The sequence below is a fragment of the Homo sapiens genome, chromosome 8 (assembly GCF_000001405.40).
Source record: "Homo sapiens chromosome 8, GRCh38.p14 Primary Assembly".
Taxonomy (NCBI): Eukaryota; Metazoa; Chordata; class Mammalia; order Primates; family Hominidae; genus Homo; species Homo sapiens.
The window spans coordinates 119,433,268-119,677,060 of NC_000008.11; the positions used below are offsets into that span (position 1 = coordinate 119,433,268).

The following is a 243,793-nucleotide window of genomic DNA, read 5'->3' on the forward strand; positions in this document are numbered from 1 at the left end:
CAGAGTTCATACTTCCTCCCATTAAGGACTCCACCTTCCCTTTCCTGGCTCTCAGCACTTCTCCTTTTAGTTCTGTGCCTCAGTGTACATTGTTTCTATTGATTCCTATTCCTAGTCTTACCCTGGCACAATTTCTGATGTATATCTTCCAGCCATGATCTCCCCAGTTTGCCCCTTCCATCTTTGTGAGCTTGGCCAGCTAGGTTGACCCTCTTTCTTCCAACTTGTCCATCAAGTTGTAAGAATTGGATCATTTACTTGAGTTGTTAAACTTAAGACCAGCATCATTCTAATTGATATTGTTTATTCTCTTTGCCTTTGCCTGAATAACAAAGGACTCTCACATCATTGTGAATTACAGGTCTGTCTTTGCCATCAGGTTTTTAATTTTGTTCAGGATTAAACCCATAGTAGTTTAAGGAAGATAGTAACCTCTTCAACTCTAGGGGAAAATGTTGTAAAAGCAGTTTGCAAATTCTAAATCCTCATTTGAAGTAAGCTACTATTTGGGGTCACAAGCTGTCTACACAACCCTAAGATGTTTGAATATAAATTTAAAATTTTGATCATCCAGATGGTTTCTATTTGAAAAAGCCCATTTGGCATTCTAGACGTAACCTCCTGAATGATTAAAGAAGCAATAATCAGGAAGAGTCAATATTTGTTATCTTGTAGACATTTTCTCTATAATGCTTAAGTACCCTAACTGTGATGCAGAGACTAAAATATTATAGCTAGATTTTTAAAAATTTGACCATATGCAAAAATGAGCAAGCAATGTGAATCATTTAATTAAAGAATAAATGACAAGTGGCTGATAAGACAATTATCTTGGTTTTGGTTATGTTTCTGTTCTTTGTAGATCATATCAAATGTTTCAGAGAGTAACTCCTCTTACAAGTATTCTTTATGATGCTAATAAGGTAAAAGTTTCTATGGGCAAACTTCTCTCTATCCTGATTTAATTTTAAAAGACAATATTTATTAAGCAACCAGCATGTGTAAGGTTATTCCCATAAAGGTGATATGCAAAATGCCCAAAGATCTTGATGTCTAAGATCCTCATACTTAATTCCACGAAGATGTAGTATATACCTGAGAATTAATAACCTAACATTACGGAGCAGTTTTGAAACTCAAACATGGCAACATCCTCCTTCCCTATCACAGAAGATAGTCATTGTTAAATTCTGAAGGATATTGGAAGAATTCAATTGTATTTTTCCTCCAGCCTAGAGAGAACTCCTCTGCTGCCATTTTCAGCTTCTGGGTCTCTAACCTGCTGCCATTAGCCCAATACTTGTGATACCTTCATTTGGCAATTTACAGTGGAGTGAAAGAGAAAATAGGGGAACTTAGCTGTCCCAATTCTATCACCACAGGAGTGACATAACACACTCTATCTCCCTTGAGAACCACCTTACCTTTCTTTCTCAAGCCAAATATCTCCTGGACTATGATGGGAACAAGTGAAGGATAAAGTAGGGTAGATCTCAAAAGAAGAGTATGTGGTAGTAGGAGGAGAGGTTAACTTTGTCCAACTTACTCATTCCTTTGTGGCTCACTAGGAAAGGAAATCCTTAAAAGAAACGTGTCCTATATGAATTCTATATATTTCCTTAATATTCTTTTATTTGATTCACACAACCCTCTTTCAAGTCCTCCACTCCAATGTCCAATCTATTTTCTCAGATAACTCTGCCTTCCCCATAAAGCCTTAACCTCTACAAACTCAGGTGCCTCAGGCATTGGCCCGAGTTAATGAAGGTTCCACTCTACTTGGTTCTGTTTGATTTATGAGGACAGGGCTAGAGCAGATTCCTGTGGATGAAGCAGAAAGTAAATGTTTTGAGTTTCATCTTTTGTCATCAAGAGGGTCAGCTGATTTCAAAAGTTTACCTAAAAAGAGAGAGCACCTCAGGGCAAGGATTGACTTTTCCTCAAAAAACAAACCGAAACCGAAAAATACAATCTGGTATTCTGGTATCATGAAAAATGAAATGTCTCCTTTCAGCATGACTTTGACCTCACCTTCTGGGGAAACAAGGATCCTAGAATTATTGAAGGAGGAGAACATGACCCTTTCTTAGGCCTGATTGATTCTCCTCCATTTTGATAGGGTAGCTCAAGTTCTAACTAGGTTAAGTTCCATTTCAAACATTTTTACACACTTTATCTCATTCAACGTTCGAAACTACCCACTGAGGCATGTATATTTCTGCCCATTTTATTTGTTAAGGTACCTTAAAAATGCTTACATTTTAGTTAATGATTCTGGCATTTGAGAGAAAAACAAGCAATCTGTAAGCTCAAAAGAGATAACATAAAATAAGTTTATTTGAACCATCGGTCATGTTTCCCACAAACTACTTAAACCTTTAACTGTCTTACTTTTTCAAAGGAATAGAAAGGCATCTTCCCGGTTGTGTGGCATTTGCCCTTTTCTAGAAAGCTCTTAAGCAGTCTTCATTAGATAACTTATAGAATGTAATATTCATTAAATAGACATCAATCCGTCATCATGGGCTGAGAGTATACCCTTTTCTCTGTATTATAAGGCATAGAAAATATGTTATATAACACACTTTCACAGACTTTGCAAATGATAACCCACTTTGCAGATGACTGACCTACCCAAGAAAAATTAAGAAATGAGGGTGAGCGTTCTATTCTCTCTAAATCATGTTTCATTTCAATTTATTCTCAATATCCAGAAGGATAACTGATGCTTTTTGGATGAGCTCATTTAAACATGTCGAACTCTTTTTACAAAGATTAATTAGAATGTGTCAGCTATGCTGGTGGCAAAGCCATCTTGTTTAAAGTCTTCAAGAAGTAATATACAAAGCAAGATTACAACTGCTCAATCTTTAGCATGACATGCATAAAATCAATATTTCAAGTTCCTTTGGGAGTTACAGCCCAACATGCTGCTTATAAATCGTCATAATGACCTCAGCCAGCCCCTCCTGTCCAGTGGGGAAAGTGGAATTACTCAGACTTCGAGGGGAGACTTAAAGACTGGGCAGTTCACAAGGGCTGTGAATAGGCTGATGGTTTTCTAGAAGAAAAATGTCAGATGTAGAAGTTTCCTAGATGCCATGCCATAATCAGTCCCATCTGCTCCAAACTCAGAGAGCCAAAGTCACTCATTGAGAAAGCTTTGGAACAGCAAAGCATGGGCATGTTCAGAGACAATAGTGAATGACTTCTCACTATACACGAGATTCCAAGTAGCAGGATTTCTAAACGTTCCATGCAGAAGAGGACACCAAAATATCCTCTGGGAGATCTTCTTTTATATCTCACTTAATGAAAGCAGTTTCTGTTAACTGATCTCTCTGGATTAATCAATATCTTTAATTTCTGGACTGCTCAACTTTGTGAAAAACTGAGGTTCTCCTTTACAATTTGGACAAGTCTAATTTTTCAGTTTCTCTCACTGGTGTTTTGAAACCCTAGCTCTACTTGAGGATATTTTAAGGATAATCTGAAGAATAGGAGCTTTAGAATTTACTAGTATAGTGTTCTCAACCAGAGATAATTTTAGTCCCCATACAACATTTAGTAATATCTGGAGACATTTTTGATCATGGCAAACTGAGGGAGGACTGCCACTGGCATCTGGTGGGTAAAGGCTAGGGATAATTCTAAATATCCTACACAAGACAGCCCTCCACAGCAAGAAATTATCTGCCCCCAAATGTCAATAATGCCATGGTTGGAAAGCCTTGCACTAGCAAAATGGCAAAAACCCAAGTTTAACCAATGGCCAAAGCTCAGTTTTAACGACAGATAAAAATTCCCTCATACCATGTTGCAGGAAGCAGAGAAAGAAAGCAGTCTAATCATTTCAGTGGTGAATAAGAAATCTCTGAAAAGAGATGTTACAGAGACCACTTTTGTGACACAATCAACCAAGCCAAAAAAAAAAAAAAAAAAAAAAAGGCCTTCCAGTTGGGTCTTACAATACAATTTGGAAAAGTAAATGCCAGAGACAACTGGAAAAAAGAGTTGATGCCCAAACAGATTTCCCTGTTGTGATGCATGTTAGCTGACTTAAGAGCCTCCAAGTCCCCAAAGTGTTAATTTCCAGAAAAATTGAAAGAGGAGGGGTTAAGTTAAACATACACTGTGAGTTGTTCTTACGCTACAGTTGAAGAGAGATCTTGAAATATATTTTTCATTCATTTTCTCTCTTTGTGTCTCCCCTATGTGAGAAATATGGCATGCACAATTGGCGCCTATATTATCCTCTAGCCAATACTTTATCCCAGTTGCCTTAGCAACTGTCAATATTTGTCTGGTATGTCACAGCCCCAGTTGGCTGATGGCTGGTTGAACATCTACTTGTAAAGTTTAGGAAAGAGAGACACCCAGTGGTCTAAATTAACTGAGTTGCTGAAAGCCTGCTTCATTTTATTTTCACTTCAGAAATGTTTATTAATTTTTAAATCTGATCTTCTGTTAATCATCAACAATCCCCACAATTAAACTTATGAAGGGAGAAAAGAACATGTGTTGGCACACTTACTTTTTCTGTAAAGTCCCAGACAGTAAATATTTTAGGCTTTGCGGGCCATATGGTCTCTGTTGAAACTATTCAATTCTTCCGTTATAGCACAAAAGCAGCATTAAACAATATGTAAACAAATGAGAATGGCTGCATTCCAATAAAATTGTACTTACAAAAGCAGACAGCAAGCCAAATTCAGCCCATAGGCAACAGTTTCCTAACCCCTGCAAGAGAAGATAGAATGTATGTGCTTTTTCAATCTGTACATTTAACTGCCCCTTTCCCTCCCTCAAATTTTAAGGCAACTAGAAGAATCACTGCAAAAAGACACATCAATATTCATTCACTAACATTAATACAACTATTTACCATGTTCCAGACACTGTTTTAGGTGCCACAGTCACAGCAATGTACAAGACAGTTGCTCTGGACCAAGTGCTGTATCCCCTCAAAATTTAATGTTGAAATGTTGAAATTCTAATCCCCAGTGGGATGGCATTTGGAGATGGAGACTTTGGGAGATAATGAGGTATTGAGGGTGGAGTCCTCATGATGGAATTAGTGTCTAAGAAGAGACAGGCCAGAACTTGCTTCATCTCCATCCTTCTACCATGTAAGATTACAACAAGAAGCTGGATATCTACAAAGCAGCAAGAGGGCCCTCACAAGACACCAGACTGCCAGCACCCTGCCTTCCCAGCCTCCAGATTGTGGAAAATAAATGTTTGTTGTTTAAGCAACCCAGTATCTGATATTCTGTTACAGCAGCCCAAACTAAGACAGCAGTTAACGACCTCTCTGTCTTTGTGGAGCTTATATTTACCGTTAGTAATATAATATATAAATAACAGGTCTTGTAAGTCAAATGATAGTAACTACTGTTAGAATATTTCAAGGCAGAAGCAGGACAGGGAATAATGAGTTTAAAAAAATGTTATAGATTGGATTGCATTTCCCCCAAAAAATATTGAAGAACTAATTCCTTGTACCTGTTAATGCAATATTATTTGGAAATATGATCTTTGAAGATGTAAGCAAGTTAGGAAGAGGTCATTAGGTAGGACCTAATCTGGTATGACTTGTGTCTTCGTAAGAAGATGAAATGCCACAGGAAGACAGACCCTGGGAGAGCCCCATCTGATGACAGAGAAAGAGACAGGAGTGATGCAGCTGCACACCAAGGAATGCCAAAGACTGCTGGCCATATTCAAGCTGGGAAGAGGAAAGAAAGGATTCTCAGAGGGCCATGATCCTGATGACACCTTGATATCAGCTGGTTTGCCTCCAGAACTGTTAGGGTATACATTTCTGTTGTTTTAAGCCACACAGAACACAGCCGTAAGAAACTAATGCAGAAACAGAGAGAATTGTTACTGTTAAAAGGGTGGCAAAGAAAGGCTTCAGTGAGAGGGTGAAGGAGCAACTCACAGGGTTGCGTGCGATAGTAATCAAAGCAGAGGAAACAGCACGTGTTAAGGCCCTGAGGCAGGAGGATCACAAGGGTGTTCTTGTGCCTGGGGCAAAGTGAGTCACAGGGAGAAAGGGGAGTAATAAATCAGAGAGATAAATGGAGCAAGATGACAAAAGTCCTGTGGGATACTGCATGGAATTTGGCTTTTATGCTGAGTGAAATATGATATTAAAGAATTTTGAGTAGAAGAGTGACATGTCATATGATGTTTATGAAAAGCATTGTTCTGGCTGTCCTATTGAGAATATATCCCATAGAAGCAAAGATGGAAGTAGAAAGACCTATTATGAGGATACTGCAATTATCCAGGAGAGAGATGCATGGAGTAATAGTGGAGGTGGTGAGAGGTGTAGGATTTATTGTTAGAAGAGGATCTACTGACATATTAGATACGAGGTGTGAGGAAAAGTGAAGGTCAAGGATGAATTCAAGGTTTTTGCTTCAGGCAAACTGTAGTTTGAACTTGTGATGAGGAAGACTGGCATAAGAGCAGATTTCCTTGTAGGGGTGTGTCAAGAGTTCACTTTTGAGCATGTTATGATAGGGATGTTATTAGATAAATAGTTAGATCTCTGGGCCTGGAGTTCAGGAGAAAGTTCTAGGCTGAAGATTTTAAATGTGGGTTATAATTAGTACAGGTGGTCCTCAGTATTTGTGAAGGATTGGTTCCAGGACCCCCCTCACATACCAAAATCTGCAGATGCTCAAGTCCCTTATGTAAAATCATGTGGTGTTGGCATATAACCTACACACATCCTCCCATGTACTATATTTAAATCATCTCTAGATCATGTATAATACATATAACAATGTGAATTGTATGTAAATAGTTGTTAAGCTGTATTGCTTAGGGAATAATACAAGAAAAAAAGTCTGTACATGTTGAATACAGACACAATTTTTAAAATATTTTTTATCTACTATTGGTTGAATCCACGGATGTGAAATCCAAGCATATGGAGAGCCAGTTGTGCATAAATGGTGTTTAAAGCCATGAGACCAGATGAAGTTAACAAGGAAATTAGTATAGATGGGGTAGGGAAGAAAAGTATTTAATTGATTGAGCCCTGGAGGACTGCAACCTTCACTATTAAGTCTACAAAGAGAAATGAGCCAGTTAAGAAGGTAAGAAACTGCTAGAAAGGTAGGAAAACCAAGAGATCATGAGGTCCTGAAGCCAAGAGAAAGACAGACATGAAAATGTGTGTTAAATACTAGTAGCTTAACACATAGGAAATACGTAAGTTAAGTGCTTATAATCAGAACTGAGAGCTGACTGCTGGATTTATAAGTGTGGAGATCATAAATAGTCTTGAACATATAATTTATCATCCAAATCAAGTCACTTTAAAATAATAATTTCAATGATTATTATTTCAATAATATTCAAATTATTATTTTGATAATAATAATTGAAAAATTATTCCTAGAGAATAGGCAGGGGCCAGTATTTTCTGTACAAATTAAGAGGAACAGTCACCCTTGTCATGAAAATATTGATAAGAGCAGTTTCATGGGTGTGATAGGATATTAGACTGAATGAATTAGTTTCTATGGAGAATGGATGGAGAGAAACAGGGGACAGTGATTGCAGATAACATTTCAAGGAAAGTAAAGAGAATGACAGACAGAGGTTGGTTAGCAGATTCAAAAGTATAGCTAGAGAGGAGAAACAAGTTATAGTGTTTTATAGCACTACAGAGTGACTATAATAAACAACAATTTATTGTGTATTTTCTTTTTTGTTGGTTTGGTTTGGTTGGTTGGTTTTTTGTTTGTTTGAGACAGAGTCTCACTCTGTCGCCCAGCCTGGAGTTCAGTGGCACCATCACAGCTCACTGCAGCCTCAATCTCCCAGGCCCAAGCAATCCTCCCACCTCAGCCTCCCAAGTAGGTGGGACTGCAGGAGCGTACCACCACACCCAGCTAATTTTTGTGTTTTTTGTAGAGACAGAGTTTCACCATGTTGCCCAGGCTGGTCTTGAACCCCTGAGCTCTAGGAAGTTGCCCGCCTCAGCCTCATCAGAGTAAAACCTTTCAAGCCACAAGAGGAGAAGTTCTGCAAGTTCCTACCACATCATCTATCCATCTGCCTGAATCTGTGCTTATTTTCTGCCTTTCCTCCAGTTATTATGGATAAAATGTCTATATGCTTATATAAGGCCAACCCTTCTGTTTGTGCTCTATATCTCATGACTCCAGCAATTCTCTTTTCCATCTCCCTACCCCCAGGCAATTTTTTTCTTTTTTCTTTTCTTTTCTTTTTCTTTTTTTTTTTAATTGAGACAGAGTCTCCCTCTGTCAGAGGGCAGTGGCGCAATCTTGGCTCACTGCAACCTCCGCCTCCCAGGTTCAAGCTATTCTCCTGCCTTAGCCTCCCAAGTAGCTGGGATTACAGGCATGTGCCACCACACCCGGCTAATATTTGTTTTTTTATTAGAGACGGGGTTTCATTATGTTGGCCAGGCTGGTCTTGAACTCCTGACCTCAAGTGATCCACCTGCCTCAACCTCCCAAAGTGCTGGGATTACAGGCGTGAGCCACCACGCCTGGCTCAGGCAATTTTTCCCTGTTTTTTTATCTGGCCACTATCTAGAGCCCAAGTCTTTGACCTCAAATTCCAGTTAATATCAGATAAATGAATGAGAAATGTTCATAATACATTTGCGTTCTGTAGAAAAGCTGAATTTTTAAGTAAACACAAAATATGTACATATTTTTAGATCATTCTGAAAACAGCATGACCTAAATGACTATTTTTCCTACCTGGAGAAGAATTCCACATTTAAGTCCCAAAGTGCTGGGATTATAGGCATGAGCCACTGTGTCCAAATATTGTTTATTTTCAAATAGCTAGAAAAGCAGATTTCAAATGTTCTATACATAAATAATAAATGTTTGAGTGATGGGGTATGCTAATTACCCTAATTTGATCATTATATATTGTATACATGTATTGAAATGCCATACTATACCCCACAAATATGTACAATTATTATGTGTAAACTAGAAATAATAATTTTAAACTTAAAAAATTTTAAAGAATGATATGGGATAGAGAGGGTTGGTTTGGAGTTATTGTTCTTTTTTCAATAACAAAGTACATTATAGAATATTTGTATGCTGACTGGAATTACGTAGGCAAAGAAGAAAAAAAATTACCTGAATTGGGGGTGGGAAGATGGGAAAGAGAATTGCTGAAGTCATGGGATCTTGGGCACAAAGAGAAGGGTTGGTCTTATATAAGCATATAGACATTCTCTCCATAATAACTGGAGGCAAGGCAGAGAAAATAAGCACAGATTCAGGTGAATGGATAAATAATGTGGTGGGAACTTGCAGAACTTCTCTTGTTGCTTAACATTTCTCACCCTGATGAGAGTGAGGAGGAGAGAAGAAGAGGGAGCAGGAACTAGAGGTAGAGTAGATAGACTAGGGGTAAAACAGGGGAACTTGTGGGCAGCGCTAAGGCTAGTTGGAGTGGATAGGGCACAATCTATTGGCATTGGGAGTGTGATCAACCCAACCCAAGGTAGTCATGGACTATGTGTGGGGGAGCACTGATTTCCCAAGGAAAATCTGAAATTGAGGAAATATTAGGTGGAGGTGGAATGAATACTGGGAAGACAAGCTCAATAGGCCATAAGTTTTGGTGGGTTTTGTTTTGTTTTGGTTTGGTTTTTGGTTTGTTTTTTGAAACAACATCTTGCTCTGTCACCCAGGCTGGAGTGCAGTAGCACAATCTCAGCTCACTGCAACCTTTGCCTCCAGGGTTAAAGCAATTCCCCTGCCTCAGCCTCCCGAGTAGCTGGGATTACAGGTGCACGCTACCGTGCCCAGCTAATTCTTGTATTTTTGCAGAGACAGGTTTTCACCATGTTGGCCGGGATGGTCTCAAACTCCTGACAAGTGATTCACCTGCTTCAACCTACCAAAGTGCTGGGATTACAGACATGAGCCACCACACCCAGCCAATAGGCCATAAGTTCTGGTCCTGGCTTTTTCATTTATCATCTGTGTAACTTTGAACAAGTTCCTTAACTTCTTTGAGCCTCTGCATGCTGATACACAAAATGCAGCTCACAATACCTGCCTCAGCATGAGGGTTGAATGAGATAGCGTATGTACAAACACTAAATACTGTTTTCAATAAGGTCTTTTGAATTGAAAAGATCACCTAATTTTGTTGCTATTATATAATAACTACATTATTATTATTATGCTTTCAAAATATTTGGCCACCATCTATAGGCCAAGTCTTTGACTTCAAATTGCAGTTAATATCAGATAAATGAATGAGAAATGTTTATAATACATTTGCATCCTGCAGGAAAGCTAAATTTTTAATTAAACACAGAATATATACATATTTTAAAATCACTCTGAAGATAATATGACAGAAATGACTATTATTTCTACCTAGAGAAGAATTCCACATTTAAGTAACAGGGCTAAAGTCCTTCCAGTTCTAAGTTTCTATATACAAGTCTACTCAGGTTTATTCAGATCAATGACTTATCAGTTTTGCACAAATTGCTCCCTGAATCCAACAGTGCAGTAACTCAGTCACCATATCCTTCCTGTCTCCAGACACAAATGAAGTGACCTTTACATCTATAACCAAAATTTCTGCTCTTGAGTGCTAACTACATCTTTAGGATTTCTCTCTCTCTCTCTTTCTTTCTCTCTCTCTCTCTCACACACACACACACACACACACATATACACACATACACGTACAATCCTTCCCTCAAGGATTTTGAGAATGCTCCAAAACATTCATGTATGCTCACAATTCAGTCTGTTAGCTGTTGACACCATTTGAAAATCTTCTATAGTCTTTCTATCAGGTTCTGATTTCCCTGAGTCAATACTTGTCCCTAACATTGCTTTAGACAGACTTCTCATTGTCATTGTTAACAACCCACCTTGAGAATGCCAGTATAATATACAAGGGAGCTGTCTCAGGGAGCTGCCAAAGCTCGTCCAGTTTCAAGTGTCAGAGATGTGCTGGGTTCCAGGCAGAGGTGAGGAGAGGAAGCTAAATTAGAATCCTCAGACTCATTCATTCATTCAACATTAATTGACCACCTGCTGCATATAGCAGTGAAGCTTAGTGGTTAAAAGTAAGGACTTTGGTGTCAGACATTCCTGGTTCAAGTAATACTCTGCCACTTATGAGTTTTGTGATCTTGGTTGGGTCCCTTATTCTCTCTGGGCCTTAGTTTACTTTTTTGTAAAATAAGAATTATAATAGATCTCTTTTGTGGAGTTGCTATGAGAATTATATGAGATAATCTATGTAATATTGGAACCTGGATGGAAATACAGCAGTTTTTATCCTCACCTAGGTTCCAGACTCTGATTTGACTCTGTGGATAAAAATGTTTATTACATCTGCAGCATTTTTTCGTTTTAAATACACCCAGCATGCCCACTCAAGAACCAGATCAAGAACAATTCCAGAGATCTATAGGAATATTTGAGAATTACTTTGGGCCAGTGTTCTTTCCATTCATTTAAAACCATTTCACATCCTGGCTTCAGAAGGTCTTTGTTTTGTTTGGCTTCATACTTTAGTCTTTCTCTTTGTCTTGAGAAGCCTTTCCCCCCCCAACTTTTTGGGAGTGGTGAAAATTTTAATCCCTTCTTTAGTTATCTTATCTTTACTACAGTACTCTCAAAATATAGTTTAAATGTGCACATGTCTTTCTCCCCATTGCTTCCATGCTGGTTCAAGGCACAAACAATTCTTCCCTGGACCATTTCAGGAGCCTTCTACCTAATCTTCCCATTTCCTTTCTAAACATGTTCTATCGTTTTCACAACAAAGCATGTGTATTGCCCATTTCTGTCTTTAAAATCATTCAGCAGCTTACTGTTTTTTTTAATCAAAACCCAAATTCATTACTATAAGGTGGAGAAGATAACTCACAATTTACTAAAATCTCTTAATATCTTCTTTCCTACCATAGAAATGGATTTGTGTCAGAGAAGCAGCTGCCAAACCAGGGTTACAGCCCTTTCTGTGGCTACACGTCATCTGTGTGTTAGTTATCTATTGCTGCATAACAACTCACCCTGGAACATAGTAGCTTAAAACAATTAAAACGTATTATTGCGGAGTTTCTGTGGAGCATGAATTCAGAGGCAGTTTAGTTGAGTGATTCTGGCTGAAGGTCTTTTATGAGTTTGCAGTCAAGATGTTGGACAAGGCTGCAGTCATCTGAAGGTTTGATTGGAGCTAAAAGATCCTCCAGCCTCACTAATGTAGCTATTGGCAGAAGGCTTCAGTTTCCTGCTGTCTGATGGCCAGAGGATTTACTTCTTTGCTATGTGGATCCCTTTATAGATGAGTATACTCATAACTTGGCAGCTGGCTTCCCCCAGAGCAAGTGATACAAGAGAGAAAGCTAGCAGGAATTTACAGTGTCTTTTATAACCCAGTCTCTGAAGTCACAAAAGACCATTCCCCCCCTCTCTTTTCTATTCATTAGAAGTGAATCATTAAATCAAACTCACACTCCACAGGTGCAAAATTTGGCTCCACCTTTTAAAGAGATTGTTAAGAAAAAGTCATGGACATATTTTAAACTGCCACAACTGTGACTGGTTTTCCCAATAGAATGTGAGCAGAGGTGAGTTTTACTACTTCTGGGTCAACTCTTTTAAGAAGCAAGTGGCTTCTTTCATACTCTAGTTCTCCTTTCATTGGCAGAGTGCAAAAATGTGACTAGATCCAGGAAATGGCAAAGCCAAATGATGATTGCAGGACCATAGGTTTCTCAATCAATGTATTAGAGGGAGCTTCCCAACTACCAGACACTTTGGATATGAACTTGAATGAGAAATAGAATCCTTTTGTGTTTGAGTCTTTATTTTGACGTCTAATTGTTAACAGCAGTTTAACCTACCCTACTTACACTTATGGCTTACAAGGCCTGGCATTAACCAGCCTGTCCCTACTCTCAGACCACTTTCCTTGAACCATCTAACCCAAGTTACAACAGTGTCCTTCATGTACACGAGCATCCCAAGTTCTCAGAGTCTTTCCAGGTGCTTCTGTCTCTGCTGTTGCCTTCTAACATCACACGGCTGACTCCTATCACCCACTGGGACTTGGCTTAATTACTAACTCCTCAGAAAAGATTGGTCTGGCCATTCTAATTAAATAGGCCTCTACCTTATGCATACCATTCCCTTACTCTATAGCACTTATCATAAATTAGAATTATACATTATTTATTTGTTTAATATCTGTCTCTTGTATTAGCTCCTTGAGGCTAGAGTCCATGTGTGTAGAGTGTATATATATTTTTTTCTTTTTCAAAATATTCACTTCCTCATCCAATGTGAGGATTTCATATTCCCGCCCTACTGAAGTCAGATGTGGTCATGTAACTTTCTTTGGCCAATGAAATATGAATGTAAATTACATGTGCAGTTTCTGAGAAGCAGCTTTAAGTTCTTTTTTTTTTTGGTGGGGGGGCGGCGCAGGGGGATGGAGTCTCACTCTGTTGCCCAGGCTGGAGTGCAATGGTGCGATCTCGGTTCACTGCAACCTCTGCCTCCTGGGTTCAAGCTATTCTCCTGCCTCAGCCTCTCGAGTAGCCGGGATTACAGGTGAGTGCCACCACGCCTGGCTAATTTTTGTATTTTCAGTAGAGACGGGGTTTCACCACGTTGACCAGGCTGGTCTTGAACTCCTGACCACCCGTGATCCACCCACTTCAGCCTCCCAAAGTGCTGGGATAACAGGCATGAGTCACCATGCCTGGCTGGCTTTAAGTTTTTCATCTGGTTCAACTAACACTATTTCTGCTCAGAGAAAGGAAGGATTAAAAGGGAAAGTCATGAGCTGCTGCTTTTTTTTCTTAAATTGAGGTGAAATTTGCGTAACATAGAAATAACCATTTCAACTTGAATAGCTCTGTAGTAGATAGTACACTTATCAGTTGCTTTTGTTACTAAGTAACTCAGAACAATGTGAGGCTCCTATTGGAAGAAATTCTCAGAGAATTTGGAAATGGAAACTACTAGGAAATGCCCCCTACCTGGTAGATTATACTGGTTGGAGGTCAAGACCCCGATGCCCCATCACCCGGGAGAAGGAGAGAAAGGGAAATCCTGGAATTTACTAAAGATGGCTGGGGTATAAAATTAACTATAAAATAAAACTGGAAAGGAGACACTTTGTATGAATTTAGGGTTTCATTTGAAATTGTAGTTATCCCAAAGAAGGTAAGAATGACCAAGTAACTATTAAAGCTCTAGTTATCAGAATTTTCCCATTGGATTGAAAAGATTTGGAATGAATGACAGATCAGTTTCTTCTCATACACTCCCACTATCAGGTAGCAAAAGGGAGAAAATAGCCATGAAAAGAGAAGAGAGGTATGGAAGTAAGGATTAGTGGTGCTGACTGGCTCTCAGTTTTATTTTAACTTTTAAATCATCCTGTCTTTCATCTAGAGAATAATGATGTTGGGAAAAATTTCCCCATTAGAATAACTTTACCCCAAATAAAGAACAATGAAACTAGCAAACCCTTAGTCAAAATTTGGAGGAACTCACAGCTTGAAGTATTATAAGATTACTATAAATTTCTCCCCAAAGCTATGATTTCTGTTTCACAGAAGAAATATGCCCAATGACTACATGATTAGAAGTTAGAATGGATATCAGTTCCACCCCTTTTTATTTTATAGGTAAGGACACTGAAAACCCCAACTCCACTCAACAGAAATATTTTTGATCCTGGATAGAGTTACTGGGAACATATTCCAATAAATCTTTATGAGTGTATTTTTAACATAAGCATAACTATAAGCTAATTCATTCATATAAATTAGCACTTCTGCCAGTTAATAGGGGAAGAAGAGGGACAGAAATATAAATACATACAATGATCTATTCCTCTCCTCACGAGTTCTATAAATAATATTTCATCATTGAAACAAAACTTATAATACCTCCTGATACTCAAGACAATGATATTTAAAAGTGGAAAAGGCAAAAGGAACCGAAATGGAAGTAAGGTTTCCATGCTTTACTTGAATTAATAAAGTATTGATACATTGACTGCAATAAGTCACATATATATATTATAATATCCAGAGCAACCACTAAGAAAATTATACAAAGATATGTACCAAAAAACACTATAAATAAATCAGTGGAGGCCAGGCACAGTGGCTCACAGCTGTAATTCCAGCACTTTGGGAGATTGAGGCGGGTGGATCACTTGAAGTCAGTTTGAGATCAGCCTGGCCAACACGGCAAAGCCCCATCTTTACTAAAAATACAAAAAAAAAAATTTAGCCGGACATGGTGATGCACACTTGTAGTCCCACCTACTCAGGAAGCTGAGGCAGGAGAATTGCTTGCACCTGGAGGTGGAGGTTGCAGTGAGCCGAGATGGTGCCACTGCACTCCAGCCTGGGTGATAGAGTGGGACTGTGTCACAAAAACAAACAAACAAATCAAAACAAAACAGAAAACCCTGACACTGGGTAATTCATAAAGAAAAGAGGTTTGGTTGGCTCATGGTTATGCAGACTCTACACTGACATCACTCAGCTTCTGAGGAGGCCTCAGGGAACTTTCAGTATAATGGCAGAAGGTGAGCAGGAAGCAGGCATGTCATGAGGCCAAAGAGGAACAAGTAGGGTTGGGTGGGGGAAATTGCCACATACTTTTAAATGACCAGATCTTGCAAGAACTAGCTCAGAACCACAAAAACAGCACCAAGCTGTGAGGGATCTACCCCCATGACCCAAACACCTCCTACCAGGGCCCAACTCCAGTACTGGGGATTACAATTTAACATGAGATTTGGGCAGGGACAAATACCCAAACTACATCACATTTCTTGCTTTCCAGTCACACTAAGTCTTCTTGAAAGAATAGTCTATGCTCCCTTCTCTACTTTGTTGTTGTATCTTACTTATGGCTGCAAGAAACAGACTACTCAACTAAAAATTTCCCCAAACAAATTGGATTCTATTGACTCGCATAATAAGCTAGGAGATACGTGGCCTCCAGCATTTGTTTAATGCACAATAATATCTTCAGATATGTAAGTTCATTCCTTTCTTTGATTCCCTCATCCTCAGATGGTGTCCTCATGTCTTTAAGAGCATCTCCAGGGATCACATCCTCACACAACTACTTAGACAGGAGGAACAGGAGGAACAGGAGACAAGGAAGAAGGCTCTTCTTAATCATTGTTCTCTTTCTTTTCTTTTCTCTTTTTTTTTCAGACAGAGTCTTGCTCTGCCACCAGGCGGGAGTGCAGTGGCATGATCTCAGCTCACTGCAACCTCTGCTTCCCGGGTTCAAGTGATTCCCCTGCCTCAGCCTCCCGAATAGCTGGGACTACAGGCACGCGACACCATGCCTGGCTAATTTTTTTGTATTTTAGTAAAGACAGGGTTTCACCATGTTGGCCAGGATGGTCTCCATCTCCTGACCTTGTGATCTGCCTGCCTTGGCCTACCAAAGTGCTGGGATTACAGGCGTGAGCCACCACACCCGGCCCCCGGCCCTCTTCCTTTTCATCTGTGAGAAAAAGTTCCCTAGCGGTCTTTCTGTAGTTCCCCTTGATCAGATTTAAATCGCATGGCCATCTCTACTAACAAGGAAAACCACAAAAGCATTTTAAGACTCTATCCCAGCAGGAGACTCTGCCTGTAGGGAAGAAGTGAAGAGAGTGGCCCTTGGTAAATTGGCCAAGAGAATTGGCTATGCTCATCATCCTTTTAGTTTAAAGAGACAGCAGTGTCTGGGGAGTGCAGTGGTGGAGCATGCGAACTTTAAGCCCCTTTTCTGTTTGAACCTCCTACAGAATTTTAGCATATTGACTACTTCCTCCTTCCCACAAATTTCTACTGGAACAAGTAATTTCACATCACCCTATCCTAATGTCCCAGTATCTCTGTGCCCCTTTCCATTCAGTCTTGCTTTTCCATCGTGTCTTAAATGTAAATAAGCCTTTTTTTCTTTCTTTCTTTCTTTTTTTTTTTTTTTTTCTAGACAGTCTCGCTCTGTCACCCGGGCTGGAGTGCAGTGGCAAGATCTTGGCTCACTGCAACCTCCACCTCCCAGGTTCACGCAATTCTTCTGCCTCAGCCTCCCAAGTATCTGGGACTACAGGCATGCACTACCATGCCTGGCTAATTTTTGTATTTTTACAACATTTTACAAAAAAAAAACCATGGTTTCGCCATGTTGGCCAGGCTGGTCTCAAACTCCTGAACCTCAGGTGATCTGCCCACCTCGACCTCCCAAAGTGCTGGGATTACAGGTGTGAGCCATAGTGCCCAGCTGTGAATAACCTGTTATCATTCTGCCCTTGGCTCCATTCTCTTCTTGCCCTGTATCAGCCTGTCATGTCCTCTTTAGATTATAGTTGCTTTGAGAAAATGGAAGAAATTACCTTTAAAATGCGCAAACCCATAACATATAGGTGAGTATATAATTTGGGGGAATTTAAAGACCCCCTAAAACCCATCCATCAATCACTTTGGGACTCCCTGATCCATACTCTGGAAGTCCTTGCTCCATGTATTCTCCCTGGACACTCTCAATAATGCCATGTTTTCAACTGCCATCCAACGTCCCTCACATAGGTAGCACCACCTTAGACCTCTTTGTTGAGCTCCAAACTTATAATTTCAACTATGTAGTAAAATCCTTCTCAATGTTTGTTGTAGATGTTTCGTACCGACCTCATCCCAAAATAGACTATCTTTGATCATTATCCCTCCTTGCTCCGGTCTGCTCCTCCCCTTATATTCTTTCTCTATGTTAATAGGATTTTTATCCAAGCAGATAAGTTCTAAGTATTGTCACCTCCCATTTTTTTCCCCTCTCCTACATTCAGCTGGTCTCCATGTCCATTCAAGTGTATTACAAAGGCTCTCTGAAACTTGTCTCCTGTTCTCCATCTCTCCTGCAACATTCTGAATAGATACTTCATTATTTTCTTCCTGGGTTAGCACATCAGACTCATACTAGTGATTCCCTCCTTTAGTCCCCGCTCCATGCTAACACCAGGGATCTCTCACTACAACCAAATTTTAATCACCTTCCAGATTAAAATCTACTGTAACATCCATTTCCAACACAAACCAAAATTCCTTAGTATTACATCCATGTCTTCACATTGTCTGACTCCTGTAGCCATCTCCTTCCAATATTTTCTGTCAACGCCCCACATGTAGCCTATGCTCAGACCACTACTGCCAAGTCCCTGAGTAAGCCATGTCTCTCGCTCCTCCGTGCACCTTATCTACCTGGAATTCCCATCTCCTACTGCTCTACCTAATAGATGTATAGTCACCCTTTATAGCATAAATCAAAGGCCAGCTCCTCTTTATACCATCCTTGACCTGCCCTCTCTCCTTTCTTTTAATTTTATGCAAACCCATATTATTGAATTTATCCCAGTGAGTAGTAGTTTTTGTCGACGATGTTGTAAAACCCATAATATTCTGAGCACTTTGGGAGCATAAGTCATGAGTAATTAAACTTTCTGATTGTCAGATAGCAAATGTCAATATGTTGGTGGAAAAAAAGAAAAATTTTAGTATGTATGTGGTCTTTTATAATGAAGTAGGTTTTATTTCTTCGGCCAATATTATGTACATTTATTAGTGATTGGAATGTTTTCTGGGGAAAGGGAAACTTTCTTGGATTTCTGCATGGGCAACTTTGACTTCAAGAAAACCACAGTCTCTGCATTTCAGAATACCCAACACACCACCTATTTGTTGAATACTACCTCAATTTTGTTCTTTGCTCTGGCAGAAAGTGACCACTAGGGAGCATTATAGTTGCATATATTTCTTTGCACACATTCAAGTGATTTATCATCTTAGGGCAAAAACTAGTTTTCAAAACAAAAATATCTTTATATCTACGTTTGCTTAGCCATTTTTTTACTTTTCCAAGAAAATTAAAATGTAAATTTCCTGCCCCTTATCTCCATTCTTCATACCACTCAGAAATCCTTCCACAAATAATTGTATTTGGAATATTTCCAAAGAAGAAACTGAACTTCTTGTTTCTCTTGTGACTCTAGCGATTTCTTCATTTATCACATTATCTCCAAGTCTCCAGTTATTTGCAAGCCACAGAAAATATGGAAGATAGAAAATTTTCAACCAGAATTTATTGGGCACCAGGCCCTGTACCGGAGTGTAAAGGTGCAGAAAAAGTCAGAGGTGGTATTACCCACACAACAGGTAGATTCAATTGCCTGGCAGGTGACAGCCCAATGACCATGACCAAGAAGGGTTTAACAAGGGGATATTATTATTTGCAATAAGGAAGGAGGACACCACAGATAGTTCCCCAAAGCAATGCCTCCTGGAACAATGGTGAAAACAGGGCTGTTATGAGGCTGGCTGGCTGAGTCATTGTATGTAGAGGTGGAGTCAAGGGAGCTTGAGTGCAGTCACTGATCATTCTTCTACATGTATTGCATGTATAGAAAATGGTGAATAAGCTCCTCCTTGGGCAGGGTTTTTAGTATGGTAATGAGTTCACCAAAATTCATCTCCAATTCAGGCATCTCTGGATCCAATTGGTTTTCGTTTTTCTGGGGCTGAGTTTCTTCCTGGAACTTTTTGAAACAATAAGAACTCAAGGTGCAACAGTTACATGTGGTTACTTTTCCACAGTTGTACCCCAAAAAACTTGGGGACCCTGGGTTACAGTGGTATGTATCCACCATTAGTCCATTCATACACTAAGGTAAAAAAGATAAATAACTTCTTACATTTTTAAGAGGTAATTAATACAATGGAAGAATTTCTATGGTGTTCTTTTATTATGTATATGGCAGCAAAGAAAGAATCTGGGCACAACTAGGTTGATTATATGACAGTTGGCCAAGCTTAGGGGAGAGAAAAGGAACTTTAGGAAGAGTATACAAAAACAAATTTAAAAGGACAAGCCATAAACTTTCATGATTGGAAGCCTATTTTCTACAAAACAATTAACCTGCATAAAAATGTACCTTCTAAATGGAGGAAGAAAAGGTAATCTTCAAACTCTCCTTTAAAAAAAAAGCAATGAAGAAAAATGAAGGATAACCTCAAACAGGTTGAGGGACAAGTAAGCAAAGGCAAAAGCTGAAATTGCCTTAAGGACAGTCACCCAAAGTTAAGAGCAACCTCTGCCTTCAAATAAAAGCAAATACACATCTTCTCTGGAAGAAAGTATCCTTAGCTTAGCTTAGATTCTGAGAATCCCCACAAATTAAAACCAACCATAGCTGAGCTTATACTCAAAGATCTCCAAACACATAAGATAAGCCACCATGAGTGAAAGTCATTAGAAGCAACAAATCAACAATTTTGAGACTTTACTACTATAGATATTAGAATTGTCAGACACAGAATATAAAATAGCTAGGTATAGACAGTTTAAATAAAGCTAAGATAAAAATTAGTCAAAGAGCAAAATAATGAGCCCACAGATTTGGAAAACAAGAAAGACAACTTTTAGGAATGAAATAACAGTTGTTTAAATATAGAACTACATACATGGATAAAAGAGCAAAATAGACATAACAGAAGTGAATTAAAAGATAGATCTCAAGAAGATATACTGAATGTAGCACAAGAAACTAACACGGAAAATATAGAAGAGAAGTCGAGAAATACCAAATATAGAATTAAAATACCTGATTTCTAATCAGAGTTCCAGAAAGACAGAACAGAAAAAGTTAAGAAAGTGCAGTATGTGAAGAGATAATGCCTTAGAACTTTCTAGGACTAGTTGGATTTATTATTTTATTTTATTTTACTTTTTTATTTTATTTTGAGACAGAGTCTCTCTCTGTTATCCAGGCTGAAGTGCAGTGGCACAATCACCGTACACTCTAGGCTCCACCTCCCAGGCTCAAGCAATCCTCCCACCTCTGCCTCCCAAGTAGCTGGGAGTTCCTGGGACTATAGGCACACATCTGTAGAGATCGTGTCCCATTATATTGCCCAGGCTGGTCTTGAACTCCTGGGCTTAAGTGATCCTCCCACCTCGGCCTCCCAAAGTGCTGGGATTAAAGGCATGAGCACCTGGCCTAATCAGATTTTAATTAAAGTCATGAATCTCTAGATAACACAAAGTACAATATGTTAAGCAAGACATATCATCTATATAATACTCTGTATCACACAGGGTACAGGCTGAAGTGCTGTAACAAAGAGATCCCAAGTTACAGTGGGATTAGGAAGATGAAATTTCATTCATTATCACAAAACAGTCCCACAGGTTGGTAGTTTAAGGGGCTAGAAGCTCTGCTCCTCAAGGAGACTCAGGAATAAAGTTCTGCCAGTCTTAAATTTAACTTTTGTTCTGGGTCCTAGACAGTTGCTCTGGTTGTCGCTAATTCCTAGCCATTAAGAACAAAGGAGAAAGAAGCCCGCAAGCTTTCTTTTAAGGATATGACACACATGTTGCACACATCACTTTGAGAAGAAAGTAGCCCAGCTTTTGACAACTCTGTGGGCTGGCATGCAAGATTTGAAAATGGAGGAGCCCCAGATACAATCTTTTACTATCCAGTAATTTTCTCACATGGGGATTTTTCAAAGTAAGCAAAGGCTAGGGTGGGGCTGGAAAGAAAAAGAAGTTTCCTGAATTCACAGTCTTACAGTTTGCAGTTCTCATGACTTTGCAGTATCAAAGCCTCACCATCTAGCAAAACCTGAGTCTAACAATCTTAAAGTTTCATAGTTTAGTTTTAAGGTGAAACAGGCTCTCAATGTTTGGTCCCAGGGAACTTCTAAAGGGTGAACCCTGAATCACTTCCAAAGCACTTAATGACATTGAGTCAAATCTGCAACCAAAAGCTCAATATAACTTCTGATAAAACCAATATCTCAGTCTTATGGCAGCAAGGAGGTTGGGGTTGGAATGAAAAGAAGTAAAACCACCTTGGACTCTTGGTTTTTTTAATGGCCCTAATAGTGAGATCAAATTCAAAACACCACCCCAAACCAGATCACATCCTGACTGGTACTGATTAGCACCCCTGTGAGAGCTACCAAAAAGGGTGTAGAACATTCCCTCAGCCAGTGGACGAGACCCAATTATATGCTATTTACATGAAAAATATTTTAAGTATAAATGGATATGCAGAATTTAAAAGTACAGAAAAACGTGAAAACACTTAAGAATAAGAATGTAGATGTAGTTACTTTAAAATAAGATAAAGTGTATTACAATGAAAGTTGTCATCAAAAAGACCACCCCATAATGTCAACATAGTGAATTCAACAAGAAAGATAACACTTCAAAATGTGTATGCCCTTATTATCAGAGTTTCAAGAACATGAATCAAAAATTGACAAAAACTGAGAAATAGACAAATTAACAATCAGAATTGGAGATTTTAACATACATCTCTACATATTTGATATAAGTATATTAAAAATCAATAAGGATAGGAAGGGTGTGGTGGCTCATGCCTGTAATCCCAGCACTTTGGGAGGCCAAAGCAGGTGGATCACAAGGTCAGGCGATCGAGACCATCCTAGCTAACATGATGAAACGCCGTCTCTACTAAAAATACAAAAAAAAATTAGCCAGGCGTGGTGGAAGGCGCCTGTAGTCCCAGCTACCTGGGAGGCTGAGGCAGGAAAACGGCGTGAACCTTGGAGGCAGAGCTTGCAGTGAGCCGAGATCGCGCCACTGCACTCCAGCCTGGGCGACAGAGCAAGACTCCATCTCAAAAAACAAAAAAGAAAAAAAAAATCAATGAGGATATAGAAGACTGGAATACTCTATCAACCGATTTAATCTAATTTAAATTTGCATAAGTCTACACTAAATAGCTGCAGAATACACATTCTCTCAAGTGCACATGTGAATATTAACCAGGATCTCCCATGTGGTAGATCATAACACAAGCATGAAAAATATTTTTATTTTATTTTATTTTATTATTATTATACTTTAAGTTTTAGGGTACATGTGCACAATGTGCAGGTTAGTTACATATTTATACATGTGCCATGCTGGGGTGCTGCACCCATTAACTCGTCATTTAGCATTAGGTATATCCCCTAATGCTATCCCTCCCCCCTCCCCCCACCCCACAACAGTCCCCAGAGTGTGATGTTCCTCTTCCTGTGTCCATGTGTTCTCTTTGTTCAATTTCCACCTATGAGTGAGAACATGCGGTGTTTGGTTTTTTGTCCTTGCGATAGTTTACTGAGAATGATGATTTCCAATTTCATCCATGTCCCTACAAAGGACATGAACTCATCATTTTTTATGGCTGCATAGTATTCCATGGTGTATATGTACCACATTTTCTTAATCCAGTCTATCATTGTTGGACATTTAGCTTGGTTCCAAGTCTTTGCTATTGTGAATAGTGCTGCAATAAACATAAGTATGCATGTGTCTTTATAGCAGCATGATTTATAGTCCTTTGGGTATATACCCAGTAATGGGATGGCTGGGTCAAATGGTATTTCTAGTTCTAGATCCCTGAAGAATCGCCACACTGACTTCCACAATGGTTGAATTAGTTTACAGTCCCACCAACAGTGTAAAAGTGATCCTATTTCTCCACATCCTCTCCAGCACCTGTTGTTTCCTGACTTTTTCATGATTGCCATTCTAACTGGTGTGAGATGGTATCTCATTGTGGTTTTGATTTGCATTTCTCTGATGGCCAGTGATGATGAGCATTTTTTCATGTGTCTTTTGGCTGCATAAATGTCCTCTTTTGAGAAGTGTCTGCTCATATCCTTCACCCACTTTTTGATGGGGTTGTTTTTTTCTTGTAAATTTGTTTGAGTTCATTGTAGACTCTGGATATTAGCCCTTTGTCAGATGAGTAGGTTGCGAAAAGTTTCTCCCATTTTGTAGGTTGCCAGTTCACTCTGATGGTAGTTTCTTTTGCTGTGCAGAAGCTCTTTAGTTTAATTAGATCCCATTTGTCAATTTTGGCTTTTGTTGCCATTGCTTTTGGTGTTTTAGACATGAAGTCCTTGCCCATGCCTATGTCCTGAATGGTAATGCCTAGGTTTTCTTCTAGGGTTTTTGTGGTTTTAGCTCTAACGTTTAAGTCTTTAATCCATCTTGAATTGATTTTTGTATAAGGTGTAAGGAAGGGATCCAGTTTCAGCTTTCTACATATGGCTAGCCAGTTTTCCCAGCACCATTTATTAAATAGGGAATCCTTTCCCCACTGCTTGTTTTTCTCAGGTTTGTCAAAGATCAGATAGTTGTAGATATGTGGCGTTATTCCTGAGGGCTCTGTTCTGTTCCATTCATCTATATCTCTTTTTTTGGTACCAGTACCATGCTGTTTTGGTTACTGTAGCCGTGTACTATAGTTTGAAGTCAGGTAGCGTGATGCCTCCAGCTTTGTTCTTTTGGCTTAAGATTGACTTGGCGATGCAGGCTCTTTTTTGGTTCCATATGAACTATAAAGTAGTTTTTTCCAATTCTGTGAAGAAAGTCATTGGTAGTTTGATGGGGATGGTATTGAATCTGTAAATTACCTTGGGCAGTATGGCCATTTTTACGATATTGATTCTTCCTACCCATGAGTATGGAATGTTCTTCCATTTCTTTCTATCCTCCTTTATTTCATTGAGCAGTGGTTTGTAGTTCTCCTTGAAGAGGTCCTTCACATCCCTTGTAAGGTGGATTCCTAGGTATTTTATTCTCTTTGAAGCAATTGTGAATGGGAGTTCACTCATGATTTGGCTCTCTGTTTGTCTGTTGTTGGTGTATAAGAATGCTTGTGATTTTTGTACATTGAATTTGTATCCTGAGACTTTGCTGAAGTTGCTTATCAGCTTAAGGAGATTTTGGGCTGAGACGATGGGGTTTTCTAGATATACAATCATGTCATCTGCAAACAGGGACAATTTGACTTCCTCTTTTCCTAATTGAATACCCTTTATTTCCTTCTGCTGCCTAATTGCCCTGGCCAGAACTTCCAACACTATGTTGAATAGGAGTGGTGAGAGAGGGCATCCCTGTCTTGTGCCAGTTTTCAAAGGGAATGCTTCCAGTTTTTGCCCATTCAGTATGATATTGGCTATGGGTTTGTCATAGATAGCTCTTATTATTTTGAGATACATCCCATCAATACCTAATTTATTGAGAGTTTTTAGCATGAAGGTTGTTGAATTTTGTCAAAGGCCTTTTCTGCATCTATTGAGATAACCATGTGGTTTTTGTCTTTGGTTCTGTTTATATGATGGATTACATTTATTGATTTGCATATATTGAAACAGCCTTGCATCCCAGGGATGAAGCCCACTTGATCATGGTGGATAAGCTTTTTGATGTGCTGCTGGATTTGGTTTGCCAGTATTTTATTGAGGATTTTTGCATCAATGTTCATCAAGGATATTGGTCTAAAATTCTCTTTTTTGGTTGTGTCTCTGACTGGCTTTGGTATCAGGATGATGCTGGCCTCATAAAATGAGTTAGAGAGGATTCCCTCTTTTTCTATTGATTGGAATAGTTTCAGAAGGAATGGTACCAGTTCCTCCTCGTACCTCTGGTAGAATTCGGCTGTGAATCCGTCTGGTGCTGGACTCTTTTTGGTTGGTAAGCTATTGATTATTGCCACAATTTCAGATCCTGTTATTGGTGTATTCAGAGATTCAACTTCTTCCTGGTTTAGTCTTGGGAGAGTGTATGTGTCGAGGAATTTATCCATTTCTTCTAGATTTTCTAGTTTATTTGCATAGAGGTGTTTGTAGTATTCTCTGATGATAGTTTGTATTTCTGTGGGATCGGTGGTGATATCCCCTTTATCATTTTTCATTGCATCTATTTGATTCTTCTCTCTTTTCTTCTTTATTAGTCTTGCTAGCAGTCTATCAATTTTGTTGATCCTTTCAAAAAAACCAGCTCCTGGATTCATTAATTTTTTGAAGGGTTTTTTGTGTCTCTATTTCCTTCAGTTCTGCTCTGATTTTAGTTATTTCTTGCCTTCTGCTAGATTTTGAATGTGTTTTCTCTTGCTTTTCTAGTTCTTTTCATTGTGATGTTAGGGTGTCAATTTTAGATCTTTCCTGCTTTCTCTTGTGGGCATTTAGTGTTATAAATTTCCCTCTACGCGCTGCTTTGAATGTGTCCCAGAGATTCTGGTATGTTGTGTCTTTGTTCTCGTTGGTTTCAAAGAACATCTTTATTTCTGCCTTCATTTCGTTATGTACCCGGTAGTCATTCAGGAGCAGGTTGTTCAGTTTCCATGTAGTTGAGCTGTTTTGAGTGAGTTTCTTGATCCTGAGTTCTAGTTTGATTGCACTGTGGTCTGAGATATAGTTTGTTATAATTTCTGTTCTTTTACATTTGCTGAGGAGAGCTTTACTTCCAAGTATGTGGTCAATTTTGGAATAGGTGTGACGCAGTGCTGAAAAAATGTATATTCTGTTGATTTGGGGTGGAGAGTTCTGTTGATGTCTATTAGGTCCACTTGGTGCAGAGCTAAGTTCAATTCCTGGGTATCCTTGTGAACTTTCTGTCCCGTTGATCTGTCTAATGTTGACAGTGGGGTGTTAAAGTCTTGCATTATTATTGTGTGGGAGTCAAAGTCTCTTTGTAGGTCACTCAGGAATTGCTTTATGAATCTGGGTGCTCCAGTATTGGGTGCATATATATTTAGGATAGTTAGCTCTTCTTGTTGAATTGATCCCTTTACCATTATGTAATGGCCTTCTTTGTCTCTTTTGATCTTTGTTGGTTTAAAGTCTGTTTTATCAGAGACTAGGATTGCAACCCCTGTCTTTTTTTGTTTTCCATTTGCTTGGTAGCTCTTCCTCCATCCTTTTATTTTGAGTTTATGTGTGTCTCTGCACATGAGATGGGTTTCCTGAATACAGCACACTGATGGGTCTTGACTCTTTATCCAATTTGCCAGTCTGTGTCTTTTAATTGGAGAATTTAGTCCATTTACATTTAAAGTTAATATTGTTATGTGTGAATTTGATCCTGTCATTATGATGTTAGCTGGTTATTTTGCTCGTTAGTTGATGTAGTTTCTTCCTAGTCTCGATGGTCTTTACATTTTGGCATCATTTTGCAGTGGCTGGTATCGGTTGTTCCTTTCCATGTTTAGTGCTTCCTTCAGGAGCTCTTTTAGGGTAGGCCTGATGATGACAAAATCTCTCAACATTTGCTTGTCTGTAAAGTATTTTATTTCTCCTTCACTTATGAAGCTCAGTTAGGCTGGATATGAAATTCTGGGTTGAAAATTCTTTTCTTTAACAATGTTGAATATTGGCCCCCACTCTCTTCTGGCTTGTAGAGTTTCTGCCGAGAGATCTGCTGTTAGTCTGATGGGCTTCCCTTTGAGGGTAACCCGACCTTTCTCTCTGGCTGCCCTTAACATTTTTTCCTTCATTTCAACTTTGGTGAATCTGACAATTACGTGTCTTGGAGTTGCTCTTCTCGAGGAGTATCTTTGTGGCATTCTCTGTATTTCCTGAATCTGAATGTTGGCCTGCCTTGCTAGATTGGGGAAGTTCTCCTGGATAGTATCCTGCAGAGTGTTTTCCAACTTGGTTCCATTCTCCCCATCACTTTCAGGTACACCAATCAGAGGTAGATTTGGTCTTTTCACATAGTCCCATATTTCTTGGAGGCTTTGTTCGTTTCTTTTTATTCTTTTTTCTCTAAACTTCCCTTCTGGCTTCATTTCATTCATTTCATCTTCCATCACTGATACCCTTTCTTCCAGTTGATCACATCGGCTCCTGAGGCTTCTGCATTCTTCACGTAGTTCTGGAGCCTTGGTTTTCAGCTCCATCAGCTCCTTTAAGCACTTCTCTGTATTGGTTATTCTAGTTATACATTCTTCTAAATTTTTTTCAAAGTTTTTAACTTCTTTGCCTTTGGTTTGAATTTCCTCCTGTAGCTCGGAGTCGTTTGATCATCTGAAGCCTTCTTCTCTCAACTCGTCAAAGTCATTCTCCGTCCAGCTTTGTTCCATTGCTGGTGAGGAACTGCATTCCTTTGGAGGAGGAGAAGTGCTCGCTTTTTAGAGTTTCCAGTTTTTCTGCTCTGTTTTTTCCCCATCTTTGTGGTTTTATGTACTTTTGGTCTTTGATGATGGTGATGTATAGATGGGTTTTTGGTGTGGATGTCCTTTCTGTTTGTCAGTTTTCCTTCTAACAGACAGGACCCTCAGCTGCAGGTCTGTTGGAGTTTGCTAGAGGTCCACTCCAGACCCTGTTTGCCTGTGTATCAGCAGCAGTGGCTGCAGAACAGTGGATTTTCATGAACCGTGAATGCTGCTGTCTGATAGTTCCTCTGGAAGTTTTGTCTCAGAGGAGTACCCGGCCATGTGAGGTGTCGTTCTGCCCCTACTGGGGGGGGGGGTGCCTCCCAGTTAGACTGCTCGGGGGTCAGGGGTCAGGGACCCACTTGAGGAGGCAGTCTGCCCATTCTCAGATCTCCAGCTGCGTGCCTGGAGAACCACTGCTCTCTTCAAGGCTGTCAGACAGGGACATTTAAGTCTGCAGAGGTTACTGCTGTCTTTTTGTTTGTCTGTGCCCTGCCTCCAGAGGTGGAGCCTACAGAGGCAGGCAGGCCTCCTTGAGCTGTGGTGTGCTCCACCCAGTTCGAGCTTCCCGGCTGCTTTGTTTACCTAAGCAAGCCTGGGCAATGGTGGGTGCCCCTCCCCCAGCCTCGCTGCCGCCTTGCAGTTTGATCTCAGACTGCTGTGCTAGCAATCAGCGAGACTCCGTGGGCGTAGGACCCTCCAAGCCAGGTGCGGGATATAATCTCCTGGTGTGCCATTTTTTAAGCCCGTCGGAAAAGTGTAGTATTCAGGTGGGAGAGACCCGATTTTCCAGGTGCCGTCTGTCACCCCTTTCTTTGACTAGGAAAGGGAACTCCCTGACCCCTTGTGCTTCCTGAGTGAGGCAATGCCTCGCCCTGCTTCGGCTCATGCACAGTGCGCTGCACCCACTGTCCTGCACCCACTGTCTGGCACTCCCTAGTGAGATGAACCCGGTACCTTAGATGCAAATGCAGAAATCACCTGTCTTCTGCATTGCTCACGCTGGGAGCTGTAGACCGGAGCTGTTCCTATTCGGCCATCTTGGCTGCCCTCCTTCAAAAATATTTTTAAAAAGTCATTTCACAGAGTATATTCTCTGACTAGATCACTATTCAACTGAATTCAAATCAATAACAGGCCAAGTGCAGTAGCTCACACCTGTAATCCCAGCACTTTGGGAGGCCAAGGTGGGTGGATCACCTGTGGTCAGGAGTTCCTGACCAGCCTGACCAACATCGCGAAACCCCATCTCTACTAAAAATACAACAACAACAACAAAAATTAGCTGGGCATGGTGGCGGGTCTCTGTAATCCCAACTACTTGGGAGGCTGACGTAGGAGAATTGCTAGAACCTGGAGGCAGAGGTTGCAGTGAGCTGAGATCGAGCCACTGCACTCCACCCTGGGCAACAGAAGGGAAACTCCATCTCAAAATAAATCAATAAATCAATACAATACAAATATCTACAAAATCTCCAATATATTGGAAAAAATAGTTAAACATCTCTTAACCCCTAATCAAAGAACAAATCACAAGGAAAATTAGAAACTATTTCATACTAGATGATAATAAAAATATAAAAGAGAGAGAGAGCAAAATGGCCATCTAGACGCAGCCCAGTGGAAGAGCTCCCACCTAGAGACCAAGGCGACTGGCACACTCCTAACAGATCTTCAGAGGGAAGGCACCAACAGCAGACAGCGGAAACACACAGAAGCTGGGCTTCGGTGGAAGGAACTAGGAATGCTACATGGGGCTACCATGCACCAGGACTCATTATTGGCCCCCAGCAATTTTGGGAGAACCAGTGAGTTGGACTGTCAAGAAGAAACCCATTCTCACCATGGGCCTCTGGAATCACAGCAGGAGAAGACCCCTTGACCACCATAAACACTCAAGTTGGCAGGAAGAGCTGCTTGGAGAAATGGTAGGGGCAGCACACCAGCTGATGTGGAGCCCAGAGGGTTTGGTGTGGGAGCCTCCATAGTGGAGCACCGCCAAAGAAGCCTATCTCCCCAGGCTTGACTTTCTCCCATAGGAGACTTTAGCCCTAGGGGAACTGTCAGACCTGAATTCTGTAGGGATGTCTTGCCCATCAGATGAGTTGTTGGACATGAGCACCCCTTGGTCTGCTGGCCTCTCCCGGGGCCCCAGCCTGGCCACACCTACTTGCAGGACAGCCTCTGGCACCCTGGTGGCCAGCATCATAGTTTTAGCACTGGCAGGCCATGACTTACCTGCAGAGAGCTCCAGCAGGGTGGCCCACACAGTCATGCACCAGCTCACCCACTCTCTCCCCACAGTACATCTTCCCCCAGGCCCACAGCAACTCCCTACATTGCTTTGCCTGCATGTGTGCATGGAAAGATTCTTCCCTTCCTTGCTCCACCAGCACGTGTGTGTGTGTGCATCCTGTCCTGCCACTGCTACAGTGAGAGTGTAGACCACCCCCAACCCCTCCCATCTCCCCCACTCCCACCGCTGAGCACCACTGTAGTCAAAGCCTTGGTGGGCACAGAGCCAGCCAGTCCCACCCCCACCAGCAGCCTGCCTTTGTGCCAATACTGCTGCAGGAGTGAAACTAGGCACAGAAAACAGTGGACCCTCCCCAGCCCTGAGCAACCACCCCTGCCTGTGGTGCACAGAGGACATACAAAGAACTGCACCTGCCAGGACCCTGCCCCTGTACCAACACCACCACCAGCGCGACCCCATGCACAGTTGCCAGCAAGGACCATCCTCCAGCCCCCCAAGCCACATTGCCTCCACCACAGTAGTGAACACCCACACAGAGGCAGGCACCCTGGTACCCACTAGCACCCTCCCTTCAGCATGCATGCACCCCACTGCACTGCCACTGCTGCTGCCACTGCTGCTGGCAAATGCAAACAAGGATGGATCCTACCACCACCACACTACAAAATACTGTGGCTGACACCACCCACTGGAGTGCAGTAACCAGCAGTCCAGAAGCACCTTGCACCCCCACCACCCCCACCCCAGCGCAGTAGATTCTTAACCTCAAGGAGACAGAGAGCAAAGTTGGGGCCTGATACAAGGTCTCTAGAGTTAGAACTCATAGTCCTGGAGTTGAGAGCTGAGTGTTGCCTCCCTAAAATCTTCCAGAAACAAAGCCAGTCAGCTGAATCCACCTTATATACATTCAAACCCTTAAGTCATCAAATAGAATAAAATTTCTAAAAACCCATCCAGAAGTCATCAGCTTCAAAGACTGAAGGAGCACCAACCCACAAAGATGAGAAAGAACAACCCCAAGAACCAACCCTGCAACTCAAAAAGCCAGAGTGCCTTCTTTCCTCCAAAACAACAACACCTCTCCAGAACCAGGCTGAGTAGGTGGAAATGACAGAAATAGAATTCAGAATATGGTCAGGAATGAAGATCATTAAGATGCAGAAGTATGTTGAAACCCAATTCAAGGAAGCTAAGAATCACAATAAAGCAATACAAGGGCTGACAAACAAAATAGCCAGTATAGAAAAGAATGTAACCAACTTGATAGAGCTGAAAAACACGCTACACAAATTTCATAATGCAATCATAAGTATTAATAGCAGAATATACAAAGTAGAGGAAAGAATCTCAGAGCTAGAAAACTGGCTTTCTGAAATAAGACAATCAGACATGAATAGAGAAAAAAGAATAAAAAGGGACAAACAAAACCTCAGAGAAATATGGGATTATATAAAGAGACCAAATCTAGAATTCATTGGTGCCCCTGAAAGATATGAGAAGACTGTAAGCACTTCAGAAAACATATTTCAGAATATTATCCAAGAGAACTTCCCCAACCTAGCTAGAGAGGCCAACATTCAAATCTAGGAAATGCAGAAAACCCCAGTAAGATGCTTCACAGGAAGACCATCCCCAAGACACATAATCATCAGATTCTCCAAGGTCAGAATAAAATGAAAGAAAAAATGTTAAAGGCAGAAAGGTCAGGTCACCTACAAAAGGAGGCCCATCAGACAAACAGTGGACTTCTTAGCAGAAATCCTATAAGCCAAAAGAGATTGGGGGACAATATTCAACATTCTTTTGAAAAAAGAAAAGAAATTTCGACCCAGAATTTCATTCCCAACCAAACTAAGCTTCATAAGCAAAGAAGAAGTAAGATTCTTTTCAGACAAGCAAATGCTGAAGGAATTCATTACCACCAGACCTGCCTTACAAGAACTCCTGAAGAAAGCACTAAATATGGAAAGGAAACACCATTACAAGCCACTGCAAAAACACACTTAAATACACAGACCAGTGACACAATAAAGCAATGACACAAACAAGTCTGCATAGTAACAAACTAACCTCATGATGACAGGGCCAAATCCACACATATCGACACTAATCTTGAATGCAAATGGGCTAAATGCCCCCAATGAATAGGCACAGTGTGGCAAGGTGGATAAGGAACCTTGACCCATTGGTATGCTATCTTCAAGACACTCATCTCACATGCAATGACACCCATAGTTTCAAGATAAAGGGGTGTAGAAAAGTCTACCAAGCGAATGGAAAACGATGAAAAGCAGGGGGTGTAATCCTAATTTAAGACAAAACAGACTTTAAACAAAGAGCAAAAAAGACAAAGACAGGCATCACATAATGGTAAAGGGTTCAATTCAACAAGAAGACCTAACTATTCTAAATACATAAGCTCCTAACACAGGAGCACCCAGATTCATAAAGCAAGTTCTTAGAGACCTCCAAAGAAACTTAGACTCCCATGCAATAATGGTGGGAAAATTCAACACCCCACTAACAGTATTAGACAGGTCATTGAGGCAGAAAATTAACAAAGATATTTAGTATCTGAACTCAGCACTGGATCAAATGGATCTGATAGATGTCTTCAGAACTCTCCACTTGAAAGCAACAGAATATACATTCTCCTCATTGCCACATGAAACATACCCTGAAATTGATCATATAATTGGACATAAAGCACTCTTCAGCAAATGCAAAAGAACTGAAATCATAACAACCACTCTCTCGGACCAAAGCACAATCAAATTAGAAATCAAGACCAAGAAATTCACTGAAAACTATACAATTACATGGAAATTGAATAACCTTCTTCTGAAAGACTTTTGGGTAAATAATGAAATTAAGGCAGAAATCAAGAAATTATTTGAAACTAAGGAGAACAAAGATACAACATATTAGAATCCCTGGGACACAGCTAAGGCAGTGTTGAGAGGAAAATTCATAGCACTAAATGCCAACACCAAAAAGTTAGAAAGGTCTCAGTTTAACAGTGTAACATCACAACTGAAGGAATTAAAGAACCAAGAGAAAACCAACCCAAAGCTAGCAGAAGACAAGAAATAACCAAAATCAGAGATGAACTGAAGGAAATTGAGACATGAAAAAATATTCAAAAGATCAGTGAATCCATGAGTTAATTTTTTGAAAAAAATAATAAAACAGATACACCACTAGCTAGACTAATGAAGAAGAAAAGAGAGAAGATCTAAATAAACAAAACTAGAAACACCAAAGGGGGTAATCACTGACCCACAGAAATACATATAATCAACAAAGAATATTATGAACACCTCTATGCACATCAACTAGAAAAATCTAGAAGAAATGGATGAATTCCTGGACAGACACCCTCTCAAGACTGAGCCAGGAAGAAATTGAATCCCTGAACAGGCCAATAACAAGCTCTGAAATTGAATCACTAATAAATAGCCTACCAACCAAAAAAAGCCCAGGACCAGACAAATTCAGAGCCAAATTCTATCAGATGTACAAAGAAGAGCTGGTACCATTTCTATTGAAAGTATTCCAAAAAATGAGGAGGAGGGACTCCTCCCTAACTCATTGTATGAGGCCAGCATCACCCTGATACCAAAACCTGGCAGAGACACAACAAAAAAAGATAACTTCAGGCCAATATCCTTGATGAACATCGATGCAAAAATCCTCAACAAAATACTGGCAAACCAAATCCAGCAACACATCAAAAAGCTTATCCACCACAATCAAGTAGGTGTTATCCTTAGGATGCAAAACTGGTTCAACATACACAAATCAATAAATGTAACTCATCACATAAACAGAACTAAAGACAAAAGCCACATGATTATCTCAAAAGATGCAAAAAAGATTTTCAATAAAATCAACACAGCTTTATGTTAAAAACTGTCAATAAACTAGGTATTGAAGGAACAGATCTCAAAGTAATAAGAGCCATCTATGACAAACCCACAGCCAACATCATACTGAATGGGCAAAAGCTAGAAGCATTCCCCTTGAAAACTGGCACAAAACAAGGATGCCCTATCTCACCACTACTATTCAACATAGTATAGGAAGTTCTTGCCAGAGAAATCAGGCAAGAGAGAAAAATAAAAGGCATTTGAATAGGAAGAGTGGAAGTCAAACTATCCCTATTTGAAAATGACATAATCTTATATCTAGAAAACCCCATATTCTCAGCCCAGAAGCTCCTTAAGCTGATAAACAACTTCAGCAAAATATCAGGATATGAAATCAATGTACAAAAATCACTAGCATTCTTATACACAAACAACAGTCAAGCCAAGAGCCATATCAGAGCCATTCACAATCACTTCAAAAATAACATACCTAGGAACTCAGCTAACCAGGGAAGTGGCAGATCTCTACAAGGAGAACTACAAAATGCTGTTCAAAGAAATCGTAGATGACACAAACAAATGGAAAAACATTCTATGTTCATGGATAGGAAAAATCAATATTGTTTAAATGGCCACACTGCCCAAAGCAATCTATAAATTCAATGCTACTCCTATTAAACTACCAATGACATTCTTCACAGAACTGGAAAAAAAATTCATATAGAACCAAAAAAGAGCCTAAACTGCTAGGGCAATCCTAAGCAAAAAGAAAAAAGCAGAAGACATCATGCTACCTGACTTCAAACTATATTACAGGGCTACAGTAACCAAAACAGCATGGTACTGGTACAAAAAAACAGGCACATAGACCAATGGGAACCAAATAGAGAGTCCAGAAATAAGGCCACACACCTACAATTATCTGATCTTCGACTAAGCTGACAAAAACAAGCAAAGGGGAAAGGATTCCCTATTCAATAAGTGGTGCTGGAATAACTGGCTAACCATATGCAGAAGATTGAAACTGGACCTCTTCCTTACACCATACACAAAAAGTAACTCAAGATGGATTAAAGACTTAAATTTAAAACCCAAAACTATAAAAACTCTGGAAGACAACATAGGCAGTACCATCCTGAACATAGGAATGGGCAAAGATTTCATGACAAAGATAACAAAAGCAATTGCAACAAAAACAAAAAATTGACAAATGGGATCTAATTAAACGAAAGAGCTTCTGCACAGCAAAAGAAACTATCAACAGATAGACAACCTACAAAATGGGAGAAAACTTTTGCAAACTATGCATCTGAGAAAGGTCTAATAGCCAGCATCCGTATATTTGAATAAGGAACTTAAACAAATTTACAAGCAAAAAACAACCACACTAAAAAGTGGGCATAAAACATGAACAGACACTTTTCAAAAGAAGACATATATGCAGCCAACAATCATATAGAAAAAAAGCTCAACATTACCGATCATTAGAAAAATGTACATCAAAACCACAATGAGATACCATCTCACACCAGTCAGAATGGCTATTAATAAAAAGTCAAAAAAAATACAGATGCTGGTGAGGTTGTGGAGAAAAAGGAATGCTTATATACTGTTTAGTGGGAGTGTAAATTAGTTCAACCATTATGGAAAACAGTGTGGAGATTCCTCAAAGACTTAAAACAGAAATATCATTCCACTCAGCAAACTTATTACTGGGTATCTACCCAAAGGAATATAAATTGTTGTTCTATTATAAAGACACATGCATGTGTATGTCTATTGCAGCACTACTCACAACTACAAAGACATGGAATCAACCTAAATTCCCATCAATGGTAGACTGGATAAAGAAAATGTGGCGGCCAGGCACAGTGGCTCACACCTGTAACCCCAGCACTTTAGGAGGCCAAGGTGGGCGGATCACAAGGTCAAAAGAAGGAGAGCATCCGGCCAACATGGTGAAACCCCGTCTCTACTAAAATACAAAAATTAGCTGAGCATGGTGGTGTGCACCTGTAGTCCCAGCTGCTAAGGAGTCTGAGGCAGGAGAATCGCTTGAACCTGGGAGGTGGATGTTGCAGTGAGCCAAGATTGTGCCACTGCACTCCTGCCTGGCGACAGAACGAGACGCTGTCTCAAAAAAAAAAGAAAAAAGAAAGAAAGAAAATGTGGCACATATACACCATGGACTACTTTACACCCATATAAAAGAATAAGATGATGTCTTTTGCAGGATCATGGATGGAGCTGGAAGCCACTATTCTTAGCAAAGTAACAGAAGAACAAAAATACAAATACCACATGTTCTCACTTATAAGTGAGCTAAGTGACCAGAACACACAGACACATAGAGGGTAGTAACACACCCTGGGGCCTATCAGAGGGTGCAGGACAGGCAGAGGTAGAGGATCAGGAAAAATAACTAATGGGTGCTAGGCTTAATATCTAGTTGATGAAATAATATGTACAACAAAACCCCATGACAGAAGTTTACCTATATAACAATCCTGAACATGTACCCCTGAACTTAAAACAAAAGTTAAAAATACAGATAGATAGATAGATAGATGATAGATAGATAGATAGATAGATAGATAGATAGATAGATAGGTAGATAGATAGATAGAAGCTTAAAATCTGTGAGATATAGCTAAAGCTTTTCTTAAAGGTAATGTACAGTATGAAATGCTTCTATTAGAAAAGTTGTATGGCATTCACACTTCAAAGATATATGTTTCCCAGTAGTCATGCCTTTATGTAATCCCCTCCAACACTGAATTAGAGTTGACTGTGTGACCAACAGATTATAGCAGAAGTGAAAATGATTGACTTCCGAAGCTAGGTCATAAAAAAGCATGCAGCTTTCACTTTGGCCTCTTGAATTATTCACTCTTGGAAAAACAGCCACATGGTGATGAAATCACTCAAATATTAGAAAGACATGCAGAGAAACTTGCCAGCCACGTGAGTGTAGCACACTGCAAGTGGACCTTCCTGTCCCACTCGAGCCTTCAGACAACTGCAGCCCACCAGATATCTCACTGCAACTCCAAAAGAAACTCCAACAGAAATTTAGAATGTCCTAGCTGAGTCCCTTCTAAATTCCTTATTCACAGAACCCATGAACATCATAAATGGTTCTTTTACTCCATTCAGTTTTGAAGATGATTTGTTATGCAGCATTCGTAACTGGAATAAGAAGTGGATAAAATTATTGATCAAAGCTTTTGCATAAAAAACCTAAAAGAAGAAAGTCACCCACTTTTGGACAATAGTGGTTTGAGCAAGGTTCTTTTTGATTATCTATTTTCTTAAGCTCTCTGCTAAGTGGTCTGCCTTTGTTGGTGTTATATCCAGCTTTTAGCCTCCACTAAAAGAGACTATTTTTAAAATAGACTAACCAAAAATCTTATTTCTTTGAAAATTTTTTTTCTAAATGAAGGCAAAACAAAGACATTTCCAGAGGAAAAAAACAAAGATTTTGTTACTGGTAAACCTATCACACAAGAAGTATTAATAGAAGTAATGTTAAATAGTAAATAGTGGAAGTTTTTCGTAAATAGTAATGGAAGTAATAGTAAACAGTAAAGGAAGCTTTTCAGCCTAAAAGCAAATGACCCCTGTGTAATTTGAAATCATATAGAAAAACAGAGCACTGGTAAAGGTAATTATGTAATTACCAAAAAGAGTATACTTGTACAGTTCTCCTCTTAAGTGATTTATAGACATACGTATCAACAGAGCAGAATAAAAAACCCAGAAATATATCCACACAAATATACCAACTGATTTTTTACAAAGATACAAAAGCAATTCAATGGAGGAAAGAAATTCAAATGGTGCTGAACCAAGTAGACATCCATAGGCCAAAAGATAAACCTTGACTTCAGCCCACACATAATATAAAAAAAAATGGATCATAAACATATGTAAACGTAAAACTACAAAGCTTTTAGAAAAAACTGTAGAAAATCTTCAGGATTTTATACTGGATACCAAAAGCATAACCTGTTTTTTTAATAAAAAATTGGACCTCATCAAAATTTAATTTGCTCTGCAAAACATACCTATAAGAGGATAAAAAAGCAAGCTATAGAACGGAGTAAAACATTTGCAAACCACATATCTGGCAAAGAACTATTATTCTCTGCAATATATAAAGAATTCTCAAAACTCAACATTAAAAAAAATACTCCAATTAGAAATAGGCAAAAGACACAAAGAGACATTTCACTGAAGAGAATATAGATGGCAAATATGTACATGAAAAGATGTTCAAAAACATTAGCTGTCAGAGAAATTAACAGCTAATGGAAATTAACAGTCACAATGGAAACTACACACCTATTAGAATGATTCATAAAAAGTAGTGATGACCCCAAATGCTGAATATGTGGAGAAGCTGGATTGCTCACACATTGCTGGTAGAAATGTAAAATTGTACAGCCATTCTGGGAAATAATTTGGACATTACTTTAAAAATTAAACATGTAACAACCATACCATTCAGTAATTGAAATCTTGTTCATTTATTTCAGAGAAATGGAAACTTATGTTCACATAGACACCTGTACACTTATGTTCACAGAAGCTTTATTCATAATAGCCAGAAACTGGAAAAACCCAGATGTTTTTTAATAAGTGAATGATTAACAAGCAATGATACAGCCATACCATATTTGGTAGGCAGAATAATGGCCCCACAAAGATGTCCATGCCCTGTCTCCACAAACTGTGAATATGTTACCTTACATGGCAAAAGTAACTTTGTAGATGTGATTAAGGCTATAGGCTAGTAAGCCATGAAAGCACGTTCAACATCACTATTTATGAGACAGTACCTCATACACATTAGAATGGCTAAAATTTAAAGTACAAAATATGGATAAGAAATGTAGAGCAACTGGAATAGTCGTTCCTCATTACTGGTAGTGTAAAAGTGTACAACCACTTTGGAAAGGATTTTGGTAGATCTTTTTTTAAAGATAAATATACCCCTATCTTATGACCCGGCAATTCCACTTATAGATGTTTACCCAAAATAAATGAAGGCATGTGTTCACAAACAGACTTGAATAAGAATGTGCACAGCAGCCTTATCTAAAACAGCCAACCCTGGAAACAATTCTAATGTCCAGCAACAAATAAATGAATGAATTATGGTATGTTTATTCAATTGAATACTACTATAAATAGTGAACTCCTAGGATCACAGAACTGGTCTCTATGTTACTGTGGTGGGAGCTATGTGATTCTATGCATTTTTCAAAACTCATAGAACTGTACCTCACAAAGAATGAATTTTACCATATGCAAATTTTTAAAACTCAATCACGATGGTGGGAAGAAACCAAGATAGAATGCAGAGTGTAACAAGTGAACCTAACTTTATTACAAATGAATGGCATACACCAACCAGATGGGGTAGAGAGAAATGAGCTGACCTATCTTTCTTTAGAAGTGTTTTGACTATATATAATAAGGTTAGAGAGTAAAAATGTACACAAACACCATATTCTAGTTGGAAAATTCATTTTTCACAGAGGTTTGAGGTACCATTCTGAAATAATTTTCAGAATGTTTACTAGGGTTGAAAAATTTAGTAAATAAATTGCAGAGAATGAGAGCCAAGTTTCTCAGTGTCAGAAAAAGAAGTTACAAATAATCAAAGGGGAGTTGTTAGAATGAACCCTGTGGTGCTGCTGGATTCGAGTCAGGGATATCAGTGCGATCTCATGTTCATCCAAATGTGTGTATGTATGTACTAGAATCTGTATATCTATCTGTAGGTATATCTTTGTATATACAAATAGACATATACAGAAATAAAAATAGGTTTATGTGTACACATGTGTTAGTAGACATACATACATTTCCTAGCTCTGTTGTCTGACAGAGCCTGGAGGTAGTGCCACTCCAGCAGCAAGACACACATTGGGTACCCAGATTTTGGTTTCAAAATACCATCCTCCCATATAAGAAACCAGGATTCCTTGGATTAATGGTCAATTCTGGGACTTGAACAGGAAAAATACAACTTGCACTACATGAGCCTAGAGCATAGTGTGGTGCCAGAGAGAAAATAAGTGATTTAAAAAATGAAAAGGTAAAGGCCACCTGAAAGAAATGCCAATGGTCAATGCAGAAACAATTTGAGCAACCAAATGAATAAAACTTTTGATGATAACCCAAAGAATGAAATATAAATAGCCATGAGAGTTAATACTGATATAAATATTTGAAGAAATAGTTGGGGATGAAGGGACAACCCTTTATTATGGAAGAATTCTAATTAATAAATGAGGCAGAAATGAGAAAAATAGGAAATGATCATTAGAACACTGTAATAATCATTGCTAAAGGCAAAATTCACTGATGAATGCTAAAATTAATGGGCCAAGCTTTCTATCCCTTTTTGTTTTTTTTTAATTTATTTATTTATTATTATTATACTTTAAGTTTTAGGGTACATGTGCACAATGTGCAGGTTAGTTACATATGTATACATGTGCCATGCTGGTGCGCTGCACCCACTACCTCGTCATCCAGCATTAGGTATATCTCCCAATGCCATCCCTCCCCTCTCCCCCAACCCCTCAACAGTCCCCAGAGTTTGATGTACCCCTTCCTGTGTCCATGTGTTCTCTTTGTTCAATTCCCACCTACGAGTGAGAATATGCGGTGTTTGGTTTTTTGTTCTTGCGAGAGTTTACTGAGAATGATGATTTCCAATTTCATCCATGTCCCTACAAAGGACATGAACTCATCATTTTTTATGGCTGCATAGTATTCCATGGTGTATATGTGCCACATTTTCTTAATCCAGTCTATCATTGTTGGACATTTGGGTTGGTTCCAAGTCTTTGCTATTGTGAATAATGCCACAATAAACATACGTGTGCGTGTGTCTTTATAGCAGCATGATTTATAGTCCTTTGGGTATATACCCAGTAATGGGATGGCTGGGTCAAATGGTATTTCTAGTTCTAGATCCCTGAGGAATCGCCAAAGTGACTTCCACAATGGTTGAACTAGTTTACATTCCCACCAACAGTGTAAAAGTGTTCCTATTTCTCCACATCCTCTACAGCACCTGTTGTTTCCTGACTTTTTCATGATTGCCATTCTAACAGGTGTGAGATGGTATCTCATTGTGGTTTTGATTTGCATTTCTCTGATGGCCAGTGATGGTGAGCATTTTTTCATGTGTTTTTTTGGCTGCATAAATGTCTTCTTTTGAGAAGTGTCTGTTCATGTCCTTCGCCCACTTTTTGATGGGGTTGTTTGTTTTTTTCTTGTAAATTTGTTTGAGTTCATTGTAGATTCTGGATATTAGCCCTTTGTCAGATGAGTAGGTTGCGAAAAGTTTCTCCCATTTTGTAGGTTGCCTGTTCGCTCTGATGGTAGTTTCTTTTGCTGTGCAGAAGCTCTTTAGTTTAATTAGATCCCATTTGTCAATTTTGTCTTTTGTTGCCATTGCTTTTGGTGTTTTAGACATGAAGTCCTTGCCCATGCCTATGTCCTGAATGGTAATGCCTATGTTTTCTTCTAGGGTTTTTAGGGTTTTAGCTCTAACGTTTAAGTCTTTAATCCATCTTGAATTGATTTTTGTATAAGGTGTAAGGAAGGGATCCAGTTTCAGCTTTCTACATATGGCTAGCCAGTTTTCCCAGCACCATTTATTAAATAGGGAATTCTTTCCCCATTGCTTGTTTTTCTCAGGTTTGTCAAAGATCAGATAGTTGTAGGTATGCGGCGTTATTTCTGAGGGCTCTGTTCTGTTCCATTGATCTATATCTCTGTTTTGGAACCAGTACCATGCTGTTTTGGTTACTGTAGCCTTGTAGTACAGTTTGAAGTCAGGTAGTGTGATGCCTCCAGCTTTGTTCTTTTGGCTTAGGATTGACTTGGCAATGCGGGCTCTTTTTTGGTTCCATATGAACTTTAAAGTAGTTTTTTCCAATTCTGTGAAGAAAGTCATTGGTAGCTTGATGGGGATGGCATTGAATCTGTAAATTACCTTGGGCAGTATGGCCATTTTCACGATATTGATTCTTCCTACCCATGAGCATGGAATGTTCTTCCATTTGTTTGTATCCTCTTTTATTTCATTGAGCAGTGGTTTGTAGTTCTCCTTGAAGAGGTCCTTCACATCCCTTGTAAGGTGGATTCCTAGGTATTTTATTCTCTTTGAAGCAATTGTGAATGGGAGTTCACTCATGATTTGGCTCTCTGTTTGTCTGTTGTTGGTGTATAAAAATGCTTGTGATTTTTGTACATTGATTTTGTATCCTGAGACTTTGCTGAAGTTGCTTATCAGCTTAAGGAGATTTTGGGCTGAGACGATGGGGTTTTCTAGATATACAATCATGTCATCTGCAAATAGGGACAATTTGACTTCCTCTTTTCCTAACTGAATACCCTTTATTTCCTTCTCCTGCCTAATTGCCCTGGCTAGAACTTCCAACACTATGTTGAATAGGAGTGGTGAGAGAGGGCATCCCTGTCTTGTGCCAGTTTTCAAAGGGAATGCTTCCAGTTTTTGCCCATTCAGTATGATATTGGCTATGGGTTTGTCATAGATAGCTCTTATTATTTTGAAATACAGCCCATCAATACCTAATTTATTGAGAGTTTTTAGCATGAAGGGTTGTTGAATTTTGTCAAAGGCCTTTTCTGCATCTATTGAGATAACCATGTGGTTTTTGTCTTTGGTTCTGTTTATATGATGGATTACATTTATTGATTTGCATATATTGAAACAGCCTTGCATCCCAGGGATGAAGCCCACTTGATCATGGTGGATAAGCTTTTTGATGTGCTGCTGGATTTGGTTTGCCAGTATTTTATTGAGGATTTTTGCATCAATGTTCATCAAGGATATTGGTCTAAAATTCTCTTTTTTGGTTGTGTCTCTGACTGGCTTTGGTATCAGGATGATGCTGGCCTCATAAAATGAGTTAGAGAGGATTCCCTCTTTTTCTATTGATTGGAATAGTTTCAGAAGGAATGGTACCAGTTCCTCCTTGTACCTCTGGTAGAATTCGGCTGTGAATCCGTCTGGTGCTGGACTCTTTTTGGTTGGTAAGCTATTGATTATTGCCACAATTTCAGATCCTGTTATTGGTGTATTCAGAGATTCAACTTCTTCCTGGTTTAGTCTTGGGAGGGTGTATGTGTCAAGGAATTTATCCATTTCTTCTAGATTTTCTAGTTTATTTGCATAGAGGTGTTTGTAGTATTCTCTGATGGTAGTTCGTATTTCTGTGGGATTGGTGGTGATATCCCCTTTATCATTTTTCATTGCGTCTATTTGATTCTTCTCTCTTTTTTTCTTTGTTAGTCTTGCTAGCAGTCTATCAATTTTGTTGATCCTTTCAAAAAACCAGCTCCTGGATTCATTAATTTTTTGAAGGGTTTTTTTGTCTCTATTTCCTTCAGTTCTGCTCTGATTTTAGTTATTTCTTGCCTTCTGCTAGCTTTTGAATGTGTTTGCTCTTGCTTTTCTAGTTCTTTTCATTGTGATGTTAGGGTGTCAATTTTAGATCTTTCCTGCCTTCTCTTGTGGGCATTTAGTGCTATAAATTTCCCTCTACACACTGCTTTGAATGCGTCCCAGAGATTCTGGTATGTTGTGTCTTTGTTCTCATTGGTTTCAAAGAACATCTTTATTTCTGCCTTCATTTCGTCATGTACCCAGTAGTCATTCAGGAGCAGGTTGTTCAGTTTCCGTGTAGTTGAGCGGTTTTGAGTGAGATTCTTAATCCTGAGTTCTAGTTTGATTGCACTGTGGTCTGAGATATAGTTTGTTATAATTTCTGTTCTTTTACATATGCTGAGGAGAGCTTTACTTCCAAGTATGTGGTCAATTTTGGAATAGGTGTGGTGTGGTGCTGAAAAAAATGCATATGCTGTTGATTTGGGGTGGAGAGTTCTGTAGATGTCTATTAGGTCCACTTGGTGGAGAGCTGAGTTCAATTCCTGGGTATCCTTGTTGACTTTCTGTCTCGTTGATCTGTCTACTGTTGACAGTGGGGTGTTAAAGTCTCCCATTATTAATGTGTGGGAGTCCAAGTCTCTTTGTAGGTCACTCAGGACTTGCTTTATGAATCTGGGTGCTCCTGTATTGGGTGCATATATATTTAGGATAGTTAGCTCTTCTTGTTGAATTGATCCCTTTACCATTATGTAATGGCCTTCTTTGTCTCTTTTGATCTTTGTTGGTTAAAAGTCTGTTTTATCAGAGACTAGGATTGCAACCCCTGCCTTTTTTTGTTTTCCATTTGCTTGGTAGCTCTTCCTCCATCCTTTTATTTAGAGCCTATGTGCATCTCTGCCCGTGAGATGGGTTTCCTGAATACAGCACACTGATGGGTCTTGACTCTTTATCCAATTTGCCAGTCTGTGTCTTTTAATTGGAGAATTTAGTCCATTTACATTTAAAGTTAATATTGTTATGTGTGAATTTGATCCTGTCATTATGATGTTAGCTGGTTATTTTGCTCATTAGTTGATGTAGTTTCTTCCTAGTCTCGATGGTCTTTACATTTTGGCATCATTTTGCAGTGGCTGGTATCGGTTGTTCTTTCCAAGTTTAGTGCTTCCTTCAGGAGCTCTTTTAGTGCAGGCCTAGTGGTGACAAAATCTTTCAGCATTTGCTTGTCTGTAAAGTATTTTATTTCTCCTTCACTTATGAAGCTCAGTTAGGCTGGATATGAAATTCTGGGTTGAAAATTCTTTTCTTTAACAATGTTGAATATTGGCCCCCACTCTCTTCTGGCTTGTAGAGTTTCTGCCGAGAGATCTGCTGTTAGTCTGATGGGCTACCCTTTGAGGGTAACCCGACCTTTCTCTCTGGCTTCCCTTAACATTTTTTCCTTCATTTCAACTTTGGTGAATCCGACAATTATGTGTCTTGGAGTTGCTCTTCTCGAGGAGTATCTTTGTGGTGTTCTCTGTATTTCCTGAATCTGAATGTTGGCCTGCCTTGCTAGATTGGGGAAGTTCTCCTGGATAGTATCCTGCAGAGTGTTTTCCAACTTGGTTCCATTCTCCCCATCACTTTCAGGTACACCAATCAGAGGTAGATTTGGTCTTTTCACATAGTCCCATATTTCTTGGAGGCTTTGTTCATTTCTTTTTATTCTTTTTTCTCTAAACTTCCCTTCTGGCTTCATTTCATTCATTTCATCTTCCATCGCTGATACCCTTTCTTCCAGTTGATTGCATCGGCTCCTGAGGCTTCTGCATTCTTCACGTAGTTCTCGAGCCTTGGTTTTCAGCTCCATCAGCTCCTTTAAGCACTTCTCTGTATTGGTTATTCTAGTTATACATTCTTCTAATTTTTTTTCAAAGTTTTCAACTTCTTTGCCTTTGGTTTGAATGTCCTCCCGTAGCTCGGAGTAATTTGATCGTCTGAAGCCTTCTTCTCTCAACTCGTCAAAGTCATTCTCCGTCCAGCTTTGTTCCGTTGCTGGTGAGGAACTGCGTTCCTTCAGAGGAGGAGAGGTGCTCTGCTTTTTAGAGTTTCCAGTTTTTCTGCTCTGTTTTTTCCCCATCTTTGTGGTTTTATGTACTTTTGGTCTTTGATGATGGTGATGTACAGATGGGTTTTTGGTGTGGATGTCCTTTCTGTTTGTTAGTTTTCCTTCTAACAGACAGGACCCTCAGCTGCAGGTCTGTTGGAGTACCCGGCCATGTGAGGTTTCAGTGTGCCCCTGCTGGGGGGTGCCTCCCAGTTAGGCTGCTCGGGGGTCAGCGGTCAGGGACCCACTTGAGGAGGCAGTCTGCCCATTCTCAGATCTCCAGCTGCATGCTGGGAGAACCACTGCTCTCTTCAACGCTGTCAGACAGGGACATTTAAGTCTGCAGAGTGTACTGCTGTCTCTTTGTTTTTCTGTGCCCTGCCCCCAGAGGTGGAGCCTACAGAGGCAGGCAGGCCTCCTTGAGCTCTGGTGGGCTCCACCCAGTTCGAACTTCCCGGCTGCTTTGTTTACCTAAGCAAGCCTGGGCAATGGCGGGTGCCCCTCCCCCGGCCTCCATGCCGACTTGCAGTTTGAGCTCAGACTGCTGTGCTAGCAATCAGTGAGACTCCGTGGACATAGGACCCTCCAAGCCAGGTGCGGGATATAATCTCCTGGTGCGCCATTTTTTAAGCCTGTCGGAAAAGTGCAGTATTCGGGTGGGAGTGACCCGATTTTCCAGGTACCGTCTGTCACCCCTTTCTTTGACTAGGAAAGGGATCCCTTGTGCTTCCCGAGTGAGGCAATGCCTCGCCCTGCTTTGGCTCGCGCACGGTGCACACATCCACTGATCTGTCCCCACTGTCTGGCACTCCCTAGTGAGATGAACCCGGTACCTCAGATGGAAATGCAGAAATCACCCCTCTTCTGCGTCGCTCTCGCTGGGAGCTGTAGACCAGAGCTGTTCCTATTCGGCCATCTTGGCTCCTCCTCTTTTTTGTTTTTTTTTTAAACATACAAAATGGTTTACTTGAATTCAGGAATTGCCCCTATTACTAAGAACTGTTTTAAAGAAACAGTACAAAAAGAAAAATTCTAACCCAAACAACTCAAATGGTTTTCCACTAAATACTGATACAAACATGTAACAAAGAATATAAAAAGTTATTCATTTAAATATATACAAACTGTTTTAAACTCAAATACTGTTTTAATACTTATCGAGGATATATAGGACGAGGTGAAGGAAGGTACGTTGAAAGAGAATATATTGCAACAGCCTAGACAGTACTGTTAACTCTATTATACGGCAAATTTTTGTAACAAAAATGTCTTTTTTATTCCAGTGTGGACAGGGATTTTCCTCATGGAGCATCTGTGGCTATTTCTCGGCTGAGCTCAACCTTTTGGATTTGATGAAGGCCATGCCGTGTGTCCGTATTTAAGGCAGCTTCAGTTTCAAAAGTTTTTGTGCACACTTTGCACTTTCTGTCTGACACGGTGCCATCAGGGGATTATCCTCATGGCTGGGTTTGTTCTCCTGTTGGTTATCTTCCCCAGCCCCATTTTGCTTGGACACTGGCTGAGGTTCCTTTAACTTGTGTACGATGAAGAGGTGCCTGGACAGAGAGACATGAGATGTGTAACAGAGGCCACACTCCCGGTGCTGGTATGAAGAACCATCCGATTTGTGCTGAGGGATGTGTTCGTGGAACTGCAGCAGGTTTTCGGTGGTGAAGCCACACATGGCACACTTGTGAACCTTAAAAACATTGATTTTCAGCTTTTTCAGTGGTTGAGTGATTGCTCCTTGGGGAGGCCTGAACTCCAGAACTGGTTCTTCCAACTTCTGCTTGGGACTGGGGACCTTGGTTGTCTTCTTTTATTTCTGTTTCCTCCTCATGGGTGGCATCTGTCATTTCTTTCAGGTCAGGGTCCTTGATACCATGCATCAGCTGAACGTGCTTCTCCAGCATCAATCGTTTGGTAAAGGTACGTCTGGAGTCTGGGCCTTGCCTGATGCCTTTGTGCTTGATCCGGTTGTGCCAGCACAGGCTGTGGGACAAACTAAAAGACTTGTCACACTGGCGGCAGGGGTGTTTCTTCATTTGCTTCCCGTGCTCATTCCTCATGTGGGATATGTACACATCTCTCTGCATGAACAGGCGGTCACACTCCCAACACGTCCACCCAGGACTGGCCACTTTCTTATTTTCCATTGATTTTTTTTCACAGGAGATGGAGATTTATTTTCCAATTTCTCTTTCCCATTCATGGATTTGGTGTCCCCTTTGTTCTGATTGGCTGAATTTTGAGTTGCAGGCTTAATGCTCAAAGGCAAGTTTATACCCAAGTTTGGAGGCCCTTCAATACTTTCCAATGTTCCATGCATAGACTTGATATGGTCCATCATAAGTTGCTTCTGTGCATATAAAAGAGAACAGTCTGGACACTTGAAAACAGACACCCTCTGGTTTTCAATGTGTTTGTCAAAGTGGTGATACAGCAAGGTTTGCAAGGTGAACACAGTGTCACACATAGATCACTTACATATTATTTTTGGTTCTCCTGTCTTCAAGAGAAACAGCTTATCTGCATAGCCTCAAATTATCTCCCCAGAAATATTTATTAATTACTGTAGTAGTTTTAATGTATGTCTAAAAATTCTTTAATACTCCTCTCTTCAGAGGTGCAGAGGGGAAGCTTAATTTCCCTCACCTTGAGTGTGGACTAAACTTAATGACGTGCTTCTAAAATAGAATATGAAAACAGAGAAAATAATAACTGGCTGGGCATGGTGGCTCACACCTGTAATCCCAGCACTTTGAGAAGCCATGGCAGGTGGATTACCTGAAGTCAGGAGTTCGAAACCAGCCTGGCCAACATGATGAAACCCTGTCTGTAGTGAAAATACAAAAATTTTCCAGGCATGGTGGTGCATGCCTGTAATCCCAGCTACCGGGGAGGCTGAGGCAGGAGAATCACTTGAACCCGGGAGGTAGAGGTTGTGGTGAGTAGCGATCACACCACTGTACTCCAGCCAGGGTGACAGAGTGAGACTATGTCTCAAAAAAAAAAAAAAACAAAACAAAACAAAACAAAAAAAATAACCGTACAGTGAAGAAACCTGACAGATGCCACCTAAACAACTGATAAAAATTAACATAATCCATAATAAAACACATTGACATTATGTGCCCTCAATGTCATGTCACATACCTCTCTGGTACTTTTCCCAAAAATCTGTAACTTCAGCCTAGTCATGAGAAATCATCATAAGAAGCCTAATGGAGTGGCATTTTACAAAAATACCTAATGGCTGCTCTTCGAAAGTGTCAAGATCATGAAAGCTAAGGAAAGACTGAGAAACTGTCATAGACTGAAGGAAACTATGGAAACATGATAATTAAACACAATATAATATCCTGGCTTGAACCCTGACACAGGTTTCAAAAAGCTCATTGGTGGAAAAAATAGAGATATGTGAATAAAGTCTATGGTTTTGCTAGTGATATTTTATAAACATTTAATTCTTAGTTTTGATCACTGTATCAATTATGTAAGATGTTAACACAAGGGAAAGCTGGATATAGGTTATGTAAGAACTCTGTAATATTATGCCACTTTTCTATAGGTCTAAACATTTCAAAATAAAAAGTTATAAATATAAATTACATAAACTTACCATTGATTAAAAGTAGGAGAAGGTAATAAACTACTGACATATGCAAAAACATGGATGGATCTCAAAAACATTTCCAGAGACAAAAAGAGTGCATGCTGTATAATTCTATTTATATGTACTTCTAGAACAGGCAAAATCAATGGTGATAGAAATCTCATCAGTGAGTGTCCCTGGATAGGAAGGGACTGACTGAAAAGTCTGCGTTCATGGAAATATTCCATATCTTAATTGGAGTGGTGGTTACATGAGTGTTTACATTTGTAAAATCTCATGGAACTATACACTTTAAAAGTTGTATTTATTATATGTGAATTCTACCTCAATCAAGTTGCTTTTTAACAAATCATGGGGTGGAAAAATGAATAAAAAAGAAGTACTTATAAAATATATGAAGCATAAATTAAATAGCACTAACTTGGTCAAGAACAGGCTTGGTTTTGTTTAAAGCTTTGAAAATAACCATAACCCCCAAATTGACCCTAACCTTCTGAAAACTGAAACTGGGAAATGTTCTAAATTTCCAGGAAACAAGGGTGAGAGCAGGCTGTTCCCACACCTCCAGCTACTTCTGGCCTCCATGTATATTTGAGATTAATTTACAACTATTAAAGCACACTAATAAATGATCAGAACTTATGGCACCATGCAAGGCTCGCTTTGAAGTTCAGCCAATTTCCTTCCTCTGCTTGGAAGCACTTGAGGCCAAAAAACTGCTGTGTTGTCCAAAGAGCTGGTTATGCTGACCTGAAATCAGACTGGGCACTGTATCCAAAGAGTTAATCCAAGCACACCCTGGTGTCGCCATCATCCACACCTCCATCCCCAAACAAAGATCTGCAGGGGGGCTGCCAAGTCCAGTAAGCCATTGACAGGGAAAATCTAGATGAGAGGAAAAAAAAATGGAGAGAAGATGTGGAAAAAGTTGACTTTGAAACCTCTTCCTTGGATCATTAGCAATGAAAGAGTAGGGAGATGGGGAAGAGATTAATCTGACTTGGAGAAAAGAGTCTGAATTTAGGTGTCAGAGAGGTCAGAAATCTAGAAAATGAACTCTCGGGAAACCTATTTAAACCCTCTGGGCTTCAATTTCCTCACCTGAAAAAAAAAATAATGAGCGCATTCATGACATAAGGCAAATCTTCCTTTGAGTGGCCCTCCCTTGAGTTCTGTTGAGTATGAAGCATTTAAGGAAAAGGCTGGGTTTTTCATGTCTCCCAATCCAGTGATTGGACTTAGATGGGTTTGATCGTCACATGTTTCTCTGATTGGCAACTTCCCTTTTTGTTTGTACTGTTCAGCCCACTGATTCTCAAAGGATGGACTCTGTACGCCACCCTGCATCATACCTCCTAGAAATTAATTTTAAAAGACAAATTTTAGGAGCCCCACCACCGCCTCACCCGAGACTCCCAGAAGAATCTCTAGGGATGAGAACAGAGAAATGTGCTTTTTAAAAAGATATTGTTTTTATTTTGGAATAATCACAAACACAGAAAAGCTGCAAACACAGTTCAAAGACTTTTTTTATAAAGCCTTTAGGATTCAGAAGCAAGCATGATGCTTTAACTTCCCAAATGTGCATATCCTACAAGCAAGGACATTCTCCTGTAACCACAAGGCAACCATCAGAATCAGGAAGTTAGGCCTGGCGCGGTGGCTCATGCCTGTTATTCCAGCACTTTGGGAGGCCAAGACAGGCAGATTGCTTGAGCTCAGGAGTTTGAGACCAGCCTGGGCAACATGGTGAAACTCCTACTCTACCAAAAACAAAAAATACAAAATTTAGGCAGGCTTGGTGGCATGTGCCTGTAGTCTCAGCTACTCAGAAGGCTGAGGTGGCAGCATCATCGCTTGAGCCCAGGAAGTCAAGGCTGCAGTGAGCCATGATTGCACCACTGCACTCCAGCCTGGGCAACAGAGCCAGACCCTGTCTTAAAAAAATAAAAAAAAATCAGGAAGTTAAGACTGACATAGTCCTACCATTAATCTTCAGGTCTTTTTCAACTTTCACCAACTGTCTCATTCATATAAAAAGAAATCACATATTGCATTTAGTTATCAAGTTTCTTGAGACTTTTTCAGTGTGAAACAGTTTGCTTTTTCTTGACTTTCATGACCTCAATTCTTTTGGAAGTTACAGGCAAGTTATCTTGTGGAATATTTTTTAATTTAGGTTTGTATAGTGATGTTTCTTCATGATTAGATTCAACCTATCCACCCTTGACAGAAGTATCACGAAAGCATTGCCGAACTTTTCAATGCCTTTTATTAGGGGGCACATGATTTCAATTTGTCCCGCTACTGATGATGTTAATTGTATCACTTAATTGAGATGGTGTCACCTAGGCTTCTCCACTATTAAGTTATTCTTTTTCCTTTCAAATTAATAAGTATTTTGAAGAAAAGAGGTTTAAGACTATGTAAATATCCCATTACACCCCAAATTTTCCATTTATTCATATATTTATGTCTATATCAAATCTAGTTTTTTACTTTACTCATGTACACATTATCACCTATTTATACTAATGTATATATTACCACCTATTACTGTCATCCCCACTTCCCACTAAAAAGCCCTTCAAACTGGCTGTGGTGTTTCTTCGATGAGTCTCCATTATTGTTTGAGCATTCCTTTGCTTCCTGGAGAATGTTCTAGGTTCATGTTACATTTTCCCTGCTCTAGACCTGGAATCAGCCATTTCCTCAAGGATCCCTGGCTCATTTTAGTGGAAAACAATATTTAGAAGCCAAGATGTGGGTGCTAAGCATGTTTCCTGCTACTGGAATGTCTCAGTGGACAGAGATGGGGAATGTGTGTGTGTGTGTGTGTGTGTGTGTGTGTGTGTGTGTGTATACATGTATACCTATACACATGCATTCCTATATTTATTTATATATCTCTATATATTGAAAACCATACCGGGCACAGTGGCTCACACCTGTAATACCAGTACTTTGGGAGGCTGAGGCGGGTGGATCACCTGAAGTCAGGAGTTCGAGACCAGCCTGGCCAACATGGTGAAACCCCATCTCTACTAAAAATACAAAAATTAGACAGGTGTGGCGGCACATGCCTGTAACCCCAACTACTCAGGAGGCTGAGGTCACTTGAACCCAGGAGGCAGAGGTTGCAGTGAGCTGAGATCATGCCATTGCACTCCAGCCTGGGCGACAAGAGTGAAACTCTGTCTCAAAAAAATAAATAAATAAATAAAAAAGCAAACTGGCCAGGCACAGTGGCTCCTGCCTGTAATTCCAGCACTTTGGGAGGCTGAGGCAGGCAGATCACCTGAGGTCAGGAGATCGAGACCAGCTTAGCCAACAGGGTGAAACACCCTCTCTACTAAAAATACAAAAATTACCCAGGCATGGTGGCAGGCACCTCTAATCCCAGCTACTTGGGAGGCTGAGGCAGGAGAATCGCTTGAACCCAGGAGGCAGAGGTTGCAGTGAGCCAAGATCATGCCATTGCACTCGAGGCTGGGTGACAAGAGAGAGACTCCATCTCAAAAAAAAAAAAAAAAAGAAAGAAAGAAAGAAAAAGGAAAAAAAACCATAAGGTCACAATATACTTCCAATTCCAATTCAATACCATCAAATTAATTCGAGTATTCTTTCTTTCCATGTTTGTAACTCCTTTCTCCAACAGGGAAATCTGGCTCTCTTATCTTTAATGTATTTACTTACATGAGCAATCCCACTTTCTGTGCCAAATCTCTCCTCTTCTACACCACCCCCTCCCCCGTATAGAATGCCCCCCACCCACTCAGGCATCAACACTCAATTCAGGGTCATTTCCCCATGCAAACATCCTCCTCATCCCACTTGGTTTCTGACTTCCCATGCCAGGTGCCCTCATCCAAGCAGATGTTCTCCTCCCCCCGATTCTGCCCTAGATCACCCATCTGGGGATGCTCTCCCCATTCTGCCCCATGCATAGACATCTTCTTCAACACAGTCAGGCCCAACACTCTGCCTCTCTTGCATGGATGCCCTCTTCACCTTGCCTAAGCTTTGGGGATCACACTTCGACAAAAGCTTCATTAAGATTTCAGTGCCCAGCTTGAGTTAAACTTTTTCACGTAAAATCAACTCAAACAGAGCTCCTGAGCTATGTGAATGTCAACTGTAAAATATTGTGATGAAGGCTGATGAATCAGCTCTCATTTTCTGACCAATTCATGAAGATCTCTGCTTTCTTCTTCCATTAGAGAATCCTGGCCGCTCAGGAAAATAGGACATGAAATTTACATTTCAATTTGCAATTCCATTAAAGTAATAACAGCAGCCAAGGGGCACTTTATTGCTACCTTTGCCACATTATCAGTGGCCTGAGACCAAGCTTCCAAGTGCATTTTTTGATATGATGCCTGTAGAAAAGATACAGAATTCTTAGTATTCTTTTGTTATGGGGTATGGAAATCAACTTTACATAGATCCTGTGTGTTCTTGGTTCATAAGTGGCAGTCCTGCATATGGAAATAAGAGTAGCGTCTGCCTGTCTCTCGCTCACGTAGCCACTCCTAGGTACCACGACAACCAGAGATATTGTCTAAAGATTTCACCAGACCTGTGATAAGCAGCAAAGAAGGCAAGAAGCAGGGGAGAGAGAGAGGCATAAAGCGAGATGACGGAAGCAGTAGAAACACGATGACTGCAGATGAAACATGTAACCATCTGTTGGCCCACTCTGCAAGCAATTCTTCTCTCATCAGCAGCTTAGGCATTCCATTCCTAATTGCTCTTTCTCAATAGCACACAGCATGTCCAAGCCTCTTCCAGCTCTAAAAATCTGTCCCTTTAACATATACAGTCCTTTCTTCATCACCCTTTATCTCTGACTCTCTTCACAGCCAAGCTACTTTTAAAAAGAGCATTTGATACTGACTGTTTTCACTTTCTCACCTCCTTTCACTTTGCTCAGTTTTGAGCCAGCTTCTTCCCTCGCCATTTCTGAAGTTGCCATTGCCAAAATCAGCTATGATCATTCTGTTGCTAATTCCAACAGACAAATATTTATCAATCTCTACATATTAGCCTTTTCAACATTATTTGGCTCTGCATACCATTTCCTCCTTCTTTAGACTCTTGCTGCAATAGGTTTCTAGAGCATCACTCCCTCCTGGTTTTTCTTCTACCTCTATGGCTGCTCCTTTTTAGTTGCCTCCACTTTTATCTCCCATCCCCAGTCAAGGTGTTCACAAAAGTTCAATCCTCTGTCCCCTGGGTGATCACATGCACTCACTCTCCTGCCTTTATCACAGACAGTGAACCCAGATCTATATCTCCTTCCTGGAGCTCACTCCCAAAACCCAGTTCTCTAGATAAAACTGTCAATGTGCATCCCTGTTGCATCTCAGAGTGTTGGAGTGTTCATCTCAAACCCAACATGTCAGAAATTGAACTCTTTAGCTACAAACACAAAATCTATGCCTACTATATCACTTGCCTTTTTTCGGAGCACCATCAATGTAGAAACCAGGCCAGAAACCTAGAAGTCTTTCTGGACTCATCATTGTCCCTCACCTTTCACACCAAGTCCCACTGAGGCTGCCTCCTAAACATCATTTCACTCTCTCATGCATTTCTGCTGCCACTGACATAATTCAAACACTCAACTTCTCTGAATCTAGTGACTGAAATAGCCTCCAGACAAACACCAAACATGTCCTTTTTCCATCAATGTGGACTTTCTTTTTTGTTTTGTTTTGTTGTTTTTGTTTTGAGATGTAGTTTCACTCTTGTTGCGCAGGCTGGAGTGCAATGGAGTGATCGCAGCTCACTGCCACCTCCGCCTCCTGGGTTCAAGCGATTCTCCTGCCTCAGCCTCCTGAGTAGCTGGAATTATAGGCACCCGCCACCATACCTGGCTAATTTTTTTGTGTTTTTTAGTAGAGATGGGGTTTTGCCATGTTGGCCAGGCTGGTCTGGAACAACTGACCTCAGGTGATCTGCCCACCTCGGCCTCCCAAAGTGCTGGGATAACAGGCATAAGCCACCACACCTGGCCTCTTTTCTTTTTCTTTTTTTGGTCTGTCCCCCAGGCTGTAGTGAAGTGGCACAATCATGGATCACTGCAGCCTTGACCTCTTGAGTTCAAGTGATCCTCCCATCTCAGCCTCCTGAGTGGCTGGGACCACAGGCACACACCACCGCATCCAGATTGTTCTTGTATTTTTTGTAGATATAGGGTCTCACCAAGTTGCCTAGGCCGGTTTTGAACCCCTGGGTTCAAGCTATTCACTTCCCTCAGCCTCCCAAATACTTGGGATTACAGACATGAGCCACCGTGCCTGATCCAGCTTGGGCTTTCTAAACTTCAAATTATTCTAATCCTCAGCTTAAACTTCTCAAAAACTTCCTATTGCCTGCAGAATAAATTCCCAAACCCTTAGCAGAATGTTCAAGGCCCTTTATGATCTGGTAGCAAACTAATTCTCAAGCTTCATCCTTTAAGACTCCCTACCTTGTATGCAATGAGTTGGTCCCTCTAACATTTTCCTGTCATCCCAGCAATCCATGATTAATATGAGTTCCTGCCTTTGGACATGCAGTCTCCTTAGTTGAGAAATCATACCTCACTACACCCCCTTCTAACTAACTAACCAGCACTGTGAGGACATGGTCAGCTCTATTTTCTCCCACTTGTCACAGTAAGCCCAACAGAGCACTCTGCATGCAACAGGTATGCACTAAACAGATGCCGTCAATCACTAGTCTATGAATATGACTGCAATGGCTGGGCCTGGGCCTCTGTCCACACTGGCCAAGTGGCAAAGAGGGTGTTGCTAGAGACATTTTAGAGAAAAGAGGTGGCAAGCTCTTGCAATCCTGCTGCTGTGGCTCTGGGCATCCTACTCTGGTAACATTTCATATCTGATGAATGAAAGGTTGGCCCAAAGTTTCTAAACAGGATTTTAAGAAAGAAAATATTTTTCCCCATTCTGAGAAGATGGCACTTTTCTTTCTCTTTGGAGAAAAGATCAAATTTAAAGATCAGTTTCCTCAAAGAGCTGAATATTTTTATAACAGTTTCATACTGAATCTGTAACAGTGGCTGGCCTTATTCCATTGCCAAGTTGGTCGGTATTATTGAAGAGTAATACTCAAGGCTGTGGTTTTCTGGGAGAAAAAAAAAACTCCTAAGAATAACAGAAAACAGTTGAAGGAAACATGTTATTTCAAAAGTGTTCCGCCTCAGTGACCAAACATCCCAGGTGAGCACATGGTTTCTAGAGCAGTCCTGGCATTAACAAGCCAGCATCTCCCTATTTGTCTAAGGGGAGGAGGTGTCCTTACCCTTGAGCTACAACTGCACTGAAGCCTCAGTTCCAAAATAAGAACTACTCCTTCCCCATCTTTCCTTAGTTGGCTGGCCCAGGCAGAACTTATTTTTATTCTTTTTTATTCTTTCCTACATCCAACACCCACTTGCACATATACACACACACACACACACACACACACACACAGGCACATACTCACATTTTTCTTCTTTCTCTGAGAACATCTGCTGTTTTAGATTTATGCCATATCCTTGCAGAGTTGTCTTTCAGTTACCTTTCATTCTTTATTTTTCTTATGGTTCAGGAATAGAGAGTTTGGATAACTCCAGTACAATTATTTCCATTTCTAGACAGCATTGTATTAATAACATGAGCTCTGAGGTCAGACAGAAACATGCTCATATCCTGGTGCTAACACTTCCTGGGCAACCTCAGTCAAGTCACTTAATTTTATATTATAAGTAAATTAGGATGCATCACTTTGGGACAATAGTGGCCATTATAATAAATATGAAAAATATTTACAATGCTATACGAACACAAAATGTCTTTCATTATCAATAAACTAGCATTTGTAGAATTCTTTTTAGTTGGCAAAATCCTTTACACATATATTTTCTAAATAAGATAATGCCTATAATGATCTCAATTGGGTGATATTCTCATAAGTTTTATTCTACAGATCAATAATTCCAGACAGCCAACAGTGACTTGCTGAGGGTCATACACTTAGTAAACAACAGAATAAAGACATAGTCTCTGGAATCTGTGTGATAGTTTTTATTTTAAAGACAGTTTTAAATGTCAGAAAACAATGCAACTACATTACGGAAAGTTTACAAGATTCAGAGAAATGACCTCAAGTCTTGCACTGTAAAAATAATAAATAAATAAATGGTACTTTCTCCTTCTTACCTCTCCACCCACCCCATCTTATTATAGAGTGGAAAACAGTTCTCCTGCTATTCACCCACTACTGCCTAACAATCCCACCATTGGTAAATTCATGCCATCTTCCTGAACCATTCTCTTCCTTTGGGGCATCCGTGGACCCTAGGATTTTATCTCATTTTCATTAAAGAATAAATATTTATTTGAGTAAGTGATGATACTGTGATGAGAGATGGATAAATGCCCTGTGAATCTGGTTCAATTCTCTTCTTTCCCCCATCTTCTGCCAAGATCCCACCACCTACACATCTGTAGGCTTGACATCTGCCCATTTTTTCTAACTCTTACGATCTGCACACTACTCCTTTAGAGTCAAGCACGTACAAGGGTATTCCTTGATCTAAGTTCTCATTTGGAGCTGTTCCATTTTTAGACAGCCGAAAACTCAGAACCTCTGAAGTCTAACAAATTTGAGTTCAACCCTTAGGTCTATTACTATTAATATTGTATCATAGAGCAAACTGGTTATTAGCTCAATTTGCATATATAAACTGGGGAATGCTTATAATTAATATTTGATCATCAATGGATCAATTTGAAGTTATATTCAATGATAGAACTTCCATATTCCGAATAAATCTCAAGGTTTAATACAGCTCAGACTCAAATAAATATGCCAATCAATAAAATGGTTGTTACAAAAATTATTACTGAAATAATTCAGTATATTACTTTCATCTCTTAGAGAAAATTTAGTCAATAATGCAAGGAAAACTTTTAAAAATCTCCTTTATTCTTCTCTCCTATTCTCCCATCCTACAGCTCTTCTAGGGTATAAGTGCACTCTCTGGCTCTCTCTTGCTCTCTCTCTCTCTTTCTTTCTTTCTCTCTCTCTCTCTGCCATTATAAGCACACTCTCTCACTGTCTGTCTGTCTGTCTGTCTGTCTCTCTCTCTCTCTCTCTCTCTCTGCCATTTTGCCAGATTTCTCCTTCTTCTGTGTCTTTTTCAGCTCTTTAATATGTAGGCTGGTCTAGCTTCACTGACATTTTCTTTTTGGCTTCACCGTCTGCCATATCTATGGATCATATTCTCCACAACAAAGGAGACGCTGAAGAATGTCTCTTTTCCATTTCCTCCCACCCCTGCAGTCCTGTCTTTTCCTCTCTGATTTTTCTAACTACACTTTAAAAATACTTTTTTAAAATCCTTAGGAACCAGATGGACTGGATTGGGCAGGGAAGGGAATGAAATTTATGAGCACATGCAAAATTCTGTATGCATGCAGGGAAAGAAAGTTTGAAAAAACTTATATATGTTAAAATGGGGGCTTCCTAAACTTTATTTATCTATACTCAGGGTAGCAAACTGTGAAATAAACCTCTCCGTCCCTAATTTTCCATCCTGGCAATTCTTTCTGCTCTCTGCTTAGTATGGTCACAGGCCCCCAGCTTTCAGCTTCTTTGTATTTTTTCCATATTTTCTTCTTCTCCTGTCTACACTGATTTCCTAATCCAGCCTCTCTCTAGAATCCTAGAATCCCTATCCACTCAACTTTTTACTTCTGTTTCTTGTTAAGTCTGAGGCCAAGCTGCTCCTAGGTTCCATTGTTTCATCTTTCTTAAATTGTGATAAGAACATATAATATGAGACCTGATCTCTTAATAAGATTTAGGTATACAGTTGAGGATCACTAACAATGTACAATGTTGTAGCAGCTTTCTAGATCTTATTCATCTCATGTATCTGAAACTTTAAAGCAATTGAACAGCACCTCCTCACTTCTTCCTCTCCTCAGACCTTGGCAACCACCATTCTACTCGCTGCTTCTATGAGTTTGACTATTTTACATACTTCATGTAAGTGGAAACAAACAATTTAAATATCTATTGATAGATGAATGCATAAAGAAAAATGATATCTACATTTATTCAGCCATAATGGAATAGTATTTAGCCATAAAACGGAAGAGTATACACCCATAAAGAAGGAAGTCCTACCATATGCAACAACATGAATGAACTTTGAGGACAGCTATGGTCTGAATATGTCTCCCAAAGTTTGCATGTTGAAACTTAATGGCCATGTGGTAGTATTAAGAAGTGGGGTCATTAGAAGTTGATTAAGTCATGAGAGCAGACACCTCGTGGATGGAGTTAGGGCCCTTATAAAAGGGCTTGAGTGAGTGGCTTAATTCTCTTCTGCTCTTCCACCAAGTAAAGACACAGAATTTATCCCCTTTTTCGCCTTTCCGTCCCTTCCACCATGTGAGGACATAGCAAGAAGTGTGTGCCATCTTGGAAAGAGACAGCAGCCCTCACTTGACATAGAATTTGCCGGAGCCTTGGTCTTGGACTTCTTAGCCTCCAAAACTATGAGAAAATAAAATTCAGTTCCTTATAAATTACCCAGTCTAAGGTATTTTGTTATAGCAGCACAAACAGACTTAGAGAAGGACATTATGCTAAGTGAAATAGTTGGGTTCCGTTTCTAAAGCTGCCAGGGGTCTTTGAGTACAGAAACTTCCCTGAGGGGTCTTACTCATCTCTATGTCCCCATTACACACAAGACACTTAATATTGTTGAATGTATATGAGACAGAATGAATAAATTTGGCTCTACTAAAATTCTTACCATCAGATCTCTACTAGACACTGCCTGCATGTTAACAATCCTTATATCCATTTATAGCTGACTCCTTATTTAATGTCTGGAGCAACTGTTCCAAATCTTCTATACACCCCTCACACCCAATTCCCACCACCATCACCCATCTTTTAGTCAGCCTGTTCTCTCCTTTGAAGCAACCTGGTGAGAACAGTCTTTGCACATAATCTTTTAAGGTTATGGCTCAACCTCCAGCTACTCCCTGGGGTTTTCTGCTGACAGAAACCTTTTCCACAACACACTATTAGGATTAAGTCCACTCTTTTTCCTACGAAATGTCTAAAACATATTTTGAACCACATGGAACAGTTTTTAAACCCAATGTTTTCTCACAGAAGTCTTTATTTCCATTCAGGTTACCAGCCTCCAGAACTTCCTTTATGAGAAACCAGAGAAAAGAGAAAGAAAAATCTGTACAAATACATCAACCAATTTCAGTCTGAGAATATTTGCTTCTAGAGGCATACCAATTTCAAAACCAAGCCATTCCACATTAGAAAATCTCACATGTCCTTTCTGAGATCTAAATAACCTCCATTTTCTTAAAAAAAAAAAAAAACTATCAAAAGGTAGAAGCAAGATAGCCTTCACAGACAGCCACAGGTCAGTCTCTTAAATAAATATGACACTGGCTTTCTTCGAGTGAAAGGCCCCTGATAATCCAGCAAGTTCCCTGGGTCCATGTTGGAATGGAGGAAGTTTGACATTACCCAAGATAGAAAAGGCATTTAACCTGTTTCTGTAGGAATTGTTGTCAAAATACTTTGAGAATTATTTTAGCTTGGGCCCTTTGATAAGTGTCTTAGGTCTGGTTCCCTAGAAGCCATAACTGGGGTAGCCAATAAGTGTGATTTATTGAAGAAGAGATCTTCAGGAAGATCGTCAGAACCAGTAATGAAGCAAGAAAAGCAGGAAAGAGACAAGAATGTCCGGGTAGGATCTAGTCTTGGTCTGACCCAGCAGGGCTCTCTGGAACGTAAGCTACACTTCAGAGTGATCCCACATTAAAGGCAGGGTCAGTCTTTTGTACCTCTGAGTTAATCTGTCATCGGTTCCAATGGTGTGTACCCTCCTGGTCTAAGTAGCTTTCCCCGCCTGAGAAGGGAACAGACAGCAGTGAGTTGTTGAATACTCACAACAGCTGGGGATGGGTAAACAGAAGAAAGAAAACTAATGTGTATTCACCACCTTCTGCCAGGTACAACACTAGGGGCTTTGCATATATGATCTCCTGCAATCTTCCTAAACCTATAAGGAAGGTATTATATCCCCATTCTATAAGTAAAGCGAGGCTCAGAAGGGTTAGTCTAAAATTATTTGAGTAGTAGAGATAGCTGAGCTGACCTTCTAGAGAGTTTCAAAATCGATTTTCTCTCTAGATTTTAGGACTTAATAACCCAGTCACTAGCAGACCCCTGGCAAACACTGAAACAATCCCATAGGCACCAATTTTATCCTAACCCACATCTCAAAAGTAACTGAAACTTCTGCACTAAGGAGGCAGCAGCAACACACTCCCAGCAACAGCTAGGAACTCGCTTGAATGAACGCTCTGAAGCTGAAACACTTTAACTAGAGGTTTACAAAACTAGTCTGACTTCCCCTGGGTATGAGCACTGACTTAAGGCCCTTCTCTAAAATTTTTTTTTTTTTTCTGAGACAAGGTCTCACTCTGTCACCCAGGTTGGAGTGCGGTGGCACAGTCTCAGCTCATTACAACCTCCACCTCGCAGGCTCAGGTGATCCTCTCACCTCAGCCTCCTGAGTAGCAGGGACTACAGGCATGCACTACCATGCTGGGCAATTTTTTTTTTTTTTTGTATTTTTGGTACAGATGGGGTTTCACCATGTTGCCCAGGCTGGTCTTGAACTCCTGAGCACAAGTGATCCACCAGCCTTGGCCTCACAAAGTGCCAAGATTACAGGCATGAGCCATGGTGCCCTGCCAATAATTTTGTTTTTAATGTCAATTGCAAACTTAAATAAATTCCATAAGCTAAGTACTGTGCTAAGCCTCTACGTAAGACATTTTATTTATCCTCTCCATAATCCTATGAGGTAGTGTGACATTATTCTAGTTTTACCAGTGAGGACATTAGAGCCCGGAGAGGTTATGTGAGTGGTCCAAAATCACGCAACAGAAGTAGTGAGAATGTCAATTAGCAACAACAGCAAAAAATCCACTGAAATTGCAACCACCTGAGAACCTCCTTGCTTGCCTGCCTATCTCAAGGTCTAAGTATGTCTAAAGACATACATTATATCTGCTGCTAAGTATTTAGAAGCTAGCACCTTTGCTTGCCAGTCTGGGAAGTGGTATGGCAGAAGCAATTATCTCTAGCCATAAAACCCCAAAATCATTGACTCTTACACTTCCACATTTCTGCCTTCTATTATCAGCCTTGCTCAACTTAGTTGTTTTTTTTAGACAGAGTCTCGCTCTGTCACCCAGGCTGGAGTGCAGTGGTGCAATCTTGGCTCACTGCATACTCCACCTCCCAGGTTCAAGCGATTCTCATGCCTCCAGAGTAGCTGCAATTACAGGCATGTGCCACCACAACCTGATGCTTTTTGTATTTTTAGTAGAGATGGGGTTTCACCATGTTGGCCAGGCTGATCTTGAACCCCTGGCCTCAAGTGATCTGCCCGCCTCGGCCTCCCAAAGTGTTGAAATACAGGCTTGAGCCACTGTGCCCAGCCAACTTAGATTTCTTATAGATCTAGACGCCACTGAGTTTAGCCAAATGGTTAACATCAACTCTATGAAATGGGGTGATGTAGATGCTGGACTGCAGTCACACATGGTGAAATTTTCCACACTTGAGATCTGAAGGTGATGGCCACAGTCCAAATTCATGTTCCATCATCTTTTTTTCAGGTTCCAGGCCATTTATGTCAGAAACATTATCAATACAATGAGAAAAAATATTCCAAACATATCATTAGAAATACATCTGTATTTTTAAATCCAAAATCTAACTAGATAACATGGCTGCTTCTTTGGTTTTCAAGGGATTCTTTCCCAAACTCCTGCACAGGATCCTTCCTTCAGACAAATTAACCTGCCAGTGCCCCCATCATCATCAGAGATGCAGGAAAAGTTACACAAAGGTATTCAAGGAAAAAACAGTGGCCAGTCTGCATTCAAAAAAAGTACAACTCAAAAACAAAAATTTTGTAAATGTAAAGGAATGAAAAACATGTCATGTGGAGGTAAAAGTTCTGAGTTGAAGTCATTTTGAACACATATTTTACTGAACCTTAGTTTATTATCTGAAACATAGGAACAATTGTGCCTGCCCAATCCATCCCTTATGGTTATGAAACAAGGAGCAAAATCCAAATTGGACTAAGATCAAGCATTCCATATGTGCAATCACTTGAAAATTGTAAAAGGCTGTAGAAATGCAACAGAGGGTTCTTGAGAGGCAATTGTAGTATCGTGGAGAAACACTATTCCCTGCAAACAGGAGAGATGGGCTGGGGTCTTGTTCTGTCCTCTCCTAATGAACCTTGACAACAATCCTATCTGCTAATGTTTATTAGTGGGCTTACTTTGCCTGGCATTGTCTTAAGAGGTTTAACATATGTGTTTACTAGGGGAGTACTATCAGTATCCCATTTTGTAAGTGAGGCTTCTCTGTGGTTCTGAGAAGGTAATATGCCTGTTGGTACCCCCGTAAAGGGAAGACGCAAGCCAGGATTCCAAGTCAGGCTGTTAGCCTTGGACTTCCTAACATGAACACCACTCAGCCTGCCTTTGCCCACTCACATAGCTTCTCTTTCTAGTCTTAATTTTCTCATTGGCCAAATGAAGACCATGATGCCTATCTGGGGTGTGCTAAAAACCAGGTTAGCAACACATGCAAGCGCTGGATAACAATAAAACCTTAGTACCAGGGAAAAATAATTAAAAGCTTTTCTAAAACACTGTTTATGACTTCTCCACCACACACAGCACTTTGAAAGAAATACAAATGGAAATCCAATATTATATTACCCTGTCTCACTATATCTACCTAGCTACCAATGGATCTCAGTTGTAGTTGTAGTCAATACATATTTGAAATAACAATTTTCTTTTCAAAGTAATTATCCTTGTGATATGGTTTGGTTCTGTGTCCCCACCCAAATTTCACCTTGAATTGTAATAATCCCCACGTGTCAAGGGTAGGACCAGGTGGAGATCATTGAATCAGGAGGGCGGTTTCCCCATACTGTTCTCGTGATAGTGAGTGTATTGAGGTTCTCTAGAGGGACAGAACTAATGGAATATATATATATATATACACACACACACGGAATATATATATGGAATAAATACACGGAATAAATATGTATGGAATAAATACATGGAATAAATATGTATGGAATAAATACATGGAATAAATATGTATGGAAAATATGGAAAATCTCTATATGCAAAATCTATATATGGAAAATCTATATGGAAAATCTACATATGGAATATCTATATATGGAATATCTATATGGAATATCTACATATGGAACATACATATGTGGAACATATGTATGGAACATATGTATGGAACATATATATGTGGAATATATATGGAGAATATATACATGGAGAATATATATGTAATATATACATGGAGAACATATATACGGAATATATACATGGAGAACATATATACGGAATATATACATGGAGAACATATATACGGAATATATACATGGAGAACATATATATGGAATATATATATGGAGAATATATATGGAATTATATAATATGGAAAAAATACATATAGAATATATATATGGGAAGATATACATACGGAATATATATATGGGAAGGAAGATATACATACAGAATATATATATGGGAAGATATACATACGGAATATAGATATATGGGAAGATATACATACGGAATATAGATATATGGGAAGATATACATACGGAATATAGATATATGGGAAGATATATATGGAACATAGATATATGGGAAGATATATATGGGAAGATATATATGGGAATATATATATATGGGAAGATATATATGGCAATATATATATGGGAAAATATATATGGGAAGATATATATATGGGAATATATATATGGGAAGATATATATGGGAATATATATATGGGAAGATATATATGGGAATATATATATGTGGAATATATATGGGAATATATATATATGGGAATATATATATGGGAATATATATACATGGGAATATATATGGGAATATATATATGGGAATATATATATATGGGAATATATATGGGAATATATATATGGGAATATATATGGGAATATATATATGGGAATATATATATATGGGAATATATATAAATGGGAATATATATATGGGAATATATATACATGGGAATATATATATATGGGAATATATATACATGGGAATATATATATATGGGAATATATATACATGGGAATATATATATATGGGAATATATATACATGGGAATATATATATGGGAATATATATATGGGAATATATATATGGGAATATATATATGTGGAATATGTATATGGGAATATATATATGTGGAATATGTATATGGGAATATATATATGTGGAATATGTATATGGGAATATATATATGTGGAATATGTATATGGGAATATATATATGTGGAATATGTATATGGGAATATATATATGTGGAATATGTATATGGGAATATATATATGTGGAATATGTATATGGGAATATATATATGTGGAATATGTATATGGGAATATATATAGGGAATATATATATGGGAATATGTATATGGGAATATATATAGGGAATATATATATAGAATATGGAATATATATATATATGGGAGTTTATTAAGTATTAACTCACATGATCACAAGGTCCAACAATAGGCTTTCTGCAGGCTGAGGAGCAAGGAGAGCCAGCCCAAGTACCAAAACTGAAGAATTTGGAGTCCAATGTTTGAGGGCAGGAAGCATCTGGCAAGGACAAAGATGTAGGCTGGGAGGCTAGGCTAGTCTCTCTTTTCACATTTTTCTGCCTGCTTATATTCTAGCCACACTGGCAGCTTATTAGATTGTGCCCACCCAGATTAAGGGTGGGTCTGCCTTTCCCAGCCCACTGACTCAAATGTTAATCTCCTTTGGCAACACACTCACAGAAACACCCAGGATCAATACTTTGTATCCTTCAAAGCAATTAAGTTGACAGTGTTAGCCATCATAATGAGTGAGTTCTCACGAGATCTGATGGTTCCATAAGGGGATTCGCCACTTTGCCCACCTCTCATTCTCTCTCTTTCTGCCCTGTGAAGACGTACCTTCTGTAACGATTGTAAGTTTCCTGAGGCCTCCCCAGCCATGCAGAACTATGAGTCAATTAAACCTCTTTCCTTTATAAATTACCCATTCTCAGGTATTTCTTCATAGCAACATAAGAACAGACTAACACACCTTGAAAATGAGGCCACTTTACCAGCATGTTGAAACTGCCTTCTATATGTCATGTCCTGCAAAATAGCTCTTAGTTTACAAAGAGAAAAGAAACTTAATACCCGCTTCAGAGACATGTCTCACAGCAGGTGGTAGCTAATCCCAAAGTCATAGTGCTTTCTTTTTTTAGAATCACAAGAAGTATTGGTATATCGCAATCAAACTAATAACCTATATCCTTTTGGGCAAAATATAAATCTGACTTCTAGATTTCTGTACAGACGAGTGAAACTATCCCTTAGGAAAATTTTATGAGAGAAAAAACTAAAAGAAAATTTAATTAATTAATTTTACCTTTTCTAGGATTTGGGAAACAACATTCATTTTGAATTTTTACATTTGAAGCATATCAGTCCAAGTAAGGGGACCCCATTGCTTTTGGGAGTATGGCTTTTTTGGGGAGGAGGAGTATGGCTTTTTAATTTCTACTAACATGGGGAACATTTTTTCATTATGTGTAAAACCAGGCAAGTATGTAAATTTCAGCAGAGCAACAGGAGCTGAATGAGTTAATTCATTTATGAAGGTTTGCTATGTGCCAGGTGCTGGGAATAAGACAAAGTCCTTCTATGAGAAGGCTCCCAGCCTAGCTGGTGAAACACTTTCCCAGGGAGTTATAATGCAGAATGGTGAGTACAATGAAGGTGCCATAGAGAACCTGGAGGAGATGCTCCCCACCCAACCAGAGAAGAAGCATCGCTTCTTGGAGGAGGTGCTGGCATCCTTTGCTCTAACAAACCTCCCCTGACTTTGCTCTAGCCTCAACTCACATCCACCCCTCCAACACCTGTAGACAACATAAGCTATAGCAAGAACTCCTCCTCAATCCCACAGAATCATATCTCAATAATACAAGACTGAAAATAGGTCACATTCCTCCCACATTTGCTCTATGCTAGGTGCTATAATAAGCACTCTACAAGTTACCTTGTTTAATCCCCACATCAGTCTTATGTGGTATATACTTTTATTATCATCTCCCTTCTGAGTATCTATAACCATGTAACAAACAATCACCAAAATGTAGGGCCTTAAATCAATAGATGATTACTTCTCACATTTCTGCGGGTTCCCTGGGCTCTGCTGGCTGTTCTCCTGGCGGAGGGTCATTCACATGGCTCTGGTCAGATAGCAGCGGTGGCCAGAGTCATCAAGCTATGAGTGGGACAATGTTCAAGATGCGTCACTCACACGTCTGTGGGCTAAGAGCTCACTGAGGGCTAACACAGAGTACCTGTGGACAGCCTCTCCCCGTGACTTGGGCTCGTTAAAAGAAAAACTGCAGCTGAATTGAATTTAAAGGAGTTTAATTGAGCAATGAATAATTCGTGAATTGGGCAGCCCCCAGAATCACAGCAGATTCAGATAGACTCCAGGGATAGATCAAAAAAAGCAGTGACGTACAGAAATCAGAAGTGAGGTATAGAAACAGCTGGCTTGGTTACAGGTTGGTGTTTGTGTTATTTGAACACAATTTGAACACTCGGCAGTGTATGGGTGGTTTGGCTGCTGGGATTGTCCGAGACTCAGCTGTTGTTACAGGCGCATACTCCTAAATTAGGTTTTCAATCTTGTCTACCTATTACGTTAGGTTACAGTTCGTCTACAAGGACTCAAATACAGAAGTACGGAGTCCTCAGGCCATGTTTAGTTCACTTTAACAGGCTTCTCACAGCCCGATGCTTAGGTTTCCAGAAGAAACATGCCAAGAGGTAGCATTCCGAAAGGCAAGACATGGAATGTACCAGACCAGAGAAACCTGAGCTGAATCTGTCACTGACAGTGCTGCTGCCACCATAGTCTTTTGATCAAAGCAGTCTCTGGACATGCTTAGATTCAAAGGGGTAGTAAACCTAATTCCACCCTTTGACAGGAAGTGGGGAAGAGGGGTAGCAAGGTCACGTTGCAGTGGGATGGGAGTTGTTACGGCCATTTTTGGAAACTGTAATCTGTCACAGTTATCATTACACATAAGAGGTTTGGTAACTTGTTTAAGGCCACAGAGATAATAGATGATGGAACCAGATCATAAACACAAGCACATAGCCCCTGCTTTTTACTGCCCATGAGTAATGGGCATGCCCATAAGTGGCCCATGAGTGGCCCATCACTCAATTTACTGATGGAATTGTAAATATTTGCTGACCTGTCTCTTTCTAAAGACTGCAAACTCCTTGAGGGCTGTGTCTAATTCCTTGCTATAATTTTTCCAGTATCTGGCACAAGTCCTGATACAGAGTGCTTACTCAACACGTTTGCTGAGTTAATAAGCGAATCATGCAATGCCACTTACTCATCAGTTCCACCAAGATAGGAGAGAGTCCTTATCTGGGATGATTTATAAGATTTTCTAGCCCATCTAGATATAAATGATGCTAATGAGAAAACAATTTCTGAGGCAAACCGATCAGCCCTGTGCAAGTCAGTACAGAGCGCAGACATGATCTTGTCCTGTAGAATTTGTAATTTTATTATTATTGGAAATGGTGGTGGAAAATGGAAAGAGATAAGATAGTAATGCTTCTACAGGAAAACAGCTTTGCAAATGACTCTAGTCCCATGTGTATACAATTATACCTGAGAGGCCCTTTTACATTTTTCACTCACACTTTCTGAACTTTCAGAGGTGAATCACATGCTAGAGGAGGGTTCTGGGTATTCTTCATGCTCCATCCTTTTTCATCCTGCTCAGGGGCCAAAAAGATTGACTTTTATCAACAGCATCACTGGGTTCCCTTTCTTTCCAGTTAGTTTTGGCCAATGGGAAACAACAGCCGGAGCTGAAAGGACAGCAGAATGAGGTTGAGGCATTTACTCCCTTGGAATTCCCCCTTGGCAGGCCATGGGTTCCCCTCTGTCACTCTCTGGGACAGGCTGTCTTCTCCAACTACAGCTCTTTCTCTAATTCCTTTGTCCACTTTTCCCTTCCCTCTTCAGGCTTAAGGAAAAGGTAAGGCCTCCTCCTAGCTCTGTGTTGCTTCACTATTCCTAGTTGGTTTCCCTTAAATCCTTCCCTTAAATCAGCTCTCACTCTTGTAATTAGCCCATTCATTAAACTTACTCCAACCACCTGGTTTAAAGCTAGTTTCTGCCTAATAAAAGTGATGTCAAGAATTGGAAGGCTTATAAATGCCTTGGAATGTGCCCCTCAAACTCACTACTTTGGTTAATGTTCTAAATTCACGTTACAAAGGGAAATGAATTAGTTGATACTATATCGTAATCACAGGATCAAGCTCTGATGTTGGATTCATTGATAAAGAATATGCTATTTCATAGACTACTAAGAAAAGCTGTTATGCTAGGTTAAATAAAGTGAAATAGCATTGTTTTTAGTAGAAAAGAAATGAAAATAGCCAGGCATGGTGGATTATACCTGTAATCCCAGCACTTTGGGAGGCCAAGGTGGGCAGATCACTTGAGGTCAGGAGTTTGAGACCAGCCTGGCCAATAGGTGAAACCCCGTCTCTGCTAAAAATACAAAAATTAGCTGGGCATGGTCGTGCACACTTGCAATCCCAGCTACTTGGGAGACTGAGACAGGAGAATCGCTTGAACCTGGGAGGCAGAGGTTGCAGTGAGCCGAGATCGTCCCACTGCACAGCAGTCTGGGCAACAGAGCGAGACTTCATCTCAAAAAAAAAAAAAAAAAAGAAAATGAAAATAACTTAAATATCCACCAATTAATGGAATGGTTGGATAAATTCTGTAGTACATTAATAACAGGGATCTATGGAAGACTAAGTTACATCTATAGCTATAGATGTGGAAATATATTTGTGATGTATCATTAAGTAAAAAAATTTGTAGAGTAATGTGAATAATCTCATCTTCTATGAAAAGAAATAACCAAAACAACTCTATACATGTGCTTATGCAGTTTGTCTATAAACTGGAAAAAAAAGTTGGGGAAATATATCAAGTGTTAACATTAATTACCTCTGGGGTCATTGGAATGAAGAAAAAATTTATCAGTATTTACAAAACTTTGCAATTGTGCAGTGAATTAATGTAGCATGAACATTTTTTATAATTTTACAGGGAAATTCAGTAAGGAAATCTTGTTTATTTGTGTATTTATTTAAAGACAGAATTTCACTCTGTCACCCAGGCTGGAGTGCAGTAGCACAATCGTAGCTCACTGCAGCTATCACTTCCCAGGCTCAAGTGATGCTCCCACCTCAGCCTCCTGAGTAGCAGGAACTGCAGACACAAACCACCAGGCCTGGCTAATTTTTTGTTTCTTGTACAGATCAGGTCTCACTATGTTGGCTAAGCTAGGAAATTTTAAAGAGAAAAACAAGATGTGTTCCTAAATCTGGAGCTATTTATGAAATCCTTTGACCAGAAATAGTAACTCTACCAGCCTATATCACCTGCCTCAATGTTGCATGGAACATGAACTAAGAAATTCTAATCTATTTTGGCAAGTAGAAGCAGAATCAGCACATAAATAAAATTATATTGGCTTAAAGTCGTGTAACTAATTTTCTTACATGTAAGCATTTCTCTCAATGACCAAAATATTAAGTAGTGCTGACTGGATGACTGTATTTTGGTCTTATCTCCTGTAGTGGCCAGTATAGTTGCATGCCCAGCATCTATTTGACTTTCTCCCATTCATTATGAAACAACTACTGTCAACAAAAAATGCCATCTCCCACTTGGCTTAGACCTGAATTACACGTCCAGTCCTGAACCAATTACTGGGGGGAAAAGGTAGGATTACACTGACTCATTTAAGTTGATCTAGACCCACTACTAGAGTCAATGAAGTTGATCTCTCCCAAATCGTATGACAGCAGTGGTTGATTCATAGAAACACGTATGTCACAAGCTGATCATAGTTAAGCAAAGTACTTCAATTCGACAGTGGAGAGAAGATTCCCTCTTTCCCTTCTGCATGTGAACAAGAAGACATTTGGCCTCAGTTGCTGCCAGCAGCCACTTTAGACTGTGAGGAAACTTTGTAGTATTAACACCTTTGGAAGGTAAAGCAGAGCAATAAAAAGACATGCACATATTGGCTCCACCACTGAGCCACTAGATCAAACCTTGCCTGAAGTACACACCAACACTGGACTTTACAGTTATGTAAAGCACTGCATTTTCTTATTAATTACACCAGTTTATTCTTCTGCTATGTGCCACTGGAAAAAAAATTCTTTAAAAGATACTCCTTCCCTCATTCTATATGGTCCAGAATGTTTTTTGGTTTTTTTCGTTGTTTGTTTTTGAGATGGAGTCTCGCTCTGTTGCTCAGGCTGGAGTGCAGTGGCGTGATCTTTGTTCACTGCAACCTCCATCTCCTGGGTTCAAGTGATTCTCCTGCCTCAGCCTCCTGAGTACCTGGGATTACAGATGCCCACGACCACACCTGGCTACTTTTTGTATTTTTAGTAGAGACGGGGTTTTGCCATGTTGGCCAGGCTGGCCTCGAACTCCTGACCTCAGGTAATCCTCCTGCCTCGGCCTCCCAAAGTGCTGGGATTACAGGTGTGAGCCACCATGCCTGGCCAAGAATGTTTTAAATGTCAAAGTTGCATTTCTCTATGTTGTATTACTGAGACAAATCTGGTGTTTTCTAAATCACCTTAGTGAAAGTGCCCTACTTAGAAGAAGCAAAGAAGAACCAAAATCTGGATAGTAAAAGACAGATATGAACAGCGGTTACCAGGGCCTGAGGGTGAGGGGTGGACTGAGGAAGTGTTGGTCAAAGGATACAAAATGTCAGGTAGCAGGAGTAAGTTCAAGAGACCTATTGCACAACATGCCTACTATAGTTAGTAACGATGTATTGTACTCTTGAAAATTGCTAAGGGAGTAGATTTTAAGGGTTCTCACCACAAAACAAAAGTATGTGAGGTAATGCACATGTTAATTGGCTCAATTTAGCCATTTTACAATGTATACATATTTTGAAACATCATATGGCACACAGTAAATACATGCAATTTTTTATCTTTCAATTAAAAACGCATTAATTTGGAGCCAGGTGTGGTGGCTTATGCCTGTAATCCCAGCACTTTGAGAGGCTGAGGCAGGCAGATCCCCTGAGGTCAGGCATTCAAGACCAGCCTGGTCAAACCTCATCTCTACTAAAAATATAAAATTAGCCAGGCATGGTGGCATGCGCCTGTGATCCCAGCTACTCAGGAGGCTGAGGCAGGAGAATCGCTTGAACACAGGAGGTGGAGGTTGCAGTGAGCCGAGATCATGCCACTGTACTCCAGCCTGGGTGACTCCATCTCAAAAAATAAAATAAGAATAAAATAAAATCTCATTAATTTTTAAAACAAACAAATTTTGGAAAATACCAATCTGACTTTCCTTGGCAATGACACTCACAGAAGGCACTAGGATAGCTGGGATGTGCTCTATACCAGATTTTATGGATTATTCACTCATATCCTCTTGCCTGGCATTTGTTTTTCTCAGGGGGAGGAAAGGCTACAGACACAGTTCTTAGTATGCCGTAAAACTCTCTTCCACAGAGCAGATCCTTGTCTCCATTGCTAATGAACCGGTCCACCTTTAGCCAGCAACTTCATTCTAAGGGAGGGAAAGTCTGTGTTTGTTAAACTCATCGTCTGACTCCTCTGTTCACTAAGTTTTACCCCACATTCAGTCTGAAAAACACATACACACTTACCAAGATCTCCCAGTAGGGATAGAGGTCGAGGCTGGGAGGTCTGGAACCTGGAGAGAGTTTGGAAAGGTCTTCTGGGCAAGCAAGCACTTTCAGCAGCTTTTTAGGTAGAGATAGTTTGGTTTAATGGTTATAAGTACAGTCTCTGGAGTCAGACTCACCTGGCTTTAAATACAGCCTTTGCTTCTTACAAGTTCTGGGACATTAGACAAGTTTCTTATCCTGTACATACTTTAGCATTCTCATCTGAAGTGGAGATAATAATGAATACCCATCTCTTGGGGTTGTAAGGCTTTGGCTAAGGGACATCCACAAATCTCTTAAGTGATGCCTTACACAGGTAGTGAGCACTCAGGAGATACTAGCTGTAAAGATGTAGGAGCAGCAGAAGCAGTAACAACCCAGGAAGCTCCAAAGAAATGGTTAAAATTGTGGGTAAGAATGATTTTCAGATGGTGAACACAGAAGCAGAGAGCACACAGATGTTTAAGAACTATTACTCAGACCTCATAAAGGGTCCATACTAACTATTGCGTTTTCTTGTCTAATACTTTGCCAGTTCTTCCACATTATCAATAATGAATTTGCCCATCACATCTGTGAACAATCAAACCAAGAGAAAAATCTTTCAGCCCAAGACTCAAGCACCTTCCTGTCCCTACCATCAATAAGTTGGAATTGCTTTTTCAGTCTCCAAACATCATAAACACACACATACACACACACACATACACACACACACACACAGAGAGACACGGCAGCTTATTGAGATATATTTTGTACAAGAGACTGGACAAAAAGAAACAAGAAACTACTTAAAATCAAACATTGTTTTCCAGTCCAGGTTAGCATTCCTGGAAAATCCATCCACAGTATTTTTCAGGCAGGTTAAAATCTCTGAGCTGTGATCAGATAGTGTGCCAAGAACGTGGTCAGACAGACAGGCTTGGAAACTGGAAAGGAAGGTCTGTTTCCAAATGAAAAGTATAGCATAGTCACAGCTGGTATACCAGGATGAAGGGCTTTGTGAATAACACCATGTTTTAAGAGAAATAAATGGATATTGAGCCTGGGACCAGATCACTATAAGGGTACAACTCGGTTCTCCTCTCAAACTCTTTTCTCTGTCCATTTTAAAGAAATAACTTCACTGATACTTCTGCTCCTGTAAAAAATTTGGTGAAATTTTTACATTTAAATTAGTAGAGGTGCCCCAACTGTGTGCTGTTTTTCTTTTTTTGTCTTAGTTGACACTTTGATTCCCATGACAAATGTTGTCCCTAAAGACTAAAAATTGGATGAACTCTCCAAATGCAAAATATGCTTCTCTTTCAACCAGGAGCTCTTTTAGGGAAGGCTGAAGAGCTGGACAGTGAATTGAGGGGCTTTACCCTTTCAATAGCCATCACAGAAAGAAGCTAGGTTTCAGATTTGGTAAGCAGGACAGGTCTTACTGAGAAGTGACATAAGTTAGAACTTGACTAATTGTCTTTTATCTGGCAACCCATGGGTGCCTGAAATTCTAGGTTTTGCCTTCAGCAACATGACATAAAAAAGCATAGGATACAGAATGAAACAGACACAGATTTGACCCTGGATCTTCTATTCACAAGCTGTGTAACAAGGGGTAGGAAGGGTAAACTGCCTGAGTTTCAGTGTCATCATCCATAAAGGAGAAATAATAAGAATGCTTTTATAGCATTGTATTACGTGAGACAGTGTAGATAGTTCTCCTTTGCAAAGCCAATCAAAATGTGCATGATTAACAAGATGCTGGTTATCATCATTTGTCTTGCCTTCATTTGTCTTGCCAGTATCAATGAAAACACTTTTTCCTTCAAGAATAGTACTTTAGGCCAGGCACGATGGCTCAAGTCTGTAATTCTAGCACTTTGGGAAGCTGAGGTGGGCAGATCACTTGATTTCAGAAGGCCAAAACCAGCCTGGGCAACATGGTGAAACCCTGTCTCTACAAAAAAATTAGTCAGGCATAGTGGCACACACCTGTAGTCCCAGCTACTTGGGCGGCTGAGGCAGGAGGATTACTTGAGCCCAGGAGGTCGAGGCTGCAGTGAGCCAAGATGGTACCACTGCACTCCGGCCTGGGTGACAAGTGAGATTCTGTGTCAATAAAAAAAAAATATATAGCACTTTAGCCATGTCAATTATTTGCATTTTAACGTGAATGAATAATAAAAGTAAGGGGAAAGAGATGCCTAAAGAACCGCACTGAGAAGTGGAAATGGCAGAACATGCTAAGAAAGAAAAATTGTTTACCTAGGAGACTTAACATAAACTTTCTCCTCCTCAAAACACTTGCTAGGATTGGTCCTCCTGTCTCTTCCTTGCTGCTACTAGGTTTGCTTTATTTTCCCTAACAATGAAATGTAGAAGATCTGGACTTTTATTCCATAAAATAGACATTTATTGAATGCCTACCAAGTGGCAAGCACTGTGATAGGTGTGGGGAATCTAACAAACAGACTTGTCAACTGCCCCTTTGGAGCTCACAGTCCATGGAATCTGACTTGGCGAAGAAAGCCCAAGACAAAGCCTTGAGATTTTCCTCTATTAAGGACTGGGTAAATGTAACAAAGAGGAAGAAGGTGAAGATGTTCATAGCTAAGCAAGAGGAGGCAGGAGGAGATGAGATTCAGAGAAGAAGCAGAGATGAGTCTTAGGTCAGAGAAGGATGGCCTCTCCATTGATACAAAGGAACCACCTAGTTATTCAACAAATAGAAACTTGCACTCAGTCTTTATGTGAAACTAGGCTAGGTCCTAACGATTTAGTTATCAAAAAGACTTATCAATAGGTATTCCAGGAAGCCAACTCTAAGTTGGAGGTCAGCATGCGGGAGGTTTTTTTAAAGGGATTTATTAAGATCAATAGCCCGATAAAAGGAGAGGATAAAAGCAGGATCAAGCAGAAGAAAGGGTCAAACTGCAATGCAAGTCCAAGGACAGCTTCAGCAAACCCCACAGGGAGCTCTGGAGCTAGGATGTTCCTTAGAGTTCTCCCCTGTTGAACTGAGATGGTCACATGTACCAGCCATTGATGGGACCACCCTGGGATGTGGTGTTGGGCAAGGTGCCTCTCTGCTGATGAGGCAATCACACTGAAGGTGCTGGCCGCTGAAGGCCACCTACCAACAGCACTCCTTGCATCTGGGGAAACAAGTGCTTCATTGACAGAAGATCTGGGGGACACATCATAGTGCTTATCCCAAAGAACAATATAGTCTCGGCTTCATGGGGGTCATGATCTTGCCTAAGATACGGACATTAAACAACAAATCCAGCAGGTGGCAGCATCATGATTGAGGTTGGTCGACCTGGATTAAAGCAGGATTTGTTGAGTCAGGGTCCTTGGATGCAAACATTCAAAAGGACTCGTTACCTAAAGCTTAAAGGGACTTTTGGGAGGGCATAGACCAGATCAGGAAAGTGACAAGAAGGACCAAGTACCAAGCTCAAAAATGTGTAGAAATAGCAAATAGAGGTTTGACATCCAGAACCTCAACCAAGATCCTGCTATAGAAGCAGTCTGGATTGAGTATCTCTTCTGACCCTAGGAAACACTGGGTGCCACCACCTCAAAAAATACATATTTTGTTGAATGAAAATTTACATTTTTCACATTTCTTTGTTAAGAAAAAGAAAGCAAACCTAGTAGGCACATGGAAGATTTGGAAGAACCAAGCCTAGCTAGTGTTTTGAGGAGGAAAAAGTACATGTTAAGCCTCCTAGGTGGCCTGTTTTTCTCTTTCTTAGCACAGTCTACCATTTCCACTTCCCAGCACCCTTCTTCCGTCATCTCTTCCGCTTTACTTTCATTTCTTCTTTCACTTTAAATGCAAATGATTGACACAACTAAAGTGTTATTCTCAAAGGAAAAAGTGTTTTCATAAATAATAGCAACAAAGATGAAAGGTATAACAAATAATTATGATAGCCATCGTCATGTTAATCTGGCACATTATTTTTGGCTTTGCAAAAGAAAATTACCTACACTGTCTCATTTGATACATACAATGCTATGAAACCACTCTTATTTCTACCTTACAGATGATGATGCTGAAACTCAGGGAGTTTAAACTTCCTACCCCAAATTACACAGCTAGTAAGTGCAAGATCAAGGGTCAACTCTATGTCTAATCCTGAATCCCATGATCTATTTTTTATGTCATGTCGTTGAAGGCAAAAACCTAGAATTTCAGGCACTTCTGGTTGCCAGGTGAAGGAGAATTAGTCAATTTCTAGCTTATGGAACTTATCAGAGGGGATGAATTCTGGCCTATTCCTTGCCACTCTGCATCACTGGTTTCAAATTTATAGACTTGAGCATGAGCATCTCTTCATCAAGCACACACAGGTGGCCACATTCTAACTATCAACATCTGGCCTTTCAGGCTTCCTCTTGCAAAGAAGGATTTTCAAACATCAGAAGAGGGTTCAGGCACTGCACTGATTTTTTTTTAATGCGTAAAGAGCAAAGACCCATCAATTTTGGCTTGGTACTCATGAGAAGAGGTTAATGTTATGCAGATGCTAGAGACCCCAAGCTCATGAAGGGCATTCAGACAGTGGGCTGATAAAGCAGATAAACACTAAACAACAGACCATCACTTGGATTCAGTGCTTGTGAGAAGCGGTTAATTAACGTTATGCAGATGCTGGGTCAAGCTGGATAGATGTGGTATTGACAGAAGGCTTTTGGTCTCAGCAAAGTAATTAAACTGCACTCAGGAGATCAAGGCCAAATCTCAGTCAGAAGATGGAGGTTAGAGAGGAAAAGCGAAGCTCAGCGAGTGGGCACATACCCATAGCCCACCCCCAGCACAATAGTAATTCCAAATTCTTTCCAGTGGGAAGGGGAGGGCTCTTGAAATATAGCCCAATTGGCCAGGACTGGCTCAGACAGTAAGTAACGGCTGTCTTTGAGCTGAAAGTTTTCTGTTCCAGCAAATGAGTGGGGCTGGAAAAGGTAATGGCAGGAAGATAAATGACATGGAAGGAAGCTTGACTAACTTTCTTTTCTACCTCCTCCAGAGCCTTCCCCTCACCCCCACATAAAAAGACAATGTTTATTTGACACCAACTATACTAAACACTGTGCTAGGTATGTCCACAAATTTTCTCTTTAAAAACCTCAAATTGAGATCTGTTTTGCTCATTTTTCTCACTGCAGAAGCTGAGTATCATAGATGTTAAATAACTCGTCCTGAATCTCCCCAAAAACAGTGTGCCCATTTTCTATTACCTGTACTCTCTCACCCCTTACTTTATTCTAGATTCTTCACTCTCACCTTACTTGCATAGGCACTTTATATTTCTTAGATTCATATTTCTCGAACTGGAATTTATACTATTATTAGAATGTTGAAGGTATTTGAGGTCATAGGCTTAGCATAAAGTACATTTCTGCGATGACAATTTTATTTGAGGATTTCGCAGGACTGGGGTTGCTGGTTGAGGGAGGGCAAAGGGTTAAATAACTTAATTCATTAGTGTTTAAAATAGTTTCATATTAAAACAAATACAGATTCGTTGAAGATATGAATATTTAAGACAAAATGGGTAATGTCAAGGATATCTCAAATCACTTTGGGCCACACTGCAAATCCCCCTGAGATATACATTCACTCTTCTCAGTCATTAAAAGACCTAGAGTTAGATAGATCAGTAGAATGACAATAGTTAACATTAATTGTACATTTCAAAATACCTAGAAAGAATAATTTGTACATTTCTAGCATAAAGAAAAGATAAATATTTAAGATGATGGATATTCCAGTTACTCTTATTTGATTATATGAATGTATCAAATTATCCATTTACCCCTAAAATAGGTACATCTCATATCTAGCAGTGAAAATTTTTTAAAAATATTTATTGTGAGAAGTCATGGGGAAAACTCAGTTAAGCTCCCTGCCACCTCCCAAGTCCACTTGGGCACCTGACTCTGGGATCATTCAAGAGGTTCCCCATCTTGGAAGAAGACGAAATATCAATACCCACTCAGAAAAGCCCAGGCACTGGGGAAACTCCAATGGAAGAAGACCTTAAGCCTGCCATCTTTGGAAAGAGTGGAAATTTCTAGATACAAAAGAATGACTCAGAGGCCCAAAAGTGTAAAAGGAGTAATGAGATGAAATGGAACAGAGGAACACCTTGGCTTCGGGTCAGGAAAATTTCCAGACAGTAAGAACTGTTAGGTGACTGACACATCTAGGAGGAAAATGAGGGGTGTCCTGGCGCTTAGTTCTTCAAACCCGGTAGGAATAAGGCAAGCCTGGTCTACAGGAAACCATCTGTCCTGACTCCGGGAGGGTAAGATGGACAAGCAGGTCATTTTCAGCTCCTATTTCAGTTGCCCTATGGAACAGGGGTGATTCAAACTGTATGTCGTTAAAACCACTCTTCATGTCGGTGGTTTGGTTGTTTGGGTTCTTTTAAAGTACCACGTGACAAAGGCCCTTATGACAAAACAAAGTTTGTTTCAAACCTAACTCTCTTATCTTCTCTTCCCCATGCATGTAAAGTAATATGCTTTCTCTTAGAACTAGTTCCAGGGTAAACTGGATTTATGTAGTGCTTTATGTAAACCATGAGGCCAAAGAACAGAATATGAAAGATCCCACACTGGGCTGGATCAAATTTCAGGATAGCCTGAGGTTCTGAATCTGACAGTGGTACCCAGGGACATGCTGGTTGTTGTTAACCTCGAAGGGACACAGGGACAAGCCCTGGGCAAACAAACACATCTCTCTCATGGGCAGACCTTTTATGAAGGTCTCCATCTCTAGAGAATAGTAAAAACAGCGTAGGCTTTCAGAATCAGACAAAGCTGGATTCTGACTTACCCTGTCACACAGAAAAAGATGCTTTGAGGAGAGACTTAATTGGAACCTCATCTGTAAAATGCACAAAATAAAGCATGACTGAGAAAATGAAATGAACAAAGGTATGTGCAGTGCTGAGCACAGCAACTAGCATACAGCAGGTGCTTAATAAATTATAACAAATAATATATGGTGATTCTGTTTAGAAATCTCTTAAGACTCTATATGTTTTCTCAATTCCTGGTGCATTAGTATTGGAGTTCAGGTGTTTATGAGGTCCAAGCCATTATTATAATTATGTTCCTCTAATGAGTGATTTCCCGTCTAACCATGAGATACCTGCTGCCTTCCTAGTTGGAAGGGAATGTTGGTGTTTTGCTAGCAGTGCCCCAACTCCAGACTTCAAGGGAAGCCCTGTTCTGTTCATTCTTGGTCCCTAGGGTGGTCTTAACAGCTCAGACTTCCTTTCTCAACCCTTTCCTGGCTCCTAAGTGATTAACCTATTCCCTCCCTTCCAGATGCTATGAGTTAACCTTCCTCTTTTATGGGTTTACCTGAACAAACATAACGCTCTCTCACATCTGCCATTTAAATAAGAGGAGATATATTACTTACATGTTGCAATGAAAATGTTATAAGCATCAGGAAGAAATGTGTAACAGCTTGTGGCTGCCTTAGCTGTATGTTGGGGTTTACCAAGCAACCTCTTTAATTGCCATTGCTGCAATATTCACAGATCTGGCATGTAGTTTTAAAAACACACCTAAATAAATAAATTAGAGAACTGCTCTGATGGGGACAAGGTCTACAGCTCTGTCATTTCTGATTAACAAGCTTCTTTGTTTCTCACAGTTTTATAGCTGCTGCGGAATTGGAAAGGAGGCCCTTGAGATGGCCATGGGCCACTTATTCCATGATCAGTCCAAGTCTATGATACAGCTGTTTCTTGATTTGCTGGTAATCACTCATTAATAAAATCAGATTTGTGTTCATCTTCAGGCAGTGGGAATATCTGGGATGTGCTCCTGTCAAGAAAATATGTCCTAGTGTCACAAGTAAATGTGAAAAACAAGGAGTAAATACTACAAGGAGGAAAGTTAGGGCCATGGAAGAATGGTAAGTTTCTGCTGTTTATATTCGCTGGGCCATTCCAGAGTCATTTCTGTCATTGCAAAGACCCAGGCTTCTTAGGGAAAACAACAGGAACGTATTTCATCAGCATTTTTTTTTTTTTTTAGTACTCAAGGGGTGCTCATTTGCCTTTGCTTCCAGCTATCTTGCACCTATTTGCCCTGAAGTTCAAGTGCCTGAATTCTTCTTCAACCCCATCAGATATTATGCTGCTAGTACTTATTAGTATCCTGGGGTATTTTAGACTAACTATGGTTTGGAATAAAAATTATGGAGACAGACTCTGGCTACCTTACGCAGAAAAGGAATTAACTACACAGGCATTGGATACCTTACAGAATTGGCAAGAAAATGTGGTAACCAGCCTTGGCAGGAACTGAGGGACTCTCAGCCAAGGTCCTTCCTAAAAATGATCTGCCTAGAACACCACTGCTGATCTTCAGCCATCAGATTCTTGCTATAATGACACAGACTTATGACTTTGCCACAGCCTCCATGAATAATTTTTAACTGACCATGCCACTTGCATCATTCCTTCTACATTCAAAGTAGACACTAGGGAATGTGGTTGACCAACCATGGGTCACATGATGATGTCTCAGTTACTGAGCTAGGAATAGTACGGCCCATTCCTTTCACTTTCTATAGAGAGAATAACCCCCCCACCTATCTTAGGACTTGCCCCAAAACACAAAAGATGTTTTTAAATTCTGCGCAGCGAAAATGACCAGCATCCATTATAGTCCATCACATTTGCTAACAACCTCTAGGATCCATCTTTTCTTCTGAGCATTTCCAAAAACACTGCTACCATCTAATGCAATGAAACCATCCTCAGGACAACCAAAAAGTCATCATCTCCTGAATCGGAGGCAAAGCAAAGCCTCAACTGGCATTGGAGCCAGTTCCAGATATGAAGTCTATTCTCCTCCCTGGTATCCTACCAAATGAAGTCAGCCCCTAACAACACAAAATATTGTGCATACATATAAACATGGGACAGAGCCAGATAGCAGAAAAGGAAAGTACACACACACGCACACACATACACATACACACACACACACTACATTAAGAAAAGAAATATGATTTGAAGCCATATTTCTCATTGGTAACTAATATGAGGCTACAACTATGGTTACAGGTTAGGTTCTTTGGAAAGTAGATTCTGAGATAGGATTTCGCTTGCAGGATATTTATTAAGGAGAGCTCTTGGGATCAACTCCTATAGAAGGGTAGTGAAGGGAGCAGAGTAGACAAAGGAAAAAGTCAAGCTGAAATGCTGACCCAACAGCCCTAGTCAGTGCTGTGGAGACCTTGAGAGCTAGAATGACCACTCAGAGTTGACTCAAGTTGGGCTGAGATGACCAGGTCTTTAAATCCCCACATTGATCCATCACTAAATGTGGGTCACCCCATGAAGGGGCATGAACTTGAGTGAGGCAGCTCTCTATAGCTGAGTCAATCTCTGAAGGGGTTGAAAACTAAAAGATCTCTGCAGTCTCTCATAAGCTGGGGCAACAATTCATTCAATGAGGGGTAATCTAGGGGGTGTATCACAGTGTCCATCATAGCTGGTATTTATGATTTTCTTCCTCTTCTTCCTGTTCTATATTACCTTTGTCTTGAACAAGCACTTCAGCTAATTAGTATTCTTTATCCAGTGGGGTAACCCAAACCTTTATTTTTCAGGATGCTAAAGTCCAAACTCACATCATAGTCTTTCCCTTCTACAGGTAGAGCTGAGACTTTATAGGATGATCCACTGTTCAATAAGGACTACTGATAATGAAAAGGTAAGATATGGCCAGTAGGCCGGGCATGGTGGCTCACGCCTATAATCCCAGCACTTTGGGAGCCCGAGGCAGGAGGATCACCTGAGCTCAGGAGTTCGAGACGAGCCTGACCAACGTGGAGAAACCCCGTCTCTACTAAAAAATACAAAATTAGCCAGGTGTGGTGGCACATGCCTGTAATCCCAGCTACTCGGGAAGCTGAGGCAGGAGAATCACTTGAACCCAGGAGGTGGAGGTTGTGGTGAGCTTAGATGCTGCCATTGCACTCCAGCCTGGGCAACAAGAGCGAAACTCCGTCTCAAAAAAAAATTAAAATAAAAATAAAAAAATAAGATATGGCCAGTAAAATTTCTCAAGCATCAGTCCATTCTCTAACATCTTTACACTAAGTGAGTTCCTTGGTAAGAAACAATATTGTTGGAGATGCTGTAACATTGTGTAGGGCATTCCTAGGTTCAAATGATAGCTCTGGCAAAACCCAGTGAGGACAAGCCATACCCTCTCTATGAAGATGGGTCCATTTTAATCAATCTTCCATCAGGACTCACAGATGATCTTTAATGCCAACAAATTTGTTAGTGGTGGTTCCTAGCTCATCAGTGGTGAAGTGGCAGATCATGTTAAGCCCGTGTATAGAGTCCATCCCTAATCCCAACCCCAAGGGCATCATAACCTCTTATACATGAGTCAGTTTACAAGCATCAGGATGGATTAGGAAAAGATTCTCTGACATCTTGAGTCCTAGATTAAAAGCCTTCTTGGTAAAGGAAGTCTTTCATTAATAACTTGCAATGCATACAACTATTTTTAGATACATTGTATCAATCTTCAAATTAACAAACTATTTTTAGAGCAGTTTTAGGTTCACAGCAAAATTGAGTAGAGCATATAGAGAACTCCCTCATATATCAACTCCCCCACTATATCAATTTTTAAAATATGGAATAATATATTTCCTCTTCAAACTTTCTAAGAGGTATATAGCGCAATGGCTAAGAGCCAGCTTTTGAAGCCAGACTGACTAAGTTTGGACCCATGCTCTATCACTTACTAGCAAATGTGACTTCTGAGCAAGTTACTACATCTGTTTCCTCATTTTTAAATTGAAATAATAATAATAGCACCTATCTCCTCAATTGTAAGAGATAGCATCACTTCACATTCCCCCCAGGGGAAAAAAAATGCTTCCAAATAATGTGCCATCAATTATAGATACATAATAGATATATGTATAGACACATTCTAGAGATGTTCAAATGTGAAACATGTAGTCTTGGAATAAATGAGGTTCAGTACATGTTAAGAGCTCTTGTTAACTGTCAAATTCATAGCTTAATATATCAGATAACAATCAGTTCAGGACATAACCTACTGAAGCTTATAGGCAAACCAAGGGCTTTTCTCAATAGTTACTTTCTCAAGAGGGCATAATTTCTATCAAAATAAGGGCCTTCACTAGGTTATATTTTGTGAAGCCTTACCACAGTCCCAGACTACATAGACTATCTAGCTCTACCCCAGACACCTGGGTACCATTGAAGCTGCTCAGTTACTTATTCATTCAACAAATATTTATTTGCATGCCCAACTCTGGAGAGTCATTGATGAATAAGATGGAGATGAAGTGTCTATCACTTTCATGGAGTTAACATTCGAATGCACTGAATAATATTGTTGCTTGCCTTACATTCTGGATCAGCTAGAAAGACTTTAGATCCTACATCAACATGTTAGCCTTTTGAGTCACCTAGCAAATAAAATGGAGCAGCACACCCAGATGGGATCTGTATTTCTTCCAAATACAAAGAAGCCCGCCAAGCTTCTTTGTCTCTTCCTTAGAGGCATAGGACCCACTTGTCATTCAGTTTTAAAGGATTATAATAGTAACTCTTTATGACATTCCCTATGTCACTGAATCCCTAGATACTTCACTGCAGTGGAATAGCCCTGTACATTCTTTGGATTTATAACCATCCATGTATGTTTCACTAAACACCAGACATATGGATACCTTCTTCTGCTTTCTGGGTCTTATCAGCCTCATGTCCGTAATGTCTTGGACCAGCAAAATATCCTGAGATGGTCATGATCCCTGCAGTCTAAATTATAGCCCAGAGCCAAAAACTTGATAGAATCCTCAGATGATTCTTTCACATTAAATTGTACCTGGAGTTTTCTGCTCATTGGGACACAGAGGAAAGCAGTGATTAAATCAATAGCTTCTCAGCTGGTATCAGAAGGTATGCTAATTTTCTCTGATAAGGAGACCACACATTATAAAGCAATCACCCATGACACTATCCCCCAAGTCATCCATCTTCTTCATCTGCCAAACTGCAGAAATAAATGGGAGTTTGATAGTAATCACCACCCCATTTCATTCAAGTCATTGATGGTGACACGAATCCCTCCAGATCCCTTTGGATGCTATTAACTCTTTTCCATTTCAGTAGAAAGGTTGAATTCCAGTATCTTCTATCTTAATAGTCTTTATTCTGTGAGCCAGGAAGACATTGTGGGGATTTCTCACATTCTTGAAGATATTTGTTCTATCTATTCAGTCAGAAAATTGGTATAACAAATAATAAAACACAATAGTTCAAATTCCCAGTGCTCCTACTCTGCAGTGGACTTATCAAAGCTGTCTTTATCCCCTGACTTGTATAAGTACCACACTGGCATTCTGATTCTCCAGAAATTAGTTATTCCACAGCCAGAATCTTGGTCTCCACAAATAGTGTAAGCACAAAGTGACTTTGGCAAATAATTAGGGACCTTTCAGGGAAATCTAGAAGGAAGATACAGAGTGGATGCTCTTGGATTGTTATTACAGTCTTCTTGGAAGGTTTTTTTTCCTTCCCTTCTACCTAGGAGCTGTGGGAATTCTTACCGACTCCAGTGTGGAAATTAAGTGAAGAGCCAGACTTTACAAGTTCAGTCTTAACCAGTTTTTTGGTTATCCACATTAAGTAGGACCTTGGTCATCAGACTTCATGATCAATCAGAGCCTGTGGAAGGTGACCGTACCAGTCTTATATCCTATCTGAGTAACAACAGCCTTACTGAGTGATACTACTTTGTTTCTGCCATCCCAGGAGTCCTCCATCTGTACAGAAATTAGGGAGCTTATTTCCATGCATCTTTATGAAAATGCATGTCAGCAGTCTCATCTTAAAGAGAATGACCACTTGAGAACTATTAAAGATGTTCCCACCCACCTTGCTCAAGGCATTCATGAAATGTCTTCTGAGCCCTTTGGGAGACCCTGATTAGACAATGGGTGACTGACTCATACATAATTAATTCATTTAAACCTTTGTATCCCTAAAAGTCTTTGGATTCCATCTCTACATGAAACTGACATTTTTTTCATGTAGGTCCAGATTTCAGTCAACCAAGTCAAAAGATAATTAGAACCACTCCCAATTGTTCAATCTTGTGCATTGTACCCAAAATAACCAGAAAATGAACCAATGTCAATAAATTCAGCCTAAAATAAAATTAGCTTCTTCCATTCTTGATCCAACACCCTTGGAATTCATTCCTCCACACATCTTACATTTTTTTTTTGTCCACATAAATTAGTAAAGTCTTAGAATACTTTGGGATACAAGTTTTCTTCTCTTGCATAAATGAAATGACTCAGAAACAGAAAGTCAAATACTAAGTTGTTCTCACTTAAAGTGGGAGCTAAATTATGTCTACATATAAGCATAGAGTAGAATGATAGATATTGGAGACTCAGAAAGGTGGGAGGATGGGTGAGGGGTGAAGGATGAGAAATTACCTAACGGGTACAATGTACACTAAGGTAATGGTTACACCAAAAGCCCACACTTCACCACTATGCAATATATCCATGTAATAAAATTGTACTTTTGCCCCCTAAACCTATAAAAATTAAAAAGTAGTAAGATTTCTCCTCTCAAATTTAGGAGCAAACTATAGATTCAGAGTTAATGATGTTGATGGAGAGAAGAGAAAATAAGAATTGGCTTTCCCTTGGAAGGATTAGAGAATTAGTAACAGAATCTCCTAGCAAGGTTCCACCATTTAATTAAAAATGGAAGAGCTATTTCAGTTGGCTACAGGGGCTCAATGGAGTTATGAGTTTAGAGACTGAATTCTTCCACATATCCCCATTCTAATGCATGGAGTCTTATCCTATTTCACTGTCCCAACTTTGGGAAAAGGCTAATGAGACTGAATTAAACGGATTATAATTTGGCAAACAACAGAATTAAACTATTTGTTTGATTTCTGGCTACTTTAGCACTAAGGCTTCAAGAGAAATGATATTGTTTTTCCATAGTCAGAGAAAATACTTCTATTTCAGGCTGTTCCTTGAGCCAAGAATGTAGGAATTTGACTTGGCAATCTCTTTAAAGCCATCTAGCACCATTAGAAGTAGCCGTCCTATGGTGGATAGTTGCATTTTCCCATCTTGATCTACACTCAATTCTTTTCTAACTTGTTCTTTGCCCCAGAAGTCTGACCTCCCTGTCCTGCATCGACTAAGTGACCTTAACCTTCCAGCATCAGGTTGAATCCAAACAGTGGGATGTACTAGGCGGCGATCAGATAGAGAAAGATAAGGAGGCATTGACTTCCTGGCCCCTCCTTGCCAGGCCATAAGTTAGCAGTGGCTGGTTACCAAAGTCCACAACTTCTGTTTTAAAACCCTCTTCTGGGGAGGTTCCAAGATGGCCGAATAGGAACAGCTTCAGTCTACAGCTCCCAGTGTTAGTGACGCAGAAGACGGGTGATTTCTGCATTTCCAACTGAGGTACCAGTTTCATCTCACTGGGGCCTGTCGGACAGTGGGTGCAGCCCACAGAGCATGAGCTGAAGCAGGGTGGGGCATCACCTCACCCGGGAAGCACAAAGGGTCACAGAATTCCCTTTCCTAGCCAAGGGAAGCCATGACAGATGGTACCTGGAAAATTGGGACACTCCCACCCTAATACTGCACTTTTCCAACGGTCTAAGCAAACAGCATACCAGAAGGTTATATCCCACGCCTGGCTCGGAGGGTCCCATGCCCAGCTCGGAGGGTCCCACGCCCACAGAGCCTCACTTACTGCTAGCACAGCATTCTGAGATTGAACTGCAAGGCAGCGGTGAGGCTAGGGGAGGCATGACCACCATTGCTGAGGCTTGAGTAGGTAAACAAAGTGGCCGGGAAGCTTGAAAGGGGTGGAGACCACCACAGCTCAAGGAGGACTGCCTGCCTTTGTAGACTCCACCTCTGGGGGCAGGGCATAGCTGAACAAAAGGCAGCAGAAACTTCTGCAGACTTAAATGTCCCTGTCGGACAGCTTTGAAGAGAGTAGTGGTTCTCCCAGCACGGAGTTTGAGATCTGAGAATGGACAGACTGCCTCCGCAAGTGGGTCCCTGGCCCCTGAGTAGCCTAACTGGGAGGCACCACCCAGTAGGGGCTGACTGACACCTCATATGGCCGGGTGCCCCTCTGAGATGAAGCTTCCAGAGGAAGGATCAGGCAGCAACATTTGCCATTCTGCAATATTTGCTGTTCTGCAGTGTCTGCTGGTGATACCCAGGCAAACAGGGTCTGGAGTGGACCTCCAGGAAACTCCAACAAACCTGCAGCTGAGGGTCCTGACTGAGGATCCTTCTAATGAAGGAAAACTAACAAACAGAAAGGACATCCACACCAAAACCCCATCTCTAGGTCACCATCATCAAAGACCAAAGGTAGATAAAACCACAAAGATGGGGAGAAGCCAGAGCAGAAAAGCTGAAAATTCTAAAAATCAGAGCTCCTCTTCTTCAAAGGAATGCAGCTCCTCGCCAGCAACAGAACAAAGCTGGATGGAGAATGACTTTGACGAGTTGAGAGAAGAAGGCTTCAGATGACTGGTAATAACAAACTTCTCTGAGCTAAAGGAGGATGTTCGAACTCATCATAAAGAAGCTAAAAATCTTAAAAAAAGATTAGATGAATGGCTAACCAGAATAAACAGTGTAGAGAAGACCTTAAATGACCTGATGGAGCTGAAAACCATGGCACAAGAACTATGTGATGCATGCACAAGCTTCAGGAGCCGATTCGATCAAGTGGAAGAAAGGGTATCACTGGTTGAAGATCAAATGAATGAAATGAAGCAAGAAGAGAAGTTGAGAGAAAAAAGAGTAAAAAGAAATGAACAAAGCCTCCAAGAAATATGGGACTATGTGAAAAGACCAAATATACATCTGACTGGTGTACCTGAAAGTGACAGGGAGAATGGAACCAAGTTGGAAAACACTCTGCAGGATATTATCCAGGAGAACATCCCCAACATAGCAAGGCAGGCCAACATTCACATTCAGGAAATACAGAGAATGCCACAAAGATACTCCTCGAGAAGAGCAACTCCAAGACACATAATTGTCAGATTTACCAAAGTTGAAATGAAGAAAAAAATGTTAAGGGCAGCCAGAGAGAAAGGTCAGGTTACCCACAAAGAGAAGCCCATCAGACTAACAGTGGATCTCTCGGCAGAAACTCTACAAGCCAGAAGAGAGTAGGAGCCAATATTCAACATTCTTAAAGAAAAGAATTTTCAACCCAGAATTTCATATCCAGCCAAACTAAGCTTCATAAATGAAGAAGAAATGAAATCCTTTACAGACAAGCAAATGCCGAGAGATTTTGTCACCACCAGGCCTGCCTTACAAGAGCTCCTAAAGGAAGCACTAAACATGGAAAGGAACAACTGGTATCAACCACTGCAAAAAGATGCCAAATTATAAAGACCATGAATGCTAGGAAGAAACTGCATCAACTAACGAGCAAAATAACCAGCTAACATCATAATGACAGGATCAAATTCACACATAACAATATTAACCTTAAATGTAAATGGGCTAAATGCTCCAGTTAAAAGACACAGACTGACAAATTGGATAAAGAGTCAAGACCCATCAGTGTGCTGTATTCAGGAGACCCATCTCACGTGCAGAGACACATATAGGCTCAAAATAAAGGGATGGAGGAAGATCTACCAAGCAAACAGAAAACAAAAAAAAAAGCAGGGCTTGCAATCCTAGTCTCTGACAAAACAGACTTTAAACCAACAAAGATCAAAAGACACAAAGAAGGCCATTACATAATGGTAAAGGGATCAATTCAACAAGAAGAGCTAACTATCCTAAATATATATGCACCCAATACAGGAGCACCCAGATTCATAAAGCAAGTCCTTAGAAGCCTGCAAAGAGACTTAGACCCCCACACAATAATAATGGGAGATTTTAACACCCCACTGTCAACATTAGACAGATCAACGAGAGAGAAAGTCAACAAGGATATCCAGGAATTGAACTCAGCTCTGCACCAAGCGGACCTAATAGACATCTACAGAACTCTCCACCCCAAATCAAGAGAATATACATTCCTCTCAGCACTGCATCACACTTATTCCAAAATTGACCACATAGTTGGAAGTAAAGCACTCCTCAGCAAATGTAAAAGAACAGAAATTATAACAAACTGTCTCTCAGACCACAGTGCACTCAAACTAGAACTCAGGATTAAGAAACTCACTCAAATCCACTCAACTACATGGAATCTGAACAACCTGCTCCTGAATGACTACTGGGTACGTAACAAAATGAAGGCAGAAATAAAGATGTTCTTTGAAACCAATGAGAACAAAGACACAACATACCAGAATCTCTGGGACACATTTAAAGCAGTGTGTACAGGGAAATTTATAGCACTAAATACCAACAAGAGAAAGCAGGAAAGATATAAAGTTGACACCTTAACATCACAATTAAAAGAACTAGAAAACCAAGAGCAAACACATTCAAAAGCTAGCAGAAGGCAAGAAATAACTAAGATCAGAGCAGAGCTGAAAGAGATAGAGACACAAAAAACTCTTCAAAAAATCAATGAATCCAGGAGCTGGTTTTTTGAAAAGATCAACAAAATTGATAGACTGTTAGCAAGATTAATAAGGAAGAAAAGAGAGAAGAATCAAATAGACGCAATAAAAAATGATAAAGGGGATATCACCACCAATCCCACAGAAATACAAACTACTGTCAGAGAATACTATAAACACCTCTATGCAAATAAACTAGAAAATCTAGAAGAAATGGATAAATTCCTCAACACATACACCCTCCCAAGACTAAACCAGGAAGAAGTTGAATCCCTGAATAGACCAATAACAGGCTCTGAAATTGAGGCAAAATTAATAGCCTACCAACCAAAAAACTCCAGGACTAGACGGATTCACAGCCAAATTCTACCAGAGGTACAAAGAGGAGCTGGTACCATTCCTTCTGAAACTATTCCAATCAATAGAAAAAGAGGGAATCCTCCCTAACTCATTTTATGAGGCCAGCATCATCCTGATACCAAAGCCTGGCAGAGACACAACAAAAAAAGAGAATTTTAGACCAATATCCCTGATGAACATCGATGCAAAAATCCTCAATAAAATACTGGCAAACCAAATCTAGCAGCACATCAAAAAGCTTATCCACCATGATCAAGTTGGCTTCATCCCTAGGATGCAAGCCTGGTTCAACATACACAAATCAATAAACGTAATCCATCATATAAACAGAACCAAAGACAAAAACCACATGATTATTTCAATAGATGCAGAAAAGGCCTTCAACAAAATTCAACAACGCTTCATGCTAAAAACTCTCAATAAACTAGGTATTGATGGGACATATCTCAAAATATTAAGAGCTATTTATGACAAACCCACAGCCAATATCATACTGAATGGGCAAAAACTGGAAGCATTCCCTTTGAAAACTGGCACAAGACAGGGATGCCCTCTCTCACCACTCCTATTCAACATAGTGTTGGAAGTTCTGGCCAGGGCAATGAGGCAGGAGAAGGAAATAAAGGGTATTCAATTAGGAAAAGAGGAAGTCAAATTGTCCCTGTTTGCAGATGACATGATTGTGTATTTAGAAAACCCCATCGTGTCAGCCTCAAACCTCCTTAAGCTGATATGCAACTTCAGCAAAGTCTCAGGACACAAAATCAATGTGCAAAAATCACAAGCATTCCTATACACCAATAACAGACAAACAGAGAGCCAAATCATGAGTGAACTCCCATTCACAATTGCTTCAAAGAGAATAAAATACCTAGGAATCCAACTTACAAGGGATGTGAAGGACCTCTTCAAGGAGAACAACAAACCACTCCTCAACAAAATAAAAGAGGACACAAACAAATGAAAGAATATTCCATGCTCATGGGTAGGAAGAATCAATATCGTGAAAATGGCCATACTGCCCAAGGCAATTTATAGATGCAATGTCATCTCCATCAAGCTACCACTGACTTTCTTCACAGAATTGGAAAAAACTACTTTAAAGTTCATATGGAACCAAAAAAGAGCCCACATTGTGAAGACAATCCTAAGCCAAACAAACAAAGCTGGAGGCAACATGCTACCTGACTTCAAACTATACTACAAGGCTACAGTAACCAAAACAGTGTGGTACTGGTACCAAAACAGAGATATAGACCAATGGAACAGAACAGAGGCCTCAGAAATAATACCTCACATCTACAACTATCTGATCTTTGACAAACCTGAGAAAAACAAGCAATGGGGAAAGGATTCCCTATTTAATAAATGGTGCTGGGAAAACTGGCTAGCCATATGTAGAAAGCTGAAACTGGATCCCTTCCTTACACCTTATACAAAAATTAATTCAAGATGGATTAAAGACTTAAATGTTAGACCTAAAACCATAAAAACCCTAGAAGAAAACCTAGGCAATACCATTCAGGACACAGGCATGGGCAAGGACTTCATGACTAAAACACCAAAAGCAATGGCAACAAAAGCCAAAATTGACAAATGGGAGCTAATTAAACTAAAGAGCTGCTGCACAGCAAAAGAAACTACCATCAGAGTGAACAGGCAGCCTACAGAATGGGAGAAAATTTTCACAACCTACTCATCTGACAAAGGGCTAATATCCAGAATCTACAAAGAACTTAAACAAATTTACAAGAAAAAATCAAACAACCCCATCAAAAAGTGGGCAAAGGATATGAACAGACACTTCTCAAAAGAAGACATTTATGCAGCCAACACACATGAAAAAATGCTCATCATCACTGGCCATCAGAGAAATGCAAATCAAAACCACAATGAGAGACCATCTCACAGCAATTAGAATGGAGATCATTAAAAAGTCAGGAAACAACAGGTGCTGGAGAGGATGTGGAGAAATAGGAACACTTTTACACAGTTGGTGGGACTGTAAACAAGTTCAACCATTGTGGAAGACAGTGTGGCGATTCCTCAAGGATATAGAACTAGAAATACCATATGACCCAGCCATTCCATTACTGGGTATATACCCAAAGGAATATAAATCATGCTGCTATAAAGACACATGCACAAGTATGTTTATTGCAGCACTATTCACAATAGCAAAGACTTGGAACCAACCCAAATGTCCATCAATGATAGACTGGATTAAGAAAATGTGGCACATATACACCAGAGAATACTATGCAGCCATTAAAAAGGATGAGTTCATGTCCTTTGTAGGGACATGGATGAAGCTGAAAACCATCACTCTCAGCAAACTATCACAAAGACAGAAAACCAAACACCGCATGTTCTCACTCATAGGTGGGAACTGAACAATGAGAACGCTTGGAAACAGGACAGGGAACATCACATACTGGGGCCTGTCGTGGGGTTGGGGGAGGGGGGAGGAATACCTAATGTAAATGATGAGTTAATGGGTGCAGCACACCAACATGGCACATGTATACATATGTAACAAACCTGCACGTTGTGCACATGTACCCTAGAACTTAAAGTATAATTTAAAAAAAAAATAAAAAATAAAAATAAAATAAAACCCTCTTCTATAGCTATAGCTGCAGCAATAGCTCTCTAGGTTCTGGTAACTGTTCCTTCTCCTTCCTCTTTCAGGCATAGAGGACAGTAAGGGTTCTTGTAGCTCAAATCCCTAAAATACTTCACCATTCCATGTTGATTTCCCTTAATCCTGCCCACAATATTGTAAATGGGCCTTTTGTTAATCTCTCCTCAAATACCTCATTTAAGTGTATCATCTGTTTCCTGATAAGACCACAAATAATACCACCCCATCTCATAATTCTCAAATTCCTGGGGCTCTTTATTCTATTCTAAGGTACCAACTACTCAGTCCACCAACATCTTGCCTTTAATGAACATTTCATTTCAGATTACCAAGGACGATAGCTTAATCAGCAGCACTCAACTATATGCCTTGGGCTTCTAGCCTTCCATCCGTGAAAGGAGACAAAACATAATCAAAACACAACCAAAACTACCATTAATATCATTGCAGTACAATACTCTCTGCCATCAGTGACGGCACTAATACCACTGAACTTGAACCCCTCTGCCCCTGGCTACCGAACTCTATCACAGTTGTCCCAAGTAACCTCTGACTTCATGGCAGTTCATTGTCCCCAACATTTTCACATTATTCTTATGCCAGTTCCAGAATTAGTCTCAATATGCAACTCAGTCTTCTCCTTTTTCTTGAACTCAGAACTCTGCTGCTTTTCCTATCCCACATTCTCATCTAATCCCCCCAACCCACCCTCAGGCATTCTAACATAAGACAATTCATTCTGCTCCCTTTCTCTGACAACAGAGTGAAATGTAGTTTGAGTGGGGGTTTAGAAGTCAGCTATTTATATAGGAATAAGTTTATCATTTGAATTAGGGTTCTCCAAAGGGACAGAACCAATATCATATATGTATATATATAAAGGAGTTTATTAAGGAGAATTGGGTCACATGATTACAAGGTGAAGTTCCACCAAAGGCCATCTGCAAGCTGGGGAAAGTGAGAAACTGTGCCTCAGTCCAAGTCCAAAAACCTCAGAACCAGAGAAGCCAACAGTGCAACCTACAGTCTGTGGCCAAAGGCCCGAGAACCCCCAGGAAGCCACTGGTGCAAATCCCAGACTGTAAAGGCCAAAGAAACTGGAGTCTGATATCCAACGGTAGGAGAAGCAGAAGCAGGCATTCAGCACTGGAAAAGGAAAGAGAGCCAGAAGACTCCACAAGCAAACTTATTGCACCTTCTTCCATCTCCTTTGTTCTAGCTGCACTGGCAGCCAATTGGATAGTGCCCACTCACATTGAGGGTGAGTCTTCCTCTCCCAGTTCACCAACTCAAATGTCAGTCTCCTCTGGCAACACCCTCACAGACACACCCAGAAGCAATACTTGACCAGCCATCTAGGCATCTTTTAATCCAATCAAGTTGACACCTAAAGTTAATCATTACATTATTCCCTTACAGATTTTAGAGTTGTTTCTTAGAGCTATTCAATATTCAAATGCCAGGAAAAAAGGTCTGCTTCTATAGAGAAGGCTTATCCAAATATTTGTGTTACACTAAGGCTTTCAGCTTTTGCAGCAGTCTAAGACACTGCTATATCAAGTGGACTGGATGGGCAAAACATCAAATTGTTGTTAGTTTTGCTATGATAGATTAGATAGCTTTAGCTTAAATCCACCAAAGGCCTTCAAAAGGCAGGGGGGTCACAGTGAACAAAGACTGGGCATGGACAGAAGACTTATATTCAAAGCCAAGTTCTACTGCTTATAGGAAGGGAACTGATTTCCAGCTACTCCTGGGGCTGATGTTGAAGTTCTTCCTGATCAATCAGCCATTGTAGGCACTTTAAGAATAATATCTTTGAATGGAGCTAAGCCAAAGGGCCATAACAATGGCAGGCCCCCCCATGGAGCACAGTTGACCCCAGATAACAATAACAAAGTATGATCACCCTCCCTTGAAGGGTCACTGTAGGCAGGTATAGGAATCTGGACCAGTAATGTCATTCTGCTAAAGCAACTAGGGATGTAGTCAGTTTGAATATAAACAAATTAAAGATGGAGCTTTATTCGTACCATTAAGTTAGTGAGGCAAATTGTCTTAGTTAAATGGAGCTTCTAACCATAAAAGATTTCCATTACAGTGATTTCTTATTCTTTGAAAAGCCCCCTGTGTACATCTTGGGAGGAGATTCCTGGTATATATATAATGGGATAACCGACGTTTGGACTAGTAAGACTACCATTGTTTGGACAGGAAGGTACACCAAAGTTCAAGTTTTGAAGAGCAAAGCCATTGAATTTAGTGCCTTTTCTAACTTCATTATGCCTGCCTGCCTAAATCTGTAGTAGCATCATGATTTGCTGCAAAGATTGAATTGTCATTGATTCAATTCATATATTTAATAGTTTCACTAGTAAGACCTCATGGTTAAGTATAATAAGCACTAGACTGGGAATGAGTAAGCCAAGTTGATTCCCAGACCTATAAAACATTTAATTATCTGTGCAACTATGGACAAACAAATTACTCTCTTTAGACCTAGTCCTCATCTGTGATATCCATAAAATGGAAAAAGCAAGGCCATTCTTGACTACAACCCAGGGTTACTATGAAGTCAAATGGGATAATACATCTGATATTGCTTTGCAGATTGGATTGAACAGTGTATAAATGTGAGAGATGACCTAATTCATCCTCAAATTTTAACTGGTGAATTTGGAGCTGGCTAGTGCTCATTTGAAATAACATTTCTCCAAAGAGTTCAGGTCCTCTCAATCATCACTTCCCAAGACTTTTAAAGAGAGTCACAAGGCTAAACCTCCACTGCCATATTCAGAGTATGAAAAGCCCATTTAGCTGTCTTCCCCTGCTCTTGGCAGACTCTCAGGGAATGCCAGCAAAACGTCTGAAATTGGAACAGCAACCCACCAAGTACATCCAAATCTTTCATCAAACTGTGCCTAGTTTAGAAGCAATATTATGTTAACATTACCCCCACCATGGATTATTTCTAATGAAACCAATCTGCCAAGGTGAAATGAGAGCATGTGTCACAGTGAGGCATAATTGGGTTGACCTGAAAACTAAGTTTAAAAGTGAATATCCTTTCAAATAAAGATGAGCAAAAAGATTTTGAAAATATCAGGACTCCCGACTTCCTTAAATCTGTGGCCCAGCCCTTAGACCAAAATATAACCAAATCTTTTAAAGTTTCTGGGTGTAATTAGAATAGAAATTTGTAATTCTGTGTATTGAGTCACATTCTCCTGATGAATAAACTCTCTTAATTGTAGACTAGCAAACTTCAAAAGCAGAATCAACTCTGTCAGGCTACCAGGGCACCATCCAGGATGTGGAAGATACCAAAGCAGTCTTTAAGGTTGACCTCTGAATTGTCATCATTTCCCTTGTCTCCTTCGCTGCTCCATCGTCTTACTTCTACCTCTGTTTGCAGGCCTCTCATGCTAGACCCCAGCATTTTATGGTGTCTTTTCTGGACACTACACTGGGCTCTGGGATTATAAATATGAGTAAGACACAAGCCTTGGCGCTGAAGACTCTGCTTTTATTCCTAACCTCCTTTTTATTTTATTGTATTGTTTTATTTTTTGATGGAGTCTCACTCTGTCACCCAGGTTGGAGTGCAGTGGTGCGATCTCGGCTAACTGCAACCTCTGCCACCCGGGATCAAGCGATTCTCCTGCCTCAGCCTCCCGAGTAGCTGGGATTACAGGCGCCTGCCACTGCACCTGGCTAATTTTTGTATTTTTAAAAGAGACAGGATTTCACCATCTTTGCCAGGCTGGTCTTGAACTCCTGACCTCGTGATCCACCTGCCTTGGCCTCCCAAAGTGCTGGGATTATAAGCATGAGCCACTGCACCCAGCCCCAACCTCCTTTTTCTATTAATTCTTCTTACTCATTCTTTCAGGTCAAATACTTCCTCTATGATACTTACCTTTATTTTCCCAGGAAGTTTTAAAAGTTCCTTCTTCATGATTTAACTGTTCCTTGAACATATGCCCATTTTAATATTTATGCTGTATTTATTGTAACTATTAGTTTATATGTTTCCTTGAGATCAATAATCAAGACTTTTCATTTTTACAGTCTAAAACCTCAAGTAATATCTGGCACAAGATACATGTTAAAAATATTTGTTGAATAAAGGATTCCCCAATCCAGTCATTCTCTAGTCAACAAATGCTTTCATTTCTACCCACTTAGTTGTTCTTCTCTCCAACTCCCTTTCCTTCACTATCTTTACTGCTCAACTATGGCCCTCCATCACCTTTTACTGTATGTTTCAAATAAATGTCTCATATATTATTCTTAGGCATCTCAGATCTATTTTCTGCTCATACCAAAATTATCTAGTGTATATGTCAAACCACCTTACTCCATCAAATATTCTTTCCCAGTTAGACAGTAAAAACATCTGCTCTAATTAACCTTCTCAAGTCTATTTCTGCCTCTTCCAGCCAAGTTCCCCATGCTCCTAAATAATGTATGCACTTTTAATATCTCTGTGGCTTTGTTCATGTGTTTCTTAAGCTTGGACAATCCTTCTACCTATGTCTCACTATTGAAAACCTACCTGTCTTTTTAGCTTAAAGATATCACAAAATCTCAAAAGCACAAGCTAATAAAATCCTAGTCTTTCCAATTTACCAAAGTAACTTGCCACAATCTAAATGTGGAACTAGAACTAAAATCCAAGGCTTTAACTCTCGATCTCTTTAGGGATTCCTGATGCCACATTTATAAATAGACAGCATAACCGTATGATGTATGGCCCAATAGGGAACAGTTTTGAGAGTTAAAGAGGGCACTATTAAAAATTACACCTGCATAACAAATATAAATCAGGTCAACCTACCTAATTATAATCATCCTAAAGCTGTGGTAAGATTACAAGAGAACAAACAGTTCTATGTTACCTAGGTCTTCCTCTTAATGACAGGCCATGGAATAATGAAGGTGATTTGAGATTTTAACAAATTATTTTGTTTTGCACTCTCTATTTTAAAACAGCAATAATACACGCACACACAAAAGTATTATAATTAGTGTAGTTTCTCTAGTGACTGCACAAGATGTTGTAATATCAGGTACTACATGAGTTCTAGAATCAGATACATCTGTGTTAGCTACATAGCTTCAGCACTTATTATAAGCTTAAGCTTCAGTCTCTTCATCTGTAAGATGAGGACAGTGAGGCCCATCTAACCGGACTTTTGACAGATTCATTCAACATATATTTGTTGAGTGTTGACCAAGTGTGAGATTTTATACTGGATACTGCAAATACAATGCTGAGTAAATCATTGCTCTTCATTAGAGTCTAGCCAGGGATATCGATATTAAGCCCAAGTGCATGTACTATCCTAAACAAGGAAGACTGTTATGACCCCATACGGCCATATAACAAAAGGATCTGATCCAGATTGTGAGGTCATGAAATGCTTATGAACAGAGAGCTTAAGAGTAACTAGACAGAAGAAGAAAGAATGTTACTTCTGTTAATATGAATAGCATGTGCGAAAGCCCTGGGTCCATATGGAGCCTGACCTAATCAAGACACATAAGAAAGACCTATGTGACAGGAGCGCAAAAAAGTGAAGGAGAAAATGGTTGGAGGTAAAGCTGGAGAGAAAGTCAAGGACCAGGACAAGAAACAATTCTATAGACATATTAAGGGTCTCTGTGTTGTTGCTGTTTTTGTTGTTTATTGGTTTTTTTTTTTTTGTAAAGAATAATGAAACATTAAAGACTTCTAAGTACATAGTTCTTTAAGTTCATAGTTCAGGGAGAAGATAGGTACTCATAATTAGATTTGCACTTGGAAAGATCGCTCTTGTTGTAGAATGAAGAGTGGATTAGAGGATGGCCAGAACAAATGCAGGGAGACCAGACAGAGAGCTCTTAGGGTAGTTCAGATGAGAAGCAAGTGTGGCTTGGACTAGGGTGGAGGCAGGCAAGGTATGAGGAAGTGAAAGAAAGAGGTAAAATTGACAGAGTGATTGATGGTGGATAATGGCAAAAAATGATTCTTAAATTTCTGTCTGGGTGGTGATGCCACGCACCAAAACAGAGAACACCAGGAGAAAAGGGGGTTTAGGGTAAAGGTCTTGGATATGTTCAGTGTGAGGGGCCTGGAAACATGCAAGTGATGGTATTGAGGAGGAATATGGATATACAGGTGCAAGGCTCTGAGGTGAGATCTGGGCTAGATCATGCCTTAATAGGTGGCCATGACAGCCATGCCCATGAATTCTGAGAGATTCCTGAGAGATACTGTGGAGAGGAAAAGAAAAAGACCTAATGCCAAGCCTTGAGCAACTTTAATATTTAATGGCAGGTTAGAGAAGAACAATGCCACAAAGGCAAAGGAGCCTAAGCCAAAGATGGAAGAGGCAATCCAAGAAAAAGACAGTCATCAGTGGTGTCAAACACTGCTGAGAACTCAAGAAAATATGAACAGAAAAATTCTCATTGGATTAAGTGTCATGAAGGTCACTTGTGACCCAAGAGGGCTATGTTGGAGGAGTGATAGGGCAGAAGCCAGTTAAAGGTGGACTGAGGAGTGGGCAAAGGATGAGGGAATGAAGACCACAAGAGCAGACACATTTTTTGAGAGGTTTGGCTCTAAACATTGGAAAGGATTAGAAGAATATTGGAAAAAGAATGGTTAGGAGAAGTTGTAAAAGGAGCCAGGTATTGTGTAAAGGGAATTTTCTGGAGATTAAAGAGAGTTCAGTGTATTTAACTATTTATGGAAAAATCTGCTTGAGGAGATGCATTGATAGTGTAAGATCCCTTTGCAGACAGAAGAATGAAGAAGCTAAACCACAGGAGAAGAGTTGGCCTTAGGAGGAGGGACACCCTGATGATGTGTCCTACAGGTAAACACTTCAGAAAGCATCAGAAGTTCCAATCCAATGGCTTCAATTGCCTCTGAAAATAAGAGAAGAAATCAGGGGCTCAGAGTGAAGGGGCACACGAAACATGGTCAGAGGTTGGGACAGAGCGACGGTGGTCACTGTGGAGTGGAGATGAGAGCTAATGGGCCATATGAAGGGTGTGATCATGAATTTACTATGATACTACTATGTCCTGTTGTGTGGCTTTCTCCATCATCACCACACTGCTCAGATACAGATATGGAAAAGTCGGAAATGAGGTTAGGATTTTGCCATATCAACGTGAAAAAAAAGGCAAACAAGGAAGCTGTGAGGAGAGAAGAGCCTGCCTGAGGACTCTCACTAAAGCTCTCTCTTTACACAGAGGTGTGACAGACCACTGTGTGGCCCTTCTGCTGGAATCTCAGAATTGCAACTAATGCCAAACCTGAAGACCAAGTTGCTGTGTACAAGTCACATTCTAAAGGGAGCTTCCAACACTGGCTGCTCCCACTGGGGCCAAACTCTTGCCTCCTTCCTTTTTCTTCACTGTACTACCAGGACTTACTAAGAAAAGGCAGAACAGGCCATACAACCATGGGACTTCATTCACCCCATGTTGGCCACCAGACATATACAAAGCATCTGCACACAATTTATTATCACTTTTAAAGAGAAAAAAGAGACTGGACAGAAGAGTTGTAGCCTTTCTGGAGGACACAGAAGTGGTCAGAAAGTCACTGTCTCTGCCCAGTAAGTCTTTAAAGGATGGGAAAAAGAGAAATAGTAATAATATGTGCATCAACCTTAATGTACTGTTTCCACCTTAACACATCATACATTAGCTACCTGTGTGACCTATACGACTTCTATTAAGTGATACATAAGGAACTATTTTTTTTTTTTTTTTTGCAGAATATCCCTGTTTCACTGTTGTTTTCCCCTCTTGTGTTTTTGTCCCTCTCTCATGCTTCTGAATCAATAATTGTGCTTTCTCTCTTCCCAAACTCAGCAAATGGAGCAAAGATAAGAGCCTAGGGTGGAAAAGTATGGCAAAATTCTCTCTTACAACTGCTTTCTTTCTGTAGCTCACATCTGCCCAGAGTAACCAGGCAACAGATCCTCTCTTCCCTTCACTTTTGCCAATGTTATAGGACAGAAGGCAAGGGTTGTCCCCTCCATGTCCTAAGGGACTTGAGGCTTTGTTTCATAGTTGTGGCTCTTGAGGACTTGGAGACACAGGAAGTATCACCACTGGAAGGCTCAGGCTAAAGACTGCAAGTGGGTCACTCTGCTGCTGGGATCTGGGAGACATGGCACCTCTCCAAGGCTCAGAAAGGAGCAAAGAATCACTGCCAACATTTCAGTCCCACTGGTGAGATAAGATCTTACCTTAGTGCAAATTCATCACTGAGCTCCAAAGCAGTGACTTCCTCTCCCTTTTCCAAAACCAACACTCAACTATTTGATGAGTCATTGGTTCCCTGACATTTGTAGAATATACTTGAAATGTTCCCAGAGGGAGGAAAATTATACTGTAATCAAATCCCTTTCTCTCCTCTCTGCCCTCCCCCTTTTCTCCAGCCTCTATAAGTGAGGACCCTACAAGCTTCACAGTGGAGTCCACTGGAGTTTTGGCCCTTTCTCATCTAATTCTGTTGAATGAGCTGGGTCCTGGGTTTTCAAAAGAGAACTGAACCAGGCCTCCCCTCCATCCTCACATAGGACCAAAATACTTGTTTTTATCCCTGTAACTGAGAAAACTTGGGAGGAATAAGATGGGACCCATTGTTAGGTTAGTATTGGTTACATATTTGTTCATTGCAGCACTTGATGGGTGCTGGTGGCAAGGTGAGAGTTAGTCAAGGACTGATGGGCATGAACAAGGGAGCAAGACATTAGGAGGGAGCTAGTGAGCAGATTACAGGGACCAGGAGGAGGGGCGAGTTTGCAACCATGACAGGACATAGAGAAGATGGATTAGTGAAGGTGGTTGTGTGGCAAAAAGTTAGAAGTTGATGAAGAGTTTTGAAACAGAGTGAATGATGATGGGGGGATAGGTTATATGTGACTAAGATTGTTTTCTGAATCTTGAATTGATCCATCCACCTTAATTTGCAGAAAGAAGACATGACCAGCTCCTATGTGAATTAGTACTCTTCGTTGCGTGTCAAAACCCAATTTATATTTACTTAAGCAAAAGGCATTTGTCAGTCCATGTTACTGTAGCTTAGTGGGGGTATCCAGCTACAGGCTTGGCTTAGGCAGAGGACCCAGGTTCTTTCTCTTTACCTCAGCTCCATGTCCACTGTAATGATTTCATATGTAGCATGGTTTTTCCTCTTCAGAAAAGGAGAACATCACATCCAGTGTTACATCCTCCCAAGTTTAAGTCTAGCAAGAATTAGCATGTTCCCTCTTTCTTGAGGTTCCAGCCAAAGTCCCACTGTGTCTTCTTGGTCCTGACTAGGTGATATGACACTCAGGCCCACTATCTGTGCCCAGGGAAGACCTGTGTACCATACCCATTGAACTGGAGTAGATCCACATTACTCAAATTGCATAAATTGAGAGAGGGGTAAAGAAAGATGGTTTCTTAAGAGGAAGTTGGAGTGCTACTTCCAAAAAGGGACATACAGTTAATCAGGTGGTATAGCCTGAATGTTTGTGTGCCTCCAACATTTGTATGTTGAAGGCTAATTCCCAATGCAATAGCATCAAGAAGTAGGGACTTTAGGAGGTGATTAGGTCATGATGGTGGAGCCCTCATGAATGGGATTAGTGCCCTTATAAAAGAGGCCCGAGGAAGCTTATTCACGTCTTCCACCTTGGGAGGACAGTGAGAAGCATGCCCCTCTGAAGCAGAGAGCAAACCCTTGCCAGACATTGAATCTGCTGGTGCCTTGGTCTCGGATTTTCCAGCCCTCAGAACTGTGAGTAATACATTTCTATTGTGTGTAAATTACCTAGGCTAAGGTATTTTGTTACAGCAGCCTGAATGAACCAAGACACCAGGTCTTATGAAATATTCTGATGGCTCCAAAGATCAACAAAATTAGAGTCAGTTAAATAGTCTGATTCATATGACCCTATTAGCTTTTCTGCAATAAAAATTGCTCCTTTTTATGCCAGGACTTAACTGAATTATCTTATATAATTGTGACAATGATCCTATAAGGTAGGTACTTTATTAATCCCATTTTACAGACAGGAAAGTGAAGCCCAATGAAGTTAAGGGACAATTACGAGATCTCATTTCTAATCAGTGGATGAGTCAATATTCACAATCAAACAGATTTAAACCAGATATCCCACTTAAAATGGTCAAAGATTCATAAAATATGGCCCAGAGTTCTCATATGAAGTTTTTTTTTTTTCTAAAGTTCTGAGGGACAAAATATTACACCCATTGTCAGATAGGGAAGATGCCTATAAGAACCTGCATAATTTGAAGTCACAGATAAAAGCTGTAGCACCTGTAGTCCCAGCTACTCAAAAGGCTGAGGTGGGAGGATTGCTTCAGCCCAGGAGTTTAAATCCAGCCTGGGCAACATAGTGAGATCCTGTCTCTTAAAAAGAAAAATGAATAAATAAAAGCTATGGTGCCCAGCTCACTTCTAAGAATTCCTTGAATTCATTTCCCTTCAAAGTTGAATGCAAGCAAAGCTTGATTGCAGAGTCAAAATGTCACTGAGATCTAGATTCAGTCCATCTGACTGGGTTATTGAAGTCTCTCCAAGCAGCCAAGTAGGGCAGAAGAAATATAAAATAAGGAGCAGAGGTTGAGAGAGAAGTGTGGGGGGAGATGGATTTTGGAAGACCTAGCCATTGGCAAAGACCCTGGGAAGCATAAATACAAAGTTAATTTATATTATATTGTGTTAAATAAGGTAATATTGTGCCTTTTTCCTCCCCATGAAAAGCATTTACAACACCTTGTTCTTATGCATTCATCCATGCCTCTGACGTTTATCAAGTTCTTGGCAGACACTGAGTGACATATAACAGAGGCTGAGTCAAATAGTTTATAATTCAGCCTGGGAGGAAACAGCAGCAAACAACTAACTATAAAATAATGAGATAAACAATGTCTCTTACTTGAATAGATTGGCATGGGGGCACAAAGATGGATGGGAGCAAATAATTTTGACTTTGGAACAAACTGTTGGTGAAGGTTGCATGAAGAGTTCTACATTGGAATTGAGTAGACCAAGATATTCAGAGATCAGAGGTGGAGCTGGGGGAAGTTCAGAACATTTCGACTCAAAATCAAAAGGTTTTCATCACTGTACTAGACCTGAGGAATTATTCAACCCACTCCCATTTTGCACTGGAAAAAATTGAGGCTCAGAGTGGGCAAGATCACTCTGAAAGTTAGTGGCAGCATAAGACTAGAACCTGGGTTTTCATATTCATGATTTAGCCTGGGGCTCATCTGCTGCTTTCATCCAGTGCAGTTCAACCAGCAGGTCCTGGACATCTACTGTGGGTCACACGTGCTAAGACCTGAGGTTGGTAAAGTGTTGAATAAAACACTGTCCATGAGCCTGAGGTGCTCTAGAGGTTGAGGCTTCTGCAGACAAATATTGTAAAATACAGACACCAGGGGTGCAGAGAGGGTGTGGGAAGGGAGGAGTAGCCAGTGGAGCTTTTGAAAGGAGGGGATTCCTTGAAAAGTAGCCAGGAAAGAAGGACCAATGAGTGCTCCATGGAGAGATTAAAAAGTTCACTTTCATTGCCTAAATCACACTACACTTCTGATTGCTCCTGCAGCCCCACTCTCCATTCTTTTCTTATTTTGTTCAATAGGAGTCTATGAGCTCATCAACAGGTTACCTTGCCGTCTGGCATCTGCATGGGTTTGGTCAATGAAAGTCACCAGCAGGAAAGAGAGAGGTTCACAGTATCTATCTCCTGGGTCTCCCCATTCCAGGCCTTGTTTTGATATGGCTGCATCCCTCTTCTGCAGGCCATTCCTATTACTAGAGAGCCATCTACACTTACAGCTGTCTCTCCAGGTTTCAATAACCTTCCCAATGGCTCCTCAGGCCCAAGGGCAGTGTCTCCCCTCTCCTACGGCCAGAAAGCTTTAGTAACCATTGTAGGTTTGCTTTAACCCTGTACACCCCTTGCAAACAGTCGCTTCATTTAACCCTCTTCAATTGCTCCCTTTGAATTTGCCTTCTGCTTCCTGTCAGGATAGACCAACAATGGGAATGAACAATCCTCACCTCTCCCCCAGGAGAAATCCACCTGTGTCCCACCTCCCCCCAAAAAATCTCAAGAAAACTAGAAGAGAAAAAAAATAAGCCAACCTAGAAATGAAGAAGATAACTTTTTTCTTGAATTGAACAGAATACTTGTTTATGTTTCCTATATAGAAATCTTTTCATTTAGAGGTCAGCAATTATTCATTTTAACATGTGGATCATGGTATTATAGCTAATCCATTATAAAATAGAAACCATCCTGGGTCCTCCTCATACTCTCTTTCCTCACAAGATTATTTTGACCCAAACTATCAGCTTCCAGTCACCTTAGTGGAAATCTGCCTTGGGTAAGAGCATGAGGAATATTATTGTCCCATAATGTGTGGAAGCCAAGATCTTTGAGAAACTAAGTTAACCAGCGTTCAGAAGCTCAACTTGTGGAGGGAAGGGTGAGTTGAAACAGGAAGAAAGTTTGCCAACAGCACATTCTAGAACACAGTTTTTAATATTTTAAAGGCAATCTATTGATGTCACTGTTAATAAAGACAACAGAAAGAGTACTGTGAAAGCAAATCTTGGAGACATCTAGAAAACGTAATGGGAGGAAGTGTTTTCTAATGGGAGAGTTCCTCAATACCAAAGCACAGGCCATAGCCACCCACATGGCCATATCCCCAGGTTCCAGCCCCCAGATGGCTTTGTTCATAAAGATACCAGCTGTTTCCTGCTCCTCGGGATGCTACAGGTCTGTGCAGCTCTCCTCTGAAGTCACTCTTCTTGTTTTGTTTATCTCAGGTACAATGCACAATGAAAGGCACATCTTCATTAGGGAATCCCACATTAGGGAATCTCTCTGTTGAGCATCCCTGTTCATGGGCCTACCTTTTCATTACTGAAAGCTACTTTTTCCTTGTTATTTTTTAATGAATATTGCTTAGGAACAAAATACTTGGGGATTCAGAAAAGAGTTAATTTTGCCCTCAAATACTTGTACTTTTGTCATGATGGGGGTGGATGCTATGTATACATGTTGTCAAAGACAAGTACACTTTTATATTCAGATCCAGTAAAACTGTTTACATCTGTCTGAATAAAACTTTTGACTTGTAAATGCAGAGAAAAGGATGTTTTATTTACCCAGATTCAGAGCAACAGAACTCCTTTTTATATCAACAGATATATATGATATGTTTTTGTACAAGCTGCAGAGAGCTGTCTACAGTGACTTTGACAGGACTAAGTTTATCTTGTGCTTTTACTAAGAGTGTGAAAAAAGAAGAGAGCAGACCCTAACTCCACCTTCACACCCCACCCCTAGTTTAAAATACTTTCCCACCAAGAAAAAAATAGTTTTCCTTCTCGTGTTAAATACAGAATAGACTTTAAACTGCCCTCCTTCCCCTTACCAATCCCACCCACCCCTTCAAAAAATCAAATAAAATAACCAAAAACCTCAGGCTACTGTGAAACTCAGCTCTCAGTCTACTTCCTCTTTGGAGGGAGGCTATGGAATTGACAGCCCAACTCTCCCACATCTGCTGCAGCCAGAAGAGAAGAGAACAAGCATGAGTCAAAATTGGAAACTCTGGATCTGACCTCATAAATGTGGTTTGGGATCACAGTTTGCCTCAGACATATGATCTCGAGCAAGTCACTTAGCCTTTCTAAACTGTAGCATCCTCACAGATAAAATGTGCCCACTAATACGTTTAACGATAGATTTTAGGGAGACATATTTGTCCCAGTTTGCCTGGGACTATTCCAGTGTTAAAACTGAAGGTCCTTTAGCCAGGAGTGGTGGCACGTGCCATGGTCCCAGCTACTCAGGGGTCTGATGTGGGAGGATCACCTGAGCCCAGGAGGCAGAGGTTTCAGTGAGCCATGATGGCACCCCTGCACTCCAGCCTAGGAAACAAAGCTAGACCCTGTCTCTAAATAAATAAACAACTGAAAGTTCCACATCTCAGGTGGCCCCTCAGTCCCAGGTTGGGGGTGACCCTCTATTGTGTAAGGATTAAATACAGTAATGCCTGCAAAGTGCTCCACACAGTGTCTGGAATGTGATAAGCTCTCAAAATAGTAATATGATTAGTCTACATCTCCATTGCCAGACCCCTGGGTTTTCTTCTCCATGAAAAGACCAAACATTCATTGAACCAGGAGTAATACTAGGTGCTATATATTCAAGATCTCTAACTTTCACAAATATTCAAAGAAGTAGATATGACCATCCCTATTTTATAAGTGAGCTGACCACAACATGAGAAATACATCCAAGAACCAGTGCACAGCAGAGCCTAGACTTGAACCCATGTCTGATTTCAAAGTCCAGAATCTTTCCTCATGTTGCAGATTCAAGCTGTTTATGGGAAGGGGACATCACAGAGACTGGATTCATTTGACAAAGTGGGTAGCTGAGTTTTAGCACAATGGGGAAATAGGACAAAAAAGCTTCAGGTCTCCTGCTGGGGTGTTTCCATGGCCCAGAGAGGGTGTCATCAGCACACAGAAAAGAGGCCATTCTCATTTCAGGAAGACAAGCGGTAAGATGGGGTTTCTGGAGCACCATTTTGTCTTCATCTCAGCCTAATGATTTTCACCCATAATGACATTAACTATCTCAAAGGGTGAAAAGAGAATCAGGTTGGTCAGCCACTCAACTACCACTAGGTGGAAATTAAATTTGTGCCAGGCGCTATACAAAGTTCTCTGAAGATAATAATGAAAAAGAAAAGGCCCACCACTTTTAAGACGAGGGAGAAAAGTATATCAAAGTGCAACACTAGTTGGAGTTATTACTGAGATGACAAAGCCATAAGGGAGAAAAGAGCCAAAAGATTATTAAATTAGTTAATTAAAGTAACTGTTTTTTTTTTGACAGAAAAGCACTAATAGAAATGTAAAAGAAGATAAACATAGGGGTAAGGTGACCAGCTTATCCTGGTTGCCCAAGACTTGCCCAGTTTTCATGCTGAAATCCTCCAATTCAGGTCAACTGGAGACGCCTGGTCACCCTATCTGGGGGTCAAAATCAAATGCCTATAAAGAGGTAAAGTAAATTAATGAAGTAGAATAAGTGTAAGAAAAACAAAAGCACAGACACAATAAAAATGACAACTCAAGGCTGGCAGATCACGAGATCAGGAGATCGAGACCATCCTGGCTAACATGGTGAAACCCCGTCTCTACTAAAAATACAAAAAAATTAGCCGGGCGTGGTGGCGGGTGCTTATAGTCCCATCTACTCAGGAGGCTGAGGCAGGAGAATCGCGTGAATCTGGGAGGCGGAGCTTGCAGTGAGCTATCACGCCACTGAACTCCAGCCTGGGCAACAGAGCAAGACTCTGTCTAGGAAAAAAAAAAAAAAAAAAGACAACTTGTACTCCATGTAGGGCAGAAAGGGGTACAATAGGACTGATATGGTTTGGCTGCGTCCTCACCCAAATCTCATCCTGGATTGTAGTTCACATAATCCCCACATGTCGTGGGAGACACCCAGTAGGTGGTAATTGAATCATAGGGGTGTTTACTCTTATGCTGTTCTAGTGATAGCGAGTGAGCTCTCACAAGATCTGATGGTTTTATAAGGGGCTTTTCCCCCTTTTGCTTGTCACTTCTCCTTCCTGCCTCCATGTGAAGAAAGACATGTTTGCTTCTCCTTCTGCCGTGATTGTAAGTTTCCTGAGGCCTTCCCAGCCTTGCAGAACTGTGAGTCAATTAAGCCTCTTTCCTTTATAAATTATCCAGTCTCAAGTATTTCTTCATAATAGTCTGAGAAGGAACTAATACAAGGACTCATCATCTAGGAGTTGCAGTCCCAAACTATGACCCACAGGTAAATCCAGCTGGCCACCTGTGTCTATCTGGCCAAGAAGTTAAGAATTGTTTCTTTTTTTAATGATTGAAAACCAAATTTAAAGAATACCAATATTTCTTGATGCATGAAAATATATGAAATTCAAATTTCAGTGTCTATAAATAAAGTCTATTGGAACATGGTATTGCCCATTCATTTATTCACATGTTATCTATAGTTGTTTTAGAACTTCAACAGCAGGACTGAGAGGTTAGACAGAGACTATGTGGAAAAGCCTGAAATACGTATTATCCATCCCTTTACAGCAAGCTTCTCCCACCTATAGCCTGCAGCCTGCATGTGGTGGAGGACAGCTTTGAATGCAGCCCAAGACAAATTTGTAAACTTTCTTAAAACATGAGATTCTTTTCACAATATTTTTTAGCTCATCAGCTATCATTAGTGTTAGTGTATTTTATGGGTAGACCAAGGTAATTCTTCTTCCAATGTAGCCCAGGGAGGCCAAAAGATTGGACACCCCTGCTTTACGGAACATGTTTGCCAACCTTGTTCTACAGGACAGCCAAATAGGCCCCCTCTGATGATGCTTGACAAGAGCAATAGCCTACAAACAATATGAAGTTAAAAAATCTTTTAACATTTTTAAAAAGGTAAAAAAAAATCTGTGAAATTCATTGACTTTTAAATGTTGGCATCTAATTCAATTTTTAAAATATTATGTGGGTGCAACAAAGCAATTTGTGGTCTGTATCCAGCCTGCAGGCCACCATTTTACAAAATCTAATGTACATCACATGTTCTATAATAACGCCTAGCCCATGAGGTAATTATATTAGTTTCTCAATTTGAAGGCAAATTTATTACACCTGATTCTTTATCCATCAATTGCTTTCTTTTTTTTTTTTTTTTTTTTTTTGGACAGAGTCTTGCACTGTTGCCCAGGCTGGAGTGCAGTGGCACGATCTTGGCTCACTGCAAGCTCCGCCTCCTGGGTTCACGCCATTCTCCTGCCTCAGCCTCCCGAGTAGCTGGGACTACAGGCGCCTACCACCATGCCCTGCTAATTTTTTGTACTTTTTAGTAGAGACGGGGTTTCACCGTATTAGCCAGGATGGTCTCTATCCCCTGACCTCGTGATCCACCCACCTCGGCCTCCCAAAGTGCTGGGATTACAGGCGTGAGCCACCGCGCCCAGACAATTGCTTTCAATTTTAAATTCATTTGTAACTCAATTGCTTCACCCATTAGTTCCTTTCCTGGATCTTCCAATTTTCTTTTCAACAGCCTATAAAGTTTTTTTCCATCCTAAATAAAATCTTCCTTCAGTTCTACATCCTTCCTTCAGTTATTACCTATTTCCCCTATTTCCTTCTTCAATTTCTTCAAAGGGCAGTCTCTCCTGGCTGCTTCCAGTGTGTTCTCTCATTCCCTCCTCACCCCAGTGCAGTTTCACTGTTTTCCAGACCATCTCATTGAATGTGCTGCCAAGAAGGTCACTGGTGACCACTTTCTTGCAAAATTCAAAGAATACTTTCAAATTCCCGTCTGACTTATTTCTGGCATTTGACGTCATTAACCACTGCCTCCGTTTTGAAAGTGTCTCTATCCTTGGATTTCCCAGTACCCACTGAGTCCTGGTTCTCTCCCTACCTCTCAGGTTGCTCCTTCCATTCTTTTGTTTTTGTTTTTGTTTCTGGATTGATTTTATTTAGCTAGTATTCATTGAACACCTGACATGTAGCAAGCATGGTGCTAAGCATTTTCCAAATGCGGTTGGCATATACTTCAAGGCACATGAAATAAAACTTTTCCTTAAAATAGGAATCTAAATGTCCAGCCTGCCTGGCTTATGCGATGTTCTGATTCAGTCTTTTTTCTTTTTTTCTTTTCTTTTTTTTTTTTTTTTTTTTTTTTTTTTTTGACATGGAGTTTCGCTCTGTTGCCCAGGCTGGAGTGCAGTGTCGCTATCTCGACTCACTGCAACCTCCGCCTCCGGGGTTCAAGCAATTCTCCTGCCTCAGCCTCCTGAGTTGCTGGGATTACAGGCGCATGCCACCACGCCTGGCTAATTTTTTGTATTTCAGTAGAGATGGGGTTTTACTGTGTTTCCCAGGCTGGTCTTGAACTCTTGAGCTCAGGCAATCTGCCTGCCTTGGCCTCCTGAAGTGCTAGGATTACAGGCATAAGCCACCGTGCCCGGCCCAGTCTTTTTTTTTTTTTTTTTTTTTTTGAGACTGAGTCACTCTATTGCCCAGGCTGGCGTGTGCAGTGGCGTGGATCTCGGCCCACTGCAACCTCCGCCTACCGGGTTCAAGCAATTCTCGTGCCTCAGCCTCCCGAATAGCTGGGATTACAGGCGCCCATCACCACGCCCGGTTAATCTTTGTATTTTTAGTAGAGACAGGGTTTCACCATGTTGGCCAGGCTGGTCTCAAACTCCTGACCTCAAGTGATTCGCCCGCCTTGGCCTCCCAAAGTGCTGGGATTACAGGCATGAGCCACAGTGCCCCGCCCTGATTCAGTCTTTATTGTAGTTCCCATGTTCTCCCCAGGGTCATACCAGAATCTGGTAAACGGAAAATGATTGGAGAAATGCATGAGGCATGCACGTCTTCACTGTGCTTGTGGAGGCTTGCCTGCCTTCTGTTTGCACACCATGGCCAGGACCCCCAGCGCCTAGGGTTCTGTCTCCCTTAGAAGATCACACAGCACATCCTGGAATGAACCACCTGCTCAGATGCACAGATTTCTCTCCCCTTCAGAATCCAGGGAAAGCACCCCCTTCCTTCATGGCATTCTAAACACTATTTATTTCACCTCTTTACTTGGTTTAGCCTCTCACAAAAAACAGGAAATCCATTAATTTCAGATTGCTTCTGTACCACCTCTCCTCTGCAAAAAAACCCAAACCAAGAAAACACTCTAAAAGGGTCCTCCTTCTTCAGTGGGAAGTGGAGATTAAAATGCATAAAAAAATTTACCAACTTATGTTTCAGTGAGGTCTCCTTGCATGATTCTTATGGTAACTTTGAGAACTGAGTTTTATCACAGCTACTTTATAGATGAGAAAATTTAGAAGTTTAACTTGCCCAAGGCAATAGAACTGCAAACCTTCAGCTTTTAACTACTGCCTAATATGGCTTGTTTCCTTGCTTCTGCCCTGAAATGCTGATGCGCTTTCTCTAGTCTGAGTTTTTTTCACTCAATATACTTTCCAAGAATAATGTCACCCCCACATATTATATTAACTGACACCACATACCAGGTACACAAGTTTTTCCTCAGCTTGAGTCTCCTTCTTCACCTGCCTCTTGGTCATCCACACCAGGATGTCTTGCTTATACTTCAATTTCAGCCGTTCCAAAACTGAATTTATTGTTTCCTTGTTACTCTGTCATCCTCCCACCTGTTCCTGTTTTCAGAGTTATTGGTTAGTGGCCCATCATCTCCCCAACAGTCCAAATTAAAGGCCTCTGAATTATCCTTATCCCTCCTTCTTTCTGTCATTGAGTCTTCCATTTATCTGTCCACTCTTTCCTTCCTTTCCATCCCCAAGGCTCCTGACATTGTTTGGGCCTTTGTTCTTGCACCCAGTGACAGTAAGACTCTTTACTGGCTGACTACCAAATTATGCTCTGCGTTGAAGACAGCTGGGGCTTTCTAAGTCACAACTTTGATCATGTCAGTCTCCCACATTAAAATGTTGAGTGGTAATCAAATGCCATCAGAATGAAGCTTAGATTCTTCCAGTGAGTTTCCTTGTTATTTGAGCTTGGCCTCACCAATCTAACTTTTGGCCCCAACACCCCGATTCCAAACCCAGCATAAGCATGCTACAGGAAGCTAATTTCCATTTCCTGAGCATGTTTTGATCTCTCAAAACTCCAACTTTTGCAAGTATTAGCTAGAACTGACTTCTTTAATTTTCTTCATAAAAGGCATTTTCCAGTTTTTCAAATACCTTTCTGGCTTCCACACCATCACTTCTCAGTGGCTTTTCTGATTTATTACTCCCTTCCTCCTTCTTGGAAGACAGCTTGGCACATAGTAATAGCATGGGACCTGGAGTCAGAGAAGATTCAGATGCTGCCTTTCTGCTCTTATGTAACTCTGAACTATAATTTTGCATCAGTGATCCTAATTTTTCTCTTCTATAAAATAAGGAGTTTAACATGAACTTCAGGATTATTGTGAGTAATGAAAGATAACACGTGTAAGGTCACTGGCTCAGAGTGTGGCATATAGTAGCTGCTTAATAAATGTTAATTTCCACATTGAGGTAGAGTCATTCTTTCTGTTCTCATTTAGTGTTTTTTGCATTGTAAATAGATTTTAACATATATTCATGACCCACTATACTGTAAGGTTTTGAAAATTAAAAGCCATTTTAAATGCATTTTTATATTCACAGTGCCTATCTCAGTCTTACTCGTTAAATTAAATGTTAGATTAAATGTTAAATAAATTCAATTTAGCAAAAAACTGTATGCATTGCCTACTATGTCCAAGTTTTAGTGCTTGGGGAGCTAGAGAACACAAAGGTGAGTAAATTCTTGCCTTCAAAGATCAAGAATAACACTTCCATTTCTGATCAAGATGGACTAAGAGGGCCCAAAGTTGCCCTCCCACCTGAAACAACACTCAAGACATTGACCATAAGGCAACAAGACAGGGATTACTGAGAAATGGAAAACAAATGAGAAAGCCCTATGATTGTCCAAAACTGGGCCAAGCCACAAAGCAGGGAGAGCCCAGGTGGAGCCCAGCCATCTTCTGTAATTAAGGAGACAAAGCTGGGAGTCCAGAGATGACAAGACAGTTGGATTTCATTGGGCAGAATACCAGATAAAAGACTTGCACAAAGAGAGAACTTTAGAATGCTGCAGAGGGTCTCCCTCCACTGTTTAGCTGAGCACAGATCAGCACTGAGGCTCTCTGTGAGGAAGCTACCCAAAGCCAGGGAAAGAATCACCTGAAAGAATTAGAAGGACAGTGCCCAGAGTTCACACAAACATTGGAATTCTGCCTGTTCCCAATAGCCACAGTGCAAACTTTCATAAGGTAAGATCATCATTTAGAATACTAAGGAAGGTCTTGCCTCAGTAGTAGGGATGAAATGGACTAAACACAGTGCTCGTCTCACCTCGCACAGCTCCCGTCATAACTAACAAAGCTTAAAAGCAAACATGCTCTTTTTTCTGAGAAATTTTTTTCAAGAAACTTTTCCCCAAAATTGTAACTGCATTACAGAGTAAAGCTCAGGAATATTCAAAGGTATGCAAAAATATAAAGCACCCAAACAGGTAAAATTTACAATGCATGACATATAATTAAAAAGTTACCAGGCATACAGACAAGCCAAAAAATAGCATCCATAATAAAGAAAAAAGAATCAATCAATTGAAACTGACCCAGAGATGGCATAGATGAGTAGAGTTCATAGACTAGGACATTAAAACAATTATTACAGTTACATACCATATGTTCAGAAAGCTATAGAAGAGATAGAACATGTTAAGTAAAGACATGGAAGATATTTTTAAAAGATTCAAATTCAATATTTATAGATAAAAACTCCAAGATCTGAGATAAAAAATATGCTAGGTGCGATTAACAGCATATTAGACCTTACAGAAGGAAAAATTGGTGAACTTAAAGACATGGCCATAGAAACTTCTGAAATGAAATTCATAACAAAGTATGAAAATAAATGAGCAGTGAAAAAAATTCAATAAACCAAATATATGCATAGTTTGAATCCCTGAAATCATACAAGACAATATTTGAAGAAATAATAGCCATCAATTGTCTAACTTTGATGGAAACCATGAACTCACAGATCCCAAGCACAAGAAACATGAAGAAAAATAGATTACAGCACATCATAATCAAATTTCTTAAAACCAGTGACAAAAAGAAAATCTAAGAAGCAGCCAGAAAAAAAGAACAAAGAATGACAGATTTCAGCCAGGTGCGGTGCCTCACACCTGTTAATCCCAGCACTGTGGGAGGCTGAGGTAGGAGGATCACTTGAAGCCAGTTCAAAATCAGCCTGGGCAACAAAGCAAGACTCCATCTCTACAAAAATAAATAAATAAATAAAAATTTTAAAAGAATGACAGATTTACCATCCAAAATAACACACACTGGAAGACAATGGAGCAATATATATATATATATATATATATATATATATATATATATATATATATATATTTTTTATACTTTAAGTTTTAGGGTACATGTGCACAATGTGCAGGTTAGTTACATATGTATACATGTGCCATGCTGGGGTGCTGCACCCATTAACTTGTCATTTAGCATTAGGTATATCTCCTAAAGCTATCCCTTCCCCCTCCCCCCACCCCACAACGGTCCCTAGAGTGTGATATTCCCCTTCCTGTGTCCATGTGTTCTCACTGTTCAATTCCCCGCTATGAGTGAGAATATGCAGCGTATGGTATTTTGTTCTTGAGATAGTTTACTGAGAATGATGACTTCCAATTTCATCCATGTCCCTACAAAGGACATGAACTCATCATTTTTTATGGCTGCATAGTATTCCATGTTGTATATGTGCCACATTTTCTTAATCCAGTCTATCATTGTTGGACATTTGGGTTGGTTCCAAGTCTTTGCTATTGTGAATAATGCCACAATAAACATACGTGTTCATGTGTCTTTACAGCAGCATGATTTATAGTCCTTTGGGCATATACCCAGTAATGGGATGGCTGGGTCAAATGGTATTTCTTGTTCTAGATCCCTGAGGAATCACCACACTGACTTCCACAATGGTTGAACTAGTTTACATTCCCACCAACAGTGTAAAGGTGTTCCTATTTCTCCACATCCTCTCCAGCACCTGTTGTTTCCTGACTTTTTAATGATTGCCATTCTAACTGGTGTGAGATGGTATCTTATTGTGGTTTTGATTTGCATTTCTCTGATGGCCAGTGATGGTGACCATTTTTTCATGTGTTTTTTGGCTGCATAAATGTCTTCTTTTGAGAAGTGTCTGTTCATGTCCTTCACCCACTTTTAAGCAACTTCAGCAAAGTCTCAGGATACAAAATCAATGTACAAAAATCACAAGCATTCTTATACACCAATAACAGACAAACAGAGAGCCAAATCATGAGTGAACTCCCATTCACAATTGCTTCAAAGAGAATAAAATACCTAGGAATCCAACTTACAAGGGACATGAAGGACTTCTTCAAGGAGAACTACAAACCACTGCTCAGTGAAATAAAAGAGGATACAAACAAATGGAAGAGCATTCCATGCTCATGGGTAGGAAGAATCAATATCGTGAAAATGGCCATACTGCCCAAGGTAATTTATAGATTCAATGCCATCCCCATCAAGCTACCAATGACTCTCTTCACAGAATTGGAAAAAACTACTTTAAAGTTCATATGGAACCAAAAAAGAGCCCACATTGCCAAGTCAATCCTAAGCCAAAAGAACAAAGCTGGAGGCATCACGCTACCTGACTTCAAACTATACTACAAGGCTACAGTAACCAAAACAGCATGGTATTGGTACCAAAACAGAGATATAAATCAATGGAACAGAACAGAGCCCTCAAAAATAACGCCACATATCTACAACTATCTGATCTTTGACAAACCTGAGAAAAACAAGCAATGGGGAAAGGATTCCCTATTTAATAAATGGTGCTGGGAAAACTGGCTAGCCATATGTAGAAAGCTGAAACTGGATCCATTCCTTACACCTTATACAAAAATTAATTCAAGATGGATTAAAGACTTAAACGTTAGACCTAAAACCATAAAAACCCTAGAAGAAAACGTAGGCATTACCATTCAGGACATAGGCATGGGCAAGGACTTCATGTCTAAAACACCAAAAGCAATGGCAACAAAAGCCAAAATTGACAAATGGGATCTAATTAAACTAAAGAGCTTCTGCACAGCAAAAGAAACTACCATCAGAGTGAACAGGCAACCTACAAAATGGGAGAAAATTTTCACAACCTACTCATCTGACAAAGGGCTAATATTCAGAATCTACAATGAACTCAAACAAATTTACAAGAAAAAAACAAACAACCCCATCAAAAATTGGAGCAATATATTTGAAGCACTGAAAGAAATAATTGTCAACCTAAAAGCATTTATCCTCTAAAAATATCTTTAAAAGTTATAAGTGAAATAAAAAATTTCAGGCATACAAAAGCTGACCTCAAAAAGTGAAAAATATGCTTTGTTCATAGGTAAAGAGGATCCTCTTTAGAATTAAAATGTCAATTCTAAATCAATATATAGATTCAACAAAATTCCAATCAAAATCCCAGTAGGCACTTTTCTAAAAGTTAATTAGGGTTCTAGACTTCATATGGAAATGCAAACGATCCACAATAAAGAAAATTACCAAAAAAGAACAAAGTTGAAGAGCTAATACTACCTGACTTTTAAAATGTTTAAAGTTATAGTAATTAAAACAGTGTGGTGTTGGTATAAAATAAGTCAAATAGATCAATAAAACAGAATAAAGGGCCTAAAAATAAACCCACACCTACCTGCACAACTGATTTATGACAAAGGTAAAAAAAGATACATGGAAAAATATAGCCTTTTTTAAAAAGGGTGCTGAAAAAATGGATATTCATATGCGAAAAAGAGAGTTTATATGCATACCTTGTACCACACACAAAATTAACACAAAAATGAATCATAAACCTAAAGGTAAAACCTAAAAGTTTAAAGGATCTAGAATAAAACAAAGGAGAAAAATTTTATGACCCCAAGCTAAGCAGATTTCTTAGACACTACACTAAATGTATAATCTATAAAAGAACAAATTGGTAAATTGGCCTTCATCAAAATTGGTTAAAACTCTAATCTTCAAAAGACACTGCAGAGAACAAAAACACAAGTCTCAGACTGGGAGAAAATCTTTGCCATGTATTTTTCAGGGACTTGAATCTAGAATATATAAAGACTTTTTAAGACTTGATCACAAGGAAATGACTCAATTTTTTAAGTGAGCAAAATATTTGGACAGACACTTACTAAATAAAATACATGAGTGGAAAATCATCACATGAAAAGACACTTAACATCAGTAGTCACTAGGGAAATGCAGATAAAACCACAGTGAGGTACCACTAATTCACCTATTAGAATAGCTAAAATTAAGGCTACCATTCTAAAAGTTGACAACGATGTCAACTAAGTGGAACTCTGATATACTGCTGGCAGGAATATAAAATACAGCCACCACTTTGGAAAACACATTGGAAATTATTTAAAAAGCTAAATACATACCTACCTACCATATGATCAAGCCATCCCATACCAAGGTATTTACGAAAGAGAAATGAAAGCGTATGTCCATACAAAGACTTATACACACTGTTCCTAGTTTTGTTTGTAATAGTTAAAAACTGTCCATCAACAGATGGAAATAACTGTCCATCCACAGATGAATAAACAAACATTGGTATATCCATGCAATGGAATACTACTCAGCAATTTAAAAGAGATTAACTACTGATACATGCCACAATTTCAATAAGTCTCAGAAGAATTATGCTGAGTGAAAGAAGTCCAACAAGAAGTGTATACTGTACTATTCCATTAGAGTAAAACTCTATACCAACTAATCTATAGTGACAGAAAGCAAATCAGGGCTTGGGAATTGGGGGAGGGGGATGGTATGTGGTGGGTATGAGGAGTTTACTCGGGAACAGGAGGGACTTTCAGGTGCCATGAATGTGTTCACTATCTCGATTGCACTGATTGTTTCAGGGGTGTATATAGATGTCAAAATGCATCAAATTGTATACTAAGTATGTGTAGTCTACTTCTGTCAGTTTTTCTTCGATTAAGTTTAAAAAAAAAAAAAAAAGCAGCAGCTGGGCGCGGTGGCTCACGCCTGTAATCCCAGCACTTTGGGAGGCCGAGGTGGCGGATCATGAGGTCAGGAGATAGAGACCATCCTGGCTAATACGGTGAAACCGCGTCTCTACTAAAAATACAAAAAATTAGCTGGGCATGGTGACGGGCGCCTGTAATCCTAGCTACTCGGGAGGCTGAGGCAGGAGAAACACTTGAACCTGGGAGGCGGAGGTTGCCGTGAGCCGAAATCATGCCACTGCACTCCGACCTGGGCAACAGAGCGAGACTCAGTCTAAAAGAAAAAAATAATCAGCAGCCAGGGCTCATCTTTTTCACTTCTACCTTCCAGCCAGAACTGGACACCCCTGCCAAGAGGGGTTGAGGAGGCATGTACTTCCTAGAAATGCAGCCCAACAGGACCCACTTCCACTCTAGGCTGGACCTCCAGCAGTGTGCTCTTCGCCCCAGCCTACAGACTTGAACATCTCAGTCATGTTCTTCATTGTCCCATCCCATCCCTCTCCTCAAAGCCTTGGGGTAATTCCCATTGCCTTTAACACTTCCCACCCACAAGGCGGCCTGGTCCTGACTCAGCAGAGGGATAGTGAGGGAGAGCTGAAGTAAGAGGAATCATCTGGACTCATCTGCAGCCACCCTCTTCCCAACCACCACGAGGAATAATGGGCACAGGAAGTTTTGGGGCTGTGGCTGTTGGGCAGAGTTATGCAATCCCAGTTGGCAGGAAACACTGCTTTTGTTCAAATAATTTTTTTTTTTTAAATCGGCCCTCTTATAAACAACTCAGGATGTTTTCACCCTTGGGAAACTATGTGGATGGCTTCAGAAACTGCCTCCCTTAAAGGAACTCACTGTAATGGGGTAAACCACTGGAACAGGACCACCATGCTGGTGAGTGGTTTGCAACTTGCTCAATGAAAGCATGAATGGACCAAAGTCTCAATATTAAAAAAAAAAAAAAAAAAGCAGCTTAAAATAGCCTTCTAGACCTCATTTTAATAGAGTCCCTGTCCATTCAGGGATTTTCATAAATAACCCCACAATTAATGACGTGTTTATCAGCAAAGCCACTCACCTGAAAATATACAGTGGTTGATGTCCTCTTCGGGTATGGAGTTTATTTTTAAGAAAAAAAAGACTTATCCTAAAGATAAAAATAGAGCAGAGGTACTCAACTAAATTTGCAACCGGTTTCCCCAGGAGCCTCAGGTATAACCTATTTGGAGAAGAGTTCAACCTGAGGTGATAGAGGAATCTAGCTTAGCAAACAGTTCGTGATTATTTTTGTTTTTAATCAAAATTAACCCTTCTCTCTTGTAATGCTACTGTTGGAAGACAATTACAGCACCTAGTAAGTGGACCTTCTCTTATCAGATTTTTTTTTTTTTTTTTTTTTTTTTGAGACGGAGTCTCGCTGTCTCCCAGGCTGGAGTGCAGTGGTGCGATCTCAGCTCACTGCAAGCTCCGCCCCCGGGGTTCACGCCATTCTCCTGCCTCAGCCTCCGGAATACCTGGGACTACAGGCGCCCGCCACCGCACCCGGCTAATTTTTTGTATTTTTAGTAGAGATGGGGTTTCACCATGTTAGCCAGGATGGTCTCGATCTCCTGACCTCGTAATCCGCCTGCCTCAGCCTCCCAAAGTGCTGGGATTACAGGCGTGAGCCACCGTGCCCAGCCTCAGATGTATTTTTATGTGGCATTATATCTAGAGCATAGCATGTGATTATTATTAAGTTGGTGCAAAATTAATTGCCATTTTTGTCATCACTTTTAATGGCAAAAACGGCAATTAATTTGTGCACGAACCTAATACATGGGGTTCATGTACTGAGTGAGACCTTAAATCAGATCCCGTCACACTTCTGTCCGAGACTTTTCTATTATTTCTCATTGCATTTAGAGTGGAATCAAAATGCCTCAGTGGAGCTTATTGGGCCTCAATGAGACCTGACCTGATCCCAACCCACCTCACCACTGTATTCAGGCACATCTGTTTTCATTCAGGCGCATCTGTTTTCTTTCAGATTCTCACACATCCTAAGATCTTTCCCGACCCCAGTCCTTGACCATGCTCTTCATTTTTATCCCTCTTTTTCTAGAGGCCAGCTCTTCTCATCTCCTAGGTCTTGGCTAGAAAGTCACCTATGAAGCCATTCCTTTTCCACCTTCTTGTTACTCTCCTCCACCTGTTTATTAATTCTTTCACAGCACATATAACATATAATTGGAGGTTTTTAAAAGGGTCTCTTTCATTAAAGTGCAAGTTCTATGATGCCAGGAACTATGTTTATTTATTCACTGTTTTATCCTCAATGGAAAGTATCCCTTGTCTATCTGAAATGGTTGGTCAGGAGGTGTTTCGGATTTTTGATTTTTCAAATTTTGGAATATTTGCATTATGCCTAGGTTGAGCATCCCAAATCCAAAAATCTGAATCCCACAATGTCCCAACAAGCATTCTCTTTGTGCGTTGTGTTGGCACTCGAAAAATTTCAGATTAGGAAACATTTCAGATATCAGATTCTCAGCTTTGGGATGCTCAACCTGGCATATAGTAGATGCTCAATAAATTATTGTTAAATATTAAATGAATAATGAATCATATTCTAATTCATTTCTACCACCCTTTCACCCTACCCCAAACTCCAAAGCCCAATGCATCCTTCCTCATTCATATCTTCATTCTTCCTCTTTCCATGAAATCTTCTCTGAGCTTCCCACTTTTTCAGCATTCAAAGACAAACCACAGGAAGTGCCAGAGGCATGCCTGGAACATAGTGAAAGCTCTATAAATACGGCCACATTGGTATCACCATGATCACTTCTTCCAGTGTAGTCCTACAGCCCTGTTTCCAGGACATCAGTTTTTCCCTTACCGCCTTCCCAATTTTTCACATATCCCCAATACCATCAAATTTACTGTGCTACTTTTGATGTAAATTATTTTTGACATAATGTCTTTCTTCTTAATGTATTTTTAAAGGAAAATTTATAGAAATTAAAACCCATTTCACTGACCATAAAAGGGAACAATTAAAAATAAATAAAACAAAACAATAGGCTATTTTCTTCTGATTTTTTTGTTTGCTTGTTTTTTCTTTTTTTGAGATGGTGTCCCACTGTGTCACCCAGGCTGGAGTGCAGTGGGCCTATCTTGGCTCACTGCAACCTCTGCCTCCCGGGTTCAAGCGATTCCCCTGCCTCACCCTCCCAAGTAGCTGGGATTACAGGCATGTGCCACCATGCAGGAATTTTGTGTGTGTGTGTGTGTGTGTGTGTGTGTGTGTGTGTGTGTGTGTTTTTAGTAGAGATGGAGTTTCACCATGTTGGCCAGGCTGGTCTTGAACTACTGACCTCAAGTGAATCTGCCTGCCTTAGTGTCCCAAAGTGCTGGGATTACAGGCACGAGCCACTGCGCCAGACCTTGTTTTCTTTATTTAAGGGAGATTAACAACTGTTAGAGATATAACAACACTATTCTGAGTCTTTCTCTATGTCACAATTTGAAAGACTGAAAATTTTTTAATGACTTCTTCACTCCATGCATTATTAGTATTTAAAGCCATAACTATGTCCATTTAAAATTACCCCCACATATTACTATTCAGACCTTTCTGTCCTATTGTGTTGTTACTAATACTTTTTACTTGGCATTTGTTATTCTCTACCTGGATTGGCTAATTACATGTTTATATCCATATCTCATCCCACTGTCTTATTTCTCTTTATATCCTCCAGGGTTCTTAGGTCAATACCTTGTATAGAATATTTGTTCAAGGCAGTTTAAGTTGAATCTAACACTTACAGTTTTCAACCAACTTGGTCAAAACTTCAAAATATTTTTCCAAACTTCAAAATATTTGTAAAAGAGATACATTGAGAGATTGTATTCAGAAGTGCTTCTAATTCCTCTTTCCCTCTGCCCTTCTGATTTCCTATAGATATGTACCTAAACCATCTCATCCAGGCCACTGTGGTTAAATGTCATATAAGCAACTAGGAAAAGGGCCTAGTACAAAACATGTGTTCCTTACACGCATGAATACACCTGAAACAAACCCTCTAATTTATAAGTGAAATAAAAGCCAAATAAAACCAGAAAAAACTGAATGTGTGATTTATTATGTTTAAGATTGGTTTATAAGGCTTAAATATATCTGTCATAGTTAACAGTTAACAGCAAATAAAGGCAACTTTACAAAATCAGTGTTTCCATACAGTACAGGACTAAATGTGGCAACTGTGCATTGGAAAATTAATATTTCCTCAATGCAAATATCAAATCTGCAGCACCATTTAGAAGCTTCCACTAAAAACTCAAGCTGCAGTATTTATTACAAGCTCTACTCAGAACACAAGGCTACCTAAATCAAGCATTAGAGAAAAACAGTGGAGTCATTCAGGCATAATATGTCAGATTTGGTACAGGATTAAAATACTAACATTTTTAATGTCCTGGTTTCAAATTAATAAATACAAAAACAATATAAAAATATACAACCAGTTGATAAGACTGTACTGCAGATGCTCAGAAAGTTAAATCTCGCTCTCATATGTATGCAGGTATGTCTTGAGTGTCAGGATTTCTGGGTAGCTGCGGCTGGTCTTTCGGAAGAAGTCCAGGCTGGTGAGATGTTCAATGTCACGCACCCTAGCTGTGTGCATCTTCATGAGTTCTTCTACCCATTTTGATTCGTCCTCTGAGCTCTGCAATGGAAACAGAACAAAATCAGAATCAGAATTTTCCAGAGGAGTTTCTCCAAATGGTCAGTTTACTCCAAGTCCACAAATGACCTCTGTGCACTCTTGCACACAGAGCCAACGCATGTTGATCCTTCCTGGCCTCCCTGCCACTCTACCGCATTCCTATGGGTAATGTGCCACAAATACCTGCCCTTGGCTGTAAACATTTTCAACAGCAATTAACTGTACCAAATAAACGAGACATGTGGTGTCAGAGGGCATTTGACTCAATAGGTTCTCAGAACATAAATCAAAATTAGGAAAACCAAAGGCCCTAGAGAATTCAGTAATTTGTTTCTTTTCCAAGCTGTCAAATTGCAATATTGAGCACAGAGTACAAGTAACTTGGAATATGCTTCTGCTTCCCAAGGAAAGTGAAGAACTTAAGCCTAATGCACGAAATGATGTGTGTGCATTCCTAGTTTTTCAAAAGAAACTGCTGCATCAACCACGTCATCTACTAGAATGCATAAATTGCTATTTGAAAAATGAGGTCAACTCGAAACCACTCAGTTGACACATCTGGCACTCTAGGGCCCAACAGGCCAGAGTTGGAAATGAGGCTGTACTACTTCTTGGCTATGAGACCTTGGTCAAGCTACTTGACTTTTGAGGCCTCAGTTTCTTCCTTGGTTCACAAGGATAATAATGCTTACTTCTGCAGCTCCCTGGGAGGTTAGGGAGGAGAGGAGGGAAGAAGCGGGGGGAAAGGTAAAGCAAGGAAACACGGAAAAAAGAAAGTGAATCTCTGCCTCAGCTGCTTGCCAAAAATTGCCCCACTGACACAAGTTGCAGATGAAAGACATTCAGATGTCCTGCATCAAACAACTTATTTCATGTCTAACTTGAAACTAAAAGGTAATTCAGGGGAAGCAGTTCTTTGCATCTCAAAAATAGCTTCTTTCATTTTTGTGGGAAGTTGAGGGAAAGAGTGAGATCTGAGAGCCCTGTGAATATGGAGCAGTGTCTACTTTCATTAGTAGACATTGAGCAGGACCTTTGCAAGTAATTCCATTCACAAATGCCTCTGGAATTGCAATGGCTTCCAAGAGCCCTTCTACAAGTTGAAGGGTGGCTGCATGTCCTAGGTCTGGGAATATTCAGACATGCCCTCATCCAACTCTTTACCACCAGTGGTCTCAGTGAACTATCCACCAAAGCCCAAGAACCTGCAATGGGCTTTCTCGGAAAGCTCCAACCCACACAAACCTGGACAGGGAACTGCAGCAGCTTGTGCCAGTGCTAAATATGTTCGGGAGGGTGTTGGTTCAGGAAACTGATGCCTGGCCATCTCAGGCAAAATGAAGAAAGGGGAAGAAATTGCTTTGCAGGCTGGGGAGGTAAGAATTTTAACCTTCATGTCCCACCCTCCTAACCCAACCTAACCAAGATCTCTGCGATTCACAGGAAAGGAAAGACCTAAATATAACTCTACCCACAATGGTACTGACCAGTCCTCAGTGTGACCCTATAATTAACGAAGTAGGAGGTCTCCAGATGGGTCAGGACCCCCTCAGAGTAAGCAGGGCAAGCATGAGCCTGTATTTTGAGAGAATTTTCATATTCAGCTCATTTGTTTGATTTTTCAGTGGTCAGTCAGTCCAATTTTTTTCTTTGTAAATGCAGTCATTTTGAATGTGTGGACAGGGGTGAAAAGGTTTTTCCTAATTTAAATGATGGCTAGCTGGGATTATAAGAATTCTGCAAAAACATCTGTCTTTTGCTATTTCTTTCCTTGGGAAGTGATTTGCCAATTTCATTGGAGAGGCAGTCTCTTCCGGTTCTCACACTCTGAAATCTGTTCTATAATTCATCATTAGGAAATACTAGCTATGTGGCATGTGAAGGAAATATCTTCTGCCTTGATGTTCGCTGGCAATCCACAGAAGCATTCGCTGATGAAGACTGTGCTGCAAGATGCAAAACTAAGACAATTCAGATAAAAGTTCATGAACAGCAAGGTAGGGAGGACAGGAAAGACTTTAAAAATAAAGCACTTAGAATATTAATGCAAACAAAAGCACAATCCATGAACTTGCTTGCTGTCTTCCTCATTATGGACATTGATTCTTCACCTGTCTTTTCTCCCTGACTTTCTCCCCAGGTTTGTGAATTCAAGTCCCAGAAGTTTTAAGGTAAAATTCACAGCAAGGACAGCTTCTACATGAACAGGTGACCCTTCAACGAGAAGCATGCTGGCCACGAACTCTACAAGAAGTGCCTCCAGACTCTGTGCAGAGTCAGGAACCAGTAGGGAGAGGAAAACCTGTAAGGACTTCAGTGGATTTCATTTATCAGATATAAAATTTAGATCGATTACAGAACAGCCTTTGTACCAAGTTTAGAGCAGTATTTTTAAAACTCCCCATCACCAAATTCCTCTAATGACCGAACTTGAACATCTATTCCCCAGGAATCTAGGTACACCTTAAATGGCCTACTATGTATATGAAATACCTTTGTAGTCTTTTCATCTTAGAACTGTATGGCAATTTTTATTTTTATCCCATAATACAACAGTTTAATGTTTTGCAAGAATTTCACCTCCCTACAAGTTTCTAATAAGACTGAAGCTCAGAGAACGTATACCATGTTATACGGAGGCATTACATCCACCTGGGGCTTTTGTGGTTGTAAACAACCAAAATTGAGAGGGCCAAGCCAGTAAGTTGATAACAGCTTGTCTCTCACTTGCAGTTTCCACATTTCTCTACCACCCATTCCCATCATTTATAAAACCCTATGGATCCTTCAAGTATAATATTGTTGTCTTCCATCCTTCCTTTTAGATCTCCAAGACCACAACCCCAGTTCAAGTTCTCTCTTGCCTCACTCCTGTGAATCTTGCCTAAGCCCTTTGAGCACAATGTTCAGTCTCCTCCATTTCAAATTTATCTTCCTAAAGCAGAGCCAAAAACGTTGCTCTTCCAACTAAACATTTTCCTTGGGTACCTAATGCCTAAAACGTACGAAAAAATTCCTAAATTCCCAAGGTTCTACTATGGAAGTCTGATAAATTGGAAAGAGGATGGGCTCTTGGAGTCAGAGGCCTTAAATCTAAAGCTCTGCTCTTCTGCTGACTAACCAAGTAACCACACAACATACTTTCCCCTTAGTAGCTATAAATTTCTCAACAGTTAACAAAAAGGCAGGGGAGAGATCATATATATATATATTTGCCTCATACTGTGGTTATATGATTAGAAATAATATATGTAGAGGACCTACACATAATCGGATCACAACATGTACTCAATAAATGGTAACAACTACTACTACTGCTCCTGCTATGATATCTACTATAGCTACTATTACTACTACTACTTTTTAAAAATTTGATTCCAATCAACTTTTAAAATCTTTTCTCCCACTATTTGCCCTCATTTCTAATATTCTGGCAAAACTTAATTCACTTTCTGGGATATATTTAAACTTTCTAATTTTCTTCTACATTCATAGCCTCAATCTTCACCCATAATTGAAGTCAACAGATCAAAAACTATCTTGCCCACAAAGCTGATCATCTCTATTGAAGCTATTCTTGTGGCTCCTTGCCTTTCAGTGTTGCAATTTCCATACCTGTTTTATTTGTTGACCCACTCTGTGGGCTGCCTAGGAATAGTGACTCTGTCTAACACACTCTTGTTTCTCCTAGAGTAGCTTATACAACTTAGGAATTTGAGTAGTACTTGTTGACTAAAGATTATCTTCTGTAGATTACATCTCTACTCCTTCTGTCATGTGAAACAAAAGCATAGACCATTACTTCTAAAATCAACCTTTGAGCACAAACTTTCCATCAAATTAAAAGGACCTGAAGGTTTTTCCATCTGTCCCTGAGTGTCAAGTTAGTACAGGGCCAGGAGCATATAGCATGGCTCCTGTCTTCCTCCCTAGTGTTTTCATGATGCCATCCTGCATCCTAGCTGTCTCCCCACAGGATGAGTGAATCAGGAGTCATCTGTGCTATCTGAGAAAACAGTGACTGCTACACCTCCATCATAACTAGTAGCAAACCTGATTAGTAAGGTATAGATTTCTTTCTCGCTTGCTCTTGCTTTGTGTGTGTGTGTGTGTGTGTGTGTGTTTGTGTGTGTGTGTGTATGTGTGTGTATTAAAAAGTTTTCATGGCTGGGTGCAGTGGCTCACGCCTGTAATCCCAGCACTTTGGGAGGCCAAGGTGGGTGGATCACGAGGTCAGGAGATTGAGACCATCCTGGCTAACACGGTGGAACCCTGTCTCTACTAAAAATACAAAAATTAGCTGTGCGTGGTGGTGGGCGCCTATAGTCCCAGCTACTCGGGAGGCTGAGGCAGGAGAATGGCGTGAGCCCGGGAGGCGGAGCTTGCAGTGAGCCAAGATCACACCACTGCACTCCAGCCTAGGTGACAGAGTGAGACTCCGCCTCAAAAAAAAAAAAGTTTTCATTATGGGCCACGCACAATGGCTCATGCCTATAATCCCAGCACTTTGGGAAGCCAAGGCAGGTGGATCACTTGAGGTCAGGAGTTCAAGACCAGCCTGACCAACATGGTGAAACCCCATCTCTACTAAAAATACAAAAATTAGCTGGGCATGGTGGTGCCCGCCTACAATCCCAGCTACTCGGGAGGCTGAGGCAGGAGAATCACTTGAATGCAGGAGGTGAAGGTTGCAGTGAGCCAAGATCAAACCACTGCACTCCAGCCTGGGCGACAGAGCTAAAAAAGAAAAAAGTTTTTTAATATGGAAATTTTTAAACATCCAGAAAAGTGAAGTGAGAAATAAAATTCCATGACCTCTTACCAAGCTTCAACAATTATCAAAATTTTGCTAGTTCCTACTTTTTTATAAAATTTTGTCATTCTCCACTTTCTTTTGCAAAATGAAAAACATTTGGACATTTATTTCTCAAAATTGTACACATTGATAGAATTATGTTAAATGCACACATATATTGAAAAATAAAGAGTCATTAGAAGGCAAAATTCCTACATGTTAAGCAAAGTTCTGTTTGGTTCCTTTCTTTTTTCTGTTTAGGGTGAATGCTTTATAATAAGTATGTTCTAGTTCAATGATGGAAATATAAAGTAAGAAACGAAGGTGAACTATGGAAGCAAATCCTAAAGGACTCTCTCTGTAAACTCACATTGCAGCTCTCCTCGTTGTCAGGCCGGTGAGGCAGGATGAAGGAGGACACAGAGAGAGGGCCGTCACACTTGTCGGCAGGCTGAGTGAAATCCAGACAGCTGGTGATGATGCTGTAGTAGTGAGTTGGAACAGGAATGGAACTGCCTTCCACGTACCTGAAACAGGAAGGTAAAACGAAGTCACAGTTGATGAGTTGATGTTGAAGCTTTCTTTTTTAAATGGTGATCAATGAATATTGCCTAAGTCACTAAAATTAATCCCCATTCAATTGAATCATTTTTCACTTCTAAGCACTAGCCCACTTCTATGTCTTTGAAAATAATGTTTTCTTTGCCTGGAATCCCCTCACTCCTCAACCTGGCAGAGTAAGAAAGATATTCCAGGCAAAGAAAATGGATTGATCTAAGAATTGGAGACAGGTAATGGTGAATAGACCAATGCAGTAGAAATGAAAGGCTGGAAGCGTCAATAAAAGCCAAATTATGGTGGGTTCTGAGTGCCAGGATATGGACTGGGGCATTATTATTTAGGTAGTAATGCTCCATTAAAGGTTTTTGTGCTAGGGAGTGTCATTCATTATTAGTTCCATGTTTCAGGAAGATAACTTTCCTAGAGTTGTATAAAATGGACAGGGGCAAGAGACATTAGAGCCAGGAGAATAATGACCCTTTCAAGCTACAATGAGATGCAGAACTTGATACAAAGAACTCATTTGCCAAAGGAAGTACTAAGGACCGAGTGCTAATGATGGACCTAGAGGTATAAAAAATATTTTCCTGTAGAGATCAGTACAGAAATTCATAATTCCTTGCCTGGTTTTCTATTATCTTAATTTTATTCATTTTCCAAATATTAAAATTACGATTTAACTACTAATTTAATTTTGGCTAACAGTGATCAGCAATAAAATAAATGTGCAATTTACACAAAATTTCTCTTCAGAATGACTGGAAAAGAAGTAAGATAATTTCTATCTTATTTATCTGTATTTATAAAATAGCAATTTATTCTGTAATTATCTCTAAATCACAATTAAACCCTCTTATACTCTGGGCTGCTGATTGTTTCATGCTTGTATAAAATTAAATAACAACATTCTGAATTTGTCAACAAATTTGTTGACAAATTCAGAATGTTGTTATTTAATTTTATACAATGAAAATACATCCCAATCACTCTAAATCTTGCTTTCTCCACTAGACTGTGGGGTCCCTTATGAGCACAGATAATGGCTTTTATATGCCCAACAGCACCAAAGAGACAGAGACAACCAGATTCAATCCAAGTCCATAGGCACTTTGCTACTGAGAGGTACTGACTCAGAAAATCTAAGGGATTCTTAAGTCCCACCCAAATAATGAAGATAAGTGGGAATGGTCATCTTCCCATTGAAGAGCTGTTGAAGAAATGACTAAACAAAATTAAATCCTTTAATACATTTTTTTCATAGAATAAAAAAGTGCATTTATTTACCACAAAACCCAAAATTCCATTCCCACCACCAATGCCCATTTAATCAAAAGAATTGATAAATTCAGGCTGGGCACAGTGGCTCACACCTGGAATCCCAGAACTTTGGGAGGCCGAGGAGGGTAGAACACTTGAGGTCAGGAGTTCAAGACCAGCCTGGCCAACATGGTGAAACCCCGTCTCTGCTAAAAATACAAAAATTAGCTGGATGTGGTGGTGCATGCCTGTAATCCCAGTTACTCAGGAGGCTGAAGCAGGAGAATCACTTGAACCCAGGAGGCGGAGGTTGCAGTGAGCCGAGATCACATCACTGCAGTCCAGCCTGGGCAACAGAGCAAGACGCCGTCTCAAAAAAATATATATATATATATATTGAAAAATTCAAAAAACTTAAGGGGTGTCATCTCTTCTCTAGTATATGAATATTTGAAAAACTTCTTGAGTGAGATCTTGGGACTTAAAAATCACACACTGAGTAGAAATGAAACGCTTACTGTTTTATTTTGTCTTCTGTGTCATGTAAGCCATCATAGTCATAGTCGAAGATTGGTCCACTTATCACGTTAACTCCATTTCTTTCCGAAGCATATTTCTTCACCAATACCCTTTGGAAATAATTCCAGACCCCTGTGCAAAGACAAAAATCCAAAAATCAATTATTCATGAAGAAAACTCCTTACTCTAGCCAAATTCTCTCTAGGATGCATGCTACGAGCCAAATCTCACAAGCCAAGAGACAAGAGAGCTGTCGTGATTCATGAGATGAATCAATTCTATGGCATTACCAGTGTGTGTGTCATTTACAAACCAGCAAAGGGAACAGTGTAGAGCTATGAAACAATGGTAGGGGAGTTTAACGTAGTTCAAAAGTCAGGAAAGGATCCTCCCAAGCTGAGATCTGAAGCATGGATAAGTAGGTGGTGTTTCCCAGGCAGAACACGCCAGGCAGAGGGAACAGAATGTGCAAAAGAGGAAGTATGGTGTTTCAGAGTAATGAAAATAAGGCCTTACTCTTTCTTCTCGTCCTTCATATCTCATCAATATGCTAGTTCCCAGGTTTAAGCTTTACCCCTGACCTTTCCTGGAGATCCAGACATGTTATCCAACCACCTACCTCCTAATGCACTGGAATACCTAATATTCATGTCAAGCAAAAGAATTTTAATGTTCCTTCCTAATCCTGCCCCAACCCTCGCCTTCTCCATCATAATCAATGGCTCTGGCACTCACCCAGGTGTTTGGGCCAAAAGCCTAAGAGTCATCCTTGCTTTCTCTCCTAGCTATAGACACATGTGAACAATTCCTGTCAGTGCTATCACCAAAGTACATCCCAATTATCCCAAATTTGACCACCTCTCATCTTTTCACTGCTCTATCCTGGTCTAACTTACCATCCTCTCTGAGTGAGCTATCACACCACAAAAGACTATTCCCTGGGTTCCCTGTGAAATGCTTACTTCCCTTGTACCTTGTAGCCCACTCCCCCATATCGTAGCCAGACGGAGCCTTTTACACCATAAGTCAGACTGTATCTTTCTCTTGCACGCACATGCACACACACACACACACCACCCATTTCCAACACTCCAGATTATTTTTCATTGTAATTAGAGTGAAATCCCAACTCCCCACCATGGTCTTTGCCTACCTCTGTGACTTTACTTCCTACCCCTTTCCCTATCACTCGCAAGACTTTCTTCCTGTCCCCTGACTTTTCCCCTAACTTATTTCAGGCTAAGCTTTTGCACTTGCTCTTTCCTTCGTTTGAAAAACATTCCTGGATCTGTGCATGTCTGCTTTCTCCTCTATAATTCTTTCTCACTTTCACTGTCATCCCCTGCAGAGAACTGCCTTATCCTCCTGCTTCTAATTTCCATAATGGCCAACCAGAGGGGCAGAATGGAAATGGAGAAAAACAAGAGAATAACAGAAGGAGACAGGATAGGCAAGCAATGGGTTGGTTCTGAAATATTAGATCGAATTCGCCATGCTGTCTTCAACATGGGTGTCATGCGGTTCTGGCTGTTAACCCCTCTTCCCTCCCCTTATTAAAAAGCACCTGGCCATGCTTCTCATACTGCTTCAATTGCTCTTCCTGCCTTCTGAAACTCTGAATGGCAGAGCAGCCCACAAGAGCCAAAATACCTTAGATAATTATTTGCAGTCAAGAAAGAAGCCAGACAGTAAGAAAGGAGTTCAAACGTTAACTTAAGCATTAAGAAAAAATGGAGAGGAAGAGAAGGAAAGAAACAATGAGAACAGTCAAAAGGCCAGGCCTGCAGAAATGTGGCATGTGAAAAAACCACCCCCCTCGTGGAGAACAGCAAGCTCTCTATGAAAGGCCTTCTCCACACCAGCCTCAGGGTGGTACTGTGTGTTGCCTTGATTACCATTTGGTCAAAAAAACACATCAATAAAGAATAAAGAAATCCAGAGAACCCTGATTTGCAGAAATTAAATGAAGCTGCATTCTATGTAATATTGTGATAAATGTAACTATGTGAGTTTCTGAAATGCTTCTCAGTTGGGTCTGAGAACAAACCAAGAAATCTTTTTAAAAGCATACTTTAATTTTTCACTCATAAGCAATAAATTCTCTTTGAATAAACCTTCGTTTACTAACTAGGACATCAAATAAACATTTTTTTCTCTAAACCGTGTGGCCCTTTTCACCAATGTTAAGCTGCGGAGGCCCGCCACTGTAGCTGACACTCCACAATCGCCCATTCCTATTTTGAGACTCCCTTTCAGCCCTGAGAGTTACATAACACAGCCTGAACCTCCTCCATCAAGTTGAAGCACATAGAGGTGCTTCCTTTTCCTACCTTTCCCATAACGATTTAAGTTCTGTTCACTACAAATGTACTGAAAGGTGGTAAAAGCTACTTCATAATGCTTACTCTATCTTTGAACACATGGATAGATAAAAGGATGGATGGGTGGACAGGGGGATGGATGGATGAATGAGGATGGAGACATAGATGAATAGTTAACAGAAACAAAAAATGCAGTGCTTTCGACATTGGATAATTAAGTCAGAAATCCATATAAACCTTAGAGGTCATGCAATCATATCTCTTAATTTCACAAATGAGAGATTTAATGACATTTCTATGATCACACAGCCTGTGGTCACACTCCAGGAACTTGGCTTTTTGTGCCCGAGCTCATTGTGCCTATACAATTCTTGACTTCACCAGCATCCACAAATATTTATGTCAGGTACAAAGAAATTACAAATGTTCAAAGAAACTAAAATAATTGGTACAGGACTAAAATCATCTGAAATAAACACTCTGATGATTCAGAAGGTCCTTTCGGCTCTTGCTGGGTTTCAGGGCCAACATTCAGAAAATGTTATCACCCCAAGAGGAAGAGGTGCTACTGGCTTTTACTGCAATGCTCAACAAATAAATATAGATGCTGTTAAATATCAAGTGGCTTTCAAAATATAGTGAAGACCCTTTTTAACCATTAAGATAATAAGTATTGAAATAAAAATAACAACCATATTAGAAGAAAAACACAAACTTGGGTTAGTTCAGTTTCTACCATGCATGACCTGTGGTCACTTTCTGTGATATCAATTTCTTAATTATAAACCGGGGATAAACTACCAGCCAACCTTCCTCACAGATTCAAATTTTGGATCAATGTAGAAAGTTTACATGAAATCAAAGTTTACATCAATGTAGAAAGTTTACATGAAAGATCCTCAAAAATTATAAAGGTTAAACACATGAAAAGTATTCTTATTAAAATTAACAGAGGTAGAAAAGGTAAGGGGTAAATTTAGAAATGTTTATTTTCATAAATAACAGTGTATTAGGTAAATATTGGACTTACGTTTGAAAGCAGGATACATTGGAACCATATTGGTTACAAGGAATGCATCATATTTAGCCTCTGGTGAAGAGCTCAGATCTAAACATTAGGAAAACAAATAGTATACGTTGCTTACCAAAATCTATATCAGTTAAAAAAAAAAGGGAGAGGGGGGTAGAATTTTCTTAAATGGTCCAAACAACATGAAGTAAATGAATCTACTCTTTTATTCCTACTCCTAACTGCGTTATACAACATGTCCTTACTCCCCTCCCACTCAGTCTCTTCTTCACTCAATAGCTCTCTCCCAAGAGCCATTTACAATGTTTTTTTCTTACTGTCTACTTCTTGAGTCTACCAACATTATGTAAAATAACTCCTTGATTTCATCAGTGCCATTTAGACTTAAAAAAAAATCATCAAGGTAATGAGAGATGGTTTAAGGGCTTCAGATTTTTTTTTTTAAATATGGAATCTTGCTCTGTCACCCAGGGTGAAGTGCAGTGGCCTGATCACAGCCCACTGTAGCCTCAATCTCCCAGATTTAAGGGATCCTCCCACCTCAGCCTCCAGAGTATCAGGGACTACTGGCGTGTGCCACCAGCTCAGCTAATTTTTTAATTTTTTTAGAGACAAGGTCTTGCTATGTTGTCCAGGCTCATCTCGAACTCCTGGACTCAAGCAACCCTCCCATCTTGGCCTCCCAAAGTGCTGGAATTACTTTGGGATTACAATGGTGGCTCATGCCTGGCCTCAAGCAATCTTAAGAGATCCCCTCTATAGTATTACATAAACGACTAGTGTCTTAATGATTCACTGTTTCCTTTTCAGATTCTCATTTAATAATGTAAGGCGGGACACAGAAGATTCCCTTGCACATTAGAATTCCCCTGGAGAATTAGATTTTTTTGAAAGCTAGTCACTTTTTGGCTGATTTTGGAAGGATCCCATAAAAATTCATTTAGATAATCTTCTGAGCACCCTCTCTTGAAGAAAACCCAAGCCACTGAAATTCCAAATACCAAGATTGCACAATGTGACATCCCTCTGAAGGCATCAGATCTTGATATTCTTAACTTACAAGGAGGAAAGAGGAATCCGTAGGACATCTGCTTATCATTTTTGTAGGCCAAACAGTTCTGACTGAAACTCGGAGAAACACGGACATCAGGCCGGACGCAACTGGTCAGATGGTCAGGAACGCTGGAAACCTCAGCCTGCACGGGAGTCAGAGGCACTCAGCAATGCCGTGGCTCTGTTACGAACGGCTGAAATCAAAACCCCTCTGGCTTCTCCTATGCTTGTATTCTGATTGATAGTCTGACTCCTTTTTTAAATTTTTTATCTTTGATAGTCTGACTTCTTTTTAAAAGTCCTTAGTTTTAAGTACAGTAAGCCACAAGTTTTCAAACTTTTTTTAATCAACATAACTCTCTTTATCAAAGTCTTAAGAAAAACAATATAGAAAGCAGAACATAAAGCAGAAATCCCACTGTTGAAATAATAAATAGAATCTCATTGAAGATAACTTATAAAATAACACTCTTACAAACAATATAGATGTATCTCCTCTAAATAGACTATTTATCTGTGTGTGTGTGTGTGTGTGTGTGTGTGTGTGTAGAATGTACAAGAACATACGTATGTGTACACAGTACAAATCAAAATAAACTGTATTTGGGGCAGTAGAAGTGTTCTCCTCCTTTGTATTAAAAAATTTTAAACATGCCTCAACTGCCAAATAACATTTTCTAATTTGTGATATATACCTATTTATCTCATCTTCATCAAAACTGAAACCCCCAACATAAAACTTTTGTTAAAAAACAACAGGGCCAGGCGTGGTGGCTCATGCCTGTAATCCCAGCACTTTGGGAGGCCGAGGCAGGCAGATCACCTGAGGTCAGGAGTTCGAGACCAGCCTGACCAACATGGCAAAACTCCATCTCTACTAAAAATACAAAAATTAGCCAGGTGTGGTGGCGTGCATCTCTAATTCCAGCTACTCGGGAGGCTGAGGCAGGAGAATCACTTGAACCCAGGAGGCAGAGGTTGCAGTGAGCTGAGATCATGCCACTGCACTCCAGCCTGGGAGACAGAGCAAGACTCGGTCTCAAAACATTAGAAAAAAAAAAAAAACAGATGCTGATAGTGGGGGAGGTTGAAGGGGGGTGGGTGAGTATGTGGGAACTCTGCACTTTACACTCAATCTTGCTGAGAAATAAAATGTGCTCTTAAAATATAAAGTCTATTAAAATAAATAAACAAACCTTGGCAGTTTCTGTAACTATTGGGCAATGACTTAGGCAGAGTAAAAGAAAATAAAAGAATTAGTGATCTACCTTCAAAGTTTAACATATTCCCATGGAATTACCAGAACATTGAATAAAGGCTAATTCAAAATATCTTACAATAAATCCAACATAGGATTTCTGTCATTAAGAAAAAATAAAATATTTTCTAAGACAAAATTCTGTTAAGCAAGGAATCATTGTATTAACATGAGGAATGTAATAAAATAAAAAATATAAAATCCAATTTTCTCAATGACCTGTTTGGAAACAGTATATGATGTCCAGAGTGGCATTAGGAATATTTCACTATAACCACTTTCAAAGTCAGTGTGATATAAGATATCATATCTAGTCCGATAAAGCACTGCAGGTCGCCCATAGAGGAGGTGTCTCTCTAAAAAAGAAAAAAAATAAACTGTGTTAGGTGCATATTAAATTTTACATCAAATGTTAAAGAAATGTTGGAAGAGTCAAGTTACCTAAAATGGCTAGCTTACTTATTATTAATATAGCACCTTCTCCTTAATTTAATCAAGCTAGTTTTCCTAACACTTTTGTGGTTGATCTGATCACCTAACCATGGGTCAAGCTTTACAGTTATCAAAACCATAATGTAAATGCTGTATTTACAGAATGCTTTTTTTAGTTGTAAAGAATTTACAATTTGTATATAAAGGAAACATTATGTAATAAATTTTGAAATGATTCAGCTGAATGGAAAGCCAATAGGATTGGATTTCTGTAGAATTAATTATTTTGACCCCTGAAGAGGCTTATCAGGTACACCAATGATTTAATTAAGAAGAAGGCACACATTGATCATTATATGCATACAGCAACTCAAATATGCATTCCTTCAGCATAAAAAGTGAGTAGTAATGAGCATTTAAAGTAAGCAGCTTTGTCATACAGAGGAAAAGTCTTTAGGTAAGAACTTAAAGGAACATGTATAGATAAAATAAGTGGGCATTCAAGAGGGTCTTCTAAGTACAGAAGAGGGAAGTTCATCAGTTACCAAAGAACTCAATGAAGACCCCCAGTGCAGATTCAGACCTCCAAAGGAAAGCTCTCTTCTTAGGAAAAAAAAAGGTCTGAAGCTTTACTCTTTGCGGAAGAAGAGATGGGAGTTCAGTATGAAAATCTTCATTCCACACTCTGCAATAAATACCTGGAGCTTGATCTGCCCACTTTGGATAGGCTAAAGTCAAAACTTCCACAGATTCTTGGAAATGTGGGGCCCTACAGACCAAAATATTTAGAGACTGAGGCTTAGGCAATTCACAATTCCTTAAGTGATAAATTTAAAAAAAAATAAATTCTTGTACTATTTTTTCTACTAGAGAAAATCAGTTCTGAAAAACACTTATTAAATAATGTATACATGTTGCTTTAATTAAAGTCTTACCATTCTATGCAAGTAATGGAGAAAAGTCTTCGTAGAATACTTTGCAAGACCCTCCCAGATAGAACTGCGGATTTGAGACAAAGCGGCCCACACTATTACAACACAAGCCTGTTCTGGGTAGTTCGGCTGCTCCAGCATTGCAGTAAATGTAGAAGCCTTAGTTAAGCTGCCAAATTTGGGGACCCACCCCTAAGGATTAGAACATAATCTGACAATATTAAATAAATGAAATATAATAAACAAATAAAACACCAGCAAATCGTAACAGTAGTACTTAGGGGCAGTAAAACAACCCAGACTTTCCTTCAAAACTCAAACCAAACCTTTTCTAGGTTCAAAATTTCCATTAATGTTTTCCTTGTTTTCATTTCTGCTGCCTCTGAATTTCCTGGTTTCAGCTGGAAGCAGAAGTATCAAAATTCTTTGAGAAGCTATTCTCTTTTCATCATTTAAGTTTTCATGGTTACCACACACAGTCCTCCAAACTCAAATTCAAGCTTGGCATCTAATCGATTCCATTAGGGGACAATAAAATAGCAGCCATGTTCCCATACGCAATACCCCTCCCTAGAGCAACCACCAAACAAAAATCTTGGACAATCTATAGTCTCTACTAACTCTGGCTCTTCCTCTAAATCCTCCTCATTTCTAAGCATTCAACGTAACACTCTATTCCACAAAGGCTAATGTATTTGCAACACTCTCTTCACAATTGTTGTTAGCAACATTACACTATCATATATGCTATTTCCTTTCTCTCTACCAGAAATAACTTCTCCAGTCTTCGCCAAGTCTGTCACCTATCTCCTTCCAAATGTATCCATTATTCTTCATCATCAAACATTGAGCGCCTTGGTTGTGCCAGACCTTGCGCTGTAGAATGGAGGTACTGGGCAAAGATGATTAAGATAGAGCTCTTACCCTCAAAGAGCTCACAAGTCAAAGGGAGAGACAAACATAGCACAAATAACAGATGCCATGTGGTCTGCACCATATTAAAGATAGTTACAGAGTGTGATGGGAATGCAGAGGATGATGAATACTGGAAATGGAGTGAAGGTGGCATCAATAAAGTCCTTTAAGGAGCATATGAAGTTAAACCAGGCTGGCCCCATGTTACAGTTTTATGCCTGTTGCCCTGGTATAATTGTTAATAGTGTCCCTTTTCACGCTCAAAAGTGTATGACAAATATTCAGCCCTCATGGAAGAGACATGAAGAAGAAAGGGCGAGGGGCCCAAGAGGGGCAGAGATATCTTAAGATTCATTTTCTCTGCCGGGCATGGTGGATCATGCCTGGAATCACAACACTTTGGGAGGCAAAGGCGGGTGGATTGCTTAAGGTCAGGAGTTCAAGACTAGCTGGCCAACATGGCAAAACCCTGTCTCTACTAAAAATACAAAAATTAACCAGGCACGGTGGTGCGCACCTGTAATCCCAGCTACTAGGGAGTCTGAGACAGGAGAATCGCTTGAACCCAGGATGTGGAGGATGCAGTTAGCCAAGGTCATGCCACTGCACTCCAGCCTAGGTGACAGAGCGAGGCTCCGTCTCTTAAAAAAAAAAAAAAAAAAGATTCATTTTCTCCTGAAAGGTTTCCTCAATAAAGCTTCTCCATCTCTACTCACTCTACTGCTCTACATATATAGATTCAACTTGCTTCAGAAATTTGGGTTCTGGCCAGGCATAGTGGCTCACGCCTGTAAGCCTAGCACTTTGGGAGGCTGAGGTGGGCAGATCACTTGAGGTCAGGAGTTTGAGCCAGCCTGGCCAACATGGTGAAACCCCATCTCTACTGAAAATACAAAAATTAGCCAGGCATGGTAGCACACGCCTGTAATCCCAGCTACTTGGGAGGCTGGGGCAGAACTGCTTGAACCTGGGAGGCAGAGGATGCAGTGAGCCAAGATCGTGCGACTGCACTCCAGCCTGGGCAACAGTGCAAGACTCTGTCTCAGAAAAAAAAGAAAAGAAAAGAAAGAAATTTGAGTTCCATAGCTTCCAAGCTATTGTCATAACTGCAAGTTTTGGCACACAGCTGGAACACAAAAGTATCACTGACTGCCTTTTTCTCAATTATTACTGAGCAAAAATAGCATAATAAGGGGAAAAAATACAGTGGTTTTTACAGCCTCCTAAAAATCCAACCAAGGTCCCCAATGACCCAAAAAAATCTACTTGGGTCTTCCTGGAGCTTAACAGTTTCATCTAAGAAAGAGGGGGAAATAATCTCTGCAGTAAGAAACACAGATTTTAAGGTCCAGAATCAAAATTTAGATTTTATTTTTTCAGTTTATCAAAGTATCAAAGAATCACAGATTCAGAGTCATAGCCTGACTCTCCTAGTCTTTATGACATCTTGGGGGAGCCACCCACTGCATTTTTGTTGAGCAAAAAGTCTCTCTACTCAGGCCACAAAATGTACTTGAATCTTGTTCTCGGCACACATTGAGATCTTTATCTCGAGACCAGCAACCCTGGAGACTAGCCTGCAAGCCTCTGCTTCTGCAATATGTTTCTGGGATTTCTTCACGTGGATCTAGTATAACCTGGTCTTCCCAGGCTGAGAATGCCTGTCATGGAATTCCAGACCGAGCCTTCATTCCACACCCCAGTTCCCTGTTTACAATAGTGTCTCTGGCAGTTTTGGTACATGCCAAGGTTCTCCTCCAGATACCACACTTGGCAAAATACTGTGAGGCCAATCTTTTTAAGTGGTGTGGACTTCCCCAGCACTCATTCTTTTTGTATTCCAAATTTGGGTCGTAGAGACTGGAGTTTGTGTTCCTTTTCCCTCCTCAGCTTCCTGATTCAGATTCCCACAGATGAGCAGGCTGTCTTGAGAGCCACATGAAAATCTCTCCTCTTTTTTGTTTTTTTAAAACATACACTCCCACAATAATATGCTCTTAAATCTTACCACAAAATCTCTACCCAAGATCTTTCCTTTTCTTGCATACTTTCTCCTTTGCCTTACAAGTGCCTATTATCATTTGCTGCCATTTCAACCTCCTCTGAGATTTGATTTAAGGCCTCTCTTTAGTGCCCTGTTCTTTCTTACCCCAACCTTGAAAACATTATGCTGTAATGTATCAACTGGATAAATCCTACAACAGAACAATAACTTTATGAGGACAAGGACTTCATCTGTTTTACTCACCACTGTATCTTCCATCTCCAACAATGCCCATCACATAATATCTACTTGGCAAACACTTGTTGGTAAGTTAATGATACATATTTTTTTTAAATCTTGGCTTTCTACATATGACCTGTCTAATGTTACCCTGAAAGGTACACTGGGCAGGTCAGTAGTATCATCTCCAACTTACTGATGAAGGAACTGGAGGTTTATGATTTGCACAAAATAATTCAGCTGCATAGCAGCACTAGAATCCCAGGCCATTACTCTTCTGCTTGGCCTTTTGGGTGGTCTCCAGTTGGGTGCTGGCCGCTGGGTTATTTCATGGAGAGTGTATGGGAAAGAAGATCCAACTACTTCCCGGCAGGAACTCTGCCCGAGTAATGCCTACTGAGAAGCTAATGAGGACAGTAGTTTCTGTCAAAGCATCTAGTATTTCAGAAGCAACTTCCAAACTTTGATATACAAATTTTTTGTTGAGCAAAGAGTCTCTCTACTTAGGCCACAAAATGTATATGAAAAGCAAAATTTTCTTTTGACATATTCCCTTTGTTCCCACTCTTAGAATAAGAAGCATTTTCAGATGAAAGCACATGGGCTTCAGTGTCATATAAAACTGCGTTCAAATCTAATCTCAGCTCTTTATAGTTGTGGTACTCTGTAACTTAATCTCCCAAAGCTTTATATCTCCCTGGAATGTTGCACTGTTTACAGGCAAAATATGTGAAGTGGCTTGTTTAGTTTTAACCCAAAGTAACTGCAGTTGTAGCAGTTGCAGTTGTACTGTTTAGTAAAGGTATGGGCTCTACCTCAATACTGGCAAAGAATATTGCTAGGTAAAAGTTGTTAAAATTCAATCTACCATCAAATTCATCTTGAATTCTACTATAAACAATAAACAATTACTATGTATTGATTTCTTCCAAGTATTCCCAAAAACACACAGATACACACGCAGACACAAACACTCAGAAGCAGGAGTGAATGCTATCTCCTTCTTTCTCTAGAACAACTAATATCTCCAAAGAAATAACACAAATGAGAAACATTCCAGAATTGACAAGAGCTAAAGAAGATGTTCCCTCTGTAGCCATATTCAGGACTCTGCTTTAAAGTTAACAAGAATTACTAGTGTTTAAGTCAATTTTCTTTTTCTTTTTTGAAACAGAGTTTCACTCTTGTTGCCCAGGCTGGAGTACAATGGCGAGATCTCGACTCACTGCACCTCCACCTCCTGGGTTCAAGCGATTCTCCTGCCCCAGTCTCCCTAGTAGCTGGGATTACAGGTGGATGCCACGATGCCCAGCTAATTTTTGTATTCTTAGTAGAGATGGGGTTTCACCATGTTGGTCAGGCTGGTTTTGAACTCTTGACCTCAGGTGATCCACCCACCTCGGCCTCCCAAAGTCCTGGGATTACAAGTGTGAGCCACTGACCGCACCCAGCTGTGTTTAAGTCATTTTCCTATCCAAACTAACTTCTCATTGTGTATGATAAGGAGCCAAGTATACATAGGTGTTAAAATTATTTTTAATTCCTTTTTCACAAAGATGATGGTGAGGGCTAACCTAAGAAAATATGAAACATTTTTATAGCAATGTAAATAGAGTAAAGACCAAGGTGAAAATAAATGGTGCAATTATTCTTGCAGTGAAAATTATACTTGGCTATAGTGCCAGAATTGCTTGCTACAAGAGATTTTTTAAATTTTCTTTTCATTCATTAATTCATCCATCAATTCAATGCCACAAGGAAATGAGTTTTCATTGCATGGAAAGTCGGCCAAGACATTAGGTATATGAGATCCAGAAATAACAACAGGCATGCAATTAAGACCTGGAGTCTACCACCTATCTAGAAATATTAAAGTTTAGCAAGCAGCTTAGATGGCCATTTTTGAGGATTACATTTTTCTTTCTCTTTATTTTAGTAAAGGATTTGATTCCATAACAGTTTAAATATTTATAGCAAAATATTGCCCAAGATTGGTTTAACATACCTCTTTTTTATCACAGATATCCCTGTGATCGTTTCACTATTGGAACATGCAGCTTTTACTCATGTATTTTGTACAGATGTATGACAGATTTTACAGCATATGCCATTAAAACAGTCACATATAAATGTTACAGGTGAAGTGTGTATAGCTCATGACATATTCTGAAAAATATCAACTACTTACATCTGTGTTTTAAAAAACTAATAATAAAAATAGTACAACTTTACATCTGTATAGAAGTTTAGGTTTACAAACTACTTTAAAAGCCTTCATATGTATTCAAAGGTACCTAGAAAGGGGAAGTAATTGCCCTGAACATAATACATGTGTGCTCACATACATGGTGGTTCACATTCACAAGGATCTCCTCCAGTAGGGCAGACACTGAATATTTTAAATGGGAGGCCAAATTTATGACACAGGAAACACCATAAAGGCCTGAAAGAACTCAGACCAAGAAAACATCGCTTTGCCACTGAAGAAATGACCAAGATAGAGCCCAAAAGGAAACAAAGCCCAAGAGACAGCGATAGGAGAGAGCAACAGGAGAAAGAGCATTGAGGTTTATACATATTCCAGCATCTAAGCAAGGAAATGCATTGCACATAATAAGACAAATATTTTTGAAGGCTCTCTTGTGTCATTAAATGTTGGTGCCACTAGGCCATGAGCAGACTTAGAATAGCATGAGCTATTCTAGATTCCCCCCTAATATTTTATGCCACCACTTTGAAGCCATGAATTAGAAACTCTCAGTGGTACAGTTGTGTCAGAGTAACCAGTGCCAGCCCAGTGTCAGTATTCAACAAATGCTTGCTGAATGTATCCATGAGGGTTTGTTTCCATGAAAATACACAAACTTTAAGCTTCAGCGGTATAAAAAGACACTTCAGGGATTTAAGTAAGAAACTCACGTTCCACTCAGAGCAGAGCAATGGAGATGTAACCTTACTAACTATAGCTCCTTATAGCCCTGAGAGTCAGTGATTCACTAAGAAGATGTGTCTTATTTTTATGCTCTTAAGTTTGAGGTGATTGTGTGTGTTTTTTTGTTGTTGTTGTTGTTTGTTTGTTTGTGAGACAGTCTCGCTCTGTCGCCCAGGTTGCAGTGCAGTGGTGCGATCTCAGCTCACTGCAACCTCTGCCTCCCAGGTTCAAACAATTCTCCTGCCTCAGTCTCCCACGTAGCTGGGATTACAGGCACGCGCCACTGCCGCCCGGCTAATTTTTGTATTTTTTTAGTAGAGAAGGGGTTTCACCATGTTAGCCAGGCTGGTCTCAAACTCCTGACCTCAGGTAATCCACCTGCCTCAGCCTCCTAGAGTGCTGGGATTACAGGCATGAGCCACTGTGCCCGGCTGAGGTTATTGTTTATAATGAATTGTGAGACTGGTTTTGTCATATAAGGACACTGCCACCAACAAATTAAATGCAGGAATGTTTTTCTCAGACAGAAATGCTTTAGTACCATGAACAGTCAGACTTTGAATCAGCAAAATCATGGGAGTTCAATAGAAGTTACCATAATTAATTTCATTAGTGACTTTTAGAAGAGAAGCATCTGAGTAGTATTTATCTGCCTTGGCAACTAAATATCTAAAAAACTTGAATCATGAGACTCCCCATCTTTTGACTCTAGCAATGTTCTAATTGTTCTAATTATAATGACACTATAGTCCACTAGAGGTTAGGTGTCGAACATTGCAAATCACTTGTAGAGTTTGTGAAAGATTTGTGTGCCTTCTACCAACAATGGCCTATCTTCAAAGTGAGATTCATTCCGTTCTGTGCCAGAGTCTGTGTGTTCTGTGATCAAAGGGAGAAGTGGGATGATGGAGATACAGAAAAGGAAGAAGGAGGCAGATGAAGATCTTTAAAAGAGGAAAAATAAGTCAAGTAAATCAAATCTTCTACCGGTTTCCTCAACTCTACTTAATCAGATTGGAAAGAGCATATATGATAAACAGAACCATATGTAAGCTAATAACTCAAGCGATGCTCTCAGGAGAATTTGACCACGTGCATCTTTGCTGCATGACTTGTGGCTGCTATGCTTGAATTCTTTCTGCATTTTCCATACACTTTTAGTCATTTCCTGGCTGTTTCAACATGTTATCCCATCTACTTTAGTAACATGTATAGGAGGCTTCCCCTCCCCTTCTATTTTCCTCCAATTTTGTGAAACTTCACAATCAGATAAAAAGAGCCTGCATGGTAGATTGTGTTATTGCTCCTCATTATTTACTGCCTCCACCCATTGCCATATGACTTGCAGGATAGAGTCCCCGTGGAAAAAATGTACTTCCCTACACCATTGGTATCATGTGCTCAGCTTTGGCCAGCAAACTGTGAATGGAGTGACATATGCCTCATAAAAGCAGAAGCATTAAGACACAGTGCACAGTTCTGCCACTCTTTTCCCTCTGTCAAGAGCAGGACATGTCTCTGATGAAGGCTACTCCTTCAGCCTGGGTTCCAGAATAAAGAATACACATGGAGCAAAGCTGCCCTTGGCCTACAGCCAGCACACTAAAATGGGAGCGAGAAACGCCTCTTAGTACAAATCACTAATTTTTTTTTTTTTGGTCATATCATAAGCTTGCGAAAGTTCACTAATACGTGCTCGTTATCATTGTACGTAAAGTAAGAGTTAGGGCTTGAGATGATCCTTCATATGAGGAGGGAGTTCTGATTTGATTCCTTCGGTGAATCTCTCCCTATCACAATATATATATATCTATATATACACTGACTCTCGAGGTAGATACCTTCAGGATAGGCACCAGCTGCTATTATTTATCATTGTGACTATCATTCCCTTTATAGGAGTGCCCCACAGTGTCTTATGACTCATCAGATACAAAATGGATTGTGTACTTTTCAGAGGGCTTAAAAGCTATTGAGGGGGGAGAAAAGCTATTGGAATTTTTTTATTACACAGCTGGCATCTTGTGTACATGGAATAAACAAATATCCTTTGCCAGATAGGTATGAAAGTCACTTTGAAATACAAATTCTAATTTTAAACAATATTGTGCTTACACTATAATGTAAATAAGAAGCCTTTTCGATTTTCGAAAACGAGAAAAACCTTATCTGATTATTTTGCAACCACCCCTTACCTTCTGTAGACCCTTTTGTATGAAGCCGTTTGTTGAGTTCATCCAACTTGTTCTTCATGTGTGAAAACCAGTAAAGGAAAAAAGAAAGCAAATCAGAAATGTTCTTTCCCTCTGTGCCCTTCTGTCGACTTAGCACCCTGCTAAATTCAAAAGCGAACTCTAAACTCCATCTATATCATACATTCTTTCGAGGAATTAACTGTTTTCTCTCAAACTGACATTCTGGGCTCCACCTCTAGCAGTTCTATGTTTGTAAGCACCTTCTTCAATCTCTGTTTCCTTCCTTAAAACTGTGGATAGTCACCACAGTACCAATTTCCCATGTGGGTACTGATGATGACTTGGGCATATATGTGTAAGTAAATTAGGATAGCGCCTAAATGTTTCAGATTAATCTCTAGGCACACTGAAGTGATTCCCAAACTAATTTATGAAATCACTTTTCACCAAAGCTAAAACGTAATGACTCAGCAATTCTGAAACAGCATGAGTCAGCAACTCTACCCTTCACTGTATACCCTAGCATATGCGTGCAAGAAGACATTTCCAGTAATGTCTGTGGCAACATTGTTGTAAGAGCTAACATTTGCAAATTACTAAATGTTCTCAAGTAGGAAAATGGAAAAAAATTCTTATGGTACATTTATACAATTAAATATTAACTACTGTATTAGCAGTAAAAATAAGTGAGCTAAAACTTCATGTACTAATATACATTAAGTCTCAAAAACATAATGATAAAATAATTGCAGGATACATATAGTATAATAGCATTTATTAAAAATTTTACAACATGCAAAACTATAGTATAGGTTATTTTAGGAAACTATACAAAAGATTACTTCATACGTTATTTAATAAATATATAAGGCCAGGCACAGTGGCTCACGCCTGTAATCTCAACATATTGGGAGGCCAAGGCGGGTGGATCAGCTGAGTCAGGAGTTGAAGACCAGCCTGGCCAACATAGTGAAACCCCGTCTCTACTAAAACTACAAAAATTATCCAGGCATGGTGGCAGGAGCCTGTAATCCCAGCTACTCAGGAGGCTGAGGCAGGAGAATAACTTGAACTCAGGAGGCAGAGGTTGCAGTAAGCCGAGATCACACTACTGCACTCCAGCCTGGGCAACAGAGCGAGACTCCATCTCAAAAAAAAAAAAAAAAAAGAAAACCTGTCCAAGCATAGTGTGTGGGGGTAGTCTCTGTTTGCACCACCACCGCATCCTTGTTGCACCCTCCCACACCCTGCTCTGTGGCCTGGGAGGCTGACCTCTAGGGATGGCATCAAAGAGCAAACTTGCCCTGTGGCTCCCTGTTGGGCTCTACCAAGGGGAAACATGTGAAAGGAAGTACAGGGGAGGAAGATGACGGTAGCACTCTCCTATCTGGGAGTGCTCCCTGCTGGGTTGCAATGAACAAGCTGCACTCATCGGCCAAATACAATAGTTCCTTCCTATTCGGTTGTCTCTCCATGTTTTGGAAACTTACTCCTTCCCCTCACCCTTTAAACCTTAGAAGGTACTATGCGAACCCCAGGGCACTTCGTCACTCCTCATTGAATTCCATCCACCCTGCTCAGCCTTGGTAAATTACTCATTAAACATGACTGAAACAATTCCTTTAAACTCTCTCTTTTTTTCATTTCCTTTTTTTTTTTTTTGAGTCAGAGTCTCACTCCGTCTTCCAGGCTGGAGTGTGGTGACACAATCCCGGCTCACTGCAACCTCTGCCTCAAGCGATTCTCCCACCTCAGCCTCCCAGCGCCACCATGCCCGGCTAATTTTTTTGTGTTTTTAGTAGAGACAGGGTTTCACCATGTTGACCAAGCTGGTCTGGAACTCCTGACCTCAATTCATCCACCCATCTCAGCCTCCCAAAGTGCTGGGATTATAGGCGTGAGCCACCATACCTGGCCTAAACTCTCTTTCAAAACCTCTTCTATATGGGCCACCTGTCTCCCGTCGGGACCATGACTAATAGACATGTGATCCACAGTTGAAGAAAACAGAAAAAGATTTTGGTTGAGAACTGTGACTGCACAGAATAGCAACATGAATTCTACTTTTTGTCTTTCATGGTCTATACCTGTGCTATTCAATATGGTAGCCACAAGCCACATAGGGCTCTTTAATTATAAAGTAATGAAATAAAAATTTGAGTTCCTCAGTCACACTAGCCAGTAGCTACCATTTTGGACAGCATAATTATAGACCATGTCCATTGTCACAGAAAGTTCTATGGGCCAGCACTGTTAGCCACCCAACAAACTTCTCCATAATAAACATAAAGATTATTTCTACCTTTGGCTCTACCTTATCATCACAAGTGCAGCCCAGGTCAAAATCAGACTGAAGGTACATAATCCCTGGATAATTGGGTCTGGTAACTTCCTCTGGCATGGTTGGCCTGAAGGTATTAGTGCGCAGGAGATGATTCAAACTTCCATGGGTCCCATTATTAGGAGCTGGCTTCAATCCCAGGAGATCTAATGAAAATTAAGAAAAGGAGGCAGGTGCTTCTTATATTTTTTTGATGAGATATGGTAAGATTTAAAACCCTTCACCTTCTATGGGTCTGAAAACTGTGAACACAAATCAGAACTGGACAAAACCAAATGTAGATGGCAGGCACCCCCTCCTTACCTCCTGAACCATTCTGGACTAACTACATCTTGCCACAGCTTTCTGAAATACCCAAGTTCATTGCCTGACCATGAATAGAGAGAGAGAGATTCCCAGAAAGAAAGAGTGAAGGAACAAGACTTTGATTAACTATTGCCTGTATCTGCGATAGTTACAACCCAAGGGTGATCAATGTCAGTATCACTTTTTCCTGCACTTCTCTGGGACTATTTAATTCCATGTTTTGAAATGAGACTTATAATCAATAACTAACTAGAAGTCTGCCCTCTAATGACTCCACAGAAGTGTGGGGACATGAGGAGGCTTTGGCCCTGTCCCCTGAAGTGCCACTGAGCAATGAACAGGCTGATTTCATAGCAAGTGAATGGTTGCCAAGTGCGTATTCAGTAACTTGCTTGAGCTCAGAGGCAGGACAGGGGACAGCTAGCAGCCAAGATGGGAAAAGAACCCAGGAGACCCGACTTGCAGACTCCCCCTCTAACCACCAGACTGGCACTCCCTTACTAAATAGGAAAAGTTGTCCTCATTCAGCAACTAGAAGTTCAAGGAAGAAAAATAATTAAGAGCACATAAATAGCTGGCCAGGATGCAAGCTGGCAACATTTTTAACTGGGCTGCAATGCAAGAGATGGAGGTGGAGGGGACTCTGTGCAGAACTCTTGCTTCATCAGGTCTCTGACCAGTGGTGTCAAACTGTAATGCTATGTTAGACCAGCCAGAGGCTGCCAACAGCAACACTATGAAAACGCCCCATTAGTCAACTGTTGAAGGAAGACAAAGAAGCCTTAGAAGGGGATAATATTCTGTCTTTGAACCAATGGGCAAGTTACAACCTTTTGTGGGGAAGAGGAGGTAGTCCCAGAAAATAGACACCTCATTTCTTTCTCTGACATTGAGAAAGATCATATATACTAACTAAAGATTGTTTCAATGGTTCTGATTAAATGAGTGACTTACCACACATAACATTGTAAAGTTCAATGTTTTCAAATGGAGGCACTTTAGTCTTGTACTTAAATGTTGAGCCATAACCTACAAAAACAGTCTTCCAAAAGAAAAGAAAAACAAAAACAGTTAAGCATTGTTAGGTAGGAACCCTTCCTCTATTTATGAATACTGTACAACTTCACTCACACCACCATTACTTATCCTTTCGAAGAACCACTAAAACACAATTTCAATTCACAGTTCTGCCATCATACCTGCATGCTGTTGACCTTGTTATCAAATCCGTGGTCTCCCTGGAAAAAGCATTTTCCTGATGGTTTCTTATAAACATCCAAAGGTTTCCTAAATTGAAACAATTTCATGATTAGTTAGAATTTCTCATGAAATTACTTTGATAAAAAGGTAATTTCAGGGTACAAAGAATATCTAAGAAGGGGCTTTTGAAAGTTTGCCTCTATTTTAATTGCATTCTTCTTGTGATGATGAAAAGAGGATCCTATGCATTTCTCCAAGTGACTTTTCTTTGACAGTTATTGCAGGATAAATGGCGACCTGTGAACTGAAGTCACGATGCCCTCCTTGGAGCTCGTGCTTACACCAAGTAGGGCACTTGTCAAAAGTCATGCTCTGCCTGTCTAGGTGCTTCGCTAGCTCTGAGACTGTAAGATTCTCGACTCTAGGACCATGTTTGTCTGGTTCACTTCTATGTACCCCTCCCTAGGGTCAGTGTCAAGACATAGTTGGCACTTTAAAAAAATGTGATGTCTCACCTATTATATACCCATAATAATTTAAAATTTAAAATAAAATAAATTTGCGATGTTTAAACAATGAATGGAGATCTATATTCTATAAAAATATTTGCATGCAAATTTATCTATCAATATACAATACAACTAGAGTACAACTAAGCAGCCAACTTAACAGTAATCATGACATATCTGACAAAAGCATGGTCTCACCTAGACAATATCTCTATTTAGAAACAGAAAACAGAAATACTGCTCTCTAGACATCAAGACCATCTGATCTTTCCTTTTGTGACAGAAGACACCTTTTGCAAAAGTGTCATGTGACCCTTTTCCAAAATAGCTTTCATGTTAATTTAATACAAATATTTCCTAAGTACCTATGGGTATATAGCACTGAAAGTGCTTTGGGAAAACAAAAAATCTAACATACGGGTCTCCACCCTTGGAAAAATAAGGGCTTGGGATAATAAGACATATGCATACAATACCTCAACAATGCAAGATGAGTTAAATTTAAAAGATGCATTGTTAACCAACATGCCTGGTTTTGGGCTACACTAATTTGCCCAACTGTCATCATCTTTCACTTAACTTCTACTCAGCTCCCATGTTTTTGCCATATGAACCTACTACCTGCGCCAGTGTGACCCCTTCCAAGCTGCCCCATACATAAAAGGTCCTTCAGGAGCACATACCGGGCCAATTAATTTCAGTCACATCCCAATTAATTTACCAGGCCAGTAAATTCTCCATGAGGATTTCCCACAACTGTTTTAGAAGACTCCAATAATTCCTGTTCTTCGTACATCTTTCTTCATAATCCCACATATCTAACTCTAAGTACACCCTGGAAAATTACAGCATGATATTTATGTATCTGTCAAATGTGTCTCTCTAAACATCCCATACTGATACAAGTTTCTAGAGTTCTAAGTTCTTCTTAGAACTTGAGTTTCTAAATATTTTCTTGTTATCTTCTTTCTCTTGCAAACTAGTACCCAGCTAGAGTACATGTGGCAGTTGTTCAATTATTGAGATAGACAAATTCACAGCACTTTTCTTAAGTAGAAAGTTGGAGCAAGAGTGAGTGGGAACAGCTACTTCCAGGTCTGTGTGAAAATGGATAAATCCTTAATAATTAACTCATTGGAAGTTGTTAGAGCCTCCAGACATGTCCTAGACCACATTCAAAAGCAAGGAACATTCTCTTCAACATTGGAGAGTGTTTTGTAGTTCAATAGAAGGCAAACATTGGGAATATTTAAAGCAATGTAAAAAGTGCCCACAATAACAGAGTTTTTAACATTAACAACATTTTCTAAAGTCCTCTATAAATATTGCTACAAGCAAAGTCTCAACAACCGAGATCAAATCAGCCCAATATACTAAGGCAAGCTCCCATTTATACTTTTGACTTACTCAAGTAGTAAGAATAGAGTTTAGAATGTAAATTCAAAGGATGAAAGAGACACACACACACACACACACACACACACACACACAGATGCACTGACAGACTGCAAAGAGACACCACAATGCTGAGACCCAGAACATAGAGATATATTGTCTCAGCACTGATGGTTTATGTAGCCCACAAAATCTTTGGAAACAGTGAGATTTCCAACTGATATTTCTTTCAGTGATGACTAAGGATGATAAAATATTTCCAGTTGCCAAAGGGGTGGTTGTGGAAATGAGAAACAGAAATAGCCCATATACCAGTTACCTTGCAACATGCCATCTGCGTTCCACCAATAAATGGATATCCTCAATTCTTCTGTTGTTGGCATAGTGCAAACGTTTGGGAAGGTGCTGTTTCAAGTAAGGCTTAAAGTGCTGATCTGGTTTTTTACACTGAAATAGAAATGGAAATCAGACTTCAGATGGAATGTCTTTTGGAAAAATTCTTACAAATTCTCTCTCTAGAAAGCTGAAGGAGATTTTAAGCCTAACCAAAGGTTAATGAGTGAATAAATGAAATTTATTTCTATTAAATAATGTATGCTGAAAACAAATAGATTCAAAAGAGATTAAGTAACCTTGGAGATGATATGACAGGCTATCTGAGGACAGTTAGGAATTTTAAGATGCATTCCTGGCTTGTGAGACCATCGCTAAGAGCAATTCACACTCCAAGGCCTTTCCCAACTCCTTCAAGTCAAGCAGTTGGGGGTGGGGTGTCGGTGGGAGGGGAGGAGCACATGGGTTTAGGCTTATCTGATTAGATGCTCTTGTACCACTAAGGTCGCTACCCAGCATCCGGGAACAATGGAGCAGAGTGGGTGGGCAGTTCTGGTTCAGGGAAAGTAAAGATTTGTTTAACCATGAATGAATACTTTTCAGTTCTAATGGAAGGATCAGATATTCTCCATTTGTATCATTGCCAAGACCATTAGGGAGCCTGCAGCTGACCACAGGCCAGAAGTTTTGAAAGTTCTTAAGGAAACAAATATACAGGATGGCAGGGCAGTGAGGAAAGTGTTCCTCCCACCCCTCCCCGCCGGGGGAGGCACACACAGGAGGGAGGCTGCTCCAGGGGCAGAGGCCTGGGCAGGGCAGAGGCGGGACAACTGGAAACACTTACCGTGAGATTGGCAATAATGGCTTTGGGGTCATCTGTTCAAAGAGAGGAGAAAGATTTCAAAAGAAATAACAACCATTACCAAGAGAAATCATTTTTGCAGCAAGATACTCAATTCTTTCTCCTTCCATCCCACAGAAGACTATCACTTTAGTGTTTTGTTTGAAAGATAAATAATTGTGTAGGGGTATTTAACATTTCAGTCATTGACATGCAGCTAAGCAAGTGGAACAAATCCTATAGTAAACTGCCCTCCTAGGTCCAGTTCTGCTCTTCTGGAGGGAATTCCTCCTTCCATAGCACCAGGATACTGCTAGGTAAATTGCTTCTTGTTTTAAGTTCCCCCTAATGGTTCCCCTTGAGACATAATTTATTTGCAGTTTGACCTCAGGAACTAAACTGGGCATTTGGGGCTTTTAATGTAACTTCTTATTTATCTGCAGATTTTTGAAACAAGTCTTCACCCACTTTAAGTTGAAACTTCTAATCCATTGAGTTATTTTTTTAAAAGGGAGTTTGTTTCCCTATTTATATCCTGGGTGTAATTACACAGGTAGCCGCACCTCTCCAGCCATAGACACACACGTGCATGCACCTCCTTTATTTTCAATAGCATCAAGTAAAAGATTTTAGTCAATACTCTGAACTAGCTAAAAGCAAAATTATGTAAATGATGGCTGTGCATAAACTGTGGACAGGATTATATTATCTGAAGCTCCCCTTTTGGGCGGAATGTGGGGAGAAAGAGGAGATTGTAGGTTGCTTGGATTTTGTTTTGTTTTCAGGAAGTTTGCTTCAGTATGTTATTACAGAATCAGCAGAAAAGGAAAGTGGTGTTCAGAAGAGATAGCAACTATCATGAGGCAGCCCTCCCTGGCATCTAAATACCAGTGGAGCAGGCCTTATCTGTATCACGTGCTGCTGCATCCCTGGGCCTGTTCAGAGTAGACACTCAATATACATTTGTTAATAAATATTTGTTCATATTTGTTAAAAATGTATGAATAAACTTGCCTTGGGATATAAATATACAGACTCCAAAGTCTATTTTCAGAATCTTAGCTCTAAAGCTTGAAATCCGAAACTAAAATGTGTATTCCATTGGCCTTAATTACATCTCTTACTAGAAGGCAAATAAGTAATAATGTAATAATAATAGCCCGAATAGATTTCATACTATGTGCCTGTCTTTCTATAAGAGCTCTGCAGGTGGCCAGATACAGTGATGCCTGTAATCCCAGCACTTTGAGAGGCAGGGGTGGGTGGATCACAAGTTCAGGAGATCGAGACCATCCTGGCTAACATGGTGAAATCCCGTCTCTACTAAAAATACAAAAAATTAGCCAGGCTTGGTGGCATGTGCCTGTAGTCCCAGCTACTTGGGAAGCTGAGGCAGGAGAATTGCTTGAACCCAGGAGGCAGAGGTTGCAGTGAGCCAAGATGGAGCCACTGCACTCCAGCCTGGGCGACAGAACAAAACTCCGCCTCAAAAAAAAAAAAAAAAAAAAAAAAGAGCTTTGCAGGCACTTTCTCTCTGGTCATTCACAATAACCCTAGGAGGTAAATGCTGTTCAAATCCTCACTAAGCCAATGGGTTTTCAGAAGGAGGAGGAGTTGGCACTCTGACACTCAAGCAACCTGATTGAGCAAGCCAGGCCTCATAAATCATATTCCTCAAAGGGACGAAATAAAGTAAGTTCATGGTCTTTGACAATGAAGAGAAGTAAATAGCATGTACTCAGATAAGTCCCAGAGAATTACTAGGAATATCCAATGCCTGAGTCCATACTGGGGACATCAATCCTTCAATTCTGAAGAACTTAGTCTTTGCAGGCTAACAGTCCTCATTTTGTGTGAAGAAAGGGCAGTGGTTCAGCTAATCTGGCTTCAAATCTCAGATCTGAAACTTACTAACCATCATCCTCGAAGCTAGTTCCCTCACCCCTCTCTGAGCCTCAATTTCTACTGTCTATAAAAGGGATAGTGATACTTATCACACAATGCTATTAAAAGGATTAAATAAGAGTGTATGTGTATGTGTGTGTGTCTCTATCTGAAATAGTGGTATGACTAAGACATCATCATCATATCCAACCTTTATATAGCTTTGACTATGTGCTAAGCACTGATCTAAATTATGTAAACACAATCTCTTGTTTAATCTTCCTAACAATCCTTACCTTGCAGATGAGGAAGCAGAGGTACAGGGCGTCACATGGTGAGTACCGAGCAGAGCTGAGATATGAACCCAGACATCTGTGCCTGTCACCACCCCATGCTACTGTCTCCCACAAAATGAAACCACATTGGAAAGTGTTTTTGTAAAGTACAAAAATTTTTATCATTGATAGTTATGAATTCATGGGCCATGGGAAGGTTTTTTTTTCTCCTCCAAACCAACCTCCCCATTACATGTACTAATGTCAGAAATATTGTTAAAAATAGAGAAAATCTTTTTTGCATAGCCCTGAAGTGCAAATACTAAAATCGAGGGGTGCCATAGTGACTGCATCCAGTCTATGCGAGGGCAGAAAAGGGAGGACACAGGGACAGGAAAGGTCATGGAGGAGAGAGGGCAGAAACACCCACATTTTGTTTATTTCACAACATGGTCTGGAGCTGACCCTGGAACAGTTCCAGTTGTGTTGACTCAGGAACATAATTAGGGAAAAACTTAATTTTCCAAAGCTGTAAGGTTGGTGTCAATGGTTTCTTATTCCCAAGGCTAAAAACTCTAAAGAATTTTTTTTTCAAAGTGCGGCATAACCCCAATAAAACTATGGACTTCTCAAAAGCTAGGTAGACAGCACCTAAAAATCTTAGTCCACAAATTAAGTTTGTATCAGTGGTAGATCATAACCTGAACATGTAAAACATAAGTGACAAGATTATTCCTGTTTATTTTTATTTCTAATCTTTCAGGACAGCTGCCACTTCCCAAGGGCTTAATATCTTTTCCTACTAGGTTCTACCAATCACTTTTACAAAGAGAATGGACTCCATTCCACAAGGCTCCTAGGAACCCCCACAGTCCAAATGTGGTTCTGCCAACCCTTACATAGACCCTCTAGTTTCATCTATAAAAATGATCAGCCTGAACTTCTTATTGAAAAAATTCTTATCTTATAAACTTCTGTTTATGGTCATGAATATGCTTCAAACTAAGTGCAATTTCCACATAATAAGAATAAGAGCAAATATTTATATAATGCTACTATGTGCCAGGAACCACTCTAAGCAATATGCATAGATTAATTTCTACAGGTAGCTGCTAGCATTTATCATCCCCATTTTTCAGATGAAAAAACTGAGGCTTAGAGTCTAAATGACTTATTTAAGGTCACTCAGCTAAGCGGTAGCAGAGCCAGAATTTTTACCCAAGTATTTCAGCTTTAGAAAACAAGCCCTTACCTATTCCTTTGTATTACCACTCTAACCACTTAATATTTTAAGAATCAACTTACATTTAGCATTGTTGCTAAATTTGGATCGAATTCTTCCTAGAGTTCCAGGCACTAAAGTAATATCATCCACATTAGTTAGGTAATTACTCAAGAACTCAGTTCTATCACATGTGACATCTTCCATTCCTATGGGGAGGGAGAAAAAGAATATTTTCAGGCAAGACTAAAACGAAAATCTTAACATAGACACGAAAGATAACATCCAGGCATCTCTTTAGTTAGTTTTTAGTAACTTAATGGGAAGAGCCCTGACTTTTGAGATTTTTGTATTTGACTTTAAATGGTTTAAGGCTTCTCTGTATAATCTTTTCTCTAGACTTTTACTTAGCCATATCATCTTGCAAGCACTAGAAGGTTGAAAGTGCATTACCTCGATTACATTTTAAGTCACTCAGCCAGAATAGCAAGACAAAGGAAGTCACCATGATTTAAACAACAACAACAACAAACATAACTATTGACAGAGTCTTTATGAAAAAGATCTATTCTTTAAAAAAAAAAAAAAAAAAAAACCCTAGGTTGCATCAAACTCTTCCCAGCTGGGGGTGGTATAAATGGAATATACAGTTCTGTGTCTCTTTTACAAAATGTCATTTTCCAACTCTCTAATATATCTCCTGTCTTGAGTACATAATCACCAGTCCTCACTGTCTCCACTGGTGGCCTTGGATGTTACTGACAAAACAATACTGGCAACAAGAGATGAGAAAGAAAAATGTCAGTTCCAATGACCACCCAAACTGAAAAACAAAATAACACTGAAAACAAGTTGTAAACAATGTAATTAGTCAGAACTGAAAGCTAGCAACTAAAGCAAGAAGGTTCTAGGTAGGGAATTTTTTTAAACAACAAATATTTCTCCTCCACCCCAAGATTTGTTGTGTGTCCCCATCAAGGAAAATTCTTTTATTAAAATGCTTTTATTTAAAACATTGTTGTAAACTCAAATCTTAGCATCATAGACTATGGAGGCTACTAGAGATCTTATTGAAATGTATGAGATGACCTGGAACGTTTTAATATATTGCTCAGTACAATTCAGTATGTACATATTCTCTAACAGGGAAAATAACCCTGTTGGAGAATACTCATATATTTATATCCTGTAAAGGATGCCCAAAGGTTTTAAAATAAGGAAATACAACCCAGAGTACCCCAGATCTGGTAAAATTTAACTAATCACCTCCTAGGATCCCAGATCCAGAACCTTCCCTTGTTTAATACAAATTGGAATGAAATGCAAGAAAAAACACACAGCATAAGGATTATATATCTTGCACTTTAACAGTTAAACCCTTAGGAAGAAAAATAGAGCAATGAAGAGCTACTATGTTTTAGTACAATGTTAGCGTGGGAAGGGAAAGTCCCCAAATACCTATTAATAGAGGGCTGAAAGTCTTTCCCATTTGTTATATTTCTAGGAAGTCCCTTATGCCACCCCAAATGTGAGCAATCTCCTTTACTTTTGAAGTCCATCAGGCACTATGCTAAGTGCTCCTCAAGCGTCATCAGCCTTCACTCTGCAGACTAACTTTGTGGAGGGGTGTTAATGTTCTCACCTGACAGATGAGGAAACTGAGACTTGCCACAAAAGGTGTATAGTGTCAGATAGCTGTTAAATGACACAGTGCAATTTGAACTCCACTAAAATTCATTATGACTCCAAAGACCATGCCCTAAAACACTAAACCATACCATCTTTTAAGAGAGAGGTGCTGTACACTTTGGGAGGCCAAGGCAGGCAGATCACCTGAGGCCAGGACTTCGAGACCGGCCTGGCCAACATGGTGAAAGCCCATGTCTACTAAAAATACAAAATTTAGCCGGGCCTGGTGGCAGGTGCCTGTAATCCCAGCTACTCAGGAGGCTGAGGCAGGAGAATCACTTGAACCCGGGAGGTGGAGGTTGCAGTGAGCCAAGATTGCACCATTGCATTCCATCTTGGGCGATGAGAGTGAAACTCCACCTCAAAAAAAAAAAAAAAAAAAAAAAAGAAGAAGAAGAAGTGCTGTAGTTGTCCCAAACCAAATGGATCTACTCATCTTGGAAGCCTACACACTGACAAGCCAAGGTTTTAACCTATCCATGACCTTTACAATGCCTCAGCACATATCATTGGGACCCTTCTACTTAGATGTCTGGCTCCAGCATGTGAGCAAATGCTCTTGACACCTCTGGGCAACTTAAATTGAATCAGCTGTGACACATGCTCCAACTTCTCTGACCTGTGTGTAGCTCTCCACTAAGCCGAATGCATGGAGCATGACTTCGCAAAGGGTTATATCTAGCCCACTCAAGAGGAGAAAGCTAATCCCTTTGGCTTTTTTTTTTTTTTTTTTTTTTTTTTTTCTAATTTCTCATAGATCTTCTAGGACATTCTGGAAAGACCTTCAGGACCAGAGCTAGGGAGATTTGCCTACCATTCTTAACAGAACTGCCAAAGAGTCAGCCAATTTTCATCCTCCGAACTCCACTAGAAGGGAGAAGCCCCAAATTCCAATGCTACTGTTTCAATCTAATAGTTCCGGAATACAGGAGATACCCTTTAGAACTCAGTCTGCATGTCTCTGAGCCCCCACCCCCTGCACAGCTCTACAGTCATATAATGTTTATGATGCTCTTGATCTCCTCAAAGAATTGATCATAAATTTTTCTACTTCATAAAGTGGGATTTAGAAAAACTACTTCCTATAATGCTTCTTCCTCTCTTTAACAGTCATCTGAATTACAGCAGGGCCTTCCGGTTTGGACCTTGACTTCCCTCAGTGGATTCGGGGAAATGATTTGACTTACACGCCACTTCTTTGACAAGAATCCCATATCTCTGCTTCTTTATCATATTTAGATGTATTTTTTAACCATATAAACTCCATGGGCTCGTTTTGGGGATGTGGCTGGCAGGGATAGGAGATTATCACCTGATATGTCACATTCACAGAAGAAGCTATTAATGTCACAAGGAAACTGTCTGTGTTGCTTTAAAGAGAGACAGATTTTTGTAGAAAGGTCTTTCCTGCAAATAACAGAAATATATAAGAAGTCCCAGCTTTTGATCAAAATGAACCCAGGGATCTCTCAGGTCATCTCATACTTTTCAATCATGGCCTGATTTCTATCCCCATCTTAAAGAAAGCGGGGATGAGGTTAAGAATGGAGTCTTGGCTTCTAAGGGCAAGGATTCTTTTCCTCAATATGATCAGAAACATTATCCATCTATCCTATTAGCAAAGAAAAAACAAAGCTTTACCATGGTCTCCGACAAAGATGACGTTGACACACCGATGCAGTTTTAGTTGTTTCAGTCCATCCATTAATTGCCCCACAATTTTGTCGATTTCCCTCAGAGGATTTGTCATCTAGGAAAAAGAAGCAAGTTAGTCCCCACAGGGTTTTCTTTCTTTCCCTTTCAGTCTCTCATAGATCTTCTACCCCTAGAACATTTTGGAAAGAAAACTTCCGGCCCAGAGGCAGAGCTTTGTCTGGGGAGATTTGCCTGCCATTCTTAATGAAATCTGGTCTAAGCACGTTATATTTGTATTCTTTTGACAGAATTAAAACCTCTCCTCATCCAATCCCTTTAAAGATTCTTTGATATAAAAATGTCAAAAATATTGTTAATGAAAATTCTTTAAGAGAGAAAATCGACTTTCTAATATGTGACAGCATCCTTTAAATCCAAGAGTTTTGAGAGTAAACAGAAAGTCCCTAAGTGAAATCACATTAGATTTTGAACTATGGCAAGAAGATAGACGCTAAGTGAATTCAAAGCTGTTCTGAGGTTAAAATCACAACGTTGCACTGGATAATAAATTAGAATATCATTAATACAATGAGATCCATCTTGTTCTAAGTAATTTAACTGTTGGCATCTGAAAGCAATAGATTCTTAACAGAAGAACCTATTCTAAGAAACAAGTTATTGCTTCTCACTTTAGTTCTTTTAAAGCTGATTTTGAGTGAAACAAGAATCTATAAGAGTCCTAACTTAAAAAGAAGTGAACCATGAGTTTGTTCTAGAAGGTTTCTTCTTTAACAAAATATGAAAACTCAATTCTTTTCTGAAGACCATTTCCAAAGCCTAAAAAACATTACCCATATCTCATTTTCTTACTTCAAATGGAAGTTTCTAACAGCATGAATGTCCTCACATACTAGAGGCTCTCCATCCCCCTTTCATCTTTAGCTGTGCAATGGAAAGATTTTTAAGAAACATCTGATCAGACAAAGAATAGAAAGATACAGGGAGTATATTTAGATGAATTTTATAGCTTAGCTAACAATCACATAAATATACCCAAGATGATTAAGATAAGAACAGAAAGGATGTGAATATCATTTTTACTCGGACACATAATATTATCTTCCACTAGCATCTTCTCAGATGAATCAAGACCTTTCCTCCTGTTATTTCATTGGGAAATCAGGTGTAAACTTTTGTTTTTTTCTTCATGACGGGAGTCAGTATTTCAAGTCCTATCCCAAGGAGGAAGCCACAGTTGAAAGTTTCAGAAAGACATGTGCAGAATAATCGGAAGGGACTAACGGGTGTGGAACAAAGTGGTATTTGCTTCTGAGAAAATCATGCTCTGCTCCAAGATCTCTGTCTAGGTAAAGAAATACCAAATGAACAATGTGTTTTGATCTTTGGCAATGACTTATTTTCCTTTACTCAGCAGGATGACTCAGGTAAAATCCAGAACCTACTTCTTAGGGATCAGTTCAGAGGATCACAAATAAGATACTGCCTCAGAGGTATTCAAAGGTTTTAGGAAAAGCAACAACCGATAGGCTCTTCTGAACATACTGGGAAGAGTAGACATTACTTGTGGAAATTACATACAACTCTATCCGCCCATTATTTTCTCTTTCTTTCTGTCTTAGCTATTTCCTTCTCTATAACCTACACCTTTTCTGATCTCTGAAGGTACAGACCCCTAATCTAAGCCAACTTCCTATTGAGTTCTAATCCACATTGTCTTTGAGAATACCTCCTTTTACCTTGCAGGGTTGTTCTCAAGAACCAGGGCCACAAACCATGTGACTGATTCTGTGAATAAGTGCACTCTTAATAGTCACTCCAGCCTAAATGTTAATACTAGTTTTAGGGCAACTAACTCTTAAAAAAAGGAAAAGACTTCTTTTTTTCCTGTCATGTTGAGTTCAGGCAGTCTTCACATCAGTGTTAACCTCTGAAGTACCACATTCTTCTGGACTCAAAGCCAAGGTCAATGCACCAGAGTTTTTCTAAAACTTGCTCAGCCGATTTTCCAACCAAGGCACTGAAGGCAACCTTCAACTCAGACCTGCCCGCCACAAAGCTTTGGAACAATAGATAAACTTACTTTGTCCTGACGAGTTTCCGCAGCATAATGATCCATCCTATGTATTTTTCTTCTTCTTTTCTTTGGAGGAGCAACTGGTCTTTCCTGTCTCCTCTTAGGGGCAACTTTCCTCTTAGGTCTCTTAGCCGGAGTAAAAGGTGAGCCATAACTACTCTCCTGTACTGGCGGATAGAGATGTCTGGACTCAGAAGTCGTCTGTCCCTCTGAGTCAGATATAAAGCTTACACTTTCCCATCTGGGATCAGCAGAGTCTCAGAATAACTAAGGCTCCTTAAGTGAGAAAAAATTGGAATGAGGGATGGATGATTAGAGGAACTCTATGGAGAGAAGCCTCCTAAATTGATGTTGATACTGTTGTCACAGCTTCTTCGCTGAGAACAAGAATCCAATTTAAGAAAATCTAGTCATGTGGGTTTCTTTTGGCTGATATTTATGGATGTATGGGAAGGTGGCATTAGACAAGCTCTGTATTCCATAACTCCTGCATTAGGGAGAGACTGGTCTTTGGTTATGAAAAGCTCTCCATTTATAAAGAACTAACTGAAAAGTAGGCTAAATACTAGCCACTTGGTCATTTCAAGAGGACAATGAGGTTCATGTAAGTGATTCCAATTCAGAATCTGACAGTTATCTTTCTGTTCACGTCAGCAACTATGTCAAAGCAACTGTCACCTTCATTGGCAAGGATCCAGTGAAAAATTTTAAAACCAAGGACGGAATGAAACATAAATAATAAGTAATCCTCCTTAATCATAAACGTACTCCCACAAATCAGGACTTTCAGCAGGAGAGAGAACTCACTGACAATTAAGGTTTTCAGTACAGAGGAACTCTAAGTTAAAGTCCTTTTAAAATTAGGTAAAATCTAAAAAGTCATCAAAAAGTCATCTCTTTTTTGTCTTGGTATATACAGACCAAGAAAGAGTCTCCTTATGCTCTTGCTATCAGAAACCTGCTTTTAAGGGGCGTTGCATGCTATGGGTTTTGTTTTGAAAATCCAGAGAGCAGTGAAGTTGACACATAAACTGAAGATAACCTTTTGGGATTTCCAAATGCTGGAGGAAAAACAGGCCCCTGATTTGCTGATGGTGCAAAGGTGAATTAAAGCAGCAAGCCTTGCTGTCTACCTCACTGACTTCTCTCGGAGGGTGGGTGGGGGGAATGTCTTGAGAGCCATTCAGATGCAGGAAGGGGCGGGAGGAGGAACAATGTTAGTGTATCCAAGAAGGGGAACATCTGCCATGCGATTTCACTGTTTCCAGGGCAAGCCATGGCAAAGGCACTTCTGTTTCTGTCTCATCCTCTCTCTCCACCAAAGCAATCAAAAGACACAGCCCCAAAGACTTTGGTTTTGTTTGTTTGTTTTTTAATGCTCCTAGTTTTAGGCAAATCTCCATAAGAAAAGCAGCAAAAGGAAAAGAGGATTTTCCGTTTCATGGTCACTGAATACATTCTGCTAGCGCTCAAGTCGGCCCATCAAACTCTATGCCATTTGCAAGAGACCTCAACATTCCAAAGACTCCAAAGATGAGCCCTTCCAATTGCAGCAGGTTAGAGGAGCAGAAGAGTAGGGTTTAGTCAAACTGGGTTTTCATCCAGTGATTATATCGCATGTATTTCCTTCTTCAAATGTTAGAGGTACATGAAAGCTAAGTTTTCACTGACCAGCCATACTTTAGCCTGAATTTAGAAATTTTAGCCTGAGGTTATTAAGAGGATGGGAGGTAGAGGTGCAAATTTCCCTGCATTTCAGGATACTTTGCCATCTGAAGGTAGAGACTAGCCAGCCAAAGCTCTGCCTGTAGGCCCGGAAGAGCAGCCGAACAAGGGGTCACAGAAAAAGCATAGAAGGTCAAAAAGAAAAAGATTGCGCCAATAATCAAAAGCAAGCATATTTTTGAACATTCACCATTACACTCTGAAACCAGGAGCAATACACCATTTCTTGAACTATTAACTCAATGTTTGGTCATCTCATTTAATAGCTTTTGAGAATCATTCTGAAAAAATGTGGACTCAAATATTTAGCAAATAAAGCACAAATTTCAACTGAATTCATCTTATTGTAGCATATAGCATTTTGGTAGTTAAAATCATTTCAATGAAATTTCAAATATAGGTTATTTTCTTATATGTAAAAGATACGTTACTGATTTTAAAATAATCTTTCAACTAGTATGTTATAATCTTTTCATGTATAATAAGTGTAAATGATGATATATAGGTAGGCATATAGGATACACAGGTGTATAAACCAATTAGCCTACAATAGAAGAGAATTTTTGCTGACTTGCTTTGGTTTCATGTTTTAAAAGCATAAACTATTTTGTTTTTCATTCAGTTAAAATAAGATTCCTAGAACCAGATGAGAAATAATTGAAATCTGAAAATATCCTTTGCCTTATGAGAAGAAAATGACCAGGTTATCAGATTACCATTACTGAAGATATACTCCAAGATACCCAATTAAGAGTTTATCCAGTAGGCATATGAAAATACCCTAGCTGCAAGAAGTAGTAATACTGAAAAAAACATAACATGAATACTTTCAACTCTTAATTCAAAGGTACTATAGGAAAAATCTCTGTTTATATATTTGTGAGCAACCCTGGGCATAGAAAAATTATTATAGCAAATTAAAGCATCCTGTATGCCGCTTCATTTATTCCCTACTCAGTACTTTCAAAAAAACTTATTTGTTTCTTAATTCACACAAACATATACTTTCATGCATTTAATTGTAACTGAACTACACATATTAGAAACCCAAAGATGTTTATTGATTAAGAACATTTATCATTAAGCCATATAACTTTTAAGGTTTGAGTTATACCTCATCTGTATTATTAAAAGCCAAACTTTTGCCATAAAGAAAATGTTCTGTATAATTTGAACATAGTTATTAACTGACCACTTTGCTTATCTCCTGGACTGCAGGAGGGTTAAATGGTTCCATGGAAGGGAGTGTGCTCTGGGAGTCAAAAGTTCTGTAGTGCTATCTTCAGGTTCTCCCCTTAGCAGCCAAGCGAAAGTACCGGAGTCCTACTTTTAAAAGGATGGCTATACCAATCCGTTTTGCCTACCCCACAGGTTCTTTGAGGGGATGCTATTACCCAAGAAGTCAAACTTTTAAGTAGGGAACATGGAACTGCTTAGGTGTTTTGTTTTGTTTTGTGAACATTTTGATAAAATGTGGTTCCTTTTGTTCCCTTTAGGTTAATCTCAAAGAAAGTCAATCTAAAAATAAAACAGCCATTCTTGCTTTGGTGTTCTTTACTGGCATCATGTATGCAGATGTTTATCTCATTTTATCATTTGTGTTTCACAATCATACAAGACGGGTTAAACTTCAAAGGGACAGAAAAAGAGCATCTGACTTATATAACTTCAGTGATTTAAGACTAAGAGTGGTTTTACGTAGCTATTAGTTACTAGTGCTTAAATAAATCACCTCTGAATTGATGTCAAAGCATTCAGAAACACTTATGACTCCTTGGTCACATGCTGCAAGTATTGTCAAAATACTTAAGTATTGTCAAAAAACTTAAGTATTGTCAAAAATACTTAAACCAAGTATGTTTAACCAAGTATGTTTAAACCAAGATATGTTTACCTGTATTTCTAATTCATCTGAAAACAATGAACTTAATTATAGTCAGCAGTGTCCTATGGGTTACTAGGCTACTTAAATATTTAAAAATATTTAAAAGGTTAGATTTGCAAACTCCATCATATTTTTTACTATCTATGCTGAAAATGTGGGAACATTTCTAACCATTCCTTTCCCACCTTCTGAATTTGAAATTATACTGGATACTACCTCACAGATTGTCTTCCACAATGATGGCTGAGTGTTTGATAAAAATATGTCACCCTCAGCTGGGTGTGGTGGCTCACGCCTGCAATCCCAGCACTTTGGGAGGCCAAGGCTGGTGGATCACCTGAGGTCAGGAGTTAGAGACCAGCCTGGCACAACATGGCGGAAGCCTGTCCCTACTAAAAATACAAAAATTAGCCGAGCATGGTGGTGCACGCCTGTAATCCCAGCTACTCGGGAGGCTGAGACAGGAGAATCACTTGAACCTGGGAGGTGGAGGTTGCAGTGAGCCAAGATCACACCACTGCACTCCAGCCTAGGTGACGGAGCAAGACTCTGTCTCAAAAAAAAAAAAAAAAAAAAAGTCAGCCTGCTCTGCTAAGCAGATTCATTCAGTGGTATATTTTTCTCAAGAATTTATGTTACTTTGGGGGGGTGATGACTATGTTCATATCTTGAATGTGGTGACAATTTCACAGTATATATACCTATGCCAAAATGTATTAAATTCAAAAGGGTCCATTACTATAACTTATGCCAAGTTGATTGTATTATATCTGCCAAGGTTATTGGAGCTGCTTAGCTGATCTACCCTCTCTAAACTGCCTAATCATTTCAAGGGTGCTGAAATTCATTTACAATGTTTTGCATTGCAGGTTTCATCTCAAGATTTTTTTCCATGCCTAGCCCATTGAAGGCAAATGCCAACTCTTCCGAATTATTCACCCTCCAACTGACGCCCACAAGGCTAGAATACACCCCATCTCCTGTTAACATCAAGTTTAGGATATATTATTATTTAAATATCAAATCAATCTGAAATGAAGCTCCTGTAACAGAAACAGGTCGTTTTAAGATTTTTTAAAAAATTTTTAGTCTTGTAGTTATTTGACTTTGCATAAACCTTGTAGATACAAACATCCATCCAGACTTTATACAATTCCTGAAATAAAGTCAGTAGATCAGGTAGCCCAGGGCCACAGATTCTTCTCAGGCAGATGCTAAACCACTAACCTCAGGGCCGAAAGGGCCATATTTGTGTCCAGAGAAATCAGGTTGCTCAGAATAGAAGGCATAGACCGAAGGCCTATAAGAAAATTGGAAGGTTCAGAATCTCTCCTAAACCACATGTAACAAAAAATATCACATATTTTTAAAAAACGCATTTAAAAAAAAATGTTCTCAAGTTTAATTTATCCTTTAACTACTATTCATGTTAGCATGAAAAACTTTTTTTTTTTTCTGTTGCTTCTGTGACCACCACCCCATCTGTAGTAACTGTCTGGAACCACCTTCAGGAATCAAAAGTCACAAAGGAAAACTTGAACCTGTACTCGGATCCTTGACCCTCAAGATAACAGAGCCTGGCGGTAATTCACATGGGCCGTGCAATCTGCAGCCTGAAACAACAACTAACTGCATTACAGAGAAGCGTCTCTCTTTATACTTCTGCAATCCTTGGGATGCTGCTGGTTCATTTATCAAAGCCAGAAACTCCCTTCGGCTCTGCTGTAGTGGACAGAATTAATAGCTGCAGTAATCCAAGTAATTAAATGGTCCCAATAACCAAAGTCTATTGTATCCTTCTTAGGGAAGTAACACTTAAGGCTAAGAACCACAAAACTTTTAATTCCAAACATTGGCTGTGCTTCTATTCCACAGTCTAGTGTTTCACGCAATTCTAAACTAAGATAGAAATGTACTGAAGAAAGAAGAAAGAGAGAAATAAATACCTCTCATGATCTGGCAGGGTGAGCCACTGCAATATGGTTAATATTCTCCGCTCGTGAGGGATGACACTGGAGGGTAAAAGCAAGCAAAGCATGTTGTTAGGTTTCATTTCCGCAAACTCAAGCCTGAGGAGTGCTCGCTCTTGCACCCAGGCCAAATGCTCTCTATTTACCACCATCTGTTTTCACTTCATTTGTAGTAAAAGGCCCTCTTTCGAATTAGCGTTTAAACTACTATTTCCATTTGCAACATATTACGTTGCTCAACCTCTTCCACAGAAGACTACACTGGAAACTCTGATTCACAGTCAGAATGAGGAACCTGTCTTGCTAATCAGAAACTCCACTACAAGCAGAAAGGACCCTGGTTTCAGAATCATTGTCATTTATTCTGTCGAGCCTTTAGCTGTGGCCATAAAGGGATCAGTACTTACATCCCCAATCCGCCTCTTGCTGGCGGTGTGACCTCTCTTGACCACTCGGTCTCAGTTTACTCATCGGTAAGATAAAGCTAACAGCAAAGAACACTGTACAGCTTGGTTGTAAGGATGAAATGAGACAAGACAAGGAAAGGGCATGTCCAGTGCGTAAGACACAGTAAGTTCTTTAAAAACATATTTTTATTAATGATCATAATGCGTTATCATTCTGCCTCTAAATAATGGTATGACTTTAGAAACACTACCTAACCTGAAACTTTAAGTTCCTCCTCTATAAAATAATGGGTTAGGGAAGGTATTCTTGCCATTTTCTTCCAGCCCTGTAAAAATCTACCAAGAATAGGCCAGGTGCAGTGGCTCATGCCTATAATCCCAGCATTTTGGGAAGCCGAGGCAGGCAGATCACCTGAGGTCAGGAGTTCGAGACCAGCCTGACCAGCATGGCAAAACCCCGTCACTACTAAAAATACAAAATTAGCCAGGCATGGTGGCACATGCCTGTAATCCCAGCTACTTGGGAGGCTGAGGCAAGAGAATCGCTTGAATCCAGGAGGCAGAGGTTGCAGTGAGCCAAGATTACAGCATTACACTACAGCCTGGGCAACAAGAGTGAAACTCTGTCTCAAAAAAAAAAAAAAAAAAGAATAGGCACATATAATTAAGAGACTGACAAAAAGGGTATAATCTTCATCCACAATAACTTTTGTGTTTAAGTCTCTTTCCTCTGTTGAAATATAATTACCCTAAGTCTGGCACTAGCTTTAAGGGCTCTAAGGCCTCACAGCTAACATGACAGTATTGCATCCCCGGCTGAGTTACATTCAGATGCTCACAAGCTGAGTGATATCTTTAGTCAGGGGAAATTCACCCACTCTTTCCCAACAGGGAGCACAAAATGCATTTTCACTCCCCGATCCAAGACCAGGCATTAGAGGCATGTTCATGATGAATTCAAACTAAAGCACAAGTTTAAATGTGGTCAGGAAAAATTATTGTGGAACATTGGTGAGCCATTTAAACTTTTACTCTCAGTGGACATGAGCAGTGAGAGAGCTGGGAGAAGGATAAATCCTCAAGCCGGGGCTCTCATCAAGTGGTTTCTCTTCCTCCCCCATCACCATCCAGCTCACAGGGATTTGTCATTCCCCAGGCACCCTCTCTTTCTGGAACTATCACACAAGACCAGAAAATCATGTGTGCCATAAAATGAGTCCAAATTTAAACATATTCCAATGCTATTGGATAAATGCGACCCTGATCACTATATCCTATAATTGAATTAGAAATAGGCAGAGCAAAGCCAGGTTAATCACTTAAGGAATTTAATTCTTCAGCTTTAGAAATCCTTTGTATCTGAGCAAAATAATTGCATACTTTGAATTCTTTCCTGTTTAAAAAAAAAAAGTGAATGCCAGAGCCTTTTCATTATACTTTATTTCACTACCTGCCTAAAAGCTGCTTTATTTTACGTAATTGGTGTTAAGCCACAGAAACGGGCCCTAATGAACCCACTTTCAATACTAATGGAAAAATACAAACTAACAGAATCTGTGTCAAGCTCAGAATGCTCACCCCTGAATGCCCTCGTTGGATGGGGTACTTGAACAATGGTAGACGGGGAATTAAAAGTGCCAGCTATGAGGCCAGAGTGCTTGGGTTTGTATCCTGACTCCAACAAATGCTGGTGATAAGACTTGGCAAGTTATCTAAACTTTTGATGCCTCTGGAAAACGAGGACAATATAATAGTACCTATCTCATAAAGTTGTAGTAAAGGTGAAAAGAGAATACATTTAGAATAGTGAAAAGCATTTAGAATAGTGCTGGGCACATAGAAAGGGTTTAGAAAAATGTTAGCTTTTATTGTTATATACTAAATGTATAGGTCTGCAGAGATGATATATTCATTCACAAAATATTTGTTAAGGGCATATTGGGTTTAAGGCATTTGTGTAAACGTAAATAAAGATATTCCTACCAAAAAGACTATTATGGAGGGGTCGTCATTTTCTTGGGGGAAAGATAAGCAAGTGATAATTCTTTTCTGGGCAGGGGCTGATTGTGTTTGTGTTGAGAATAAGATGAGGACGCTGGAGGTCTGAGTAGCCATCCTACCTCTGACCTTAGGTGCAACATTTAACCTCTCTAGGCCTTAGTGTTCTAACCTCTCAATCTCTCTCTTTTTTTTTTTTTTTTTTTTGGTTGTTGTTGTTGAGATGGAGTCTTGCTCTGTCGCCTAGGCTGGAGTGCAGTGACACAATCTCGGCTCACTGCAACCTCCACCTCCCCGGTTCAAGCTATTCTCCTGCCTCAGCCTCCCAAGTAGCTGGGATTAAAGGTGCCTGCCACCACGCCTGGCTAATTTTTGTATTTTTAGTAGAGACGGGGTTTCACCATGTTGGCCAGGCTGGTTTTGAACTCCTGACCTCAAGTGATCCACCCGCTTCAGCCTCCCAAAGTGCTGGGATTACAGGCATGAGCCACCACACCCAGCCTCTAATCTCTTAAATGAGGAGTTGGGCAAGGTTGTCTCTGTTTCCTAGGAGTTCTAGATTATCTTTATGAAATAACCTCAGAGACCAAAAGGACATGGCCCTTAGCCATTAGCATTTCAAATATTCAAATACAATGCGCAGACAGCACAAATAAATCTGACCAAGAAAGAGCAAAAAAAGAAATGGGGTACATGTTGCTGTCTTCACCACCACTGATTGATGCAGAATTTGTCATGAGACCAAGTATATTAGAAATGGTCAAAAAAAAAAAAAAAAGACTAAGTTAAGTATTTACTAGTAAAGGAGAGCAAATTATCTTAAGTCATATATAGCCCTTGTCTAGTCAATGTTGAAAGAGAGAATGTGAATAAGAAAACAAATACCATTTATTAGTTGTTCTCTGTGTACCAAATACCCTAATAAGCATTTTATGTTGTTTTATTTTATTTTATTTTTTATTTTTTGAGATGGAGTCTTGCTCTGTCTCCCAGGCTAGAGTGCAGTGGCATGGTCTCGGCTCACTGCAAGCTCCGCCTCCTGGGTTCACACCATTCTCCTGCCTCAGCCTCCTGAGTAGCTGGGATTACAGGCGCCCACCACCACGCCTGGCTAATTTTTTGTATTTTTAGTAGAGAGGGGGTTTCACCGTGTTAGCCAGGATGTTCTCCATCTCCTGACCTTGTGATCCACCCACCTTGGCCTCCCAAAGTGCTGGGATTACAGGCTTGAGCCACTGCACCCGGCCTATTTTATTTTATTTTTGAGACAGGGTCTCACTCTGTTGCCCAGGCTGGGGTGCAGTGGTGCCATCTCAGCTCACTGCAGCCTCAAACTCCTCGGGCTTGGTGATCCTCCCACCTCAGTCTCCCAAGTAGCTGGGACTATAGGCACGTGCCACCATGCCTGGCTAATTTTCGTATATTTTGGAGAGATGGGGTTTTGCCATGTTGCCCAGCTTGGTCTCAAACTCCTGTGCTCAAGCGATCCACCTGCCTTCCAAAGTGCTGAGACTACAGGCATGAGCCCCCAGGCCCGGCCATAAGCATTTTAAATATGTTAGCTCATTGCATCTTTGCAACATCCCATGATGAAGATACCATATATGTGTGTGTGTGTGTGTGTGTGTGTGTGTGTGTGTATTTTTTTTTTTGAGACAGAGTTTCACTCTTGTTGCCCAGGTTGGAGTGCAATGGCATGATCTCAGCTCACCGAAACCTCTGCCTCCCAGGTTCAAGCCATTCTCCTGCCTCAGCCTCCCAGGTAGCTGGGATTACAGACATGTGTCCCCATGCCCAGCTAATTTTGTATTTTTTTTTTTTTAGGAGAGACGAGGGTTCTCCATGTTGAATAGGCTGGTCTCGAACTCCTGACCTCAGGTGATCTGCCCACCTCAGCCCCCAAAGTGCTGGGATTACAGGCGTGAGCCACCATACCCAGCCGAAGATACTGTAATTTTTATTTGAAGATGAGGACATGGATTTGTTGAGAGATTAAATCACTAGTCCAAGGTCACCAATCTAATAAGCAGCCAAGCTGGGATGAGAATCAACGTGAACAATCATACATAATGGGAATTACTGTCTTTGAACATGAATTGGCACAAAAGAATGGAGCATCAGCCGAAGATTATTTCAGAATGAAATACTATCATTTAAAAGGCAAGAATAATTCTAGGTTGCAGTACGGAACCATGTTAAAAAGATGGCCTTCAAAGTCTAAGTCTATGGTTTGAATCAGGTTCTAAATTTTTTTAAGTTTTCAGAATATACACTGTGTAGATTTCCTTGACGTATATATTCTCTTAACTAACTGAAAGTGTGATCCTATTTTTTTAAAGTTGTAAAATACTTCAAAAAAAAGGGGAAAAAATGAATCCAAGTCACTTTCAGGATACAGAGTTAAAATAATAGTCTGAGAAGCAAATGAAAGCTACAGACATCTTTGGAGCATACAAAAGCCACCTTCTTATAAGTGATTTCAAATGGGTGGAGAAAATTGCCATTCAAAACCAGAACACTGGGCCTTTTCAATGAGGCTTTGCAGCAGTTTCAGGGGGGCAAAGGTGGGGACTCAGTATTAATTATGTTGTTGGCTCCTCTCCATTCTGCCAGGCAAATATGTTACAGAACAGAAGAAAATACTTCTATGAGCGTCTATGACAGTCAAGAGTTAAAGAAATGTCACACATAGGATAACACTGGTAAATCAACATGCTGTTTATATTAAGCAGTATCATTTCCAACCTACCTACACTTACTTCTCAGCTCAGAAACCTCTTTAAAAAAAAAAAAAAGAAAGAAAGAAATCTCTTAAAGGGACAGTGTGTGCTAGATTCAAATCACCAAACCCAATTTCAATTTAGCCCTTCAAATCTGAAAAAGCTACTTTTATTTCTGATTTTAGAGAGTATAGACAGTACCGTTCTGGATTAATTTGAGCCTGCAGTAGCTCTCAGCACACTGCTATTATAGAATAGTCAGATTTTTGTTAGGCATACAGGCAAATACAGAAACAGCTTTAGGTGGTTTAAAAAAAAAAAAAAGATGGAAAGAACATCTCAGTGGGAACAAAATCCCCGTGAAAGTTGAAACAGATTCCTTTTCTTACTAAGGAACCTTAAAAATCATCAACATGTTGATACTTTTATTAGGTAAGATTCATCTTAAGGCTTATGAACATTAACTGCTTATCCCCCCATCACTTCTTTAGGGATGGGAAGGAGCCCCACTTTCTTATTAGAAAAATCCTGGAGTTCAGTGGGAAAATGAGGTGAAAATAGAGGCTTCCCCTTGGTCTCCTGTCTGGAACTTTCAATCTCTAGACGACTCCTTCGGCTCCCCAGAGGCCTGAGACCATCTAGATATTTTTAAGTTGTGAACCAAAATAAATATAATATGTTGTCATATATTTATAGAAAATGATAACGACAGCCACTGCCATAAATAGTCTAAGAGAAATATACATGTCCTAGATGGCAAGTTACCAAAAACCTACAAACAGGAATAGAAAAATCTAAAGGACATCCGGAAGGAGGAGAGACCATCTTACATTCTGTTGAGAGGATGGGGCTGGGCACGGTGGCTCATGCCTGTAATCCCAGCACTTTGGGAGACAGAGGCGGGAGGATCACAAGGTCAGGAGTTTGAGACCAGCCTCGCAAACGTGGTGAAACCCTGTCTCTACTAAAGATACAAAAAATTAGCCGGGAGTGGTAGCAGGTGCCTGTAATTCCAGCCACTTGGGAGGCTGAGGCAGGAGAATCACTTGAACCCGGGAGGCAGAGGTTGCAGTGAGCCAAGATTGCGCCACTGCACTCTAGCCTGGGTGACAGGGCAAGACTCCATCTCAAAAAAAAAAAAAATAGAGAGAGACAGGATGGAAAAAAGGAGAGCTGGAGGACAAAAAGAAGGTAGGATGAGGCACAGAGGGAGGATCTCAGGAAAAAAACACCTGGAAGGTTATTTTGATTTAGTAAATATTCAAAAGTTCTATATTTTCACATTTAACTGAAACAAAATAAAACTTAAATTGATGTTTTAGAAATTGAATCATAGCTGTCATTTTATAAACATTGACAAAATAAAGGTAACTTACACAGACCAAAAGAATGTTCCAGCTTTCACCCCTTGCTTGGTGGCTGTAATCCATAGCTAATGAGGAAAATATAAGCGGCTTAAAATGTGTTCTGTGTTTTTGTCAAAGAAGAAAAAGTTTTTAAAATACATTAGATCAGATATCTTATACTCTACTCACACCCCAACATAAATTTTCCATTATTTGCAACCATTTATTTTCACATCTGGAAGTCAGAATCATTATTTCCACAAATGTTATTCAATATATTCTCTGCAAAAGCTCTCAAAAGCTCCTGCTATGATTCTAGTGACATATTTTTTAAAATCTTATTTTATCTCAAAAGCCTCTCTCTTCTGTACCTGTCTTTTCTGATCATTGTTTTGAACAATTAACTTATGCAGCATAATTCTGCTCATCAAAGGACCCAAGAGTGGGCCATATGTTTCCTTTACTATTGAAAGCCTCAAGGAGGAGTGCCCCAATTTGGCATCCAGATGTCAGAATTTTGGAATCCAGATTGTCTTGTTTTAGTTTAAACTAGATGAATGAGAAGGGGGAAAAAGGCTAATTTTTAATTTTGATTTTTCCTAAATCTTTTACCTAGCCTTTTAGTAAATGTTATTTTAGAGGAAAGTTCCTAGAATAAGTTAAGTGAACCAAGCATTTCATCAAGGTTTTTAAAATATTCTTTACACCGTGTACTATTGGGGAGGCATAAGATATAGGAGTTTAGAACCTGGGCTCTGCAATCAGACAGTTTGGATTTTAAGCCTTGTTTCTGTCACTTACCAGCCATGTAGTCCTTTGGCAAGTTACTTAATATCTTTGTGTTTCTGTTTCCTTTACAATGTAAATAATCTTATCTAGCATATAGGATTATTCTAAGCTTTAATGAGTTAATACATTTAAAGTCCTTAAACCAGTGTCTTAACATCTGGCAAACACTCGATAAATTTACATATTTATTGTTATGCAATAATGGAAATAAATAATCCAATTATTCTAGTAATATTAAAAACAGCCTAAGATGGCAAGTGTCCCACTGAACAGAAGTCTATGAGAAGAAACCCCCTCACTTAAAGAAAGAGAATGGAAGCAAATACGAGAGAGAATTGTGGTTTGCCTAAGACCAAAACAAAAATGATCTGGGAATTGTAGCCAGCCCCTTTTCTGGTTTCATTGTCACCAGCCTTTGAGAGTATCCTTAAAGAGTGACAACTTATTTTTTGAGGAAATGGGTAACTGGGAGGTGGAGAACATCCAGAAGCTTAACCATTGTTTCAAAATCACCTGGGATACCTGCCCTGGGAAAGCTCGAAAAGGGTTCCAGCCCCCTTGGAGCCTCTAGAAATCCTCAGCCCCAAACTAACAGCTACTGTAGCTGGCAAATGAGGGATGGGGCAGGAGAACGTACAGAGCACTCTTCAGTCTGTGGGTTCTGAGCTGCTGGTGAATTTCATCAGCCTGGGAGAGGTAGGGGCCTCATCCTGTTCACATGGCTCTGAGGGACCAGACCTTCTTGGCCAGACTTTTGGTTCCCTGGGATGTTTGGAGACATAAGAATCTCAGATTGTTCTGAGAGTCCTTCACTCCATTTAGTCCAAAGCTCTTTCTATTTTAAAGACAAATTCTGGCATCCTCCAGGAACCCCAGCCCAACTAGGGTTCAGAATGTGTCCTGGACTTTCATTCATTCTTGTTCCAGCACCTCCACCAGCAAGAAGATGAGCTCAAATGAAGTGCTGGACACACTATAAAACCATGCCAGTTCCCAAAGAGGCCAGTTCCTTATATTAAGGGATCTATTTTCATACTTATTTTAATTGCTTATACACAATCTTAGCACATTCCAATATCCAAACAACTTCCTAGATGTACTGCCTTGCTATTTCCAAGAAGATTGTACTAGGCAATACTTGGCATCTATGAAATTTAAGATTAATATGGAGTTTCCTAAAGGAAAACACACTTTTAATACAAATTTCTCAAATAATGACCTGCACTTTCAAAAAGTATACGGTAGAATACATGCTGATGTTGGCATCATTAGGGCAACAGGAAGTTCTGAGAGTTAATTTAACTCAGTAATCCTTAGGGAAAAAAGATCACTGGAAGAGGTCTTTACAGTGTCAAAAGGAAGGAGCACACAGAGTGAAAATGACAGGGTATGTTAAAATTATTATGATGGCAAAATTAAGATCATTTGTTCTTTATATTTTTCTGTACTTTCCAACAATTTTACAGTGACAATCAACTTACTTGTAATCAGAAAAAAAAAACTAACCAATTTTAAAAAGCAGTGTCTTAGAAGCATACAGTGTAAACTATGGAGGCAATTTAAAGGTAAAATTTGTATTTCTTCTAAAAACAAAATCAAAAAGCAGAAAAATTCTGCCTGTTTCTTGGTAAAAGTCAGGTTGACCACATTTTCAAAAAGAAAATTGAGAGCATGATCAGAAAAGTATAAAAACTGAACAAAAAAGATAAAATACTTAAAATGAAAAGCACATTTTCCCAAGGGGGGGAAAAAGGCACTAAAATATTGGTCCAGAAGAAGAAAAGTGAATACAAGCCGATAAGGTTATAAAAGAGAGAGAGAGAGAGAGAGAGAGAGAAGCTTCCCGGTTCCTTGTTAATTCAGAGATATAAGTGTCAAAGTTTCTCTGAATTTGAATGCAATATAAATTTCTTCAGAGGGTAGTTTAAAAAAAAAAATCAGGCCAGGTGTGGTGGCTCACGCCTATAATCCCAGCACTTTGGGAGGCCGAAGAGGGTGGATCGCCTGAGGTCAGGAGTTCGAGACCAGCCTGGCCAACATGGTGAAACCCATCTCTACTAAAGATACAAAAAACCAGCCAGGAGTCGTGATAGGCACCTGTAATCCCAGCTACTCAGGAGGCTGAGGCAGGAGAATCGCTTAAACCCAGGAGGTACAGGTTGTAGTGAGCTGAGATTGCACCACTGCCCTCCAGCCTGGATGACAGAGTGAGATTCTGTCTTTAAAAAAAAAAAAAAAAATACAACTAAAAAAATAAGCTTAAGAAAACACTGGGTTTGGGCTTTCTCCCTCTAATCCCAAAACTCCCTGCATTGCTTTCCTTTATCTGGAGGCCCAGCTTTCAACATTTGTGTCCTAGATGCTGCTTTGTGAAAAGGGGACAAATGGGAATGACATTGTATCTTGTGATGTGCTATTTATTAGAAATCAAAAAGGCTTCCTCCACAGGAACCAAGTAGGTTAAATATGAAATTCAACACTTTCTCAAATTCAGCATGTAGCTTTGGGAGAAAAGGAGAAGTTTGGAAAAAGAAAAATATTAGCCAAAAACATTTTTTCAAAAAACATAAACTACTAGTGCAGTCTTTCTAGCAGTTCCTCGAAGGGAAATCATTCCTTTGCACTCGAAAGCATTGAGCTAGGATAAACAGAATTCTAGGAGACCAGGGGATCGGTGGAGCACTTGCTTCAGCAGATCAATCGCTGAGAATCAGAACAAATTAAGGGTGTGGGGGTTGGGGGAGGCAGCAGAAGAGACTGGGGCCCAATGCAGCTGGTTTCCACGTGATTAGGGCCAGAAGGAGGTGAGTGAGGAAGCTGTTGGCATGTGGCCGGAGCTGCCGAGGCTGAGATGGAGTGCTGTCCTTAAGGCCACCTACCCTAGGGGAAGCACAGGCCAAATATGCCCCCGAAGGAAACAAAGAACAGTTCCATCCGAAACACAATAGCGGAGCCAGGCTCTAGATTGGGTCTTCGAAACAGAAATACACCAAGTCCCTACCTGCATGGGACCCGCAGTGTAAAGCAGACCTGTGAATAACCAACTTCAAAAGGAGGTGGTCAGGCCGGGCGCCGTGGCTCACACCTGTAATCCCAGCACTTTGGGAGGCCAAGGCAGACAGATCACTTGAGGTCAGGAGTTCAAGACCAGACTGGTTGACATAGTGAAACGCCACTCTACTAAAAATACAAAAAAATTTTATCTGGGCATGGTGGCACACGCCTGTAATCCCAGCTACCCAGGAGGTAGAGGTATGAGAATCACTTGAACCCGGGAGGCGGAGGTTGCTGTGAGCCGAGACTGTGCCACTGCCCTCCAGCCTGGGCGACAGAGCAAAACTCTGTCTCAAAAAAAATAAAAATAAAAAGAGATTTCCAAATTTATGATAGTAAAAATATAAAAGCCCAAAGGACAGTCACTTTGCTTAGCCAGAGCTGGAAATGCTGGGGGAAGGAAGGCCTCCTCGGGACAGACACTTCAGCTGAAATTTGGAAGAAAAATAAGAGGCTGGTAAGCAAAGGCACCAGGTTAGCAGAGCTCGCCCTAACTAGGTACATTTGGATACAGTACAAAGAGAAAAAACTGCAGGTCTGCGGTAGTATATGGAAAAGAAACAACAGAATAAAGAATAGGTTAAATGTTCCTGAAAAGAAATATTGTCTCTTTATCAGGACAATAAAACAGATAAAAAGAGGTTAGCAATGACTTGTACTTTCCATCAAGTCAACCCCTTTTGGCCTGGAAAGTCACCCCTATTCTGTGTCATTCTTCTTCTCCTGCTGTCTCTGTCTTAAACACACATTTCTTGCATTTTTTCACTGCAGTCATTCACTAAAATGGCTTCTGTTCCAACTCATTGTACCACCAATACTGGCAGAGAGCAATTCTAGGTCAAGCAACTTAAGTGATAAGAATGCATCTGCTGGACAGTTGCAGTTGGGATCACGCCTGTAATACCAAGACTTTGAGAGGCTGAGGCAGGCACCTTGCTTGAGCTCAGAAGTTGGAGACAATCCTGGGCAACAAGGCGAAATGTTGTCTCTACAAAAGATACAAAAATTAGCCAGGCATGGTAGTGTGTGCCTATAGTCCCACCTGCTCAGGAGGCTGAGGTGGGAGTGTTGCTTGAGCCCGAGAGGCTGAGACTGCAGTGAGCCAAAATCATGCCACTGCACTCCAGCCTGGGCGACTATACTAAGATGTTGTCTCATTAAATATAATAATAAATTTTTAAAAAATAATAATCTGCTTCTCTTAGAAACACCTTACTCCAGAAATGCTGACTTCAGGAGACTTGGATCATGATGGGGTATTAAACTTGTTTCTCAAATCTCCACATTTAGTCAACTCCTAGGAATCCCATTCATTCCTCCCATTGCTGAGAATCCAGATTTAAACAGAACAGGGAACAACCCCATGGAAGTATCTTTGTATTAGAAATTGCAGGACCGTAGCAGAGAGAATTTCCAAAGAAACCAACCCACTTAAGGAACTCCATTAAACTACGTATGAGAAATGCAGGGTCCTACAGCAAACGACTGCTTCTAGCAATGCATGTTGAGTATTAACAAATTAAAAGCAGACTAGACTTTAATTGACTATATCAAGGCTAAAAAACAAAGATTAAATTAAATTATAAAAGACTAAATTAAATTATTTTCGGAAGACGCCTATTTAGATTCAAATTTTCAAATGGCCATTGTACAATTGCCTCATCCCATCTACTAGAGTTTATGCTAGGACAAGAAGTGGCTTTTATTCACCATGTAATCTGACCCCTATGCCATTTGGCTAAATGTCTTGCATGGTTTAGTCCCTCAGTAAAAATAAATTGAGTTTAATTTAATTATCAATCTAAGATTTGTATAAATATTTTCTCTTATAAATGTATAAAAAATTATAAGACTTTTATAAATATTTTTTCACTGGTGATTTTAAAACGAAGCCTCTGAGAGGATGGTATAAATGCTTGTAGAATATTCATTAATTTTTTCTTATAGTACTTTTAGTTGCTTATACTCTTATACTTTGACTAAAGTTTCTTTTTAATTACTTTTTATTTATAACTGACATATAATAATTGTGCATATTTATGGGATACAGTGTGATGTTTCAATGCATGTGTACATTGTATAATGATCAAATCAGGGTAATTACCATATCCATAACTTTAAACATTTATCATTTCTTTTTGGTGACAACATTTAAAATTTTCCATCTTAAATACACTACATTGTTATTTGCTATAGTCACCCTACTGTATAATAGAACACCCTACTGTATAATAGAATAGAACAATACTTTGTCTATATGTTTTTCCAATATGCCAAATTTCAATAAAATGTGTTTTTAAATTGTAGTTACTATGCTCCTGGGAAATCTTTTTTTTTTTTTTTTTTTTTTGAGATGGAGTCTCGCACTGTCACCCGGGCTGGAGTGCAATGGTGTGATCTCAACTCACTGCAACCTCCACCTCCAGCTTCAAGCAATTTTCCTGCCTCAGCCTCCCGAGTAGCTAGGATTACAGGTGCCTGCCACCACACCTGGCTAATTTTTTGTATCTTTAGTAGAGATGGAGTTTCACTATGTTGGCCAGGCTGGTCTCAAACTCCTGACCTCATGATCCACCCACCTCAGCCTCCCAAAGTGCTGAGCCATCGCACATGAGCCACCACGCCCGGCCCCTCCTAGGAATTCTTATGGTGGCCATCTTGCCCAAGATGACAGAAACACTAGTCAGTTTCACCACAAATCTTGGTCAGCATGAGGAGAGTACTAAACTTGGTCAGATGCGTCAACTTTGGGAGTTAGTGAGGAAACAGGTAAACAGAGCTGAAACAGAGACTTCACTTCATTGGGCAGGTTAACAGCATTTCCTCTGCTCTGCTTTTGCAGAAGTTAATGAATATGTGGCCTCATCTTCTTCTGAGTCATCCTAACCCAAAGCAAACCTTATGTCAACACTTGGTGTAAGGTGATCCAATTTGATAAAATTACTATTTATCTCTAATCCTTTAAGGTTCTTCAGGTAAGTTTGCTTCCATAATCAAATTAATATAAAAGACCCACTAGTGAAAGCTTAATGGAGCTCTAATTTCAATCATTTTGTGTACTCATAAAATATTCCCCTATCATAAACTTTGAATAATCCACCCTGTCAACAAATTTCACTATGATCACACCCTAGGCCATTATGGACTTCTGGGAGTCCAGCCTGAATAAAGACAGCAGAATCAGAGCATCTATTATAAAGAAACTTATCTGCAGATGTACAAGAAGTCTTTCAATGTTTATTTTTTTAATAAAAAGCTCATATTTATCCTTGCATACTGATTTACCTATTATGCAATATAAATATTTTGATCACAAATGACCTTTTCTTAAAGTGAGATACCTTAAGAAAAAATTTCTATTTATAGTCCTTATTTTGTCCATAAATTGCAGCAAAAGATTTCCAGGTACAAGATCATTGAGGCATGGTGGATACATGGATGTGTGCAGACACTGCCCACCAGTCATGCCACGGTTGAGTGCACAAAGTTCTCCCAGCCCTCTTCTCTAACCAGTGCTGCAGGAAGCCACTGTCTCCAATCAGAATTGGCATGAGATGGAACCACTTACCATCTTACTTCTACATGTTTCTGATTGCCTGTGTGCCCTGGGTTATGTTCCTAGGTGATTCTGATACTTCTGGCCAGAAGCTTGTACACTTCAGCCCAGCTCTGCACATTCAACAACTGTGGCTTTATGCTGCTTTGCTCATGTCTGACCAAAGCAAGTTGCGTAACCATACACACGGTCACAGGAAAAACATTAGGTAGAAAGCCACCTACAACCCTTTTTATTTTCTGCCCAGTCATTTGATCTGAAGTAAACAGGGTGATTTCTTTTCAAAGTATTAATTTGCTATTTCAGTATCAAGGTAGGATTCTGCTTTTTGTATTTAACTTCATGATTTTTAAAAAATAGATTAAATAAAAAAATTCATGAATTTACTGTGGATTTCAGTGAGTTCCCTTTTTTTCCAGCAAGTTTCCCTGTTTCTGTTATTATAGCATCAGGGCTAGCATATTGGGGAAGTCACAGTCATACACTTCTCTTTTTTATTATACGCCTAAATCTGGGAAATCAATGAGATCTGACTATTTCTTTGTCAAAATGGTTCTGAAATTCACCTCATCACCATTGTCACCACCATAATCCTAGGGAAGACATTCATATCATCTCACTTTTATAATCATAGCCTCACAAAGATGCATGCATATATACACACAGAGACACATACACATATGTATACATACATGTATATTCTATGTGCACATATGTATGTACACATACATAAATATATAATATATACATATATCAGATATATAATGCATATATACACATATTTCAGATATATATATAATGCATATATACACATATTTCATGTTTGTATGTATATTAAAAGTATCAAAAGACAGAAACATTGCCAAGTATGAGGAAATTATACGCATTTTTTCCACATCTAACAAATTTGGGGATGAAATGTCTCAATACATGAACACACAAACACATAGACACACAATAAATGCAAAACTTACCGGTTGACCTCCCCACCATCTATGATTAAATTTCTCTCGCCCTCGCAGATGAAAAGTGGCATCAAATACAGGATCATACATTGAATTGCCAACAATTCCATGTGATTCTGGATATAGCCCCTTTTTGTAAAAGCAAATTTATTGTTAAAATAACAATACAATAATCCACATACATTAGTTCTAGTATGAATTTTCTTAGCATAGAAGGTTTTATAGCAATACTTAATTTCCAAAATTATATAAGACATGTATAACCTTCACTGTGTATCTGTTTGAGCAAACATGAATAATATCTATGGGACAAATTATAAGCCATCTGAGAAACTTAATATGATTATAAGAAATTTAACATTGGGGTTTTTTTCTGCTGTAATTTAAGAAGATGACAATAATTTTCATTACAATAAATTAACCTTTAGTTTGGAATGTATACATGTGCCTCCAAAGAAGCTTCTATTTCTAAATACACTTTTCTTTCTTTCTAAATTCTATTGCTCCCCGAATCAATAAAAATATATAAATAAATTATGTTTTAAAGAAGGAAGAGTGGTAGAATTTGAAGTACCTGAAAATTAAAATATAGCCCTGAAGTCAACATTTTTATTTGCAAATTCAGAAAATAAACAATAGACCCTCTGGTATTTGAGAGAAGTTTAATGTATGTGTTCAAACAGAACTGCACCTGAAAAAAGTTTTCAGCTTTAAAGTTGGAATGAAGTTCCATCACCCACAAAGTTGTAAAAGGCATTTGCTGTGAACAAATGACCCAGTTAAGATGGAAAACAGAAAGATTTTCTTTGAACACTAAGGAACACGTTTTAAAAGTAAAGTCTCTCCTTTAAAGTCATTCCAGGATGAAATCAGCCCTTTGAATGTGTATCATTCGAAAAAATACTTACAGTGGCCAAAGTGTATAAGTTAGGAAAGGTTTTAGTTGGGTACACCGGCCTCATGTAGGGAGAGTGTGTGCCACAAGACCCTGGAAAGAGAATTGCAAATATTAGAACAAGAGAACCAACAGGAATTGCTTATAGAAAATCCATTTTATAAACACTCAGACATGTGTTACCTTCACTTCTGTATTTCAAATAATAAAACACATTTAAAACTACGTGCCCATAGATCTCAAAGCCCACAGCCCACTGGTTAGTGTGGAGATCCTAGATTACAGATAAGAACACAGAGTATGGAAATTACTTACTTAGTTTTTCAATATTAGGCATGACTTTGCTGCCTTTCTTCATGTATGATGCACGGAAGCCATCCACGGAGAAGATGATTAATGGAGGGCGAACAAACCTTAAACAGTAACACATTAAGCTTTTAGAAACATTATTACCAGAGTTGCCATTACGCCTAGTGATTCTCAATAATGGGAGCAATAATTTCCAAGAAAAAATTTCACCGGGCGTGATGGCTTACGCTTATAATCCCAGCACTTTGGGAGTCCGAGGCGGGCTGATCACCTGAGGTCAGGAGTTCGAGACCAGCCTGGCAACATGGTGAAACCCCCATCTCTACTACAAATACAAAAATCAGCTGCACGTGGTGGCGGGCACCTGTAATCCCAGCTACTTGGAATGCTGAGGCAGGAGAATCACTTGAACAGGGGAGACAGATGTTGCAGTGAGCTGAGATCGCACCATTGCACTCCAGCCTGGGCGACAAGAGTGAAACTCCATCTCAAAAAAAATATAATAAAATAAAATAACCGAACATATTCATTTAACCATTTAACCACAAGCCAGTCATGGTTAAATCAAGACTGCCCAACAAAAATACTCTGTCAGTCATTCATTATCTGAATTCTTGTGTATGAGATCTGTTAAGGTACAGATTAAGAAGTCATGAAACATTTCTGTTTTGTAACAAATAACACAGTGACCTGTTATTATTCATTGGTAGCTTTTTTTGAGATGAGCTATCAAGGCTGCCCTTTCTGCCTTGTTCTTCATGCCTGCGAAGATCATTTTTGTTCCGGGGATGTGCTTCTTGGGATTCTCCAAATACTCCATGAGTGTATCCTCTCCCCAGGAGATGCTTTTGTTCTTATGGGCCTCTGTATAAGAGAATCCAATGGCCTGATCTGTCTTCCCCACAAAGAGACCATGGAGATTTGACCCAGCCACCTGTTTGCCTCCCTTTTCAACAGTGTGGAACTGGGCACACTTCTGAACAAAAATTCTCTTGCCTTTTTCAACATCACCCATATTTAATTCTCTCTTTGGTTGCTGGTGCTATAAAGGTTCCCATTCAGAAGCCAGATGTCCCACTGCCTTGGATGCCTTTTTTTTTTTTAGAGGGGGTCTCTTTCATCCAGGCTGGAGTCCAGTGGCACAATCTGGGCTCAATGCAACCTCTGCCTCCTGGGTTCAAGCGATTCTCATGCCTCTGCCTCCCAAGTAGCTGGGATTACAAGCGCTGGCTAATTTTTTTTGTATTTTTTTTTTAGTAGAGGCGGGGTGTCACCATGTTGGCCAGGCTGGTCTCAAACTCCTGACCTCAAATGATATGCCCGCCTCAGCCTCCCAAGTGCTGGGATTACAGGTGTGTAATCAATAAGTAATAATTACTTATTGGATAACACAGTTTTAAAGGTTCTCAGGACTTCCTCTTTCATTCCCCACTCCCCGCAAAGTAGGCAAAACAAGAACTCCAGGAAAAACAATACTGAAAAAAAGTCTTAGCCAGAATATTCAGATGCACTTTGTAAAATCCTCAGCTGAGGTGGAATATAGGGGATGTTCAGACCCCAATATGTGCAGAGGTGATTGGAGAAAACTGGGGGGAAGAAAACTATCACCATTTCAAGACCTACCTTCAACCTTTCGACTCATGAATTACTCCTAAGTACTCATAAGTTTGCCTGTATAAGAGAATTTCAGTTCCACATTGTTTCTAAATACTTCTCTTTTCATTTCCTGTGAGAGTTTATCAGCTAATACATAAAACTTCAAAATAGTCATAAAATACACTTACCCTGCAGGGCATTCTGCGGCCTTTATTTCCTCACAGTCATCATCAACCCAATGCGACTCTCCTATAAGGAAAAATGGGTAAATGTATTGTTGAATCTAATTACAAATGCCATGCCTTGAAGCTCACAATTCCAGGATCTGTGTCCTGTTTGATACTTTCTTTATGGGATATAACAAAAAAAAAAAAAAATTCTGAAAAAAAAATCTAGTGTCTGGTTTGGCTTATAAAGTACACCCATACATGATGGGAAAGCTAAGATTTAATAACCACAAGTGGTGAGGTGTTTATTTGAGCCTTCCGAGTCTAAATGGTTTGTAGATTAAAAAAACCAGTGGCGTCAGTGAACAAAATTTCATGTTTGTATCCCTCCAGAAATAAACTGTTTGGTCATTAGATGGAACATTCTTTTCTCCACCACTGGAGATCTCAAAGCCATAGAAAGCATGGCAAAACTTCCCTTTAGATGCTAAAAAAAAAAAAAAAAGTCTTAGAATCTACAGAGATAATAAGTGGAAGATTACAATAGAAAGATTATTTGCCAATAAATCTCCATACAGCCCTTGAATTTAGAAAGAAAAAAATGCTAAATTTCACTTTTTATCTTCCACCAAGATCTAAGAGCATAATGTCGAGAATAGAGAACAGAAAAGGCCTCAGATAAAAACATAAGCTTTGCTTTGAAGAAAATACAAGTTATCAAAAAGAATTTGCCTTAAATTATTTTAAGACAAACAAAAGTTACATATCCTGAACAGAAGTAAAATTTGTAACCAACACATTGGAGAAATTGCTCCCATGTAAAGAGAACTGGAAATCTTCTCTGGTCAATAAGACTCTAACTACTGGACAATGGGGTAACTATTATGCTCCTTAAAATAAAGAAGATTTGCTACACATATAGTAACCCAGAGCACACACGTGGGCCTCACAAAAGTACTGAAACTAGAATTTTAAACCAGTAAAAGCCAATGCTTAATGATTCAATGATCAATGATTCCAAGGGCTTCTTTTTTTAAAAAAAATTTTATTTCTAACAGCCTTTGTGGCTTCCTGGTACACTTACTGCACAGGCAAATTAAAAAGGAAAGGGAAATAAATTCTCAACCAATTTTATGCTTCAAAATAAAAGCATAATTATTGGGTAGGGGAAATTAACAATACAATAATTGTTTGGGTATGGGGAAATTCTTCAAATATATTAATATAACACCCTCTTGCCACAACTAAACACCTTACATATTGCAGAAGTAACTTGATTTTTTTCCTGAAATCTTTTAATGAACTTCTTCTTAAATGTTCCACATCAGAGATAATGAAAAGGACTTGATTTTGAAATTTAAAAAGTGACTTACAAACAATAGATAAAGATTCTTGGATCTTCCCATCAACTTCTATAAGTGGGTTGCACGGCAACTTAAACCCATTAAAGAGAATAACTGCATCTTTTATATTTTCTGTAGTCCATTAACTATTGTTAATTGTTGGAATAAAAGCATCATATTCTACAATCAACCAGACAAAGCCAACACTCATGCATATATGGCTTTGGGGTATAACAGGAAATGCTGGCCCCCTCATCCCCTTTACCAGCAAGTACCCCCATCCCTGGGCAGTTGCCAATGCCTTGGTGAACAGTGTACATCCAATAGATAAAAAAGCCCTGGTTCCTTGCCTCAAGAGTAGTGACCTGGATTTACTTTTCAGAGCAAGCAATAGAGGGAGGCGAGGCTAACTGAGAGCATGTCCTCACTTGTCTCTCCACACTCCTCCTTCCCTATCCTGCTTCCCTTTCCTCCGACATGGTTTTCCTGCAGTATATCCGTTTCCTCAATAAACTGCATGTACCGAATTCCTGTCTCAGGATCTGCTTCTAGAAAACTTGACCTAAAACCAAGATAGGAAATTTAGAAATCTCTTCATTATTATGTTTCTGTCTAATTAAGAAATTCTGGTTTCTTCCCTTGTTACTTCAGATCAGTGAAATACAGAGTAGCAAAACTAATGAAGAAGCATGAGAAATTAAAAAGGACAATTCATTCCTTCCTCCCAAACTCATATCCAGTGTGGTCTATTCCTAGCATCCAGGATCTCCTGGAGCACCTCCAGTTTTTATTCTTTTAAAGCTCAGGCCAATCCAAAGAAACACGTACCTTTGCAAACCACTTGGTAATTGGTACAGCAGTCTCCCCTGGCCAAGCAGTCCTCTGAGCAGTGACAGGCATTTTCTTCATTTCTGACTTCTCCACATCTGTCCTTAGTACACTCCCAGCCACGGGCTAAAATCATCCCAATAAAACATTTTCACTGCTGCACACTAACCAAATGAAAGAAGCCACAATTGCTTACAGGATTTCCAATGAAGAAAGCTAAAATCTCACATCATTTACTCTGCTTGTGAAATTTGAGTTGGCTTGAGGCCCAGAGGACATTTGGAGAATTTACAGATAAGATGAATTTCTAAGTTTTCAAATCAGAGAACAACATCAAAATGCAATTGGGTTCCTTTGGAAAAATGGGGCCCTGAAAGGCAAGCAAGTATCCCTACGATTCTCGAATTGTCCTAAAGGACCCAACAAATTTATGACATCAAAGGTTTATGATAGGGCTATCTACTGTTGTAGGGACAGCCTCTATAGCTTGGCTCTTTTAATTTCTGAAGTGGGTGTGCTTAGCTTTATTTTTATTTTATTTATTTATTTATTTTTGACAGAGTCTTGCTCTCTTGCCCACTCTGGAGTGCTGTGGCGCAATCTCGGCTCACTGTAACCTCCGCCTCCCTGGTTCAAGCGATTATCCCGCCTCAGCCTCCTGAGTAGCTGGGATTACAAACATATGCCATCACGTCTGGCTAATTTTTGTATTTTTAGTAGAGACGGGGTTTCACCATGGTGGCCAGGCTGGTCTCAAACTCCTGACCTCAGGTGATCCTCCCACCTTGGCCTCCCAATGTGCTGGGATTACAGGCATGAGCCACAGCACCTAGCCTAAAGTAGCTGTGCTTAGCGTTAATCAGTGTGATTCAAACACAAATAACAGGACAACTACATGGTTTCTATCTGCACCTGGAGGTTAAAGTCCTAAATAGGATGTGAAGAGTATAAAGGGGGCATTACAATGTTTGCTCAAGATTCTAACCACTGACCCATTGTGGTCCTACCTACAATGACAGGTCAGAGTTCCTACTTTCAAGCCAAGTAAATGGGTTACAGATTTCCCTCTGAACATACCTGATTGACAGCTCACTGCTTAATTCTTACATTTCAGAAAAACAACCTTTCCATTTTAAAAGGAGTGCTGTGTTTTTTGACTTTTTCATCTGCTAGAGTGTAAGCGCCATGGCAGGAAAAGTGACACCTCTCTCTTCGCTCTTCTATTTCCAGTGGCAGACTGTAAGCCTGGGAGACTGCGCCTGGCACATGCTAGGTGTTCAATCAATATGTATTAAATTGAATTGGAAATGACCATGGAGATAAAATATAACTCTTTAAATTCAGAACTACTCTATTGAGAACTTTCATAGTTAACTCATTTACTCATTGACTCTTATACCATGTTTTCCGTGTTCTCGGTGCCAGGATGTCATAAAGAACAGGAGAGACTAGGTCTGTCTTCATGGAGCTTACATTCCAATTGGAAAAGACAGATCATAGGCAAGTAAATCAATAAGCAAGATCATTTCAGCTTATGCCAAATGTTGTGAAGGAAGTAACAGGTGGCATTGATAGAGAAAGATAGGGTGAAATAGGTGCTACTCCAGGAAGTAGAATGGTCAAGAAAGGTGTCACTGAGCTAAAATACATATGAACACTTCAGGTCTTTATCTCTTAAAATATGTGATAAGTGGAAAGAAATGATTTTTAAAGCAATCCTGCCTCTTAGTAATATTCTACCAAGAGAAACAACTATTGTTAGGTGAATACATTAATAAAGAGATATTACGGGCCAGGCTCAGTGGCTCATGTCTGTAATCCCAGCACTTTGGGAGGCCGAGGCAGGTGGATCGTGAGGTCAGGAGTTCGAGACCAGCCTGGCCAACATGGTGAAACCCCGTCTCTACTAAAGATACAAAAAATTAGCCGGGCATGGTGGTGCATGCCTGTAATCCCAGCTACTCAGGAGGCTGAGGCAGGAGAATCGCTTGAACCCAGGAGGCAGAGGTTGCAGTGAGCCAAGATCATGCCATTGCACTCCAGCATGGGTGACAGGAGGAGACTCCATCTAAAAAGATTAAAAAAGAGAGAGAGATATTAGTTGTTTGGCATAACTGCTACCCCTGCCCCTTTTGGTAAATCATTAGCCAGAAAACCATGCAATTACTATTTAATTTTTATTCTTTTAGAATTACCTTTGCATCCTGATTCTGCTGTCTGATATTTTTTGTTGTTTTGTTTTGTTTTTTTGAGACAGAGTCTCACTCTGTCGCCTGGGCTAGAGTGCAGTGGCATAATCTCAGCTCACTGCAACCTCTACCTTTCAGGTTCAAGTGATTCTCCTGACTCAGCTTCCCAAGAAACTGGGATTACAGGTGCCTCCCCCCATGCCTGGGTAATTTTTGTATTTTTAGTAGAGATGGGATTTCATCATGCTGGCCAGGCTGGTCTCGAACTCCTGACTTCAAGTGATCTGCCTCCCTCAGCCTCCCAAAGTGCTGAGATTACAGGCATGAGCCACTATGCCCAGCCATTCTAATTTTTTAATATCCCGTTTCCATTCCTATCTCTTCTCGAGGAGATTAAGTGCTTAGAATTGCTTTTCCCATGACCTGCTCTTCCCAATGATGAGCAATCTTCTAAGGTTGCTTTGACTCTAGATATTGTGGGGTTTTTTCAATTCAAGGTGATTCTATCCACCAATAAACTTTTATTCCACTCCTAATTCCATAAGAAAATCACATCTACATTACTTACAAAAGAATATCATTATTAATAAGCTATGTTTATTGAGGAACTATTGTCTTTATGTACAAATGAAATATAAAATAAATCCAGAGTTTAAAGTGAACTATACACAAAGGACAAGTCAGTCATCTGTGTAATTTTCAAAGCAAACATGGGAATAAACATAAAAAATATTTAACCTTATTGGAAAATAAGGAGGAGGTCACCTACCAGATTATTTTAAAAATATTTTTAAAAATAAGAGTATTCAATGCTGAAAAGGAAGTGATGAAAGGTCCTTGTGTCCTTTAGTAGAAACATAAACTTTCAGAAGTATAATTTAGTAATGTATATTTAAATTTAAAAAAAATGCACATATACTTTGACCCCAAAATCCCACTTCCAAAAATTTATCTTAAGGAGAATAGGCAAAAGTATGAATATGCATCAATTATATTCATTGATACATCATTCATAATAGTAAAACTCAGGGAAATATTCATTTAATTACTCAATGAATTAGGTTGCAACAGTTCAATGGAATATTACATAGCCATTCAAAAGGACGATTTGTATAAAGATTTATTAATACAGATACTTTCGCACACATGCATATATATACACACAGTTGGAAGAGTATACATGCACACATAGATACATACTGAAAACACACACACACAGAGTTATCAAAGTTTCGCTGAAACATTGTGGTTGTTTCTCGGCAGTGCTCCCTCAACAAAGGAGAATCTCAGAGCCTTTTGTTTTTCTATTCATCCTTTTATTATTATTTGATATTTGATTCCTTCACATTCAGGATATGTTATCTTTGTACACAGGGAAATGGACTATAAGATATTATATCCCATCCTTAATAAATTGAGGAACAAAGGCATGAACTACATTCAAAAGAGAGCTAAGCTAGAGTCAGGGATTCATTACATTTTGCAAAGAATTCTAAGACCAGGAATCCAGAAGTTTGATATGACATGCCACAGACAAGATATTCAAGGTAAGGAGGAAACATAAAACATTAGTAAATTCCTCAGTGCCAAGCAAACACAGATTGCTGGCTTGAAATAATGTTTTAGAGCCAAAAAAACTCTGCTGGAACATCTGTTCCATCTATACATTCAGTTTACAATAGTCTCAGCAATTTAGTTTGCAGATCCACAATTAAAAGAAACTGGGAGAAGTTCCAAAGGAAAGCAACCCCCAAAAAAGTGGTTAAATGGTTGGAAAATGTGTTCTGCAAAAAACAGCCTAATGAAGCTGTTCTTATTGCAGGGACGCAGGAGGAAAACAAATCAGAACTAGTAAGGAAGTTTATGTTGGATTTCATATAAATCAAGAGCTACCACTTAGGCAAAACACAGTAATAACTGTTTCTAATGATAAAATTTGAAAGATCAAACTAATAGCAATGATAGTAAGAGTTAGGTCTTTGAAAGAATTGTCTAAGCATAAAAGTCCAAAAACAAGAAATAACCTGCCAAGGAAACCATGGAAACTGCTTCTGGTGATGTCAAGAACAGCATTGACGGTTGTCTTTCTCAGATAGTTTGTGTATGGTGTTGTCCAGAAGCATGGTGGATAGCTTACAAGATATCTCAAAAATCCTATCTGAAATATTGTGCTTTGAAAACAGAGTAGGTGGGATGGCAGAAGTCCCCAGAGGTGTTTTTCTCAACTCATGTGCATTCATACAGAAGCCTGTACATCCTAGTAACTGTTCCAGCACAAAAGAAATGTAAAGAAAGTCACAAAAAGTGTGGAGGAAGATTTTAGAGCTACCCAGAGCGTGAGACTCCAAACAGAATTCCATAACAATTTTCCATTTGCAGACGGCAGGGAATGACAGGCACACTAACAGTTACTGTACGATAAGATGAAGTGAAACAAATGCTAGAAGCTGGGAAAGCAAGAAAAAAAATTTTTTTAAAGAATGTACACAATTAGGCCAGGCACAGTGGCTCACTCCTATAATCCTAGCACTTTGGGAGGCTGAGGCGGGAAGATGGCTTGAAGCCAGGAGTTCAAGACCAACCTGACCAACACAGTGAGATGCTATCTCTTAATAAATAAATAAGTAATAAAAAAGAACATACACAATTTTAGCCCACAAGCCCTAGCAGTGAATGTGGGAATTGACAGAAAGATATAGAAAGGATGAAGGTGAAGAAACAAAAACAAAAACAAAAAACATTTGCAAAACCAGCACATCATGACTGCAGCTGCAAAGAACCTTTCTCTGCTGGAACCTATGTGGAAACAATGGTCATTGACATAGGGTATGCTCTTCAAAGAACCAATAATCATTCAACAAACAAAACTAGAATCCACAGTTTGGATAGACCAAAGCAGGGTGGCCACTCCAGGATGCATACAATAGCAGGCAGTCTTTAAGCCATCTACTTGAAGGTAGAGAGGACTCATAAGTTACGTACCTGTCTTCAAACACAGCTCATCAAAGTCATGGCAGCAACTGGTATAGCTCTTACACAAGTTGTCACAGCGACAATCAGGAGGTCCAGCCTCTTGAAGTTCAAAGCACCTGCCCTTGCAAGATCCGGAGATGTTGGTCCAGGGGGAGTCTGATAGCACTGCAAAGAACAAGAGGCAAAAACAATGGACTGGAGAGTGGTCATGTCACCATGGAAAGGTGGCACTGGGAAGCTGTGCGGTGTGATGCTGCAGTGGACTCTGGAGGAGAACACTGGCTCCATTACTTACTACCCATGTACTCTGGGCAGGTTGCCCAACTTCCTTGTTCTACGATTTCCTCATCTGTAAAGTGGGGGACTCATAAAAGTAACTCTATGTTGAAAAGAGAATTAAATGAATCAATCCATGTAAAACACTTAGCCGCATGTCAGACATATAGAAAGAGTAACAAGTGTTGGTGATTTGTTCAATTACTATTTATAATTATTATTACTGCAAATCTGTGATGATTAGTGCCCCTGTGGGTGCTAACGATGACCACAGAGAACAGTACCTTGATCTATATCCTTAGAAACAAGAGAGCATGTCCCTATTTAAAAATCCAAAACTTTTTACAAGGAAAATTCAGCTCAAATGTTCCAAGAACAGAACGAATATATGAGATTGGAATAGAAGACTTTTACAGTTTCAGCTAGTGTTTTACAAATACAAGCTCTATAATCTGGGCTTCTCAAAAAACTCCTCCATCAATATTTTCACATGATATAGGTGTATATCAGAAATCAAAAGAATCAACTAAAATTTGGGGAAAAAAAGAATTCAGTGAGATCAAAATTCCACAAATTTGTAATATGCACACAATATAGTTTCAAAATTAAACAGAAGTTTCATTCTCAATAGGGCCTAAATGATAAAATAGCTAGGTATTTTATTTGGTATAAATTTAATCATATGTATGTAGAACCAACATACATGAGAAAAGTCTACCAAAAAAAAAATTTTTAAGATCTAATTAAGGTGGGGGCAAGGTGCCTCATACCTGTAATCCCAGCACTTTGGGAGGCCGAGGTCGGTGGATCATCTGAGGTCAGGAGTTCGAGACCAGCCTGGCCAACACAGTAAAACCCAGTCTCTACTAAAAATACAAAAATTAGCCCAGCGTGGTGGCAGGTGCCTGTAATATCAGCTACTCGGGAGGCTGAGGCAGGAGAATTGCCCGAACCTGGGAGGCAGAGGTTGCAGTGAGCAGAGATCGCACTATTGCACTCCAGCCTGGGTAACAGAGTGAAACTCCGTCTTAAAAATATATATATATATATATATATATGATCTAATTAAAATGAAAGACATACCACCTTAAAGGTAAAAATATCAATATTATAAAAATATTAATTCTTCCTAAACAAACCAGAAGACTCAGTGCAATCACAGCCAAAAATACTGAGAGTTCATGAAACTTGAAAAAATTTTAAACACTTATTTAAAAATAAAATATTTTAAAATAGAAAACCTCTGAAAAGGAAAAGTAATTTGATAAAGACTAGATAGCAAAGTATATTCTGAAGTTAAATAATCAAAGTAGTCTGATACTAGAAAATAAGTAGATTAATGTTGTGGATGGGAGCCAATCAGTAAGTAGGGACTATAAATAATTAAGTTAGGGTCTCATCTCAATATACAAAATAATTTCTGCTAAATGGAAAATATAAACAGCCTCATAACTGTTTCCAGGAATTAAAATTTTTGTAAAGTAGAATATAATTTAGAAAGACCTATCAACATGTTTAAATGCTTATAAATGTTTCACCCAGAAATTCTATTACTAGAAATTTACCATTTACACATATTTGCAAAAGTTTGCCAAGCTACATGTACAAAAAATGTCCATTGTTCATTGCAGTCCTTTTATTACAGGTAAAGAGATCCTGAAATCAACCAAAGTTGTTTTTCCCGTCAAGAAAGAAAGAATCGCTATATCCATAAGTGGACTATTGCACCGTAAGAGGACTATTGCACACTCCTTAAAAAGAATGAGTCAGATCGGTGTAGGCTAATATGGAAAGATCTACAAAATATATAAATAAGTTGTTTAAAGAATAAATACAGGATAGAGTGTTATATATTAGACTTTGTGTTTAAAAATAGAGATAAACAGGGCAATAAGGATAGAAATGAAGATAGAAATAAAAACAGAGCCAAAACTAGAGACGAGTGAGAGACAGGGTAGGGCAGAAGGAGGGAGAAAATGTCCAAGTTTGCATCACGTTTTTAAAATGCAGGTGTGAACAAACTTTTTCCTTCTGTAAGAAACAGGTTATGGAATTACATTTAGGGAAAATGAGAAAGAAAGAGGAAGAAGATTTTTACCTTCCTGATGTTTGAAATTTCTAACATTCTACAAATTCACAGGTAGTTGCCTGGTCTTTTTGTTTGCTTACTTACTTTCTCTTTCCTTCTCTCTCATTATATATAAATACCATACAATATATGTGCGTGTGGGTATGTATATTTATGTACAAAATATATACTGTATAATATATGTCTGTGTGGGTATGTATACATATGCACAAAATATATGTCATATATGTATGTGTGGGTATGTGTATATGTACAAAATATATACCGTATAATAGATGTGTGTGTGGGTATGTATATATATGTACAAAATATATACCATATAATATATGTGTGTGTGGGTATGTGTATATATGTATAAAATATACCATATATGTAAATATCCTAACAAATATTATTGACATGCGATTTATAATTTTATTTTCTTATTTACATGCTTATGAATTTTTCATTTTTTATAATTCATGTTTTACTTTTAAAATCAAGAAAAAGCAAGAAGCAGGAGAAGAACAGATGTTAAATGTCACTTCTAGGTTCACCCAAGCCATTTATCTGAACATTCTGCTCATCCCTTAGTCCTTTGTCCTCGTTAAAGTCTTAAAGTCAGAGTCATCCAATCCCAGCCTTTATGGCATCAGATCAGTTCAACTAAAGCAAACAGATTTACCAGATCATGAGATGTGAAACACTTTTGCATGGTTGCTCCTAGGATTTTGAAAGACATACAAACCGTACGAGTTCAGTTTAGAAAATAATATTCATTTCCAATGCAGTGGTCCATAAAGCACATTTTTCTATTGTCTTTGACCAACCTATCAACAGTGCATGCTGAACCATAAGAAACCATGGAGGCAGGAGGGGTTGAGAAGTAAAACAAAAAAAAAATTACAAAACAGAAAAAAATAGAGAAAGTCCTACAGTAAAAATAAATATAAGGAAAGTACTTACAATTGAATATTCCTTAAGGATACTGCTTAGATAGACTCATTTCAACAGCGTTCTAGTAAATTTTCAGTAGAATTCATTCCCACGAGCTGCTTAAATAAATAAGCTTAGCTATGCTGATAGCTGAGATACTTCAAAGAGATCTAAAGGCAATTTGTTTACAGATGTGCGGTGTTCCTGCATGCATTTGAAATTGTCCTGCAACCACGCGCCTTGCTTTCCTTCATCATCATTTCTTCCCTATTTCTTTCTTTTTTTTTTTTGAGACGGAGTTTTGCTCTTGTTGCCCAGGCTGGAGTGCAATGGTGTGATCTCGGCTCACTGCAACCTCTGCCTCCCGGGTTCAAAGGGTTCTCCTGCCTCAGCCTCCTGAGTAGCTGGGATTAGAGGCACCCACCACCATGTCCAGCAATTTTCGTATTTTTAGTAGAGACAGGGTTTCACCATGTTGGTCAGGCTGGTCTTTAACTCCTGACCTCAGGTGATCCACCTACTTTGGCCTTCCAAAGTGCTGGGGTTACAGGCTTAAGCCACCACATCCGGCCTATTTCTTTCTTTACTTTCAGAGTATCTGTGTGAATTTTTAGCCACATTTAATCTTTCTTCACTCATTCACCTGATTTTTACTATTTTCTTACAACATTAATCATTCTCTAAATTTGTCCTTTGCTTTGTTTTTGGAAAATAATTGAATCTCACTTAATAGTCGGTCCCTATCAGTTACAGTTCTTGCCAAACCTAAAGACAAGCAAAACTAAAGACAACTTTGTTAGAGTTAGCCTTACACTCATAATGCCAAGATGTATCTCAAAAGAAGTACTGTACTTAAGATCAAGTTATTGACAGCTTCAAATTAGGGTATACTCCTGGGGCTGGGTGGATTAGGATATACCTATGTCAAAATTCATTCTCGGATGATTTGAATTCAGCTGAGAATGACAGGAAAGAAAAAGGGAAGGTAGTTTGAGCCATATAGAACCTCTTATAAACCAATAACCCAAATAAATTTGAGCTGCTATCTCTTTTTTTTTTTCTTTTTTTTCTTTTCTGAGACGGAGTTTTGCTCTTGTCACCCAGGCTGGAGTGTAATGGTGCGATCTCGGCTCACTGCAACCCCCGCCTCCTGGGTTCAAGTGATTCTCCTGCCTCAGCCTCCCGAGTAGCTGGAATAACAGGCACCCGCCACTATGCCCGGCTAATTTTTTGTATTTTTGGTAGAGACGGGGTTTCACCATGTTGGTCAGGCTGGTCTTGAACTCCTGACCTCGTGATCCGCCTGCCTTGGCCTCCCAAAGTGCTGGGATTACAGGTGTGAGCCACTGCGCCCAGCCATGCTGCTATCTTTTTTTTTTTTTTTTTTTTTTTTTTTTTTGAGACGGAGTCTTGCTCTGTCACCCAGGCTGGAGTGCAGTGGCGCAATCTTGGCTCACTACAAGCTCTGTCTTCTGGGTTCACACCATTCTCCTGCCTCAGCCTCCTGAGTAGCTGGGACTACAGGTGCCCACCACCATGCCCGGCTAATTTTTTGTATTTTTAGTACAGACCGGGTTTCACCGTGTTAGCCAGGATGGTCTCGATCTCCTGACATTGTGATCCGCCCACCTTGGCCTTCCAAAGTGCTGGGATTACAGGCGTGAGCCACCACGCCCAGTCTATCTCTTTTAAATAAAATACAGTGAGTGTATGATGACACTCAGTAATGCCACACACTCCTGTGTGCAATGGAAAAGACCATCTTGATGAGTGTACAAAAAAAATAAACAAAATGATTAAATTAACAAATAAATAAAATAGAACAATAGAGTGGAATATTCACTCTGCCTTTCCAGGGTCTATTCCGTCCCAGCCATCTTCTTTCACGACAAGCTCTAGTCCCAACTGTTTTCCTAGGAGTTCTGCAATCCACCTTCATATTCTTTTTTTAATCATTTTTTATGGATGAATAATAGAGGTACATAGTTTTGGGGTGATAATACATTCATGTAGTTGATAAAAATCAAGTCAGTATACTTGGAGTCTTCACGTTCCCTGTCCTTCTCCCTACACCCAGCCTAAGATGTTTAAAATCAAGAAAAATCAAGAAGCAGAAGGAGAACGATGTTAAATGTCATTTCCAGGCTCGCCCAAGCCATTTATCTGAACATTCTGCTCATCCCTCAGTCCTTTGTTCCTGCATGCATTTGAAGTTTTTAGGACTTCTCTCTTTATTGTACCTGACGTAATGTCAAATAGGGAAAGATTATCCGATTTGTTAGAAGTCTGAGTTTTAAAATCTGTTGTCTTCCTTTACTTGACCTAAATCAAGAGAACATTGATGTAAGCACTTCAGATGTGTAACTTATTGAGAGGCGGGATGAAAACTGAAACATCAACAAACTTGTGGTATCCCAAATTTTTCATCATTACTGAGATGGCCGTAACAGCGCAGAAAACAACTAAAACAAACAAAAAGTACTCTCCAAATGTATCAAGGCAGAAATATGTGATAAGTATGATGGAGGCTTGAAATTTCTTATGAGGCATTTGCTAATACCTTTATGAGATTCAAATTCTATTGCCGCCTTTTAAAATACATATTCAAATGATGTTATTTTACTTCAAAGATGCAAGTCAGTTCCAGAATCTTGAAAAACAAATGTTCATAGCTTTATATAGTGTTCTTTTAAAAAATAGAAACCTCAAATTTTAAAATACACATAGGTACATATATGACATGTATAACAACAATGCAATGCATTTCTTATTTTTCACAGAAGCATAATTTCATGATTTAAAGAAACACCAATGTAAAACATACGTTATTTCATTCAAATTCATAATTCTGACAGAAACAGGTACAATTACTTTTACTTAAGTCAACTTTATGTCTAAAATATTCCATCTTACAATATGTATAGAGAGGTAGGGTTGTAGAATTCTAGTGCCGGCCGGGCACGGTGGCTCACGCCTGTAATCCCAAGACTTTGGGAGGCCAAGGTGGGCCGATCACCTGAGGTTGGGAGTTCAAGACCAGCCTGACAAACATGGAGAAAACCCATCTTTACTAAAAATACAAAATTAGCCAGGCATGGGGGTGCACACCTGTAATCTCAGCTAGGGCTGAGGCAAGAGAATTGCTTGAGGTGGAGGTTGCAGTGAGCCGAGATCATGCCATTGCACTCCAGCCTGGGCAACAAGAGCGAAACTCCATCTCAAAAAACAACAACAACAAAAGAATTCTAGTGCCATCTGTTCCATAAGATACAACAAAACTATTGATGATTTAAATTTTTGGAAGGAGCCTAACCGATGACAAAAGTTATGGCCAAAACATTACTTGATCTAAGGCTCCCAATCATATTTCCCTCTAAATGTCCCCCGTAAAGATGCAAATACTCAAATCTGGATGATGGCCAATAGAAGAGGCAGTATTTAAGTTTGGAAACATTTAGCTTAGCCTAAAGGGGGAAGGTTCTTCTAAGCTTTGTCTGCTCCTGTTTATGATACTGCTCTCTATCTGTTCCTCCCATTCTCCTTGGTTCTTAGCCCAGGTATTTCCTGAAAGTGAGAGCAAAACCTTAAAATGTGTTACCAGCTGTGGTTATACCAGCTCCTTTTCTCAAGAGCGTTAAAACAGGACAAGTTCCCTTATGTCTGCTGCCCTGTTTGAAGCATAACCCACAGGGCAAGGCAGAGGACAGTGTGCGTGGCATTCAAGATGCTGCCCAGCTCTAGAGTTAATACTGTATTATGCCTCTTCTGGAGTATATGGTTCGTTCTTTCTGGTCATACTTTTTTCGTATTGAATTTGCCATTTTTTATTGATGCTTCTGACCTCATTTTTTAGTAAATAGAACTTACACACAGGTCTACATGTCAGTATCTTTGCTTCCTAAATACATAACTTTTTATAAATATCCATTACTGCAACATCACTGTTCTCTCCTCTTCACAGCTGCTAGGCCAGATTTCATAAACTTTTTTTTTTTTAATAAAGAGGTCCACCTGGGAAGTTTTTAAACACCTGTGCTTTCAAAACATTTATAAACACAATGGTCTGACCTGCCTCGGTGACTCATGCCTGTAATCCTAGCAATTTGGGAGGCTGAGGCGAGTGGATCACCTGAGGTCAGGAGTTCGAGAGCAGCCTGGCTAACATGGTGAAACCTCATCTCTACTAAAAATACAAAAATTAGCCTGGCGCGGTGGTGGGCGCCTGTAATCTCAGCTACTCGGGAGGCTGAGGCAGGAGAATCACTTGAACCTGGGAGGTGGAGGTTGCAGTTAGCTGAGATCACGCCACTGCACTCCAGTCTGGGTGACAGAATGAGACTCTCTCTCAAAAAATAAATACATACATACATACATACATACATACATACATACATACACACAATGTCCTCATATAGAGCTCACAAACTAGAAGGAAAAAAAAAGATTTCTACGTAATTGAAGTTAAAAGTTAAAAACTTTACTTCAACATCTAAACCACTTAAATAGAATTTAATGGCCATCAGTAGCATAAATCTGAATGATTTGCACATCTGCTACCAAACAATAAAATGTTGTCATTTAAAATTAAAGGTATTGTTAACTCAATAAGGTATAAGTTTAAACACTGGCCTTCAAACCTAATTGAAGATTAATTAAATGAATTATCATATACTTAACACCTTATAGTTCTCATCAGCCTTAAAGGCATTTTCAAAAACTTTTTCAGATAAATAAAAGCGACTTTATCCCCATTTTCCTGGTTGGAAAATTAGATCTCTAGGCCTTGTATGAGTTAGCCAAGGCCTGGATAAAATTTTAGATCATCTCACTGTAACTACAGTATTTTTTTCATTAATGAAAGGTTTTTCAAACTTTTGTACATAGTTTTCAAATTTTAGAAGTTCTTTTCAAAATATAATTTTGGGGAAGATTTGCTGATTTTATTGATTCAAAAATCTAGGCTGAAGTTCATGGAAGACTGAGATTTCTGAGTATGTAAACTAGATAGAGGAGTCTCTACAGTTTTCAGATAGATGAAAAATCACTACACTACAGCCCCATTTAACAAAGAACTGAAAAATCTGTACCCTCCTTAGCTTCCAGTTCAGATAATTTCATTCCATTGACTCAAACTCCCCAATTTCTACCTGAAATTTCACATAAAGCCCCATGACAGGATAATCCTAATGACCGAGTTTTGCTCACAGAGCAAATGGCTGATCTACGTCCCCTTTACAGTTTCCTGCATTCTCCCATGCCAACATTTAAATAGCTTTTCATTGCAGAGCAAAATTTCTAAAATTATCAAATGAACATAAACCTTCTCACTTCTAGTTCCATTTTCTGATTTCCCTATGATTCTCAAAGAAAAGCTTTATCCATAAAGTTGTTAGTGACAGTCTACATTTCATATGAACCTATGAATTTCATTCACATACTTTTCAACTTTCCTTTCAAGCCACTAAAAACAATGATGAATTAAACTGAGCTTTTAAGTCTCTGTTAGCCAGCTATTCACAAGCTCACAAATTTCCTTTTGTCTTTTAAGAATTAAATTACTTACATATCAAAGAGGATATTCTATTTCCACCTGGAGACAGTTTCTAAATCACAAGTTTCAATAAAATAGACTCCTGCATAACACCACAAACATACACACTGCAAGTGCACATGAGTGCACAGACACCTGTAGACATATAAAGTCTCTTGCAGTCTTAAAGGCAAATCAAGTGGGCCACATCAGACATATGAGAAAAAGATGTCAAACTAAATCACAGTTATGGCTTATATTTTCTTAGAAAATTTATTCCACCCATCTCACCGTCTCATTAACCTGAATGCCCATTGTATTTACCCAACAGAATTATAAGTAGCTTTTCTCATTTCATATCTCCTAATAAATCTATAAATCTTTTATGACCTGGTATAAAAAATCCTGTTCAGCCATTATTTCCTACGCTAACAATAAATCCAGGTAACAAGTGTGTTAGTTAATTAATTATGACAGTCTGTTTGCACTGCCACAACCTTGAAACTAACACCCCAGTCCATAGTACAGCAGCGAGGGCATCCATGTGTACAGAACATTCTCAGCTATTGTTGAGGACTCTGAGAAGCTATGGTTACTAAACAACTGCATGCTTTTGAATGGTGGATCTCACTCTGATCAATCCGAAGCTAGCCATATATCAATACCCTTTGTGTTCCTTCTATTTGTTGCACCCTTGGAGCACTGAGCTTCCCAGGATTTCTTTGGCGCCTAAAAATGTTGTTGGAAATAGGCATGGCTGCCTCCTCCCCACCTAGTGTCTTATTCTTACAGGCTTATAAAATTCACCCAGTATTTTCTGATGGGAAGGCTTTTCTAATGGTCAGAATAACCAGTCACATGTGTCAATCGAGAGAGATCCTTTCTAAGCATATGCAGCATTTAAACGCATAAAGATATTTCCACTGTCTACAGGATGCTTTTACCTAGTTTACTAAGTACATCCTTGATTTTTATTCAGGAGAAATCAACCACAGTTCCTAAAAAGCACATAAGCTACATCAAAAGAAAAATTATTCAGGCATATCCAAACCATAAAATTCAGAGTTAGGTTGCATTGTATTCTAAGACTAAGCTTCACGTGGTTAGAAGTTTAATAAATTATTTTAGATGATATCATAAAGGCCTAAAATAACCAACGACTTAATTAAATAATTCAAGGAGCAAATTCGTGTAGCCCACTTAAGACCATTTAGGTTTATAAATTATAATATAGACCATACTACTTTTCTAGAAGTGGCATTTATTCATTAGTTCATATAGCTATTCTTATAACATGGAAATAATTTACTATACACAAAATATTTTCAAAGACTAATAAATCCAATCTATACTTTTCAAGTTTTCCAGTAGTGAGCACAGAAATTCAAGAGGCAATGAAACAGAATAATTCCTGGGATTTTTTTTTTTTAATCCAGAAAGAAAAGTAGAAATCATCTAAGTCTGCTCCTCATTGTACAGCTAAGGAAACAGACTTCACAAGTGACTTGCCCAACACCACACAGCAAGTTACAGGACTCCAGGGTACCAGCCTAGGATTTTAATGACTGTTTTCCAAAAGAAGTCACCTTTAAAAATAATGAGTGACTCAATTTTACATTCATTAAGGAAACAGCATTTAATTCTTTCAATCTCAGTTTTAGCCAGAGTAATATATTAAGAGGAAACAGAAAAAAAAAGTTCCCTTTAGTGTTCATTGAAAAGAACCAGCAGTTGGCTCTCAAGTTGCTAGCTTTCCCACATGACCATGCTAAGGATCTGATTCCCCTGTCTGTTCAGTCACAGTCAGTGTTAATGGGAGTGAAAAAGAGGCCTTTGAAGAGAGCATTTGCTGCAAATAAAAACAGCATTCTCTAGCTCAGTGATCCACTGTCCTCTGCCTCCCCAACAGAAGACGACTCATTTTGTCCATTTGGCTCCCTGGGGCTGCAAGTTTTGTGATCTATTTTCTCACTCTTAACCCCGCCACACCCCACTTCAATTCACTAATTCACTTCTAATATTATTCTTTCAACCTACTGGCATGATTCAAAAGTAACTTAATTGATGTAAGGAAGATTTAGTATTCCATCAATGTATGTGTCCTAACCCGGTTGATAATAAAATTTCAAGCTGGCTAAACAGAGGCAAGTGATGGTCTTTCATAACAATCAGATCAAGACATACAGAGAAACACAAAATTCACAGGAAGACAGACAAACATGCTGGAATGTCAGGAAAAGTCCAGAAAATATTGTTCCCTAGAGTGCCCATTACTTAAAATGTAATTTTTTATTTCTAAAACCATCAGCAGCTCCAATTTCCAGGAAATTAACCAACTCATTGCTTAAGACCTGGTCAGTTAAGCCCCCTCTGTCTGCACAAGGAGCTCCTTTATAAGAACACTGTATGGGAACACTACTTATGGTGTAGTGTATTGTAAAAAGAAACTCTTTCACTTTGGTTCTATTATTTAAGTCAAGGTACACTATTAAAACTTACCTTTCCTTTGCCATAAGGACACACAATGAGGACAAATCAATCCTGAAAACTCTTTAAACACCTCCTCTCTTTTATGTTTTTCCAATTTTAAGTAAATCTTAAAGTCCTAAATTTCTGAAGTTTCATAAAGATAGCTCACTGCCTTTTTTACTTCCATTCCTTTTTCCTACATCAGAACTTTCTAGTGGCAAATACTACATCCTATATCATGTGACAGCAAATCAGATTTGGGTAGCTCCAATATTAAACCAACACCTGTTCTCACCACTTCTACTTTAGCCTTGTCTGTGAACAAGAGTTTTAATTGTATCCTAACATTTACAAATTTGAGTACAAAAATGGAAATAGCCAGTTATGAAACAATCATAAATGTTCTCTAATGAAAACCACACTCTCCCACCTGAATTATACACATAGGTGGTTTTACCCAGAGAAATTTAGGACTAACTTAGTTATACTGCAAGATTGTATTAAAAATAAATATTTTAATAAGCTTACATTGATTACCCCGTATGTAATATTTTTAAAAAATTGAAAATGCAAATAGTTTTGACACTTACCTGTAGGAGGACCTTCCTCCCATCCTTCTGCTCTCTTAATTCGATGTGCAGTGAATCCTAAGCAGATATTGACTCCAACGGCAAAAGTGAACAGGGATATTATCTAAGAGAATAAAGAGACCAAGTTGTCAAATACAGCTGGAGAAGACTAAATCAAATTACACAAAGGTGATTCAAATGGCTTCAATATCAACACCCAATCCTACCACTTCCAAAATGCATAATAAGGTGCTATCTTAATTTGCACAACAAAAAGGAAAATGCCAATCAGTCACTGATTCTGAAGATCAAGCATGTCCCCCGTCATTCCTCCGTTCTCCCACCTGACACGACTGGAACGAGCTCCTCCTTGCCATGTCGAGGATTCTTGGAAAGCCTTTTGCAGCGTGTTCTCTTTGCCTTCACGGAGTGCACTGCTTTGAGGCTCTGGGTTTAGTCTATTAACTATAAGCAATCCCACCTGGGAGGTTGACAGACTCCTCTGATTTGTCCAGAGCTTGATTACATCACAGGGTGTTCACAAATCGCAGCTCTGAGCCTAAGAGGCTTAAGCTATCATCCCCCTTATCCCCGCCCCCTTACAGGTCCCTCCCCTAACCCACAGACACTTTCATGTGGTATCCTCTGGCAACAGGAGGGTTTGTTACATTGCCGTGGCCCATAACAGTGCATGTTCATTTTCCTTTCCTCACAAAAACATGGTTTGTCAAAAAGAAACCAAATGCATTTCATCCGATAAAAATGAAAACAGGGCTGTGCAAGGGCTTTCCACCAGCTTTAAGCTTTTAAGGTTTACAATGCAGTCATTCAATGGCGTCAACCTCACCACTTTATTTTTTTAAGCAAGGAAAGTTTTATCATTTATAAACCTAATAACGTTCCTGTCTTTCCCATCTATTTATTTTGCTGGCAGTTTGAGCGACCCTGTCCCTAGTATCACATTCTCAGCTACTTCTGCCTCCTTGAAAGTTTCTCATGATGAAATTTCGCAAAATTGTAACTAACATAAAAGATAACATTATTTTCCCCATGCTGTGGTTCAAGTTTAGAGAAGTAACTTTTATCAAAATACTGGAAATGCCAGCCACGCAGCATAAAGTCCTTCTGCCCTGGGAGGACGGACAAAATAACTTCAGTCTCTGCCTCTTCTTCCCGTAAAGACTGTCAGCTTGTTTCGGGCGGGGCGGAGGAGGGGGCGGTTTTTGAGAGGCAGATGGGTGGGGGAAGGGGATGGCATGGGAAGCTTTATTAGCAATTGAATTTAGGAAGGAAATCTCAATGGCAGCAAGAATTGAAATGTCAAGAATTGTTTCCCTAGTTATTTCTTGGTTAAATGTAGCCACCAAATACTGTGTCCTTTGAGGCTATTGTGGGTACTAAAGTTTCTTTACTAAGCAATTTGGCAACCAGCACACTTTCAAAAGAAAAAATCAAGGGCTCTAAATCTGAAAGTTGTTTAAATATTACATGCCTTCAGGATTCAAATGAGGGAAAAAGATTTGTTTTTGGCCTCTTCCTCAGCAGGTCCAGTGACCATCTTTTCTTCCGCAGCACATGTGTTCGTGCGTAAACAAATACGAGACTTACCATGCAACAAATTAGTAACAGAGTAGTGGCTCTGCTCAAATAAAACATGATAGCACAAAAGCAAAAACTTGTTTATAGGGGGTTGTACAGTAGGCCTGGGTTTCATTACAGATTCTTAGAATCTAGTAATATCTAATTGAAAAAAAGAAAATACACATACTGCCAAACTGTTAATTGCCTTTCTAAAATCCTTTTAGTTTTGCACTGTTGCAAAGAGGACAGGCTTATACATTTTTATATGTAAGCCTCTTGCTTTTGTCTGTATGCCATACTGAACAAATTTGGAGTAGGGTATTTAGCAAGGCTTATAAAAGATGTTAACTCCATGAAAGATTTTCCTATAATTTATGTTAAATTTCAAGATACAAGCCAGACATGATAGAGGAAAACAATAAACCCCAAAGAAAAATATCAAGGCAATCCTGTTATTTCATTATATGCCACAGTGCTCTAAATGTTCTAAAAACAAAAACAGCCTCTTCTTTTGCCTTGCCAGAGTCTAACAACTTTTGACTTTGTCTGATATTTGATTGTATAAACCTAGCTAGAAGACAATGAGGGTTCCCTTGGAAAAAAAGTTAGGGTTCAGGAGCTGAACATCATCCATTTATTTTTCTCTTATATGCAGACTAGCTGGGCAGGGGGAAAAGCTGTAATAGCCAAGTTGATCTGCTTGTTACCCAATATCCAAAAGAGTTGACCTCAGCCACTATTTCTTTGTTTTTTTGTTTTTGTTTGTTTATTTGTTTATTTTGAGATGGAGTTTCACTCTTGTTGCCCAGGCTGGAGTGCAATGGCTCGATCTCGGCTCACTGCAGCCTCCACCTCCCGGGTTCAAGTGATTCCTGTCTCAGCCTCCCGAGTAGCTGGGATTACAGGTGCATGCCAACACGCCTGGCTAATTTTTGTATTTTTAATACAGACAGGGTTTCACCATGTTGGTCAGGATGGTCTCGAACTCCTGACCTCAGGTGATCCGCCCATCTCAGCCTCCCAAAGTGCTGGGATTACAGGTGTGAACCACCGTGCCTGGCCCTCAGCCACTATTTCTGTTAACCGTTCTGCCAAAGAACTTTGTCTTTTACCAGCTTGTTGTGCATAAGGAACATGTTAACATGAACACATACACGCACACACACAAGCATATATGTGCATACACACATCATTTTGCCACAGTTAAACAGATTTTTACTACAAGATTATTGTTATAAATTAACTGTCAGGAGAATGACCAAGATGACCAAAGTCCCTACCTCGGCTATCAAATTAACTACAAAATAAAATTATCCCTCATTACCTAAAGCTGAAAAAAAAAAACAAAAAAAAGCTTCACAGTGCATAAAGTAGGTTAAGAAATTCAACTAAAATGACTGGAATTAGTCCAAAACCTTTTGTAAGAAAACTAAATTATGAGAAGTTCACTTGCTATGGTGTTTAAGATTTTGTAATAAGGACACATGTGGCTGGCTCAGTAAACAAGAAGTGCATAAGAAAGACTGAAAAATTAAATTCCAACATGGTTTATTAGCCCAGCCATATTTCAGAGAACACTGCCCCCTGGCAGAAGAAAACCTAGAACTAGAAACAAATATTTGTCAACAGTCTCAGTCCCTAGAAATCATTCTGTGGTTTTCAAATTTTATTGGGTATCAGAATCACCCTGGAGCCTTGTTTAAAATGCTGATGTTTATGTCCTGCGTATCAAGATCCTGATTCATTAGGTCTGGCAGGTGGGGAGAAGAAAGAGGAGTTTAGAGGTCAGACAAGAACTGGCACAATAGGTTACTTTGATGAAAGTCAGATAAGAACCACGTTTATGGAGATAAGACCTGGTTCCTGCAGCAGACGTGATTGACTGGCTTCAATAATTGTGGTCTGGCAGGAAAATTCAACATAGGGATAAACAAAAAACTATGATTCCCAGATAGGAAAAACTGATGGCTAGAGGATCTTATCCACTGAGAGGAGGAACTTGCAGTTAGATCATTTAAGGTCCTCCTGATTTCAGACATCCAGGCAACGCATAATATAGAGCTTTAATTTTAGGCCATGCTCCACTTGATGCCTTGATCTATTTATAACTGGATGATGACCTGAGACTTCTAGGAAATCTAGAAGTTTTGCTTCTCAATTTCTCCGTTACTTCCTTCTTTGGGGTTTAAACGACTTTTTGGTATACTCTTTTGAATACCCATTTTCAAGCTCACCACTTCTTTCTTCTGCCTGCTCAAATGTACTGTTAAATCACTCTAGTAAATTTTTTTATTTAAGTTAGTGTACTTTTCTGCTCCAGAATTTCTATTTGTTTATTTTTTGAATTATTTGTTTACTGACATACTTTGTTTAGGGAAACATTGTTCTCTTCATTTGCTTTACTTTTTGTTCATGTTTTTATTTTTAGTTTTTTTAATATGCTAACGATGGTTGACATAAAGCCTTTGTCTAATAAATACAATATCTATGTTTCCTCAAAAAAAAGATAAGTACCACATTTGGAGAAGTAGAGCATTATAATAAATTACTCTGAATTAATGTATTTATGCCCTGCATGTTGAATTGTTTGGCCTAATTCATATGGAATTTTAATATGTTATTAATAACATTCACTATTAATTGGACATTAAAGTTTAGATCTCTTAAAAACAAACTGTGGCTTTTCTTCCAGGGGACTCATCTCCAAACTGTAAGAAGCAGAGTAGTATTTTATTTACTTTGCTGGTGACACAAAGCAGTAGTGTGTGTATTGCTTAATTGTAATACAGTAGTTGCATTTATATAAATGCACAGTCTATCTTTTCATGAAATTATTCTATGCGTCCTTGTTCCCTAGCCCTGATGAAGATAAGAAGGCTTGAGGTTAACAGTGAGATTTGAAAGATAAGTGATAGAAGGTTGTCGTTCTTGCTTCCTGAAGTAATTAATTGTCATGAACTGATTGAAACTGTATCTACACCCAGAGTTTCTCATTATGCAGAACTGACATCACTAGATTTAACATTATTCCCAGAATAATCCTAAGATTATGTATGATGTTAGATAATTATTAACCATGTCATTTTCTGTAGTATCATTTAGCAGTAACTATAGCGCATACACTACAAAAGTAAGAAAACACCATATATATTCTTCTTATTCTATCTTAAAAGTCTGTTGTCCTGTTTTTAAGTTTTGCTGTGGTTGAGAACTATTAGAAAATTCAGATAAAAACTGGACAACAGTCTTTGCAAAAGGATTTACTAGTCTAAACTGAGCAGAAAATTTTGATGGCTAATAGAGGAACAAGCTGGCTCAATTGCTCCCACAATCCAGGACTGCAAACATGTATAAGTCTTACAGTTACAATTCTAAACCACAAAAGCAAAGTTTTATGGGTAGTCTATGGTCCCACAGGATTCTCCAGTAGAAGAACAGCATATACCTGTTCAAATGCAAACTAGACTTGTGCTATTAATTGTTACACAGTCGAAAGCTGACATCAACACTGTTGCAACTTTCAATGACTTTAACTTATGGCATAAATTTTATGCATTACATTTACTCCCTATGGAATCTACACATGAGCCCCGACACCAGAATAATCTCTGCCCTGTATGAATGTTGCACAAATATTCATTAGCTTCTACAAGGTACCAAGCACTCTTCTGGGAACTGGTCGTACTACATAGGGAGCTGACCCACACATAGCTCCTGCTCTCCACATTAATCAAGTAGACACAGAAATAAATGTAAAATTACAACTGTGGAAAATGAAGAAATATAGAGGTAAATCATGATTTGAGCAAATATCATTCAGATTACCTAGTCAAGAGGGTCAGAGAAGAATTTGTGGAGTAAGTGTTCATTGAGCTGCGATTGGAAGGGTGTGTGGGAGTGAGTAACCAGATTAAGAAAGGAGCAAAGACTTCTAGACAGAGGAGAGAGAACAGGCAAAGATCCTGTGTAAGATGGAGGTATGGCACATCCACGAGACAAAAAGGCAGCCAGTTTGACTAGTGCAGGGAGAGCAGAAGTGAGTATAGAGAGAAGTGAGACTGGAGAGGTTAACAGAGGCCGGTCATGTGGGGCCTCCGAGGTCATGTTAGGTGATATTGTCTTTACCCTAAAGGCAACAAAAAGCCCTTAAAAGGCTTAAGCAGGGGGAGGCTTAATCAGATTTTGAAGCATTAATCTCTGCACGGTGTAGATATGAATCAGAGGGAGTCAAGAATGGATATAGCAGATCAGTTTGGAAACTCTGGCAGTAAGCCAGACAAAAGATCATGACAGCTTACACAGAGGAGGCTATGGCGGCGTGGAGAGGAAGACAAGTGGGGGAGTTAGGAAAAAAGACTTTTTAATGAACTGGATATGGGAGTTGAGGGGCAGGAAGGTATTAAGTATGACTCCTGAATTAATAGATACTTAATGATTATGATGACCATATATATACTCAGTGAAGTCACTTCTTTTCAATTAGATCATAAGAAAGACATGGGGATAGGTATCCATTTGCTAACACCCTAGAATTAAATAGTTACAATAAGGGACAGAGCTAATAGCTTTAAACCATTTTCTGCTGTGACTGGAGATTACTAAAATATATATATATATATATATATATATATATATATATATACACACACACACACACACACACATATAGATATATATATATATATACACACACACATATATATATACTGGACTTTAAACACTAAAAATGCATTTATTCATATTGAGGTTTTAAAAAGCATTCCCCCTAGGAAATAACTCAGCTTTGTTCCTAACTCTAGCTCATAATAAAACATTTTAAAATTCAAAACTCAATGTAACTATTTCTTTTCAGCTACTCTAAACCCTGCATGCTAAGTGTCCAGATGAATGGAGAAAATTTCCCCTTTCAGAAGGGCTGAGTCGCTAGCAGGCTTGTAAACCACATGAAGGTTTTCATTTTTGAGTCTACTTTATAATGTGACTATGTGATATATGAACACAAATGAGTGACAGGATAATTAGGAAAAACAACTGTTTTACCAAAAGTTTTACCCTAGGGTTGACGACTCCCATATTTTACCCTCCAGTCTCACTCACATAGGCAGGCTACAAACTCCACTTGCAGAGAAAGAAATGGAGGTTCGAAGAGTATGGGGCATCTCCAGAACGGTCAGATAATTGACTGAGCCAGTTCTAAAAACCAGGTCTCCTATGCCAGCTCAGTCCTCTTTCCGCCGCAGCGTGATGCCTCTCTACTACACCACACGAGGGCCTCCACTCAACACGTCCAAAACGCAGCTACCTACACAACAAGTTCACCCTCCCAATTTCATTTCTTTTCAGGAAAACCTTAAACTCAACTCACTTTTTGTTCATTTCAATCCTTTCCTCTCTTGTTTCTTGCCAGACACCATATCTACAGATTCTAGTTAATAATGACAACTACTGCCATCCTTTATCAGGTGCTGTTAGTTCCTAAATTTTCTTCCTATGTGATAATGTTTAGGTTCATCCCTTCAGCTTCATTATTCTGGACACACATTAGAAGGTCCTCTCATAGCCGGGCACGGTGGCTCACGCCTGTAATCCCAGTACTTTGGGAGGCCGAGGCAGGTGGACCTGAGGTTGGGAGTTCAAGACCACCCTGACCAACATGGAGAAACCCCATCTCTAATACAAAATTAGGCGGGCGTGGTGGCACATGCCTGTCATTCCAGCTACTTGGGAGGCTGAGGCAGGAGAATCGCTTGAACCCGGGGAGTGGAGGTTGAGCTGAGCTGAGATCGCACCATTGCACTCCAGCCTAGGCAACAGGAGCGAAACTCAATCTCAAAAAAAAAAAAAAAAGGTCTTTTCATAACTGCTCTTCCTGTTTGTACTCTCTGTCCCCTCTGACCACCATTTCATTAAGTTCTCTTTTATAATTTATTCCCATTCATTACCCAGAAAGCCCTAAACAATATGCAAATCTAATGATTTTCCTTCTAAACTTTTTTTTTTTGAGATGGAGTTTCACTCTTGTTGCCCAGGCTGGAGCGCAATGGCACGATCTCGGCTCACCGCAGCCTCCGCCTCCTGGGTTCAAGCGATTCTCCTGCCTCAGCCTCTCAAGTAGCTGGGATTACAGGCATGTGTCACCATACCCGGCTAATTTTTTTGTATTTTTAGTAGAGACGGGGTTTCACTGTGTTAGCCAGGATGGTCTCGATCTCCTGACCTCGTGATCCACCCACCTCGGCCTCCCAAAGTTCTGGGATTACAGGCATGAGCCAGCGCATCCAGCCTTTTCCTCCTAAACTTAAAACTTTTCTGTTTGGCTTCCTATCAAAGCAGTTCTCAAAGTATGGTCCCTGGATGAGCAGGGTTAGAATGACCTGGAAACTTGTTAGAAGTGCAAATGCTTGGAGCCTGCCTCATACCTACTGAATGAGAAACTCTGGGTTAAAGCCCAGAATCTGTTTTCGCAACTCCACCAGGTGCTTCTGATGCGAGTTTGAGGACCACTGACCTAGAGGGTAAATTCAAGCTGCTTAACCAGGCTCATAGGACCCTAGATCCAAAACTAAACTCCCTAAATTCAAATCCCAGCTCGACCACAGTTTAACTGTGAGACCTTATATGACCCTTAGGCAAATTACTTCTCCATCCTAAAACTCAGTTTTCTTGTCTGTTTCCATCTCATAGGATTCTTGAGAGTATTACATGAAATAATCCATGTAAATCACCTAGCACAATGCCCAGCATAGAATAGTGTTCATAAATGTTAAATTTTCTTAATTAGAGAACTATTTTCTGTTCCTTGATTAAGTTGTGCTCTTTCATACCTCCATTCCTTAACATACATTGTTGCTTTGGCCTAGAATGCCCTTCTCCACCTAATTTCCCTGGCAAATACCAACATATTTATGAAAATTCAAGTCAGGTGTCACTCCGCTGTGAGCCTCCCCAGTTTTGCCCTCATCTTCACACAGAACAACAATGAACTGTGTTACCATATTGTCTGTAATCTCTCTCTTTTTTTTTTTTTTTTTGAGACAGAGTTTGGCTCTGTCGCCCAGGCTGGAGTGCAGTGGCACAATCTTGGCTCACTGCAACCTCCGCCTCCCGGGTTCAAGCAATTCTCTGCCTCAGCCTCTGAAGTAGCTGGGATCACCGGCACCCACCACAACACCCAGCTGATTTTTGTATTTTTAGTAGAGACGAGGTTTCACCATCTTGGCCAGGCTGGTCTTGAACTCCTGACCTTGTGATCCACCCACCTCAGCCTCCCAAAGTGCTAAGATTACAGGGGTGAGCCACTGCGCCCAGCCCGTCTGCAACCTCTTTTAAGGCAGCTCCATCCCTTTTGATCTCTCCAAATGCAGGGACCAATTATCCTTGCACTACACAGAGCTTTTCACCCTGCCTGGAATATAATAGGAACACAATAAATATTTCCCAAGTGAACTACTTGGCACAAAGAAATTTGACTTGTAGTACTTCCTCTGTTATTCACTAGCTTTGTCACTGCAAACCCAAGCCTCTTCACTTGTAAAGGAGAGTTAGCAGGCTAAGTGGCTTTTAGCCATATTTTTTAACATTAAAACTTTGTTTCCAAATAAAATCTTAAAATGAATACTTTTCTCTCTTAGGGTTCCCTGTTTTTTCAGTATTTCTTGTCTCAGGAATAAGAGCATAAATTCTTAGAGAGCAGGGGAAAAAAGCAATGTGCTATAGAGAATAAGGGTTTGGATTCTGTGGCCGGGCGCAGTGGCTCACACCTGTAATCCTAGCACTTTGGGAGGCAGAGGCGGGTGGATTACCTGAGGTCAGGAGATCGATGCCGACCTGGCCAACATGGCAAAATCCCGTCTTTACTAAAAATACAAAAATTAGCTGGGCATGGTGGTGGGCGCCTGTAATCCCGGCTACTTGGAAGGCTGAGGCAGGAGAATCACTTGAACCCAGGAGGCAGAGGTTGCAGTGAGCCAAGATCATGCCACTGCACTCCAGCCTGGGCAACAAGAACAAAATTCCATCCCCAAAAAAAGAAAAGTTTGGATTCTGGAGTCCCACTGACTTGAGTCTGCCTGTTTCAAGCATGAGACCTTGCTTAACTTCTCTAAAACATGAGTTTCTTTTAAAAAATAATTGTTCTTTTCACACAGGGTTGATATGAAGACCAAATGATGTAATAATGCATGTTAAGCAAGTACCTCAGTGCTAAAACACACAAAATAAACAAATATTCCCCATTACTCTATATATAAGAGAGCAAGGTCTGTGTCATCTGCTATCGTGCTCTCAGCATCTTCTAAAGTGCTGGGCATAGAGTGCTTAGTAGTGACATGGGTTCTAAGAAAATCCCTTTATTTATGGAGAGATTATATGTAAGTAAAGTTAAAAATGTTTCAATCCACCTTTTTCACATTCTTTTTAACCTTATGAGAAAATGAGCAGCTCTTATGTGGCAAAGGGTAGGGTGATTCTGGAAACAGCTTTGAAGGACACATTTCAACCACAATAATAAAGCCCCTCTACTTGGATTGGAAAGCCCCAAAAAGTTGAGATTTAACTCAATGAATGTGTTTCGATTCAAATCTAAAAGGAAGTTTACACTTGCCGCTGCAAAGGTGTCATCACGTGCTTACCAGCACAATGGAACTCTCTCAGGGAGGAAGCAAAACTGCCATTTCTGTGATTCCCCTTGCAATCATACAACAGTGAAGGGCATTCAACAAACTAGGAAGAGAGGACAACTTCCTCTGCCTGATAAAAGGCTTCTACAAAAAGTCCAGAGCTAACATCATCATATTTAATGGTGAAAGACTGAATGCTTTCCCCTAAGATCAGGAGCAAGACAAAAATGTCTGTTTTTACCACTTCTAGTCAACTTTGTACTTCCAGCCTGAGGAATTAGGCAAATAAGTAAATAAATGAATGCCATCCAAATTGGGAAGGAAGAAATAAAGCTATCTCCATTCACAGATCTTGTATATAGAAAATCCTAATGAATCTACCAAAAATAAAAAGTGAAACTAATGAGTTCATGAATGTTGCTTGATATAAGACAAAAATACAAAAATCAGTTGTATTTTTATACACTAACAATAGACAATCTAAAAGTTAAGAAGAAAATTGCATTTATGGCCGGGCACGGTGGCTCATGCCTGTAATCCCAGCAATTTGGGAGGCGGAGGTGGGCGGATCACAAGGTCAGGAGATCGGGAGCATCCTGGCTAACACGGTGAAACCCCGTCTCTACTAAAAATACAAAAAAAAAAAAAAAATAGCCGGGTGTGGTCGTGGGCACCTGTAGTCCCAGCTACTCAGGAGGCTGAGGCAGGAGAATGGCGTGAACCTGGGAGGCGGAGCTTGCAGTGAGCCGAGATCGTGCCAATGCACTCCAGCCTGGATAACAGAGCAAGACTCCATCTCAAAAAAAAAAAAAAGAAAAGAAAAGAAAAGAAAATTGCATTTATAATAGTCAAAGGTCTAAAATACTTAGAAATAAATTTGACAAAATAAGTGAGATTTGCACACTAACCATTAGAGAGAATCACTGAGATATATTAAAGAAGACCTAAATTTGGGAAGATCTGCTTTTTCATGATCGGAAGACATTATTGTCAATATGGCAAGAAAGTGAAACGATGACCTACGGGTTGGAAGAAAATATTTACAAATCATATAACTGATAATGTTCAAATATCTAGAACATTTAAAGAACACTTACAACTCAGCAATAAAAAGACATATAATCCAATTTTTAAAAAATGATCAATGGATTAGAATAGACATTTCTCCAAAGAAGATACACAAATGAACAATAAGCAAATGAAAGTTTGTTCAACATCATTAGGAAAATGCAAGTCAAAACTGTGAGATACCACTTTACCCCCACTAGGATGCTAAAATTTAAAAGATAGTTAATACAAACTGTTAGGAAGGATGTGGAAACATGAACTGTAAAATGATGCAGTCACTTTGGAAAGCAGTTTGGCAGTTTCTTAAAATGTTAAATATAGAGTTACACATATAACTCAAAAGTTCCACTCTTATGTATATACCCAAGAGGAAGTAAACATACATCCACACAAAACTTGAACACAAATGTTCACAGCAGCATTACCAACTGATGAATGGATAAACGAAATGGGGTATATCCATACGGTGAAATATTACTCAGCAATAAAAAGGAATGAAGCCCTTATATGTGCTTCAGCATCACAAACCTTGAAAACATTACGCTGGGTGAAAGAAGCTAGCCACAAAAGCCACATGTTTTATGATTCCGTTTATATAAAACATCTAGAAGAGGCAAACCCACAGGGGATAAAAGGTCAATTAGCAGTTGTCAGATGATGGGGTATTGACCGATATCGGGTATGAGTTTTTGTTTTGGAGTGATGAAATGTCCTAAAATTGCATAATGGTGATGTTTGCACGTCTCTGTAAATATATTTAAAACCACTGAAATGTACAGTTTAAAAGAGTGAATTGTATAATATATAAATTATATCCCAAAAAAGCTATTTTAAAAAAGAACCGAGATTATACCTGCAGAGAAGCAAATTCCAAAGCATCTGGATGCACAGAAAAGGAACATTAACCCTGATTTTCAGTTCTCAGGTTCATGCATTCAACGTTGTCCCCAGAGTCAACCCGGTTATCCTCTGAACCTGATGATTAACAGGAGGACTGATGCATTTGAGTCATGGTGTGGACTGCTCTTAACGAGCCCCTGTGTGTGTGATGAAACCCTCTGCATCCCCCAGAATTAGAAGAACTGGGAGTTTGTCAGAGCAACTTGGCCCTCTGCCATATCTCTTTCATCAGGTTTTCTGTTTCATTTTACTTTTAAATAAAACAGCCTAGAAGAGACCCTAGTTCTTGCGTACACATCTCAAGTATCCTGAAACTTAATGGCAACAAACTGTAAACAGAGTTTGTGGGGCAGTTGTGAGAATTTAAGAACAATAATACCTTTCATTTGGAGAATACTTCTTTAAAAAAAAAAAAGCCCTATGAACTAGAGTTAATGTCAGATAGATCAAGGCTCACTCACTCTTCCAACTTTGCAATCAATAAAACAGAAAGGCTGTCCATAGATATGTCACAGAGCTAAAGGACCTCTGACAGGGAGATCAGGACAGCTCATATGGCAGATGGGCATGTATTATAATGGTTAAATTATAGATAGGGGATTTTTAAGTTGATAAAGAGGGGAAGGGCATTGCAAGCAGAGGAAATTCCAGGAGCAAAGTCTCAAAAATTTCAGAAAGGGAGTAGAGAAAGGAAAAAGCAAACATGTATACATAGTACCACATTTGACATGGAACAGACATTCTTTTAAGTGGTAGCTAGTATTCGGTAATTGTTTGCACTTTGCCAGGCAACCTACTGGGGACATTTACATAGTGCATAATTTAATATTTATAAAATCTTCACAGTATTATCATTGTGAATAGATATGAAAACAACTTCAAATATATCAAACAACTTGCCCAAGTTCAAGTGCCTATTAAGTGGGGGAATCATCTTTTCTCTTGATTTCCCAATAAGAATTACAAAACTGGGAAGACCTCAAAGGAATGGGAATTTCAACTGTGTGCTGAAAGAAACCTGAGTCTACTAAAGGCAGAGGATCTAGTAAATGTTTGATGAGTCTTGATACTTGATAATGTTTCCTAATTCAGAAGATAATAGGAGCCACAGATTAACCTTTGTTGTAAGCTGACCTTCTTGTGACCCCCAAAAAGAATAGGTTGCAAATGAAAAAGTGACCAGAACCTTGGGCATCCTGGACATGTCATTTCAAAATCCTAAGATCTCAGAGAGAATGCTGGTCATTATCAGACAATTGCCTAAATTTTGGAAACCAGAGTTTTCCAAATTCAAATAATAGTGGTTCAATACAGATTTAGTAAGCATCCACTGCAGTATTAGCTAATGCTTATTGAAAGCTTACGCTGTGTCAAGTACCGCTTGATATCAAGGATAGTGAGATGAAAGGTGTGTTTTAATTGGGAGATGGTAAAGTATCTTAGTCCATTCATGCTTCTATAAAAAAATACCATAAACTGGGTGGCTTATATATAACATAAATGTATTTTTCATAGTTCTGGAGGCTGGGAGGTTTACGATCAAGGCACCAGCAGATTCTGTGTCTGGTAAGGACCCCACTTCCTCATAGAAAGCTGTCTTCTCACTGTAACCTCACATTATGGAAGGGTAAGGGTCTCTGTGGGGTCTTTTATATAAGAACATTGACCCATTCATGAAGCCTCTACCCTCATGATTTAATCACCTCCCAAAGTCCCCACCTCCTTATATCATCACCTTGGGAGTTAGGATTTCAACGTATGAATTTGGGAAGGACATAAACATTCACATCATAGCAGGAAGTCAGCAGTTTGTTAAGATGCCATATCCTGAGAATTGGCTCCCTCAATCTATTCATCCCACATCCAGGCTGCCTTAGTGTCCTGCAGATTTTTTGCAGAAATCGTTATAGAAACAGTTTATAGACTCTGCCAACTATGCTCCTGAGATTGTCATTATGCACATGAGATTTGGACAGCAGAATTGAGATCCCTCTTCCTGTCCCTTTCAGCTGGTTATCTGTGCAAACAAGATCAGAAATGATAGGTTTTCTGCAATATTATTTCAGTATCTATTCTCCAGCTTCCTAAGCATCAAGAGACACCTGTGGAGGTGACACAGATGGTAGCCTCCTGATTCCTGAATCACAGATGTAAGATATGTTCTTGAACTCAATATTCCAGTGATAGGTAGCTGCCACATACAATGTACCATGGACTGTATCAAAATTCAAAAATATATCAACAGGTTGAAATCAAGAGTTTAAAAAATAAGATCTGAGCGAGACAGCCAGATCTATCTATCTGGGACAACATTCTTGAAGCAGAATACAAAATTTAGGTATACAACTTTGCACTAGGAGAGACCAGCACTAACAGCAATTCTTGTAAAAGAAACCCAGGCATTTGGGTTACCTGCAAGCTCTATAGAAGCCCATGTTTGGCTACCACCCTAAATGACTTCATTTTATCCTAGGCTTCTTTAATAATGATTCCTGCCCACATCCAGGAGGGGAATGTTTCAGCTGAGCCTAGCCAGACTCCGTCTAGATTGTGTTCACCTCTGGATAGCTCGTTTTAAGAGGTCACTACAAAACTGGACAGCATTAAGAGAGGCATGACCAGGATGAGGAGAGGTCCTTATCACCCAACCAATTCATTAATTCACTCATTCATTTGTTTATTTACTCAGCAAACTTCTATTGAGCACCTAGTATACGTCAAGCATTGAGGATGCAGCCTCTGCCCCAGCAATCCCACATTTTAGTAGGAGAAGAAAATAACGTCAAGTAGCTGATAAACGATAAAGAAAAAAGAGCACAAGAGCAAGAAAACAGAGGAGTAACGAGTGGAGCTATTTTCAGTTAGGCAGCAACAAAGATCTCTCCAAAGGGATGACATATGAACAGAGACCCGGATGACATGAGGGGGAAGCCAGGTGTCTTGGAAAAAATAGCAGGTGCAAAGGCCCTGAAGTAGGAGCAGCCCAATGTGCTCAGTGAGGCCAGTGTGGCTGGAGCAGAGTGAGAGACGAGGCAGCAGTAAGAGACAATGTCAAAGAAGTAATTGGGAGCTAGTTTATGCAGGACCCTACAGGCCATAATGGAGGCTTCATGTTTCATGTTGGATGTAATGAAAAGCCACTGGAGGGATTTAATCAGACAATGACATGGTCCAATTTATGTTTCAAAAGTCTCACTCTTACTGCTGTTCAGGAAATGGATATTTAATGAGCACGCTTGTGACTGTGCAGCCTGAACGTGTGGCGTAGATGAGGGGAGAAGGTGGGTGTGCATTGCCCTTCCTCAAACGTTTGAAAGTTAATGCAAAATGCACAGGCTTTATTATGCATCTCTCTATATATTTTTTATCTCTATATATAATATGTAATATAATAGATTACATATTATTATATATCTATAGAAAATATTATATATTAAATATATTATATATGTATAATATTTTATTATATGTTATATTATCTAGAGAGACATATTATATATTATATTATATATTATGTGTTATATATCTATATAACATGTACAGAGATATATAATATTATATACAGAGATATAATATATAAGTATCTATATATAATATTAGGTATTCTATATATATTACATGTATTATATATCTAGATATATAACTATTATGTATAGATATAAAAGATATAGCTATATATCTATATCTATATTATATTATAATACTAATACCAATATTATATAGATGTATCTATATATAATACTTAATATATAATTATATATAGAGATATATCTCTGTATAATATTTAATATATAATTATATTATATAGAGAGATATATCTAGATATTAATATCTAGATATATAATATAAAATATTTATAGTATAAATTTATATTGTTATATTTATAAACTTAATATAAATTTATATTATTATATATAATATGTTATATATTTAATATATATAATAAATATTAGAGTGAGAGAGAGGGTCTTGCTATGTTGTCCAGACTTGTCTACAACTCCTGGCCTCAAGCAATGTTCCCGCCTCAGCCCCACAAAGTGCTGGAATAACAGGCATGAGCCACCATACCCAGGCTCCCATGCATGCTTTTTCTAGGCAAAACTAGAAGTTACAGAGAAGCATATTTTGTCTCATGAAAGAGATAATGAAATAGTTATAAAAAATGAACTAACAGTCACTATTCAGCAAAGGCTAGGTGGTGGTAGTCAGGATTTCTTAAAAAGTATCTGAATTCAGAAGCACTTTGGCTATACAACATCTAAGCTTCTTTCCAACTCTAAGCATCTACTATTTCTCTGTCTTCTTTAAACTCTCTCAGAGAGCTGAGTCCTCTCCCTATAATAACCAAAAAAGAGTTACTCAAATTCAATTAAATAATCAGAATTTGGTCTTACTTTTTCCTGGATAAATCAAAAGGAAAGGTAAGGATCTTTATACATACCTTGTTCTTACTATTTCACCTCCTGAAGGAAACAGAGAGAGAAAGAAAATATTGGTATGCACAATTTAATGTATGCCAAATACACAGAACACTTGTCAAGGGTAAGCTAAGAAAAGAAGAAAGAAACACATTTCACAAAATCCTATGATGGACTTAAGCAAGAGATGAAGCAATGGTTTTTTGGATTGATCAAGAAGACAGACATACGATAAGCTGACCAAGTTGACCTGACATTGCCTCTCTGACACGTCTGTGTCTCTCATAATCCTTTGTAAACAGAGAGTCACCGCATATTTGAAATACAATTACCTCAGATTGCCAACAGAGTATTATGCAAGAGAATGCCGGAAGTTCTGGACCTTATGTTGCCCTGCTAAGCTTCCATTGCTCTTATGAGAGATGCTATACAACTTGTTAATTGCTGAAAATCTGGACTCTCTGGCTTGTTTAGAATCATGACTTGGATGCTCACTAGCTCTATGGACTTGACTGAGTTAGGAACCCTCTCTGGACCTTCATTTCTTCATATGTAAATGAGAATGCATATAATCCCTTCCTCATAGGGTTGCTGTGGGAATTAAATACAATAATCCATGTAGCACTAATTGCTAATAATAGTAGCCACCATATTTCGAAGAACTAAAATGTCACAGATGTTGTACAGAGATTATCTTACTGAATTCTCTCAACAGTCTTACAAAATACATACTGGTTTCTCTTTTTGCAGGGGCTCACAAAAGTTTAAGTAACTGGCCCAAATTTACATACCTAGCACGGGACAGATTCAGGTCATTCAAATTCAGGTCCGCCCAGCCAGAGCCCAGTTTCTAGGTATTTCTTGCAACAGCACACTATGCAATGGGACATTTAGTTTTATTACTATTAAAAGAAACTCCTCCAATCTCTCAAGTGAGGGGCAGTTGAGAAGTTTTTCCCTAGTCACTTTAAAAGTTCAGAAGCAGAACTGATTCTCTTACGGACAGTTTCTCATTTTGCTCCCAGCTGCAGGTTGGAGCCACTATACCAATACTGTCTTTGTGTCATCTGACTGGTGCAGCTGGTTTTGCATGCCTTCTAAGTTTGGGGCTGGGTAAATCCTGATCACAGACTTGTAGCCTATGGCCTCATGTAATAAAATATTTTGCAAAAGATGATGTTTTTCTCCTTTTTTCAATCTTCCCTCCCTTTCTGCAGCTATTTCCCTTTCCTCCTAAGAACTGATAAAAATTCAGAAACCCTTATTTTTGCAATTAATCTCATGTGACCTTACTATTGACAATGGCCTGGTTGTTTCTCCCAACTACAACACAATTGATGACATGCCAGTGCTAAGAACAAGGATCACCAACTGACAGAGCTGGGAGCGATCTCTCTGTATTCGTTCCTCTCACGGCACCCACCACATTCTAATCATAATAATGATACTAAGCGCAGTAACAACTACCATGTACCAAGAGCCTACCATTTGCTGAACATTTAACATAAGATTGACCATTCATTTATTTCCTTGTCCACTTATTTAAACAGCAGCATACTTTATTGAGAATCTACTATGGCCTAGGCACTGTTCTAGGCACAAGAGTCCAGTAACTAACACAAGAATCCAAGTCCCTGCTCAGAGAGCTTACATTTTATTGGATGGAATAAAACAGAAAATATATAAATATATTAGTTGGTAATGGCAGAATACAGTTATCTCCTGAATTACACAAATAAGGCAGTTAGAATTATCATATTTTATAGGTGAAGAGTTTGAGTAATTTGTGCAGTCACCACATCAGTGATACAGCAGGAATTTGCTATATTCTGATAATAACAGTAATCAATATCACAGCAATGATTATAATAGTTACCATCTATTAAGGTAGTTATAGAATTGCATGAAGTATTTATATAATATCGTTTTTTATTTTATTTTATTTTTATTATTTTTTGAGATGGAGTCTCATTCCGTTGCCCAGGCTAGAGTGCAATGGCACTATCTTGGCTCAGTGCAACCTCTGCCTCCCAGTTTCAAGCGATTCTCCTGCCTCAGCCTCCCGAGTAGCTGGGATTACAGGCACCCACCATGCCCGGCTAATTTCTGTATTTTTAGTAGAGTCAGGGTTTCACCATGTTGGCCAGTCTGGTCTCGAACTCCTGACCTCAGGTGATCCACCCTCCTCGGCCTCCCAAAGTGCTGGGATCACAGGCATGAGCCACCGCTGCTAGACTATAATCTCGTTTTATGAGTGAAGAAACCAAGACGCAGAAAGATGAAATAATTTGATCAAGGCCACATAGTCTGTGGTAGAGAAATGATTTAAACCCAGTCTGCATCGTTCAAAGTCCATGATTTTTACACCATACCATGCCTCCTCTATTGAGTTTGTTCTATTGGAAATTCTTCTTACTAAACTGAAAGTTTCCCAAGAACAGAGATTTCATCTCCATCATCTCCCGAAAGTTCTACAATATCTGGCTTAGAAAGTGTTGAACTTTGTATGTCGAAGTCTGCCAATTCTAATTTCCAGTTCTTCTCATCGTCCCTTAGCAGTGGGCTGCAGCATGTAATTAGCGATGCGGTCAACATGACTTAGTGCTAAAGGACTTTCAAAGTTCACGATGCAATAGCAACATGCTAGCATCAGCCTAACCTCTCTGAAATACCCGCATTCCCAACCAGGCTTGTGACCTGGACAGACATGTGTGCCTCTTTATTAGACGTGTGTTTGTCTAGGAATGAAAGGAATCAACAAGTGGGATGTACATGCCCTGCATTTCAATGAGAGCTGTCATCCTATGGCGTGAAGGGGTCATTGTGATGAATTGGAAGAGTGTGTGGACTCTTGCTGTCTTGCCCCAACCTCAGGCTAACAATGCTTTTCTCAGCATTCCTCAGCATTGGTGCTCACAGCTGCACAATAGGATTTTGCCTTGTGCATTTACACACACAACGTGGCTCATCCATAGTAAATGATTAGAATGGGTGAATGAATGATTTTTTGTCTTGTTGCTGTTCAAGTTCCTTCACGGCAACACAATACAGTTACATATAGATGCTTGCAGAGGAAGTTTAATGTTTTTGTTAAGATTTAGTGAAAAGTAAACAGTTTTTAAAATAATAACACGTAATATTGATTATGTGTTTACTATGTGCCAGGTATTGTTTTAAATACTTTATATTTCTTTTTTCAAAAATTGTATTTCAGATTCAGGGGGTCCACGTGCTTGTTTGTTATGTGGATATTGCCTGTGTAATGGTAGGGACTGGGGCTTCTGTTTTTGTTGTTCTTTTAGGCAGAGTCTCAGCTCTGTCGCGCAAGCTGGAGTGCAGTGGTGCAATCATAGCTAACTTCAGCCTCAAACTCCTGGGCTCAAGGGATCCTCCTGCCTCGGCCTTCTGAGTAGCTAGGACTACAGACATGTGCCACCATGCCAGCTAATTTTTTAATTTTTTGTAGAGAAGAGGTTTCACTGTATTGCCCAGGCTAAAAGCAGACATTTCCTAGAGTCAGGCACATCTAGGTTCAAACCTCAGCACTGCCACTTTACTAGCTGGCTAATTTTGGAAAATATAACTCCTCCTATTTCTCCACCTCTGCTTTCAGAGGATCCTCAGTTCTCAGACCAGACAGAGACCTTCCCTGACCACCTTATCCCCTCCCATTCATCCTTCTCTCCCCTATGCTTATGCCTTGAGCACTTACCCAACTCCTGACATTCTGCACCCCAGGCCACAGGACTATAAGCCCCACCAGTGTAGACACCAAGTCTATGTCCCTCCCATTAAGTCCCCAAACCCCAGCACTGTCCCTGGCACACAGGGATGTTCAACTAATATTGCTTGAACAATTTAACAAAGGAAGAGAATGCCGAAGAAAAGGGAAGGAAAATATAACTGGAGTGTGGAGGGTTGAGGCAGAGGAGAAAAGGGATCAGGCAACTGCCTGCAGCTTTATTCTCTGTCAGTGGCAGCAGGGTTGCTGGGCCCTTCTACCTCCATCCCTCCCCAACCTAGGCACCCAAGACCAGACTTCTTGGCTGGGCACAGTGGCTCACACCTGTAGTCCCAGCACTTTGGAAGGCCAAGGCAGGCAGATTGCTTGAGGCCAGGAGTTCAAGACCAGCCTGGGCAACATGGCAAAACCCCATCTCTACAAAAAAAACACAAAAGTTAGCCAGATGTGGTAGCGTGCACCTGTAATCCCAGCTACTCAGGAGGCTGAGATATAAGAATTGCTTGTACCTAGGAGAGGGAGGTTGCAGTGAACCGAGGTGGTGCCACTGCACTCCAGCCTGGACTACAGGACAAGACTCTGTCTCAATTAAAAAAAAAAAAAAAAACCAGAGTTCTTAAGAATTTTCTCACTTCCTAGTGGTACTAATCCCTAACCCTAGAAAAATAACACTATTTTCTTACCCCTGTTCCAAGGCACCCAAAACATGCTGGAAAAATTACAAAACCCTGCTGATGTTATCCACACACATTCATGCATTCATGAGGCTTCACTTCAGCAAAGCCTCCAGGCTTCCCTGCCAGGACTTTGACTACATCATATCCATCCATTGACTAGTTCATGGACAATGTCTTGAGCCTTCCATTCCCATCCCTCTCAGGGAACAACTTTATCTCCTAATCTGGTCAGATGATCAAGGCCATTCTAATATGCTTAACACACCACACACAGATTTTATTCCTAGTGATTCCATAAGAAAATATGCTTCAAAGGGTGAAGAATATTGGTGAAAAAACTGATTGCTTTTCTTTCTTTTGCCTAAGGATCAAATTATAGATGGAGGTGTTTCTGAGGAAAATTGCTTGTCTTGTATTAAGAAGGCCATTTTCTGGCAGCCCTGACTACATTTTTAATCAATCTGGAGTCACTGGGAATGGATATTGGGACTATAAATATCAGGGGTAACAATAATAAGAGGTTCAGGGTCCAGCAATCACTGGATAAACATCTTATCTCACCACAGGCCTTTTCAAGGCAACCCTGGCTGGCCAAGGGACTAAGAAATGTGGACAGGCCAAAGTATAAGTATAAATATAAATATTGAGAAGCTGAAAATGTATCTCTCCTAGCTATCGTCTAAAAAGGAGGGGCCACTGTGCTGTAGAAACTTCCTAGTGGAGATGTTCTAACAACCAGCCACAGGAGATGCTTTGGTTAACAACCTTTCCACACTCTTTGTTTTCATTTCCATAGACGTCCTTACTTTGAAAAAACAGTTATTTGAAATTAAAATAACAAATGTCTTGTGGACCACATGTCAAGTGCTCTTGTAATTTCTTTTCAGACATGATCTCATTTAAACCTGGCAACAATCATGCAAATAGGTACTATCATTATCTGTAATTCATAGGGGTAGAAGCTGAGATATAGAGGAATGTATTGGGGGAGCTGGGATGTAAGCAGTGTGGCCCCAGAGCCTGAGCACTTTACCACTACACCATACCATCTGTCTTGTCTTTGAAAAGGACAGTATTTAACAAGAAGTCACAAATCAGTTTCCCCTTTGTTTATCAATTTAGGACAAAGGTAACAAACAACCAGCCCCTCTTGGGTCAGCTTCTGAGCAGAAGCTTTGGAATTCAAACAGATCTTAGTTTGAATTCTAAGAACCGTGAGACCTTTCTCAAGTTTCAGTTTTCCACTTGTTTCATTCTAAAAATGAGAATAACAGTACAGCTTCAATGAGAGTTTTGAGCAGTTGTAGGCAAAGTTTCTGTAAAGGACCAGAAAAGCATTTTAGGTCTTGTGTGCCATCCAGCAATCTCTGTCACAATGACTCAACTTGCTGTTGTAGTGCGAAAGTGGTCATGAACTGTATGGAAACAAATTGGGTAGCTATGTTCCATTAAAATTTTATTTACACAAACAGAAGGCAGCCGCACAACAAAGGAAACCTTCAACAGAGTGAGAAGACAACCCAAGGAAATATTCACAGAAAATATTTGTAAGCCATACATCTGATAAGGGCCTAAGATCCAAAATATACAATAGCAAGAAAACAACCTGATTTAAAGATGAAGCTGGAAACCATCATCCTCAGCAAACTAACACAGGAACAGAAAACCAAACACCGCATGTTCTCACTCCTAAATGAGGGTTGAACAATGAGAATACATGGACACAGGGAGGGGAACATCACACACTGGGGCCTGTTGGGGGCTGAGGGGTAAGGGGAGGGAGAGCATTAGGACAAATACCTCATGCTTGTGGGGCTTAAAACCTAGATAACGGGTTGATAGTTGCAGCAAACCACCAGGTCACATGTATACCTATGTAACAAACCTGCACGTTCAGCACAGATATCCCAGAACTTAAAGTAAAATAAAAAATAATGGTTGAAGAACCTGAATAGACATTTCTCAAAAGAAGATATACAAAAGGTCAACAGGTACAGGAAAGCTGCTCAACATCACTAATCATCAGGGAAATGCAAAGCAAAACCACAATGAAATATCACCTCGGACCTGTTAGAATATCTGCTATCAAAAACAACAACAAAGAAAGACAACAAGTGTTGGCAAGGGTGTGGAGAAAAGGAAACCCTTGTGCACTCTTCATGGAATTGTAAATTAGTGCAATCATTAAGGAAAACGGTGTAGGGACTTCACAAACAATCAAAAATAGAACTGCCATATGATCTAGCAATCCCACTACCAGGTGTATGTCCAAAGGAAATGAAATCAGCACGTTGAAGAGATATCTGCACTCCTATGTTTATTGCAGCATTATTCACAATAGCCAAAATATGGAATCAAGTTAAGTGTCCATCAACAGATGAATTGATAAAGAAAATGTGGTATATATACACAATGGAATACTAGGCAGCCTTAAACAAGAATGACAGCCTGTCATTTGCGACAATCTGGATGAACCTGGAGGTCATGATACTTAATGAAATAAGCCAGGCACAGAAAGACAAATACCACATGATTGCATTTATATGTGGAATCTAAAAAAATCAAACTTATACAAGCAGAGAATAGGATGGTGGTTACAGAGCCTAGGGGTGGGAGAAATGGGAAGTTGATGGTCAAAGGGTACAAAGTTTTAGTTAGAAAAGATATCTTATTCCTCCAGGAGGACTAGGTTCTCAAACTCTATTATACAGCATGGTGACTAGGGCATAATAATGTATTATATACTTGAAAATTGCTAAGGGAACAGATTATAAATATTCTCATCACCAATGATAAGGATGTGAGGTGATAAACTAATGTTAGTTTGTTTTATATGTATACATTCAACAGTGTATACATGTATCAAAACATCATGTTGTATCTCGTAAATACATACAATGTTTTATTTGTCAATTAAATAAATAAACAATAAAGTAAATTGCATAGATATATAAATAAATAATTTTATTTAGAATCTAGACCAATGGGTCTCAAAGTGTGAACCCAAACCAGTCAAAATAGCACTACCTGGGAACTAGTTCGAAACGCAAATCCTCTGCCCACACCAGACCTACTGGATCAGAAACTTTAGGGGTGGGGCTCAGCAGCAGGTGTTCAAACAAGCCCTCCGGGTGATTCTGATGCAGCTGAAATTTGAGATTTACAGATCTACATATTTCTATTTCTAATAGGGCCCTTTCCTAAGACTGTTTCTGTGAACCAGCTTTTTCTTTTCACTGTCTTTTGCTTTGCAAGTGTGAAACAAAACTTTGACACGTGCTGGAGAAAACAACAAAAACAGGCAGGACAATATCTGGCCTGCAGGCCATAGTTAACCAATCCCTGATTTTGAGCGTTGCAAGAGATAATGCATGGGCTTTGCATGACCCCTAGAATCTAAGTCATTGAAAACGGGTAGTATAGGCCAGGCGCAGTGCCTCATGCCTTAATCCCAGGACTTTGGGAGGCCAAGGCGGGAGGATCACTTGAGGTCAGGAGTTCGAGATCAGCCTGGCCAACATGGTGAAACCCCGTCTCTACCAAAAATATATTTTTTTAAATTGGCCAGGTGTGATGGCACACACCTGTAATCCCAGCTGCTCAGGAGGCTGAGGCAGGAGAATCACTTGAACCTGGGAGGTGGAGGTTCCAGCGAGCCAAAATCACGCCGCTGCACTCCAGCCTGGGCAACACAGTGAGAGACTCTTGTCTCAAAAAAAAAAAAAAAAAGAAAGAAAGAAAAAAGAAAAGAAAAGAAAATGGGTAGTATAATTGTCGTGGTTCCCACGAGATGAGCAGTGCTTTTTCAAGTTAGGTCAAAAAACAAAATCCCAACCAAACTCGAGGAAATTTAACACATTGTCAGTAACCTCTGAAGTCTTACTTAGGTAAATGCATAATTTTCATAGACTTTTAAAATATCGAAAAATTATTAAGACTCCACCCACAAAATTATCTTACAGATAGGGCTGCCAGGTACAATACTTTTTTAGTATTTTCAATATCAGGGATGCATTTATCCTAAAAAAGTATACATTGTTTATCTGAAACTGAAATTTAACTGGGGCATCCTGGGATTTTATTGTTTTTGTCTCTTTTGTTTTGTTGTTTTTTGCTAAATCTAACAGCCCTACCTATAGATCTCTTATAGTTTCACCATCTGGGAACCACTGGTTTTATTGCATAACAGGGATAACCTAACACAAGCAATATTTTGTTCTGTCAGGGAGGAAAAGAATTGCATTCTTATGGAATTATCCCCAAGGTTAAAAACTAATAACTCCCCTGTGTAGAAGCCACTGAAACACTCTGAGACAACCAAGTGCTCTGCACTCACGGGTGCCAAGAAAAAGCTTAGGTCACCCAAGGGAAAAGTACGATAATCTTGCATTTGTACCTGCTGATTAAAGTCAAGCAGCTTCCAGGAAAATGTAGGCGTCCCTCATGCCACTATGTTGAATTAATATCTGAAGAGTATTAATGATGGAAAAACTCGAATATATCCAAAATATCCAAAGTTTTGCAGTTGGATTTGTGGGTAGTCAAACTGTGTACTGAGAAAGCCTATTTTGTTAGTAAACAAAGCTCCTAAGTGGAGACGAAATTTTCTTTGCAAGTAAACACAGGAGCATAAATCAAGGATTCCTGGTAAATATTTGATAATGATGACGGAGGCAGAGTAGGTGCCCTCAGGCTTCACATATAGTCCAACAAGAGGGCTTATAAAATCATTCTTATGAAAGTTATAAAAATGGGGAAAAGTGGCTCAGCATGCTACAAACTATGTCTTTTCAAACTTCAGAGAAGGAAGATGATATTTGACATGTTCATGAAGACGAACACATTAAGTTTTAATTAAAAGAGCACAGTATTTCGCATCAGGAGATCCATGTTTGAGTTTCAGCGCTACCACTTCCAAGCTGTGCAGCCTTGAACAATTCACTTAGCCTCTCTGAACCTCTGTTGTCTCTCTCTAAAACAGAAAGGATGAGAATTCCCATCTCACACGCTTTGGTCAGGGTCAAGGAGATAATGGAAATGAAAATGATTTGCAAGCCGTGAAACTGCAAAGCACTGTCTGTCCCGATCATTTCCATGACGAAGAGCAAACTCTGTGGTGACTAGAAAGTGAAATAATGTTGTACTGAGTGTTACCAGCTGAAACCATGCTAAGGACATTATGCTTTCAAGAAATGTGGGTTAGTTAACTCCATATAACAAAGTAGTGGGTGGCTTACACAATGAAATGTATCAGCTAGGCACGGTGGCTCACACCTGTTACCCCAGCACTTTGGGAGAAAGAGGTAGGCAGATCACTTGAGGTCACAGTTCAAGACCAACCTGGCCAACATGGTAAAACCCCATCTCTACTAAAAATACAAAAAATAGCCGGGTGTGGTGGAACACGCCTGTAGTCCCAGCTACTTGGGAGGCTAAGGCAGGAGAATCGCTTAAACCTAGGAGGTGGAGGTTGCAGTGAGCCAAAACAAAAACAAAACAATAACAACAAAAAAAGACAATGAAATGTATCATCTCACATTCTGGAGATGAGAAGTCTGAGATCAAGGTGTCGGGCAGCAGGATTGGTTTCTTCTGAGGCTTCACTCCATGGCTTGGTAGATGGCCATCTATTCCCTGTGTATGTTCCCGTGTTTAAATCTCTCCTTTTTATACAGACATCAGTCATATTGGGTTAGGACCCATCCTCATGACCTGCTTTAATTTGAATACCTCTCTGAAGACTCTGTCTCTAAATAAGGTCACCTTCTAAGGAACTGGGGATTATGATTTCAACATTTGAATTGGGAGAGGATTCAATTCAACCCATAACAACATCTTTCGTTTATTCTATTAAAAAGTGGTCAAATGGGTTCACAGTGTATCCCAAAGCCTGCTTCTCCTCAGATAAAAATATTCCACTCTACAATGGACACCTTCCTGCTTGTTGGGTCTTTAAGACGATAAATTATTTACTTTGGAATAAGGTTTCAAGTCTGTGGCCTCATACCTTCTCCAAACACCAAAACACTAGGCAGTGCAATGCCCCTCTTTTCACAGAAATGCCTTTATTCTGTGGCAAACATGTCATTTTCCCTTATATTTAGCTTATGAATGAAATTATGTCTCACATTGATACAAAGGCACTGAAGTTTTTAGATTTCAAACTCAATTTTTTGTTCAAGAAGTTTACTTATCAGTTATCAATCCCTTCTGTACTAAGCCTACAGATTGTTGACACATTTCCAAATTGGACAAGGCACCTTCATTAATTTATAGGACTAATAAGTATATACACATATGTAAAAATCTCATATGTAATTGATATATGTAACATAAAATAAAAATGACATTTTAAAAGCAAAGTTAGCCTTTTTTTAACTCATGCTTTCTTAGTGACTCAATATCCTTCTTTCCATCAATAATTGCCTTGCCATCTTAGAAAAATATAAATGTCCCAGACCAAATGGATGCATAAATGTTTGTCTTGGGAGTTGGTCATTATAGCTCTTTTTGCAACATCAAAAATGTGGAAATAGCCTGATATCAAGCAGGAGTTTGCCAAACAAATCATGAGGCAGCTACATCTAGAATACAATACACCCATTGAAGATTATGTTTTTGAAAAATATATAATGGCATGGGGCAATATTCGTGGTATGCTGTTAAAGACAAGCAGGTTACACAAGGCTATGGACAATTCCAATTTTAAGACTACATACACATAAAAGAATATAGACGGGATATTCATTAATGAGTTAATATACTTATCTCTAAATAGTGAGATTGTAGATAATTTTTGTTTCTTCTTTGTACTTTCCTTTTTTGATTTTTTTTCCACAAAATGCATCCATCACTCATATAATGAAAATATGACCTTTTTTAAAAATCGAAAATTTGCCTCTGAAAGATTATTGCTTCAAACAAAGCACCATTCATTCCAATGGGTTACTGTATTTTTCAAAGATCTTAGTATCTTACTCCTAGGAGATGATAATTTAGGGAAAGGGCTCAAAAAAGTATAAAAATAATTATATATTCAGTAATATAATGCAACCTATCACATTATAAAAAGACAATTTAAAAAGAAAAAAGGCTGGGCGTGATGGCTCACACCTGTTATCCTAGCACTTTGGGAGGCCGAGGCGGGCAGATCACCCAAGGTCAGGAGTTCGAGACCAGCCTGACCAACATGGAGAAAACCCATCTCTACTAAAAATACAAAATTAGCCAGGCGTGGTGGCACATGCCTGTAATCCCAGCTACTTGGGAGGCTGAGGCAGGAGCATCACTTGAACCCAGGAGGCGGAGGTTGTGGTGAGCCGAGATCAGGCCATTACATTCCAGCCTGGGCAAAAAGAGCAAAACTGTCTAAAAAAAAAAAAAAGCTTAATGAAGGACTTAGCATTTGATTTAGATTAGGACTTAATGAAAAGGTATATTTTCCAGGAGGTACACAGACAATGGAGAGGAAGGGTATTCCTGACACAGGAAATGGCATAAGTAAACCAACTTGTAGTAAAATGCCTGGTCTACTCTGAGAGCAACAAATAGTTTAGTATGAGTAGTTCATGGGAGTTCTAAAAGAATGTCAGGGGTCGAGGTAGGAAAATCAAGTCGTAGGGCTGGATGGTCATAAAATTTATTGTTCAAACTAAGACCCCTTCAAGCATGAAAAAGGCTGCTGTTAATAGCTGCAGGAAACAGCTAGGACCATACCAGGAAACCAGGACATATGGCCACCCAACAAAGGACTGGATCCCAGGATGCCTTAAATACCAAGCTCAGATATGTGAACTTTATACACAGAATCTTGAAATCCTAGGGTTGAAAAGAAATGTCAATGCCTTCCAGCCTGGCTAACCATATTCCTGCCTCTCCAACTTTTCCAAGAATTGCTATCAAGCCTTTGCTTAAATTTCTCTGTGACAAAGAACTCATTGCCTTGGGATGCCTGTTAGAAAATTCTTTATTGTATTGAGCTGAAATGTATCTCCTTGTGTCTCTTATTCATTTGGCTCTTTCATTCATTCATCCTGCCCTCTCAAAGACAAACACAATGATTATCTCCCTCCACATTAGAGGGAAAGACAGACATTGTGACCTTCTAAATCTTCTCTTTTGCAGGTTAAATATCCGTACCCATCTTTCCTAGAGCATTCCTGCAGTCTGTCACCATACTCTTATAACTCCTAATTCACTTTTGAATTAATCCACTCTTGTCATCTTCCCTGCTACCCTTTGGTTTAGGGCCACCATCTTTTCTTGCTTATATGACACAGTGCCTCCTAAGTGGTCTCTGTCTTACCAGCCATCCTTCCAACTCATTGTTCATACTGCAGCCAGATTGATCTTTCCAAGACCCCAAACCGATTATGACACTGCCCTGCTTACAAGCTTCATTGGCTCCCCATTTTCGTAAAGATCAATTACAGCTTCAAGTAGGACAGTGTCATGCCATTCTGGCCTCAGCCACCACTCCAGTCTCATTTCTCTCATCCCCTCTCTTGCATTCCTTCTTTAGTCCCTTGCACAGCTCACTGAAGGTACTGACACCTCTGCTTGAAGCTCTCTTCCCTCCATCACCTTCACCTTCCTCATCTTTACTCAGCCTTTGGGTCTCAATTTAGACATCACTTCCTAAAGAATGTTTACCCTGGTCCCATTAAGTCTAGATTAAATATCCCTTCTCAGGTGGTTTCACGAGGACCTAAGCTTCCCCTATCAAAGCAAGTATAATATTGAATTAAAATCACCTGGTTCCTCACCTAACACCTCTGCTCCTTTGTAAATACCGTGAGATCAGGTCTTCTTCAGCACTGTTGTCTCCAACATCTAGCAGAGTGGTTGCCACATATTAGGTGCTCAAATAATAATAGCCAATACAGTTGCTAATAAATTAATGTGTAGCACCCAGAACTAGATACAATTGTTCTAAATATGGTCTGAACAATACAGAGTACGATGACTATCATGTCTCATGTTCTATACTTTTTTTTTCTTTTTCTTTTTCTTTTTCTTTTTCTTTTTTTTTTTTTTTTTTGAGACAGAGTCTCACTCTGTTGCCCAGGCTGGAGTGCAGTGGTGCAATCTCAGCTCACTGCAACCTCCACCTCCCGGTTCAAGCAATTCTCCTTCCTCAGCCTCCCGAGTACCTGGGACTACAGGCACTTGCCACCATGCCCAGCTAATTTTTCTATTTTTAGGAGAGACAGGGTTTCACCATGTTGGCCAGGATGGTCTCCATCTCTTGACCTTGTGATCCACCCGCCTCGGCCTCCCAAAGTGCTGGGATTACAGGCATGAGCCACTGCACCCAGCCTCTAGACTTCTTTTACTACAACAAAATTCTATTTTAAAAGAAACATATCACTATTGATTTTATCATCCGTTTAAATCTCTAAACCTTAACTATATAAAGCTGCCACTTCTCTCTAACTTTCTGTCTCTTCCTCTCTCTGTCTCTTCCTTTCTCAATCCGCTTTCCCTCTCCCTCTACTTCCCATCTGCCTCTGTCATACACATACACACATACCTAGTAATTTGCAATTTAATTTTGGGATCCATGCATAAGACTTTTTATATCCATCTCTGCACACATACACCCCAAAAATTAAAAGTCAAAACAGATTATAACTTATTGATAACTTTTGGACTCCTAATCCTTATGCCTTTTCTCTTAGCAAATGGGAGCCTTATATTATGCCTTTATAGATATCAATGATGCTGAATAAACAGGAATGAAGACAGAGGCCAGTAGCATGCCACTAAAGACATTCACATGTCAATCCATCTGTTAATCAGCTCTCCTTTAATAAATGCATTCAACCAGTCATTAATCCAGCCCATATGCACTTTTCTAATCTAGAAGAAGATCACAGAAATCTGTGCCTTCCTGAAATCAATGTTGTGAACTGATTAAAGTTTATTGAGTATAACCATGTTTCAGGTGCATTCACATACTTTATTTTAGTTAAATCCTCCAGCACCTATTACTGTTTTTTAATAGATAATAAAATCATCTCTTAGAAAATTACACAAGTAGCAATTGCCAGAGCAGGGATGTGAGCCCAGGTCCTGTGACTCCAAGTTCATGGTCATCAGCACACATGATATTGGGATCATCTCAAAAAAGAAAGCATGCCTAATTTGACTTATGCTGGCTCCACTATTCGCCACCTACTTCACTCTCCCAAATGTCTGTGGAATTAATTAATTCCTTTGATTAGAGATTCCTAACTGGAGGTTCATTACAACTCAAAGGAGTCTCAGAGTTGACTTGTCATGAACCCACTGAAAGTTCATACAAAGTGCAATATGTGGTGTATCCTGCATTTTTTTCTGAGAAGAGTAGTGTGTATCTATACCTGAGAAGGACCTTGGTCTCAAAGAGCTTGAGAACAACTTCAAGTTTAAATAACTCCCTATCAAAGTTAATCATCATTCACCTTTCTGTCTGAAGGTTTAGATTGCACACATCTCTTTTTAGGAAATCAAAACTGCATTTTCTTATCTCTAGCATCCCAAATTCTCCATCACTTTCTACAGAGTTTTTAGAGGGCTTGCTTGCCCACTGGCCCATTCTGAGGTTCTGGATGCCTTCTCTGGATCAAGCTTATCCAAGGACTCTTACAAGCCCACCTATCTAGGCCTTTAGTGTCCTTGTCCCATGCCAGGTTCCAGGCTAAAGAGGATTCCTTTGCCTTCACAAAGTCAACAGAGCCAAAACTGCAAAAGGCCTTTCTTGCAGCTCTTTCTTGGGGAAGGTTAGGATAGGTGCAGTAGCAATAGGAGAAGCCCACCTGTTGAGATGTGAATTAGAGAGGGAGCTGATAGACCCACAGACTCGAGGCATTATTCTCAAATATCCAGAAAGTCTAAAGCCTTCCATTGCTAAATAAGTAGAAAACTATGTTTTCCCTGATAATCATGCTTAACCTTTATTCCTTAGCATATTATAGATGATAATTTCCTGAAAGCTTCTGTATCTCTGTCATCTAATTCAATGCTTAAACATAAATGGTCATTCACAAAAATTGCACAAAAATTCATTGAGCATCCCACCTGGGTCTAAGCACTAACTGTAATCATACTAAGACAAAAAGAGTTGATCCCTAAGGACTGGTGTGGGATGGACAAGTAAATAGATATTTGTAATAAAGAATGGTAAGTGCTCTGACCCACAGAAATAAAGGAAGCTCTGGGGGAACAAGAGAGGGCCACCTAACCCATTAGGAAGGATGATCTGCATCGTTTCCAAGAGAAAGGGGCTTTCAGCTGGGTCTAAATAAAAACAGAGGTTAGACACAGACCTCACAGATGTACAGAAAGAAAGTCTTATTTAATAAATAGTTTAACACGCCTAAATTCATATATGATATGGACAAAATGTATATAAAATGTACAAAAATGGTACATAAAATGTGGAGAGGGAGTGAGTAGTAAGATATAACAATGAAGAGGAAGGTAAAAGGCAAGTTGTGGACAATGTGTATCCACCAAAATTATTCTTGAAAGAAAATAAAAATGGGAATCTGCTGAAGACTTTTCCAAAATGAACTGCATGATCATATTATATTTTAGAAAGATCATTTGACACAGTCTGGGCACAGTGGCTCACGCCTGTAATCCTAGCATTTTGGGAGGCCGAGGCAGGCAGATCACTTGAGGTCAAGAGTTCAAAACCAGCCTGGCTAACATGGTGAAACCCCTCCTCTACTAAAAATACAAAAAAAAAAAAAAAAAAATTAGCCTGGCATGGTGGCAGGCACCCGTAATCCCAGCTACTTGGGAGGCTGAGGCAGGAGAATTGCTTGAACCCGGGAGGTGGAAGTTGCAGTGAGCTGAGATTGCGCCACTGCACTCCAGTCTGGGCAACAGAGCAAGACTACATCTCAAAAAAAAGAAAGAAAGATCATTTGACACAGTGCAGAAACAAAGTGGAGGTATGGGCTGGGCAGGACTGGCCCCAGATGAGACTAATGGGAAGTTGTGGCCAGAATGGAATTTGAGGGAATACTGGCCATAAGTATAACAGTGGTGGGGGAGGTGGAGACACAGGTATGTGTATGAATTATACTCAGCAATGAGATCAGACAGGGTTTGGTGATGATTGTCATGAATGAAAGGGAAGAAGTCACCTAGGGTGATTCTGTTGTGTCTGACTTGGACAACTTGAGAAATGCCATTTAAGCAGTGGCAAAGAAAAGAGGAAGAGCAGGCCTGGGAGAAGAAGGGAGAAGACAGATCCAGGTCCTAACTCGGTGATTTTAAGGTGCTCTATGGAACATCAAAGTAGAGACTGGAATTTTAGGAGAAAGATTAGGCTACGTTTGGGAGACACCATGTATATGTAGTGGTTAAAGCCGCTGGAGTGAATGAGATTATCCAGAGAGACTGCAGGATGACAAGGGAAGAGAGTCAAGAAGAAAGAGCAGTGCACACAAACACTTATGAAGTGAAGCCCTTTAAGTATTAAATTGTAACTCAAAGGTCAGAAGGAAGCCCGGGAAGCATGGGATTGCAGGATCCAGGACAGAGTCAAAAAGAGAAAGGAAAGGACCAATAGTTCAAAATGACACAGAGGCTGTGTGTGTGCGTGGGAGGGGGGGAGTTGAAAATGCTCTATGGTTTTGCTACAAGGAGGTCTTCGGCGGCCTTGCCAAAGGTTGGCCCTCAGAGGTGAGGGCGGACGCCAGGTGACTGGGTGTGAAGGAGCAAACCGGTAGTGAGGAGATGTCGGGAGACAGCAAATGCCACCCACTCTTTCAAGGAATTTGGTGGGAAGAGGAGCAGAAAACTGAGGTGGCAGCCAGAGGTGACCACTGCGGGGGAAACCGGAAGCTCCATTAAATACCTGATGAGCAGAAGTGCAGAAAACCTGTGCTCCGTGGAACTGGGTATGTGATAAATACATAAGCAATACCAGAATCGGGTTCCCTCTCCATCCTGCTGGGCACTAGAGCGGCTTTTGTTTCCATTCCCTCTATCAGTGAGAAGCGGCTCTTGCTTCACTTGTTAAAATGAAACCAGAGTGTGGAAGCCCAGCAATCGCTGGAACCCTTTGACCCCCTCTCCGCACCTGAAGACCGGCTGTGCCCACTGCCCCTGCGGACGCTCCCCAGTGTTCGCCCTTGGAGATTTCCAAGTCCAGATCTAAAGCACCCATAATCAGTTAAGACCCAGGGCTCCCTCTAGTCTTATCCAAAATTAGCCCTATCCGTTTGAAAGGCTTGTTCAAATAGAAAAGGACAAAGGACCAAGAAACTGGCTGTGCCGAATTGTGCACGTCAATCAACATCTTTGTGGAGCCTGCGATCGGCGCGTTGTGGGGAAGGGGCTCCCTCCTTCAGGGAGATGATTCTGTCTCCTGGAGGCAAGTGTGGGAGTTCAGAGGACTTTACTAAACATATTGTTTTAAAAATCCCCGTCCTTCTTGCCAAGCCCCTGTCCCACAGGTAATAAACAAGAAGCCGGGCCCGTCTCGCCGCCCAGGAGGGCAGAGCTTGCAGTGCCCTGCGGCTGGTAAGGCTGAGGGTCGCCCGCTTGCAGTCGAGCCGTGGTGAACCGAGAGTCCTGCAAGTTGGACGGGCTCGCTTTCCAGAAACCAGAGACAAACTCGATATTTACAAACTCATTCTCTGGCAATGAAAACTTGAAATGAGTTGAGCTCCGCATTTGCGCGCCTGCAAATTGCTCCAGCTGAGTGCACGGGAACACAGCCCAACAGGGACTGCTTTCCGGCAAACCTGGAGGCCCTTTGCAAGGTTTTTCTGCTTGACAGAATGGCAGCTGTGACCTGGGAGCCCAAGCAATGGAGGACGGGTAGAGAGAGGCGCATACCGTACCCGATCGGCGTGGCGGGTCATGCTGCGGGAGTCTCGGCGTCTGTTCCTGCCCGGGCGCTGCGGACGCGGCCTGGGCTGCAGCCCCGCGACCTGGGAGCTGTGCTCGGGACGGCTGCTGCGGACTGCTCTTGTTTGCACTGGCCGTTTGCTTTTGGGATTTCTCCAGTGCAGATGTAGTCAGGGGGCCGCTGTCCCGGGGGACAATGATTCCATTGGAAGCTGGCCTTTGACAAGACACACACATGACCTTTGACTAAAATGGCTTTGGGGAAGGAAAGTGTCGGGAGGCTGAAGACGGGGCGTCCAGCGCCGCCATCCACATTCCCACCCCCGACAGTGCCTAGTTAATTTTTCATCTTTCAAGGAGAACCTCTGTGAGGTTTGGTTTGCTGTTTCTCTTTCATTCTGTAGGATTCAGTCTGTTTCCAAAAGGAGTTCGCAGCACAAGTTTCCTGCTGTGTTGTTAATGCATTCCCTGAACTAGCATTTCCAGGTCAAACAGGGGCAGGCCTATGCTGTTTAAGTTCCTCTGACGCTCTGGAAAATATCACCACCATTTTTTTTTCTAAAACACGCTACAGTTTACAAAGGGCTTTTCACGATCATGCTGTCATTTGGCCTCCCAAACAATGCCGAGGAGGCTCTCCTACTACTGCCATTTTACACATAAAGAATTAGAAGCTCAGAAAAATATTTGCCCCATCACCCAACCAGAAAGTGAAATCCAGGTCTTCTTAATTGGCATCCAGTCCACATCCACGAAACCACCCACCACCCTGCTGAGTGACCCACACTACTAACGAGAACACAATTAATATAAAGCAATAGTAGCTACAGTTATTTTAATTTTTGAATTACAAAAGTGAGTGTCAGAAATTGTTTTATTAGATAATAGATGTTTTGTTCCTTGATATTCACAGATATCTTGAATTTACTGGCTACATTAAAAAAAAAATAGTCTACTGCTAAAAGGATGCTGTGGTAACCAGACTAGCCACTTAGAGGTACAAGCCAGGTGTTCCCCGGGCTGCTAGCAAAGTCTATCACTAACTACTATCAGCACCTCTTTCTATCTTATTTCTGGGTCCTTCCAGACAGTGAAATACTAAACAAAAGGGAAGGGGCTGTGAGCTTGTGAAATGAACAATGGACAAGCAGTCAGCATCACAGAATTTTAATGTGACGGAGGCGGAGTTGAGGGATGGCAGAGAGTTATGGTGGAGGTCTGCAGAGAAGCCCTAGACCTAGACCTGCCCAGTGTGAAAAGCAATAGTACTTTCACTGTTTTCAGCTCAGAAAAGTGGAAAGGGGGTGACACTCACTCTCAATTTTGAAGGACTTGGAGGAGCCAGCCAGGAGAAGAAGAGGGGGAAGGACATCACCGACCCAGACAGCACCAGGTACAAACTGCTGTGGTGTGTTCAGTGAACTTGAAAATAGTCGGGGCAAGCAGGAGCAGACGGTGTGGGAGGGTGAATCTAGAGAAGGGGGTGCGGGATGGACTCTGACCAGCCTCCTGTGTCACTCTAGGGGATGTGGACTTCATCTTGCAGCGCTGAATGTGTTAATATAACTGGCTCTGGGGCATCAACTCACAAGAGGAGGATACAGGAGTCATGCATTGTTCTCCAACAACAACAAAAAGATATAGATCAACATCACCTAGCTCGGTAGTTAGGGGCATTTGCTTCATCAGACAGAGGCAATTTCTTCTTCCTAGCTGCGAAAATGTGAGCAATACATTTAACCTCACCAAGCCTCAGTTTTCTCATCAGTAAAACTGGAGTTGTAATATATACTATGAGGATTAAATGAAATTCTGTAGATAAAACCCTTAGCCTTTCTGCAGGCATGGAGTTATACTCAGTAAAAGATAGCTATTATATTTTAAAGTACTTTAATATGTGCAGTGCTTACCATGGAATAACAAGGCACTCTCTTTCTCCCAGTCCTCTCACTCCCTCATTCTCATCATACATCTGGCTTTGGACTCATTAGAAGTTTATCCCTTGTTCCTTCCTCTTCTTATATTCAGGGTTTTCTTTTGTTTGTTTGTTTTCAGACGGAGTCTTGCTCTACCGCCCAGGCTGAAGTGCAGTGGCACAATCTCTGCTCACTGCAACCTCCATCTCCTGAATTCAAGCGATTCTCCTGTCTCAGCCTCCCATGTAGCTGAGTTTACAGGAGCCCACTACTACAACTGGGTAATTTTTCTATTTTTAGTAGAGGTGGAGTTTCACTATATTTGCCAGGCTGGTCTCGAACTCCTGACCTGAAGTGATCCACCTGCCCTGGCCTCCCAAAGAGCTGGGATTACAGGTGTGAGCCACTGCGTCTGACCTCAGCTCCTTCTTGACAATACTTCCTCTATGTCTCCGACTAGTCTTTAATATCAATTTAGATCTGTCTCTCCTTCCACTTCAATTTGTTCATTTCTTTGTCCTACCATTGCCATACCCATCTGCAAATTCTCCACCGAAGATGTAGCTATCTGCTAGAGGTAAACATCATTCCAAAATCATGGCCATTGGCACCACCATTGATGTCTGGCCTACCCCTGGCTGGGCACTCAGCACCACCTCAGTTCTTACAAATGTCCCCAGCCAGCTCACTTCTCTAATTATGCAAAGTAACACTTCCCACCTCTTTAGAACCCTGATCCCACTCCCACCTGGCTTGCTTTCAGCAAACAAACTCTTTTCCCCCAATAAAGAACACAGTAGCTATCAGAAGGAAATTCTATTTCCTGTCCCTGCACCAGAAAAATATATCTATTCTCCACTTCTCCCTTCCTACCTCAGAGGTACCTCTTTTTCTGTGCACTGTAGATTCCCTCTCTTCCCACTTCCTATGGAAAACTCATCAACCATCGCCTTTCCTTTCAACTTCTTCTCTACTGATAACATCAGTTCATTTATTCCATAGGCATTTATAAAGCAACTATAATCAAGCGTCTTTGATTCTTCACATACACGGATAAATAAAACATTACAGCCTATAAACACATTAAAGTCCCTCCCACACACCATGTTTCCTCATGGAGTCTGAATATGTGCCAGTTCCTTGCAACAGTAACAACAACAACAGCACGTGCACCCAGCATGTGCCCACTGCCAGGAACATTCTTCCATAGATCTTCCAAGGCCAGTTTCTACTCATACTTTAGGTGCTGGCTTAATGTCACCTGCTCAAAGAGTTCTTCCTAGGATATGAACAGACACTTCTCAAAAAAAAGACATTTATGCAGCCAGCAAACATATGAAAAAAACTCATCATCACTGGTTATTAGAGAAACAAAAATCAAAACCACAGTGAGATACCATCTCATGCCAGTTAGAATGGTGATCATTAAAAAGTCAGGAAACAACAGATGCTGGCGAGGATGTGGAGAAATAAGAACGCTTTTACACTGTTGGTGGGAGTGTAAATTAGTTCAACTACTGTGGAAGACAGTGTGGTGATTCCTCAAGGATCCAGAGCTAGAAATACCATTTGACCCAGCCATCCCATTACTGGGTATATACCCAAAGGATTATAAATCATTCTACTATAAAGACACATGCACACGCATGTTTATTGCAGCACTATTCACAATAGCAAAGACTTGGAACCAATCCAAATGTCCATCAATGATAAACTGGATAAAGAAAATATAGCACATATATACCATGGAATACTATGCAGTCATAAAAATAATAAGTTCATGTCCTTTGCAGGGACATGGATGAAGCTGGAAACCATCATTCTCAGCAAACTAACACAGGAACAGAAAACCAAACACTGCATGTTCTCACTCATAAGTGACAGGT

General features: G+C 39.8%; 1 protein-coding gene, 1 long non-coding RNA gene and 2 pseudogenes across 15 annotated transcripts, besides 7 other annotated features; 1 reads left to right on the plus strand and 3 right to left on the minus strand.

Annotated features, from left to right (window-relative positions):
* Nucleotides 5,409–6,608: an enhancer, noted in NCBI's record as "BRD4-independent group 4 enhancer chr8:120450916-120452115 (GRCh37/hg19 assembly coordinates)". NCBI's record gives its function as "activates an origin of replication core promoter dependent on BRD2, P300/CBP, MED14 and CDK7 cofactors, and independent of BRD4, by STARR-seq in HCT116 cells {active_cell/tissue: HCT116}" and the evidence as "EXISTENCE:reporter gene assay evidence [ECO:0000049][PMID:35650434]".
* Nucleotides 46,711–48,184, minus strand: LOC392264 (zinc finger protein 532 pseudogene; annotated as a pseudogene).
* Nucleotides 76,462–76,756: a silencer, noted in NCBI's record as "tiled region #15323; K562 Repressive non-DNase unmatched - State 13:Ctcf". NCBI's record gives its function as "represses a minimal TATA promoter and a strong SV40 promoter by Sharpr-MPRA in K562 cells {active_cell/tissue: K562}" and the evidence as "EXISTENCE:reporter gene assay evidence [ECO:0000049][PMID:27701403]".
* On the minus strand, nucleotides 123,819–240,123 carry ENPP2 (ectonucleotide pyrophosphatase/phosphodiesterase 2). Of its 14 annotated transcripts, none has more exons than XM_024447181.2 (27): nucleotides 239,985–240,123; nucleotides 205,158–205,260; nucleotides 193,298–193,453; nucleotides 188,127–188,252; nucleotides 185,977–186,037; nucleotides 184,199–184,296; nucleotides 183,897–183,976; nucleotides 182,998–183,117; nucleotides 174,655–174,710; nucleotides 168,130–168,195; nucleotides 167,411–167,483; nucleotides 162,580–162,735; nucleotides 160,485–160,593; nucleotides 157,238–157,363; nucleotides 153,777–153,808; nucleotides 152,919–153,046; nucleotides 150,695–150,782; nucleotides 150,450–150,537; nucleotides 149,151–149,335; nucleotides 146,849–146,900; nucleotides 138,909–138,983; nucleotides 137,438–137,574; nucleotides 135,968–136,103; nucleotides 134,908–134,985; nucleotides 131,556–131,688; nucleotides 129,590–129,746; nucleotides 123,819–124,424 (listed from the first exon to the last, which is right to left on the minus strand). In XM_024447181.2, exons 1-27 carry the CDS (start codon nucleotides 240,003–240,005, stop codon nucleotides 124,254–124,256), a joined length of 2,811 nt encoding a protein of 936 aa, XP_024302949.1. In that variant the 5' UTR covers nucleotides 240,006–240,123; the 3' UTR covers nucleotides 123,819–124,253. The 14 variants fall into 14 exon arrangements, 13 of the variants coding, with proteins under 13 accessions (XP_024302949.1, XP_006716648.1, XP_006716647.1 ...); XM_006716585.2 differs by lacking the exon at nucleotides 239,985–240,123 and adding an exon at nucleotides 205,481–205,572 and having other exon boundaries at nucleotides 149,163–149,335; XM_006716584.2 differs by lacking the exon at nucleotides 239,985–240,123 and adding an exon at nucleotides 205,481–205,572.
* Nucleotides 163,653–164,350: an enhancer, noted in NCBI's record as "OCT4-NANOG hESC enhancer chr8:120609160-120609857 (GRCh37/hg19 assembly coordinates)". NCBI's record gives its function as "activates a minimal SCP1, AML or CMV promoter by ChIP-STARR-seq in naive H9 embryonic stem cells {active_cell/tissue: H9 hESC(naive)}" and the evidence as "EXISTENCE:reporter gene assay evidence [ECO:0000049][PMID:30033119]".
* Nucleotides 184,889–185,207, minus strand: CYCSP23 (CYCS pseudogene 23; annotated as a pseudogene).
* Nucleotides 205,688–205,787: a silencer, noted in NCBI's record as "silent region_19482". NCBI's record gives its function as "represses an Ori minimal core promoter by ATAC-STARR-seq in GM12878 lymphoblastoid cells {active_cell/tissue: GM12878}" and the evidence as "EXISTENCE:reporter gene assay evidence [ECO:0000049][PMID:35858748]".
* Nucleotides 221,902–222,196: an enhancer, noted in NCBI's record as "tiled region #2988; HepG2 Activating DNase matched - State 8:EnhW". NCBI's record gives its function as "activates a minimal TATA promoter and a strong SV40 promoter by Sharpr-MPRA in HepG2 cells {active_cell/tissue: HepG2}" and the evidence as "EXISTENCE:reporter gene assay evidence [ECO:0000049][PMID:27701403]".
* On the plus strand, nucleotides 238,681–242,076 carry LOC105375727 (uncharacterized). Its single transcript, XR_928589.3, has 3 exons — nucleotides 238,681–239,036; nucleotides 241,321–241,384; nucleotides 242,047–242,076. It is a non-coding gene; the product is annotated as an uncharacterized LOC105375727 (long non-coding RNA).
* Nucleotides 239,338–239,941: an enhancer, noted in NCBI's record as "H3K27ac-H3K4me1 hESC enhancer chr8:120684845-120685448 (GRCh37/hg19 assembly coordinates)". NCBI's record gives its function as "activates a minimal SCP1, AML or CMV promoter by ChIP-STARR-seq in primed H9 embryonic stem cells {active_cell/tissue: H9 hESC(primed)}" and the evidence as "EXISTENCE:reporter gene assay evidence [ECO:0000049][PMID:30033119]".
* Nucleotides 239,942–240,544: an enhancer, noted in NCBI's record as "H3K27ac-H3K4me1 hESC enhancer chr8:120685449-120686051 (GRCh37/hg19 assembly coordinates)". NCBI's record gives its function as "activates a minimal SCP1, AML or CMV promoter by ChIP-STARR-seq in primed H9 embryonic stem cells {active_cell/tissue: H9 hESC(primed)}" and the evidence as "EXISTENCE:reporter gene assay evidence [ECO:0000049][PMID:30033119]".

Excerpts from the sequence above, each read along its gene's own strand:
- ENPP2 (XM_006716584.2), bottom strand. The coding sequence starts at position 205,513 with ATGGCAAGGAGGAGCTCGTTCCAGTCGTGTCAG. Across the intron at positions 183,118-183,896 it reads ACTTATACACTTTGGCCACT|GGGCTATATCCAGAATCACA; the intron begins GTAAGTATTTTT and ends TTTTACAAAAAG. Across the intron at positions 150,783-152,918 it reads CGCAGATGGCATGTTGCAAG|GAAACCTTTGGATGTTTATA; the intron begins GTAACTGGTATA and ends GTTTCAATTTAG.